The sequence below is a fragment of the Pseudophryne corroboree genome, chromosome 2, assembly GCF_028390025.1.
Source record: "Pseudophryne corroboree isolate aPseCor3 chromosome 2, aPseCor3.hap2, whole genome shotgun sequence".
NCBI lineage: Eukaryota > Metazoa > Chordata > Amphibia > Anura > Myobatrachidae > Pseudophryne > Pseudophryne corroboree.
In genome coordinates this window covers 51423327-51680637 of record NC_086445.1, presented here as the reverse complement: position 1 = coordinate 51680637, position 257311 = coordinate 51423327, and the positions used below count along the sequence as shown (strand labels likewise).

At 48.1% G+C, this 257311-nt stretch overlaps 3 protein-coding genes across 8 annotated transcripts; 2 read left to right on the top strand and 1 right to left on the bottom strand.

The window, feature by feature from the left end:
* The first annotated feature begins 31385 nt into the window (after positions 1-31385).
* On the top strand, positions 31386-114500 carry INTS4 (integrator complex subunit 4). Of its 2 annotated transcripts, XM_063951295.1 has the most exons (23): positions 31387-31697; positions 33736-33930; positions 34532-34649; positions 35135-35241; positions 47410-47595; positions 47961-48011; positions 49592-49680; positions 61779-61899; positions 73837-73908; positions 80574-80748; positions 92352-92557; positions 93059-93201; positions 99750-99865; positions 100063-100196; positions 100728-100885; positions 106881-106974; positions 107744-107824; positions 107949-108079; positions 108456-108515; positions 109307-109466; positions 110543-110686; positions 111595-111715; positions 113281-114500. In XM_063951295.1, exons 1-23 carry the CDS (start codon positions 31398-31400, stop codon positions 113472-113474), a joined length of 3156 nt encoding a protein of 1051 aa, XP_063807365.1. In that variant the 5' UTR covers positions 31387-31397; the 3' UTR covers positions 113475-114500. The 2 variants fall into 2 exon arrangements, with proteins under 2 accessions (XP_063807366.1, XP_063807365.1); XM_063951296.1 differs by lacking the exons at positions 99750-99865; positions 100063-100196; positions 100728-100885 and having other exon boundaries at positions 31386-31697.
* Positions 114501-118951: 4451 nt separating this feature from the next.
* AAMDC (adipogenesis associated Mth938 domain containing) lies at positions 118952-163650 on the bottom strand. Of its 3 annotated transcripts, none has more exons than XM_063951298.1 (4): positions 163561-163650; positions 149697-149834; positions 121536-121631; positions 118952-121008 (listed from the first exon to the last, which is right to left on the bottom strand). In XM_063951298.1, the coding sequence occupies exons 2-4, from the start codon at positions 149820-149822 to the stop codon at positions 120868-120870; spliced, it is 363 nt and encodes a 120-aa protein (XP_063807368.1). In that variant the 5' UTR covers positions 149823-149834; positions 163561-163650; the 3' UTR covers positions 118952-120867. The 3 variants fall into 3 exon arrangements, with proteins under 3 accessions (XP_063807368.1, XP_063807367.1, XP_063807369.1); XM_063951297.1 differs by lacking the exon at positions 163561-163650 and adding an exon at positions 163026-163113; XM_063951299.1 differs by lacking the exons at positions 149697-149834; positions 163561-163650 and adding an exon at positions 163026-163125.
* Positions 163651-163717: 67 nt separating this feature from the next.
* On the top strand, positions 163718-255443 carry RSF1 (remodeling and spacing factor 1). 3 transcript variants are annotated; one of them, XM_063951293.1, is made up of 16 exons: positions 163718-163916; positions 195575-195666; positions 197247-197339; positions 198642-198847; positions 224311-224456; positions 225387-227266; positions 227618-227821; positions 228350-228454; positions 235473-235552; positions 236045-236099; positions 236182-236288; positions 240265-240335; positions 241515-241719; positions 241839-242047; positions 243812-244006; positions 250586-255443. In XM_063951293.1, exons 1-16 carry the CDS (start codon positions 163730-163732, stop codon positions 251125-251127), a joined length of 4377 nt encoding a protein of 1458 aa, XP_063807363.1. In that variant the 5' UTR covers positions 163718-163729; the 3' UTR covers positions 251128-255443. The 3 variants fall into 3 exon arrangements, with proteins under 3 accessions (XP_063807363.1, XP_063807360.1, XP_063807364.1); XM_063951290.1 differs by having other exon boundaries at positions 240265-240341; XM_063951294.1 differs by lacking the exon at positions 243812-244006 and having other exon boundaries at positions 240265-240341.
* Positions 255444-257311: the final 1868 nt, after the last annotated feature.

Genomic DNA, 257311 nt, shown 5'->3' with positions numbered 1-257311 from the left:
TTAGCTGTTGGGGGACAGCTCGGGAATGCTTCACAATCCAGAGCTCGGTAAATCTGACAGCATCGCATCCCCCATAGAAACCTATAATGGCTCCTGCTGCTGTCGGAAATGGAGGGATCGCAGCAGATATCTGAGATTGCTGCTGCGGTCCCTCTGTGATACATGGGGGTGATACTAAATACCTCCCAAAAACTGTTGTTTTCGGGAAAATACCACAAATACCTAATGACAATGGGCCCCTGAGGCACGAGCCATGGTGTACCTCCTGCCTCCCTGATGTCACTAGTTCGGATAGGCTGTATTCTCATAACAGCTGGTTCACCTCTGAAATTGTCGCCTTCCCTGTGTGCAAGTGGCCTGCATATTTTACACTTACTAAAGTACTGGTTTACTTGTAGGCAGGAACCTATTTGTGTCATCATGTCACGCTGAGGGGGCGGGGCTGCCGGAACCAAGAAGAAGAGCAGCAGATGGAGTGTTCTAAGGACACTCCTGGTGGCTCTTCTGGCTGCAAGGTCCATTCCAGGCTTGCTGCAAGCCACATGCAGCGATGGTGCCACTCCATAAGCCCCAGCTACCTGCCAGCTCCTGTTTGGCTGCCGGTCTGCAAGCTCCGATTGGCTCACATCAGGCTTTGAATTCAATATTCCGCTGCGGCGCTGCAGGGTCTGTCCCTCCATCTGCTGGTGGTCCTGATAAATTAACAGTCCTGTCACTTGGGCCCCTCAAGGTCCGGGTCTAGGACTAATGTACCGGCTGTTCCCCCCTGGTGGCAGCCCTGGTGGCATCTAACATGTAAAATGTGCTGTTGGTCAATATATAAAAGTAGGGACAGTTCCAAGGACAAACACTTGGTGCTGTTCCTGGATATTAGGGAAAGGTGACAGCTGTATATACACACACATACTGCATATATTTATTAGTGATGAGCGGGTTCGGTTTCCGAGAAACCGAACCCCCCCGAACTTCACCCTTTTTAGACGGGTCCGAGCCATACTCGGATTCTCCCGTATGGCTCGGTTAACCCGAGCGCGCCCGAACGTCATCATCCCGCTGTCGGATTCTCGCGAGATTCTGATTCTATATAAGCAGCCGCGCGTCGCCGTCATTTTCACACGTGCATTGAGATTGATAGGGAGAGGACGTGGCTGGCGTCCTCTCCGTTTATATAGTTATATACTACACAGTTGATCTGATTGCTTAGCTTATTGTGGGGAGGATTGGGGAGCAGCTGTTAGGAGGAGTACAGTGCAGAGTTTTGCTAATAGTGACCACCAGTTTTTTATCCGTTCTCTGCCTGAAAAAAACGCTCCATACCATATCTGTGCTCAGTGTGCTGCATGATATATCTGTGCTGAGTGCTCACACTGCTTAATTGTGGGGACTGGGGAGCAGCTATAGCAGGAGTACAGTGCACAGTTTTGCTGACAGTGACCACCAGTATACGTTTGTCTGCCTGAAAAACACTCCTGTGGTGTCTTTTTTTTTTATACTATAAACGCAGTCTGCTGACAGTGTCCACCAGGTCCATTATACTGTATATAGCAGTACGGTAGGCCACTGCTGTACCTACCTCTGTGTCGTCACTCGTCGTCCATAAGTATACTATCCATCCATCTACATTGTATACCTGTGGTGTCTTTTTTTCTTTATACTATAAACGCAGTCTGCTGACAGTGTCCACCAGGTCCATTATACTGTATATAGCAGTACGGTAGGCCACTGCTGTACCTACCTCTGTGTCGTCACTCGTCGTCCATAAGTATACTATCCATCCATCTACATTGTATACCTGTGGTGTCTTTTTTTCTTTATACTATAAATGCAGTCTGCTGACAGTGTCCACCAGGTCCATTATACTGTATATAGCAGTACGGTAGGCCACTGCTGTACCTACCTCTGTGTCGTCACTCGTCGTCCATAAGTATACTAAGTATCCATCCATCTACATTGTATACCTGTGGTGTCTTTTTTTTTAATACTATAAACGCAGTCTGCTGACAGTGTCCACCAGGTCCATTATACTGTATATAGCAGTACGGTAGGCCACTGCTGTGCCTACCTCTGTGTCGTCACTCGTCGTCCATAAATATACTATCCATCCATCTACATTGTATACCTGTGGTGTCTTTTTTTCTTTATACTATAAACGCAGTCTGCTGACAGTGTCCACCAGGTCCATTATACTGTATATAGCAGTACGGTAGGCCACTGCTGTACCTACCTCTGTGTCGTCACTCGTCGTCCATAAGTATACTATCCATCCATCTACATTGTATACCTGTGGTGTCTTTTTTTCTTTATACTATAAACGCAGTCTGCTGACAGTGTCCACCTGTCACGATCCGGGTATCTGGACGCCATTTCTTACCTATCAGATGCCTCCTAAGGCTGGCTCAGCGCTCCAGGACCGGATCCCATCTGTTATCCTGATGTGCACATTCCCGCATCCTCTCCTGTCTCTCTGGACGCAGTCACAGTAACGCCTTATACATCTGGCATGGCGTCTCCCGCGGCCTCCGCCGCCGTCCCTGAGCTTCTGCATTCAGAGTGGCGATTACGTCAGCCGCGGCCTCCGCTGTGTCCGCGTGGTCAGATGTGCATCTGTCAGCCTGGCGTCTCCTGTCTCCGGTGGCCGGCGCCGCCATTACTGTTTTCCAGACCACATGGATTACAATCCAAACTTCCCTCCAAGTGTCTGCATGGGCGCAGCCATCTTGGATTCTGTCAGCTGATCTTTCCTACCAATCCGTTGTCAGTATTATTAATTTGCATAATTGCCTAGCCAATGCCTTCCTTGCTGCAGGTATAAATAGGTTGTGCCTGAGCAAGGAAGGCGTCAGTGCTTTGGTTGTCAAACCTAGTTCCAGTTTGTCTCTCTCCTGTGATTGTCTTCCAGGTTCCAGCTCCTGTCTCCAGACTTCTGCTATAGAGACCCGCACCAGCATTCCATCTGCGGTGTAGCCTGACTCTCTGATCCATTCTGGACTCACCTGTTTCCAGCTACAACATCACCTGCTTCCAGCTCAGCTTCCAGCAGTGTACAGCTTCTCTTAAAGGGCCGGTGTCCTTTCTGCAGTTTACCACTCTCCACCGGTATTATTATTTCTCCGCTCTCAAATTCTACATTTCATCTATATTGCATCGCTCTCAAGCTTTATTTATTATTTAACTGGTTCCAGCCAGTATCCACTCCGTGCCAAAACCTGTCTGGTTCTAACCAGTACCCACAGCAGCATTTTATCTACAGCAGTCCAGCTTTCCCTGGAACACCAGCTGGTACGACCCTGGGCTTTCCTCATTGCTACAGTTGAGCCTGGTAAGGACTTTCCAACTTGCAGATAATAAGAACTGTCTCATACCACCAGAGCTCTGTGGCCCCTGCCACCCTGTAGTACCCAGGAACTGTATTATTATTTCTCTGCTGATTTTTATGTTTCTTTTTACTGCTACTGTGATGCATGGAGTTTGTCATAAATAAATATCATTGACTTTTACTCAAGTTGTCGTGGTCACGCCTTCGGGCGGTTTCTCTTCATGTTACTTACATGTCCAGGGGTCTGATACAACCTCCCAGGTTCCGGTACATCTCAGCCCCTACAACTGAGGCTGCCTTCCGTCAGCTCAGGCCCTCAGTTGTGACAGTAAGCACTGACCAAATGAATCCAGCCGGAGACCAGGATCAAGCGGCCAGGCCGATGCAAGAACTGGCAGCCCGACTTGAACATCAGGAGGCTGCACAGGGCCACATCATCCGCTGTCTCCAGGATCTCTCTACTCGGCTGAATGGGATTCAGACAACTCTCCGTGGATCAGGCGCATCTGGGGCGTCAACCACAGTGACTCCAACTATAACCCCACCCACCTTACCCGTTTCTGCTCCACGTCTTCATCTTCCAACGCCAGCAAAATTTGACGGATCTCCAAGATTCTGCAGGGGATTTCTCAACCAGTGTGAGATTCAGTTTGAGCTACAACCTGGCAATTTTCCCAGTGACCGTACAAAAATTGCCTACATCATCTCTCTTCTCAGTGGCTCAGCCCTCGACTGGGCATCACCGTTATGGGAGAGGTCCGACACCCTGCTATCTTCTTACACTGCATTCGTGTCAACATTCAGGCGCATCTTCGACGAGCCAGGCCGGGTAACTTCAGCTTCGTCTGAGATTCTCCGTTTACGCCAGGGATCACGTACTGTAGGACAATATCTTATACAGTTCCAGATTCTGGCATCTGAACTGGCATGGAACGACGAGGCCCTGTATGCTGCATTCTGGCATGGTTTATCCGAGCGTATTAAAGATGAGTTAGCTACCAGAGACTTACCCTCCAAGTTAGATGAGCTAATCTCACTTTGTACGAAAGTTGACTTACGTTTCAGAGAGAGAGCAACTGAGCGTGGAAGATCATCTGCTCCAAAATCTTCTGCTCCTCCTCCTCGCCAACTGTCACCAACTAAAGATGAACCCATGCAAATTGGCCGTTCCCGTGTAACTCCTGCTGAGCGCCGAAGACGTCTCTCTGAGTCTCTCTGTCTGTATTGTGCAGCTCCGTCTCACACTATTAATGCCTGTCCCAAACGTCCGGGAAACTCCAAATCCTAGCTCGCCAAGGAGAGGGCCGGCTAGGAGTAATGATCTCCTCTCCATCTCCTCAAGATTGTAATCTCCCAGTCTCGCTTCAAGTTGCTCAACGATTTCAGAACGTCATTGCCCTCCTGGATTCCGGAGCAGCTGGGAACTTTATTACCGAAGCCTATGTTAAACGGTGGTCCCTACCCACCGAGAGACTTCCTTCCTCCTTTTCCTTAACTGCCGTGGATGGCAGTAAAATTTTTGATACAGTTATTGCTCTAAGGACTCTACCAGTTCGTCTGAGAGTGGGAGTTCTTCATTCCGAACTTATTTCACTTTTAGTGATTCCAAGAGCCACACATCCTGTGGTCCTGGGCCTTCCATGGCTCCGTCTTCACAATCCTACAATTGATTGGACGACTACGCAAATTCTGGCATGGGGTCCCTCCTGTGCTGAGACATGTTTGTTTAAAGTGTTGCCTGTCTGTTCTTCCTCCCCCAGGTCGTCTGATGTTCCACCTCCTCCATATCAAGATTTCACGGATGTGTTCAGTAAAGCTTCTGCTGATATCCTTCCTCCTCATAGAGAATGGGACTGCCCGATTGATCTCGTTCCAGGGAAGGTTCCACCTCGAGGCCGAATTTATCCGTTGTCTCTGCCTGAGACGCATTCTATGGAGGAATACATTAAAGAGAACCTAGCAAAGGGGTTCATTCGACCTTCTTCTTCTCCAGCCGGCGCAGGCTTCTTTTTTGTAAAAAAGAAAGATGGTGGTCTGCGGCCGTGCATCGACTACAGAGGTTTGAACGACATTACCATCAAGAACCGCTATCCTTTACCCCTGATTACTGAGCTCTTTGACAGAGTTAGCGGAGCTACCATCTTTACAAAGCTGGACTTGAGAGGTGCATACAATCTCATCCGGATCCGTGAGGGTGACGAGTGGAAGACCGCATTTAACACCCGTGACGGACATTATGAGTACCTCGTCATGCCCTTCGGATTGAGCAATGCTCCAGCTGTCTTCCAGCATTTCGTCAATGAGATTTTCAGAGACATTCTATACCGTCATGTCGTGGTCTATCTAGATGATATCCTCATTTTTGCCAACAATTTAGAGGAACATCGTTTTTGGGTAAAGGAGGTTCTGTCCCGTCTCCGTGTCAATCATCTCTATTGCAAATTAGAGAAATGCGTCTTTGAAGTCAAGTCCATTCCGTTTCTAGGGTACATTGTGTCCGGTTCCGGACTAGAGATGGATCCTGAGAAACTACAAGCAATCCAGAATTGGCCGGTACCCTTAACCCTCAAAGGGGTCCAGAGGTTCTTAGGGTTCGCCAATTATTACCGAAAGTTTATACGAGACTTTTCCACCATTGTGGCGCCTATTACTGCTTTCACCAAGAAGGGTGCTAACCCGTCCAAGTGGTCTGAAGAAGCCATGCAAGCTTTTCATCTTTTAAAACAGAGGTTCATCTCTGCGCCTGTCCTGAAACAGCCTGACATCGACTCTCCTTTCATCTTAGAGGTGGATGCCTCCTCCGTTGGAGTAGGAGCGGTGTTATCTCAGAGGGCTAAAGATGGCCATTTACATCCTTGCAGTTTCTTCTCACGGAAGTTCTCCCCAGCGGAGCGCAACTATGCCATTGGCGACCAGGAGTTGCTAGCCATCAAGCTCGCTCTAGAGGAGTGGAGATATCTGTTGGAGGGAGCTTCTCATTCAATCACCATCCTTACAGACCACAAGAACCTTCTATATCTGAAAGGCGCACAATGTCTCAACCCTCGTCAGGCCAGATGGGCACTTTTCTTTTCCAGGTTCGACTTTAAACTCCAGTTCTGTCCGGGCTCTCAGAATCGCAAGGCCGATGCCCTTTCCCGCTCATGGGAGCAAGAAAATGAGTCAGAGTCTTCAGACAAGCATCCTATTATAAATCCGTTGGCATTCTCCACGGTAGGGATGGACTCTACGCCCCCATCAGGGAAAAGTTTTGTGAAGCCGACACTAAGGAAGAAGCTCATGCATTGGGCCCATGCTTCCCGCTTTGCCGGACATACAGGTATCCAAAAAACCCTGGAGTTTATCTCTAGGTCCTATTGGTGGCCAACTCTGAAAAAGGACGTTTTGGAGTTTATTGCATCTTGCCCAAAGTGTGCTCAACATAAAGTATCCCGCCAGTCGCCTGCGGGGCAACTGGTTCCACTATCTGTTCCCCGTCGACCATGGACCCATTTGTCGATGGATTTTATTACAGATTTGCCCATGTGCAACAAGTTTAATACCATCTGGGTGGTAGTTGACCGGTTCACCAAGATGGCACACTTCATTCCTCTTACCGGTCTTCCGTCAGCTTCCAAGTTGGCTCAAGTATTCATACAAGAGATCTTTCGACTCCACGGTCTTCCAGAAGAAATTATCTCAGATCGAGGAGTTCAATTCACAGCCAAATTCTGGCGAAGTTTATGTCAAGTCCTCCAAGTCAAGCTAAAGTTTTCCATGGCTTACCATCCTCAGACCAATGGTCAAACTGAGAGGGTGAATCAGGACTTGGAGTCCTTCCTCCGCATCTATGTGTCCTCCTCTCAAGATGACTGGGTTCAATTACTTCCCTGGGCCGAGTTCTGTCATAACAACCAGTATCATTCTTCATCTTCTTCAACACCATTCTTCACCAACTTTGGATTCCACCCTAAAGTCCCTGAGTTCCAACCGCTTCCAGCAACTTCTGTTCCCGCAGTGGATATCACCTTGCATCAGTTTGCCAATATCTGGAAGAGCGTGCGATCAGCTCTGCTCAAGGCATCGTTCAGGTACAAGAAGTTTGCGGATAAGAAGCGTCGAGCAGTTCCTGCTCTCAAGGTGGGTGATCGGGTATGGTTATCCACGAAGAATTTGAGGTTAAGAGTTCCCAGTATGAAGTTTGCACCTCGCTACATCGGTCCTTTTAAAATTGATCAAGTCATCAATCCTGTTGCTTACAGACTCCAGTTGCCTCCCTTCTTAAAAATACCCAGGACATTCCATGTTTCCCTGTTGAAACCGCTAATCTTGAATCGGTTTCATTCCTCACTTCCTCCAACTCCGAAAGTCCAAACTCAACGAGGCGTTGAGTATGAAGTAGCCAAGATCCTGGACTCACGTCACCGTTACGGTCAACTTCAGTATCTTATTGACTGGAAGGGTTATGGCCCTGAGGAACGTTCATGGACCAATGCTTCTGATGTCCATGCTCCTGCCTTGGTCCGGAGATTCCATCTGCGGTGTAGCCTGACTCTCTGATCCATTCTGGACTCACCTTTTTCCAGCTACAACATCACCTGCTTCCAGCTCAGCTTCCAGCAGTGTACAGCTTCTCTTAAAGGGCCGGTGTCCTTTCTGCAGTTTACCACTCTCCACCGGTATTATTATTTCTCCGCTCTCAAATTCTACATTTCATCTATATTGCATCGCTCTCAAGCTTTATTTATTATTTAACTGGTTCCAGCCAGTATCCACTCCGTGCCAACACCTGTCTGGTTCTAACCAGTACCCACAGCAGCATTTTATCTACAGCAGTCCAGCTTTCCCTGGAACACCAGCTGGTACGACCCTGGGCTTTCCTCATTGCTACAGTTGAGCCTGGTAAGGACTTTCCAACTTGCAGATAATAAGAACTGTCTCATACCACCAGAGCTCTGTGGCCCCTGCCACCCTGTAGTACCCAGGAACTGTATTATTATTTCTCTGCTGATTTTTATGTTTCTTTTTACTGCTACTGTGATGCATGGAGTTTGTCATAAATAAATATCATTGACTTTTACTCAAGTTGTCGTGGTCACGCCTTCGGGCGGTTTCTCTTCATGTTACTTACATGTCCAGGGGTCTGATACAACCTCCCAGGTTCCGGTACATCTCAGCCCCTACAACTGAGGCTGCCTTCCGTCAGCTCAGGCCCTCAGTTGTGACACCACCAGGTCTATTATACTGTATATAGCAGTACGGTAGGCCACTGCTGTACCTACCTCTGTGTCGTCACTCGTCGTCCATAAGTATACTAAGTGTCACGATCCGGGTATCTGGACGCCATTACTTACCCTTCAGATGCCTCCTAAGGCTGGCTCAGCGTTCCAGGACCGGATCCCGCTGTTCCTGAGTTTCCACATGCAGAATGTCAGAGTGGTGATTTCATCAGCCGCGGCCTCCGCTGTGCCCGCGTGGTTAAATGTGCGCTTGTCAGTCTGGCGTCTCCTGTCTCCTGTGGCCGGCGTCGCCATTACTGTTTCAATTCTCACATGGATTACAAACCAAACTTCCCTCCAAGTGTCTGCATGGGCGCAGCCATCTTGGATTTTGTCATCTGAGCATTTCCACCAATCTGCTGTCTGTATTGTTGATTTGCATAATTGCCTAGCCAACCCCTTCCTTGCTGCAGGTATAAGTAAGCTGTGCCTGAGCAAGGAAGGCGTCAGTGCTTTGGTTGTCTAACCTAGTTCCAGTTTGTCTCTCTCCTGTGGTTGTCTTCCAGGTTCCAGCTCCTGTCTCCAGACTTCTGCTATAGAGACCCGCACCAGCATTCCATCTGCGGTGTAGCCTGACTCTCCAATCCATTCTGGACTCACCTGTTTCCAGTTACAACAATCACATGCTTCCAGCCCAGCTTCCAGCAGTGTACAGCTTCTCTTAAAGGGCCGGTGTCCTTTCTGCAGTTTACCACTCTCCACCGGTATTATTATTTCACCGCTCTCAAACTCCAAACTTCATCAATCACCTGCTTCCAGCCCAGCTTCCAGCAGTGTACAGCTTCTCTTAAAGGGCCGGTGTCCTTTCTGCAGTTTACCACTCTCCACCGGTATTATTATTTCACCGCTCTCAAACTCCAAACTTCATTATTATTTCATCGCTCTCAAGTTCGTTTATTATTTAACTGGTTCCAGCCAGTATCCACTCCGTACCAACAACAGTCTGGTTCCAGCCAGTATCCACAGCAGCCGTTTTATCTTCAGCAACCCAGCCTTTCCTGGAACACCAGCTGGTACGATCCTGGGTTCTCTCCATTGCTACAGTCAGGTCTGGTAAGGACTTTCCAACTAGAAGATTATAAGAACTGTCTCACTCTACCAGTGCCTGTGGCCCTTGCCACCCTGTAGTACCCAGGAATTGTATTTATCCTCTGTTGACTTTTATGTTTCCTTTACTGCTGCTGTGTTACGGAGTTTGTCATAATAAACATCATTGACTTTTATCCTGGTTGTCGTGGTCACGCCTTCGGGCAGTTATTCTACATGTTACTTACATGTCTAGGGGTCTGATACAACCTCCCAGGTTCCGTTACATCTCAGCCCCTACAACTGAGGCTGCCTCCCGTCAGCTCAGGCCCTCAGTTGTGACAGTAAGCACTGACCTAATGAATCCAGCCGGAGACCAGGATCAAGCGGCCAGGCCAATGCAAGAACTGGCAGCCCGACTTGAACATCAGGAGGCTGCACAGGGCCACATCATCCGCTGTCTCCAGGATCTCTCTACACGGCTGGATGGGATTCAAACGACCCTCCGTGGACCTGGCACGTCCGGTGCGTCCACTACAGTGACACCAGCTGTAACCCCACCCACCTTACCCATTTCCAGTCCACATCTTCATCTTCCAACGCCAGCAAAATTTGATGGATCTCCAAGGTTCTGCAGGGGATTTCTCAATCAATGTGAAATCCACTTTGAGCTTCTACCTGGCAATTTCTTCAGTGACCGTACCAAAATTGCCTATATCATCTCCCTTCTCAGTGGCTCAGCCCTTGACTGGGCATCACCTTTATGGGAGAAGTCTGATCCCCTGCTATCCTCCTATACTGACTTTGTAGCTACATTCAGGCGCATCTTCGATGAGCCAGGCCGGATAACATCTGCTTCATCTGAGATTCTCCGTTTACGCCAGGGAACACGTACTGTGGGACAGTATCTTATACAGTTTAAAATCCTGGCATCCGAACTGGCATGGAACGACGAGGCCCTGTATGCTGCATTCTGGCATGGCTTATCAGAACGCATCAAGGATGAGTTAGCTACCAGAGACTTGCCCTCTAAGTTGGATGAGCTAATTTCTCTTTGCACGAAGGTTGATCTACGTTTCAGAGAGAGAGCAACTGAGCGAGGAAGATCATCTACTCCTAAATCTTCTGCTCCTCCTCCTCGTCAACCATCTCCATCCAAGGATGAGCCTATGCAAATTAGTCGTTCTCGTCTATCTCCCGCTGAGCGCCGAAGACGTCTCTCTGAGTCTCTCTGTCTCTACTGTGCAGCTCCGTCGCACACTATCAATGCCTGTTCCAAACGTCCGGGAAACTCCAGATCCTAGCTCGCCAAGGAGAGGGCCGGCTAGGAGTAATGATCTCCTCTCCATCTCCTCATGACTGTAACCTCCCAGTGTCGCTCCAAATTGCTCAACGTTACAGGAACGTCATTGCCCTCCTTGATTCCGGAGCAGCTGGGAATTTCATAACCGAAGCTTATGTTAAACGGTGGTCCCTACCCACCGAGAGACTGTCCTCGTCCATCTCTTTGACTGCCGTGGATGGCAGCAAGATTTTTGACGCAGTCATTTCCTTAAGGACTCTTCCAGTTCGTCTGAGAGTGGGAGTTCTTCATTCTGAGTATATTTCTTTTTTAGTGATTCCAAGAGCCACACATCCAGTGGTTTTAGGCCTTCCATGGCTCCGTCTCCACAACCCATCAATTGACTGGACGACTACGCAAATACTGGCATGGGGTCCCTCCTGTGCTGAGACTTGTTTAGCCAAAGTTCTTCCTGTTTGTTCTTCCTTCCCCAGGTCATCTGATGTTCCGCCGCCTCCATATCAAGACTTCACGGACGTGTTCAGTAAAGCCTCTGCTGATATCCTTCCTCCTCATAGAGAATGGGACTGCCCAATCGACCTCATTCCAGGGAAGGTTCCACCGCGAGGCCGAACTTATCCGTTGTCTCTGCCTGAGACACACTCCATGGAAGAGTACATCAAAGAGAACCTGGCGAAGGGTTTCATCCGACCATCTTCTTCTCCAGCCGGCGCAGGCTTCTTCTTCGTTAAGAAGAAAGACGGTGGTCTGCGTCCGTGCATCGACTACAGAGGTCTGAACGACATTACCGTCAAGAACCGATACCCTTTACCCCTGATTACCGAGCTCTTTGATAGAGTTAGTGGTGCAACTATTTTCACAAAGCTGGACTTGAGGGGTGCCTACAATCTCATCCGAATCCGTGAGGGTGACGAGTGGAAGACCGCCTTTAACACCCGTGACGGACATTATGAGTACCTCGTCATGCCCTTCGGATTGAGCAATGCTCCAGCAGTCTTCCAGCACTTCGTGAATGAGATTTTCAGGGACATCTTGTACCGCCATGTCGTGGTTTATCTAGACGACATCCTCATCTTTGCTAATAATCTCGAAGATCATCGTTTCTGGGTAAAAGAGGTTCTTTCCCGTCTCCGTGTCAATCACCTCTATTGTAAATTGGAGAAGTGTGTATTTGAAGTTAAAACCATTCCGTTTCTAGGTTACATTGTGTCCGGTTCCGGACTAGAGATGGATCCTGAGAAACTCCAAGCAATCCAGAATTGGCCTATACCCTTAAGCCTCAAAGGGGTCCAGAGGTTCTTAGGGTTCGCCAATTATTATAGAAAATTTATACGAGACTTTTCCACCATTGTGGCGCCTATCACTGCATTAACCAAGAAAGGTGCTAATCCGTCCAAGTGGTCCGAGGAAGCTACACAGGCCTTTCACCTTCTGAAGCAACGGTTCATCTCTGCACCAGTTCTGAAACAGCCCGACACCGACTCTCCTTTTATCTTAGAGGTAGATGCCTCCTCCGTTGGAGTAGGAGCAGTGTTATCCCAGAGGGCCAAAGATGGACATCTACATCCTTGCAGTTTCTTCTCCCGGAAGTTCTCCCCAGCTGAGCGCAACTATGCCATTGGCGATCAGGAGTTGCTAGCCATCAAGCTCGCTCTGGAGGAGTGGAGATACCTGTTGGAGGGAGCTTCCCACTCAATCACCATTCTTACCGACCACAAAAATCTTTTATATCTCAAAGGCGCACAATGTCTGAATCCTCGTCAGGCCAGATGGGCACTTTTCTTCTCTAGGTTTGACTTTAAACTCCAGTTCTGTCCGGGTTCTCAGAATCGTAAGGCCGATGCCCTTTCACGCTCATGGGAGCAAGAAAATGAGTCCGAGTCTGCAGACAAGCATCCTATTATTAATCCGTTGGCATTCTCCACGGTAGGGATGGACTCTACGCCTCCACCAGGGAAAAGTTTTGTTAAGCCAGTTCTGAGGAAGAAGCTCATGCATTGGGCCCATGCTTCCCGTTTTGCTGGACATACAGGCATTCAGAAAACCCTTGAATTTATTTCTAGGTCCTACTGGTGGCCAACTCTGAAGAAGGACGTTATGGAATTTATTGCCTCCTGCCCAAAGTGTGCCCAACACAAAGTCTCCCGCAAGTCGCCTGCGGGGCAACTGGTTCCATTATCTGTTCCCCGTCGACCTTGGACCCATTTGTCGATGGACTTTGTTTCCGATCTACCTATCTGCAACAAGTTTAATACCATCTGGGTGGTAGTTGACCGGTTCACCAAGATGGCACATTTCATCCCTCTCACCGGTCTTCCGTCAGCTTCCAAGTTGGCTCAAGTGTTTATACAAGAGATCTTCCGACTTCACGGTCTTCCTGAAGAGATCATCTCGGATCGTGGAGTACAATTTGTAGCCAAATTTTGGCGAAGTTTGTGTCAAGCCCTCCAAGTCAAGTTAAAGTTTTCCACGGCTTACCATCCTCAGACCAATGGTCAAACCGAGAGGGTGAATCAGGACTTGGAGGCCTTCCTCCGTATATATGTGTCTTCCTCTCAAGATGACTGGGTTCAACTCCTTCCTTGGGCCGAGTTTAGCCACAACAATCAATACCATTCCTCATCTTCTTCTACACCATTCTTCATTAATTATGGATTCCACCCTAAAGTCCCAGAATTCCAACCGCTTCCCGCAACTTCTGTTCCAGCAGTGGATGTCACCTTGCGTCAGTTTTCAAATAACTGGAGGAACGTCCGCGCAGCCCTGCTTAAAGCCTCATTCAGGTATAAGAAGTTTGCCGATAGGAAGCGTAGAGCGGTTCCTGCTCTCAAGGTGGGTGATCGTGTGTGGCTGTCCACGAAGAATTTGAGGTTGAGAGTTCCCAGCATGAAATTTGCACCTCGCTACATCGGACCCTTCAAGATTGAACAAGTCATCAATCCTGTTGCCTACAGGTTACAGTTACCATCCTTCTTGAAAATACCTAGGACATTTCATGTTTCTTTGTTGAAACCGCTGATCCTGAATCGGTTTCATTCCGCACTTCCTCCAGCTCCCAAAGTTCAGACTCAACGGGGAGTCGAGTACGAGGTGGCCAAGATTTTGGACTCACGTTTCCGTTACGGTCAGTTACAATACCTCATTGACTGGAAGGGCTATGGTCCTGAAGAACGCTCTTGGACCAATGCCTCAGACGTCCATGCTCCTGCCTTGGTCCGAAATTTCCACGAAAAGTTTCCTTTAAAGCCTAAGAAGTGTCCTGGGGCCACTCCTAAAGGGGGGGGTGCTGTCACGATCCGGGTATCTGGACGCCATTACTTACCCTTCAGATGCCTCCTAAGGCTGGCTCAGCGTTCCAGGACCGGATCCCGCTGTTCCTGAGTTTCCACATGCAGAATGTCAGAGTGGTGATTTCATCAGCCGCGGCCTCCGCTGTGCCCGCGTGGTTAAATGTGCGCTTGTCAGTCTGGCGTCTCCTGTCTCCTGTGGCCGGCGTCGCCATTACTGTTTCAATTCTCACATGGATTACAAACCAAACTTCCCTCCAAGTGTCTGCATGGGCGCAGCCATCTTGGATTTTGTCATCTGAGCATTTCCACCAATCTGCTGTCTGTATTGTTGATTTGCATAATTGCCTAGCCAACCCCTTCCTTGCTGCAGGTATAAGTAAGCTGTGCCTGAGCAAGGAAGGCGTCAGTGCTTTGGTTGTCTAACCTAGTTCCAGTTTGTCTCTCTCCTGTGGTTGTCTTCCAGGTTCCAGCTCCTGTCTCCAGACTTCTGCTATAGAGACCCGCACCAGCATTCCATCTGCGGTGTAGCCTGACTCTCCAATCCATTCTGGACTCACCTGTTTCCAGTTACAACAATCACATGCTTCCAGCCCAGCTTCCAGCAGTGTACAGCTTCTCTTAAAGGGCCGGTGTCCTTTCTGCAGTTTACCACTCTCCACCGGTATTATTATTTCACCGCTCTCAAACTCCAAACTTCATCAATCACCTGCTTCCAGCCCAGCTTCCAGCAGTGTACAGCTTCTCTTAAAGGGCCGGTGTCCTTTCTGCAGTTTACCACTCTCCACCGGTATTATTATTTCACCGCTCTCAAACTCCAAACTTCATTATTATTTCATCGCTCTCAAGTTCGTTTATTATTTAACTGGTTCCAGCCAGTATCCACTCCGTACCAACAACAGTCTGGTTCCAGCCAGTATCCACAGCAGCCGTTTTATCTTCAGCAACCCAGCCTTTCCTGGAACACCAGCTGGTACGATCCTGGGTTCTCTCCATTGCTACAGTCAGGTCTGGTAAGGACTTTCCAACTAGAAGATTATAAGAACTGTCTCACTCTACCAGTGCCTGTGGCCCTTGCCACCCTGTAGTACCCAGGAATTGTATTTATCCTCTGTTGACTTTTATGTTTCCTTTACTGCTGCTGTGTTACGGAGTTTGTCATAATAAACATCATTGACTTTTATCCTGGTTGTCGTGGTCACGCCTTCGGGCAGTTATTCTACATGTTACTTACATGTCTAGGGGTCTGATACAACCTCCCAGGTTCCGTTACATCTCAGCCCCTACAACTGAGGCTGCCTCCCGTCAGCTCAGGCCCTCAGTTGTGACACTAAGTATCCATCCATCTACATTGTATACCTGTGGTGTCTTTTTTTCTTTATACTAGAAACGCAGTCTGCTGACAGTGTCCACCAGGTCCATTATACTGTATATAGCAGTACGGTAGGCCACTGCTGTACCTACCTCTGTGTCATCACTCGTCGTCCATAAGTATACTAAGTATCCATCCATCTACATTGTATACCTGTGGTGTCTTTTTTCTTTATACTATAAACGCAGTCTGCTGACAGTGTCCACCAGGTCCATTATACTGTATATAGCAGTACGGTAGGCCACTGCTGTACCTACCTCTGTGTCGTCACTCGTCGTCCATAAGTATACTATCCATCCATCTACATTGTATACCTGTGGTGTCTTTTTTTCTTTATACTATAAATGCAGTCTGCTGACAGTGTCCACCAGGTCCATTATACTGTATATAGCAGTACCGTAGGCCACTGCTGTACCTACCTCTGTGTCGTCACTCGTCGTCCATAAGTATACTATCCATCCATCTACATTGTATACCTGTGGTGTCTTTTTTTCTTTATACTATAAACGCAGTCTGCTGACAGTGTCCACCAGGTCCATTATACTGTATATAGCAGTACGGTAGGCCACTGCTGTACCTACCTCTGTGTCGTCACTCGTCGTCCATAAGTATACTAAGTATCCATCCATCTACATTGTATACCTGTGGTGTCTTTTTTTTAATACTATAAACGCAGTCTGCTGACAGTGTCCACCAGGTCCATTATACTGTATATAGCAGTACGGTAGGCCACTGCTGTACCTACCTCTGTGTCGTCACTCGTCGTCCATAAGTATACTAAGTATCCATCCATCTACATTGTATACCTGTGGTGTCTTTTTTTCTTTATACTATAAACGCAGTCTGCTGACAGTGTCCACCAGGTCCATTATACTGTATATAGCAGTACGGTAGGCCACTGCTGTACCTACCTCTGTGTCGTCACTCGTCATCCATAAGTATACTAAGTATCCATCCATCTACATTGTATACCTGTGGTGTCTTTTTTTCTTTATACTATAAACGCAGTCTGCTGACAGTGTCCACCAGGTCCATTATACTGTATATAGCAGTACGGTAGGCCACTGCTGTACCTACCTCTGTGTCATCACTCGTCGTCCATAAGTATACTAAGTATCCATCCATCTACATTGTATACCTGTGGTGTCTTTTTTTCTTTATACTATAAACGCAGTCTGCTGACAGTGTCCACCAGGTCCATTATACTGTATATAGCAGTACGGTAGGCCACTGCTGTACCTACCTCTGTGTCGTCACTAGTCGTCCATAAGTATACTAAGTATCCATCCATCTACATTGTATACCTGTGGTGTCTTTTTTTTTTTATACTATAAACGCAGTCTGCTGACAGTGTCCTCCAGGTCCATTATACTGTATATAGCAGTACGGTAGGCCACTGCTGTACCTACCTCTGTGTCGTCACTCGTCGTCCATAAGTATACTAAGTATCCATCCATCCACATTGTATACCTGTGGTGTCTTTTTTTTTATACTATAAACACAGTCTGCTGACAGTGTCCACCAGGTCCATTATACTGTATATAGCAGTACGGTAGGCCACTGCTGTACCTACCTCTGTGTCGTCACTCGTCGTCCATAAGTATACTAAGTATCCATCCATCTACATTGTATACCTGTGGTGTCTTTTTTTTTTATACTATAAACGCAGTCTGCTGACAGTGTCCTCCTGGTCCATTATACTGTATATAGCAGTACGGTAGGCCACTGCTGTACCTACCTCTGTGTCGTCACTCGTCGTCCATAAGTATACTAAGTATCCATCCATCTACATTGTATACCTGTGGTGTCTTTTTTTCTTTATACTATAAACGCAGTCTGCTGACAGTGTCCACCAGGTCCATTATACTGTATATAGCAGTACGGTAGGCCACTGCTGTACCTACCTCTGTGTCGTCACTCGTCGTCCATAAGTATACTAAGTATCCATCCATCCACATTGTATACCTGTGGTGTCTTTTTTTTTTATACTATAAACGCAGTCTGCTGACAGTGTCCACCAGGTCCATTATACTGTATATAGCAGTACGGTAGGCCACTGCTGTACCTACCTCTGTGTCGTCACTCGTCGTCCATAAGTATACTGTCCATCCATCCACATTGTATACCTGTGGTGTCTTTTTTTCTTTATACTATAAATGCAGTCTGCTGACAGTGTCCACCAGGTCCATTATACTGTATATAGCAGTACGGTAGGCCACTGCTGTACCTACCTCTGTGTCGTCACTCGTCGTCCATAAGTATACTAAGTATCCATCCATCTACATTGTATACCTGTGGTGTCTTTTTTTTTATACTATAAACGCAGTCTGCTGACAGTGTCCACCAGGTCCATTATACTGTATATAGCAGTACGGTAGGCCACTGCTGTACCTACCTCTGTGTCGTCACTCGTCGTCCATAAGTATACTAAGTATCCATCCATCTACATTGTATACCTGTGGTGTCTTTTTTTCTTTATACTATAAACGCAGTCTGCTGACAGTGTCCACCAGGTCCATTATACTGTATATAGCAGTACGGTAGGCCACTTCTGTACCTACCTCTGTGTCGTCACTCGTCGTCCATAAATATACTATCCATCCATCTACATTGTATACCTGTGGTGCCTTTTAGTTGTGCGCATTAAAATATGGAGAACAAAAATGTGGAGGTTAAAAAAATAGGGAAAGATCAAGATCCACTTCCACCTCGTGCTGAAGCTGCTGCCACTAGTCATGGCCGAGACGATGAAATGCCATCAACGTCGTCTGCCAAGGCCGATGCCCAATGTCATAGTACAGAGCATGTAAAATCCAAAACACAAAAGATCAGTAAAATTACCCAAAAATCAAAATTAAAAGCGTCTGAGGAGAAGCGTAAACTTGCCAACATGCCATTTACGACACAGAGTGGCAAGGAACGGCTGAGGCCCTGGCCTATTTTCATGGCTAGTGGTTCAGCTTCACATGAGGATGGAAGCACTCATCCTCTCGCTAGAAAAAAAGAAAAGACTTAAGCTGGCAAAAGCACAGCAAAGAACTGTGCGTTCTTCGAAATCACAAATCCCCAAGGAGAGTCCAATTGTGTCGGTTGCGATGCCTGACCTTCCCAACACTGGACGGGAAGAGCTTGCGCCTTCCACCATTTGCACGCCCCCTGCAAGTGCTGGAAGGAGCACCCGCAGTCCAGTTCCTGATAGTCAAATTGAAGATGTCAGTGTTGAAGTACACCAGGATGAGGATATGGGTGTTGCTGGCGCTGGGGAGGAAATTGACAAGGAGGATTCTGATGGTGAGGTGGTTTGTTTAAGTCAGGCACCCGGGGAGACGCCTGTTGTCCGTGGGAGGAATATGGCCATTGACATGCCTGGTCAAAATACAAAAAAAATCATCTCTTCGGTGTGGAATTATTTCAACACAAATGCGGACAACAGGTGTCAAGCCGTGTGTTGCCTTTGTCAAGCTGTAATAAGTAGGGGTAAGGACTTAACCACCTCGGAACATCCTCCCTTATACGTCACCTGCAGCGCATTCATCATAAGTCAGTGACAAGTTCAAAAACTTTGGGCGAAAGCGGAAGCAGTCCACTGACCAGTAAATCCCTTCCTCTTGTAACCAAGCTCCTGCAAACCACACCACCAACTCCCTCAGTGTCAATTTCCTCCTTACCCAGGAAAGCCAATAGTCCTGCAGGCCATGTCACTGGCAAGTCTGACGAGTCCTCTCCTGCCTGGGATTCCTCCGATGCATCCTTGAGTGTAACGCCTACTGCTGCTGGCGCTGCTGTTGTTGCTGCTGGGAGTCGATCGTCATCCCAGAGGGGAAGTCGGAAGACCACTTGTACTACTTCCAGTAAGCAATTGACTGTACAACAGTCCTTTGCGAGGAAGATGAAATATCACAGCAGTCATCCTGCTGCAAAGCGGATAACTGAGGCCTTGGTAGCCTGGGCGGTGAGAAACGTGGTTCCGGTATCCATCGTTAATTCAGAGCCAACTATAGACTTGATTGAGGTACTGTGTCCCCGGTACCAAATACCATCTAGGTTCCATTTCTCTAGGCAGGCGATACCGAAAATGTACACAGACCTCAGAAAAAGACTCACCAGTGTCCTAAAAAATGCAGTTGTACCCAATGTCCACTTAACCACGGATATGTGGACAAGTGGAGCAGGGCAGACTCAGGACTATATGACTGTGACAGCCCATTGGGTAGATGTATTGCCTCCCGCTGCAAGAACAGCAGCGGCGGCACCAGTAGCAGCATCTCGCAAACGCCAACTCGTTCCTCGGCAGGCTACGCTTTGTATCACCGCTTTCCAGAATACGCACACAGCTGAAAACCTCTTACGGCAACTGAGGAAGATCATCGCAGAATGGCTTACCCCAATTGGACTCTCCTGGGGATTTGTGACATCGGACAACGCCAGCAATATTGTGCGTGCATTACATCTGGGCAAATACCAACACGTCCCATGTTTTGCACATACCTTGAATTTGGTTGTGCAGAATTATTTAAAAAATGACAGGGGCGTGCAAGAGATGCTGTCGGTGGCCCGAAGAATTGCGGGCCACTTTCGGCGTTCAGGCACCGCGTACAGAAGACTGGAGCACCACCAAAAATACCTGAACCTGCCCTGCCATCATCTGAAGCAAGAGGTGGTAACGAGGTGGAATTCAACCCTCTATATGCTTCAGAGGATGGAGGAGCAGCAAAAGGCCATTCAAGCCTATACATCTGGCCACGATATAGGCAAAGGAGGTGGAATGCACCTGTCTCAAGCGCAGTGGAGAATGATTTCAACGTTGTGCAAGGTTCTGCAACCCTTTGAACTTGCCACACGTGAAGTCAGTTCAGACACTGCCAGCCTGAGTCAGGTCATTCCCCTCATCAGGCTTTTGCAGAAGAAGCTGGAGACATTGAAGGAGGAGCTAAAACAGAGCGATTCCGCTAGGCATGTGGGACTTGTGGATGGAGCCCTTCATTCGCTTAACCAGGATTCACGGGTGGTCAATCTGTTGAAATCAGAGCACTACATTTTGGCCACCGTGCTCGATCCTAGATTTAAAACCTACATTGTATCTCTCTTTCCGGCAGACACAAGTCTGCAGGGGTTCAAAGACCTGCTGGTGAGAAAATTGTCAAGTCAAGCGGAACGTGACCCGTCAACAGCTCCTCCTTCACATTCTCCTGCAACTGGGGGTGCGAGGAAAAGGCTAAGAATTCCGAGCCCACCTGCTGGCGGTGATGCAGGGCAGTCTGGAGCGAGTGCTGACATCTGGTCCGGACTGAAGGACCTGCCAACGATTACTGACATGTCGTCTACTGTCACTGCATATGATTCTCTCACCATTGAAAGAATGGTGGAGGATTATATGAGTGACCGCATCCAAGTAGGCACGTCAGACAGTCCGTACGTATACTGGCAGGAAAAAGAGGCAATTTGGAGGCCCTTGCAGAAACTGGCTTTATTCTACCTAAGTTGCCCTCCCTCCAGTGTGTACTCCGAAAGAGTGTTTAGTGCAGCCGCTCACCTTGTCAGCAATCGGCGTACGAGGTTACTTCCAGAAAATGTGGAGAAGATGATGTTCATTAAAATGAATTATAATCAATTCCTCCGTGGAGACATTCACCAGCAGCAATTGCCTCCAGAAAGTACACGGGGACCTGAGATGGTGGATTCCAGTGGGGACGAGTTAATAATCTGTGAGGAGGGGGATGTACACAGTGAAAGGGGTGATGAATCGGACGATAAGGAGGAGGTGGACATCTTGCCTCTGTAGAGCCAGTTTGTGCAAGGAGAGATTGATTGCTTCTTTTTTTGGTGGGGGCCCAAACCAACCAGTCATTTCAGTGACAGTCGTGTGGCAGACCCTGTCACTGAAATGATGGGTTCGTTAAAGTGTGCATGTCCTGTGTATACAACATAAGGGTGGGTGGGAGGGCCCAAGGACAATTTCATCTTGCACCTCTTTTTTCTTTCATTTTTCTTTGCATTATGTGCTGTTTGGGGAGTATTTTTTTGAAGGGCCATCCTGCGTGACACTGCAGTGCCACTCCTAGATGGGCCAGGTGTTTGTGTCGGCCACTTGTGTCGCTTAGCTTAGTCACACAGCGACCTTGGTGCGCCTCTTTTTTTCTTTGCATCATGTGCTGTTTGGGGAGTATTTTTTTGAAGGGCCATCCTGCGTGACACTGCAGTGCCACTCCTAGATGGGCCAGGTGTTTGTGTCGGCCACTAGGGTCGCTTAGCTTAGTCACACAGCTACCTCATTGCGCCTCTTTTTTTCTTTGCGTCATGTGCTGTTTGGGGAGTATTTTTTTGAAGGGCCATCCTGCGTGACACTGCAGTGCCACTCCTAGATGGGCCAGATGTTTGTGTCGGCCACTTGGGTCGCTTATCTTAGTCACACAGCTACCTCATTGCGCCTCTTTTTTTCTTTGCATCATGTGCTGTTTGGGGAGTATTTTTTTGAAGGGCCATCCTGCGTGACACTGCAGTGCCACTCCTAGATGGGCCAGGTGTTTGTGTCGGCCACTTGGGTCGCTTAGCTTAGCCATCCAGCGACCTCGGTGCAAATTTTAGGACTAAAAATAATATTGTGAGATGTGAGGTGTTCAGAATAGACTGAAAATGAGTGGAAATTATGGTTATTGAGGTTAATAATACTATGGGATCAAAATGACCCCCAAATTCTATGATTTAAGCTGTTTTTTAGGGTTTTTTGAAAAAAACACCCGAATCCAAAACACACCCGAATCCGACAAAAAATTTCGGTGAGGTTTTGCCAAAACGCGTCCGAACCCAAAACACGGCCGCGGAACCGAACACAAAACCAAAACACAAAACCCGAAAAATTTCCGGTGCACATCACTAATTATTTATACATACTGGTGTATCTGGGTGCAGGCTGTGCTGAGTGACACAGGCATGAAGGTGGAATACTGATGACTTTCTCTCTCCGAGATCCAGGAATCCGGAAATATCATCACAGAGTTTTACTGGCCCTATGTGCGCTGTTAGGCAGTAACAGATGTATGTGGGTGTGTTGTGCCGCACTGTGCCTCCTAATCTTCCTCATATATTACCGTGTAATACTCGAGTTATAATGGGGTGCTAGTCCACGGGCTCCAGTATACTAAATGCATGTACAATATATATATTTACAGGGATCTGTGTACATAGATACATACATATATATGTACACAGAGGCGTAACTGTTGGAGGCAACGGAGTCGCCTACCGCCGGGCTCCTGCTCTTTAGGGGGGCACCTCTCCTCCCGTTCCGTGTTCAGCGACACCATTCAGTTAAGAGGTCTGCCTTCCATGTAACAGGTCATGGGTTCTAAACACACACACACACACACACACACACACACACACACACACACACACACACACACACACACACACACACACACACACACACAATATTTATCTTTCCTCCAGGCAACTGAGATGAACTTACGCCACTGTATATACAGTATATAGTATGTATATATTTGTGTGCAGATTTCTAATATATGTTTACTTTTATTGGACCAATTAAGACCACATGTCCCAAATGATAATATATCCACTGATATCTCAACACCCAGTAGATATGACATCTAGGGGCAGATGTATGAATGTGTGCTGTGGTTTCTGCTGACCACAGCACACGTAAACCATGCATTTAACACAACCCCCTAATGTATTAACTGTGTCTTAACGTGGCGGCGGCAGCGGGCGTATCACCACGATAATGTGGTGATACGCCCCTGGACACGTAATGTCCGTTAGGACGTTTTTAATACATCTGCCCCCTAGTGTTTTCTTGCATTATGTATATTTCTATATATTTATGTCTGCTTTGCTAAGGTTGACCACATACAGTACATGCCACGTGACAGGATCACTGTACAACTTGCCACACACAAATAGGTGGCAAAGTGAATGAGATACGACCATTTGGGGATGGAGACAAGTTGTTGGATCATTTCTGGATTCTTTGGTGTCCAAAGATATGACTACCGGAGCCAGGGCAGTCATCATGAGGAACTGCGAGGACTGGAGTCCCGGGCCCTTACAAAAAGGGGGGCCCTCCCCTGACTCCTACTGCCGCTAGCTGGAGAGCTGCACCAGGCTGCAAAACAACAGCGCTGATGCACAGGGAGGACTTCTTAAAAGAAGCCTTCCCTGTGCATCAGCTCTCTGTGTACCGCAAAGCTCCACCTATATGTGACGTCACAATGTATGACATCACATAGAGGTGGAGCAGTGCGGGAGAATCTTTCTTTTTTTTTAGGGGAAGCCCTGTCTATTTTGTCAGTCCCGGGCCCCACAATTTCTGATGGCAGCCCTAACCGTAGCAGCATCAGGTGCAGCTGTCACAGGGGCCACAACTGGGAGGGCCAATCTACCATTTTACCTCGGTGTAAAAATTTTTTATTTTTTATTTTACCCACGTAGGGGCCACGAATGTCTTGTCCTTGCCACGACAGCCTGTTAATATCAGGGGATAACCGCACACACAGGCCGAGCGCATTTGCCAACATGCTCAATATTAATCTAACTACATGTATTGGATTCAGTATGATTTACCGATGGGCGGGATGCCGTCTGTCCATATCCCGACAGCGGCATCCTGCCCGCCAGAATGCCGGCAGCGGCGCAAGCGCAAAGAGTCCACTTGCGGGCTCGGTGGTTGGCTGCGCTCGCTACAGATTATATTCCCACTCTGTGAGTGTCGTGGACACCCACGAGTGGGAATAGCCCTGTTTTGCCGGGATTCTGGCTGGCGGCATTGTTGGCTGGCGGGATTCCGGCGTCGGCATCCTGACCACCGGGATCCCGACAGCCGGCAAATTGAACGCATCCCCATGTATCATGTGTATTTCAATTGGGTCTGACTTGGCGTATGGCGGCAATTCCCACAGAACAATTTGTCTATGGACAGCCCTGGTATCTGATATTATATTACATAATCCACAGAGACTGAAGCTAGTTTTCATTTTCAGAGACCTGAGTTGTCAACTCCCCAGTGTGTACAGGACCAGCCTGGAGACTCCAGGTAAATAGGTTTCCGTGTGTCAATACAACATGTTACTCCACCCTGTGGTTTGCAGACCGGTTCATGTTACACCCACTGGAAAAAGAAATACTAAAAGGAGTTACACACTCTCCCGTGCAGCTTTCTATGACCGCACAAGACAAAAATATACCCTGGAATGCAGGGCGTGTTCTTTGGTGAAAGTTTGATCTGTGTCCCTATCAGGAGATGTTAAAGTGATTTAATGCAAAATTCCTGGGTGTGTACTGTGTAGCTGAGGTAGTGATTTCATGGCATACAAGGTCAGGACCTAAGGCCTAAATGACCCAAGTGAATTACCTAGATTTATGGTCAAAAAATAATATGGCAGGAAATCCCCCCAAAACGTGCATACCCATTATTGCATCATTAATGGGTGCTGGGTGTGTGGTACACATGGGCCCCTGGTTCCAGGGGGCCCACACCACATACCATACACCCATAGTTAGACTTTCCTCTCTGGAGTACTGTGCTGGCTGGCAAATTACTGGGAAAATGGCGTGGCAGCCATTTTCCTGGGGGTTTACACATGTGCAATAGAGAAGTCACTGGGAATGTGGAACAGGCGCCATGTTCCCGGAGACCTGTAGACTCTGACATAAAGCCAGGGACTACTGCGCTCCCCAGTTACTGTCAAATGAACTGAATTGATTTAAAAGACCTTGGGTGCAATTTTAGAAAATAGCACGAAAGCTTCTATTTTCCGTCGCTGCTCATCACACTGTGAGTTACAGCAAAACCGGCCATTCAGTGCTGGGTGAGGCGGCATCGCCAGGTCTCCGGTTTTTGTCAGGCCAAGCCGGTTACAATATAACATGGAATCTACCAGTGGCGGATTTTCCCTTGGAAAATCTGCCACCGCAGGGACTGCCTAGCAGTGGCGGTGGCTTCCCATTTGAAGCACTCCTGCTAATGACATGATGAACAAGTAGCACCGGGTGAAGGTGTTTTCTCCCTCTGGAACTGCCAGTCCAGACTGCGATAGCAGTGGCAGTAGCTTCAGTAGCGGATCTTGCCACGGGCAAGCAGGACTTTTGCCCGGGGCGCCGCCTTCTGGAGGGCGCCGCACCATGGCAAGATCCGCTGCTGCTGTGCCCCCCGCTGCCCGCTCTGTCCCGCTGCCGCTTCCCCCCGCTGTGAAGGGAACTAGACGCATAGCGTCTAGTTTCCCTTCGCGGAGAAGACCTTTACTGTGCGGTGCGCGATGACGTCATTTCAGCGGCGCTACTACTGTACAGGGGGCATAACTGACCACGCCCCCTGTATGAAGCCACGCCCCTATTGGGCGCCCGGGGCGCTAGAAGCTCAAGAACCGGCCCTGAGTAGCTTCTCATGGGAAGACACTTCCCAAGCATTACGGCAGCCCTACTTGGCTTCTAAGGGCTGCAGCTGATGCAGTCCCTAGAAGCCGTCCAGCTTGATAATTAGTGCGCATTTGTGGAATCGCGACCTTGCACATATCAGAATCAGGCCCATAGTGAGATCCAGTGCTAGAAGCTTTTGTAAAGTCTAGGGCAAGCATTCCCAACCTTAGTGCTCAAGGCACACTAACACTCCAGGTTTTAGTGATATCCATGCTTGGTATCCATACTTGAGCACAGGTGGCTTATTTAGTACCTCAGTTATTTTGATTTATCTATCTGAGCCAAAGACTGGATATCTCCAAACCCTGCACTGTTAGTGTGCCATGAGGACCGAAAAGGTTGGAAATGCCTGGTCTAGGGACTAGATTTATATAGTGGCGACCTTTGCACGCTGCAGCTTCTCGGCGGCCTTGACCTGGAAATTTAAAACAGATGTACTGTATCCACAGCACTTCTATTATCGCCTATATAGTATATAATAGCCCAGATCTGTCACTCTGTGACTGTGAATAACGCTGTGCGTGGCTAGGAGCTCTTGTTGGTTTAGCAGCAGGTCTATCACACCCAGTCCACAGCTGATTGGGCGAGAAACGCCCTCCCACACATGTTACATCCAATGTGAGGCTCTGCCCTTTGGCTGCTGAGTGTTCCCAGAGCAGGATTAACAATGGGGCCCACACCCCAAAATAGGCCCACTGCATCTGCAGCAACATACCCTCCAACAATTTACACATAAAAACCGGTACAAATTCAAAAAGGGGGCGTGGCCACGGGTAAAGGGACGTGCCCACGCCCCTTTTCCTATACTTTCAATGGAAGTTTGGAGAGACAAAAATCGGTACAGACCATAAAAAAGGTACTGTACCTGCCAAAAAGGTACAGCTGGAGGGTATGAAGCAAGTCTCTGTGCTGTAGATAGGGGGGGAAAAAATCCTTTTACTGCAGCGTCCTAGTCCTGTTACCAGTCCACCTGCCCCCTCCGGCATCAACAATCCCTACTCCCTTGCCGCAGAGCAGATGTGTATGAAAGCGGCGCAGCGGAAGGCTTTCATAGCCCTCCCTGCGCTGCATAAACTCTGAGCCCCGGAGCCTCCTCTGCGAGTGATGTCACAGAAGTGTCTCCCCGCCACAGCCGCGCCCAGATCCTCAGAGGCCCTGACTCCGCAACACAGCACCTGGACTGCCGGCCTGGAAGCCCCTAGATGGCTAATGTAACGGATAGAGTGGGAGATATCGCGGAGGGTAATGTCTGGACGCTGAATCAATGTAAAAGGTGACAGCTCTGTGCAGTGCAGTGGGTGTGCAGGGTCACTGACACTGCACAGCACTGTCACCTTTTACATTGATTCAGCGAGTCAGTCAGTTCTGCCAGCCAGTCACTATTGTTAGCGCTGGTGTCCCAACGCGCCGCATTACAGGGAAGTAGACGCACTAAATAAACTACAGCTCCCAGCAGCCCTTAGCGCAGGAACATTCCGGCGCTAAGGGCTGCTGGGAGCTGTAGTTTATTGAGTGCATCTTCTTCCCTGTACTGCGGCACGCTGGGACACCGGCGCTAACAATAGTGACTGGCTGCTTGGCTGTTGTGCGAGTCTCCGGGAGAGCCACTGCCAAAGGGAGGACAGCAGCTTAGCTGCTTCCAGGAGGAGAAGCAGGAGAAGCATCACCGCCCCTCCCCCACTCACAGTACCTCCGGGCCCCATCCACGGCACCCCCACACCCCCCCTCCACCACCCGCGGTGGCTCTGGACCCCCTCCCCCACCACCCTCGTACCTGCCCCACCTGCGGTACCCCCGAAACCGCTCCTCCCCCACCTGCATTGGCTCCGGACCCCCTCCCCCACCCGCGGCACCACCACACCAGCCCCTCCCCACCCGCGGCACCCCCGCAACTGCCCCTCCCCCACCCGCGGGACACCCTCCCCTCCACGTCTCCCCCGCACCCGCCACTCCCCCAACCACAGCACCTATTAGGTGATTCATCAGGCCCTGCGTGCGCTGTTCACACCGTTGCAAGGGGCTACAACCCCTTAACCATTGCATGCCCTTTGTCGTGCAATATTTAACCACTCACACAATTATGATTGGAGGTAATACTCCATATAATACAAATATTGCACGCCACAAGGGTGTGCAAGGGTTAAGGGGGCGTAGCCCCTTACGACGGTGTGAAGAGTGCCCGCAGGGCGCGATGAATCACCTAGTTATATCATATTGTCTTGTCAGTGATCTTATGTGACACGTAATGTTCTGCACTCTGCTGGTTACTCTGTTCTGTGCAGATATGCATTTGTTTGCCTTTACTTTACCCGCATCCCCCCCTTTTTTCCCATTTTATTTTACTTTATTATTTATTATTTATTTATTTTTTATCAATTTTTTCTTTATTATTTTATTTTTATTTATATATATATTTTTTTCTTTCATATCTTTATTTTCACTAAGTATTTTTACAGAACACTATACATTAGCACACACAAGCGCTCGGTTCAACAAAAATTCTGCCTTTACTTAGCTGCCTTTTGCCATGTGACAGGTCAAAGGGTGATATCCTCCATTTTATTTACTGTTTCAGTTAATCTGTGTGCTAGATGCTGACAGGCTGTAAGTCCGCTGACGTCACCTGCACTGTTAAAACCTTATGAAAATGTTGCAGCAGCCGGTTTCATGGAGTTCTGCGCATGCGCAGTAGAGATATCACTGGGAAAATGGCCACCGCGCCATTTTCCCGGAGATCTGCACATGCGCAGTAGAGTCTGAGCCCTCTAGTGCTCAAACTCTACAGTGCTTCTGGCAGAGAGGAAGGGGACCTGAACAGAGGAGGCTGGACACGGGCCTCCTCCTCTCTTAAAGCGTCCCTGGCGGGATCTTAGCGCCCAGGATTGCATTGCAATATGCAATCCTATCGTCTGGATGTATTACCCAGCACATGCAGGTACAGGGGCTCCGAAAGGAGCCTGTCTCGGCGATGTGCTGTGATGGCTGCCAGGGCGTCTGCACATGCTCTGTCAGCTAAGACCGCACATGCACAGACGCCACTTCCAGGGAGAGTTCTGGGGGAACCCTTTTCTGGCTACATTTACGATGTGTAGTCCATAAGCTACAATGGGCTTCAGCCATTTTCAAATGGCGGTAGCTGTGGGGACCAATATCCGAAATGCATCGCATTCCTGGATATTGGTAAATGTTGCAGCATCGTATCCCCCATAGAAACCTATGGGGGATGCAGCTGCTGGCCGCAATGGAGGGATCGCAGCGGGTATTGGAGATAACTGCTGCGGTCTCTCCGTCTAACATTCAGGTGTTACTTAATATTTGCGGCTAACCCCCCAAAATGGGTGTTTTTGGGGATGTAGCTGCAAATATACTATGATAAATAGGCCCCTATATCTGGTTACCACACATGCTCTATCTCTTATCATAATGAATTTTGTTATCACACGTACAATGATCTACCCCGGAGAATTATATTAAATGGACAATCATTCCAGTCTGTAGTTATAAAAGGTGGAAGATCCAGAAGTTTCATTGTCTGTGCATTAAGACAGGACTGTCCAACCTATGGCTCTCCAGCTATTGTGAAACTACAAGTCCCACCATGCCCTGCCACAGTTTTGCTATCAGGAAATATTAAACTGTTCCATGCTTTGCACTTAATATTATTGGCGCTATAAATTTGCAGGTCAGGCCCTCAGGCCCGCCAAGAAACCAGGGAGTGCAAAAGCCGCAACTTGGTAAACTAAGGTATATTGCACCAAACAAAAGTCCATGTTGCATTTCACACAGGGGTTGTGAGCGGATCAGAACAGGGAGCACAGTCACTGCAGACCTCCCCAGCTGTGCAGCGATCAGGATAATGCATGACTATAGAACAGGAGCGGCAATGGCGACATGCAGAATACACGCAGATATATTTTTGGGGACATAGCCGCAAATGTCCCCTAGGCATACTTACCAACAATCTGGCTGCCCCCTCCGGGAAGGGGGCAGCCAGATCGCAGCATCGGGGGCGTGGTGAGGATGGCGTTAAGGGGACTGGATTAGGGGCGTGGCCGCATGATCGGAGCCTCCTGCCCATTCCGGGAGAGTAGGAAAGTATGCGGACTAGGTGAGGTTGTACTGTGTAGGGGTTCATGCACAATGTACAACATACCTCCCAATTGTCCCAATTTCAGCGGACGGCATCTATTCAATGATGGGAGGGGAGCAGGGGGCTGCCCAGCTGCTCGGGGAGCCACTGGCGTATAAAAAATGGGTGCACCCATTTCTTCTATACTTACCTTTCCGGCGTCCATCGGTGATTGTGTGTAGGCCCCCTCCTCTCCTGTAGCCGTCGCCGCCGCTGCTAGCGCACTGAGCACTAGAGACTCTGGCACAGTGTCAGAGTCTACAGCGCATGCGCAGGACTCCGAAAAAATGGTGCGGCGAGTCTCAGCGCTGAGAGCGCGAACAGCGGCGGTGACGGCTACAGGAGAGGACCCACACACCGAGTCTGTACACGGGTCCCCTCCACTCTGGAAACGCCGCCACCGGGAGCGCTGGGCACGTCCCCAAAATGAAAAAAAAAAAGGGTCTGTGATGCTCTGCCACGCCCCTCTCACGCTAAGAAACGCCCCCTTTTCAGGTCGCGTGCAAATGTCCCTACTGAGGATCTTGGAAAGTTGGGAGGTATGGTACAAGTATAAAACAGTATGAAGACCCACTCAGACTTGAGGCTATATCACTGTCATGCTTATGTGTTGGCCAGTAGCGGATCTTGCCACGGGCAAGCAGGACTTTTGCCCGGGGCGCCGCCTTCCGGAGGGCGCCGCACCAGGGCAAGATCCGCTGCTGCTGTGCCCCCCGCTGCCGCTGTGAAGGGAAAGTAGAAGCGTACGCGTCTAGTTTCCCTTCGTGGAGAGGTCCTTTACTGTGCGGTGCGCAATGACGTCATCGCGCACCGCACAGCAAAGGTCCTCTCCACGAAGGGAACTAGACGCTACGCGTCTAGTTTCTCTTTGTGGAGAGGACCTTTGCTGTGCGGTGCGCGATGACGTCATTGCGCACTGCACATCATTTCAGTCTGTACAGGGGCGTAAATGACCACGCCCCCTGTACGAAGCCACGCCCTCTATTGCCGCCCGGGAAGCACAGAGCGCCAGAACCGGCCCTGGTGTTGGCATAATGAGCCTAGTCACTACCAATACATTATAACTCCATACCTCCCAACATAACCCTCTCCAGGAGGGACAGAATGCTCTGCTCCTGGACTTTTCTCTTAATTTATGATTGCCATCACCTGTGCTGAAACACCTTTCTTATCCATCAACCTGTTCAACACAGGTGCCGGCAATCATACATTAAGAGGAAAGTTCAGGAGCAGAGCATTGTGTCCCTCCTGGAGAGGGTCATGTTGGGCTGTATGTTAAACATCATTTCTATGAGGTTTATGGTCGCCATGGTAACAAGGCGGACCGCGGCTAGAGCGGGCAGGGCCGCTCCTTACGACTTTCAATTCTCTATGGTCACTCTAAAGTCGCGTTTCAAATTTTTTTTTACGCAGTTTTTTTTTGTCCCCATCCAACTTTATTGGTTCGTTCATTTGTTTCGCTCGTGTGTGTCGGGATACTGTGGTGTGGTGGCCGCAGAGGGCCAAACCTCGCACACCATGGCTGCCCACCTGAAGAAACGCGTTTATGAGGAGTTCACCAAAGTGGTTCAGGTGAGAGAATCCCGGGTGACTGTGAGCAGCAATGGGCCGTAGTTTGTGTTTCAGCTTTTCGTTTGGCTACTTCCGCGCAGGCCGACTTCCACCATGTCCGGGTGCGGTTTTAGGAAAGTCCGGGGATTGTGATGAGGCCTATACCTTACTCTGCATGTACAAGAGGTCACACAAACGTGAATGGCATTCTCCATCTCCCAGCCCTCACTGGCCAGCTTAGTGTGGGTACATTTATTAGTGACACCTGGTACTCCAGAGGTTGTGGAACTACAGGTCCCAGCATGCCTGTGACAGAGTCTGGGGTGGAATGCTTTGGACCTGAGGTACCACAGACTCTGGAGGAGAGCCACCGTCTCATGCATCAGACATTACACCGCTCTGAAACACTGTTCCTAGTAGATTCTGTGCTGGCTAAGGCAGAGGGTATGGAACTACAGGTCCCAGCATGACAGTCCAGTCTCCGGCAGAGCAAGCTGGGACCTGGACAGAACGGCGGCATAGTGGTCAGCTTTACTGCCTCGGAATTGGACGCAGGAGTTCAATTCCTGATCATGGCCCATATGTGTGGAGTTTGTATGTTCTCCATGTGTTTGCGGTTTCCTCCGGCTGCTACGTTTGGATATAAAAAAAAGAAGAAGAAATAATAATTAATGAACCATAGTGTGTATGTGTAGGGCAGTGACTGATGTGAGTTACTGATATACTCTGTGTACAGCGCTGCGGTTTATGTGTGTGCTGTATAAATGACCGTTACTACACCTGTAACTCTACAACCTCTGGAGAGCCTGGGGTCGCCTACACTGCATGCCGGTGTGTTTGGGACAGGGACGTAAACAAGAAGGTTAAATAATTTATATTTATTTGCAGCAGTGATCCCCGTCCTTTCTCCCGCACTTACACACCTACAATATGTAATAATAAAACAAAATGCCTTTCACACTTACTTACATAAACGCGCATCAACCTGGGATTTTGGTAAGTGTGAAAGGAATAATAGCTGCAATTTCCTGGGTCGTGTATCTGAAATGCGTATAAGTAGGGTCACCAGATCAGCTGTGTTAAAACTGTGGTCACATGAAATACACAAGCAGTGGGTTGGGGCTGAAATTGACGGTCACTGCATCCCGCTGTATAGAATCCTGACAGGAGTTGGGAAAGTTTGTTACCCCTCACCCCTTAACTCTAACCTTCCTCTACTGCTGCCTAAACCTAACACCTCCCCGCCCCGCAACTTAACCCTAACCGGTGGTGCCTAACCCTAATTGACCTACTGTCTTAGCCTCTACCACCTCTTTTGGGATGCTATTCCACCTATCCACTACCTACTTAACTAGTTATTATCATAGCAGGAAAGACCTTGCTTATTTATTCATTGCTATTAGATGTGGGACATTAAGGGGGACATTTACTAAGGAGTGATAAGAGCGGAGAAGTGAGCCAATGGAGAAGTTGCCCCATCAACCAATCAGCAGCTCTGTATAATGTTATAGTATGCATATTATAGATGTTACTTCAGTGCTGATTGGTTGCCATGGGAAACTTCTCCACTGGCTCACTTCTCCGCTCTTATCACTGCTTAGTAAATGTCCCCCCTAAGTTTCAGAATAAGGGTTTTCGATTTTGGATTAAATTCCAATTGTAGATTTTTCAGTTTTAGGGGGAGATGTACTATGTTTTGAAAAGTGATACATGTCACTATGATAACGTACCAGCCAATCAGCTCGCAGCTGGCATGTTACAGGCTGGGTTTGAAAAATGATAGAAGCTGTTTGTTTGGTACTTTATCACCGTGAAATGTATAACTTTTCAAGGCTTAGTACTGGCCCTCCGAGTGAATTAGTTGGGTGACACTTTCCATCCAGTGACCGGAGTTGTGGCTGGAGTGCAGTGACCCAGCGATTGCTATTGAAATGCTAGTTCTGCAATAGGAAATATTAGAAAGTGGTTTAAAAAGCAAAATGTTATTGTCCTAACTCTCCGTATCCCAACGTGATTTCACTGATAATACATTCTATGTGTTTGGCTTTCTGCACTGCAGCAGCCATTCGAAGAACTCTCGGCGAAGAAGCTGCGGCTGACGAAACCGAGCAAGTCTGCAACACTTCACCTCGACCTGTGCAAGGCCACATCCCCTGCCGATGCCCTGCAGTACCTCCTGCAGTTCGCACGCAAGCCTGTGGAGGCAGAGAGCGTGGAAGGTGTCGTCAGGATCCTGCTAGAACATTACTACAAGGTAGCGGAAAATACATTAATGCAATTCTCCCAGCTCTATGATGTGTGTGTCTGGGGTGTCGAGTTTCAATGCACGTGCAATGCAATTTGCATTGAGTTTGTATGTACTCTCCTCGTTGGCAGAAATGTCATCCTGGAGTCCCAAGTTGTACTGGCAGAGAATTAGCGCCTGTCTTTGCCCTAGTTTGTGTGTCTGTAGAAGGGAAGTTGGTGTGTAACCTCCATTAGGTCAGTGTGTTGTGGCTGATTGCACGGGACCGAGGAATATGTTGTGTATAAAGCCATAATAGGGACAGAAGTAGTAAGCCGTAGAGAGAGAGAGAGAGTACCAACCAATCCGATCCTAACGGTCATTTCTTACTCTGGTTCCATAGGGCTCCACAGGGAAACAATGGGGTGTAGGTGTAACATGGCAGTTAGCAGCTGATTGGCTAGTACTTTATCAGTCTTCATGGTTTAGTACATATTCCTTTATATAACCATTTGCTTTCCTTGCATGGAGTAGTGTCTACAGGGGCCACACTAAAGCATTGGAGGCCACCAGTGATAAGAAGCTATATAATCCTATTATCCTGATCTAAATACGGGTTTTCCTTTTTTAGGAGAATGAATCATCCGTGAGGCTGAAAATTGCGTCGTTGCTGGGCCTGTTAACCAAGACGTCCGGATTCTGCCCAGACTCCATAGCGGACGATGTGATCAATACTCTTCAGAATGAAAGCAAGTATCTCCTCTCAGTAACACTGTTGTGTGGGTGGGACGGTAGAGTCACTGTTCTGGCTTGTGGTTACGCAGTGCGTAATTCACCCAGTGTGGGTCTAGGGGCGACGCTCAGTGCCAGCTGAACATGTCCATCACGTTCGCTTTATTCCCAATACTGTGCCATCAGGGCGGAAGGATTAGCTAACACCACCTAATATTTAATAACAGGGCTTCAGTAACCTATATACAGTAAGTGCGTTACAATAATTGCTCCTTACATTCGTATGATGTCACACGGGACTGCTAGTCTAATATTTATAGTTTATTTCAATTCTGTCTGTCTGGTTTAAAGGGCCAGACATGTTATATCTAAGGGCTGTGGAACGAGTGCAGCGTGGCCACTTATTTCCTATCAGTTGTCTGGCTTACTTGTACTGACCGCTGGGGGTGTACGTGGGGATATTCCGGTTTTCAGGGGATTGATTTTGCTGTTCTCTCTTCAGAGTCCCATCAGGTACTTGCTCAGCTGCTGGACACTTTGTTAGAGATCGGGACTAAGCTGCTGGACGATGCGCCGATCCGAATGAAACTGGTGGATGTGGCATACAAGGTAGCGTGAGCTGAAATTACGCATATGTTTAATGGCCGATGTATTTATTATGCTGTGACTACAGGAATGGCACTGTGACATCTTAAAAAAACAACAAAAACAAAATCTCATTACATAGGATCCACCTGCCATTAGTCCACATTCTTGTTGCTTGTGGTCTTCATTTGAGTGCGCTGAACCAATGCAGTAAATTCAAACACACAACAAACAAAAGGAAGGTGAACCAGATCAGAGAGGTACTAAATCTGCCTAGCATCAGCTAGGACTTCACAAACTCCTCCCCTAACACTCCTATAGGACAGGCTTTCCCAAACACGGTCCTCAAGGCACACCAAGGGCTGTAACACACACTCCGGTTTTTCCCGGATGGCAAAAAGCCGGACAAACTTTGTCCGGCTTTTTGCCATCCGGGAGAAACCGTCAGAGTCTGTCACACAGGACTGCTTTGAGCCGTGTGTGATGCTGTGCGCATGCGCAGCATCAGACATGGCTTGAGAAGAAACCGTTGTGTGTGAAAGCTCCCCTTCACACACACACGGTTCACTGGCTGCAAAGACGGCCCGGCAGCCGGACCTTCCAGTGGATAGTTCCGGCAGCCGGGCCGGGACCGTGCTGTTTGTAAGGACACATTGCGCTGCATGTGTGTTTACATCACGGCAGCAGTTTAAAGCGCGGCCGGGCGGCGCCAGCCGCCTCGTGTGTTTCGGCCCCAACAGTGCAGGTTTTAGTCAGGGCCGGTGCAAGGTTTCTCGGCACCCTAGGCAAAAAATCTGCACACTCTCCCCCCCACTCCTCCCTCTCAGGTGAAAGAAAAACGCTCAGCACGACTTTTGCGGGGACCACATGTAGGCTGTATTGTAGGAAAGGGGGACAAAATAGGCAGGAGATATACACGGATATACAGCATATGGAGTGTACTATAGTTGTGGGGGTGGGAGGGTTCTTTGCTCGGAATGCGGTTAACATCCCGACTGTTGGGATCCCATGGTCAGGATACTGATATCGGAATCCTAACACTCGGCGGAATACTGACACAAGCCCGGAATTCACCCTTGGGTGGTGGTCCACGTCACTACCCAAGGGGGAATATAATAGTGTGGCCAAAGGTTGCCACCGGAGCCGACGAGTGGCAAGCGCAGTGAGCACGAGGGAATTCGCTGTGCTCGCTGCTGGGATTCCAACTGTCTCCTGACCGCCGGGATCCCATACCGATCCTCTTTGCTCATTATGATGAGCAGATCAGATTATGCCACATTACAGTACCCTCAGTTCATATTATGTCACATTACAGTGCCCCCTCTACCATTATAACATCCATTACACACTGCTCTCACTGGCAATGTACTGTCATACAGCTCAGGCTGGGAATGGATCAGACCCTATTACTTAGCAGCCAAAACTAAGGAAATTGCTATGCAACTTTATAACTTGGGTCCAGGCCCCCTTAAGCCTCTGGGCCCCATAACAATGGCACCCCCTGCAGCCACAATAGTTACACCCATGATTATAGGCATCAATGCAGTGACAGACCATACAATACTGACATCACTGCAGTGACCGCAATGCTGCACATTCACTGTCTCAACGACTACCATACCACATAGACAGCATGCCAGTAATTGCCGTACCGCACAGAGGGGGTAATTCAGACCTGATTGTCGGGCAGTGATTTTTGCTGTCCTGCGATCAGATAGTCGCCTACAGGGGGAGTGTATTTTCGCTGTACAAGTGTACAATCGTATGTGTTGAAGAGATGCTAAAAATCAGCTTGTGCGGTGTCTGCGCAGTCCAGGACTTACGCTTCCAGTGCGATTGAATCCTGCTGATCGGAGCCGTAGCTGATGTCAGACACCCTCCCTCAAAACACTTGGACACGCCTGCGTTTTTCCGGACACTCCCTGTATACGGTCCGTTGCCACCCACAAACGGCCTCTTCCTGTCAATCAACTTGCGTATGCCTGTGCGAATGGATCCTTCACACCATCCCATCGCTGACCAGCGATGCCCGTTGTAGCTGTCCGATGCGCCTGCATATTGCGGTGCATACGCATGTGCAGTTTGGACCTGATCGCCCGCTGTGCGAAAACGCACAGCAGCGATCAGTTCAGAATTACCCCCAGAGAACATTCTATCATCTGCCATATTGCACAGACTGCACACGGTATTAGTGACCACCATACCATACAGACGACACCTTTGGGATTGCAATACTGCAATACAGTACACTGAGTACAATGTGTGCTGGGACTTGTAGTACCTCTACTGGATATATGTGGTCCCTCTGCTAGCTGGGCATAGGAATTTCAGTCAGTTACGTGTATTAATACAGGATTCACAAAACTCCCATTATCTGTAGCTGCAGTTGCCAAATGTTGTGACATGCACCAGAAACAAAAGGGGTGGGATAATTCATTGCTGACCAGGAGGAAATGGAGAGACTACAGCCAGGGAGGAGCCACCCGAGAACAGGTGCTGTACGGGCAGGTGACATCACAGCACACGACAGTCATGTGACTGTCAGTGCCGATGCTGTATCCACGCTGAGACCAGCACCTAGAGCCAGGCTGGCAGTTTAGTCATATATGCAGGCAGTGCTGTAACTAGACATTTTAGTGCTGTGTGCAAAAAACAGCATTGGCGCGCCCCTTACGTAATATAAGGGCAGTGCGTGCCGCAGGCATGCAAAAAAATATATATAGGGGCGTGGCTTCATGGAGAAGGGGTGTGGCCACAAAATAATACCAATTCATATTACGGTGCACAGTAGTCTCCATTATTCAAATTACGCCACACAGTAGCGCCACTACACCAGGTAGAGTCCCTTTTACACATTACGGCGGACAGATTCCCCTTTTTACACATTACGGCAGACAGAGTCCCGTTTTTACACATTACGGCAGACAGTGTCCCCTTATTATACATTATAGCAGACAGCGTCCCCTTATTACACATTACGGCAGACAGCGTCCCCTTTTTACACGTTACGGCAGACAGCGTCCCCCTTATTACACATTAGTCCCCCTTATTACACAGTCCCCCTTATTACACATTATGGCAGACAGCGTCCCCTTATTACACATTATGGCAGACAGCGTCCCCTTATTACATATTACGGCAGACAGCGTCGCCCTTTTTACACATTACGGCAGACAGCGTCCCCCTTTTAACACAATACGGCAGACAGCGTCCCCCTTTTTACACAATACGGCAGATAGCATCCCCCTTTTTACTCATTACGGCAGACAGCGTCCCCCTTTTTACACGTTAACTTACGACAGCCAGTCCCCCTTTTACACGATAGATAGATACTTACCATCTCTCCGCTGGCTCAGGCAGTCAGGCTCCTCGGTGCTGGCAGCTTCGGAGGCAGGGGAGGAGGGAGGGAGACTCCGGAGCCGCAGCAGCGCTATGTAATTGGTGGCAGCGCCGCATGCAGCTGTCCCTCTCCTTCCGCATTGGCTGGCCGCCACTGCTGTGAATGCTGGGATAAGGGAAGTACATCCCAGCATTCACTGCGGTGGCGGCCAGCCTATGCGGAAGGAGAGGGACAGCTGCAGCGGCGCTGCCACCAATTACATAGCGCTGCTGCGGCTCCCTCCTCCTCCTTCTCCCCTGCCTCCGAAGCTGCCAGCACCGAGGAGCCTGACTGCCTGAGCCAGCGGAGAGATGGGTTGGAGATCTGCAGAGACTGAGGTGACCCTCTATATATACGGGGTTTGTTAGTGATTGTGTGTATATATATATATATATATATATATATATATATATATATATATATATATATATATATATATAATATTTCTCTGACGTCCTAGTGGATGCTGGGAACTCCGTAAGGACCATGGGGAATAGCGGGCTCCGAAGGAGGCTGGGCACTCTAGAAAGATTTCAGACTACCTGGTGTGCACTGGCTCCTCCCACTATGACCCTCCTCCAAGCCTCTGTTAGAATTCGTGCCCGGCCGAGGTTGGATGCACACTAGGGGCTCTCCTGAGCTCTTAGAAAGAATAGACTTAGGTTTTTTATTTTCAGTGAGACCTGCTGGCAACAGGCTCACTGCAGCGAGGGACTAAGGGGAGAAGAAGCGAACTCGCCTGCTTGCAGCCGGATTGGGCTTCTTAGGCTACTGGACACCATTAGCTCCAGAGGGATCGACCGCAGGCCCAGTCCTTGGTGTTCGGTCCCGGAGCCGCGCCGCCGTCCCCCTTACAGAGCCAGAAGCATGAAGATGGTCCGGAAAATCGGCGGCATGAAGACTCTGTCTTCACCAAGGTAGCGCACAGCACTGCAGCTGTGCGCCATTGCTCCTCTCACACTTCACACTCCGGTCACTGAGGGTGCAGGGCGCTGGGGGGGGGGCGCCCTGAGGCAGCAATAATAACACCTTGGCTGGCTAAAATACCTCAATATATAACCCCAGAGGCTATATATGAGGTAAATACCCCTGCCAGAATTCCATAAAAAGCGGGAGAATAGGCCGCGAAAAAGGGGCGGAGCCTATCTTCTCAGCACACTGGCGCCATTTTTCCCTCACAGCTCGGCTGGAAGGAAGCTCCCTGGCTCTTCCCTGCAATATACAGTAACAGTAAGAGGGAAAAGAGAGGGGGGGCATTAAATTTGGCAGTGTATATATACATATATTATATGAAAAGCAGCTATTAGGGACATAACTCAGTTAGTCCCTGTATATATATAGCGCTCTGGTGTGTGCTGGCATACTCTCACTCTGCCCCCCAAAGGGCTTTTTGTGGGTCCTGTCCTCTGTTGAGCATTCCCTGTGTGTGTGGGGTGTGTCGGTACGGCTGTGTCGACATGTTTGATGAGGATAATGAGGTGGAGGCGGAGCAGATGCATTTTGAAGGGACGTCACCCCCTGCGGGGCAGACACCCGAGTGGATGAACTTATGGAAAGAAATGAGTGCACGTATAAATTCTTTACATAAGAAATTTGACGACATGCCAAATGTGGGACAGCCGGGATCTCAGCTCGTGCCTGTCCAGGTGCCTCAGGGGTCGTCAGGGGCTCTAAAACGCCCGCTACCTCAGTTTGCAGACCCGGATGTCGACACGGATACTGATAACAGTGTCGACGACGATGAGTCAAACCTAATGCCTGTCAGGGCCATTCACTGCATGATTGAGGCAATGAAAGAGGTGTTAAACATTTCTGATTTACATCCAGGTACCACAAAAAAGGGTATTATGTTTGGGGAGAAAAAACTACCCGTAGTTTTTCCCCCATCAGATGAACTAAATGAAGTGTGTGAAGAAGCGTGGCTTTTCCCTGATAAAAAAATTGTAATTCCTAAGAAGGTACTAATGGCGTTCCCTTTCCCGCCAGAGGATAGGTCACGTTGGGAAACACCACCTAGGGTGGATAAAGCGCTCACACGTTCGTCAAAAAAGGTGGCACTACCCTCTCAGGATACGGCCGCCCTTAAGGAGCCTGCTGATAGAAAGCAGGAGGCAATCCTGAAGTCTGTATACACACACTCAGGCATTATACTTAGACCAGCTATTGTGTCAGCTTGGATGTGCAGTGCTGCCGCTGCATGGTCAGAAAAACTGTCAGAAAATATTGACACACTAGACAGAGACACTATTCTGCTAACGATTGACCATATAAAAGATTCAGTCTTATATATGAGAGATGCACAGAGGGAAATTTGCCGGCTGGCATCTAAAGTAAGTGCATTGTCTATCTCTGCTAGGAGATGCTTATGGACTCGTCAGTGGACGGGAGATGCAGATTCCAAGAGGCACATGGAAGTTTTGCCTTATAAAGGGGAGGAATTATTTGGGGATGGTCTCTCCGACCTAGTTTCCACAGCAACGTCTGGGAAGTCAGCATTTTTACCCCATGTTCCCTCACAGCCTAAGAAGGCGCCATTTTATCAGGTTCAGTCCTTTCGGACCCAGAAAAGCAAGCGTGGAAAAGGAGGGTCTTTTCTGTCTAGAGGCAGAGGTAGGGGAAAAAGGCTGCAACAGACAGCAGGTTCCCAGGAACAAAAGTCCTCCCCCGCTTCCTCTTCCAAGTCCGCCGCATGACGGTGGGGCTCCACAGGTGGAGCCAGGTACGGTGGGGGCCCGCCTCAGAAATTTCAGCGATCAGTGGGCTCGCTCACAGGTGGATCCCTGGATCCTTCAAGTAGTATCTCAGGGATACATGCTGGAATTCGAGGCGGCTCCACCCCACCGGTTCCTAAAATCTGCCTTGCCGATTGCTCCCTCAGACAGGGAGGCGGTGCTAGCGGCAATTCACAAGCTGTATTCCCAGCAGGTGATAATCAAGGTACCCCTACTTCAACAAGGCCGGGGTTACTATTCCACACTATTTGTGGTACCGAAGCCGGACGGTTCGGTGAGACCCATTTTAAATTTGAAATCCTTGAACATGTACATAAAAAAATTCAAGTTCAAGATTGAATCGCTCAGGGCGGTTATTGCAAGCCTGGACGAGGGGGATTACATGGTTTCCCTGGACATCAAGGATGCTTACCTGCATGTCCCCATTACCATCCTCACCAGGAGTACCTCAGATTTGTGGTACAGGATTGCCATTACCAATTCCAGACGCTGCCGTTTGGACTCTCCACGGCACCAAGGGTATTTACTAAGGTTATGGCGGAAATGATGATACTCCTTCGAAGAAAGGGAGTTTTAATTATCCCGTACTTGGACGATCTCCTAATAAAGGCACGGTCCAAAGAACAGTTGTTGGTGGGAGTAGCACTCTCTCAGGAAGTGCTGAACCAGCACGGCTGGATTCTGAATATCCCAAAGTCACAGCTGGTCCCGACGACACGTCTACTGTTCCTGGGGATGATTCTGGACACAGTCCAGAAAAAAGTGTTTCTCCCGGAGGAGAAAGCCAGGGAGTTGTCTTCTCTAGTCAGAGACCTCCTGAAACCAAAACAGGTCTCGGTGCATCACTGCACGCGGGTCTTGGGAAAGATGGTAGCTTCTTACGAAGCAATTCCATTCGGCAGGTTCCATGCCAGAATCTTTCAGTGGGACCTGTTGGACAAGTGGTCCGGATCGCATCTTCAGATGCATCGCTTGATAACCCTGTCTGCAAGAACCAGGGTGTCTCTTCTGTGGTGGCTGCAGAGTGCTCATCTTCTGGAGGGTCGCAGATTCGGCATTCAGGACTGGGTCCTGGTGACCACGGATGCCAGCCTGCGAGGCTGGGGGGCAGTCACAAAGGGAAGAAACTTCCAAGGACTATGGACAAGTCAGGAGACTTCCCTTCACATAAATATTCTGGAACTAAGGGCCATCTACAATGCCCTAAGTCAAGCAAAATCCCTGCTCCTACACCAGCCGGTGCTGATCCAGTCAGACAACATCACGGCAGTCGCCCATGTGAATCTACAGGGCGGCACAAGAAGCAGGATGGCAATGACAGAAGCCACAAGAATTCTCCGATGGGCGGAAAATCATGTACTAGCACTGTCAGCAGTGTTCATTCCGGGAGTGGACAACTGGGAAGCAGACTTCCTCAGCAGACACGACCTCCACCCGGGAGAGTGGGGACTTCATCCAGAAGTCTTCCAAATGATTGTACATCAGTGGGGTCGTCCACAGGTGGACATGATGGCGTCCCGCCTAAACAAAAAACTAGAGAGGTATTGCGCCAGGTCAAGAGACCCTCAAGCGATAGCTGTGGACGCTCTGGTGACACCGTGGGTGTACCAGTCAGTTTATGTGTTCCCTCCACTGCCTCTCATACCAAAGGTATTGAGAATAATAAGAAAGCGAGGAGTAAACACAATTCTCGTGGTTCCGGATTGGCCAAGAAGAACATGGTACCCGGAACTTCAAGAGATGATCTCAGAGGACCCGTGGCCTCTGCCGCTAAGACAAGACCTGCTACAGCAGGGGCCCTGTCTGTTCCAAGACTTACCGCAGCTGCGTTTGACGGCATGGCGGTTGAACGCCGGATCCTGAAAGAAAAGGGCATTCCGGAGGAAGTCATTCCTACGCTTATTAAAGCCAGGAAAGAGGTTACAGCAAATCATTATCACCGCATATGGCGGAAATATGTTGCATGGTGTGAGGCCGAAAAGGCCCCAACTGAGGAATTTCAACTAGGTCGATTTCTGCATTTCCTGCAAGCAGGAGTGAATATGGGCCTAAAACTGGGTTCCATTAAGGTACAGATCTCGGCTCTATCGATTTTCTTTCAGAAAGAACTAGCTTCAGTACCTGAAGTTCAGACATTTTGTAAAGGGAGTGCTGCATATTCAGCCCCCATATGTGCCTCCTGTGGCACCTTGGGATCTCAACGTGGTGTTGAGTTTCTTAAAATCACATTGGTTTGAACCACTAAAAACCGTGGATCTGAAATATCTCACGTGGAAGGTGGTCATGTTATTGGCCTTGGCTTCTGCCAGGCGAGTATCAGAATTGGCGGCTTTGTCTTATAAAAGCCCTTATCTGATTTTCCATATGGATAGGGCAGAATTGAGGACTCGTCCCCAGTTTCTCCCTAAGGTGGTGTCAGCGTTTCATTTGAACCAGCCTATTGTGGTGCCTGCGGCCACTAGGGACTTGGAGGACTCCAAGTTGTTAGACGTGGTCAGGGCCCTGAAAATATATGTTTCCAGGACGGCTGGAGTCAGAAAATCTGACTCGCTGTTTATCCTATATGCACCCAACAAGCTGGGTGCTCCTGCTTCTAAGCAGACTATTGCTCGTTGGATTTGTAGTACAATTCAACTTGCACATTCTGTGGCAGGCCTGCCACAGCCAAAATCTGTCAATGCCCATTCCACAAGGAAGGTGGGCTCATCTTGGGCGGCTGCCCGAGGGGTCTCGGCTTTACAACTTTGCCGAGCTGCTACTTGGTCAGGGGCAAACACGTTTGCAAAATTCTATAAATTTGATACCCTGGCTGAGGAGGACCTGGAGTTCTCTCATTCGGTGTTGCAGAGTCATCCGCACTCTCCCGCCCGTTTGGGAGCTTTGGTATAATCCCCATGGTCCTTACGGAGTTCCCAGCATCCACTAGGACGTCAGAGAAAATAAGAATTTACTCACCGGTAATTCTATTTCTCGTAGTCCGTAGTGGATGCTGGGCGCCCATCCCAAGTGCGGTTTATCTGCAATACTTGTACATAGTTATTGTTAACTAAATCGGGTTATTGTTGAGCCATCTGTTGAGAGGCTCAGTTGTTTCATACTGTTAACTGGGTTTCATATCACGAGTTGTACGGTGTGGCTGGTATGAGTCTTACCCGGGATTCAAAATCCTTCCTTATTGTGTACGCTCGTCCGGGCACAGTATCCTAACTGAGGCTTGGAGGAGGGTCATAGTGGGAGGAGCCAGTGCACACCAGGTAGTCTGAAATCTTTCTAGAGTGCCCAGCCTCCTTCGGAGCCCGCTATTCCCCATGGTCCTTACGGAGTTCCCAGCATCCACTACGGACTACGAGAAATAGAATTACCAGTGAGTAAATTCTTATTATATATATATATATATATATATATATATATATATATATATATATATATATATATATATATATATATATATATATATGCTCCAAGGTCCGGCACTCCGATGATCCGTGGATAAACTTCAGCATTCAGCCTGTGCATGCATGTGTGTGTGTGTGTGTGTGTGTGTGTATATATATATATATATATATATATATATATATATATATATATATATATATACCATAAGTACACTGGCAGCAATAATTACAAGTCAGACACACAGTATATATCTCAACTGTACACGCACACCCCTTCCTTCATGCTTCACTTACCACTGAGGTCAGCAGCAGGAGCAGCACAGCGGAAAGCTTAGCACAGTAGTTCACTTCACTGACGGGAGAACAGGAGCCGGCTGGGTGCCTAACTCAATGAAGCCCTGCCCCCTTGCAGTGTGTCCTGGTCTGTAAAAAGGGGGCGGAGCCAAATGCAGGGAGGGGAGGGGCTTAAATAGCGGGGCTGAGCTGGCGGCTTCATGAAAAACAAAGAAGCCTGTGGTGAAGGGGATGGGCGGGGTGTGAGGGAGGGTTGAGAAGTCCAGCGTCCTGCGGCTGCTGCCTGCATTATCTAAATGGAAGGATGTCTTGATGTTTCCCCGACAAGAGACATCCTTCTGTGTTTTTGTTAAGTGGATCAGTGCCGCCCTCCAGTGGCTGCCGCTCTAGGCAGCTGCCTAAAGCTGCCTAGTGGTAGCGCCGGCCCTGGTTTTAGTGATATCCAGGCTACAGCACAGGTGACGTAATTAGTACCTCAGTTATTTTGATTTAACCATCTGTGCTGCAGCCTGGATATCACTAAAACCTGCACTGTTGGTGTGCCTTGAGGACTGTGGTTGGGAATGCCTGACATAGGGGTATATTCAATAAGTGTCGGGTCCTTTCCGACAATGACCTATTCAATATGCTCCCAAATCCAACTGTCGGATTTGGCCACTGCTGCTGCTCTCCTCCCCGCTGGTCGGGCGTCCACATCGGTGCCGTGCACCGGCGTCCGGTGCAGCAGCACGGCTCTTCCTCACCGGGCCCGAAGCAGTTACCCTTCATCAGGTAGCGGGGGGACCCCCCCAGATGACGCCTATCCCCCCGTACGCTGACAGCGGGGGAGAAAGACCTGACGGCGGCGGGTGGGGAACTGACTGCGGAGGCGAGGGGACGCCCTGCTCAATCCGACTTTTTTTTAAAGTCGGATTAAGATTGTCGGAAAGGGGGCCAAAGCCTGTCGGGTTTGGCCGCGTTTCCGACAAAAGCACGCGGATCGGCGCCTGTTCCGCCAATCCACGTGTTTTCCGACAAGTCTGGAATTCTCGACTTGTCGGGAAAAAAAAGTACCCTCTTTGAATAGGTCGGAACCCCTTCCGACAGAAATCTGTCGGAAGCTGCCGTCTTTCCGACAGCTATTGAATACGGCCCATAGACCTGTTTCACAGTATTAATATAATAAGCAGGATTCTTTAAAAAAAAAAAAAATTAAAACAGTGATGCAGATCCTCTCCAAAAAAACTGGTTTAAACCCCCAAAAATGGTTTGCACTTTAAAAAAGTTTTTTTTTTTGTGTGTTTTTTATTTTAATTTTAATAAAACAGTCCCCCCCCCCCCCCCCCATACTGCGGATAAGTGATGTTGGTGCTGGGAGTAATCTCCATGGATATTCTGTGCTCTTCTAAATAATAACCTTTTGTACAGGGGTTTTCCACTTCAATCCATGGTAACCAAGCTGTCCTGTTAGTTGGGGAGGAAAGGTGTTGGCTATTGTAAATATCCGTTAAGCCAGATTCCCATGTTCTTATTCAAGGCAGCAATGATTCTTCATCAGACTATCAGTAGGTGTCTGCAACATGATGCCCATAATATGCTGCATAGTGTGATACGCTTTTGGATGGTATACTTCATACAATTTCCCTTCCCGGGCAGCACAGGTGAGGCCTGGATAACTCCATTATATTAGCAGTTGGTTTTTGTTTGTTTGTAGTTTATGCCATACATAGTGCATGAAGAACTATATAAATATGCACCCCCCCCCCTGATTTGTGGCCCACACCCTGGGGATAGGGTCTCTTATTCATGTGTCATACAGCAATCCGTCCAGAAGACTTAAAAAATTAACAGCTCGGTGTTCCAGACTGAAGAGAGCAGAGTGCGATTGTATGTCAGCCAATCATGTGACGCAGTGTGTAGCTCACGTCCAATCGCATACCATCCTTTCCAGCCCAAAATATCCGTATGTTTCAGTTTTGTAAAACATTTTCCTAATAGCTGTAATATGCGAGATATAATTACGCAGGGTTGTCTGAACACTTTAATGGAGAACGTCATTGTGTAATCTAACCTTCCTATGGACTCGGTCAAACTGAAAATACTTCCCCTCTTACCCTTTACTTAGACCCCTTCTCCAGCTATGCTTTGTCAAGGATGTTATGTGCACATGTCTTCATCTATCTGTCAGGAGCATTATTCCGTACAGGTGCATTAATAATTATGCACCTATCATCCTAATGTAATCTCTGATCTATTAATGTCTGATAAGGCCCTTAAACTGTGAAACATTTGTGAGAGATATTGATGAACAGGTTTATATACAACGGCTGGTGTTTGGGCCTTTTTACATAAATATAAGATTTTCTTGGATTCTCAAGTGATCAATTTGCCTCTCGCCCTTTTCTGTACACAGCACCTGTCAGACACCGGTCACGGAGTCAGGAATAAGTGCTTGCAGCTTCTCGGCTGCCTTGGGGCCATAGACAAAAGCGCCGCAAGCGAGACAGAAAGTCCAGTGACCAAGGACGTGCAGAAGATTATTGGTGACTATTTCAATGATCAGGATCCGCGAGTCCGGACGGCTGCTATAAAAGCCATGGTAGGTGCTTTTCACATGTTGTACGTATTCACCCCTCATCTGCATTACAAAGTCAAAACGTGTATTTACTAAAGATCAGTATTTAAAAGCCACGATTATCATTTAGATTGAATACGGCAATTGCTATTCATGCAAATTCAGACTTCTTTTATGTGTATTATTATTGCCCTTTTAATTCCAGGCGACGTGAGTCGGCGGCTTTGAAAAAATGATCTTTAGTACGTGAACCCTAATGTGTTTTTCAAACTGTTTTGGTTGTGTAGCTGTTGATGAACTTACCGCTTGTCTCTCAGTACCTTTCCCTACATCTCACTCCTACCCCACTTATAGATATGTGTAATGTTACAGTGATGCTGTCTGTTCAGTTACAGCTCCACGAGAGAGGCCTGAAGTTACAGCAAGCAATGTACAGCCAGGTATTGTCACCAGCCATATGTGTGTTGTGTCCCAGTGTGAGATGTATCATTGCTGTATCAGATCTAATGATGAGCTCAGGAAGGGATGCGTGCAGTATAGAAAGTGACGCGGTGTCGCGTTCTGATATAAATACTTCCTGTATGTATGTCTGTGTTCCTATGGCTGCACACAATGGGGGTCATTCCGAGTTGTTAGCTCGCTAGCAGTTTTTAGCAGCCATGCAAACGCTATGCCGCCTCCCACTGGGAGTGTATTTTAGCTTAGCAGAAGTGCGAACGAAAGGATCGCAGAGCGGCGGCATAATTATTTTGTGCAGTTTCAGAGTAGCTCCAGACCTACTCAGCGCTTACGATGACTTCAGACTGTTCAGTTCCTGTTTTGACGTAACAAACACGCCCTGCGTTCGCCCAGCCACGCCTGCTTTTTCCTGGCACGCCTGCGTTTTTTCGAACACTCCCTGAAAACGATCAGTTGACACCCTGAAACGCCCACTTCATGTCAATCACTCTGCGGCCAGCAGTGCGACTGAAAAGCTTCGCTAGACCTTGTGTGAAACTACATCGTTCGTTGTAATATTACTTCGCGCGTGCGCATTGCGCCGCATATGCACGCGCAGAAGTGACGTTTTTTTTGCCTCATCGCTGCACAGCGAACGAAAGCAGCTAGTGATCAACTCGGAATGACCACCAATGTACATAGAGACTTACAACATGGAGAATGTAAAAGTACTTGGAAATAAATTTGCTCAGCGACGCTTTTCAAAGCTGCCGTGTCTTTGGCGGTTCTGCCCTCTGTATTTAAAGCAGTAATACCTGTAATAGTAAGTACAAAACCTGGCATGTTCTGCATTTTTAATAATATTGCCACTTTAGATCCAGCGGCTGAAACAGTATAAGACACACATTAGCTTTGAGAAGCGTTGCTTAGTAAACTTACTCCTTGGTATCCACATTTGCATTAAAATGAAAAGTGGTAGGATTGAGTTCTAGTTTGTATCCCCTTCATCCACTGGGGAACACGAGCATTACGCCTGGGTATAGGAAGGGGAATATGGAATGTAGAAGAGGTTTGTATCCCCTTCATCCACTGGGGAACACTGGAGCATTACGCTGGGGTATAGGAAGGGGAATATGGAATGTAGCAGAAGTTTATGATTACTGAAAAGAAAATAAGATGACAAACAATTGTTTGTGGTCACACAATAACAGCAGCTGGTATTGAGTAATCACTTTAAAATGCCCTCTGTAAGTGCCAGAATGTGACTATTTAACCCATAATTTGGGGTGACAAGTGCACAGTATCATGTTAATGAGATGATTTGGAGATAGTTGTTCACGGTTCATCCTCGTCCACTGACAAGTGTGGTCAGCGGATGATTTTGATCAGTAACTTATGATTGTTGCAGATCAAAATAGAAGGATATAAGCTTAAAAAACAGATAATAGTGCAGCGCTGTTTAGGATACCAGTCACTCTGCTGAAATCCAAAGTACTGTAGCACGTCTTAGCCGTGAGTGTGTTGTCGCACTGTCCTGTCTCCTTATTGATGAGAATACTATGTTGTGACTTCCCATGTGCAGGCCTGTAAGCTTCTGTCCGATGATTATGAACAAGTACGCAGCGTCGCTGTGGAGCTGATCTGGGTTTTAAGTCAACTGTACAGGGAAAGGTAATTTGTATTCAGAGAAATGTATGTTGATTATTGGAAGTGTGAGCCTGCTGAGTAAACTCTAGTACCCAAGCATTTTGCTTTATAATGACGCTATGTTTTCTCTAGCTAGGGATATTGGGGGAAACTAGTACGATGGGGTATAGACGGGGTCCAAAGGAGCCAGTGCACTTTAAATTTCTTCAATTGGGTGTGCTGGCTCCTCCCCTCTATGCCCCCCCAGTTTAGAAAAAGGGGGGGGGGGGGGGTGCAGTCACCGGTCTCTTGAGGTGCAGAGCCGCTTCCCCGCTGCAGGACCACCATCCTGAGGGGCTGTTGTTCACCGGGGCACTGCGCCTTGGCTGTCACAGCCCCAGCATGCCGCACACCCCTAACGCTGCCTGAAGGTGACATCTGTGGTGAGCACAACCCAGCTAGGGGGTGTCCCCTGGTCCAAAGTGCGGCTGACCACGGGCATGGCGTACGGAACCCTCCCGAGGGGGGGTTCCCCTAAGATCCCCCTGAGATCCCCCGTGTAGACTGTCACAAAAGGGCTTGACTAGCACCTGTGATGTTTTAAGCTTAAAAGGAGACTTTTGCCAGTATACTCCACAGTATATATGTTAAGGGCACTACACACTATGAGATCCACCGCCAAGCTGCCCGACGGCGGATACGGCCGACAGACGACCCGGCAGCAGGGGGCAGTGACTGGGGAAGTGAAGTTTCTTACCTGGCTCCATAGCAGTGCAGGCAAATATGGACAAGATCGTCCATATTGGCCTGCATGCACAAGCAGCGGGGCACCAATGATAAACGAGCGCGGGGCCGCGCATCGTTCATCGCTGGTGCCTCCACACTGAAAGATATGAACGGTATCCCGTTCATTAATGAACGAGATTGTTCATATCTTTCAGTATTATCGCCCAGTGTGTAGGGCCTATAACTCCGGCGCCACAGGAGAGGGCAGAGCTACCTCAGAGCGGGACCTGAGGCGTTTTGGCGCCTTCCTCTGCTTACTGCAGCACAGACAGCACACACAGCGCTTCCTGATCCTTAGACTTGCTGAAAATGTGGCATGAGGGTGTAGCAAAGGGATACAGCCGTTTGTGTACGCTATCCTGATCCTATCTAGGACAATAATTGTTAGTGTTTATTGTGTAATAGGTAGCTGACAGTCTCACTGGGGCTGTGCAGCCCAGGGTGTGTTGGTGTTCTCTCTACCTCTGTGTCTCCTCTCACGTACAGTAGGGCAGGCTTGCATTATAACTGTCTGTGTGTATGTTATTGTACAAACAGCCGGATATTAGCATACATGAGGAAGAAAAACTATTGCAGCAAATCAAAAAGGCTGCGGGATTGTGGGACATCCTTGTGATTGGGGATTTGAATTACCCAGATATAAACTGGAGTAACGATTCATGTGCTAAAGCGAGGGGCAGCAGGTTCTTAAATATGTTTAGGGATCACTACTTGTCTCAATTAGTCGAGGACCCAACTAGGGGTAAAACGACTCTGGATCTAGTAATTACTAATAATGTGGACATTATATCAAACACTAAAGTTAGAGACTTTGGGCAACAGTGATCACTATATGATCACATTCGACATCCGTTTCAGGAAACATAGCTACAGGGGTTCCACCAAAACTTTGAACTTTAGGAAGGCTAATTTCAGTATGCTTAGATGTGCACTTAACGACATAGAGTGGGAGGTTCTGTTTAATAACAAGAACACTTCGGAAATGTGGGATGTTTTAAAAGGGTTGCTGGATAGCAATATTCATAACTTTATTCCCATGGGCAGTAAACGCAGGCGTATTAAACTCAAACCGATGTGGCTTAACAAAAAGGTTAAGGCAGAAATGGATAAATAAAAAACCGGGCTTTCAAAGCATTTAAATCTAATGGAAAGGAGGATTCTTTCAAGTATTACAAGGAGTGTAATAAGAAATGCAAAAAAGCAATAAGAGCAGCTAAAATGGGAAATTAAAAGCAAATCGCTATAGAGAGTAAAACCAATCCTAAAAAGTTTTTTAAATACATAAACGGTAAAAGGTTAAAAAAGGAGAATATAGGTCCATTAAAAGATGAATTAGGAGAATTGATAAATTATGCCGAAATAAAAGCAGAAATACTGAACAAATTCTTTTCATCAGTATTCACCAGTGAAGAACTGATGGTGGGAGTAGAGCATAACAATTGTGACAGTAATGATTCATGGTTAGATACTTGTTTAAGCGAAGTAGTCCGGAAGAGACTAAGCAAAATTAAGATTAATAAATCACCTGGTCCTGATGGATTTCACCCGAGGGTTCTTATGGAGCTTAGTTCACAACTAGCACGCCCCCTATACTTTATTTTCAATAGTTCAATTAGATCAGGCATGGTACCGAAGGATTGGCGTATAGCTGAGGTAGTGCCATTATTTAAAAAGGGATCCAAAAATCTTCCGGGAAACTACAGACCAGTTAGTTTAACATCTATAGTGGGGAAAATATTGGAAGGAATTCTAAGGGACGGCATACATAAGTATCTACAGTCCGCTAGGATTATTAGCAAGAACCAGCATGGATTTGTGAGGGACAGGTCATGTCAGACTGACTTAATTAGCTTCTACGAGGAAGTGAGCAATAATCTTCATCAAGGAAAAGCAGTGGATGTGGTCTTCCTAGATTTTGCAAAAGCCTTCGATACAGTTCCTCACAGGAGACTGATGATCAAATTAAAGGAGCTTGGCCTAGGAAAAACTGTTTACACATGGATAAGCAGCAGGTTGGATAGCAGGGTACAGCGAGTAGTGGTCAACGGGAAGTCCTCAACCTGGTCCCCAGTAGTCAGCGGAATACCACAAGGGTCCATACTCGGACCACTACTGTTCAACATATTTATCAATGACCTAGAAATAGGTCTGGAAAGCACAGTGTCAATCTTTGCAGATGATACTAAACTGTTTAAGGTAATTAAATTCAGAATTGGACGTGGAGTCCTTGCAGAATGATCTATCTAAACTTGAACTCTGGGCGTCTAAATGGAAAATGAGGTTCAATACAGACAAATGCAAGGTTATGCATTTTGGGACTAAAAACAAACTTGCATCCTACATATTAAATGGGGAACGCCTGGGGGAAACAGAGTTGGAAAAAGATTTGGGGGTATTCATTGATAATAGGCTTAATAACCGTACACAATGTCAAAATGCAGTAAAGAAGGCAAGTAAGGTGCTAGCGTGCATAAAAAGGGGAATTGAGACAAGGGACTCGGATGTAATCATGCCGCTGTATAAGGCATCAGTACGTCCGCACCTGGAATATTGTGTTCAGTTTTGGGCACCATTGTATAAAAAAGACATCAGTGAACTCGAAAGTGTTCAAAGGCGAGCTACTAAATTGATTAAAGGCCTAGAAGGACTGGACTATAAAGAAAGACTTATTAGACTGAATATACATACACTAGAAAAGAGGCGCCTAAGAGAAGATATTACTGATATCTTCAAATATGTAAAGTGACATCACAAAGAGTTATCAGAGGAATTATTTATTAAAAGAACACAGTTTAGGACACGTGGGCACTCGCTGCGACTGGAGGAGAGAAAGTTCCGAACGCAACGGAGGAAAGGGTTCTTCACTGTTAGGGCAATCCGGATGTTGAATTTCCTGCCAGGGAAGGTGGTAATGGCGGACTCTGTAATTGGATTTAAAAAAGGAATGGATAAATTTCTGAATGAAAAAGCTATCCAAGGTTATAATACTTTAAAATATCAACGTGGTTAATCTGGTGGTAACGAGTTATAGTAGCTAACTAGTCATAAAACATTATTCAGCAAGTATGTAGAATCAGCACAACTTAAAACAGGTTGAACACGATGGGCAATTTGCCTCTATTCAACCTCAAATACCTGTACTATGTTACTATGTATGTTACTGTGATATGGGTAAACACAAGCTGTGCAATGTACGTCACATTAGATTCTCTCCATTATCTAATGATTCTGTTTCCTGTGAACAATGCAGTCAATCTTCACAAATCAGTGAAGGGGGGGCTGGGGGAGGGGGGTCCAGAGCCCCACTGGTTAGAGTCTCTTAAGACTATGATGTCAGCTGTGTCATCCCAGCTTAATGCTAATGTGCAGAAGACTCCGCTACTGCAACAAGCTGTTGCAGATTTAGCTGCTAGGGCAGATGCACAGCCCCCCCTCTCTCATGCAGGTCCTCAGAAGCTTGGTTTACCTGCTATTCTATCTGATACAGATGATGATGGGGATGACCCGAACCCTGTTAGTGGGGATCCTGATGCTGCTCAGGGTATTGAACCCCTCATTTTGGCTATAAGGGATGTTACAGCTCCCTCTAGAGGACGCTGCGTCACAGCAGTCGTTTTTCTTTGTACAAAACAAACCCAATGTCACTTTCCCTGACTCTACAGAGTTAGATGACTTATTCAAACAGGCCTGGAAAAATCCAGACAAAAAATTCTAAGTGTCCATAAAGTTTTTGCGCACTTTCCCATTTGCTCCTGAAGGTAGAAAATTTTGGGAGGAACCCCCTGGGGTGGATGTATCGGCATCTCGCCGGTCTGAAAAAGCAGTGCTACCCGCCCCGGGCTCCTTTACCATGAAGGATCCAGGGGATAGGAAGATTGAAACTACCCTAAAATCTATATACACAGCAGCCGGTATATCAGAAAGACCAGTCATTTCGGGTTGCTGGATGACCAATGCTATTTGGGGGATATGCCCTTAGTTACTATGGTAACCCACCTGAAGCACATTCAAGACACTACCCGTGTCCTCTGTGATTCGCTCAAGGAGATGGGGAACAGTAATGCTTGGACTTCTGCCATGGCAGTGTCGGCGCGCAGGGATTTGCGGTTTAGTCAGTGGATTGCGGGCGCAGAATCCAAACGTAGTGTGGAATCCCTCCCCTTTTCGGCGGAATGGCTTTTTGGGGTCGAATTGGATACCTGGATTTCCAAAGATATGGCTGGGAAATCCACGTTTCTCCCCTTTGGGGCCCCGCCGGTGAGACGCTCCTATCTGGGGCCATCTGTCCAGTCCTTTCGGTCATACAGATTTCGATCTAAGGCCAGAGGTGCCTCCAATGCAGCCAGAGGCACCAGAGGTAAGTCCAGAAAACCCGCAAGCACCAGTTCTCAGGAACAGTCCACCGGTTCTGCTTCTACTAAGGCCTCAGCATGACTGTGCCCCCCCCCCCCCCCCCAACCTCAAGGGGATCTCGAGGTTGTAGCTTGACTGCGCCACTTTAGCCGCATCTGGGAGACCTCCTGCCAGGATGCCTGTGTCAGAGATCTGGTCTCTCAGGGCTACAGGCTGGAGTTCAACAGTATTCCCCCCTCAACGATTTCTCAAATCAAGCTTACCAGCTTTGGAGGATATGCAAGTTACGTTACAACAGGCAATCCGAAAGTTGGTTCAGTCCCGCGTCATTGTTCCAGTACCACTACTGCAATGCGGCACAGGGTTTTACTAAAACCTGTTTGTGGTGCCGAAACCGGACGGTTCGGTCAGACCCATTTTGAATATCGAATCCTTGAATCCTTACTTGAAGGTGTTCAAGTTCAAGATGGGAGTCCCTACAAGCAGTGATTGCGGGCCTGGAAGAACAGGAATTTATGGTCTCCTTGGATATCAAGGATGCCTATCTCCATATTGCAATTTGGCCGCCTCATCAGGCGTACCTGCGGTTTGCCCACCTGTACAATCACTTCCAATTCCAGGCACTACCCTACGGCCTGTTCACAGCCCCGAGGGTATTCACAAAGGTGATGGCGGAGATGAAGTTCCAACTTCGGGTCCAGGGGGTCAATGTGGTCCCTTATCTGGACGATCTTCTGATAAAAGCACGATCCAGGGAACTTTTGTTCCTCCATATCGACTGTACCATCCTTCTTCTTTCGGACCATGGGTGGATCCTCAACTTGCAGAAGTCCCACCTGGAGCCAACTCCGGCTCCTGTTCTTGGGGATGTTGCCTGGATACTGTGGCCCAGAAAGTGTTTCTACCAGAGGACAAGGCGAAAACACTTCAGGAGATGGTCTGCATGGTGCTCCGGCCTACTCGAGTGTCCATCTATCTTTGCATAAGATTGCTGGGAAAAATGGTTGCCTCATACGATGCGATCCAGTACGGGAGGTTCCATGCCAGACAATTTCAGTTGGATCTCCTGAGCAAGTGGTCCAGTTCGCATCTCCAGATGCACCAGATGATTCAGTTGTCACCTCAGGCCAGGATTTCCCTCCTGTGGTGGCTACAGTCCTCCAATCTGCTGGAGGGCCGGAGTTTCGGGATTCAGGATTGGACCCTCCTCACGACAGATGCAAGTCGATGGGGAGCTGTCACCCAAGGGGCGCAGTTCCAGGGCAGGTGGTCAGCCCACGAGGCCCTCCTTCCGATCAACATTCTGGAACTTCAGGCAATCTACAATGCTCTGCTTCAGGCCTCTCCTCTGCTCATGGATCACGCGATCCAGGTACAGTTGGACAATGCCACGGCAGTGGCGTATATCAATTGTCAAGGAGGAACAAAAAGCAGAGCCTGCATGCGAGAGGTGTCAAAGATACTCCTCTGGGCAGAAAGAAATGCAAGAGCAATGTCGGCAATCTTCATTCCGGGTGTGGACAACTGGGAGGCGGACTTCCTGAGTCGTCACGATCTCCATCCGGGGGAGTGGGGGCTCCACCATTTGGTGTTCCAGCAGATCATCGACCGGTGGGGTTGCCCACAAATAGACATGATGGCTTCTCGTCTCAACAAGAAACTTCCCTGGTATTGCTCACGGACCTGGGACCCTCAGGCGAGGGCAGTGGACGCACTGGCGTCTCCTAGGCCGTCCCGGCTGGTCTACCTGTTTCCTCCGATTCCATTGCTCCCAAGGGTGCTAAAGCGAATCAGGAATCAATGTGTCCAGAAAATTCTGATTGCCCCGGATTGGCCTCGGTACGTGGATTTCTTTTTCATCCACTAGGGGTCACTGGAGTACTCTTGGGATATGGACGGCTTCCGTAGGAAACAGGGCACTGAATATTTAAATTTAGAACACTCCACCCCTCCATATCCCAGAGTACCTCAGTGTTTTTTCTGTGCTCGACGTAGCAACAGGTTCTGTGGCTTGGTCCACAATTCTTTTGAAGATTCAAGATGGAATCTCTGCGCTCAGTGATTGAGGGTTTAGAGCCAAAGGAATTCATGATTGCGCTAGATCTTAAGGATGCGTACTTACACATTCCGATTTGGCAGCCTCATCAGAGATTCTTGCGGTTTGCAATACGCCAGAACCATTACCAGTTTCAGGCTCTACCGTTTGGCCTTTCGTCAGCGCCTCGGGTATTCACCAAAGTGATGTCTGTGATGATAGCTCATCTCAGATCCCTGGGAGTGACAATAGTTCCGTATTTAGACGATCTGCTCATCAAAGCCCCGTCTCAACAGATGCTTCTCCAACATGCGCTGCTAACGTACAATGTACTGGTTCACCACGGTTGGATTGTCAACTTCAAGAAATCGCATCTCATTCCGTCTCAACGCCTTCAATTCCTAGGTATGATTCTCGATACGGTAAATCAAAGAATTTACCTACCACAACAGAAAGTACATATTATTCGCCATCTGGTACAATTAGTGCTCAAGCCACGTACAGTCTCGGTACATTTGTGCATTCGCCTCTTAGGCACAATGGTGGCGGCTTTCGAAGCGCTTCAGTTCGGAAGATTTCACTCACGTCTATTTCAACTGGATGTGCTCGCATCTGCAGACTCACCACAGGGTGAGGTTGTCGCCACGGGCAAGGGTATCTCTACTCTGGTGGCTCAAAGTACACAATCTAACCGTAGGGAAACGGTTGGGCGCCTGGAATTGGATAATTCTAACGACTGACGCAAGTCTCAGAGGTTGGGGAGCTGTAGTTCAAAATTGTCAGCTCCAGGGTCTCTGGGCGGATCACGAAAGATTGCTGTCTATAAATGTCCTGGAACTCCGGGCAATTTACAATGCGCTACAGTTCGGAAGATTCCACTCACGTCCATTTCAACTGGATGTGCTCGCACAGTGGTCGGGCTCGCATCTGCAGATTCACCACAGGGTGAGGTTGTCGGCAAGGGTGTCTCTACTCTGGTGGCTCAAGGTACACAATTTAACCGCAGCGAAACTGTTCGGCGGCTGGAATTGGATAATTCTAACGACGGACGCGAGTCTCAGAGGTTGGGGAGCTGTAGTTCAAAATTGTCAGCTCCAAGGTCTCTGGGCGGATCACGAAAGATTGCTGTTTATAAATGTCCTGGAACTCCGCGCAATTTACAATGCACTACGACAAGCAGTACACATGCTTCGCTCTCAGACTGTCCAAGTGCAGTCAGACAACGCAACGGCAGTCGCATACATCAACAAACAAGGAGGAACGAGAAGCCGCATGGCAATGCGGGAAGTAGCTCGAATCCTCAATTCGGCAGAATACCACCAGGTGATATTGTCGGCAGTGTTCATTCCTGGAGTGGACAACTGGGAGGCAGATTATCTCAGCCGTCGGGATTTTCATCCAGGAGAATGGGCATTAAATACAGAAGTGTTTTACATGTTGGTTCAGCGGTGGGGTTACCCTCAGGTGGACCTAATTGCGTCTCGCCACAATCGCCAAACGCTTCAGTATGTGTCCAGAACGAGAGATCCAAAGGCAGTGGCGGTGGACGCTCTCACAATCGCTTGGCCGTACAGCCTAGTGTATCTGTTTCCACCGTTTCCGCTGCTCCCTCTGGTGCTAAAACGGATCAAAAGAGAGTCTGTCACAGTCATACTAGTGGCGCCTCATTGGCCTCTGAGAGCTTGGTTCTCAGATCTCCACGGTCTACTCGAGACGATCCTTGGCCGCTTCCACTACGTCCGGACTTGTTACAACAGGGTCCGTTCCTTTACCCCGATTTAGCGCGGCTGCGTTTGACGGGGTGGCTGTTGAGACCGCCCTCTTAAGAAGAGAGGGCATTCCAGAATCGGTTATACCAACCATGTTACGAGCTAGGAAGCCAGTTACGGCAGCTCATTATTACAGAATTTGGTGTGCCTATATAGGTTGGTGTGAAACTCGGAAGTTTCCGACATCATCTTTCAAGTTATCCCGTCTTTTGTTATTTCTACAAACGGGGTTAGATGGAGGACTGCGTTTATCTACACTAAAGGTGCAGGTATCTGCGTTGTCAATTTACTTTCAAAGAAGATTGGCTCTATTGCCGTCTATACACACCTTTCTGCAAGGTGTCCTCAGAGTACAGCCTCCATTCATTCCACCTACAGCGCCATGGGACTTGAATCTGGTTTTAGATTTCTTACAGTCTTCATATTTTGAACCCTTACAGCAAGTGGATATAAAGTTTCTCACTTGGAAAACCATTTTTCTTCAAGCCTTAGCTTCGGCAAGGCATGTTTCAGATTTGGGTGCCTTGTCATGCAAGCCACCGTATTTGGTGTTTCATGATGACACAGCAGAACTTCGGACGAATCCCGCTTTCTTACCAAAGGTAGTGTCATCTTTTCACATCAATCAACCAATAGTAGTTCCTGTGTTAACAGCACATTCTGGAACTCTGGATGTGGTACGCGCTTTACGCGTTTATGTATCCCGAACGTCTACAGTTCGTAAGATGGATACGTTGTTTGTTCTCTATAATGCTGCCAAGATCGGTTGGCCAGCGTCTAAGCAGACCTTATCAAGATGGATAAAACTGACCATACGTCAGGCTTACCTTCATGCTAGGTTACAGCCGCCTACATCAGTAACAGCTCATTCCATACGTTCTGTGGGAACTTCATGGGCAGCTGGTCGTGGAGCTTCCACGATGCAGCTTTGCCGTGCAGCTACATGGTCTTCCGTGCACACGTTTGTGCGCTCTTATAAGTTTGATACGTTTGCGGCATCAGCATCTAGCTTTGGCCGCCTAGTGTTACAGGTGCCAAACAGCGCTCCCGCCCACAGGGGAAGCTTTGGTACGTCCCAAGAGTACTCCAGTGACCCCTAGTGGATGAAAAAGAAAATAGGATTTTGGTACTTACCAGGTAAATCCTTTTCTTTGAATCCATAGGGGGCACTGGACGCCCACCCAGAGCAGTTTTACTTGGTTTGTGGTAAGTTCAGGGGATCTTATGGTAACACACTCTCTCACCGACTGGTTCAAATTATCAAGTGGTGGATATGGTGTCAACTGTTTAGTTGTCAGTAACGTTATGTGTCAACTTCATTGTTGTCCGTTATGTTATATTTAATACTCCATCGTCAACCTCTCTATAGCTCCTGTTCGGCTCAGTAAAAAACACTGAGGTAATCTGGGATATGGAGGGGTGGAGTGTTCTAAATTTAAATATTCAGTGCCCTGTTTCCTACGGAAGCCGTCCATATCCCAAGAGTACTCTATGGATTCAAAGAAAAGGATTTACCTGGTAAGTACCAAAATCCTATTTTTCTGGACATGTCTGTCGAAGACCCTTGGTCTCTACCACTAAAAAGCGATCTTCAACAAGGACCATTCCCGTTCGTGTACCTGGACTTATGGGGACTTCGTTTGACAGCATGTAGGTTGAGCAGAACATCCTAGCTCACAAGAGCCTTTCCAAGAGGGTTATTGCTACCATGGTTCAGACCAGGAAACCTGTGACATCAAAACACTATCATCCTATCTGGAGGAGATAGGTCTCTTGGTGCGAGGAACGCATGTATCCACCTGCTGAGTTTCACTTGGGACGTTTCCTGCAGGCTGGTGTGGATGAGGGTTTATATCTGGGTTCCATTTAAGGTCCAGATTTCAGCGCTCTCAATTTTCTTTTAGAAGAAATTGGCAGTGTTGCCTGAAGTTCAGAGCTTCTTGCAAGGGGTACTCCACATACACCCACCTTTTGTGCCGCCTACAGCACCCTGGGATTTGGATGTAATGTTGGATTTTCTACAGTCCTCCTGGTTTGAACCTCTGATGACGGTAGAAGACAAGTACCTCACGTGGAAGACAGTGATGTTACTGGCCCTGGCTTCTGCTCGACGTGTTTCAGAATTGGGGGCCTTATCGTGTAAAAGTCCCTACTTGGTCTTTTACTAGGAGTGAGCGGAGCTCCGGACTAGACAGCAGTTACTGTCGAAGGTGGTCTCCGTGTTTCATCTGAATCAACCTATTGTGGTTCCGTCCAGTTTTGACGCTTCTGCTCCTCTGGAGGCATTGGATGCTGTGCGTGCCTTGAAGATCTAGGTCAAGCGTACAGCTCGGGTCAGAAAGACGGATTCCTTGTTTGTGCTCTATGATGCGCAGAAAAAGGGTTGCGCTGCTTCAAAGCAGTCCATTGCTCGTTGGATTTGGCTTACTATCCAACAGGCCTATGTGTCGGCAGCCTTACCTGTTCTTAAGTCTCTAAAGGCCCACTCTACAAGATCAGTGGGCTCTTCCTGGGCAGCTGCCCGTTGAGTCTCGGCCTTGCAACTATGCCAGGCTGCTACCTGGTCGGGAAAGTACACTTTTGTGAAGTTCTACAAATTTGATACCCTGGCCAAAGAGGATACCCAGTCTGGGCAGGCGGTGCTGCAGCAGTCTCCACACGTTCCCACCCATTCTGGAAGCTTTGGGACGTCCCCATCGTACTAGTTTTCCCCAATATCCCTTTTGGATGCTAGAGAAAATAGGATTTTAATACCTACCGGTAAATCCTTTTCTCGTAGTCCATAAGGGATATTGGGCGCCCGCCTCTGTGCGGTGACTTTTCTGCAGGTTCTTGTTGTATAGTTACCGGTTCAGCTGTTGCTGTTGTTGTATGTTAGTGGTGTGCTGGTGTGTAAATCTCACCACCTTTTCTGTTATCATGTTCCTTCTCTCATATATGTCCTTTCTCCTTCTGGCACGTTTTTACCTATAACTGCCTGTGGGAGGGGGCATAGAGGGGAGGAGCCAGCACACCCAGTTGACGAAATTTAAAGTGCACTGGCTCCTTTTGGACCCCATCTATATCCCATCGTACCAAGTCTCCCCAATATCCCTTATACAATGTTTCTTCAGTAGGGGAGCATTGCTCATACTGCTAGTTGTTTTGTCTTTGTTAGATGCTTTTCCTAGTTGCTCATTTTTTTCTGTATCTCTTTCCAGTATTGTTCCTATTCCATCCTCCAATGAGGAAATCCGCCTGGTGGATGATGCTTTCGGGAAAGTCTGCCACATGGTCAGCGATGGATCATGGGTGGTCAGGGTTCAGGCCTGCAAACTTTTGGTGAGCTGTCAGCTAATGATGTTTCAGACTAAATGCTTCTTTGAACATTCATGTCAATTCTCTTAACCATCAACAAGATATAGTTTTAACATCTCCGACTCCTCAAATTCACTGTAATCACTGTCTAGCCAAACTAACACTGTCTTGGCTTTCCTAGACCATAGTAAGTAAGTAATTGACAGGTTGACAGTGTTCATTGCGCTGCCTGTCCCTGTCTCACCCCCTCCTATACTGTGTGAAGTGCACTGCATGGTCCCTGTTCTCCTATACGCTGCTATACTGTGCGAAATGCGCTGCATGGTCCCTGTTCTCATATACGCTGCTATACTGTGCGAAATGCGCTGCATGGTCCCTGTTCTCCTATACGCTGCTATACTGTGCGAAATGCGCTGCATGGTCCCTGTTCTCCTATACGCTGCTATACTGTGCGAAATGCACTGCATGGTCCATGTTCTCCTATACACTACTATACTGTGCGAAATGCGCTGCATGGTCCCTGGTCTCCTATACACTGTTATACTGTGCGAAATGCTCTGCGTGGTCCATGTTCTCCTATACACTACTAAGGGTGTTACTCAGCCCCCACTTTCCTCTTATACTGAGCTAAGCCCACTGTACCCCTTCCTATACTGTGCTGTGCTCTCTGTCCGGCCAGTGCTCTTCTACACTAAGCGATGCGTGTTGCCCAGCCATTGTACTATATGGATCTAAACAAGCTCCCCTGCCCTCTATCTACTCCTATATTGAAGGTAGTGTGCTCTCTTGCCATTGCTCTCTCCCTATACTGAGCTAAGCCTGCTGCCCGGCCATTGCTCTTCTCCCTGTACTGAGCTAAGCCTGCTGCCCGGCCATTGCTCTTCTCCCTGTACTGAGCAAAGTGTGCTTCCCTGACCATTTCTCTCCTCCCACACTGAGCTAAGCGTGCTGCCCTGGCCATTGCTCTTCTCCCACACTGAGCTAAGCCTGCTGCCCGGCCATTGCTCTTCTCCCTGTACTGAGCAAAGTGTGCTTCCCCGACCATTTCTCTCCTCCCACACTGAGCTAAGCGTGCTGCCCTGGCCATTTGCTCTTCTCCCACACTGAGCTAAGCGTGCTGCCCTGGCCATTGCTCTTCTCCCACACTGAGCTAAGCGTGCTGCCCTGGCCATTGCTCTTCTCCCACACTGAGCTAAGCGTGCTGCCCTGGCCATTGCTCTTCTCCCACACTGAGCTAAGCATGCTGCCCTGGCCATTGCTCTTCTCCCACACTGAGCTAAGCCTGCTGCCTGGCCATTGCTCTCCTCCCACACTGAGCTAAGCATGCTGCCCTGGCCATTGCTCTTCTCCCTGTACTGAGCCAAGTGTGCTTCCCTGGCCATTGCTCTCCTCCCACACTGAGCTAAGCGTGCTGCCCAGGCCATTGCTCTCCTCCCACACTGACTTAAGCGTGCTGCCCTGGCCATTGCTCTCCTCCCACACTGAGCTAAGCCTGCTGCCTGGCCATTGCTCTTCTCCCTGTACTGAGCCAAGTGTGCTTCCCTGGCCATTGCTCTCCTCCCACACTGAGCTAAGCGTGCTGCCCGGCCATTGCTCTTCTCCCACACTGAGCTAAGCATGCTGCCCGGCCATTGCTCTTCTCCCTGTACTGAGCCAAGTGTGCTTCCCCGGCCATTGGTGTCCTCCCACACTGAGCTAAGCGTGCTGCCCTGGCCATTGCTCCCTACACACTGAGCTAAGCGTGCTGCCCCGGCCATTGCTCTTCTCCCACACTGACCTAAGCATGCTGCCCAGCCATTGCTTTTCTCATATGTCCTAGAGGATGCTGGGGATACCATAAGAACCATGGGGTATAGACAGGATCCGCAGGAGACATGGGCACTTTAAGACTTTAAAAGGGTGTGAACTGGCTCCTCCCTCTATGCCCCTCCTCCAGACTCCAGTTTTAGACTTGTGCCCAGGCAGACTGGATGCACTCTGAGGAGCTCTACTGAGTTTCTCTGAAAAGACTTTATGTTAGGTTTTTTATTTTCAGGGAGATCTGCTGGCAACAGTCTCCCTGCTTCGTGGGACTTAGGGGAGAGAAGTTAGACCTACTTCCAGTGAGTTAAAGGCTCTGCTTCTTGGCTACAGGACATCATTAGCTCCTGAGGGTTTGATCACTAGGGACGCCTAGGGGCTCATTCCCAGAACTGGCCGTCACCCCCCTTGCAGAGCCAGAAGTCAGAAGACTTCAGTGACGGCTCTAGAGGTACCGCACAGCGTCCGCACTGCGCGCCATGCTCCCACACTCAGCGGCACTACAGGGTGCAGAAGAGTGCAGGACGGGGGGGGTGCGCCCTGGGCAGCATATACACCTCTAAAAAAAGTGACTGGCAAGAGGGGACAAGGTGCCAAGCCACTGTCCTAACCCCCGCCAGTATAAAGATTTTGAAAAATAGCGGGGTTGAAGCGCGCCATTATGGGGGCAGGGCTTAGTCCTCACAGCTCACATCAGCGCCATTTTCTCTTCACAGAAGCTGCAGAGACGCTGGTCCTTCCTCACACTGCTGTACAAAGTAACAGGGTGCAAAACGGGCGGGAGGGGGGGGGCACAGTGATTTTTGGTGCAATATAAGTTATTATAAAAGCGCTGCAGGTCTGGGACATTCTGTAACTGGTTCAGAACCGGGTTTAAGCGCTGGGTTGTGAGCTGGCAAACTTCCTCTGTGTCTCTCTGACAGGCTTTACTGTGGGTCTGTCCCCTATATGCCCAGTGTGTTTGTTGGTGTTTTGTGCACGTGTGTCGGCATGTCTGAGGCTGAGTGCTCTTCCCAGGAGGAGACTGTATTAGGCACACAAACGGCTGTGGGGGTGACCCTGTCGGCACCACCGACTCCTGATTGGGTAAATGTGTTGAATGCTTTAAATGCTAATGTGGCTCTAATTACCAAGAGATTAGATAAATCTGAATCTCAGAACCAGGCATGGAGGAAATCTGTGGAGGATGTGTTATTACAAGTTCAGACTCCCTCGGGGTCACAAAAACGTTCGTTTGCCCAGATTATAGTGATGTCAGATTAGATCCAAAATTGGCAAAGAGCATTCAGTACATGATTGTGGCGATAAAAGACATATTGCATATCTCTGAAGACCCTGCTGTCCCAGATAAAAGGATCTGTATGTACAAGGAAAAGAAACCTGAGGTAACGTTTCCTCCCTCTCATGGACTGAACACTCTTTTTGAAAAGCTTTGGGAAAATCCTGACAAAAAGTTTCAAATTCCCAAAAGGATTCTGGCGGCATATCCGTTTCCCTCTGGGGATAGAGAAAAGTGGGAGTCACCACCCATGGTGGACAAGGCTCTATCCCGGTTGTCCAAAAAGGTGGCTCTCCCGTCTCCTGACACGGCAGCCCTTAAGGATCCTGCGGATCGTAGACAGGAAACTACGTTAAAATCCATTTATGTCACCACAGGTACACTGCTCAGACCAACAATTGCATCTGCGTGGGTGAGTAGTGCTATCGAGAAGTGGGCAGATAACTTGTCATCTGATATAGATACCCTAGATAGGGATAGCATCCTCTTAACGCTGGGTTATATCAGGGATGCTGCTGCCTACCTAAAGGAAGCGGCAAGAGATATAGGCCTTTTGGGATCAAAGGCCAATGCCATGGCAGTCTCGGCAAGGTGAGCTTTGTGGATTCATCCATGGAATGCTGATGCTGACTCCAAGGAAAATATGGAATCTCTACCATATAAAGATGGTGTCTTGTTTGGTGACGGTCTCGCTGATTTGGTATCTACGGCTACCGCGGGTAAGTCATAATTTTTACCTTATGTTCCTCCACAACAAAAGAAAACACACCACTATCAGATGCAGTCCTTTCGGCCCAATAAATACAGAAAGGGCCGAGGTTCTTCCTTCCTTGCTACTAGAGGAAGCGGAAGAGGTAAGAAATCACCTGCAGTGGCAGGTTCCCAGGAGCAGAAATCCTCCCCGGTTTCTAACAAATCCAGCGCATGACGCTGGGGCTCCTTTGCGGGAGTCCGCACCGGTGGGGGCACGTCTCAAACTCTTCAGTCAGTTCTGGGTTCGCTTGGACCTGGACCCATGGGTATTAGAAATATTGTCCCAGGGGTACAAATTGGAGTTTCAAGACGTTCCCCCTCGACGATTTTTCAAATCGGCCGTACCAGTTTCTCTGCCGGACAGGGAGGTAGTATGCGACACAATACAAAAGTTGTGTCAAAATCAGGTAATTATCGAGGTTTCCCCGTCACAACAGGGAGAAGGCTTTTATTCGAGCCTGTTCGTGGTCCCGAAGCCGGACGATTCGGTCAGACCAATTCTGAACCTAAAATCCCTCAATTTCTACCTAAGAAGATTCAAATTCAAGATGGAGTCTCTCCGAGCAGTAATCTCCAGTCTGGAGGAAGGGGATTTTATGGTGTCGGTGGACATAAAGGACGCCTACTTACATGTCCCCATATATCCTCCGCATCAAGCTTACCTGAGGTTTGCAATTCAGGATTCTCATTACCAATTTCAGACGTTGCCGTTTGATCTGTCCACGGCTCCGAGAGTTTTCACCAAGGTAATGGCGGAAATTATGGTTCTCCTGCGCAAGCAGGGAGTCACAATTATCCCGTACTTGGACGATCTCCTGATAAAGGCGAGATCCAGGGACCAACTGGTCCAGAACATTTCACTCTCCCTGACAGTTCTGCAACATCATGGTTGGCTCCTAAACTTGCCAAAATCGCAGTTGACTCCGACGAAGCGGCTGTCGTTTTTGGGAATGGTTCCGGACACAGAATTACAGAGAGTTTTTCTTCCAGTGGAAAAGGCTCTGGAAATTCAGAATCTGGTCAAACAAATTCTGAAACCAGCAAAAGTGTCAATCCATCAATGCACTCGATTACTGGGGAAGATGGTAGCGGCCTACAAGGCCATTCAGTTTGGCAGATTCCATGCCAGAATTTTTTCAGTGGGACCTGTTGGACAAGTGGTCCGGATCCCACCTGCACATGCACCGAAAGATAGTCCTGTCTTCAAACACCAGAATCTCACTCCTGTGGTGGCTGCACAGCTCTCACCTCCTAGAGGGGTGCAGGTTTGGGATCCAGGACTGGATCCTAGTAACCACAGATGGGAGTCTCCGAGGCTGGGGGGCAGTCACGCAGGGGGACAACTTCCAGGGAAGATGGTCAAGCCAGGAAACTTGTCTACACATAAACGTTCTGGAGTTAAGGGCCATTTACAACGGCCTTCTTCAAGCGGAACATCTTCTTCGAAATCTGCCCGTACTGATCCAGTCGGACAATATAACTGCAGTAGCGTACATAAACCGCCAGGGCGGAACAAAAAGCAGAGCGGCGATGGCAGAGGCCACAAAGATTCTCCGCTGGGCGGAAAGGCATATAAGCGCGTTGTCAGCGACCTTCATTCCAGGAGTTGACAACTGGGAAGCAGACTTCCTCAGCAGACATGATCTCCATCCAGGAGAGTGGGGTCTTCATCAAGAGGTCTTCACAGAAGTGACGAGTCTATGGGCAACTCCTCAAATAGACATGATGGCGTCACGGCTCAACAAGAAGCTTCAGAGATATTGTTCCAGGTCAAGGGACCCTCAAGCAATAGCAGTGGACGCCCTAGTGACACTGTGGGTTTTTCAGTCGGTGTATGTATTCCCTCCACTTCCTCTCATTCCAAAAGTTCTAAAGATCATAAGAAGAACAAAGGTTCAGGCGATCCTCATTGTTCTAGACTGGCCAAGGAGGGCTTGGTATCCAGATCTTCAGGAATTACTCATCGGAGATCCCTGGCCTCTTCCTCTACGCGAGGACCTGTTACAACAGGGGCCGTGCGTATACCAAGACTTACCGCGGCTACGTTTGACGGCATGGCGGTTGAACTCCAAATCCTAGCCCGAAAGGGTATTCCCAGTGAGGTCATTCCCACACTTCTTCAGGCTAGAAAAGGAGTAACGTCTAAACATGACCACCGTATTTGGAGAAAATGTGTCTTGGTGTGAATCTAAGAAGGCTCCTACGGAAGAATTTCAGTTAGGACGTTTTCTCCATTTTCTGCAAGCAGGTGTGGATGCAGTCCTAAAGTTGGGCTCAATTAAGGTACAGATTTCAGCCTTATCGGTTTTCTTTCAGAAACCCTTGGCCTCCCTTCCAGAAATTCAGACTTTCATGAAAGGTGTGTTGCACATCCAACCTCCCTTTTTGCCCCCAGTGGCACCATGGGATCTTAACGTGGTGTTGCAGTTCCTTCAATCACCTTGGTTTGAGCCTTTACAGAAGGTGGAGTTGAAATTTGTCACTTGGAAAGTGGTCATGCTGTTGGCCTTGGCATCCGCGAGGCGGGTGTCTGAGTTAGCGGCTTTGTCTCACAAGAGCCCTTATTTGATATTTCATGTAGATAGAGCAGAGTTGAGGACTCGTCGGCAATTTCTGCCGAAGGTGGTTTTATCTTTCCACATGAACCAACCTATTGTGGTGCCAGTGGCTACTGATACCTTGATTGAGTCGAAATCTCTGGAAGTGGCCAGAGCTTTGAAAATGCATGTCGCCAGAACGGCTCAAATTAGGAAAACAGAGGCTCTGTTTGTCCTGTATGCTCCCAACAAAATTGGGGCTCCTGCTACCAAGTAGACTATTGCACGCTGGATTTGTAATACAATCCAGCATGCTCATTCTACGGCTGGATTGCCTTTGCCAAAATCGGTAAAAGCCCATTCTACCAGAAAGGTGGGCTCGTCCTGGGCGGCTGACCGGGGGGCCTCGACATTACAACTCTGCCGAGCAGCTACTTGATCGGGTCCAAACACTTTTGTAAAATTTTACAGGTTTGATACCCTGGCCGACGAAGACCTCACGTTTGGTCAATCGGTGCTGCAGAGTCATCCGCACTCTCCCGCCCGTTCTAGAGCTTTGCTATAAACCACATGGTTCTTATGGTATCCCCAGCATCCTCTAGGACGTATGAGAAAATAGGATTTTGATACTTACCGGTAAATCATTTTCTCTTAGTCCGTAGAGGATGCTGGGCGCCCGTCCCTGTGCGGTCTGTGTCTGCAGTTATTAGTTATGGTTACACACAGATTGGATTACGTTATAGTCAGCCTGTTGCTGACATTGTTCAGGCCGTTGCCTTGAGTTATGTTGAATGCGAAGTTGTATGGCATGCTTGAGGTGTGAGCTGGTATGAATCTCACCTTAGTTTAACAATAAAATCCTTTCCTCGAAATGTCCGTCTCCCTGGGCACAGTTCTTATAACTGGAGTCTGGAGAAGGGGCATAGAGGGAGGAGCCAGTTCACACCCTTTTAAAGGCTTAAAGTGCCCATGTCTCCTGCGGATCCCGTCTATACCCAGCATCCTCTACGGACTAAGAGAAAAGGATTTACCGGTAGGTATCAAAATCCTATTTTCTTTGACACTGAACCAAGCATGCTGCCCGGCCATTACTCTCCCCCTATACTGAGCTAAGCATGCTGCCCGGCCATTACTCTCCCCCTATACTGAGCTAAGGATGCTATGCAGCCCGGCCATTACTCTCCCCCTATACTGAGCTAAGGATGCTATGCAGCCATTACTCTCCCCCTATACTGAGCTAATCGTGCTGCCCGGCCATTGCTCTTCTCCCGCACTGCGCTATGCGTGCTGCCCTGGCCATTGCTTTTCTCTTATGCTAGAGGAGGAAGTGATTTTTAGTTGGCATTGGTGGTGCTTGTTCCTACTAACTGGAAAAAGGAGGAGCCATCAGTGCTGCATGATCCATACATTAGGATTGTACCGTATATGCTATAATTATGGTAATTTAGGTATTATAAGTGAAGACTGTGAATAACATGGTAAATATTTGGTGGCTGGCAAAGTCCTGTTCTGCATATATCTTGTGTGATAGCTCCTACCTTCTGGTAGGTGGTAAATTATTCTTACTTCAGCATTGATGGTAACGTCTTCACAGTGGCCCTTATTTCTGCTTTAGTGACCCTGCCTGTAGTCCACTGCTAAAAATAGGATCTTAATACCTACCGGTAAATCCTTTTCTCGTAGTCCATAAGGGATATTGGGCGCCCGCCTCAGGGGGTAATTCCAAGTTGATCGCAGCAGGAAATTTTTTAGCAGTTGGGCAAAACCATGTGCACTGCAGGGGGGTAGATATAACATGTGCAGAGAGAGTTAGATTTGGGTGGGGTGTGTTCAATCTGCAATCTAAATTGCAGTGTAAAAATAAAGTAGCCAGTATTTATCCTGCACAGAAACAAAATAACCCACCCAAATCTAACTCTCTCTGCAAATGTTATATCTGCCCCCCTGCAGTGCACATGGTTTTGCCCAATTGCTAAAACATTTCCTGCTGCGATCAACTTGGAATTACCCCCTCAGTGCGTGGACTTTTCTGCAGGTTCTTGTTGTATAGTTACCTGTTCAGCTGTTGCTGTTGTTGTATGTTAGTGGTGTGCTGGTGTGTAAATCTCACCACCTTTTGTGTTTATCATGTTCCTTCTCTCATATATATGTCCTTTCTCCTTCGGGCACGTTTTTTTTTTTTTAACCTATAACTGCCTGTGGGAGGGGGCATAGAGGGGAGGAGCCAGCACACCCAGTTGAAGAAATTTAAAGTGCACTGGCTCCTTTGGACCCCATCTATACCCCATCGTACTAGTTTCCCCCAATATCCCTTATGGACTACGGGAAAAGGATTTACCGGTAGGTATTAAAATCCTATTTCTCTAGCATCCATAAGGGATATTGGGGGAAACTAGTACGATGGGGACGTCCCAAAGCTTTCAGAATGGGTGGGAACGTGCGGAGACTGCTGTAGCACCACCTGCCCAAACTAGTTATCCTCTTTGGCCAGGGTATCAAATTTGTAGAACTTCACAAAAGTGTTCTTCCCCGACCAGGTAGCAGCTCGGCATAGTTGCAAGGCCGAGACTCCACGGGCAGCTGCCTAGGAAGAGCCCACTGATCTAGTAGAGTGGGCCTTTAGAGACTTAGGAACAGGTAAGGCTGCCAACACATAGGCCTGTTGGATAGTAAGCCTAATCCAATGAGCAGTGGACTGCTTTGAAGTAGGGCAACCCTTTTTCTGCGCATCATAGAGCACGAACAAGGAATCCGTCTTTCTGACCTGAGCTGTACGCTTGATATATATCTTCAAGGCCCGCACAGCATCCAATGCCTCCAGAGGAGCAGAGGCGTCAGAACTGGACGGAATCACAGTAGGTTGATTCAGAGAAACGCGGAGAGAACCTTCGTCAGGAACAACTGTCTAGTCCGGAGCTCCGCTCTGTCCTCGTAAAAGACCAAGGCCCTCATTCCGAGTTGTTCGCTCGCAAGCGGATTTTAGCAGATTTGCTCATGCTAAGCCGCCGCCTACTGGGAGTGAATCTTAGCATCTTAAAAATGCGAACGATGTATTCGCAATATTGCGATTACACACCTCGTAGCAGTTTCTGAGTAGCTCCAGACTTACTCGGCATCTGCGATCAGTTCAGTGCTTGTCGTCCCTGGTTTGACGTCACAAACACACCCAGCGTTCGCCCAGACACTCCTCCGTTTCTCCGGCCACTCCTGCGTTTTTTCCGGAAACGGTAGCGTTTTTTCCCACACGCCCATAAAACGGCCTGTTTCCGCCCAGTAACACCCATTTCCTGTCAATCACATTACGATCGCCAGAACGATGAAAATGCCGTGAGTAAAATTCCTAACTGCATAGCAAATTTACTTGTCGCAGTGCGGACATTGCGCATGCGCATTAAGCGGAAAATCGCTGCGATGCGAAGATTTTTACCGAGCGAACAACTCGGAATGAGGGCCCAAGTACGGACTTTTACACGATAAGGCCCCCAATTCTGAAACACGTCGAGCAGAATCCAGGGCCAGTAACAATACTGTCTTCCACATAAGGTACTTGTCTTCTACCGTCATCAGGTTCAAACCAGGAGGACTGTAGAAATTTCAACACTACATCCAAATCCAGGGGTGCTGTAGGCAGCACAAAGGGAGGTTGTATGTGGAGCATCCCTTGTAAGAAGGTCTGAACTTCAGGCAACACAGCCAATTTCTTCTAAAAGAAAATTGAGAGAGCTGAAATCTGGACCTAAGTGGAACCTAGACGTAAGCCCTTATCCACACCAGTCTGCAGGAAATGTCCCAAGTGAAACTCTGCAGGCGGAAACGTGCGTTCCTCGCAATAAGAGATATATCTCCTCCAGATATGATGATGGGGTTTTGACGTCACAGGTTTCCTGGCCTGGACCATGGTAGCAATAACCTTTTTGGAAAGGCCCTTGTGAGCTAGGATGTTCCACTCAACCTCCATGCCATCAACCAAAGTCGCCGTAAGTCCGGGTAGACGAGCAGACCTTGTTGAAGAAGATTACTTCATAGTGGTAAAGGCCAAGGGTCTTTGACGGACGTGTCCAGAAGATCCGCGTACCACGCCCTTCGAGGCCAGTCCGGGGCAATCAGAATTGCCTGGGCACCTTGATTCCTGATTCGCTTTAGTACTTTTCGGAGCAATGGGATCTGAGTAAACAGGTAGACCAGCCGGTACGGCCAAGGTGACGCCAGTGCATCCACCGCCCTCGCCTGAGGGTCCCTGGTCCTCGAGCAATACCAGGGAAGTTTCTTGTTGAGACGAGAAGCGATCATGTCTATTTGTGGGCAACCCCACCGGTCGATGATCTGCTAGAACACCAGATGGTGGAGACCCCACTCCCCCTGGTGGAGATCGTGACGACTCAGGCAGTCCACCTCCCAGTTATCCACACCCGGAATGAAGATTGCTAACATGGCTCTTGCGTTTCTTTCCACACAGAGGAGTATCTTTGACACCTCTCACATGTAGGCTCTGCTTTTTGTCCCTCCTTGTCGATTGATATACGCCACTGCCGATGTCACCTTCAGGCAGCGTTAGGCATGTGCTGCGACAGCCAAGGCGCAGTGCCCCGCTGAACAAACAGCTCCTCAAGACGGTTGTCCTGCAGTGGGGAAGCGGCTCTGCACCTCGTGAGGCCGGTGACCGTTCATCCCCCCCCCTAACTCCCTCGGCGCAGTATGCTGTTGCCTAGACAGCATATCGAAAAAAAAAAAAAAAAGATTGAAATGAAATTGAAGAAAACTCTGGAGCTTGCAGAATGTGCATCCTCTCCTGAGGGCACTTTTTTCTAAACTGAGCTGTAGGAGGAGGAGCCAGCACACCCAGTGAATAAAAATTTAAAGTGCACTGGCTCCTTTGGACCCGTCTATACCCCATCGTACTAGTTTCCCCCAATATCCCTTGTGGATGGTGAGAAATTCTATATACCGATGTGTTCTCCTATACTGTCGCATCAGCCAGATCCTCTCAGCGTGACAGGTTCCGGGCAACTCAAAATATGTATCTTATCCGCATAAATAAAACAACTGGAAGCAACAAAACTCCTTTGCTGACTTCCGATGATCCATTTGTTATGTGACACTTGTACATCTGTGCATGAATGAGTGTGAATCTGTATATGAAGTGCTACAGTACAGCAGCCGCAGCTTTTTCTCACTACAAGTGCTGGTGTGCTTCATCTTTGTATGTAAAAAGCTGCTTCCCAGCATCTTGAGTGCCCTGGGAGTGGTGTTTCGCTGTGCCTGCGATGTGACCAAAATGTGAAGAACAAGCTACTCCACTACAGCTCCTGTAGCAGCTTAGTCGCACTGGGGCGGCTAGCGCCGTATGGCATAACTGAGGGTAAATGTATGAGGACACATCTGTAAGACCTTACTCTCTGCAATAATCTGTATATGGAATCTTCTATATAGAGCATTATAGCTGATTGGTCTTTTAAAGGAAAGTTGACTAACAATGTGGCTTGTGGTCTTTTGCTGGAGAGGTTGGTTCTGCTAATTGTGACATTTTTTTTGGAACAACCCCGGTATACCTCCTGAAACGGTACTTACCTCTTATGCTGTCTTGTGTTTTAGGGGTCTATGCAGCAAGTTAGCCCCCACTTCTTGGAGCAGACGCTTGACAAGAAACTCATGTCCGACCTGCGGGTAAGTGAATCTTTGTTATACTCACACTTTTCTTTCTTTTGAACCTGCCTGGAAGTCTGTACCACGTCATTGTTAGTAATTAATGCTGTGGTTCCCAAATTTTTCATGACTCACTGTGCCCTAGATCATTGGTTCTCAACCTCTGTCCTCAACTACCCCCAACAGTTCATGTTTTCCAGGTCTCCTCACCGGATTGCAAGTGAAATAATTTGCTCCACCTGTGGGTCTTTTAAAATGTGTCCGTGAGTAATGAATACACCTGTTCAACTGCTAGGTGACCTGGAAAACATGAACTGTTGGGGGGTACCTGAGGACCGAGGTTGAGAAACACTGCCCTAGAGTACCAGCAATTTCTCTTTCATCCACTAGGGGACACTGGAACTCTTCAGACAGCTAGGGTGTGAAGTATGCAGACCGGAGGTAGCACAATCTAAATAACAAATGTATGCACAGCTGGCTCCTCCGCCCTTCATGCCCCATAATCCCTCAGTTTTGAAAAATTGTGCTGGAGGTGCAGCACAGGACAGGAGCTCCTGCTCCACTAAAGGTTTAATTTTTAAAATAATGATCTGTCTGGAGCCAAGCCAACCTACCTGAAAGGAGGGGCAAAGGTTCCAAGTTCCTGTTTGAAGGGGTCGGCATCTCTGTCAGGAGATTGTTAATCAGCAGCAGAATGAGTAATCACTGAGGTAAAGATTAGGCGCTGGGCAGCAAAGTGACCGTCTCCCCCTGCAGTGAGTTATTCCCCGTAACAGCTGCTCATAGATCAGCCGCGTTAGTGACAGACACGCTGCTGGGGCTGTAGGAGGTCCGGCCGCGGTGGGACCCGAGGCTCCGGAGCGGGCACATGGGAGCCACTGCAGTCGCTGCTGGGACAGCGGAGACTTGGCAGCGCACACAAGTAGAAAATAATCCAGGTAGATGGGGAGGGAAGCTGCTGATCAGGTTCCCGGGTGCGGGAGGAGGTTAGCGGAGCTGGAAGAGGCTCTGTGTAGACTGATGGCGGCTGGAGTGACTATGATGTGACCAGGAAATTTTAGTTGCGCCCATCTTGTTTTTAGTGTAGGCGCGCAGCTTGAGCGGGCTTTCCTCTCTGAGGGGAGGATATAGAGAGAGGCCAGTCACAGAAGGGCATGTAGTAATAGAAGTATATGTTTCCTGGCAGTAGAAGAGGCTGAGGCTGTTTACTGGTATGCTGGCGCTGTTAGAGTAGGAGGCTCTGCTGCTGTGATCTCTCTGAATACAAGTTACATAAAACTATATGTTTTTATCTTCCAAGGGACACTGCTGACAGGTCCTGCAGAGGAGGAGTAACAGAATTAACAACCCACTCAAGGTGTGAGGGTTGCAATGTCAGGCTGGTTACATTTTTTTTTATTTTTTTGCAAATATAGTTCCAGCTGCGTGACTCATTCTTTTTGCTCCCTATATCCCTACGGCCTTTCTCTTCCTATTCTAATAGGGTGAAAGCACTGCTGAGTGGTGTGTGTATTTTAACATCTCAAAAGCACCAACCAAGACCACAAAGACTTGCTATGTATGCTCAAAATGTTGTAAAAAGAGCACTAATGTTGGCAGCTCCGGCATGTGCGACACATGTTTAGGAATGGACGCACAACCTAGGAGCAGTGGTCTGTCTGCGTCATGGGAGAGGGCTCTAGCAGATCTTTCTAAAGAAATGGCGGAATCCCGCAAGCAACATTTAGAAATGGGCAGCAGGGTTTTCCAAAACTATGGAGGAATTTCTAATTAGAATTACTCCGCCCGCAAAAGTAGAAAAGTATGTTCTTAAAGCGGTAAAGAGACCACTCCCTCTCCTGCGGGAAGAGTCTGAGGAGGAGGGTCCTCCTAGAGGATGAGGGAGAGTCAGTAGAGCAAATTATGGATGTCAGTCCTCAGGAGGAGGATGCTGTTGTCAAGGGATTAGCTTCCCTTATTGAGGAGGTAAAACAGGTCCTTAACTTCAAGGAAGAAGTAGTTAAGGAACCTGAGGTCTTTGATTTATTTGCGTCTCGGAAACCGCAAACAGCGTTTTTTCCAATTCCTCAGACTCTCCAGGATCAAATGGGAGATGCATGGAAGCAGCCTGATAAACGCTTCCAGATTCCAAAAAAAGTTTACAGCTAATTACCCACTACCCAAGGGTGTCATGTCTTCAGCGGGAGGTCCTGCCGATTGTGGACGCCTCACTGGCAAGACTGTCAAAAAATACCAAACGTGACTACGCTAAAGGATGTGTCAGATCGTAAGTTGGATACGGCATTAAAATCTATCTTTGTGGCTGCTGGAGCATCACACAGACCCACAATTATTAGTGCTTGGGTGTCCAAGGCTATTGTAGCATGGGCTGGTCATATTGTTCAGGCTGTAGAGGAAGATAACAGCCAAGAGGAAATAGTTACACTAGCAGAGCATATACATGAGTCAGCTACATACGTTTGCTAAGCTACAAAAGATGCTAGCAGAATAGCATCACACATCTCGGCTTCGGCCATATCTGCCAGAAGGATTCTGTGGCTCAGAGGATGGCAAGTGGATTCTGATTCCAAGAAGGCAGTGGAGGCGATCCCCTTTGTAGGGGAGACTTTATTCGGTCTGGAATTAATTAAACAAGTGGATTTCACAGGCAACAGCAGGGAAATCCACTTTTCTGCCTACCACGTATCCTAGAACCACGCCACCGATCAAAAGAAATGATTCTGGTCCGGTGTTCAATTAATTTAGGTCTCAATGCTTTTGAGCTAGAGGAAGAGTTTTTGGCAGTCAAGCTCATGGAAACAGAGGTAGAGGCCAAACCAAAACCTGCAGACAAGACCGTGGCATGACTGTCTCCCAGCTCATCTTGAGTCTCCTATGGTGGGCGCATGGTTGGAAAGGTTTTGGGACACCTGGGCCAAAACCTCACCAGAGGTCTGGGTCAACAATGTTATTTCCCAGGGATACCAAATAGAATTTCCACAACGCCCTCACAGTCAATTCTTTACAACAGACCTTCCCCGGTGTCCTCAAAAAGCGAGGGCATTAGATACGGCGATTCAAATGTTATTTCAAACGGAAGTAATTATGCCTGTCCCGACTTCTCAGAGGAATGGGATTTTATTCAGATCTTTTTGTAGTGCCAAAACCGGATGGGTCTGTCAGGCCAATCCTCAATTTAAAAGTTCTGAATCGGTTCCTGAAAGTTTACAGGTTCAAGATGGAGTCGGTACAGTGGTTATTGCAGGTTTGGAACATGAAGAGTTCATGTTGTCCATGAACATAAAGGATGTGTACCTTCATATCCCAATTTGGACCCCACACCAAGTCTATTTACGTTTTGCAGTGGGCAACAATCAATACCAGTTCAGAGCCCTACCATTCGGCCTATAATCAGCTCTGAGAATCTTCATGAAGATCATGGCAGTCATAGTCGCGAAGTTGAGATCGTTAGGGGTAACGATAATCCCATATCTGGACGACCTCCTGATCAAGGCTCACTCTCAGGACCAGTTGATCCAGGATGCTCTAACCACCCATCAGTTTCTGATTCGACACGGATGGATCATAAATTTAAAAAAATCCAACCTACAACCAACGCAGATGATTCAATTCCTAGGTCTCATTTTAGATACGATACATCTGAAAGTGTTTCTCCCAGGAGACAAGATTCTAGACATCAAGGAAATGGTACGTCAGGTTCTGCAGAAACAGATGGTCTCTCTGCATCTTTGTGTAAAGCTTTTTGGAAAGATGGTAGTATCCTTCGAAGCAATCCAATATGGCAGGCTTCATTCCAGACCTTTTCAGCTGAATCTGATTGCTCAGGGGGCAGGCAAGCATTGGCTTCTCCACCAAAAGATTCACTTGTCGCCCGTGGCCAGAACCTCGTTGATTTGGTGTTTGGTCCACAAGAATCTAGCAGCGGGAAAGAGGTTTGGGATTGGAAGATTCTGACAACTCAGAGGATGGGGAGCTGTACTGGAAGACCATCAGTTTCAGGGAAGATGGTCACTGCATTAGAGTAGACTTCCAATAAATGTTTAGGAACTAAGCCGTTTACAATGCATTTCTTCTGGCAGAGGACCTTGTGAGGGCTCAACACGTGAGAGTACAGTCGGACAGTGCGACGGCAATGGCATACATAAACCGTCGGGGTGGAACAAAGCTGCATGGCATTAAGGGAGGCCACAAGAATCCTGTCTTAGACAGAAAAGCGCAACATAATCCTGTCAGCAGTCTTCATTCCAGGAGTGGAAAATTGGGAAGCAGACTATCTCAGTCGCCAAGTTATGCATCCAGGGGAGTGGTGTCTGCATCCACAGGTTTTCGAAACAGTAGTATGACGGTGGGGACTACCACAAATAGACCTAATGGCCTCTCGAAACAACCATCAGTTACCGAGGTATGTGGCCAGGATGCGGGATCCAGCAGCAGAAGCAGTGGACGCGCTGGCGATTCCCTGGTCATACGACCTAGTGTACATCTTTCCGCCGTTACCCCTTTTGCCGAGAGTGTTCAAGAAGGTGAAAAAGGAAAGAGCATGGGTGATTTTAATAGCACCAGATTGGCCTTGCAGAAGTTGATACTCAGACCTGAGGGGACTCCTGGCGGAAGATTCTTGGAGGCTGCCTCAGAGAGAAGACCTCTTCTCACAAGGCCCATTCCTTCACCCAGACTTGAACCGTCTACGTTTGATGGCTTGATTCTTGAGACCAGGATTCTAAGAGACCAGGGGTCTTCTGAAATCGGCTATCCCCACCATGTTAGCGGTAAGGAAGCCAGTCACTGCGGCACATTACTCTAGAATATGGAAGAAGTACATAGACTGGTGTCAGTCTAAGGGGTGGCATTCCAGAGAGTTCCGCTTTAATAGACTCTTTCAGTTTCTCCAAAATGGTTTAGATGGAGGTTTGAGGTTGGGAGACTTGAAGGTACAAGTCTCGGCGCACTCTATTCTGTTTCAACAATGTCTGGCGTCCTTACAGGAGGTTCAGACATTTTTACAAGGTGTGCTGAGGATACAACCACCTTTTCTACCTCCCACTGCTCTGTGGGATCTAAATTTAGTGCTTACATTTTTTAAATTGGCAGTTTTCGAGCCTTTGGAGAAGGAAGTTCTTTAATAGATATCCTGGAAAGTTACCCTACTCCTAGCTTTGGCATCAGCAAGAAGGGTCTCAGAGTTGGGAGCTCTATCTTGTAAAAGTCCCTTTCTCGTTTTTCATGAGGACAGAGCGGAGCTCCATACAAAAGCGGAGTTTCTCCCTAAGGTTGTTTCAGGTTTCCACATTAACCAGCCTATTGTGGTCCCCTCCTTCCAGGGATTTGCGGAAGAGGCCTTGTCTTTGGATGTGGTCAGAGCCTTAAGAATTTACGTACAGGCTACAACCTCTATTAGAAAGCCTGACTCTTTGTATGTTCTGTATGATGGGCCCAAGAAGGGTTGGGCGGCATCTAAACAGACTCTAGCCAGATGGATACGATTTACCATCAGGCTTATATCTCTAGTGGTAAGAGGGTCCCATTTCGGGTAGGTGCCCATACCACCAGATCAGTGGGTGCTTCGTGGGCATCGGCTAGTGGAGCCTCCACTACCCAACTTTGTAGAGATGCAACGTGGTCATCAGCACACACGTTCACTCGATTTTACAAGTTTGATACGTTTGCGTCTAGGGATACCAGGTTTGGACGTTTGGTTCTGCAGGCTTCGGACAGCACTCCCGCCCATGGGAGTATCTTTGGGACGTCCCCAGCTGTCTGAAGAGTTCCAGTGTCCCCTAGTGTATGAAAGAGAAAAGAGGATTTTGGTACTTACCGATAAATCCATTTCTCTGAATCCACTCGGGGACACTGGACGCCTGCCTCGGTGCTGTCAGCCTGTGTGTTCTTGTTAAATTTAATTCATACAGTTTTCATTATTATGTTAATGGTTCTTGGTTGCTGTTTGACTGGTTGGTTCCTCTCCATAGGGCCTTAGTTTTCATGTTCCCTCTTCTCTCTGTAAAAGTTTTCAAACTGAGGGATTATGGGGCGTGAAGTGGGAGGAGCCAGCTGTGCATAAATTTGTTATTTAGATTGTGCTACCTCCGGTCTGCATCCATCACACCCTAGCTGTCTGAAGAGTTCCAGTGTCCCCGAGTGGATTCAGAGAAATGGATTTATCGGTAAGTACCAAAATCCTCTTCTTTTTTTTTTCCACTTCACCCCAAGGCCAAAAGTTTGTCATTGATAAATTCAGGAACAAATATTAAGTAAATTGTGCTTACTTGTCATCCTTTGGACCAGTTATCTGGTAGTGGACAGGGTCGTGTTTCTGATTGCCCGCATGTTTTATGATTGGCTCTGGTTTTACTTATCACATTGACCATAAGTAATTTGATATGGTCCTGGACCATCAACCCGAGGCACCCCCGCAAGTGCCTCGAGGCACCCAGTTTGGGTACCACTGAATTAATGCAATTCTTTTCATCAGTTGCGGTCTCTATGCTCACTTGCACATTACAGCCGACATCGAAATCTTTTATGCTGTTTTCATTTTTTTTGTTTCCTTTTCGTCTGTTAACATTTTAGAACATAATGCATAATGGACACAAGCTTGGTTACAGTAGCAGTAATAATATAGTCTGTGTATCAGTAAGGTAAGGACATCGGAGATTTTATTTCTCCTGCTGTTTCCGTTCACTTAGAGGAAACGAACGGCGCACGAGCGAGCTAAAGAGCTGTACAGCTCCGGAGAGTTTTCCAGCGGCAGGAAGTGGGGCGATGACGCCCCGCGGGAAGAACTGGACACTGAAGCTGTGAACTTGATAGAGTCGGGGGCTTGCGGAGCTTTCGTTCACGGCCTGGAGGACGAGATGTACGGTATGGTGACCATTTTTCTATGTATACACAATCCCATCTTCACACGGGGTGATTTACACCCTCTCCTCTGTGGTTATAATCCATGGTGACAAATATGCCCTAGGAATAATTAGACACATCGGGGCTGGTACAGAGTGCAGTGTAAGGGAGCACAGAGGCCTGTAGGTTCTGATTACAGGTACACTTGAGACTGGAGAGCTGTAGCTAGGCTGTAATGTTCATCTCTCTAGCACATAGCATGGTGCAGGTGCGCACAGATGATAATGAATCAAGTGTAGACATAGGGTTGGGCACACTGCAGGATGCATACAGGTCAGTATACACACACTGTCCGTTTATGCAGTTCAGAAGAGACGTGTTCTCGATTTCTTCCCAGCTCTGCCTCAGTCCCATTGCGCGCAAGTCTTATTTGGTTTAAAACAATGCATGGATGTAGAGTTCTCAGTCAAACTACAACCGGCAGGTTCTAATGAAGTACGAGATAGACGGAGGTGTGGCATGCCGGCCGAACTTGGACGTTTTTTTTTAAAGGGGCAGTCATTTACAAGGCAAAACCATGCCTTGTAAATGATTGCCCCTTTAAAAAAATAAAAATCAGAGCTCGGCACGTACGGCGAAATCAGATGGCATTACATCCGGCCCTTAATGTCTGCAAGAGCCTGTGTTCAAAACATGCTGCTTTATAATGATGATAATCTGCCCTCTAAGGGCAGTATATCTTATATTTTAAAAGGAAGTTGTGTTTTAACATGTGACATCCAACAGAACTGTTCAATATATTGCAAAGTAAATTTTTAATATCCATTTTTATTTATATGTGTGTGTGTATGTGTGATTATATATATATATATATATATATATATATATATATATATATATAGGCAAACAAACGATGCGGCACTCACGAACACTTGATAAGAATCACAGACACCGGCAAAGGTAACTTCAACGTTTCAATCCTTTAAGGATTTTCGTCAGGAGCAAATACAATACAATTGCTCCTGACGAAAATCCTTAAAGGATTGAAACGTTGAAGTTACCTTTGCCAGTGTCTGTGATTCTTATCAAGTGTTCGTGAGTGCCGCATCGTTTGTTTGCCTATATCCCCTTTATGAGGGCACCAGAACCAGATTGTTTCAAGGTGGAGTGCCGGGTACATTGCTCAGTGTATATATATATATATATATATATATATAGTTAAACTCTTTGATTAGCATTACTGTATATATGGCTGGGGCATAGAACACCTTTTGTGGTACATGGTTAGTCATGCCGTCAGTAATAGAACACGTTTTCTAGATCATAATGATATCATTGATCAGAGTGTACATCTTCCTGCTTGGCTGTACCTTCAAAAAGAACAGTCAAGACGGGGACAGGACAGCCAGTACTTCACCAGCCCCTTGTCTTGTTGCTGATGGATTGCCCATGGTGGGCGGCTCCTACGTTCTCTGGCTGCAGGAAACCGCCCAAGCTTTACTCCCTTAATATTAGTGATGAGCGGGTTTGGTTCCTCGGGATCCGAACCCCCCCGAACTTCACCCATTTTACACGGTTCTGAGGCAGATTCGAATCTTCCCGCCTTGCTCGGTTAACCCGAGCGCGCCCGAATGTCATCATCCCACTGTCGTATTCTCGCGAGATTCGTATTCTATATAAGGAGCCGCGCGTCGCCACCATTTTCACTCGTGCATTGGAGATGATAGCGAGAGGACGTGGCTGCGTTCTCTCAGTTTCTGTGTTCAGTGTGCTGCAAATATCTGTGCTCAGTGTGCTGCAAATATCTGTGCTCAGTGTGCTGCAAATATCTACGTTCTCTGCCTGAAAAACGCTCCATATCTGTGCTGCATTGTAGTATATAGTAGGAGGACAGTGCAGAATTTTGCTGACCACCAGTCAGAGCCGGATTAAGGGGGGAGCCCGGGGACACTTTACCCTGGGACCCCCAAATCTAAGGGCCCCCCGTGCCTGCGTCAAGCACTGGCAGTTTTGCATGTTTTTTTTTTAATGAAGTTCAGCAAACTTCCCCTTCCCCCGCAGACTAATTGTGTTTCAGAGACTGAGACAGCCTGGTCTCCGTCTCTGCACCCAGCGGGGCCACCCACAGGCACTAATGAGCAGCTGTGAATGCTCCTCACACAGAGCTCTGATCAGCAGAGCTCTCTGTACTGGAGACATAACTCACCGTGGAAGGAGCTGCTGAGCATGTGCAGCGGCAGTAGCTCCTGTGCTCAACTCACATGGACTCCGGCAGAATCTCCTCCTCTTCTCTTAAATTGGTTAGTGGTGTGTGTGTGTGTGTGTGTGTGTGTGTGTGTGTGTGTGTGTGTGTTTGTAGGTATGCTGTTTGTTTGTAGGTGTGTAGTGTGATGTATGCATGCTATTTGTGTGTGTGTGTGTGTGTGTGTGTGTGTGTGTGTGTGTGTGTGTGTATGCTAGCTATCATACCTTCCAACTGTACCTGCCAAAAAGGCTTTGTACCAGTTTTTGACTCTACTTTACAATGAAAGTATTGGAAACTGGGCGTGACCACGCCCCTTTACTCGTGACCACGCCCCCTTTACTAATTTGTACCGGGTTTTGTGTGTAAAATGTTGGAGGGTATATGTATGTGTGTGTGTATGTATGTATGTATGTATATGTGTGTGTGTGTGTGTGTGTGTGTATGTATGCTGTGTGGATGTAGGTATGCTGTACAGGGGCAAACGCATGTTTTGTAAAGGGGGGGGGGGGTTCCAAAGAGGCAAGCATAAGGGAGCAGATATATATATATATAGATATAGATATGTATGTGTGTATATATATATATATATATATATATATATATATATATATATATATAGTGGCGAATAAGGGTGGCACTCAAGCAGACTGTTGCAAGTGTAGATGATCAGTTTTTATTGAACCGACATGTTTCGGGGACTAGCCCCGTCCTCAGGGCCTTAACAACCCAAACTGAGCAGAAACCAAACATTTAAACCCAACCCCAGACATACATCTAGATTCATGCTGTAATAGGGCTCGATCCCTATCACCCCCTCTAAGTGTCTTGGGAACATGGTCTATTAAAATAGCCCTAATGCTAGCCACTCCATGTTTAAATTCTAAGCAGTGTCGAGCGAAGGGTTGATCACTCTGACCCTTCTCTAGTGCTTTTTTATGGAGACGCGGCGCCGCTGGATGTCGTCAGGGTTGAGCGACGTGAATGAGCTGTTCGGCGTCTGGAAGTCCGCACGGCTGCGTGGAGCAGGTGAGTGACATTTTCACATGATTGTATGTCTGGGGTTGGGTTTAAATGTTTGGTTTCTGCTCAGTTTGGGTTGTTAAGGCCCTGAGGACGGGGCTAGTCCCCGAAACATGTCGGTTCAATAAAAACTGATCATCTACACTTGCAACAGTCTGCTTGAGTGCCACCCTTATTCGCCACTATATCTATTGAGGACTTTGCCTCTGGGAGGGCACCGCAGCATTATTAACAGAATATAAGAGGAGTGCCGGGATTTTCTGTATTTCTATTTATATATATATATATATATATATATATATATATATATATCTCTCTCTCAACAACCAAAATCAGAGGCGGCACTTGGAGTCTTAGAAAGCAGTGAAAAAACTGTATTAGTGCTTTCTAAGACTCCGAGTGCCGCCTCTGATTTTGGTTGTTGGTACATGTCAGGGAGAGGATCCCTGGGGAGGGCATCGGAGCGAGGTACACCCTGAGGGGGAGGACTGGAGTGCCGGAGTTTATTTGCTATATATATATATATATATATATATATATATATATATATATATATATAGTAAAAGTCTGGGGAGTCGATAGATAGATAGCCAGCAGCAGTATGCGGTGGTAAGAGGGGGACGTTTGGGACTCGGGAGGAAGACGGTGTGTCACCCAGCCAGCCCCATAGAAACTACATTACCTGGCGGATAATCTGTGCACTACCGCTGCAGCTACCCCCCTAGCCCCAGCCAGCTCTCCTCGTCGGAAGGGGGGCGATCGCATTGGATCCTAGCATATAATAAATGCCTACACTCTGATTCACCTGAATACCTAACCCATGGCTGGAGACAGTTACCTGATTGTATTTATTCTTTATTGTACAACTTTGAAGAAGCTGTTAATAATAATAATAATAATAATAAAAAATTATTATTATTATTATTATTATTATTATAAAGGGGCAAACGTAATTAAATACAAGAGCTCCTGTTATTATAATCCTGCCAACACAGTGCAGTAGGGATGTGTGTAATTTTTGCATCTATAGATAACCAGACACATCCAATATATGTAGAGCCTACACATCTGCTGACTGCTGTAGGCAACGGGCTGCTGCTGACTGAAACTACAAGTGTCAGAATGCTGAGACTTGCAGTTCCACTCCGTTTGCCAGGTACCGGCACCAAGGGGTGAGACTCACCGATGTGGTGCCCTCCTCCCGGGCCATATGCATATTCTACATCGTCCCGATCAGCAGCTCCTGCTCCCTCCCTCCCACCCTCTGCCGCAAAGCTCTCAAGCAGCTCAAGAACCCGCGCCTACTTGTGGGACCACCCTGGACACCGACTTCGGGCCGCACTGCTTGGTCAGGTCCTGTAGCTCGGAGCCTGGGCTCTTTGTTATGCTGAACACATCGTCCAGGGACAGGAAGGCCGGGATCAGCAGCCACACCATCTCCTGCTGCTCCTCCATCACCGAGACAGTGTGTCTCATCACACTGAAAAGCAGCAGTGTGCTAGGGTAGGCGAGCGCCCCGATCGTTCCTCTCTTAAATCTGTGCCTGTCACCTACGGTGATGTATCGGCAGCAGGGGGGGTTTCTACAGTGTGATATTGTTTTTCTACAGTGTATACATATGCTAATTTTCTATTCAATAATATGTGCTATATTTTGTTACTGCCTCCAACAGCTTTCTGCTTATACTTTTATCTATCTTAGATAGATAGACACATGTAAGGAACCTCCCCTTCCTATATACACTATATTTAGTCCTCCGGGGCCCCCCTTGTCTAAAGTACCCCGGGCCCCCTGGAGCCTTAATCCGGCCCTGCCACCAGTATGTATATAGCAGTACGGTACAGTAGTCCACTGCTCTACCTCTGTGTCGTCAAGTATACTATGCATCCATACCTGTGCTGCATTTTAGTTGTGCGCAGTATATAGTAGGAGGACAGTGCATAATTTTGCTGACCACCAGTATATATATAGCAGTACGGTACAGTAGTCCACTGCTCTACCTCTGTGTCGTCAAGTATACTACAAAAGTTCAGTAAAATGACCCAAAAATCAAAATTAAAAGCGTCTGATGAGAAGCGTAAACTTGCCAATATGCCATTTACGACACGGAGTGGCAAGGAACGGCTGAGGCCCTGGCCCGATGTTCATGGCTAGTGGTTCAGATTCACATGAGGATGGAAGCACTCATCCTCTCGCTAGAAAACTGCAGTGCCACTCCTAGATGGGCCAGGTGTTTGTGTCGGCCACTTGGGTCGCTTAGCTTAGCCATCCAGCGACCTTGGTGCACCTCTTTTTTTCTTTGCATCATGTGCTGTTTGGGGACTATTTTTTAAATCTGCCACCCTGTCCGACACTGCAGTGCCACTCCTAGATGGGCCAGGTGTTTGTGTCGGCCACTTGGGTCGCTTAGCTTAGCCATCCAGCGACCTCTGTGCAAATTTTAGGACTAAAAATAATTTCTCTAACGTCCTAGTGGATGCTGGGGACTCCGTAAGGACCATGGGGAATAGACGGGCTCCGCAGGAGACTGGGCACTCTAAGAAAGAATTAGTACTACTGGTGTGCACTGGCTCCTCCCTCTATGCCCTTCCTCCAGACCCCAGTTAGAATCTGTGCCCGGAAGGAGCTGGGTGCATTTTAGTGAGCTCTCCTGAGCTTGCTATTAAGAAAGTATTTTAGTTAGGTTTTTTTATTTTCAGAGAGCTTCTGCTGGCAACAGACTCTCTGCTACGTGGGACTGAGGGGAGAGAAGCAAACCTACTAACTGCGGCTAGGTTGCGCTTCTTAGGCTACTGGACACCATTAGCTCCAGAGGGTTCGAACACAAGAACTTAACCTTGGTCGTCCGTTCCCGCAGCCGCGCCGCCGTCCCCCTCGCAGAGCCAGAAGACAGAAGCCGGCGGATGAAGCAAGAAGACAGAAGCCGGCGGATGAAGCAAGAAGACATCAAAATCGGCTGCAGAAGACTCCTGTCTTCACATGAGGTAGCGCACAGCACTGCAGCTGTGCGCCATTGCACCCACACTAACCCACACACTCCGGTCACTGTAGGGTGCAGGGCGCAGGGTGGGGCGCCCTGGGCAGCATTGAGTACCTCCTGGCAAAAGCAGCATATATACAGCTGGGCACTGTATATATGCATGAGCCCCCGCCATTTTTTACACCAAATCGCGGGACAGAAGCCCGCCGCTGAGGGGGCGGGGCTTCTTCCTCAGCACTCACCAGCGCCATTTTCTCTCCACAGCTCCGCTGAGAGGAAGCTCCCCAGGCTCTCCCCTGCAGACTCACGGTAGAAAGAGGGTAAAAAGAGAGGGGGGGGCACATAAATTTAGCGCAATAATCATATATACAGCAGCTACTGGGTAAACACTAAGTTACTGTGTAATTCCTGGGTCATATATCGCTGGGGTGTGTGCTGGCATACTCTCTCTCTGTCTCTCCAAAAGGCCTTGTGGGGGTCCTGTCCTCATATAGAGCATTCCCTGTGTGTCTGGTGTGTCGGTACGCTTGTGTCGACATGTTTGACGAGGAGGGCTATGTGGAGGCAGAGCAGGTGCAGATGAATGAGGTGTCCCCGCCGACGGCGCCGACACCTGATTGGATGGATATGTGGAAGGTGTTAAATGATAATGTAAACTCCTTGCATAAAAGGTTGGATAAAGCTGAGGCCTTGGGACAGTCAGGGTCTCAGCCCATGCCTGATCCTACAGCGCAGAGGCCGTCAGGGTCTCAGAAGCGCCCACTATCCCATATTGTTGACACGGATTCTGACTCCAGTGTCGATGGCGATTATGCAAAATTGCAGCTTAAAATGGCTAAAGCCATCTGCTACATGATTGTAGCTATGAAGGATGTATTGCACATATCAGAGGTAAACCCTGTCCCTGACAAGAGGGTTTATATGTTTGAGGAGAAAAAGCAAGAGGTGACTTTTCCCCCTTCACATGAATTAAATGAGTTATGTGAAAAAGCTTGGGATTCTCCTGATAGGAAAGTGCTGATTTCCAAAAGGTTACTTATGGCATACCCCTTCCCGCCAACGGACAGGATGCGCTGGGAATCCTCCCCTAGGGTAGACAAAGCTCTGACACGCTTATCTAAGAAGGTGGCCCTGCCGTCACAGGATACGGCCTCCCTAAAGGATCCTGCGGATAGGAAGCAGGAAGGTATCCTGAAGTCTGTTTATACACATTCAGGTACCATACTGCGGCCGGCAATTGCGTCGGCCTGGATGTGTAGTGCTGTAGCAGCATGGACAGATACACTGTCTGAGGAACTGGATACCTTGGACAAGGATACTATTTTACTGACCCTGGGGCATATAAAAGACGCTGTCCTATATATGAGGGATGCCCAGAGGGACATTTGCCTGCTGGGCTCTAGAATAAATACAATGTCGATTTCTGCCAGAAGGGTCCTGTGGACTCTGCAATGGACAGGCGATGCCGACTCTAAAAAGCACAGCCTAAGAAAGCACCGTATTACCAAATGCAGTCCTTTCGATCACAAAAAGGCAAGAAAGTCAGAGGTGCGTCCTTTCTTGCCAGGGGCAGGGGTAGAGGAAAGAAGCTGCACCATACAGCTAGTTCCCAGGAACAGAAGTCCTCCCCTGCTTCAACTAAATCCACCGCATGACGCTAGGGCTCCACAGGTGGAGCCTGGAGCGGTGGGGGCGCGTCTCCGAAAATTCAACCACCAGTGGGTTCGCTCACGGGTGGATCCCTGGGCTATACAGATTGTGTCTCAGGGATACAAGCTGGAATTCGAAGTGATGCCCCCTCACCGTTACCTAAAATCAGCCCTGCCTGCTTCCCCCATAGAAAGGGAAGTAGTGTTAGCGGCAATTCACAAATTATATCTCCAGCAGGTGGTGGTACAGGTTCCCCTCCCTCAACAGGGAAGGGGTTACTATTCCACAATGTTTGTGGTTCCGAAACCGGACGGTTCGGTCAGACCCATATTGAATTTAAAATCCCTAAACATTTACCTGAAAAGGTTCAAGTTCAAGATGGAATCGCTCAGAGCGGTCATTGCAAGCCTGGAAGAGGGGGATTTTATGGTGTCTCTGGACATAAAGGATGCTTACCTGCATGTCCCCATTTATCCACCTCATCAGGAGTACCTCCGATTTGTGGTACAGGACTGTCATTACCAATTCCAGACGTTGCCGTTTGATCTCTCCACGGCACTGAGAATATTTACCAAGGTAATGGCGGAAATGATGGTGCTCCTTCGAAAGCAGGGTGTCACAGTTATCCCATACTTGGACGATCTCCTCATAAAGGCGAGGTCCAGAGAGCAGTTGCTGATCAGCGTAGCACACTCTCAGGAAGTGTTGCAACAGCACGGCTGGATTTTGAATATTCCAAAGTCGCAGCTGATCCCTACGACTCGTCTGCCCTTCCTGGGCATGATTCTGGACACGGACCAGAAAAAGGTGTTTCTCCCGGCGGAGAAGGCTCAGGAGCTCGTGACTCTGGTCAGAGAACTCTTAAAACCAAAACAGGTGTCGGTGCATCACTGCACGCGAGTCCTGGGAAAGATGGTGGCGTCATTCAAAGCCATTCCCTTTGGCAAGTTCCATGCGAGGACCTTTCAGTGGGATCTTTTGGACAAGTGGTCCGGATCGCATCTTCAGATGCATCGGCTGATCACCCTATCCCCCAGGGCCAGGGTGTCTCTGCTGTGGTGGCTGCAGAGTGCTCACCTTCTCGAGGGCCGCAGGTTCGTCATACAGGACTGGGTCCTGGTGACCACGGATGCAATCCGGAGGATGGGGAGCAGTCACTCAGGGAAGAAACTTCCAAGGGCTGTGGTCAAGTCAGGAGGCTTGTCTGCACATCAATATCCTGGAACTAAGGGCCATATACAACGCCCTGAGTCAAGCGGAGCCTCTGCTTCGCAACCAACCGGTGCTGATTCAGTCAGACAACATCACCGCAGTGGCTCATGTAAACCGCCAGGGCGGCACAAGAAGCAGGGTAGCGATGGCGGAAGCCACCAGGATTCTTCGTTGGGCGGAGAATCGCGTGCAAGCACTGTCAGCAGTGTTCATTCCGGGAGTGGACAACTGGGAAGCAGACTTCCTCAGCAGGCACGACCTCCACCCGGGAGAGTGGGGACTTCATCAAGAAGTCTTCACACAGATTACAAATCGATGGGAACTGCCACAGGTGGACATGATGGCATCCCGCCTCAACAAAAAGCTACAAAGGTATTGCGCCAGGTCAAGAGACCCACAGGCGATAGCTGTGGACGCACTAGTAACACCGTGGGTGTTAGTCGGTCTATGTGTTTCCTCCTCTTCCTCTCATACCCAAGGTGCTGAGAATCGTAAGGAAAAGAGGAGTGAGAACAATACTCATTGTTCCGGATTGGCCAAGAAGGACTTGGTACCCGGAACTGCAAGAAATGCTCACAGAGGACCCATGGCCTCTGCCTCCCAGACAGGACCTGTTGCAACAGGGGCCCTGTCTGTTCCAAGACTTACAGCGGCTGCGTTTGACGGCATGGCGGTTGAACGCCGGATCCTAGCGGAAAAAGGCATTCCGGATGAAGTTATTCCTACGCTAATAAAGGCTAGGAAGGACGTGACAGCAAAATACTATCACCGTATATGGCGAAAATATGTTGCCTGGTGTGAGGCCAGGAAGGCCCCTACAGAGGAATTCCAGCTGGGCCGGTTCCTGCACTTCCTACAGTCTGGAGTGACTATGGGCTTGAAGTTGGGGTCCATAAAGGTCCAGATTTCGGCCCTATCCATTTTCTTTCAAAAAGAACTGGCTTCTCTTCCTGAGGTTCAGACGTTTGTTAAGGGAGTGCTGCATATTCAGCCCCCTTTTGTGCCACCAGTGGCACCTTGGGATCTCAACGTGGTGTTGGGTTTCCTGAAATCCCACTGGTTTGAGCCACTTAAGACCGTGGAGCTAAAGTATCTCACGTGGAAAGTGGTCATGCTATTGGCCTTAGCTTCGGCTAGGCGTGTGTCAGAATTAGCGGCTTTGTCATGTAAAAGCCCCTATCTGGTTTTCCATATGGACAGGGCAGAATTACGGACTCGTCCGCAATTTCTGCCGAAGGTGGTGTCATCTTTTCATTTGAACCAACCTATTGTGGTGCCTGCGGCTACTCGTGACTTGGAGGACTACAAGTTGCTTGATGTAGTCAGGGCTTTGAAGATTTATGTAGCCAGGACGGCTGGAGTCAGGAAAACTGACTCGCTGTTTATCCTGTATGCATCCAACAAGCTGGGTGCTCCTGCTTCAAAGCAGACTATTGCTCGCTGGATCTGTAACACGATTCAGCAGGCTCATTCCGTGGCTGGTTTGCCGCATCCAAAATCAGTGAAAGCCCATTCCACAAGGAAAGTGGGCTCTTCTTGGGCGGCTGCCCGAGGGGTCTCGGCATTACAACTTTGCCGAGCAGCTACTTGGTCGGGTTCAAACACCTTTGCAAAGTTCTATAAGTTTGATACCCTGGCTGAGGAGGACCTTGTGTTTGCCCATTCGGTGCTGCAGAGTCATCCGCACTCTCCCGCCCATTTGGGAGCTTTGGTATAATCCCCATGGTCCTTACGGAGTCCCCAGCATCCACTAGGACGTTAGAGAAAATAAGATTTTACTCACCGGTAAATCTATTTCTCGTAGTCCATAGTGGATGCTGGGCGCCCGTCCCAAGTGCGGACTTTCTGCAATACGTGTATATAGTTATTGCTTTATAAAAGGGTTATGTTATGTTGGCATCTGTTGTTTGATGCTCTGTTGTTGTTCATACTGTTAACTGGGTAAGTTTATCACAAGTTATACGGTGTGATTGGTGTGGCTGGTATGAGTCTTACCCTGGATTCCAAAATCCTTTCCTTGTAATGTCAGCTCTTCCGGGCACAGTTTCCTTAACTGAGGTCTGGAGGAGGGGCATAGAGGGAGGAGCCAGTGCACACCAGTAGTACTAATTCTTTCTTAGAGTGCCCAGTCTCCTGCGGAGCCCGTCTATTCCCCATGGTCCTTACGGAGTCCCCAGCATCCACTATGGACTACGAGAAATAGATTTACCGGTGAGTAAGATCTTATTATTGTGAGATGTGAGGTGTTCAGAATAGACTGGAAATGAGTGGAAATTATGGTTATTGAGGTTAATAATACTATGGGATCAAAATGACCCCCAAATTCTATGATTTAAGCTGTTTTTGAGGGGTTTTTGTAAAAAAATACCCGACTCCGACAAAAAATTTTCAGGGAGGTTTTGCCAAAACGCGTCCGAATCCAAAACACGGCCGCGGAACCGAATCCAAAACCAAAACACAAAACCCGAAAAATTTCCGGTGCACATCACTACTTAATATCTACTTTACTCCCTCCAGAGGTGAGGATTGCAGCGGTGGAATCTCTGTGCCTGCTGGCTCGCTCCTCCCGACCCTTTGCTGAGAAATGTCTGGACTTCCTGGTGGACATGTTCAATGACGAGATAGAAGAGGTGCGGCTGCAGTCCATCCACACCATGCGCAAGATCTCTGACAATATAACCCTGCGGGAGGATCAGCTAGACACCATCCTGGCTGTGCTGGAGGTGAGGAAAGTCACCAGGATTTCTTGTGGCTTCTGATCTTTCTGTTTAGAATTGATCAGTTGGTATATTGACGTGCTTTAGTGGCCACAGGTTTTAAGGATATCAATTCTTGCGCACAGGTGGATTAATTAGTATCTTAGTCAATTTGATTTAACGATCTGTGCTCAAGCATGGATATCATTAAAACTTGGACTGTAAGGGTGCCTTGAGGTCCGAGTTTGGGAAGCACTGCTGTTGCAGAAACTCTTGGATCTATCATGGGGCGACAAGGGCTTTCCCTCTGGGGCATAAGAAGGAGGACCGTGCAATATATAGTTTCAGCATTTCTCCACTACTGAGGAACTGCGTTGCCGCCCTATGTGCACAGTGCAGAGAGTTGTATATGTTTAGACTTTACACCCCCATTGAGTTTCATTCCCTCCTATCTCGGCGCTCAGCAGGCAGGGGTTATAGAACACAGGCTACCGGGATCTGACGAATGCTCTGTCTCACCTTTTGTAGGACTCTTCCCGGGACATTCGGGAGGCCTTACACGAACTGCTCTGCTGCACAAACGTCTCCACTAAAGAGTGTATCCACCTCGCCCTGGTGGAACTTCTCAAGAACCTCTCCAAGTATCCCACGGACCGGGAGTCCATCTGGAAGTAACTATCACACATCACACCGATAAGATTCACATTTACCCAACACAAGAAACTGTCTAACTCGCTGGAGATTAGCCAATGTGTTCTAAGGCCACTTATTCCGGCCACAACATAGATTGCCCCCCAAAAAAAGGATATCTATTAAATCATCCATATAAGCAAATGGGAAACATAAGTACATAGCTATAGAGAATTGGTAATTAGGAAAAGTAGAAAAATAATAACTATTATAATTGAGTACATCATTTTGTAATTGTTACTTTTTAATATACTGTAAATTAAATTGAAATATAAATGCTAAAATAAAATAAGAATTTACTTACCGATAATTCTATTTCTCGTAGTCCGTAGTGGATGCTGGGGACTCCGTAAGGACCATGGGGAATAGCGGCTCCGCAGGAGACAGGGCACAAAAGTAAAAGCTTTAGGATCAGGTGGTGTGCACTGGCTCCTCCCCCTATGACCCTCCTCCAAGCCTCAGTTAGGATACTGTGCCCGGACGAGCGTACACAATAAGGAAGGATTTTGAATCCCGGGTAAGACTCATACCAGCCACACCAATCACACTGTACAACCTGTGATCTGAACCCAGTTAACAGCATGATAACAGCGGAGCCTCTGAAAAGATGGCTCACAACAATAATAACCCGATTTTTGTAACAATAACTATGTACGAGTATTGCAGACAATCCGCACTTGGGATGGGCGCCCAGCATCCACTACGGACTACGAGAAATAGAATTATCGGTAAGTAAATTCTTATTTTCTCTGACGTCCTAAGTGGATGCTGGGGACTCCGTAAGGACCATGGGGATTATACCAAAGCTCCCAAACGGGCGGGAGAGTGCGGATGACTCTGCAGCACCGAATGAGAGAACTCCAGGTCCTCCTCAGCCAGGGTATCAGATTTGTAGAATTTTGCAAACGTGTTTGCCCCTGACCAAGTAGCAGCTCGGCAAAGTTGTAAAGCCGAGACCCCTCGGGCAGCCGCCCAAGATGAGCCCACCTTCCTTGTGGAATGGGCATTTACATATTTTGGCTGTGGCAGGCCTGCCACAGAATGTGCAAGCTGAATTGTACTACACATCCAACTAGCAATCGTCTGCTTAGAAGCAAGAGCACCCCGTTTGTTGGGTGCATACAGGATAACAGCAAGTCAGTTTTCCTGACTCCAGCCGTCCTGGAAACATATATTTTCAGGGCCCTGACAACATCTAGCAACTTGGAGTCCTCCAAGTCCCTAGTATCCGCAGGTACCACAATAAGCTGGTTCAGGTGAAACGCTGACACCACCTTATGGAGAAACTGGGGACGAGTCCGCAGCTCTGCCCTGTCCGAATGGACAATCAGATATGGGCTTTTGTTAGACAAAGCCGCCAATTCTGACACTCGCCTGGCCGAGGCCAGGGCCAACAGCATGGTCACTTTCCATGTGAGATATTTCAAATCCACAGATTTGAGCGGTTTAAACCAATGTGATTTGAGGAATCCCAGAACTACGTTGAGATCCCACAGTGCCACTGGAGGCACAAAAGGGGGTTGTATATGCAGTACTCCCTTGACAAACTTCTGGACTTCAGGAACTGAAGCCAATTCTTTCTGGAAGAAAATCGACAGGGCCGAAATTTGAACCTTAATGGACCCCAATTTGAGGCACATAGACACTCCTGTTTGCAGGAAATGTAGGAATCGACCGAGTTGAAATTCCTCCATGGGGGCCTTCCTGGCCTCACACCATGCAACATATTTTCGCCAAATGCGGTGATAATGTTGTGCGGTCACCTCCTTCCTGGCTCTGACCAGGGTAGGGATGACCTCTTCCGGAATGCCTTTTTCCCTTAGGATCCGGCGTTCAACCGCCATGCCGTCAAACGCAGCCGCGGTAAGTCTTGGAACAGACATGATCCTTGCTGAAGCAAGTCCCTTCTTAGTATCTCTTGAAGTTCCGGGTACCAAGTCCTTCTTGGCCAATCCGGAGCCACGAGTATAGTTCTTACTCCTCTCCTTCTTATAATTCTCAGTACCTTGGGTATGAGAGGCAGAGGAGGGAACACATACACCGACTGGTACACCCACGGTGTTACCAGAGCGTCCCAGCTATTGCCTGAGGGTCTCTTGACCTGGCGCAATACCTGTCCAGTTTTTTGTTCAGACGGGACGCCATCATGTCCACCTTTGGTCTTTCCCAACGGTTCACAATCATGTGGAAGACTTCCAGATGAAGTCCCCACTCTCCCGGGTGGAGGTCGTGCCTGCTGAGGAAGTCTGCTTCCCAGTTGTCCACTCCCGGAATGAACATCGCTAACAGTGTTATCACATGATTTTTCGCCCAGCGAAGAATCCTTGCTGCCATTGCCCTCCTGCTTCTTGTGCCACCCTGTCTGTTTACGTGGGCGACTGCCGTGATGTTGTCCGACTGGATCAGCACCGGTTGACTTTGAAGCAGAGGTCTTCCTAGGCTCAGAGCATTGTAAATTGCCCTTAGCTCCAGTATATTTATGTGGAGAGAAGTCTCCAGACTTGACCACACTCCTTGGAAATTTCTTCCCTGTGTGACTGCTCCCCAGCCTCTCAGGCTGGCATCCGTGGTCACCAGGACCCAGTCCTGAATGCCGAATCTGCTGCCCTCTAGTAGATGAGCACTCTGCAGCCACCACAGAAGAGACACCCTTGTCCTTGGAGACAGGATTATCCGCTGATGCATCTGAAGATGCAATCCGGACCATTCGTCCAGCAGATCCCACTGAAAAATTCTTTCATGAAATCTGCCGAATGGAATCGCTTCGTAAGAAGCCACCATTTTTCCCAGGACTCTTGTGCATTGATGCACTGACACTTGGCCTGGTTCTAGGAGGTTCCTAACTAGCTCGGATAACTCCCAGGCTTTCTCCTCCGGGAGAAACACCTTTTTCTGGACTGTGTCCAGAATCATCCCTAGTAACAGCAGACGTGTCGTCGGAATCAGCTGCGATTTTGGAATATTTAGAATCCACCCGTGCTGTCGTAGAACTACTTGAGATAGTGCTACTCCGACCTCCAACTGTTCTCTGGACCTTGCCCTTATCAGGAGATCGTCCAAGTAAGGGATAATTAAGACGCCTTTTCTTTGAAGAAGAATCATCATTTCGGCCATTACCTTGGTAAAGACCCGGGGTGCCGTGGACAATCCAAACGGCAGCGTCTGAAACTGATAGTGACAGTTCTGTACCACGAACCTGAGGTACCCTTGGTGAGAAGGGCAATTTGGGACATGGAGGTAAGCATCCTTGATGTCCAGGGACACCATATAGTCCCCTTCTTCCTGGTTCGCTATCACTGCTCTGAGTGACTCCATCTTGATTTGAACCTTTGTATGTAAGTGTTCAAAGATTTCAGATTTAGAATAAATCTCACCGAGCCGTCTGGCTTCAGTACCACAAATAGTGTGGAATAATACCCCTTTCCTTGTTGTAGGAGGGGTACTTTGATTATCACCTGCTGGGAATACAGCTTGTGAATTGTTTCCAATACTGCCTCCCTGTCGGAGGGAGACGTTGGTAAAGCAGATTTCAGGAACCTGCGAGGGGGAGACGTCTCGAATTTCCAATCTGTACCCCTGGGATACTACTTGTAGGATCCAGGGGTCCACTTGCGAGTGAGCCCACTGTGCGCTGAAACTCTTGAGACGACCCCCCCCACCGCACCTGAGTCCGCTTGTACGGCCCCAGCGACATGCTGAGGACTTGGCAGAAGCGGTGGAGGGCTTCTGTTCCTGGGAAGGGGCTGCCTGCTGCAGTCTTCTTCCGTTCCTCTACCCCTGGGCAGATATGACTGGCCTTTTGCCCGCTTGCCCTTATGGGGACGAAAGGACTGAGGCTGAAAAGACTGTGTCTTTTTCTGCTGAGATGTGACTTGGGGTAAAAAGGTGGATTTTCCAGCTGTTGCCGTGGCCACCAGGTCCGATGGACCGACCCCAAATAACTCCTCCCCCTTATACGGCAATAGTGCCGTTTGGAATCTGCATCACCTGACCACTGTCGTGTCCATAAACATCTTCTGGCAGACATGGACATCGCACTTACTCTTGATGCCAGAGTGCAAATATCCCTCTGTGCATCTCGCATATATAGAAATGCATCCTTTAAATGCTCTATAGTCAATAAAATACTGTCCCTGTCAAGGGTATCAATATTTTCAGTCAGGGAATCCGACCAAGCCACCCCAACGCTGCACATCCAGGCTGAGGCGATCGCTGGTCGCAGTATAACACCAGTATGTGTGTATATACTTTTTAGGATATTTTCCAGCCTCCTATTAGCTGGCTCCTTGAGGGCGGCCGTATCTGGAGACGGTAACGCCACTTGTTTTGATAAGCGTGTGAGCGCCTTTAATTTTCTATCAGGGGAGACCCACGCATCATCACACACTTCATTTAATTTATCTGATTCAGGAAAAACTACAGGTAGTTTTTTCACACCCCACATAATACCCTTTTTTGTGGTACTTGTAGTATCAGAAATATGTAACACCTCCTTCATTGCCCTTAACATGTAACGTGTGGCCCTAATGGAAAATACGTTTGTTTCTTCACCGTCGACACTGGAGTCAGTGTCCGTGTCTGTGTCGACCGACTGAGGTAATGGGCGTTTTAAAGCCCCTGACGGTGTTTGAGACGCCTGGACAGGTACTAATTGGTTTGCCGGCCGTCTCATGTCGTCAACCGACCTTGCAGCTTGTTGACATTATCACGTAATTCCCTAAATAAGCCATCCATTCCGGTGTCGACTCCGTAGAGAGTGACATCACCATTACAGGCAATTGCTCCGCCTCCTCACCAACATCGTCCTCATACATGTCGACACACACGTACCGACACACAGCACACACACAGGGAATGCTCTGATAGAGGACAGGACCCCACTAGCCCTTTGGGGAGACAGAGGGAGAGTTTGCCAGCACACACCAAAACGCTATAATTTTACAGGGACAACCTTATATAAGTGTTTTCCCTTATAGCATCTTAATATGTAATAATATCGCCACAAAAATGCCCCCCCTCTCTGTTTTAACCCTGTTTCTGTAGTGCAGTGCAGGGGAGAGCCTGGGAGCCTTCCCACCAGCAGTTCTGTGAGGGAAAATGGCGCTGTGTGCTGAGGAGAATAGGCCCCGCCCCCTTTTCGGCGGGCTTCTTCTCCTGTTTTTCTGACAACCTGGCAGGGGTTAAATACATCCATATAGCCCCAGGGGCTATATGTGATGTATTTTTAGCCAGCATAGGTACTTTCATTGCTGCCCAGGGCGCCCCCCCCAGCGCCCTGCACCCTCAGTGACCGTTGGTGTGAAGTGTGCTGAGAGCAATGGCGCACAGCTGCAGTGCTGTGCGCTACCTTAAGAAGACTGGGAAGTCTTCAGCCGCCGATTTCTGGACCTCTTCTCTCTTCAGCATCTGCAAGGGGGTCGGCGGCGCGGCTCCGGTGACCATCCAGGCTGTACCTGTGATCGTCCCTCTGGAGCTAGTGTCCAGTAGCCTAAGAAGCCAATCCATCCTGCACGCAGGTGAGTTCACTTCTTCTCCCCTAAGTCCCTCGATGCAGTGAGCCTGTTGCCAGCAGGACTCACTGAAAATAAAAAACCTAACAAAACTTTTACTCTAAGCAGCTCTTTAGGAGAGCCACCTAGATTGCACCCTTCTCGGCCGGGCACAAAGATCTAACTGAGGCTTGGAGGAGGGTCATAGGGGGAGGAGCCAGTGCACACCACCTGATCCTAAAGCTTTTACTTTTGTGCCCTGTCTCCTGCGGAGCCGCTATTCCCCATGGTCCTTACGGAGTCCCCAGCATCCACTTAGGACGTCAGAGAAATAAGGTTTCACTTTTTAAGTTAATTTTTAACATGATTACTTTTATGCACCATTGTATGATGTGTAATTAGATTCTACAGTGCTTCATAAACGTCCGCTTCCAATAACCATTCATTTGACATGTGCACGGTGCTGTGCATTTTCATATGGTAGCCCCTAAACTGTGCGTTATATTATACGCCCATATAGGACTGCAAAATAAAATGCTCAATTTAAGGGGCAAAATCGTGGCGATGAAAAGGTGCAGTTCCAGCATTGTGTTCATCGCCCAAACACTGCCCTTAATTCAGTGGTTCCCAAACCGTTTAATTGTACAATAAGTGTAAACATATATATAACGAGCCTTTTCATGCTCCTGTTGCCTGTTGTAGCCCTATATTACGCACGCTCTGTCGCAGATATCTCCTACAAATGAGGTTAGATGTCCGCTCTCAGCCTTTCTGCTTCATTTCATGATTAGTGTTCATTCTAGCACCCTGCACCTTTCAAATCTTGTGCAGTTCCTCTTTCCTGCCTGGGGTGTCACTCTCTGCTGTGATGCTTCTCAGCACACACAGGTTTGTATCACAGCACTGAGTAACAGATCAGAGTGTGCTGAGAAGCACCACAGCAGAGAGTGACACCCCAGGCAGGATAGAGGAACTGCATGGATTTTGAAAGGTGCAGGGTGCTAGAATGAACACTAATGATAATACGTCTCATCCGGCAGATGTCTGAAGTTCCTGGGTTGCAGACACCCCACCTTGGTGCTTTCCCTGGTTCCTGAGCTTCTGAGTACCCACCCGTTCTTCGATACCCCAGAACCAAACATGGATGATCCAGCGTGTATCCTTTGTTCTCAGTATAAGCAGTCAGCCGCTCTCTCTGTGTTCTGTACAGATGTCTTGGCAAGTGCCAGGTTTCCAGCCGATCCCTGAAGATGGTGTTGTAGTTCAGCGATGTCACAAGTTGCATTACCCAGCGCCGGCTGTGTGTTTCTCCTCCTGTTTCTGTGAAGACTTGACCTTCACTCTGGTTTCCAGATATAGCAGTTTTGGTTCTGATTTTCAATGCAGCAAAGACCTGCCCAACCATGCCAGCCCTGTTCTCTGACCACACGTTCCACCACTATGCCTACCTGCGGGACAGCCTCTCGCACCTGGTTCCAGCTCTGAGTGTAAGTCTGGAGAGGAGGTCTCCTCTCACCTGCTAGTTATAGCGCTAATAATATTACAATTATTCAAGTTAAAAACCTAATTCTGTGATGTATTTAAAGCTTAAATAAACCAAGAATAAACCTCCAAGAAATGAAACCTGTAAGGATTATATTTCAGGAGAGCACATTTTTTAAGTGGCCTATTGGGGCTTGTAGTTCCACAGCAGCTGCAGACCCAAAGTCAGCCTACCACTGGTCACAGGGCTGCCCAAGCCAGATGTTGACTCTGCTCATCCTAAACCTAAACCATGGGTTCTCAACTCAGTCCCCAAGTACCACCAACAGGTCAAGTTTTGTGGATGTCTCTAATCATGCACAGGAGAGTTAGTCTCTGTTGCTGGGTCAGTAATTATCTTACCGGCTTCCACAGACAGAAATCCCGAGAACATGACCTGTTGGGAAAACGTGAGGGTTGAGTTCCCCTGGTGTAAACCTCTCCTGAGGGTCTGATTGATGTTTCAGTGTCCCTGACCTGCCCTCTTTCCCCCGTAGCTGCCGGGTGTGAAGTGGTCGTGGATTCCGGATCTGGAGCGCGAGTCCACTCATGAGGATCCATCCCAGCAGTTTCTACAGAACAGCTTGGAGAGGATCCATAACCTGCAGAACCTGGGGACGCAGGGGACACAGGAACTGCTGGAGTTCACCATCCGGTAACTGGAGCTTCTGCCTCACTAGGGTGTGGGGGGCTGAGGGCAGATAACGGTCTCGTGCTGCAGTTACCATGTAGATATATATAGATTTATTTATTTTTTATCCAAGGTCATGTACTAATATAGTCAAATATTTAGTACTTAAAATAAAAAGTATCAGAATTTCTCTATCGTCCTAGTGGATGCTGGGGTTCCTGAAAGGACCATGGGGAATAGCGGCTCCGCAGGAGACAGGGCACAAAAAGTAAAGCTTTAGGATCAGGTGGTGTGCACTGGCTCCTCCCCCTATGACCCTCCTCCAAGCCTCAGTTAGATTTTTGTGCCCGGCCGAGAAGGGTGCAATCTAGGTGGCTCTCCTAAAGAGCTGCTTAGAGAAGTTTAGCTTTAGGTTTTTTATTTTACAGTGAGTCCTGCTGGCAACAGGATCACTGCAACGAGGGACTTAGGGGAGAAGAAGTGAACTCACCTGCGTGCAGGATGGATTGGCTTCTTGGCTACTGGACATTAGCTCCAGAGGGACGATCACAGGTACAGCCTGGATGGTCACCGGAGCCTCGCCGCCGGCCCCCTTGCAGATGCTGAAACGAGAAGAGGTCCAGAATCGGCGGCAGAAGACTCCTCGGTCTTCTTAAGGTAGCGCACAGCACTGCAGCTGTGCGCCATTTTCCTCTCAGCACACTTCACACGGCAGTCACTGAGGGTGCAGGGCGCTGGGAGGGGGGCGCCCTGGGAGGCAAATGAAAACCTTTTTTGGCTAAAAATACCTCACATATAGCCTCCGGGGGCTATATGGAGATATTTAACCCCTGCCAGAATCCGTTAAGAGCGGGAGACGAGGCCGCCGAAAAAGGGGTGGGGCCTATCTCAGCACACAGCGCCATTTTCCCTCACAGAAAGGCTGGAGGGAAGGCTCCCAGGCTCTCCCCTGCACTGCACTACAGAAACAGGGTTAAAACAGAGAGGGGGGGCACTAATTTGGCGTTAGAAATATATAAAAAAGATGCTATAAGGGAAAACACTTATATAAGGTTGTCCCTATATAATTATAGCGTTTTTGGTGTGTGCTGGCAAACTCTCCCTCTGTCTCTCCAAAGGGCTAGTGGGTCCTGTCCTCTATCAGAGCATTCCCTGTGTGTGTGCTGTGTGTCGGTACGTGTGTGTCGACATGTATGAGGACGATGTTGGTGAGGAGGCGGAGCAATTGCCTGTAATGGTGATGTCACTCTCTAGGGAGTCGACACCGGAATGGATGGCTTATTTAGGGAATTACGTGATAATGTCAACACGCGCCAAGGTCGGTTGACGACATGAGACGGCCGACAAACAATTAGTACCGGTCCAGACGTCTCAAAAACACCGTCAGGGGTTTTAAAACGCCCGTTTACTTTAGTCGGTCGACACAGACACAGACAGGGACACTGAATCCAGTGTCGACGGTGAATAAACAAACGTATTCCTTATTAGGGCCACACGTTAAGGGCAATGAAGGAGGTGTTACATATTTCTGATACTACAAGTACCACAAAAGAGGGTATTATGTGGGATGTGAAAAAACTACCATAGTTTTTCCTGAATCAGATAAATTAAATGAAGTGTGTGATGATGCGTGGGTTCCCCCCGATAGAAAATATGGGCGGTATACCCTTTCCCGCCAGAAGTTAGGGCGCGTTGGGAAACACCCCTTAGGGTGGATAAGGCGCTCACACGCTTTTCAGAACAAGTGGCGGTACCGTCTATAGATAGGGCCGTCCTCAAGGAGCCAGCTGACAGGAGGCTGGAAAAATATCATAAAAAGTATATACACACATACTGGTGTTATACTGCGACCAGCGATCGCCTCAGCCTGGATGTGCAGAGCTGGGGTGGCTTGGTCGGATTCCCTGACTAAAAATATTGATACCCTTGACAGGGACAGTATTTTATTGACTATAGAGCATTTAAAGGATGTATTTCTATATATGCGAGATGCACAGAGGGATATTTGCACTCTGGCATCAAGAGTAAGTGCGATGTCCATATCTGCCAGAAGATGTTTATGGACACGACAGTGGTCAGGTGATGCAGATTCCAAACGGCACAAAGGTGTATTGCCGTATAAAGGAAGAGGAGTTATTTGGGGTCGGTCCATCGGACCTGGTGGCCACGGCAACTGCTGGAAAATCCACCGTTTTTACCCTAAGTCACATCTCTGCAGAAAAAGACACCGTCTTTTCAGCTTCAGTCCTTTCGTCCCTATAAGAGTCATATCTGCCCAGGGATAGAGGAAAGGGAAGAAGACTGCAGCAGGCAGCCCATTCCCAGGAACAGAAGCGTTCCACCGCTTCTGACAAGCTCTCAGCATGACGCTGAGACCGTACAGGACCCCTGGATCCTACAAGTAGAATCCCAGGGGTACAGTTTGGAATGTCGAGACGTTTCCCCTGCGCAGGCTCCTGAAGGCTGCTTTACCAAGGTCTCCCTCCGACAAGGAGGCAGTATGGGAAAAAATTCACGAGCTGTATTCCCAGCAGGTGATAATTAAATTACCCCTCCTACAACAAGAAAAGGGGTATTATTCCACACTATATTGTGGTACTGAAGCCAGAAGGCTAGGTGAGACCTATTCTAAATCTAAAAAAATTTGAACACTTACAAAGGTTCAAATCAAGATGGAGTCACTCAGAGCAGTGATAACGAACCGGGAAGAAGGGGACTATCTGGTGTCCCGAGACATCAGGGATGCTTACCTCCATGTCCCAAATTTGCCCTTATCACTAAGGGTACCTCAGGTTCGTGGTACAGAACTGTCACTATCAGTTTCAGACGCTGCCGTTTGGATTGTCTACGGCACCCCGGGTCTTTACCAAGGTAATGGCCGAAATGATGGTTCTTCTTCGAAGAAAAGGCGTCTTAATTATCCCTTACTTGGACGATCTCCTGATAAGGGCAAAGTCCAGGGAACAGTTGGAGGTCGGAGTAGCACTATCTCGGATACTGTTACAACAGCAGGGGTGGATTCTAAAGATTCCAAAATCGCAGCTGATCCCGACAACAAGTCTCCTGTGCTTAGGGATGATTCTGGACACAGTCCAGAAAAAGGTGTTTCTCCCGGAAGAGAAAGCCAGGGAGTTATCCGGGCTAGTCAGGAACCTCCTAAAATCAGTGCATCATTGCACAAGGGCCATGGTAAAAAAATGGTGACTTCCTTCGAAGCAATTCCAGTCGGCAGATTTCATGCAAGAACTTTTCAGTGGGATCTGCTGGACAAATGGTCCGGATCGCATCTTCAGATGCATCAGCGGATAACCCTATATCCAAGGACAAGGGTGTCTCTCCTGTGGTGGTTACAGAGTGCTCATCTTCTAGAGGGCCGCAGATTCGGCATTCAGTTTTGGATGTTGGTGACCACGGAGGCCAGCCCGAGAGGCTGGGGAGCAGTCACACAAGGAAAAAATTTCCAGGGAGTGTGATCAAGTCTGGAGATTTTTCTCCACATAAATATAGCTAAGGGTAAATTTATAATGCTCTAAGCTTAGCAAGACCTCTGCTTCAAGGTCAGCCGGTATTGATCCAGTGGGATAAAACATCACGGCAGTCGCCCACGTAAATAGACAGGGCGGCACAAGAAGCAGGAGGGCAGTGGCAAAAACTGCAAGGACTTTTCGCTGGGCGGAAAATCATGTGATAGCACTGTCAGCAGTGTTTCATTCCGGGAATGGAAACTGGGAAGCAGACTTCCTCAGTAGGCACGACCTCCACCCGGCAGAGTGGGAACTTCATGGGGAAGTTTTCCACATAATTGTAAACCGTTGGGAATTACCAAAGGTGGACATGATGGCGTCCCGTCTGAACAAAAAACGGGACAGGTATTGCGCCAGGTTAAGAGACCCTCAGGCAATAGCTGTGGACATTCTGGTAACACCGTGGGTGTACCAGTCGGTGTATGTGTTCCATCCTCTGCTTTTCATACCTAAGGTACTGAGAATTATAAGACGTAGAGGAGTAAGAACTATACTCATGGCTCCGGATTGGCCAAGAAGGACTTGGTACCCGGAACTTCAAGAGATGCTCACAGAGGACTTATGGCCTCTGCCGCTAAGAAGGGACTTGTTTCAGCAAGTACCATGTCTGTTCCAAGACTTACCGCAGCTGCGTTTGACGGCATGGCGGTGGAACGCCGGATCCTAAGGGAAAAGGCATTCAGGAAGAGGTCATTCCTACCCTGGTCAAAGCCAGAAAGGAGGTGACCGCACAACATTATCACCACATGTGGCGAAAATATGTTGCGTGGTGTGAGGCCAGGAAGGCCCCACGAAGAAATTTCAACTCGGTCGATTCCTGCATTTCTTGCAAACAGGAGTGTCTATGGGCCTCAAATTGGGGTCCATTAAGGTTCAAATTTCGGCCCTGTCGATTTTTCTTCCAGAAAGAATTGGCTTCAGTTCCTGAAGTCCAGAAGTTTGTCAAGGGAGTATTGCATATACAACCCCCTTTTGTGCCTCCAGTGGCACTGTGGGATCTCAACGTAGTTCTGGGATTCCTCAAAACACATTGGTTTAAAACCAGTCAAATCTGTGGATTTGAAGCATCTCACATGAAAAGTGAACATGCTCTTGGACCTGGCCTGGACCAGGCGAGTGTCAAATTGGTGGTTTTTTTCTCAAAAAAGCCCATATCTGTTTGTCCATTCGGACAGGGCAGAGCTGCGGACTCGTCCCCAGTTCTCTCCCTAAGGTGGTGTCAGTGTTTCACCTGAACCAGCTTATTGTGGTGTCTTGCGCCTACTAGGGACTTGGAGGACTCCAAGTTGCTAGATGTGGTCAGGGCCCTGAAAATATAGGTTCCAGGACGGCTGGAGTCAGGAAAACTGACTTGCTGTTATCCTGTATGCACCCAACAAACTGGGTGCTCTTGCTTTTAAGCAGACTTTTGCTAGTTGGATGTGTAATACAATTCAGCTTGCACATTCTGTGGCAGGCCTGCCACAGCCAAAATATGTAAATGCCTATTCCACAAGGAAGGTGGGCTCATCTTGGGCGGCTGCCCGAGGGGTCTCGGCTTTACAACTTTGCCGAGCGGCTATTTAGTCAGGGGCAAACACGTTTGTAAAATCCTACAAATTTGATACCCTGGCTAAGGAGGACCTGGAGTTCTCTCATTCGGTGCTGCAGAGTCATCCGCACTCTCCCGCCCGTTTGGGAGCTTTGGTATAATCCCCATGGTCCTTTCAGGAACCCCAGCATCCACTAGGACGATAGAGAAAATAAGAATTTACTTACCGATAATTCTATTTCTCGGAGTCCGTAGTGGATGCTGGGCGCCCATCCCAAGTGCGGATTATCTGCATTACTTGTACATAGTTACAAAAATCGGGTTATTATTGTTGTGAGCCATCTTTTCAGAGGCTCCGCTGTTATCATACTGTTAACTGGGTTCAGATCACAGGTTGTACAGTGTGATTGGTGTGGCTGGTATGAGTCTTACCCGGGATTCATAAATCCTTCCTTATTGTGTACGCTCGTCCGGGCACAGTACCTAACTGAGGCTTGGAGGAGGGTCATAGGGGGAGGAGCCAGTGCACACCACCTGATCCTAAAGCTTTACTTTTTGTGCCCTGTCTCCTGCGGAGCCGCTATTCCCCATGGTCCTTTCAGGAACCCCAGCATCCACTACGGACTCCGAGAAATAGAATTATCGGTAAGTAAATTCTTATTTTAGTTAATATCACAAATGGGAAAGATCTAAATAAAACTAAAATATCTATTGTGACTAGGCGGGGCTGGTGCAACATTTTATAAGTGGCTCTGCCGCCCATTGGACGCCAACACCTGAATTATTACCACTTTCCTTTTGCGATAGTGAAACGGCGGGATAATTCAGATTTGTCACTCTATTTGTAGAAATCACAATGTGCCAAGTCAAATCATTCTAAAATAATTCATGCAATTGCTCCTCTAATGAGAGACTTTGGTAATGATGCTGAATGTGCTAATTTCTTGTATATGTTCCCCTCCAGGGACCTGCAGAGAATTGGGGAGCTCCAGTCTGAGCTGTCTGGCATGGCGGATTTCTCCGCCACCTACCTGCGTTGTCACTTGCTGCTCATCAAGGTTTGTCTCTCTCCACATGTGCTTGTGTATAATGACAAGGTGTTCCATCGTCTCCGTACACGGAGAGGCGCCTGTTTTATCACACTCTTATTTTCTTTTATTCCTTCTAATTTTCTAACACCCGTTGTAAAGAGGGTGGGTGAGGGGCAGTATTCCGCTATTAAGACTACAGTGGGAAGCAAGTGACTTTTCTACTTTAACGAAGGTATACCACAGGGCCATCTAGCTGGGCGCACCACTGTTGCTGGGTTTAAGGTGTGTGCTAAATAGTCACAGTTTCATAGTACCAGAATTGGGGGGGGTAGATGCACACCGTAATAGTTATATCCATGATTCTGCAGTGTAATATGCCCTGCAGAGTATGCTTTGTATTTAAAGTACAGTAACAACCAAAAACCACACCTCCTATTGTGCATAGCCACGCCCCCTCCAATCCTTCCGTCCTTCAGACATTTTTTTTTTTTTACAGACGCCTTGTCTTTCACAAGTATGTTCCTGGTTTATTCGTAATCTATCAACTATTCTTGGCTATACATGATAATAGATAGGCCCATGTAGGAGGGGATATCCATGTTTCCCTGCCACTATTGAGCAAGCTTTTGGTAAATCGAGGGGACTTGCTTACTTCCTGCAAGCCATGTTCTCTAGCCTGCTGGAAACGCGTTTCGCCATCCTCCCATACTGTACAGTAGAACTCTCACACATGACTCTCCCTAATCCTGTGGTGGGGATCCCATCACTCCGTTTCTGATGTCTGTGTGGATTTCAGGCACTGAATGAGAAGTTATGGAGCCTGGCTGCCCCCCTGTATGTGAAGCAGAATTCTCTGACTGCTGCGGCTGTGAAACAGGTGCGTAGTATGTGCCCTGTTACTCAGATGACCTGTGTGATGGGATACATGGGAAATGCTCCTCTGGAGTGTTATGTTTACCAGCTCTCTAGTATCCTGTCTGGTCTCTCTGCTTTTACTCCAGATCCTGGAAGACACGTACAAGATGGAGTTTATGTACAGCGGGCTGGAGAACAGACAAGTGGCCATTATACATCACATGAGGTTACAGGCAAATGCTCTCCAGCTCCTTGTGACCGCTCGGACCACTAAAGGGTGAGAGCTCATCGAGAGGGGGTCCCGGAGGTTGGGGGTGACTACTATTTTATAGGTGTGGCATGCTCTCACCATTATAATCGGAGCTGGTAATTGTCCTAGTATTCGATTGTGATGTTGCAGTAATGAGGTAACGGTTAAATGAAACCAGATCAGTCACCTACACACTGAAGAGGTGGCCAAGAAAATGGGCCAATGGCCAGATGATTGGTTTTGAGTTCCTAGTGGACTGCTTGGCACCTTTCTCATGAATCTTGTCTGTAGGTGGCCGACCTGATTAAGGAAGTAAAAGAAAATTGTATTGAAAATCGTTAAAGTTCTTGTTGTATTTTCCTGTGCCTTTACTTATTCCATTCGGTGCCTCTGATTTATACAGCATGGAGCCGCTATTCAGCCTGTGTGAGCAGTTCCTGCAGGAGGTGGATTCCTTCCAGAGGTAAGTGCCCTCCTATATGGCTTCTAAACTCTGCCTATTTTCTCCTTCATCCACTAGGGGACACTGGAGCATGTAGACCGTGGGGTATAGACGAGTGGATAATTGGAGCCTGGGACTTACATTTTTTTCAGCAAGTGTAGCTGGCTTTTCCCCCCCTGTTCTACACTCAGCCATCAGAGGGAACCTGCCTTTTAGCTGTTATCAGATGGCACCGACTCATTCTTTCATTACATGCACATATGCAGCTCTTACTGCTGAGCGTTGAGGTTTTCCACAATCTCAGGGTTAAAAATACAAACATGCTGCTGCTTTGAGACAAATCATTTGCAGGTGGAAGTTGCGACCTGATGATGTACTGGCGGATGCAACTGATTGGCTGACTGCAGCTAAATCCCTCCCGGTTATGCTAATATTCTCATAATGACGCTGTTGCAATCTGTTTTCATGAGTGCAAGAAGTGATTGGGTCACAGTAATAAAACATTGTCTATGGATCACGCTGTCCGACATGTACTGTAGTGCGTAAATCCACTTTGCATTTACCCTTTATGTGAGCAGTCATGAGCATGCATGCAATATCAGTCGTACGTATAAGTAAGCATCGGTATGCGATTACATAGCAGCATATACAGCAGTGAACGGGCAGTAACGAAGCCCAACATTTCAGACATGACCCCAGTACCACCATTGTATATGCTGCCGGTATGACGTACTGTGTCACTGTACTATAAGTCAGTCAGCGCAGTTATATGATCACGGTTCCGTCTTGTGTCACCCCCCTCCCCCATCCAGGTGTTTCATCTCTGAGCTCCCACATATGCAGGACAGCTTTGTGGACAAGCTGCTGGATCTAATGCCCCGGCTTGTTAACTCCAAACCCTTAGAAATGGTGAAAATCCTGCAGACCACCCTGCGGCAGAGCAGCTTCCTCCGTCTCACCCTTCCAGAGCAGGTAACCCCCTAATAATTATGTCTGAGCGTTTGTACAGGACAAGCGCCATCCATTACTTATAATCCTGAATATTTCCATCAATAATTGATAGGAGTATGGTTTACATGGAAATGGGGTATCATAAGAAGACAGCATGATTAATATACGTATATGTGAACTGCAAATGATCTCCTATATGGGACCAGCCTCTGTCCTCGTCCTTTTGTTGAAATCTCCGACATAACAGCACACTGAATTGAATAGCTCCGGGACTTTCTTCCTGACACTATTCAACTCGCGCTGAATTGAATCGAGCCCATTATGGCCCTCATTCAGAGTTGTTCTCTCGCTAGCTGCTTTTAGCAGCATTGCACACGCTAAGCCGCCGCCTACTGGGAGTGAATCTTAGCTTATCAAAATTGCGAACGAACGATTAGCAAAATTGCGAATAGACACTTAGCAGTTTCTGAGTAGCTCCACACTTACTCGGCATCTGCGATCAGTTCAGTGCTTGTCGTTCCTGGTTTGACGTCACAAACACACCCAGCGTTCGCCCAGACACTCCTTTGTTTCTCCAGCCACTCCTGCGTTTTTCCCAGAAACTGTAGCGTTTTTTTCACACACACCCATAAAACGTCCAGTTTCCGCCCAGAAACACCCACTTCCTGTCAATCACATTACGATCACCAGAACGAAGAAAAACCTTGTAATGCCGTGAGTAAAATACCTAACTGCATAGCAAATTTACTTGGCGCAGTCGCACTGCGGACATTGCGCATGCGCATTAGCGACTAATCGCTCCGTTGCGAAAAATAACGAGCGAACAACTCGGAATGACCCCCTATGTTCCTGAGTTTTCAACAGGCGATTTCAGGCAGAAGTCCTATTTAAAGAAAGTTATTCCTGTAAGCGATAATATGCTGTATAATGGTTTTATTTATGCAAAAACGTCTGTTGAGTGGACTTGCCATGAAAATGTGGCTTTTGTTTCAAAGTTCTGTGGATACATATACCATGGACATCTCTATAATGCCGGTTTCCTGGGGGTATATATGTATATGTGTGTTAGATGTGACATTTCAGCTCTTACTCTCCAGATCCACAGAGCTTCTGCTCACATTATTGAGCCAGCTGAAGAGTCCGATAACCCCATCCGATTCACCTCGGGTTTGATTGTAGCTCTGGATGTTGACGCCACATTGGAGAGTGTTCAGGATCCACAGAACACTGTCAAGGTTCAGGTATGGCCAAATACATTGTGATTGTACCGTCAGATGGTCTGCTTCAAGGGACCTAGATTGTCTGTGTTGAGAACAATAAAGTTTTGTTTATGTAGCTGACGTACCTCTGTTGTCACTAATTCCTAATGAAGTGATAGACTGCACTGGTATGAATTACAGGGTCAGCCCAATAAATGGCTGCCAGTACTATAAAGTGATGGGTACACTGTGCAGTGTATAATGGATTCCAATACTTTCCTATCCCTGGTGATGCAGTATATTGCTGGGTGCTGCCCTCATCACATGATGACTGCAGATTAAAGCGATGCACATCTGGGGATCAATAAGGGGGGGCAGTGTCACCATGAAAGGATCACACGGTACATCTGGGCATCAAAAAGCCAAAACAATATCCTCCCGACTAAGTTGCCCTGACAGAGACGGTGACCAGTAGGAGACCACTTCCCTCAGCAAAAATTCCTCCAGTACCGGGAACACCGGTCATAGCTGGGATGCGGAGTTCTAGTTGTGCGGTGAGGGAGAACAGCGAGATGATTTCCCACCATTAACACTACTTGGTGCCTCACTATCTCAGACCTCCCTTTGTGGACGGTGCATAGTGACAGGATTGCAATTTATTTAAAGTCAAACTATTATCAAATTATGGGGTCATTCAATCCTGTGCGACATAGATCCTAAATATGCCGTTATTTCTCTAAGTGGATGACTGCACAGTAATAGGGCAAGTGATGTTCAACATTCATGATGGGATAAAAACAAATGACTGCGTCTTCTAGTAATTTCCCATAGCAATCCGTTTACCATGAGTTCAGTGACTGGCACAAGGACGTGTGTGCGTATGACGAGGCCTGTGTATGGGGCGTCAGTCTGTTATTTACAGAGCTTGTGGTTTCTCTCTGTTTATCCAGGTTGTGTATCCCGATGGGCAGATCCAGATTATCCACCCTAAGCCAGCAGACTTCCGCAATCCTGGCCCCGGGAGACACCGGCTGATCACACAGGTTTACATATCGCATACGGCGTGGACAGGTAATCAGTGGAAGGGTTGGAACTGTACAGAACTGTGATTTGTTATTACAGAGCAAGGGAATGACGTTTGTAGGCTAGAGCCTATACAAGCTCATTATTACATAGATGGAGGGGAGTAATGGCACAGAAGTGCATGACCGATAAATCGGCATTTCTCCCGCAGGACCCCACATTGCAGCTTTTTACGGACCCTTTATAGTACACAGTGCAGGTATAACAAATTATAGTAGGTATGGTGCAGGTATAATGACTGGAGAGGAGGGGACACAGTGCTGGTATACTCACTAGAGGGAGGCACTGTGCAGGTATAGTGACTGGAGAGGAGGGGACACAGTGCTGGTATACTCACTAGAGAGGGAGGCACTGTGCAGGTATAGTGACTGGAGAGGAGGGGACACAGTGCTGGTGTACTCACTAGAGGGAGGCACTGTGCAGGTATAGTGACTGGAGAGGAGGGGACACAGTGCTGGTGTACTCACTAGAGGGAGGCACTGTGCAGGTATAGTGACTGGAGAGGAGGGGACAGTGCTGGTATACTCACTAGAGGGAGGCACTGTGCAGGTATAGTGACTGGAGAGGAGGGGACACAGTGCTGATATACTCACTAGAGGGAGGCGCTGTGCAGGTATAGTGACTGGGGGGGAGGGGACACAGTGCTGGTATACTCACTAGAGGGAGGCACTGTGCAGGTATAGTGACTGGAGAGGAGGGGACACAGTGCTGGTGTACTCACTAGAGGGAGGCGCTGTGCAGGTATAGTGACTGGAGAGGAGGGGACACAGTGCTGGTGTACTCACTAGAGGGAGGCACTGTGCAGGTATAATGACTGGAGAGGAGGGGACACAGTGCTGGTGTACTCACTAGAGGGAGGCGCTGTGCAGGTATAGTGACTGGAGAGGAGGGGACACAGTGCTGGTATACTCACTAGAGCAGGGGTTCTCAAACTCGGTCCTCAGGACCCCACACAGTGCATGTTTTGCAGGTAACCCAGCAGGTGCACAGGTGTACTCATTACTCACTGACACATTTTAAAAGGACCACAGGTGGAGCTAAGTATTTCACTTGTGATTCTGTGAGGAGACCTGCAAAACATGCACCGTGTGGGGTCCTGAGGACCGAGTTTGAGAACCTGTGCACTAGAGGGAGGCGCTGTGCAGGTATAGTGACTGGAGAGGAGGGGACACAGTGCTGGTATACTCACTAGAGGGAAGCGCTGTGCAGGTATAGTGACTGGAGAGGACACAGTGCTGGTATACTCACTAGAGGGAGGCACGGTGCATATATGATCTCTGAGACTGTGCCAGTATCCTGTGTATATATAATACAGTATGGTATAATACAGTGGGGTATCTGCACGGTTTGCATCATGTTAGGCAGTTTGCCATCCGTACCTTGTCTCACCCCCGCATTAAGAAGGGGTAAGTAGCTAATGAGCTTTGTGTGGCCGGTCAATATGAATAGATCTGTGTGATCTCCATGTGTTACGTATGTTCCTCACTATCATATATCATTAGTGAGGTGTACTTTCTGGATACTGTACCTGTAACACGTGCCCCCTCTTACAGAACCCTGCCAGATTGAAGTCAGCCTCCTCCTCGCCTACAGTTCCAGCAGAAGCAAAATATTAAACCCATCATCCAAACCCGCCTGGGGAGATAGCACGGAGGCCTTGCCCGTCACAGAGAGCAGCATAGAGGGCACTATACCCTTCAGCAAACCTGTTAAAGTCTTCCTGATGCCTAAACCCGCCAGGCGGTGACTTATAGAACATGGGTCACGAGGTGCGGGGTAACCTGGGAAGGGACAGATGCCAGGAGTACAGCTGGAGAACATTACGCGCTTCACCTACACCCTGGGATTGCTCAGTTACAGAACACTGGACGCAGGACAGCTGGGTAGACGTCTGCCCGGGGCACATCTAAGGACCAGTCTGTGAGACGCTTCAGGAAACTAGACATGCACCTGGGCCTGTGGGCATTCAGAATATTCCAAAGGGGAGCCGAGCCAACGCGCTTCACCCAGTCAGTCTTCATAACAATGTAGAACCACTGCTGTAGTTACAGAAACTTTTCAGTTATGCGACTAAAAATACTTTGTTTTGCTTCATTTAGCATTTGGGTTAAAGTGAGATGTTTTTGAAGACCTTTTTGTTCTCTGTATAGTGGAAAATGTGCTCCTTCATCAAGATGTGTGAAATGCGCCTGGTTATTAGAAATACCATGGGACAGACACCTATCCCCCCCCCCCCCCCCCCCCAAACTCTGCCAGCTCTGAGCTGGCACAGGCAGTCTTTTTGCGGAATGGGAATGACTGAGTTATCCCCCATGCAGGAAGGCGCTCTCCTAAGGAATGGTTCTTCTCTGTCTGAAAGAATGAAAACCCATGTCACCGCAAATATCCAATATTCCCGTCACAAGTAGGCCCTGTGTTTTGGGGGCGCACTGCATCACCCACGTGAATACTTCACCTTTTTTTTAGGGCGCTTGATAAATGAACCGCATTAGCTTCAGCCATTTTGTGAGCTAAGCCATTATCCGTATGCCATAAGTGAGTCAATAGTGATTTAATAAGCTTTGTGGCCTGCTCACAAAATGGCTACCTCCAGTGTGTGTGTGTGGGGAACACAGAGACTTTAAGGTATTTTCAGTTTAAGTGTAAATACAGCAATTACTATCATGCTCTTATATCTGTACAATAACATAAGAATATTCAGCGCTGATAATTTATTTGAATTTCTAAGGTAAAATGTGTTTGTTTGTTTTTTAAATCATTTTACTGCAACAAACTTGTCTTTATATCGTGTCTGTCCTTAGTTTCTGTCTTGTTGAATATGTTTACTGCTACCTATTGGATTTGTGTGTATATATAGATAAACAGGTCTCATCTTTGCCTGCCCAGCTGTGGCCTCTAGAGCCTTAATGCAGTGTAATTGGGTAAAGGAACCGCAGATCGTTATACGTTGTAGTAGCTGCAATAGAGCTGGGGCACAGCGTGGCGTACCCTTTATTTCAGTGTTTCATAAAGTGTTTTTTTTTTTTTTTTTTGAAGTACTTGTTACCAGCCCGTCAAAATAACGAAACAACATAACAGTAATGTCAGCGCCGTTGGCTGTACACAGCTGAACTGAGTAACACTTTAATTGTTACATCAGGTGCCACCTAGTGGCTGCCGGCGCAATAAACAATTTTAAACTCCCCCATAGAGGTGAGTAGCAGTGTTAGCCTTTCATTATATAGGATTTGCTTAACATAAGTAAATGGAACAATGGTGCATAATATATTTATTTTCTTCTTCGGGTTCCATAGAGCTCCACAGGGCAGGCAATGGGGTGTAGCTTTTAGGTATCCCCAGATGCTCCAGTCCTTTCCTCCCATACCCTGCCTCCTGAGTTTCGTTATGGTGCCGGCAGGAGCTGGTTCGCCTTTTAAAAAGTGGGTCTGCTTCTACCCCTGCCAAAGCTTTTATTTAATTTCTACTTTTAGAACAGCTGGGCAGCGGTGCATGGCTGTCCTGTGAATGCCAGCACCCAGACTCTGGCTGCAGGCCAGGTACTTCCTGTACCGGGGGGCAGGTAAGTTGGCTTCCCACTCGTCAGCCATCTTCAATGCAGTTACAGGTCTCTGGGAACGCTGGGTCCAGTCTCCCTGTATACTTCTCCAAGGAGCCGGGTTCTACAGTGCTAATAACCTACCGGCCACTGTAGCTGTGTAGTTGATTTAGTTCCCATTGCAGGATATTTAAATTGCATTCTGCATTGTCTGTGACTTGCGTTAGCTTTGCTGTCTGTTCTTTCTATTCCTGTCCGCATATAACTGTCCCTTGTTTCCTACTCCTAATTCTAAAACAGAATGTTGGGAGTTCTAGCATTCCAAAATAGAATGTTGGGAGTTCTAGCATTCCAAAATAGAACGTTGGGAGTTCTAGCATTCCAAAATAGAACGTTGGGAGTTCTAGCATTCCAAAATAGAACGTTGGGAGTTCTAGCATTCCAAAATAGAACGTTGGGAGTTCTAGCATTCCAAAATAGAACGTTGGGAGTTCTAGCATTCCAAAATAGAACGTTGGGAGTTCCAGCATTCCAAAATAGAACGTTGGGAGTTCCAGCATTCCAAAATAGAACGTTGGGAGTTCCAGCATTCCAAAATAGAACGTTGGGAGTTCCAGCATTCCAAAATAGAACGTTGGGAGTTCCAGCATTCCAAAATAGAACGTTGGGAGTTCCAGCATTCCAAAATAGAACGTTGGGAGTTCTAGCATTCCAAAATAGAACGTTGGGAGTTCTAGCATTCCAAAATAGAACGTTGGGAGTTCTAGCATTCCAAAATAGAATGTTGGGAGTTATACAATTCCATAATAGGGTTTGCACAGAGTATAACTAACATTCTTGTCGCACGCCCGAACGCAGGAAGATTGACATGAAGTGGGTATTTCTGGGTGTCAACTGACCGTTTTTAGAGAGTACTTAGAAAAACACAGGCGTGGCAGAAAAAAAACAGGCGTGGCTGGGCGGGTGTGTGACGTCAAAAGCCGTCCCTCCGTCGTTAGAATCAACGCACACGAAGAGTAATTACAGGGCTGGTCTTGTTTTGCACAAAAAGCTTTTGCAGGTGCTCACACTTCTGCAAAGTGAAAATACACTCCCCGGTGGGCGGCGACAATGCGTTTGCACGGCTGCTAAAAACTGCTAGCGAGCGATCAACTCGTAATGACCACCATTGTGAGTGATAATTCCCTTACAGCTATGTGTGGCAAAGGCAAGGGTTGTAAAGAGGTTGGGGCACCTCTGTTAGTTTCCTGTTGCATAGGTTTAGCCCCTCAGGACATGGTTCAGGATGATTTATGTGCAGCTTGTTATACATCTCTTCATTCAGCACTCCCAGCCCCTGGGCAGGAACACCCCGGGGTTCCTTTTCAGTTACTAGGTTAGATAGTGATAACATCCCCTATGGGTTTTCTTCATCGGATGCATCCTTCCATACCAGTCCCAGCCATGTCTACCTCTTGGGTGGATGTGCTCTCTAGCCTCCGTGCAATGCCTTGCACAAACCTCCACAGCTTTGCAACAGATGTTACTGGCCACTGGGCGGACTGTCCCCTCATCTCAATCTACACCTACTGCCTCGGAGGCATCATCTCGTGAGGCAGCTGATCTCTCTCTGGGTTCCCCACAGGAGGGTAGGAGCGTCAGTCTCCCGTGTATCTGCCCTTGTAAGAGCTGTCTAATATATCCTTCAAATAGAGCACAGGTTCTCAAACTCTGTCCTCAGGACCCCACACATGGCATGTTTTGCAGGTCTCCTCACAGAATTGCAAGTGAAATAATTAGCTCCACCTGTGGACGTTTTAAAATGTGTCAGTGAGTAATTAATACACCTGTGCACCTGCTAGGTGACCTGCAAAACATGCACTGTGTGGGGTCCTGAGGACCGAGTTTGAGAACCACTGAAATAGAGGAAGAGGAGCCTGCCCCTGAATCTAAAAAGTATCAGCTATTTAAGCGCCAAAAGTTAGTCACGGATGAATTTCCTCAGTCTGAGCATCTTCACTTCTTTCTACCAAGTTCCAGCTGCTGATTGTGCCAAGTGGGAGACGTGTCCACTGGTGGATTCATACGTAACCCGTTTAGTTAAATCCTCTGCCCTCCCTGTCCCTTCAGCTTCTTCCCGAAAGGAGACTACGGCTAGGAGGATTGAAGCTTGTCTCAAGTACAGGTTGAGTATCCCTTATCCAAAATGCTTGGGACCAGAGCTATTTTGGAATAATTAGATACCATAATGAGATATCATGGTGATGGGACCTAAGTCTAAGCACAGAATGCATTTATGTCACATATACACCTTATACACACAGCCTGAAGATCATTTTAGCCAATATTTTTTATAACTTTGTGCATTAAACAAAGTGTGTCTACATTCACACAATGCATTTATGTTCCATATACACACAGCCTGAAGATCATTTAATACGATATTATTAATACCTTTGTGTACATTGAGCCGTCAGAAAACAAAGGTTTCACTATCTCACTCTCATTCAAAAAAGTCCGTATTTCGGAATATTTGGATATGGGATACTCAACCTGTATGTACTACGGCTAGGAGGATTGAAGCTTGTCTCAAGTATGTATGTTCCCTTACAGGTGCTATTGCTAGGCCTGACTTGGCTGCTGCCTGTGTGGCTAAGGTAACTGAACAGTCGGCTGATGCTTTGGAGGTACGACTTCCCTCAGATGTCTCACGTCAGGAAGGCTGCCTCTTACCTAGTGGAAGTAACAGGCTTTTGACCTTGGCAAGTGCATAGACACTTCACGATGTTGGCCAGGCGTGCAGGTCCGACGTACGATGTTGCTGAAGAAGCACATCGCCAGCGACATAGTGCATACACACTAAAACGATGTGGCGAACACTGTGTTGGAATTAGGCACATCATCTGCAATAGATTAGATTATCTGTCCAATTATTCTGGTTGGAACAAAAAATCTGGTATTGGGTGGGAGCAAATGACAATTGACCAATTGCTCCCAAACACTGAAAAAACAGACAAAAATGGTCATTCAGACAAATTGGTTAAATCAGTTTGAGTTAAACCAATTTATTCAAACAACCGGTTTTGTTCATTTTCCAGATATTGGGAGCAAATGGTTGATTGTCAATTGCTTCCAGACATTACCAGATTTTCTTTCCAAACAGAGAGAATCTTGTAGTGTGTATCCAGCTTTAGGCTATAGGAGGGGAGCATTAGGATTATACACCACCTGATTCGCTGCTGGTCCTCAGCCAGAGCCAGGAGATATTGCCAGACCTGTCGGACCAAGTGACTGCAAGGCCACCAGGGACACTTTGTTGACATTCTACTCATGTCAACATTTCATTAATGTCAACATTGCAAGCATATTGATTAATGAATGGTAGCAACATATACCAACACACCTGTGAAATGAATATGAGGCAGGTGCTTCTGTAATGGGTGTCTAATCTCTGAACTAAGGGCTTTCCCAACCCGAAAGTAGCAGCATAGTAACCTGGAGAGTGTCTCCTGCGCTGAGAAGGGACGCATAGATATAAACCTTGTCGTGACACATCTGCTATGTAACACTAGTCCCTTACTCTCCATAAATGGGAACCAAGCAATATAGGACTGGTTCAGGTAGTACTAGATCTAAATGGTCAAATCCCCAATTACCCAAACATGAAATCTGGGCTGGCATTAGCAAATAATGGATGACCCAGCAAATACTGACAGTGATTAAATGATTTTATTAAATATTTGAATGGCTTAATTGATGCGTAAGTGTCATAGACCAGGCATTCCTAACCACAATGCACACTAACCGTGCAGGTTTCAGTGATATCCAGGCTTCAGCACCGATGGGTAAATCAAAATAACTGAGGTATTAAGGCACCTGTGCTCAAGCATGGTTATCACTAAAACTTAGGACTGTTAGTGAACCTTGAGGACCGAGGTTAGGAATGCCTGCCTTATGTAGCACATATATTCGTGAGATATCAGGTACAATCCTTCGATTTCAACCACATCTGTGAGAGAAATAGAAGGATTGTATGCACATTTTTAGGGACGATGCGGGGACACGCCGCTCAAATATCGTGTCGCATGATAGTATGTGCTGCAGTTAATATTTATCGTATCGCAGTGCGATAGCATGCGTTTGTAAAAACACATGTGATATATCGCACTGCGATGTGCGATAGGCACCCGCTGGCCACTCCCACTCGGCAGTGGCGTGCCCAACACGTCATTACCATGCGTTCTATCACATGGTAATCACTTTGGCAGTTCAGGCGCAATTTCATCGTACCTGAACTGCCAATGCAATACTTCGCACAAGTGTATGGGCACTGTTAGATTGATAACTATCTGGTGGTAAACTCATTGGTAATCTGGATGTTACACGTTCAATGCCATGTCCCTACCGCTGTACTGAGTTATAGGAATTAGGCTGAAAAATAAGATGTGTGCGTTCCCTCAGTAACCAGGTTTTCTCTGAGTGTGGGTCTGGTCTGTAGGAATTAACACACACTTGTAGGGAAGCAAGTAACAGGACAGCCGTGTCAGACACACTATTTCAGCTCCACAACCAATACCACCACTGTAAAGAAAACGTATTGCAGAGTTACGTTTAGCTATGCCCATACAAGCAGAGGTGGCCATGTTGTGTGCCTAAATAACATTCAATGCTAATGCAGCCTATCATTTCACTAGGAATCGGTGACTAAATGAACTGGTCCCAGGATCTGAGTATTATCACCCCACGTCAGGGCTGCCTTCTACGCCTAGATATAGGCCGTAGCACACAACAGTGTTCCATTGCTGTAAGAAACAGGGCTTGGCCCTCACTGTTCAAATCATTTGTCAATACGTCTATTTCACTACATCCAACTCTACACACAATTATTTTTGAAATAAAAGCTGTTGCATTGCACCTACTTTATATTATTCAGGTCATATTTTCCTTGTCATTTAGTGTGTCTTCCCTCAGTTTTTTGTTGTTGTTGTTATTATTATTATAAGGTGCTGCTCCATACAAGGAAGACATACAAACATCTCACAGTGCCACTTTCATGGCATCACCAATTTTTTAAGTATAGTTACCGTCCATGGGGGGCAATTTACTGGGCCACCAGGTTCTGTGCATAAAACAGCTGTTTGTGGCTTTACAGCTGAGCAATATATGTGCAAAGATCATTAGCCATACCCTCACACAGGAACAGAACCGTCTGTGCATATCCCAGCAGATAGATTAATCTGTATGGAAAGCTGATCGCCCCATTCACTAGAATGAATTTGGAAAAATGTGGAGACCAATTTTCCATCGCTAAGGCCACATTACTGGTCTCTGCGAACCAATAAATATCATTAGGTTCCGCAACAAGGAGGATTAATATCACCTCTTAGTTACTGTCAGGTAGAACATTGCTTACAGGTTTGATTATTAATAATCAGCATCAGATTAGTCCCAAATAGGAATAATCAAAGCACAACACAAATCCGGCCAAGCTTTCCGTTTCTTCATGTACATGAAAACGCATCATATACCGTCTGTTAGGACAAGAGAAGACGACCATTCCTGTTCCCACGTCTCACGGTTGACAGGCTCTGGTCGCGGTCTCATTACTGTTTACTGCTGATTGCACTTAGCAGGTGGAATGGAAAACTCCACCGACTCGGACTCCTTGTGAGGCCAGACTGTTGTACTCCGCCACTGCTTTCTCCGTCCGGAGGACCCGTACATCAATGGCGTGGGACGTGACGTACTCCAACGTGGAAGCTGGGACCTAGATGTGGGGATTGCTCAACTTTAAACCCGTGAAATAAAACGTACAGATACAATGAAGACAGATTAAAACTATGACCCCCCCCCCCCCCCCCCCCCCCTATTATCTAGCATTGTTCAGGTGGTCAGGCCGGTCGTTTAACACTTGTGGCTACAGGAGAGAGTACAATACCCATTTAGTGTAGAGGTTTGCTAAAATATGATATATATATATATATATTTTTTTTTTTTTATTATTTTTTTTTTAGAATGAAGGAGTGGAGGTTTCTAGACATCTGGGCTATTAACAGTGATAGAGGACACAAAGCAAATAGAACTTTGTGGTTGATGATATAAAGAGAGGGATGAAAAGCACAGAATTAAGCCAGGGAGTTTACTTTGTACATGCCTTCTTGCAACATTTACTAACAAGTAAAAGCCAGTATAGAGAACTTGCTGTAGTTGTGTTTGATTACATGATTTACACTGCCCCCTAGAGTTCATGCAAACCTGTCAGCTTCTAGGCAGAGACCACAGAACAAGTCTTACCTGTAGTGCCTCGGACATGCCACAGCCGATCACAAGAGTCTTCACATCCTTCTTCACAATCTCCTCGAGGTCAGCTGGCTGGACACCAGGGTGGTGCTGGTGAATAAGAGACAAGGTTGATGGAAGATCTTGGTTTGCTTTAGGAGAGCTGCACATGTCAAAATTCCTTTCCCCAGCACAGTGCTCTTTCCTGTGTGTGATGAGTACGGTTTATAGGTGTATTGTACTAATTTCTATATGCCGTCTCTGCATTAGCTCTCATAGGCCCAGATAGTTGCCATTTTGTGTTGTGTGAAAAGCCATGTAACATTGTGGTCGCCGTCCCTTTAATGCCGACAGCAATTCCAACATTGGGGGTAATTCCAAGTTGATCGCAGCAGGAATTTAGTTAGCAATTGGGCAAAACCATGTGCACTGCAGGGGAGGCAGATTTAACATGTGCAGAGAGCGTTAGATTTGGGTGGGGTGTGTTCAATCTGCAATCTAATTTGCAGTGTAAAAAATAAGATTTTAAACCTACCGGTAAATCTATTTCTCCTAGTCCGTAGAGGATGCTGGGGACTCCGTAAGGACCATGGGGTATAGACGGGCTCCGCAGGAGATAGGGCACCTAAAAAGAACTTTGACTATGGGTGTGCACTGGCTCCTCCCTCTATGCCCCTCCTCCAGACCTCAGTTAGAGAACTGTGCCCTGTCAAAGTCGAAAAATATAGCGACCTATGATGCCTTGTACTAACCCCATGCGCTTGCTTGCTGCACATTCTCTCCCGTGCGCATATTCGCAGTTGCGTGACGGCGCCTCCACGGTCGTGCGCTCAGGCGCGTGGTATGCGCATTTACGGTAGAGTTTGTGTGCGTCTGGCGGGCGACTCGATCGTTACATAGTTAATCTAAATAGTGTATTTTATAGGTTATGGTCCCCTTAATAATATCAGTAAGTTTGTTTAGTGTAACTGGTTCATAGACAGAGAGATCCCTCTTTACATGATACGAAGGGTCAGACAGGTTTTGAGCAGTGGTGTTTAGTATGCAACGGAAGAGTATATTATTAGTAACATTCCGGTGTTGGTTTGAAAGAGATTAATCGCTCCTGCGTATAGTTATGTTTATAAGAAGTTTATGGACATTTACTGTATTTGCAGTTCATTATCCATGCGGCGGGAAACCCGAGATTCCCTCCCACCTGAGCAGTTTGAAATAGTCACAGCCCACCTGTTCGAATCAACCTATGACCTTTCGTTATAATGTGAAGACAGATTCCTGTGTCCAATGAACAATGAGATTGTAGGGCCCTTTGTAGTGTACTGTATGTTGTGTATATAAGAACAGCCAGCCTGGGCCAGCTCAGTCTTCTCTCCACAAAGGTTTTCATCATTGACTAACTAGAGAGCTGGTTCCAGGACTGCGCTAGCGATCATTCCCCCCCGTGTGTAAGTTCTCTGTGACCAACTTATTCTCTGTCTGTATTTGCCATATTCTCTCTCTCACTGTTATTGTTTAGGATTAAGACGCTATTGTATATTTATGTCCAGCTATTCTGTTTAGGCGTTTTATGTTAGTGCTGTAGTGTATAAGCTGTTAACTGTTTTCCCCTTTTTACATAGCTAAACCTCGTTAGTAAAGGTGTTGGAACCTCAGCAAGGTGTCTGTGTTTCTCTAGCTAGTATAGAGGGTTTCTGAGCGTCTCAATCGCTCAATCAGCTTTTATATAATAGGAGGTTAATCAGCGTTACATTGTGTTAACATTACTAGACCAAGGTTTACAGTATAGGCTTAGCCTTTCAGTGTGTTGCATACAAGGTTTACTTAGTGTCATCCTGTGAGCGTCTGCGCCGCTCGTGTTCCTCTCGTGGACACAGCGTCCGCTACGCTAGTAGCGTAGCATTACGGTGCTCGGGCCGCCTATAGCGTGCTCGATACCCAGCGTAAGCCGTGAGCGAAGGTGCCGCTCGTGCGTCTCGACCACGGCCTAGCGTCTGCTACGCTAAGTGCGTACCATTACGGTACCCCGTACGCCCATTGCGTACTAAGTCTCTTACCAATATATAGTGAATGTTATAAGATAAATAATTAGCTTTATCAGCCCAGAGGAGATGGACAATACAAGGCAGGATTTAGCAATCCAAGGGCAAGATTCATACCAGCCCACACCAATCATACCATGTAACCTGGAACATACATAACCAGTTAACAGTATGAACAAACAACAGTAACTGCCCAAGACCGATGTCAACTGTAACATAACCCTTATGTAAGCAACAACTATATACAAGTCTTGCAAAGTTTCCGCACTGGGACGGGCGCCCAGCATCCTCTACGGACTAAGAGAAATAGATTTACCGGTAGGTTTAAAATCTTATTTTCTCTTACGTCCTAGAGGATACTGGGGACTCCATAAGGACCATGGGGTTTATACCAAAGCGCCAAACCAGGCGGGAGAGTGCGGATGACTCTGCAGCACCGACTGAGCAAACGCAAGGTCCTCCTCAGCCAGGGTATCAAACTTGTAGAATTTAGCAAAAGTGTTTGACCCCCGACCAAGTCGCCGCTCAGCAAAGTTGTAATGCCGAGACGCCTCGGGCAGCCGCCCAAGAAGAGCCCACCTTCCTAGTGGAATGGGCCTTAACCGAATTTGGTACCGGCAATCCAGCCGTAGAGTGAGCCTGCTGAATCGTATTACAGATCCAGCGAGCAATAGTCTGCTTCGAAGCAGGAGCGCCAATCTTATTGGCCGCAATAAGGACAAACAGAGCCTCTGTTTTCCTAATTCTAGCCGTCCTGGTTACATAAATTTTTAAGGCCCTGACTACGTCCAGGGATCTGGAATCCTTCAGGTCACTTATAGCCACAGGCACCACAATAGGTTGATTCATATGGAACGAAGAAACCACTTTATGCAAAAATTGCAGACGTGTCCTCAATTCAGCTCGATCCACATGAAAAATCAAGTAGGGGCTCTTGTGTGACAAAGCCGCCAATTCTGACACTCGCCTTGCCGATGCTAAGGCCAACAACATGACCACCTTCCAGGTAAGAAATTTCAACTCAACCTTGTTAAGTGGTTCAAACCAGTGTGATTTTAGGAACTGCAACACCACGTTCAGGTCCCATGGTGCCACTGGAGGCACAAAAGGTGGCTGGATGTGCAGCACTCCTTTTACAAACGTCTGGACTTCTGGAAGAGAAGCCAATTCCTTTTGAAAGAAAATCGAGAGGGCCGAAATCTGTACCTTAACAGAGCCTAATTTCAGGCCCATATCCACTCCTGTCTGTAGGAAGTGGAGAAGACGACCCATATGAAAATCTTCCGTAGGTGCATTCTTGGTCTCACACCAAGACACATACTTTTGCCAGATACGGTGATAATGTTTTATCGTCACCTCCTTCCTAGCCTTTATTAAAGTAGGGATGACCTCTTCCGGATTCCCCTTTTTCTCTAGGATTCGGCGTTCAACCGCCATGCCGTCAAACGTAACCGCGGTAAGTCTTGAAATACACAGGGCCCCTGTTGCAACAGGTCTTCCCTCAGAGGAAGAGGCCAGGGATCTCCTGTAAGCATCTCTTGTAGATCCGAGTACCAGGCCCTTCGAGGCCAGTCTGGGACAACGAGTATCGTTCGTGCTCTTCTTCGTCTCATGATCCTCAACACCTTTGTGATGAGAGGAAGAGGAGGAAAACACGTAGACCGATTTGAACACCCACGGTGTTACCAGAGCATCTACTGCTACGGCCTGAGGGTCCCGAGACCTGGTGCAATACCTCCGAAGTTTTTTGTTGAGGCGGACGCCATCATGTCTATTTAAGGAGTTCCCCAAAGACGTGTTACGTCTGCAAAGACTTCTTGATGAAGTCCCCACTCTCCTGGATGGAGATCGTGTCTGCTGAGGAAGTCTGCTTCCCAGTTGTCCACTCCCGGAATGAAGACAGCTGACAGAGCGCTTACATGATTTTCCGCCCAGCGAAGGATCCTTGTGGCTTCCGCCATTGCGACTCTGCTTCTTGTCCCACCTTGGCGGTTCACATGAGCCACTGCTGTGACATTGTCTGATTGAATCAGAACCGGTAGGTTCGAAGAAAACTCTCCGCTTGTCGAAGGCCGTTGTAAATGGCCCTGAGTTATAACACATTGATGTGTAGACAGGACTCCTGGTCTGACCAAAGACCCTGAAATTTTTTCCCCCTGTGTGACCGCTCCCCATCCTCGGAGGCTCGCGTCAGTGGTAACCAGGATCCAATCCTGAATTCGGAACCTGCGACCCGCTAGGAGGTGAGCACTTTGCAACCATTACAGGAGGGACACTCTGGTCCCTGGGGACAGAGTTATTTTCCGATGTAAGTGCAGATGGGACCTGGACCACTTGTCCAGAAGGTCCCATTGAAAAGTCCTTGCATGGAACCTTCCGAAGGGAATGGCCTCGTAGGCCGCCACCATTTTCCCCAGAACTCGAGTGCATTGGTGAACCGACATCCTCTTCGGTTTTATCAGGTCTCTGACCATGTTCTGTATGTCTTGGGCTTTCTCTATTGGGAGGAAGACCTTTTTTTGTTCCGTATCCAGTATCATACCTAGGAACGGTAGTCGAGTTGTCGGAATTAACTGTGACTTCGGTAGATTTAAAATCCAACCGTGTTGCCGGAGCACTCTCAGAGAGAGCGCCACACTGCTCAGCAATTTCTCCCTTGATCTCGCTTTTATCAGGAGATCGTCCAAGTATGGGATAATTTTGACTCCATGCTTGCGCAGGACCACCATAATTTCCGCCATTATCTTGGTGAAAATCCTCAGGGCCGCGGAGAGTCCAAACGGCAACGTCTGAAATTGGTAATGACAATCCTGTACAGCGAATCTCAGGTATTCCTGATGGGGGCATATATGGGGACATGAAGGTACGCATCCTTTATGTCCAGAGACACCATAAACTCCCCCTCCTCCATGTTGGCTATTATCGCACTGAGAGATTCCATTTTAAATTTGAATCTTTTTATGTACAGGTTTAGGGATTTCAGATTCAAAATAGGTCTGACCGATCCGTCCGGTTTCGGGACCACAAATAGGGTTGAGTAGTAACCTCTTCCCTGCTGGTGCAGGGGAACCTTGATTATCACTTGCTGTATACACAGCGTTTGAATTGCAGCTAACACTATATCCCTTTCCGATGTGGAAGCTGGTAGGGCAGATTTGAAAAATCGGCGCGGGGGCACTTCCTCGAATTCCAATTTGTAACCCTGGGAAACTATTTCCAACACCCAGGGATTCAGGTCCGAACTGACCCAGGCCTGACTGAAAAGTCGAAGACGTGCCCCCACCGGTGCGGACTCCCTCAGGGGAGCCCCAGCGTCATGCTGTGGGTTTTGGAGTAGCCGGGGAGGACTTTTGTTCCTGGGCACTTGCCGAAGCAGGTGCTCTCTTGCCTCTGCCCTTACCTCTGGCGAGGAAAGAGGATCCCCGACCTCTTTTGGACTTGTGCGACCGAAAGGACTGCATCTGATAGGGTGTTACTTTCTTTTGCTGTTGGGGAATATATGGTAAAAAATTAGATTTACCTGCTGTAGCTGTGGAAACCAGGTCCGTCAGCCCATCCCCAAACAATACATCACCCTTATAGGGTAGTACTTCCATATGTTTTTTGGAATCCGCATCACCCGTCCATTGGCGAGTCCATAAGGATCTTCTCGCTGAGACAGACATGGCATTGGCCCTAGAAGCTAGCAATCCAATGTCCCTTTGAGCATCCCTCATAAATAAGACTGCGTCTTTAATATGGGCTAGAGTTAAGAATATAGTATCCTTATCCATATTATCAAATTGATCTGTCAGCTCATCTGTCCAAGCTGCAATTGCGCTACACACCCATGCCGACGCAATTGTCGGTCGTAGCACAGCCCCCGTATGAGAATAAATACACTTTAAGGTAGTTTCTTGCCTGCGATCTGCAGGGTCCTTAAGGGCTGCCGTGTCAGGAGACGGTAGCGCCACTTTCTTGGACAAGCGCGTTAGGGCCTTGTCCACAGTGGGGGGTGATTCCCAAATCTCCCTGTCCTGCTTAGGGAAGGGGTATGCCATATAAATTCTTTTGGGGATCTGCGGTCTCTTATACGGAGTCTCCCAAGCTTTTCCAAAGAATTCATTTAATTCATGAGATGCGGGAAAATTAATAATCTGTTTCTTTTCCTTAAACATGTGCACCCTTGTGTCGGGGACCGAGGGTTCATCCACAATATGCAACACATCCCTTATTGCCACAATCATACACTGAATGGTTTTAGTCACCCTAGGGTGCAATTTTACTTCGTCATAGTCGACACTGGAATCAGAATCCGTGTCGGTAGTAGTGTCTTGTGTTAAGGGACGCTTTTGAGACCCCGACGGGCCCTGTGAGTCGGTCCAATCCGAGGATTGACCCCCTGATGTTCCCCCTAAATCAACCTTATCAAGCCTTTTATGTAAAGATGCCACACTTGCATTCAACATATGCCACCTGTCCATCCAATCTGGAGTCGGCACAACCGACAGGGACACACCACTCATTTGCTCCACCTCCTCCTTGGAGAAGCCTTCCGCCTCAGACATGTCGACACACACAGGGATTAACCTATAAGGGGACAAAACCCCAACCAGGTCCGAGAGAGAGAGACACACACTGGAAAAAATATGTCCAGATAGCGCTTTTTTATATGTAATATGCCAATTCCCACTCACTGCGTCGCTAATGTGCCCCCCTCCTCTTTTTCAAGCCTGTGAAGTTCAGCAGGAGAGAGACCAGGGAGCCAGCGTTTTCCTCATGCAGCTTCTGTGGAGAAAATGGCGCTGGTTAGTGCTGAGGATCAAGCCCCGCCCACCCGACGGCGGGCTTCGGTCCCAGTGATTTTTCAATAAAATGGCGGGGGATCATAGAGTTACTGCCTCCGCAGCCTAATCAAACTGTATTTGGCCAAAATGTGAGGTTTATTGCTGCCCAGGGCGCCCCCCCCTGCGTCCTGCACCCTTCAGTGCTGCTCTGTGTGTGTGTGTGAATAGGAGCAATGGCGCGCAGCTTACCGCTGCACGCCTTACCTCATGAAGATCTGATGTCTTCTGCCGCCTAAGATGTCTTCTGCCTTCTCTATCCGGCTTCTATCTTCGGCATCTGTGAGGAGGACGGCGGCGCGGCTCCGGGACGAACCCCAGGTGAGACCTGTGTTAAGACTCCCTCTGGAGCTAATGGTGTCCAGTAGCCTAGAAGCAGTGCCCAACTTGACAAGCCAGCCCTGCTTCTCTCCCCTCAGTCCCACGATGCAGGGAGCCTGTTGCCAACAGGATTCCCTGAAAATAAAAAACCTAACAAAATTCTTCTTCAACAGAAAACTCTGGAGAGCTGTCTGCAGTGCACCCATTCTCCTCTGGGCACAAGATCTAACTGAGGTCTGGAGGAGGGGCATAGAGGAGCCAGTGCACACCAATAGTCAAAGTTCTTTTTAGGTGCCCCATCTCCTGCGGAGCCAGTCTATACCCCATGGTCCTTACGGAGTCCCCAGCATCCTCTAGGACGTAAAAGAAATAAAGCAGCCAGTATGTACCCTGCACAGAAATAAAAATAACCCATCCAAATCTAACTCTCTGCACATGTTAAATCTGCCTCCCCTGCAGTGCACATGGTTTTGCCCAATTACTAACAAAATTCCTGCTGCGATCAACTTGGAATTACTCCCCATTGTCTGTCGCGACTGCACTCACATCCAAGGCTGACTAGCTGGAGACAGATTCTTACTGAAGTAGTATAGGCAGGGACAGAAAATTATTAACAGTGTTGAACCCTAGCAGCCATTATGGCGAGAAGCGCTGAGCAGTTCCTGACCACTGGGACGTTGGGTGGAAATTGTGACATCTCTATGGGTTTCTGTGTGGTTGGGGGGGTCATTAACAAACCCCTGCCCATTATAACACGTTGCAAAAGGGGCAGATCTCACGGTAAGCAGACAAGGCAGGGGACCTACATGCTAACAGACTGCCATAGTGATGTAACTGGGTGATGGACTGCTCAAAGTAAAGAGAAAAGCGTTTTCGCCAAGCGGTACACAACTGTGAAGCCAGCATTAAAATGGTGACCAGGGTAACGGACTGTTGACCCGAAAAGGTGGAAAGCCTTGTCTTGTGTAAAGAGTATGGGATCCATAAGACAACTGATATAATGAAGCAAAATCAAGGACAGGCTGCCCAGTGACACAGGAGCGCAGGGACTCCCGAGAGAGGCTGCCCAGTGACCCAGGAGCGCAGGGACTCCCGAGAGAGGCTGCCCAGTGACACAGGAGCGCAGGGACTCCCGAGAGAGGCTGCCCAGTGACCCAGGAGCGCAGGGACTCCCGAGAGAGGCTGCCCAGTGACACAGGAGCGCAGGGACTCCCGAGAGAGGCTGCCCAGTGACACAGGAGCGCAGGGACTCCCGAGAGAGGCTGCCCAGTGACCCAGGAGCGCAGGGACTCCCGAGAGAGGCTGCCCAGTGACCCAGGAGCGGAGCGCAGGAACTCCCGAGAGAGGCTGCCCAGTGACCCAGGAGCGCAGGGACTCCCGAGAGAGGCTGCCCAGTGACCCAGGAGCGCAGGGACTCCCGAGAGAGGCTGCCCAGTGACCCAGGAGCGCAGGGACTCCCGAGAGAGGCTGCCCAGTGACCCAGGAGCGCAGGGACTCCCTAAAGAGGCTGCCCAGTGACCCAGGAGCGCAGGGACTCCCGAGAGAGGCTGCCCAGTGACCCAGGAGCGCAGGGACTCCTGAGAGAGGCTGCCCAGTGACACAGGAGCGCAGTGACCCCCGAGAGAGGCTGCCCAGTGACACAGGAGCACAGTGACCCCGGGTACATCAGGGGCAGGCTGCCCAGTGACCCTGGGTAGGATAGGGGCAGGCTGCCCAGTGACATAATATGAGGTAGAGTGGCCATATGAACTAGACTACACCCAGTAATTGTGCCAGACAACATAAAATAAGATTTTACTCACCGATAAATCTATTTCTCGTAGTCCGTAGTGGATGCTGGGGACTCCGTCAGGACCATGGGGAATAGCGGCTCCGCAGGAGACAGGGCACAAAAAGTAAAAGCTTTTGGACCTAGGTGGTGTGCACTGGCTCCTCCCCCTATGACCCTCCTCCAAGCCTCAGTTAGGATACTGTGCCCGGACGAGCGTACACAATAAGGAAGGATTTTGAATCCCGGGTAAGACTCATACCAGCCACACCGTACAACTTGTGATCTGAACCCAGTTAACAGTATGATAACAGAGGAGCCTCTGAAAAGATGGCTCATTACAACAAAAACCCGATTTTGTTAACAATAACTATGTACAAGTATTGCAGACAATCCGCACTTGGGATGGGCGCCCAGCATCCACTACGGACTACGAGAAATAGATTTATCGGTGAGTAAAATCTTATTTTCTCTAACGTCCTAAGTGGATGCTGGGGACTCCGTCAGGACCATGGGGATTATACCAAAGCTCCCAAACGGGCGGGAGAGTGCGGATGACTCTGCAGCACCGAATGAGAGAACTCCAGGTCCTCCTCAGCCAGGGTATCAAATTTGTAGAATTTAGCAAACGTGTTTGCCCCTGACCAAGTAGCTGCTCGGCAAAGTTGTAAAGCCGAGACCCCTCGGGCAGCCGCCCAAGATGAGCCCACTTTCCTTGTGGAATGGGCTTTTACAGATTTTGGCTGTGGCAGGCCTGCCACAGAATGTGCAAGCTGAATTGTACTACAAATCCAACGCGCAATAGTCTGCTTAGAAGCAGGAGCACCCAGCTTGTTGGGTGCATACAGGATAAACAGCGAGTCAGATTTCCTGACTCCAGCCGTCCTGGAAACATATATTTTCAGGGCCCTGACTACGTCCAGCAACTTGGAGTCCTCCAAGTCCCTAGTAGCCGCAGGCACCACAATAGGTTGGTTTAGGTGAAACGCTGAAACCACCTTAGGAAGAAATTGAGGACGAGTCCTCAATTCCGCCCTATCCGAATGAAATATCAGGTAAGGGCTTTTATAGGATAAAGCCGCCAATTCAGATACTCGCCTGGCAGAAGCCAGGGCCAACAACATTACCACTTTCCATGTGAGATATTTTAATTCCACCGTGGCAAGTGGCTCAAACCAATGTGATTTTAGGAATCCCAAAACTACATTGAGATCCCAAGGTGCCACTGGGGGCACAAAGGGAGGCTGTATATGCAGTACCCCTTTTACAAAAGTCTGAACTTCAGGAAATGAAGCCAATTCTCTCTGAAAGAAAATCGACAAGGCCGAAATTTGAACCTTAATGGACCCTAACTTTAGGCTCATGGACAGTCCTGTTTGCAGGAAATGTAGGAAACGACCTAGATGAAATTCCTCTGTCGGGGCCTTCTTGGTCTCGCACCACGCAACATATTTTCGCCAAATACGGTGATAATGCTGTGCGGTTACATCCTTCCTAGCTTTAATCAGGGTAGGAATAACTTCATCTGGAATGCCTTTTTCCTTCAGAATCCGGCGTTCAACCGCCATGCCGTCAAACGCAGCCGCGGTAAGTCTTGGAACAGACAGGGTCCCTGCTGAAGCAGGTCCCTTCTTAGCGGCAGAGGCCACGGGTCCTCTGTGAGCATCTCTTGAAGTTCCGGGTACCAAGTCCTTCTTGGCCAATCCGGAGCCACTAGTATAGTTCTTACTCCTCTCCGTCTTATAATTCTCAGTACCTTGGGTAAGAGAGGCAGAGGAGGGAACACATACACCGACTGGAACACCCAAGGTGTTACCAGAGCGTCCACAGCTATTGCCTGCGGGTCTCTTGACCTGGCGCAATACCTGTCTAGTTTTTTGTTGAGGCGTGACGCCATCATGTCCACCTTTGGTTTTTCCCAACGGTTCACAATCATGAGGAAGACTTCCGGATGAAGTCCCCACTCTCCCGGGTGTAGGTCGTGTCTGCTGAGGAAGTCTGCTTCCCAGTTGTCCACTCCCGGAATGAACACTGCTGACAGTGCTATCACATGATTTTCCGCCCATTGCAGAATCCTTGCAGCTTCTGTCATTGCCCTCCTGCTTCTTGTGCCGCCCTGCCTGTTTATGTGGGCGACTGCTGTGATGTTGTCCGACTGGATCAACACCGGCTGACCCTGAAGCAGAGGCTTTGCTAGGCTTAGAGCATTGTAAATTGCCCTTAGTTCCAGTATATTTATGTGAAGTGAAGTCTCCAGGCTTGACCACACTCCCTGGAAGTTTCTTCCTTGTGTGACTGCTCCCCAGCCTCTCAGGCTGGCATCCGTGGTCACCAGGATCCAGTCCTGAATGCCGAATCTGCGGCCCTCTAGGAGATGAGCACTTTGCAGCCACCACAGAAGAGATACCCTTGTCCTTGGAGACAGGGTTATTTTCTGATGCATCTGAAGATGCGATCCGGACCATTTGTCCAGCAGATCCCACTGAAAAATTCTTGCGTGGAATCTGCCGAATGGAATCGCTTCGTAAGAAGCCACCATTTTTCCCAGGACCCTTGTGCATTGATGCACTGACACCTTTCCTGGTTTTAGGAGGTTCCTGACTAGCTCGGCTAACTCCCTGGCTTTCTCCTCCGGGAGAAACACCTTTTTCTGGACTGTGTCCAGAATCATCCCTAGGAACAGCAGACGTGTCGTCGGAATCAGCTGCGATTTTGGAATATTTAAAATCCACCCGTGCTGTTGTAGTACTTCTTGAGATAGTGCTACTCCGACTTCTAACTGTTCTCTGGACCTTGCCCTTATTAGGAGATCGTCCAAGTAAGGGATAATTAATACGCCTTTTCTTCGAAGAAGAATCATCATTTCGGCCATTACCTTGGTAAAGACCCGGGGTGCCGTGGACAATCCAAACGGCAGCGTCTGAAACTGATAATGACAGTTCTGTATTACGAACCTGAGATACCCTTGGTGAGAAGGGCAAATCGGGACATGGAGATAGGCATCCTTGATGTCCAGAGACACCATATAGTCCCCTTCTTCCAGGTTCGCTATCACTGCTCTGAGTGATTCCATCTTGAATTTGAACCTTTTGATATGTGTTCAAAGATTTTAGATTTAAAATCGGTCTCACCGAACCGTCTGGTTTCGGTACCACAAACAGTGTGGAGTAATATCCCTTCCCTTGTTGTAGGAGGGGTACTTTTATTATCACCTGTTGGGAGTACAGCTTGTGAATGGCTCCCAATACCGCCTCCCTGTCGGAGGGAGCTATTGGTAAAGCAGACTTCAGGAACCGGCGAGGGGGAAACGTCTCGAATTCCAATTTGTACCCCTGAGATACTACTTGCAGGATCCAGGGGTTCACTTGCGAGTGAGCCCACTGCGCGCTGAAATTTCTGAGACGACCTCCCACCGTACCTGAGTCTGCTTGTAAGGACCCAGCGTCATGCTGAGGACTTGGCAGAAGCGGAAGAGGGCTTCTGTTCTTGGGAAGAAGCTGTCTGCTGCAGTCTTTTTCCCCTTCCTCTACCCCGGGGCAGATATGACTGTCCTTTTGTCCGCTTGCCTTTATGGGAACGAAAGGACTGATGCTGAAAAGACGGTGTCTTTTTCTGTTGAGAGGTGACTTGAGGTAAAAATAGGATTTTGGTACTTACCAGGTAAATCCTTTTCTTTGAATCCATAGGGGGCACTGGAGTACTCTTGGGATATGGACAGCGTAGCAGAAACAAAGGCACTGAATATTTAAATTTAGAACTCTCCACCCCTCCATATCCCAGAGTACCTCAGTGTACGACCTCAGTGTTTTTTACTGAGCGAACAGGAACTATAGAGAGGTTGACAATGGAGAATTCCTATAACATAACGGACAACAACAAAGTTGACACATAACGTTATTGTCAACTTAACAGTTGACACCATAACCGATAGACCTTTATAATTTGAACCAATCGGTTAAAATGTGTTACCATAAGCTCCTCTGAGCTTAATACAACCTAGGTAAAATGTGTTACCATAAGCTCCTCTGAGCTTAATACAACCTAGGTAAAACTGCTCTGGGTGGGCGTCCAGTGCCCCCTATGGATTCAAAGAAAAGGATTTACCTGGTAAGTACCAAAATCCTATTTTCTTTTTCATCCACTAGGGGTCACTGGAGTACTCTTGGGATGTACCAAAGCTTCCCTCGTGGGCTGGAGAGCTGTTTGACACCTGTAACAGTAGGCGACCAAAGCTAGATGCTGATGCCGCAACCGTTTCATAACGTGTAAACGCGCACCAACGTGTGCACTGAAGACTATGTAGCCGCGTCGTAGACGCTCCACGACCCGCTGGTCATGACATTCCCACAGAACCTGTGGGATGAGCTATTACTGACGTAGGCGACTGGAACTTAGCCTTAAAGTAAGCCTGACTTGTAGTCATTTTTATCCAACTGGATAATGTCTGCTGAGAAACTGGCTAACCCCAGTTGGCAGCATCATAGAGAACAAACAACGTATCCGTATGACGTACTGTAGACGTTCGGGACATATAGACGCGTAATGCGTGTACCACATTCAGAATTCTAGAATGTGCTGTCAACACAGGAACCACTATTGGTTTATTGATGTGAAGAATAAGAAATCGGAATTCGTCCGAAGTTCTGTTTTGTCATGAGAAAACTCAAATACGGTGGCTTGGAATACCAGGCACCCAAATGTGAAAACAAAACCCTTGCCGAAGCTAAGGCTAGAAGAAAAACGTTTTCCAAGTGAGAAACTTAATCCCCATTTATTGTAAAGGTTCAAAATATGAAAACTGTAAGAAATCTGAACCCAGTTTCAAGTCGCATGACGCTGTAGGTGGGATAAATGGAGGCTGCACTTTGATTCCACCTTGTAGAAAAGTGTGTACCGACGTAATAGAGTCAAACGTCTTGCACCCTCAGTGCAGATAAACGCAGTTCTCCATCCCACCCCGTCTGTAAAATAACAGAATACGGGTAACATTGAAAGATGATGTCGGAAACTTCCGAGTTTCACACCCACCTATATAGGCACACCAAATTTTGTAATAATGAGCTGCCGTAAGCGGCTTCCTAGCTCGTAACATGGTTGGTATAACCGATACTGTAATGCCCTATATCTTTTCTTAAGAGGGCGGTCTGAACCACCACCCCGTAAACTGCAGCCGCGGTACATAGGTAAATAGGAGTAAAAGAACGGTCCCTGTTGTAACAGGTTGGACGTATTATGAGCGGGCAAAGATCGTGTGCAATTATTCCTTGGAGATTCGAGAAGCAAGCTCTCCGAAACCCATGAGATATCACTAGTATGACTGTGACGAACTGTCTTATGATCCGTTTTAGCAACGGAGAGAGCAGCGGAAAACGGTGGAGCCAGACACACGAGGCTGTATGACCACACGAATGTGAGAACCTCCACCGCCACTGCCCTTGTGATCTGTCGTTCTGTACACATACTGAGCGTTTGTAATTGTGGCGAGATGCCATCATGTATACCTGAGGGTAACCCCACCTGTGGATTCACATATGAAACACCTCTGGATTTAATGCCCAGTTTTCTGGATAAAAATCCCGACGGTTGAGATCATCTGTCTAACAGATGTCCACTCCCGGAATGAATCCCGTCGACAACATCACCTAATGGTGTTCTGGGCAATTGAGGATTCGAGCTACCTCCCGCATTGCCATGCGGCTTCTCGGTCCTTCCTGGTTGTTGTGTATGCAACTCCCGTTGCGTTGTCTGACTGCACTTGGACAGACTGAAAGCGAAGCATGTAGTGCATTGTAAATTGCACGGAGTTCCAGGACATTTATAGACAGCAATCTGTCGTGATCCGTTTTAGAACCCCTGTCGCTGATCTTTTTAACTACAACTCCTCAACCTCTGAGACTCTCGTCCAGAGTATATACACCCACGCCCCCCTGTGGGAAACGCGAGTGAAACTCGGCGAACTAAAGCGCTTTGAAAACACATCATTGTTCCTAATAGGCGAATACACCAATGTACCGCTAGTGTGCGTGGCTTTTGCACTAATTGTACTAGATGGTATATTTCTTCTAGGAATTGAAGTCGTTCAGACGGAATTAGATGCGATTGTTTTTGAACTTGACCTGCCACCGTGTACGTTAGTAGCGCAAGTAAGAGGAACTTCTGTTGAGACAGAGTTCTTATGAGCAGATCGTCTAAGTATGGAACGATTGTCACCGCCAGGGCTCTGAAATGAGCTATTGTCACCAACATCACTTTGGTGAATACCCGAGGCGTTGACCAGAGGCCAAACGGTAGAACCTGAAATGGTTAATGGTTGTGGCGTATTGCAAAACGCAAGACCTGTGATGCGGTGACCAAACCGGAATGGGTAAACACGCATTGTGAAGATCAAGCGCAATCATGCAATCTTCTGGCTCCAAATATGCAAGTACTAACTGCAGTAAATCCATTTCCAACTGTAGTAAGTGACTTGCTGATTGAGACTGCGACGGAGCCCTCCGGCTTCGTTACCCCAAACAGAGGGGAATAAGTAACCCTGACTCTGTTGGTGTACCAGGTGTGGAAATAAAACAGCTGAACCCAGCAGAGACTGAATGGCCACCTGCCAAAACGCCTAATTTCGTCCGACAAAGGCAGTCTTTTAAACTGTAAATAGCGGATACATCCATGAGTGGATGTTTGGAAACCCGGCAAATGTCACGTGTAAAGGCGCGCTTCCACAATTGGAAATTCTAGATGGCCTGAGAGGCCGTTAAGCCACTGGCTTGTTGACTTTAGCACCCTGGCGTTACAAGTCGTGACTGCTTTTGTACCACAGCCTTGAAAAGACTGAAGTCTAAAGGGATTAAACGTTGGGCCAAAGTATTTTCGTCTGAATATCAAATTTAGGACCAAACAACTTCTGGCCTTGTTTTGGTGAAACTAGCGACGATGAAAAGCGAGAATCGTGTCAGCAGAAGCTTTACAGAGATACTCTGCAGCTTTTTTATTAACAGTGATCGTCATTGTTTCCATACATAGAGCGTCTAGTGACCCCAATGTATCCTGGGTGTTTATAATGTTTGTCACAGACGAATTCACCAATGACGGATTGTCCTATTTAGATGTGGAAACGGGTAAATAGATTTAAATGTTAGTCAGATATTCTAAATAATAACTCATTGAAGATCTGTTGTTTATGAAAATCGACAGATTACATGTTAGAGTCTACCTAGTCTCTGTAAAAATTGAGACACTGACTCACTGGTTATTAGCAATGTATGGTTGTCAAAACCCCGCACTATCTGACTGCTGGTCTAATGTACCCTTCTCACTTGTAGGTATCGCTGTGAGGTCTGACATATAATTGTCAGATTAAATTATAAGACCAGTTAAATTAACACCCTGGTACCCAATGGGAAATTGGACCTTTGGAAATACTGAGACTCCTTTGTTAGAGCTGGCGGAGTAACTTCCGAGACTCCGATCTTACCGCTCCTGTCGAGCTGAGTTATGCTTAACATAGGATCTGGGACTGACCCGGCTTCCGGAGTGGAAACGTACAAACCAACAGAATTTGTGGTAGATTTATGTACAGCCATTGTAGTAAACCTTATATTTAGTCTGTGTTGGAGGCTTACCCCTTATACAGACAGACACCACAATAGCCAAATGACAGACACTTGCACTAATTAGTAAAATGTTTACTTAAAGTGTGATATATATATATATATATATATATATATATATATATATATATATATATATATATATATATATATATTTTTTTTTTTATTGATAAATACAGTTTACATGGGCCTATGTGAAACCTGACCCAAATTTCCCACTAACACCCCTGCGCCTCCGGTGGCGTAGAGATGTAGTGTAGGAATGTTCTGGAATTACCGCTGGAAGACACAGGAAACATGATTAAAAATGGCCCCCATGCCATGCTTACATTGAAACTCATAGGAGAAGTTACAATACCTGCTGCCACTGAGACTCACAGTCTAGTATACACTGATAATCCCATGCAGGTTACAATACAATCACAGGCAGGTCACATGTAATATAAGCTCTGCCTGCAGTTATTATGTATTAATATCTTCTATAGCTATTCTGTTAATATTAATAACTTCTATAGATAAAATATATATAGGCTCAACAGCCTATTACACTTATAGCATCTGGCAGCTGCAGCCACGCAGTAATCTGCCAGGTCCCCCACTCCCTCCCCCTTCCCTGTACTCCCTGTAGCGCTGTGTCTCAGCGGGGAGCTGGGAAGCTTTTTGCAGGGAGGCGAAGGACCATAGCCCAGAGCAGCAGAGATCGGCTGGCCAGAGCGCGGCGTTGCTAAGCAAGCTGGCCGGGTCTGTTCTTGAGAGCACCGCTGTGAGAAGCTCTGTGCGGCGGGTCTCCGTCCCCCCCTCTGTGAGAGCACCGCTGTTCGAAGCTCTGTGCGGCGGGTCTCCGTCCCCCCCCCTCTCTGTACTCCCTGTAGCGCTGTGTTAGCGGTGAGCCGGGATGCTCACTGCAGGGAGACGAGAGACAAAGTAGCGGAGGACGGATTGCCGGGCCGCGTAGCTGTGGCTAGTCAAGCTGCGGCGGGTCTCCCCCTCTGTGCGCTGCACTTTTCATACAGCGCTGACGGCGCGCCTGGTCGGAAGACGGAGCGCCTGGGTCGGGAGAACGGAGCGGCAGACGGCTTTGGACGGAGCGGCTGGGCTAAGCTGCAGTGCGGTAGTGAGCGGCGCACCCAACGGACCCCACACAGCGGGGCGGCCGCCTGCGCTGACCGCCCAGTTTCCCCAGCATACCTTTTGTAGGAGGTCTGCGACGGGCTTCTAAGCTCAGAGCTCTCCGGTCATAGCTGCGACGGGGCTTCTATCTGTAAGCTCTGTCCAGCTGTTGATCACTTTTTCATGGCTGTAACGGGGCTTCTTTCTGTAAGCTCCGTTCAGCTGTTGCAGACAGTGGGCTGCCTGTGGCTGTGAGGGTGCTCTTTGTGAGGACCGACACGCCATGCGCTGCCCATGCAGCGGCACTATCCCGGACCCATGTTTTTCAAGAAACTGGGAAGGGATGTAGTAAAAAGTAAAAAGTAAAAATGAAAAATTAATAAAAATCTTCCACCAAGTGTGGGAAGTCCCCACAAGCCTTGTTCTTGCTGTGAGCACGGAAAAAACACTGAGGTCGTACACTGAGGTACTCTGGGATATGGAGGGGTGGAGAGTTTTAAATTTAAATATTCAGTGCCTTTGTTTCTGCTACGCCGTCCATATCCCAAGAGTACTCCAGTGACCCCTAGTGGATGAAAAAGAAAAATGTGGATTTCCCAGCCGTTGCCGTGGTTACCAGGTCTGATAGACCGACCCCAAATAACTCCTCCCCTTTATACGGCAATACCTCCATGTGCCGTTTTGAATCCGCATCACCTGACCACTGTCGCGTCCATAACCCTCTTCTGGCAGAAATGGACAGCGCACTTACTCTTGATGCCAGAGTGCAAATATCTCTCTGTACATCTCGCATATATAAAAATGCATCTTTTAATTGCTCAATAGTCAATAAAATACTGTCCCTATCCAGGGTATCAATATTCTCAGTCAGGGAATCCGACCAAGCCACCCCAGCACTACACATCCAGGCTGAGGCGATTGCTGGTCGCAGTATAACACCAGTATGTGTGTATATACTTTTAAGGATATTTTCCAGCCTCCTATCTGCTGGCTCCTTAAGGGCGGCCGTTTCTGGAGACGGTAACGCCACTTGTTTTGATAAGCGTGTGAGCGCCTTATCTACCCTAGGGGGTGTTTCCCAACGAGCCCTAACCTCTGGTGGGAAGGGATATAGTGCCAATAATTTTTTAGAAATTAGCAGTTTTTTGTCGGGGGTAACCCACGCTTCATCACACACTTCATTCAATTCATCTGATTCAGGAAAAAATAAGATTTTACTTACCGATAAATCTATTTCTCATAGTCCGTAGTGGATGCTGGGGACTCCGTCAGGACCATGGGGAATAGCGGCTCCGCAGGAGACAGGGCACAAAAGCAAGCTTTTAGGATCACATGGTGTGTACTGGCTCCTCCCCCTATGACCCTCCTCCAAGCCTCAGTTAGGTACTGTGCCCGGACGAGCGTACACAATAAGGAAGGATCTTGAATCCCGGGTAAGACTCATACCAGCCACACCAATCACACCGTACAACTTGTGATCTGAACCCAGTTAACAGTATGATAACAAAGAAGTAGCCTCTAAAAAAAGATGGCTCACAACAATAATAACCCGATTTTTGTAACAATAACTATGTACAAGTAATGCAGACAATCCGCACTTGGGATGGGCGCCCAGCATCCACTACGGACTATGAGAAATAGATTTATCGGTAAGTAAAATCTTATTTTCTCTAACGTCCTAGTGGATGCTGGGGACTCCGTCAGGACCATGGGGATTATACCAAAGCTCCCAAACGGGCGGGAGAGTGCGGATGACTCTGCAGCACCGAATTTGAGAACTCCAGGTCCTCCTCAGCCAGGGTATCAAATTTGTAGAATTTTACAAACGTGTTCCCCCCTGACCACGTAGCTGCTCGGCAAAGTTGTAAAGCCGAGACCCCTCGGGCAGCCGCCCAAGATGAGCCCACCTTCCTTGTGGAATGGGCATTTACAGATTTTGGCTGTGGCAGGCCTGCCACAGAATGTGCAAGCTGAATTGTACTACAAATCCAACGAGCAATAGTCTGCTTAGAAGCAGGAGCACCCAGCTTTTTGGGTGCATACAATATAAACAGCAAGTCAGACTTTCTGACTCCAGCCGTCCTGGAATTATATATATATATATATATATATATATATATATATATATATATATATATATATATATATATATATATATATATATATTTTCAGGGCCCTGACAACGTCTAGCAACCTGGAGTCCTCCAAGTCCCTAGTAGCCGCAGGCACCACAATAGGTTGTTTCAGGTGAAACGCTGGCACCACCTTAGGAAGAAACTGGGGACGAGTCCGCAGTTCTGCCCTGTCCGAATGGAAAATCAAATATGGGCTTTTGTAAGACAAAGCCGCCAATTCTAACACTCGCCTGGCCGAGGCCAGGGCCAACAGCATGGTCACTTTCCATGTGAGATATTTCAAATCCACAGATTTGAGCGGTTCAAACCAATATGATTTGAGGAATCCCAACACTACGTTGAGATCCCACGGTGTCACTGGAGGCACAAAAGGGGCTGTATATGCAATACTCCCTTGACAAATGTCTGGACTTCAGGAACTGAAGCCAATTCTTTTTGGAAGAAAATCTACAGGGCCGAAACTTGAACCTTAATGGACCCCAATTTGAGGCTCATAGACACTCCTGTTTGCAGGAAGTGCAGAAATCGACCTAGTTGAAATTTCTTCGTGGGGCCTTCCTGGCCTCACCCACGCAACATATTTTCACCACATGATGGTGATAACGTTGTGCGGTCACCTCCTTCCTGGCTTTGACCAGGGTAGGTATGACCTCTTCCGGAATGCCTTTTCCCTTAGGATCCGGCGTTCAACCGCCATGCCGTCAAACGCAGCCGCGGTAAGTCTTGGAACAGACATGGTACTTGCTGAAGCAAGTCCCTTCTTAGCTCCCGAGGCCATTAGTCCTCTGTGAGCATCTCTTGAAATTCCGGGTACCAAGTCCCTCTTGGCCAATCCGGAGCCACGAGTATAGTTCTTACTCCTCTACGTCTTATAATTCTCAATACCTTGGTTATGAGAAGCAGAGGAGGGAACACATACACCGACTGTTACACCCGCGGTGTTACCAGGACATCCACAGCTATCGCCTGAAGGTCTCGTGACCTGGCGCAATACCTGTCCCGTTTTTTGTTCGGGCGGGATGCCATCATGTCCACCTTTGGTCTTTCCCAACGGTTCACAATCATGCGGAAAACTTCCCGATGAAGTTCCCACTCTCCCGGGTGGAGGTCGTGCCTGCTGAGGAAGTCTGCTTCCCAGTCGTCCACTCCCGGAATGAACACTGCTGACAGTGCTATCACATGATTTTCCGCCTAGCGAAAAATCCTTGCAGTTTTGCCACTGCCCTCCTGCTTCTTGTGCCGCCCTTTCTGTTTACGTGGGCGACTGCCGTGATGTTATCCCACTGGATCAATACCGGCTGACCTTGAAGCAGAGGTCTTGCTAAGTTTAGAGCATTATAAATTTTCTCTTAGCTCCAGTATATTTATGTGGAGAGAATTCTCCAGACTTGATCACACTCCCTGGAAATTTTTTCCCTGTGTGACTGCTCTCCAGCCTCTCAGGCTGGCCTCCGTGGTCACCAGCACCCAATCCTGAATGCCGAATCTGCGGCCCTCTAGAAGATGAGCACTCTGTAATCACCACAGGAGAGACACCCTTGTCCTTGGATATAGGGTTATCCGCTGATGCATCTGAAGATGCGATCCGGACCATTTGTCCAGCAGATCCCACTGAAGAGTTCTTGCGTGAAATCTGCCGAATGGAATCGCTTCGTAATAAGCCACCATTTTTACCAGGACTCTTGTGCAATGATGCACTGACACTTTTCCTGGTTTTAGGAGGATCCCGATTAGCTCGGATAACTCCCTGGCTTTCTCCTCTGGGAGAAACACCTTTTTCTGGACTGTGTCCAGAATCATCCCTAGGACCAGCAGACGTGTCGTCGGAACAACTGCGGTTTTGGAATATTTAGAATCCACCCGTGTTGTCGTAGAACTACTTGAGATAGTGCTACTCCGACCTCCAACTGTTCTCTGGACCTTGTTCTTATCAGGAAGTCGTCCATTTTCTTTGAAGACGAATCCTCATTTCGGTCATTACCTTGGTAAGGACCCGGGGTGCCTTGGACAATCCAACGGCATCGTCTGAAACTGATAGTGACAGTTCTGTACCACGAACCTGAGGTACCCTCGGTGAGAAAGACAAATTTTTGGGACATGGAGGTAAGCATCCCTGATGTCCCGGGACACCATATAGTCCCCTTCTTCCCGGTTCGCTATCACTGCTCTGAGTGACTCCATCTGGATTTGAACTTTTGTAAGTGTTCAAATATTTCAGATTTAGAATAGGTCTCACCTAGCCTTCTGGCTTCAGTACCACCATATAGTGTGGAATAATACCCCTTTCCTTGTTGTAGGAGGGGTACTTTTATTATCACCTGCTGGGAATACAGCTTGTGAATTGTTTTCAATACTGCCTCCCTGTCGGAGGGAGACATTGGTACAGCAGACTACAGGAACCTGCGAGGGGGAAACGTCTCGACATTCCAATCTGTACCCCTTGGATACTACTTGTAGGATCCAGGGGTCCTGTACGGTCCCAGCGTCATGCTGAGAACTTGGTAGAAGCGTTGGAGGGCTTCTGTTCCTGGGAATGGGCTGCCTGCTGCAGTCTTCTTCCCTTTCCTCTATCCCTGGGCAGATATGACTCTTATAGGGACGAAAGGACTGAGGCTGAAAAGACGGTGTCTTTTTCTGCAGAGATGTGACTTAGGGTAAAAAACGGTGGATTTTCCAGCAGTTGCCGTGACCACCAGGTCCCATGGACCGACCCCAAATAACTCCTCCCCTTTATACGGCAATACATCTTTGTGCCGTTTGGAATCTGCATCACCTGACCACTGTCGTGTCCATAAACATCTTCTTGCAGATATGGACATCGCATTTACTCTTGATGCCAGAGTGCAAATATCCCTCTGCGCATCTCGCATATATAGAAATGCATCCTTTAAATGCTCTATAGTCAATAAAATACTGTCCCTGTCAAGGGTATCAATATTTTCAGTCAGGGAATCCGACCAAGCCACCTCAGCTCTGCACATCCAGGCTGAGGCGATCGCTGGTCGCAGTATAACACCAGCATGTGTGTGTATACTTTTTAGGATATTTTCCAGCCTCCTATCAGCTGGCTCCTTAAGTACGGCCCTATCTGTAGATGGTACCGCCACTTGTTCTGATAAGCATGTGAGCGCCTTATCCACCCTAAGGGGTGTTTCCCAACGCGCCCTAACTTCTGGCGGGAAAGGGTATACCGCCAATAATTTTTTATCGGGGGAAACCCACGCATCATCACACACTTCATTTAATTTATCTGATTCAGGAAAAACTACAGGTAGTTTTTTCGCATCCCACATAATACCCTTTTTTGTGGTACTTGTAGTATCAGAAATATGTAACACCTCCTTCATTGCCCTTAACGTGTGGCCCTAAAGGAAAATACGTTTGTTTCTTCACCGTCGACACTGAAATCAGTGTCCGTGTCTGGGTCTGTGTCGACCGACTGAGGTAAATGGGCGTTTTACAGCCCCTGACAGTGTTTGAGACGCCTGGGCAAGTACTAATTTGTTCGCCGGACGTCTCATGTCGTCAACCGGCTTGCAGCGTGTTGACATTATCACGTAATTCCATAAATAAGCCATCCAATCCGGTGTCGACTCCCTAGAGAGTGACATCACCATTACAGGCAATTTGCTCCGCCTCCTCACCAACATTTTCCTCATACATGTCGACACACACGTACCGACATACAGCACACACATAGGGAATGCTCTGATAGAGGACAGGACCCACTAGCCCTTTGGGGAGACAGAGGGAGAGTTTGCCAGCACACACCAAAACGCTATAATTATATAGGGACAACCTTTATATAAGTGTTCCTCCCTTATAGCATTTAATATATATTCATATCGCCAAATCAGTGCCCCCTCTCTGTTTTAACCCTGTTTCTGTAGTGCAGTGCAGGGGAGAGCATGGGAGCCTTCCCACCAGCATTTCTGTGAGGGAAAATGGCGCTGTGTGCTGAGGAGAATAGGCCCCGCCCCCTTTTCGGCGGGCTTCTTCTCCGGAGTTTGTGATATCTGGCAGGGGTTAAATACATCCATATAGCCTCAAGGGCTATATGTGATGTATTTTTCGCCATACAGGTATTATACATTGCTGCCCAGGGCGCCCCCCCCCCCGCGCCCTGCACCCTCCGTGACCGCTGTGTGAAGTGTGCTGACAACAATGGCGCACAGCTGCAGTGCTGTGCGCTACCTGATGAAGACTGAAAGTCTTCTGCCGCCTGGTTCCGGACCTCTTCAATCTTCAGCATCTGCAAGGGGGGTCGGCGGCGCGGCTCCGGGACGAACCCCAGGGCGAGACCTGTGTTCCGACTCCCTCTGGAGCTAATGGTGTCCAGTAGCCTAAGAAGCCAATCCATCCTGCACGCAGGTGAGTTCACTTCTCTCCCCTAAGTCCCTCGATGCAGTGAGCCTGTTGCCAGCAGGACTCACTGAAAATAAAGAACCTAAAAACTTTTTCTAAGCAACTCTTTAAGAGAGCCACCTAGATTGCACCCTGCTCGGACGGGCACAAAAACCTAACTGAGGCTTGGAGGAGGGTCATAGGGGGAGGAGCCAGTACACACCATGTGATCCTAAAAGCTTGCTTTTGTGCCCTGTCTCCTGCGGAGCCGCTATTCCCCATGGTCCTGACGGAGTCCCCAGCATCCACTAGGACGTTAGAGAAACTACGGGTAGTTTTTTCACACCCCACATAATACCCCTTTTCGTGGTACTTGCAGTATCAGAGATGTGCAAAACCTCCTTCATTGCCGTGATCATGTAACGTGTGGCCCTACTGGAAAATACGTTTGTTTCTTCACCGTCGACACTGGAGTCAGTGTCTGTGTCCGTGTCGACCCACTGAGGTAACGGGCGTTTTATAGCCCCTGACGGTGTTTGAGACGCCTGGACAGGCACTAACTGAGCTGCCGGCTGTCTCATGTCGTCAAGTTTTCTGTAACGTGCCGACACTGTCACGTAATTCCTTAATTACGGCCATCCATTCAGGTGTCGACTCCCTAGGGGGTGACATCACCATTATAGGCAATTGCTCCGCCTCCACATCATTTTCCTCCTCATACATGTCGACACACACGTACCGACACCCAGCACACACACAGGGAATGCTCTGATAGAGGACAGGACCCCACTTAGCCCCTTGGGGAGACAGAGGGAGAGTTTGCCAGCACACACCAGAGCGCTATATATGTATAGGGACAACCTTACAATAAGTGTCTATCCCTTCTAGCTGCTTATATCTGTTATTTTGCCAAATAAGTGCCCCCCTCTCTTTTTTACCCTGTTTCTGTAGTGCAGGATGCAGGGGAGATTCTGGGAGCCTTCCTACCAGCGGAGCTGTGTGGGAAAAATGGCGCTGTGTGCTGAGGAGATAGGCCCCGCCCCCTTCACGGCGGGCTCTTCTCCCGCTTTTTTCTGGAAAACTGGCAGGGGTTAAATACATCCATATAGCCCAGGAGCTATATGTGATGTATTTTTTGCCAAATAAGGTAAATTCATTGCTTCCCAGGGCGCCCCCCCCCAGCGCCCTGCACCCTCAGTGACCGAAGTGTGCTGAGAGCAATGGTGCACAGCTGCAGTGCTGTGCGCTACCTTATGAAGACAGGAAAGTCTTCTGCCGCCGATTTATGGACCTCTTCTTGCTTCAGCATCTGTAAGGGGGCCGGCGGCGCGGCTCCGGGACCCATCCATGGCTGGGCCTGTTATCGTCCCTCTGGAGCTAATGTCCAGTAGCCAAGAAGCCCAATCCACTCTGCACGCAGGTGAGTTTGCTTCTTCTCCCCTTAGTCCCACGCTGCAGTGAGCCTGTTGCCAGCAGGACTCACTGAAAATAAAAAAACCTAAGTATACTTTTACTTCTAAGCAGCTCAGGAGAGCCACCTAGATTGCACCCTTCTCGGCCGGGCACAAAGATCTAACTGAGGCTTGGAGGAGGGTCATAGGGGGAGGAGCCAGTGCACACCTAGGTCCAAAAGCTTTTACTTTTTGTGCCCTGTCTCCTGCGGAGCCGCTATTCCCCATGGTCCTGACGGAGTCCCCAGCATCCACTTAGGACGTTAGAGAAAAAGGGATATTCAGGGGGTGGGCTATTTTGTGCAGCAGAACCCTGCTCTAGGCCTGTAAATTGGTTCAGCATTGTGTTACAGCCAGCGTTAGATTTATTTAGGGGCTGCTGACGGTATTGCACCAGTGTGACATTGGGAGATAGGGCAAGAGTCTTTACAGCATGGAAGCAGAAAACTAATGACCACAATACAGCAGGGCGGATGTGATAAATAGGCCACTGGTCCGGCTCTGTAGAAAGCACACAGCTTGTTAGAGAACCCCTTGGGGCTTAGCCGCTCCCTTCCTTCATCCCTGGCAGAGAAACAGGCCTGCAGGCCGGAACAGCAGCAATAACACTCCTGACCCCACACACCCACACAATACAGGCAGCCAGCAAACCTGGCTGGGTACAGAATGGCATCAGACTGCAGCACCCTGTCAGACAAGGATCTGGGACTAGGTCTCATGGCAGGGTGGCAGCTGGAGCACAGGTTTCTGCCATGGTGCCAGCCTAGATTGGAGAAAAACCTTTTCCAAGCGAGGAAAAAGTAAAACTGTAAAAATGCAGCATCCTCCCCTGTAATCTGCCAGTCCTGAATGATGCAATAGTCTCCCACAGCTAGATGGCAAATGCACCTTCCCAATCAGGGCTGACAAAACACAGATTCATGTAGAGACCCTGCCGGTCACATTTGCTGGAGCAGCCCACTCGGAGAATATCAGGACATACATGGAAGACTCCAGGACAGCAGTACAGGTCACACAGGAGGAGTAGAGAGCGTTTACTTGTAACACAGGCCATTTTATTCACTGGTCTGGAAGGCTGGGCGCAGAACAGATCATTTCAGGATTGTCTATCTAGTGGTGCCTCATACACAGGGAAGGCGAGGGGTGGGGGTAATGAGTTACAATCTAATTCAGTGACCGATGGACCAGGTAAGACTGCAATAACATTTAGTAATGGTAAAATGGGTACAACTGTATAACAGCGCACTGTGAATGCAGACAGGCATACGGTGTGAGCGGTGTGCATTTCAGGCCTCCTAGGATTGCCAAGCCATTCTCCTCTATGGTTTTCCAATGCTCTGCAGTCAGTGATCTGAGGAGTGCAGACCCAAGTGCATGCTGGGAAAGTTTTCTACTAAGTAGATATCGCAGGCGCTGCTGTAGTTTGCTTCTCAGTAAAGCTGCTGCTGTACGGAGAAAGTCACTCTCCAGATTATACCAATACAGCTCGAGTATCCCTTATCCAAAATGCTTGGGACCAGAGGTATTTTGGATATCGGATTTTTCCCTATTTTGGAATAATTGCATACCATGAGATATCATGGTGATGGGGCCCAAGGCTAAGGTCATAATGCATTTATGGTTCATATACACCTTATACACAAAGCCTGAAGGTCATGTAATACAATATTATTAATAACTTTGTGTATTAAACAAAGTTTGTGTACATTAAGCCATCAGAAAACAAAGGTTTCACTATCTCACTCAAAAAAATTCTGCATTTTGGAATATTTGGATATGGGATACTCAACCTGTAAATTGAAAAAAACTAAAGCAGTGCTTGTATGTGTGTTTTATTATCTCAGTAATAATAGATATGATATACACTGCAAATGACATAGCACTTAATGCATAAAAACAACAGTAATAGCACATATTCCCATTAGAGCAATTTCTCACCCACTAATAGCTGATTCCATCCTTCCTTATATGCCTGTTTATTATCACTCCAAATTCCAAAAGGTATAGTATTATGGATGTTTGTATTTCAACATGAACAAATTTGCCTTTTTAATGGTACAGTATGTCCCTTTATAAATACCGCCAGAAGAACGCTCTCCTGGGCCAAGTGCAGATATAGGCTGGAGTCCTCAGATCTGTCGCGGTTTTGGCTCTCTCTGTCCTGTAGGTAGGACACCTATTCATTCCTTCTGCCTGAACCAGCTCCATATTGGTCCAAAGGGAGTGCACTCCAAGTGAACAGAAACCTGCCTGCTATACAGCAAACCGAGAAGAGACTGATCTGAGGACTCCATAATACTAATACCTTTTGGAATTTGGAGCGATAATAAACAGGCATATAAGGAAAGACGGAATCAGCTATTAGTGGGTGAGAAATTGCTCTAATGGAACGGTTATGTGCTATTACTGTTGTTTTTATGCATTAAGTGCTATATGTAATTTTTACAGCATATATCATATCTATTATTAAGATAATAAAACACACATACAAGCGCTGCTTTAGTTCTTTTCCAATTTCTTGGCATGCTGGGAAAGGCAGGCACTTCCTGTGAGAGCAGGCGGTGATACAGGAATATCTTACATTGGTTCCAGTTTCTCTCCAGTCCCAGGTGCGGCTTCCTCCGGGCCAGACCTTGCAGTCTTTATAAAGCCGTCCTCCGACGCTCATACTCCCCCAGCTGACGCTGGTGATCTCAGGAGAGGACATCCTGTGCACTTACTGTATTAGCAAACACAGGTGGTATACAACATTAGAACCCAAGTGACAGGCTGTGTGATCACACAAACGCCACACACATGACCCAGTACTGAGAGGCAACAATGCCAACCACTGTGCAACCCTCAGCGATATTGCTATGGAACAATTGTGCATATTCAGAGGTCTATCATTCTTTATTTTCTAGTATTGGCAGATAAAAATATGACTTTTCTTATAATCAGTAAGTTTACAGACAGTGCTCCCTGGTGTGTACAGACCAGTCTTGCACACGAGAAAGTCACAGTATAACACAAAGACCTTGCGCCCCAGTTAGTCAATGATCAGTCCCATAGATGACCCACTTCCGTACTGACCCGCTATGTGCAATCACTGTACGTCACTGGGCAGATGTAGCTGCGGGAGGATAACAGTGTACAGTCTCAGCTCTGCGCAGCCTTTGTCATTCCTATACCCTGCTGGACAGTGCCCTGTTTCCCACCAGTGTCCTGCTCCTATATATCCCCCCGCACAGGGCCCTGCATTGCTCCTACATGCCCTTACACAGTGCCCTGCATTGCTCCTACATGCCCTTACACAGTGCCCTGCATTGCTCCTACACGCCCTTACACAGTGCCCTGCATTGCTCCTACATGCCCTTACACAGTGCCCTGCATTGCTCCTACACCCCCCTGCACAGTGCCCTGCATTGCTCCTACCTCCCCCCGCACAGGGCCCTGCATTGCTCCTACATCCCCCCGCACAGGGCCCTGCATTGTTCTTACATCCACCTGCACTGCTCTTACATCCCCCTCCGCACAGTGCCCTGCATTGCTCCTACATCCCCCCCCGCAGTGCCCTGCATTGCTCCTACATCCCCCCCGCAGTGCCCTGCATTGCTCCTACATCCCCCCCGCAGTGCCCTGCATTGCTCCTACATCCCCCCGCACAGGGCCCTGCATTGCTCCTACATCCCCCCGCACAGTGCCCTGCATTGCTCCTACATCCCCCCGCACAGTGCCCTGCATTGCTCCTACATCCCCTTACACAGGGCCCTGCATTGCTCCTACATCCCCCCGCAGTGCCCTGCATTGCACCTACATCCCCCGCACAGGGCCCTGCATTGCTCTTACATCCCCCCGCACAGCGCCCTGCATTGCTCCTACGTCCTCGCGCACAGTGCCCTGCATTGCTCCGACATGCCCTTATAGTGTCCTGCATTGCTCCTATATCCCACCGCACAGTGCCCTGCATTTCTCCTACATGCCCTTACACAGGGCCCTGCATTGCTCCTACATGCCCTTACACCAGGCATTCCCAACCACGGTCCTCATGGCACACTAACAGTGCAGGTTTTAGTGATATCCAGGCTTCATCACAGGTCACTTAATTAGTATCTCAGTTATTTTGATTTAACCATCTGTGCTGCAGCCTGGAAATCAGTAAAACCTGCACTGTTAGTGTGCCTTGAGGACCGTTGCTGGGAATGCCTGCCTTACACAGTGCCCTGCATTGCTCCTACATCCCCCCGCACAGTGCCCTGCATTGCTCCTACATGCCCTTACACAGGGCCCTGCATTGCTCCTACATGCCCTTACACCAGGCATTCCCAACCACGGTCCTCATGGCACACTAACAGTGCAGGTTTTAGTGATATCCAGGCTTCATCACAGGTCACTTAATTAGTATCTCAGTTATTTTGATTTAACCATCTGTGCTGCAGCCTGGAAATCAGTAAAACCTGCACTGTTAGTGTGCCTTGAGGACCGTTGCTGGGAATGCCTGCCTTACACAGTGCCCTGCATTGCTCCTACATGCCCTCCTGCACAGGGTCCTGCATTGCTCCTACATGCCCTCCTGCATTGCTCCTACATCCCCCCGCACAGGGCCATGCATTGCTTCTACATCCCCCCCCCCCCGCACAGGGCCCTGCATTGCTCCTACATGCCCCCGCACAGGGCCCTGCGTTGCTCCTACATCCCCCCCGCACAGGGCCCTGCATTGCTGCTACATGCCCTTACACAGGGCCCTGCATTGCTCCTACATGCCCTTACACAGGGCCCTGCATTGCTCCTACATGCCCTTACACAGGGCCCTGCATTGCTCCTACATCCCCTTACACAGGGCCCTGCATTGCTCCTACATCCTTACACAGGGCCCTGCATTGCTCCTACATCCCCTTACACAGGGCCCTGCATTGCTCCTACATCCCCTTACACAGGGCCCTGCATTGCTCCTACATCCCCCCGCACAAGGCCCTGCATTGCTCTTACATCCCCCCGCACAGGGTCCAGCAGTGCTCCTACATCCCCCCGCACAGGGTCCAGCATTTCTCCTACATCCCCCCGCACAGGGTCCAGCATTGCTCCTACATCCTCTTGCACAGTGCCCTGCATTGCTCCTACATCCCCCCGCAGTGTCCTGCATTGCTCCTACATCCCCCCGCACAGGGCCCTGCATTGCTCTTACATCCCCCCGCACAGTGCCCTGCATTGCTCCTACATCCCCCCGCACAGTGCCCTGCATTGCTCCTACATCCCCCCGCACAGTGCCCTGCATTGCTCCGACATGCCCTTACACAGGGCCCTGCATTGTTCCTACATCCCCTTACACAGGGCCCTGCATTGCTCCTACATCCCCCCGCACAGGGCCCTGCATTGCTCCTACATCCCCCCGCACAAGGCCCTGCATTGCTCCTACATCCCCCCGCACAGGGTCCAGCATTGCTCCTACATCCTCTTGCACAGTGCCCTGCATTGCTCCTACATCCCCCCGCACAGGGCCCTGCATTGCTCCTACATCCCCCCGCACAGTGCCCTGCATTGTTCCTACATCCCCCCGCACAGTGCCCTGCATTGCTCCGACATGCCCTTACAGTGTCCTGCATTGCTCCTACATGGCCTTACACAGGGCCCTGCATTGCTCCTACATGGCCTTACACAGGGCCCTGCATTGCTCTTACATCCCCCCGCACAGTGCCCTGCATTGCTCCTACATCCCCCCCGCACAGTGTCCTGCATTGCTCCTACATGCCCTTACACAGGGCCCTGCATTGCTCCTACATGCCCTTACACAGGGCCCTGCATTGCTCCGACATCCCCCCGCAGTGCCCTGCATTGCTCCTACATCCCCTTACACAGCGCCCTGCATTGCTCCTACGTCCCCGCGCACAGTGCCCCGCATTGCTCCGACATGCCCTTACAGTGTCCTGCATTGCTCCTATATCCCACCGCACAGGGCCCTGCATTGCTCCTATATCCCCCCGCACAGTGCCCTGCATTGCTCCTACATGCCCTTACACAGGGCCCTGCATTGCTCCTACATGCCCTTACACAGGGCCCTGCATTGCTCCTACATGCCCTTACACAGGGCCCTGCATTGCTCCTACATGCCCTTACACCAGGCATTCCCAACCACGGTCCTCAAGGCACACTAACAGTGCAGGTTTTAGTGATATCCAGGCTTCATCACAGGTCACTTAATTAGTATCTCAGTTATTTTGATTTAACCATCTGTGCTGCAGCCTGGATATCAGTAAAACTTGCACTGTTGGTGTGCCTTGAGGACCGTTGCTGGGAATGCCTGCCTTACACAGTGCCCTGCATTGCTCCTACATGCCCTCCTGCACAGGGTCCTGCATTGCTCCTACATGCCCTCCTGCATTGCTCCTACATCCCCCTGCACAGGGCCATGCATTGCTTCTACATCCCCCCCCCCCCCCCCGCACAGGGCCCTGCATTGCTCCTACATCCCCTTACACAGGGCCCTGCATTGCTCCTACATCCCCTTACACAGGGCCCTGCATTGCTCCTACATCCCCCCGCACAGGGCCCTGCATTGCTCCTACATCCCCCCGCACAGGGCCCTGCATTGCTCCTACATCCCCCCGCACAAGGCCCTGCATTGCTCTTACATCCCCCCGCACAGGGTCCAGCATTGCTCCTACATCCCCCCGCACAGGGTCCAGCATTGCTCCTACATCCTCTTGCACAGGGCCCTGCATTGCTCCTACATCCCCCCGCACAGGGCCCTGCATTGCTCCTAAACCCCCCCGCACAGGGCCCTGCATTGCTCCTACACCCCCCCGCACAGGGCCCTGCATTGCTCCTACATCCCCCCGCACAGGGCCCTGCATTGCTCCTACATCCCCCCGCACAGGGCCCTGCATTGCTCCTAAACCCCCCCGCACAGGGCCCTGCATTGCTCCTACATCCCCCCGCACAGAACCCTGCATTGCTCCTACATCCCCCCGCACAGGGCCCTGCATTGCTCCTAAATCCCCCCGCACAGGGCCCTGCATTGCTCCTACGTCCCCCTGTATTGCTACTTCCAAAGTATAATCAGGCAACTGCAATTTGTGATAATTGGGCTAAAACACGACACCTTTTATTTTATAAGTCAACAATCTAGCAGTTTGTCTCCATTCACAAACAATGTATGTGAGCACAAGAACCCGCACACTGTAACCTTTTCAGTACCAGGGGTTGGAGCTCACAAGATGATGTCACCATTTAATGTTGTCATCATAACTAACTACTCCTGACAAAGAAATCATAGTGAAGCAAGTATTTATTTTAATTACTTTATCAGCTTTAACGGAACAACCCCATAACATACCCTGTTTTATTTTACAACTTGCACATATTTGATGTCCCTGTACTTGTTACCCTTAGAAGGGCAGAATGGACGTTGCAGAGGGCTGTAAGCATGGGACCACAGGAATGTCATGAGCTGGATCACCAACGTGTGCTGGAATGCTGGTGCACAATATGATAGAGTACAACTTGCAGTTGCTTGTGATCAGCGCGGTGAGTGTGGCAGCTTCAGTCTATCTGCATCATTACACTGATACGTGTAGTCAGTTTGCAGCAGGATAGCAGATTCCTATTTATATTTTAAAGCAAAATACAACTGATGTGTATATGTTTTTTTACTTAATTGGTATGTTTATTTTGTGTTTGCACCTGGCTTTAATTGCAACTTTACCTTGTCCAAATAGTCTATTTCTCTATCGTCCTAAGTGGATGCTGGGGTTCCTGAAAGGACCATGGGGAATAGCGGCTCCGCAGGAGACAGGGCACAAAAGTAAAGCTTTTACAGGTCAGGTGGTGTGTACTGGCTCCTCCCCCTATGACCCTCCTCCAGACTCCAGTTAGATTTTTGTGCCCGGCCGAGAAGGGTGCAATTCTAGGTGGCTCTCATAAAGAGCTGCTTAGAGAGTTTAGCTTAGGTTTTTTATTTTACAGTGATTCCTGCTGGCAACAGGATCACTGCAACGAGGGACAGAGGGGAGAAGAAGTGAACTCACCTGCGTGCAGGATGGATTGGCTTCTTGGCTACTGGACATGAAGCTCCAGAGGGACGATCACAGGTACAGCCTGGATGGTCACCGGAGCCACGCCGCCGGCCCCCTCACAGATGCTGAAGCAAGAGGTCCAGAATCGGCGGCTGAAGACTCCTGCAGTCTTCTTAAGGTAGCGCACAGCACTGCAGCTGTGCGCCATTTTCCTCTCAGCACACTTCACACGGCAGTCACTGAGGGTGCAGGGCGCTGGGGGGGGGGCGCCCTGGGAGGCAAATGAAAACCTTTAAAAAGGCTAAAAATACCTCACATATAGCCCCAGAGGCTATATGGAGATATTTACCCCTGCCTAAATGTACTAAATAGCGGGAGACGAGCCCGCCGAAAAAGGGGCGGGGCCTATCTCCTCAGCACACGGCGCCATTTTCTGTCACAGCTCCGCTGGTCAGGAAGGCTCCCAGGTCTCTCCCCTGCACTGCACTACAGAAACAGGGTATAACAGAGAGGGGGGGCAAAATAAATGGCAATATATTAATATAAAAGCAGCTATAAGGGAGCACTTAATCATAAGGCTATCCCTGTCATATATAGCGCTTTTTGGTGTGTGCTGGCAGACTCTCCCTCTGTCTCCCCAAAGGGCTAGTGGGTCCTGTCTTCGTATAGAGCATTCCCTGTGTGTCTGCTGTGTGTCGGTACGTATGTGTCGACATGTATGAGGACGTTATTGGTGTGGAGGCGGAGCAATTGCCAAATATGAGGATGTCACCTCCTAGGGGGTCGACACCAGAATGGATGCCTTTATTTGTGGAATTACGGGATAGCGTCAACTCGCTTAAGCAGTCGTTTGCCGACATGAGGCGGCCGGACACTCAATTAGTGCCTGTCCAGGCGCCTCAAACACCGTCAGGGGCTGTAAAACGCCCCTTGCCTCAGTCGGTCGACACAGACCCAGACACAGGCACTGATTCCGGTGGTGAAGGTGACGAATCAACCGTATTTTCCAGTAGGGCCACACGTTATATGATTTTGGCAATAAAGGAGATGTTACATTTAGCTGATACTACAGGTACCACTAAACAGGGTATTATGTGGGGTGGGAAAAAACTACCAGTAGTTTTTACCGAATCAGAAGAATTAAATGACGTGTGTGATGAAGCGTGGGGTGCCCCGATAAAAAAACTGCTAATTTCAAAGAAGTTATTGGCTTTATACCCTTTCCCGCCAGAGGTTAGGGAGCGCTGGGAAACACCTCCTAGGGTGGACAAAGCGCTAACACGCTTATCAAAACAAGTGGCGTTACCCTCTCCTGAGACGGCCGCACTTAAAGATCCATCAGATAGGAGGATGGAAAATATCCAAAAAGGTATATACACACATGCAGGTGTTATACTACGACCAGCTATTGCGACTGCCTGGATGTGCAGTGCTGGGGTAGTTTGGTCAGAGTCCCTGATCGAAAATATTGATACCCTGGACAGGGACAATATTTTACTGTCGTTAGAACAAATAAAGGATGCATTTCTTTATATGCGTGATGCACAGAGAGATATCTGCACACTGGCATCACGGGTGAGTGCTATGTCCATTTCGGCCAGAAGAGCTTTATGGACACGACAGTGGACAGGCGATGCGTAGAGGAGTTATTTGGGGTCGGTCTATCGGATTTGGTGGCCACGGCTACGGCCGGGAAATCCACCTTTCTACCTCAAGTCACTCCCCAACAGAAAAAGGCACCGACCTTTCAACCGCAGCCCTTTCGTTCCTTTAAAAATAAGAGAGCAAAGGGCTATTCATATCTGCCACGAGGCAGAGGACGAGGGAAGAGACAGCAACAGGCAGCTCCTTCCCAGGAACAGAAGCCCTCCCCGGCTTCTACAAAAGCCTCAGCATGACGCTGGGGCTTCGCAAGCGGACTCGGGGGCGGTAGGCGGTCGTCTCAAGAATTACAGCGCGCAGTGGGCTCACTCGCAGGTAAATCCCTGGATCCTGCAGATAATATCTCAGGGGTACAGGTTGAAATTAGAGACAGAGCCACCTCGCCGTTTCCTGAAGTCTGCTTTACCAACGTCCCCCTCAGAAAGGGAGACGGTTTTGGAAGCCATTCACAAGCTGTATTCTCAGCAGGTGATAGTCAAGGTACCTCTTCTACAACAAGGGAAGGGGTATTATTCCACTCTTTGTGGTACCGAAGCCGGATGGCTCGGTAAGGCCTATTCTAAATCTGAAGTCCTTGAACCTGTACATAAAGAAGTTCAAGTTCAAGATGGAGTCACTCAGAGCAGTGATAGCGAACCTGGAAGAAGGGGACTTTATGGTATCCTTGGACATCAAGGATGCGTATCTCCACGTTCCAATTACCCCTCACACCAGGGGTACCTCAGGTTCGTTGTACAAAACTGTCACTATCAGTTTCAGACGCTGCCGTTTGGTTTGTCCACGGCACCTCGGGTCTTTACAAAGGTAATGGCCGAGATAATATTTCTTCTTCGAAGAAAAGGCGTATTAATTATCCCATACTTGGACGATCTCCTAATAAGGGCAAGGTCCAGAGAACAGCTAGAGATGGGTTTAGCACTATCTCAAGAGGTGCTAAAGCAGCACGGATGGATTCTGAATATTCCAAAATCCCAATTAATGCCGACAACTCGTCTGCTGTTCCTGGGGATGATTCTGGACACAGTTCAGAAAAAGGTTTTTCTTCCCGAAGAAAAAGCCAAGGAGTTATCTGACCTGGTCAGGAACCTCCTAAAACCAGGAAAGGTGTCTGTACATCAATGCACAAGAGTCCTGGGAAAAAATGGTAGCTTCTTACGAAGCAATCCCTTTCGGCAGATTCCATGCAAAGGGATCTGTTGGACAAATGGTCAGGGTCGCATCTTCAGATGCACCTGCGGATAACCCTGTCGCTGAGGACAAGGGTATCCCTTCTGTGGTGGTTGCAGGAGGCTCATCTATTGGAGGGCCGCAGATTCGGCATGCAGGATTGGATCCTGGTGACCACGGATGCCAGCCTGAGAGGCTGGGGAGCAGTCACACAGGGAAGAAATTTCCAGGGAGTGTGGTCGAGCCTGAAAAAGTCTCTTCACATAAGCATTCTGGAACTAAGAGCAATCTACAATGCTCTAAGCCAGGCGGAACCTCTGCTTCAATTAAGACCGGTGTTGATCCAGTCGGACAACATCACGGCAGTCGCCCATGTAAACAGACAGGGCGGCACAAGAAGCAGGAGGGCAATGGCAGAAGCTGCCAGGATCCTTCGCTGGGCGGAGAATCACGTGATAGCACTGTCAGCAGTATTCATCCCGGGCGTGGACAACTGGGAAGCAGACTTCCTCAGCGGACACGACCTTCACCCGGGAGAGTGGGGACTTCATCCAGAAGTTTTCCACATGCTATTAAACCGTTGGGTAAAACCAATGGTGGACATGATGGCGTCTCGCCTCAACAAAACACTGGACAGGTATTGCGCCAGGTCAAGAGATCCGCAGGCAATAGCTGTGGACGCGCTGGTAACACCTTGGGTGTACCAGTCGGTATATGTGTTTCCTCCTCTGCCTCTCATACCAAAGGTATTGAGGATTATACGGCAAAGAGGAGTAAGACTAGTGGCTCCGGATTGGCCAAGAAGGACTTGGTACCCGGAACTTCAAGAGATGGTCACGGACGATCCGTGGCCTCTACTTCTGAGAAGGGACCTGCTTCAGCAGGGTCCTTGTCTTTTTCAAGACTTACCGCGGCTGCGTTTGACGGCATGGCGTTTGAATGCCAGATCCTAAAAGGAAAAGGCATTCCAGAAGAAGTCATTCCTACCTTGATAAAGGCAAGGAAGGAAGTCACCGCGAAGCATTATCGCCGTATTTGGCGAAAATATGTTGCGTGGTGCGAGCAGCGGAGTGCTCCGATGGAGGAATTTCAACTGGGTCGTTTTCCTACATTTCCTGCAATCAGGATTGTCTATGGGTCTCAAATTGGGATCTATTAAGGTTCAAATTTCGGCCCTATCAATATTCTTCCAAAAAGAATTGGCCTCAGTCCCTGAGGTCCAGATTTTTATCAAAGGAGTACTGCATATACAGCCTCCTGTGGTGCCTAAGGTGGCACCGTGGGATCTAAATGTAGTTTTAGATTTCCTCAAATCCAATTGGTTTGAACCACTAAAGAATGTGGATTTGAAATATCTCACATGGAAAGTGACTATGTTACTGGCCCTGGCTTCGGCCGGGAGAGTATCTGAACTGGCGGCTTTGTTTTATAAAAGCCCTTATTTAATTTTCCATTCGACATAGGGCAGAGCTGCGGACGCGTCCGCATTTTCTCCCTAAGGTGGTATCAGCGTTTCACCTGAACCAGCCTATTGTAGTGCCTGCGGCTACAGACGACTTGAAGGACTCCAAGTTGTTGGACGTTGTCAGAGCCTTAAAAATATACATTTAAAGGACGGCTGGAGTCAGAAAATCTGACTCGCTGTTTATACTGTATGCACCCAACAAGTTGGGTGCACCTGCTTCTAAGCAGTCGATTGCTCGTTGGATTGTAACAAAATTCAACTTGTACATTCTGTGGCAGGCCTGCCACAGCCTAAATCTGTTAAGGCCCATTCCGCAAGGAAGGTGGGCTCATCTTGGGCGGCTGCCCGAGGGGTCTCGGCATTACAACTCTGCCGAGCAGCTACGTGGTCAGGGGAGAACACGTTTGTAAATTTTTACAAATTTGATACCCTGGCAAAGGAGGACCTGGAGTTCTCTCATTCGGTGCTGCAGAGTCATCCGCACTCTCCCGCCCGTTTGGGAGCTTTGGTATAATCCCCATGGTCCTTTCAGGAACCCCAGCATCCACTTAGGACGATAGAGAAAATAAGAATTTACTTACCGATAATTCTATTTCTCGGAGTCCGTAGTGGATGCTGGGCGCCCATCCCAAGTGCGGATTATCTGCAATACTTGTACATAGTTATTGTTAACTAATTCGGGTTATTGTTTAGGAAGCCATCTTTCAGAGGCTCCTCTGTTATCATACTGTTAACTGGGTTTAGATCACAAGTTGTACGGTGTGATTGGTGTGGCTGGTATGAGTCTTACCCGGGATTCAAAATCCTCCCTTATTGTGTACGCTCGTCCGGGCACAGTACCTAACTGGAGTCTGGAGGAGGGTCATAGGGGGAGGAGCCAGTACACACCACCTGACCTGTAAAAGCTTTACTTTTGTGCCCTGTCTCCTGCGGAGCCGCTATTCCCCATGGTCCTTTCAGGAACCCCAGCATCCACTACGGACTCCGAGAAATAGAATTATCGGTAAGTAAATTCTTATTTTTGTGCAATTACCGCCGTGCACTCCAGCAGTAAGCCTGGCACACGCGCTACCCTAGCAATGCGGACGGCTCTGCAACACAAGGCACCAATTTCCCAGTCTGTCCTACTCTACATGACCCCTTGTCTTTCTAATGGTCTGCCTGTTACTCTCCATTGTGGTTTGTACTGGAGGCCATCGCTCCATAACATTGATTTGGTGGGGCATGGGACTCAGGGCTGACAATGTCTAGAAATAGGTCGACATTACTTTTTCATGGGTTCTTTTTGTGTCGTTTGCTTAGTAAAATGACCGGAAACCCCAATTAGTGCACCACGTCCCCTCGCTTCGCTCGCCATGCTTCGGCACAGATTAATATTCCCAAATCGTAGTCCACGTGGATCGTAAAGTATGAAAAAGTAAAAAAAAAAAATTGAGACAAACTCATGTCAACCTTTTTGCATGTCGACCTAATGGTTGTGTCGACCTATTTACTGTCGACCAATGGGTGTCGATGCAGAGTCCGGATATCATTTTGGTGCTGGTAGAAGTCTACATGTTATTTAATGCTGGCGTGAGCGACAGGCCAATAGTTCACCCAGCGCTACAGCTGTCAGTGGCAATTACACATTGAAATGTGTTTTTCTAGAACAGCATCTGTGACCCTCTGCTACAGTGGTCAGTACCGATTGGGAAACACACCAGAGGCTTTACATGGTAGATCAACACTGGTACTTCATCTGTGTGAACGGGGCCATCCTGGGTTGAAACTGCCGGGTCTCCAAACCTGGTAAATTCCAGGGTCAAAGTCCCGGGAATCTCAACAGGGGTTGACCCTGTCACACAGAAAGAGGACCAGTGTTTTTCATGAAATTACCGGGTAGAGCTGCTTCACCCGGAAACTTCAGTTTCTGTGGGAAAGGGGTATAATACTGCTTTTACACCAAAATCCCGAGTCTGAACCAGGATTTGGAACACTTACAAGACGGGTAAGACCAGAGACTCCCCATTTTATACTGCACGAGGGTGCAGTATCTTTGGGGCCAGCGCTTAGAGATGACGTCATCTCCCAGCGCCAGGAAACCTGGCAGATTGGGACTCCCTTGTGTCACACTGGGGGAAGCCCCCAGCCTCCAGCGCTGCCGGGCACCCGATACAGCGATGCGGTGTGCATAGACAGCATGCACCGTGTCACCCGCCTCCTGACCAACCCCCGGACACTGCGGTTCGATGGGTCTGCCACGCTGTAAATGGGCACCAGGTCGGATGACCCAGCTTACCCATTTCCACCGCCTCCTACCCCAGGTGTTACCAGTGTCTAACCCTGCGCACAAGCCGGGTTGGATAGACTCAGGGTTTAGAGGACCCTTTTACACCGCCTGCAATCCCAGGATTTTGCGCGCTCCCGTGCAAAATCCCAGGATATAGCAGGTGCTGTAAGAGGCTGCATCTCCGTCAGTATTCACATTGCTTCAGACTGAGCGGGGAGGCCAGGGTCTGCGTCTTTGGACAAATTGCCCGGCCATCCTGCCATGGGCAGCTTCTCCACTGGCTCACTGCTCGCGTCACATTAACTTGGAGGTTTTACTTCTTGTCAATACCTTTATAAAATGTTATTACAAGAAGATAAAACAAGAAGCATCTAGCCCAGTATCCTATGCCTGTGGCTGCTTCAGGCACAGACATCACCCGAGGCTTGGCCTGCATCACTTGCCAGTGCTATAGAAAGCTTAGGAGGTTGTGGAGAGGCATTTGTAGCCTATAGACATACACAAGCCATATGCGTCTCCCACAAACAGAACCCTGCATAATACATCACCACTACTTGTCGCTGCGCAGCGTAACCTTTGTACAATGTTTATGTGACCAGGGAGAGGCATTTGTAGCAGAGGAATGACATTTATTCACAGCAGCGATGGGCAACAGGCAGCCCCCCCCTTCTGAGGCCTCACTTGCATTCCAGTGTCTCACCATACCTGAGCTATAGCTTGTAATGGTTACTTAAATAAAACACCTGCTGATATCTCCTTATAGATAGTCACCCCTATAATGCAGTTTTCCAAACTCCACCATTACAGTCCAGGTTTTAAGGATATCCAGGCTTGAGGCCAAATGGTTAAGTCAAGTTGACTGAGATACTAACTTTATGACCTCAGCACAAGCATGGATATCCTTAAAACCTGAACTGTAATGTTGGAGTTTGCAAAAAACTCCTCTATAATGGATTAATTTAAACTACTATGGAGTTCCAATGTTTGGCCCATCTAAAGGTTATAGGGTCATCTGATACACCCCCCTAAGTGTATCAGGCTGTCACTGGGTGCCAGTATATTACATTACACAGGGTATATAAATAGGTGACAGATGGAAGCTGCCTTATATGAAGGAGAAATTAATGAAGGCACTCTATCCACTGTCGAACTACAAGTCTCAGCACACAGGACAGCAGCTGGAGGAGCCACAAGTGGACTAATGACTCCACACTCACAAGGCATAAGGGCTGCTGATGCTTTGGGGTACCCATGCCAGGTGACTGGGGTATGTACCAGCTCTGGGTCTATGGGATAACACCGGTCAGTCACCCTCCCCACTGATAAACACCCGCCCCGCTCCCCCAGCACTCTCACCTTAGCCTCCACCACCCACAGCTCATCTACGTCATGGGTGCCCCGACACTGGTATTTATACCCCATCCCCTGCTCTTCCTATTGGCTAGCAGGATCCTGGTCCCGCCCCCAGAGACAGCGGATGGGAGGCGGGAGTGGAGCGCGCTTCAAATTTATCACTGACACTGGCTGGCTGACTGGACGCGCGATTCGCAGCAGCAGCATACTCGCGGAATGTCGCCGTGACTGGCTCCCACGGAGACAGGCAGACACGGGGTCGGCCGTTAGCCGACGGCTACGCATCACCCGAAAGCAGATAAATAATACATGTTATTTGTCAGGCAGGGGAACCAATAAAGTTCATTGAGAAGAAAAAAAAAATAAAGTAACGCGAGTCTCTTTGTTGTGCTCGGCGCTCAGACTCCGCCTCCTGCGTGCGGTGATGCTAGGGGGCGTGGCCAGGGAGAGGAAGGGGAGGTGACTAGAGCGGTCCCTCTCCGGGTGCATTGTGGGATATGGGCTCTGCTCAGGAGGCGGAGGAGGAGGTGTAACTCACCTGGTGGGGGCCGCATCACGCTCTCTCTGCCCCCGGGACCAGTCGCGACACCCCCCTGTGCGCGTAGCCGCCTGACTGACCGCGAGCTCGCGCCGGAGGCCCGGGGGGTGCGCGCATCCCCCATCCCTCCCCCTACCACACGCAGCTCCCGCCCTCCTCGAGCTCCAAGATGGCGGAGGATGGTGCGGAGGCTCCGGCGCCCTCGGTGGTCGCCCCGGCGGTGGTCCCCAGCCCGGCTGGAGCGTGGCCGGACTTCGCCGTGGTGTGCTCCTTCCTGGAGCGGTACGGCGCTGCGCTGGACCTGCCCGAGCTGACGTTCCCGGAGCTGGAAGAGGCGCTGGAGGAGAGCGGAGCAGGTGAGGGGGAGGATGGAGGGGGAGGAGCAGCGGGGCCGGGGCGGCTTGTTATGGGGAAGAGGGGAGGGAGACACGCTGAGCGGGGGGTACGGGGAGCCGGCCGTCTCGTAGGGGGATGTACTCACTGACACAGGAGGGGATCTGGCCGCCATAGTGACCCCCTCCCCATCCTCCTATCCCTGCATCCCACTGACCTCTTCCCTATACACCCCCATCCCTGACCGTGACTCCCTCTGACAACTTCATCTTCCCTATACCTCCCCATCCCCTTATCCCTCTATTCCTGCATCCCACTCACAACTTCCTCTTCCCTATCCCCCTATACATCCCCCATCCCTCTATCCCTGACCGTGACTCCATCTGACAACTTCATCTTCCCTATACCTCCCCATCCCCTTATCCCTCTATTCCTGCATCCCACTGACAACTTCCTCTTCCCTATCCCCCTATACATCCCCCATCCCTCGATCCCTGACCGTGACTCCATCTGACAACTTCATCTTCCCTATCCCTCTATACGTCCCCCATCCCTCTATCCCTGACCGTGACTCCCTCTGACAACTTCATCTTCCCTATACCTCCCCATCCCCTTATCCCTCTATTCCTGCATCCCACTGACCACTTCCTCTTCCCTATCCCCCTATACATCCCCCATCCCTCGATCCCTGACCGTGACTCCATCTGACAACTTCATCTTCCCTATACCTCCCCATTGCCTTATCACTCTATCCCTGCATCCCACTGAAAACTTCCTCTTCCCTATCCCTCTATACACCCTTTATCCCTGACCATGACTCCCTCTGACAACTTCATCTTCCCTATACCCCCCCATCCCTATATCACTGACCGTGACTTCCTCAGACAACTTCCTCTTCCCTATACCCCCCCATCCCTGTATCCGTGACTTCCTCTGACAACTTCATATTCCCTATACTTCCCATCTTTCTATCCCTTTATCCATGATTCCATCTGACATCTTCCTCTTCCCTATACCCCCATCTCTTTATCACTACCCCTGACTCCCTCTGACAACTTCATCTGCCCTATATTCAATTAATCCTTGATCCCTGATTATGACTCCCTCTGACAACTTTATCTTCCATATTCACCTCCTCTCTGACAACCTTATCTTCCCTATACCCCCATCCCCGATCGTGACTCCCTCTGACAACTTCATCTTCCTTGTAACCCTTATCCCTCTATCCCTGATTGTGACTCCCTATCACAACTTTATCTTCCCTATTCACCTCATCTCTGACTCACTCTGACAACGTCGTCTTCCCTATACCCCCCCATCCCTGATCATGACTCCCTTTGACAACCTTATCTTTCCTATACACCCACCTTCTATTCCTGACTGTCACTGCCTCAAACAAACTTGTCTTCCCTATACCCCCTACCCTTGACCCCCTCCGACTACCTTCCCTTTCCTGTATCCCCCCTCATCGCTGACCATACCTCCATCTGACCAACTTCTTCTGATTTCATCTGCTCATTGATTACGGATCTTCTCTTCCTGGTGACTCGAAACACCTCCATCCATGACCATTCATTAATCAGTCGCCCTTCTCTTCTGAATGGCCCTCAAATCTCTGGCCGTGCATCCCTCTGACAACCTTGTCTTCCTGATGCCCCCTCATCACTAACAACTATCTTTTCCTGACTACCCCTCCCCGAATCCCTGAATGTGCTTCCCTGCAACAATTTTATATTAATACCCTTAGCACTCCATCAATGATATCCTCCAGCAACCGTCTCATCCTGATGGGCACACCATCCCTGATAGATGGCTTCCTCCTTCCGATAAGTGATGTCCCTAGCTCTCCATCCTAGACCATGCCTCTTATAAGCTTCCTGATACCTCATCCCTCCCTATCACAGCTGATGTTCCTTCCATGACCATCCTTCCTCCAACAATCTTCTATTCCTGACTGTGCCACCCCCACCAACATCTTATCAAGCTCTGAACGTCCCCTCTGCCATGACTCGTGTCTTCCATCCTTTGATCATGTGCCCCCCAACCAACCATGCCATCTGATTGATTCATCTGCCATATATAACATCTGTAGCTGATCCACTTCATATCATTCCATACTGTCTCTGATTGATCCTGTTCCACCAAGCGCCATACTCCAGCAATGTAGTGGACCCTTCACCTCTTTGCTCCCACCACTGAGAGTAGAAGACCGGCCCACTCTAGCTCCCAGTCTGAGGCCTCCATTGGTAATGGTGATAGGGAATATGTAGAGGTTGATCCCTAGATAAGTAAGCACTGAGGTGACTATGTCTGGACTTGTAACCTCTGGCTGAGTTATGGCCACCCAGCCTGTGAGTGAGGGTCTCCTCGGTGGCCTTGCTGAGTGAGGGTCTCCTCGGTGGCCTTGCTGAGTGAGGGTCTCCTCGGTGGCCTTGCTGAGTGAGGGTCTCCTCGGTGGCCTTGCTGAGTGAGGGTCTCCTCGGTGGCCTTGCTGAGTGATTGTCTCCTCGGTGGCCTTGCTGAGTGATTGTCTCCTCGGTGGCCTTGCTGAGTGAGGGTCTCCTCGGTGGCCTTGCTGAGTTAGGGGTCTCCTCGGTGGCCTTGCTGAGTGAGGGGTCTCCTCGGTGGCCTTGCTGAGTGAGGGGTCTCCTCGGTGGCCTTGCTGAGTGAGGGGTCTCCTCGGTGGCCTTGCTGAGTGAGGGGTCTCCTCGGTGGCCTTGCTGAGTGAGGGGTCTCCTCGGTGGCCTTGTTTGCTGGTTTTTCACTTTTTATTGTGTACAAATAACAGGAAGTGAAACAATTTTCCTAATTTTTCAATATTGCTACAGTTTTGTTTTTTTACCAGTAACTATTACAGCACATTGTCCAGTCAGCGTGGTGGGCCTCCAATGTCTTCCGGTTTCTGCCACGCTTAAGCTGAACATCAATATGTCTATTGCTGTGTACCAATATATTATATTTCCGTTATGTTTTCGTTTATAAAAGCTATAGTCAAACTTCTATTGCTGTGTAATGAAGTTGCTCCTAATGTTAGTCACACGCTGACACCCAAATGGCGGATGTTGAGTTTAGTTTGTCATACTTAGAAAATGCATATTCAAAGTTCATATAATTCGATGCCCATATGTGGGCAACTTATTTGCTAATGTTTAAAGGCTGACCTCGGGGAAATAAGTATCCAGCAACTATGTATTCCTTTCTTGTAGCAACGCTTTGTGTCCCAGAAGTAGAATACACTTTTCACTTCCCAATCTTAATACGTTTTGATTCACAGTTTTAAATATTGGAAGTCTATGGGGCATATGCAATTGCGGGTGATGTCCCCCCCAGTGTATGAGTGCTACAGTGCAGTGGCTGCTGCTTCTTTTCCACGCCAATTTCTATTGTGCTTCATATACAGACTCAAACACAGATATACAAGTGTCACATAGATTACTTAGTGCAGTCTCCTGGTGCGTCTTGGACACATTTTCTGGATAAACACCCCCTCTTCCCCCCCCCCAAGACTATATCAGGGTTGCGTGGAACTCACTCACTTCAGGTATATCATGCTGCATGGCGTATTGAGGCTAGATGTATGAGGTCTGTAGTTACTGCTGTCATTTCTAACTACTATCTCTGTACCACGCTCTGTATCACTATGGGCGGTATTCAATTAGATGCGGTAATTTACTGCAGCTAAAGGATTCGGTCGGGGCTATCCAATTAGCCCTGGTACATGGCACTTACCGGGGATTATGCTTTGGGTCCCTCAGGCACCTGAAGCATAATATGCGATAAGCAGCCGTCTGAGCTGTGATAACACGTGGGATCAGGAAATTATATCGGATCCCATGTGTTATCGCATGATCGCAGTTCCTATTTTGGTCGACAAAAGCGGCGTATAATTGGATAGCACGATAATGACCATCGGCCAAAAATCCCACTATCAGGCTGTTGACTTCGGCAAGAAAAGGATTGCACCTAATTGGATGCCCCCCTATCTCGATCCTGCCTGGCCTACTGTCCCCCACCAATGCGCAGTGACAAGCGGCTGACTGACTGAGCCACTTGTCATTGCGCTACAGCAGCTCCAAGACACGGCGCAGCTGAGGAAAGACCGGTTACGTCACTGGGGCTGCTGACCGGGATTTCCTTTCCGACGTCAGGCGCTGGGTGGTGCGGAGGGCAGAGGCAAAGTGTGGATCTGGCCAGCATAACATCTGATCAGCTGGACGCCGGCTGTCTCCTGCTCCCTGCCTAACAACCTCGGCGCCTCCTGCAGATTCTAGCAGTATCACAAACAGAGAAGCAATCGGGAAGTCAGAGAGCCATCAGTTAAACATAGGATTTACCCTTATTTCATAGTCGTATTTGGTAAGATAATGTTTCCATTTTTCACTAAAAAGCTTAGCCTTGTCTTGCCTGGGTTTGTTTGTATAGTTCTCTCAGCAGGTTGATAAGGTCCTCAATGGAATGACCAATGCCCTCTCAAGTGGCTCACTGCTGCAAAGCAATGTAATGGTGTGTATTCAACTAGTGTCGGAAGCTGCCGTCTTGTCGGAAAGACGGCAGTTTCAGACAGGTTTAGGTCAGAAGGGGTTCCGACCTATTCAATAGGGGCTGTTTTTTTCCGACAAGTCGGGAATTCCCGACATGTCAGAAAACGCATGGATTGTCGGATTAGTCGCGGGTCCACGTGTTCCGCGGTCCAAATCCGGTTTTGGCCCTGGTTCAGACAGTGTCAATCCAACTTTTTTTTTTAAAGTCGGATTGACGTTGTCGGAACCGGAGAGATGAAACGGGGACAGGTAGGAGGGACTGTGTGAGCCGAGCAGCATGGATGCCGGTGAGGAGACGGAGCACCTGTCGGGACAGAGCGTGGACGGTTAGTTTGCTGGTCTCCAAGTGTAGTGTGGTGCACTGTATAAATAAATATTAGTAATAATGCACTGTAGGCACGTGCCTATGGCGGCACTTGTTTGGGGATTTCACTTGGATCCCTGTGTTGGTACTGTCAGCCTAAAAAGCACCAGTAACTGCTACATATTTTCACTGTACTGTGACATATGCCATCTTGAGTGGAGTGTAAACCCGGTAGCGCTGATCATTTGTTTTTGCGTTTTTTTTTTCCTGTGAAAATGCATCTTAGATGCATAGTAAGGGAATAGGACGCCCAGGGAGGGAGGGGATATTTTGTGTGCGGCCTTCGAATATTCGTTGGAATGTGTTATGTGGCCCCCCAGCTGAAATAATTGCCCACCCCTGCTCTAACTGCTGAGAAGCCACAACTACTGCACAAGGCAACACTAAGCCATATATTCCTGTTGCTCCTTTAATTTTTGATGTCTTCCTCATCCTATCATTTATTTGTAATTCTTAGGATTCATAGCAGTGAGCCTTAGGTTATTGCAATGATGAGTTCTGCATTATTTTAGTGTCATTTTGTTGTGACTGAAACCTATGACGTGTAGAGGATCTTTCTATTCTAGTCCAAGCAGAGGTTTTCCCTTTCCAGATAGGAGAGGGACGTCTGTAGTTAGGTGGTTATAAATGAGACTTGATGAGATTTGTACAGGGAAAAGTCGCTATTTGCAGAATCCTCCTATGGTTTACAGGTTATTAGCAATTTACCGTCTGATGTCCCTTTATTGTAATTTCTCTTACGTCCTAGAGGATGCTAGGGACTCCGTAAGGACCATGGGGTATAGACAGGCTCCGCAGGAGACATGGACACTCTAAAGACTTTAGATGGGTGTGCACTGGCCCCTCCCTCTATGCCCCTCCTCCAGACCTCAGTTAGATCCTGTGCCCAGAGGAGACTTGATGCGCTGCAAGGGAGCTCTACTGCGTGTCTCTGAAAAAGACTTTTGTTAGGTTTTTTATTTTCAGGGAGCACTGCTGGCAACAGGCTCCCTGCATCGTGGGACTGATGGGAGAGAAGCAGACCTACTTAAATGATAGGCTCTGCTTCTTAGGCTACTGGACACCATTAGCTCCAGAGGGTCGGAACGCAGGTCTCGCCGCTCGTCCCGGAGCCGCGCCGCCGTCCTCCTCACAGAGCCGGAAGATAGAAGCCGGGTGTGTATGAGAAGAAAGAAGACTTCAAAGGCGGTAGAAGACTTCAGATCTTTAATGAGGTACCGCGCAACGATAACGCTGCGCGCCATTGCTCCCACATTCACTCACACACTGGCGGCACTGTATGGGTGCAGGGTGCAGGGGGGGGGGGGGGGGGGGCGTGCCCTGGGCAGCAATTATAAACCTCTAGGGACACTGGCATAGATATATATATACTGCGGACGCAGTATATTACAGAAACCCCCGCCAGTATAAAGATTAGAGCGGGACCGAAGCCTGCCGTTGAGGGGGCGGAGCTTGATGCCACAGCACTAACCAGTGCCATTTTCTCCACAGCACGCTGCAGAGAAGCTGGCTCACCGGACTCTCCCCTGCTGAACATAAGTACAGAGGGCAAAAAAAGAGGGGGGGGGCACATTTATTTGGCGCAGTGAGTATATGTGTATGTATGTGTGTATGTATGTATGTGTGTATGTGTGTGTGTATGTATATATATATATATATATATATATATATATATGTGTGTATGTGTATATGTATATATATATATATATATATATATATATATATATATATATATATATATATATATATATATATATATATATATATAATGTGTACATACATACGTACAGCCAGCCAGCGATTTTATTCCGGTGGCGCTGGGTGTGTGCTGGCATACTCTCTCTCTCTGTCTCTCCAAAGGGCCTTATTGGGGGACTGTCTCCATATAGATATATATCCCTGAGTGTGTGGGGGCGTTGGTACGTGTGTGTCGGCATGTCTGAAGTGGAAGGCTCATCTAAGGAGGAGGTAGAGCAGATGATTGTGGTGTCTCCGTCTGCGACGCCGACACCTGATTGGTTGGATATGTGGAATGTTTTAAATGCAAATGTGTCTTTATTACATAAGAGAATGGACAAAGCAGAGTCCAGGGAAAAAACAGGGAGTCAATCCATGGCTTTGGCTGTATCACAGGGCCCTTCAGCGTCTCAGAAACGTCCCCTGTCCCAAGTAGCAGACACTGATACCGACACGGATTCTGACTCCAGTGTCGACTACGATGATGCGAGGTTACACCCAAGGGTGGCCAAAAGTATTCATTATATGATTATTGCAATAAAAGATGTTTTACATATCACAGAGGACCCCTCTGTCCCTGACACGAGGGTATGCATGTTTAAGGAAAAGAAACCTGAGGTAACCTTTCCCCCATCTCATGAGCTGAACGCTTTATTTGAAAAGGCTTGGGAAACTCCAGACAAGAAACAGCAGATTTCCAAGAGAATTCTTACGGCGTATCCTTTCCCCGCACAGGACAGGTTACGGTGGGAATCCTCGCCCAGGGTGGACAAGGCTTTGACACGCTTGTCCAAAAAGGTGGCGCTACCGTCTCCAGACACGGCAGCCCCCTAGGATCCTGCTGATCGCAAACAGGAAACTACCTTAAAATCAATTTATGCACATACGGGTGCTTTGCTCAGACTGGCAGTAGCGTCGGCTTGGGTATGTAGCGCAGTAGCAGCATGGGCAGATAACTTGTCATCTGACATTGATACCCTAGATAGGAATAACATTTCTCTGACGTCCTAGTGGATGCTGGGAACTCCGTAAGGACCATGGGGAATAGCGGGCTCCGAAGGAGGCTGGGCACTCTAGAAAGATTTATGACTACCTGGTGTGCACTGGCTCCTCCCACTATGACCCTCCTCCAAGCCTCAGTTAGATTTTGTGCCCGGCCGAGGTTGGATGCACACTAGGGGCTCTCCTGAGCCTTTAGAAAGAAAGATAGAAATTAGGTTTTTTATTTTCAGTGAGACCTGCTGGCAACAGGCTCACTGCAGCGAGGGACTAAGGGGGGAGAAGAAGCGAACCTGCCTGCTTGCAGCCAGCTTGGGCTTCTTAGGCTACTGGACACCATTAGCTCCAGAGGGATCGACCGCAGGCCCAGTCCTTGGTGTTCGGTCCCGGAGCCGCGCCGCCGTCCCCCTTACAGAGCCAGAAGCAAGAAGAGGTCCGGAAAATCGGCGGCAGAAGACATCAGTCTTCACCAAGGTAGCGCACAGCACTGCAGCTGTGCGCCATTGCTCCTCACACACACTTCACACTCCGGTCACTGAGGGTGCAGGGCGCTGGGGGGGGGGCGCCCTGAGAAGCAATACTAACACCTTGGCTGGCAAAAATACCACAATATATAGCCCCAGAGGCTATATATGTGGAATATACCCCTGCCAGAATATAGGAAAAAGCGGGAGAATAGTCAGCAGAAAAGGGGCGGAGCTATCTCCCTCAGCACACTGGCGCCATTTCTCCTTCACAGATCCGCTGGAAGGAAGCTCCCTGGCTCTCCCCTGCAGTCTACACTACAGAAAAGGGTAAAAAAAGAGAGGGGGGGCACTAAATTTAGGCGCAGTATACAATTATATTGAAAAAGCAGCTATAGGGGACATAACTCAGTCCCTGCATTATATAGCGCTCTGGTGTGTGCTGGCATACTCTCACTCTGTCCCCCCAAAGGGCTTTTGTGGGTCCTGTCCTCTGTTGGAGCATTCCCTGTGTGTGTGCGGTGTGTCGGTACGGCTGTGTCGACATGTTTGATGAGGATAATGATGTGGAGACGGAGCAGATGCCTTTAGAAGGGATGTCACCCCCTGCGGGGCAGACACCTGAGTGGTTGAGCTTATGGAAGGAAATGAGTGCACGTATAGACTCCTTACATAAGAAATTTGACGACATGCCAAATGTGGGACAGCCGACTTCTCAGCTCGTGCCTGTCCAGGCGGACCACAGGTCATCAGGGGCTCTAAAACGCCCGCTACCTCAGACCGCAGACCCAGATGTCGACACGGATACTGACACCAGTGTCGACGACGATGAGTCTAACCTGATGCCCACTAAGGCCATTCACTGCATGATTGAGGCAATGAAAGAGGTGTTACACATTTCTGATATAAATACAGGTACCACTAAAAAGGGTATTATGTTTGGGGAGAAAAAACTACCTGTAGTTTTTCCCCCATCAGATGAATTAAATGAAGTGTGTGAAGAAGCGTGGGCTTTCCCTGATAAAAAATTGTTGATTCCTAAGAAGGTACTAATGGCGTTCCCTTTCCCGCCAGAGGATAGGTCACGTTGGGAAACACCTCCTAGGGTGGATAAAGCGCTCACACGTTTGTCTAAAAAGGTGGCACTACCATCTCCGGATACGGCCGCCCTCAAGGAACCTGCTGATAGAAAGCAGGAGGCGATCCTGAAGTCTGTATATACACACTCAGGCATTATACTTAGGCCAGCTATTGCGTCAGCTTGGATGTGCAGTGCTGCCGCTGCGTGGTCAGATAAACTGTCAGAAAATATTGACACATTAGACAGAGACACGATCCTGCTAACCATAGACCATATCAAAGACTCAGTCTTATATATGAGAGATGCACAGAGGGAAATCTGCCGACTGGCATCTAAAGTAAGTGCATTGTCCATTTCTGCTAGGAGAGGCTTATGGACTCGCCAGTGGACAGGAGATGCAGATTCTAAAAGGCACATGGAAGTTTTGCCATATAAGGGTGAGGAATTATTTGGGGATGGTCTCTCGGACCTAGTTTCCACAGCAACGTCTGGGAAGTCAGCATTTTTACCCCATGTCCCCTCACAGCCTAAGAAGGCGCCGTTTTATCAGGTTCAGTCCTTTCGGACCCAGAAAAACAGGCGTGGAAAAGGCGGGTCCTTTCTGTCCAGAGGCAGAGGTAGGGGAAAAAGGCTGCAACAAACAGCAGGTTCCCAGGAGCAAAAGTCCTCCGCCGCTTCTTCTTCCAAGTCCGCCGCATGACGGTGGGGCTCCACAGGCGGAGCCAGGTACGGTGGGGGGCCGCCTCAAGAATTTCAGCGATCAGTGGGCTCGCTCACAGGTGGATCCCTGGATCCTTCAAATAGTATCTCAGGGGTACAAACTGGAATTCGAGGCGTCTCCACCCCACCGGTTCCTAAAATCTGCCTTGCCGACTGCTCCCTCAGACAGGGAGGCGGTGATAGCGGCAATTCACAAGCTGTATTCCCAGCAGGTGATAATCAAGGTACCCCTACTTCAACAAGGCCGGGGTTACTATTCCACACTATTTGTGGTACCGAAACCGGACGGTTCGGTGAGACCCATTTTAAATTTGAAATCCTTGAACACATACATAAAAAAATTTAAGTTCAAGATGGAATCGCTCAGGGCGGTTATTGCAAGCCTGGACGAGGGGGATTACATGGTATCCCTGGACATCAAGGATGCTTACTTGCATGTCCCCATTTACCATCCTCACCAGGAGTACCTCAGATTTGTGGTACAGGATTGCCATTACCAATTCCAGACGCTGCCGTTTGGACTGTCCACGGCACCGAGGGTATTTACCAAGGTTATGGCGGAAATTATGATACTCCTTCGAAAAAAGGGAGTTTTAATTATCCCATACTTGGACGATCTCCTAATAAAAGCGAGGTCCAAGGAACAGTTGTTGGTGGGAGTAGCACTATCTCAGGAGGTGCTGCACCAGCACGGCTGGATTCTGAATATCCCAAAGTCACAGCTGGTTCCGACGACACGGCTACTGTTCCTGGGTATGATTCTGGATACAGTCCAGAAAAAAGTGTTTCTCCCGGAGGAGAAAGCCAGGGAGTTGTCATCTCTAGTCAGAGACCTCCTGAAACCAAAACAGGTATCAGTGCATCGCTGCACGCGGGTCCTGGGAAAGATGGTGGCTTCTTACGAAGCAATTCCCTTCGGCAGGTTCCATGCCAGAATCTTTCAGTGGGACCTGTTGGACCAGTGGTCCGGATCGCATCTTCAGATGCATCGCTTAATAACCCTGTCTCCAAGAACCAGGGTGTCTCTACTGTGGTTATACACAAAAAATAGAGTAGTGTGTATATGTATGGTTATCAAGGAGTGGTGCTCTTGTGAGTTTGGTCCAGGGCTGCAACTAAGGCGCAAGTTACTCTTCTCTCCCTTGTTTACAATATATTCTCTACTGTGGTGGCTGCAGAGTGCCCATCTTCTAGAGGGCCGCAGGTTCGGCATACAGGACTGGGTCCTGGTGACCACGGATGCCAGCCTTCGAGGCTGGGGGGCAGTCACACAGGGAAGAAACTTCCAAGGACTATGGTCGAGTCAGGAGACTTCCCTTCACATAAATATTCTGGAACTAAGGGCCATCTACAATGCCCTAAGTCAAGCAAAATCCCTGCTCCTACACCAGCCGGTGCTGATCCAGTCAGACAACATCACGGCAGTCGCCCATGTAAATCGACAGGGCGGCACAAGAAGCAGGATGGCGATGGCAGAAGCCACAAGGATTCTCAGATGGGCGGAGAATCATGTACTAGCACTGTCAGCAGTGTTCATTCCGGGAGTGGACAACTGGGAAGCAGACTTCCTCAGCAGACACGACCTCCACCCCGGAGAGTGGGGACTTCATCCAGAAGTTTTCCAGATGTTGGTAAACCGTTGGGAAAAACCACAGGTGGACATGATGGCGTCCCGCCTCAACAAAAAGTTAAAAAGTTATTGCGCCAGGTCAAGGGACCCTCAGGCGATAGCTGTGGACGCTCTAGTGACACCGTGGGTGTACCAGTCGGTTTATGTGTTCCCTCCTACCCTGGCTGAAGAGGACCTAGAGTTCTCTCATTCGGTGCTGCAGAGTCATCCGCACTCTCCCGCCCGTTTGGGAGCTTTGGTATAATCCCCATGGTCCTTACGGAGTTCCCAGCATCCACTAGGACGTCAGAGAAAATAAGAATTTACTCACCGGTAATTCTATTTCTCGTAGTCCGTAGTGGATGCTGGGCGCCCATCCCAAGTGCGGATTGTCTGCAATACTTGTAAATAGTTATTGTTAACTAAAGGGTTATTGTTGAGCCATCTATTGAGAGGCTCAGTTGTTTTTCATACTGTCAAACTGGATATAGTATCACGAGTTGTACAGTGTGATTGGTGTGGCTGGTATGAGTCTTACCCGGGATTCAAAATCCTTCCTTATTATGTCAGCTCGTCCGGGCACAGTGTCCTAACTGAGGCTTGGAGGAGGGTCATAGTGGGAGGAGCCAGTGCACACCAGGTAGTCATAAATCTTTCTAGAGTGCCCAGCCTCCTTCGGAGCCCGCTATTCCCCATGGTCCTTACGGAGTTCCCAGCATCCACTACGGACTACGAGAAATAGAATTACCGGTGAGTAAATTCTTATTTTTATTGACCTTGGGTCACATTAAAGACGCAACCTTATATATGAGAGATGTTGGGCTGTTAGGTTCAAGAGCCAATGCCATGACAATTTCTGCTAGGCGAGCCCTGTGGACCCGCCAATGGACGGGTGATGCCGACTCAAAGAGACATATGGATATTTTGCCTTACAAGGGTGAGGTTTTATTTGGGGAGGGTCTCGCGGACCTGGTTTCCACAGCTACCGCGGGCAAAAATCTTCTTTTCTCTGACGTCCTAAGTGGATGCTGGGGACTCCGTCAGGACCATGGGGATTAGCGGCTCCGCAGGAGACAGGGCACAAAAGTAAAAGCTTTAGGATCAGGTGGTGTGCACTGGCTCCTCCCCCTATGACCCTCCTCCAAGCCTCAGTTAGATTTTTGTGCCCGGCCGAGAAGGGTGCAATCTAGGTGGCTCTCCTAAAGAGCTGCTTAGAGTAAAAGTTTGTTAGGTTTTTTATTTTCAGTGAGTCCTGCTGGCAACAGGATCACTGCTACGAGGGACTTAGGGGAGAGAAGTGAACTCACCTGCGTGCAGGATGGATTGGCTTCTTAGGCTACTGGACACCATTAGCTCCAGAGGGAGTCGGAACACAGGTCTCACCCTGGGGTTCGTCCTGGAGCCGCGCCGCCGACCCCCCTTGCATATGCCGAAAAGTGAAGGTCCAGAAACGGCGGCAGAAGACTCTTCAGTCTTCATAAGGTAGCGCACAGCACTGCAGCTGTGCGCCATTGTTGTCAGCACACTTCATAGCAGCGGTCACTGAGGGTGCAGGGCGCTGGGGGGGGGCGCCCTGGGCAGCAATGATAGTACCTTATTCTGGCTAAAAATACATCACATATAGCCCCTGGGGGCTATATGGATGTATTTAACCCCTGCCAGGTCTCAGAAAAACGGGAGAAGAAGCCCGCCGAAAAGGGGGCGGGGCCTATTCTCCTCAGCACACTTCATAGCAGCGGTCACTGAGGGTGCAGGGCGCTGGGGGCGGGGCGCCCTGGGCAGCAATGATAGTACCTTATTCTGGCTAAAAATACATCACATATAGCCCCTGGGGGCTATATGGATGTATTTAACCCCTGCCAGGTCTCAGAAAAACGGGAGAAGAAGCCCGCCGAAAAGGGGGCGGGGCCTATTCTCCTCAGCACACAGCGCCATTTTCCCTCACAGAAATGCTGGTGGGAAGGCTCCCAGGCTCTCCCCTGCACTGCACTACAGAAACAGGGTTAAAACAGAGAGGGGGGGCACTTATTTGGCGATATGTATATATATATATATTAAAATGCTATAAGGGAAAAACACTTATATAAAGGTTGTCCCTGTATAATTATAGCGTTTTTGGTGTGTGCTGGCAAACTCTCCCTCTGTCTCCCCAAAGGGCTAGTGGGGTCCTGTCCTCTATCAGAGCATTCCCTGGGTGTGTGCTGTGTGTCGGTACGTGTGTGTCGACATGTATGAGGACGATGTTGGTGAGGAGGCGGAGCAATTGCCTGAAATGGTGATGTCACTCTCTAGGGAGTCGACACCGGAATGGATGGCTTATTTAAGGAATTACGTGATAATGTCAACACGCTGCAAGGTCGGTTGACGACATGAGACGGCCGGCAAACAAATTAGTACCTGTCCAGGCGTCTCAAACACCGTCAGGGGCTGTAAAACGCTCATTTACCTCAGTCGGTCGACACAGACACTGACTCCAGTGTCGACGGTGAAGAAACAAACGTATTTTCCTTTAGGGCCACACGTTACATGTTAAGGGCAATGAAGGAGGTGTTACATATTTCTGATACTACAAGTACCACAAGAAGGGTATTATGTGGGGTGTGAAAAAACTACATGTAGTTTTTCCTGAATCAGATAAATTAAATGAAGTGTGTGATGATGCGTGGGTTTCCCCCGATAGAAAATTATTGGCGGTATACCCTTTCCCGCCAGAAGTTAGGGCGCGTTGGGAAACACCCTTTAGGGTGGATAAGGCGCTCACACGCTTATCAAAACAAGTGGCGGTACCGTCTCCAGATAGGGCCGCCCTCAAGGAGCCAGCTGAGAGGCTGGAAAATATCCTAAAAAGGTATATACACACATACTGGTGTTATACTGCGACCAGCGATCGCCTCAGCCTGGATGTGCAGCGCTGGGGTGGCTTGGTCGGATTCCCTGACTGAAAATATTGATACCCTTGACAGGGACAGTATTTTATTGACTATAGAGCATTTAAAGGATGCATTTCTATATATGCGAGATGCACAGAGGGATATTTGCACTCTGGCATCAAGAGTAAGTGCGATGTCCATATCTGCCAGAAGATGTTTATGGACACGACAGTGGTCAGGTGATGCAGATTCCAAACGGCACATGGAAGTATTGCCGTATAAAGGGGAGGAGTTATTTGGGGTCGGTCCATCGGACCTGGTGGCCTCGGCAACAGCTGGAAAATCCACCTTTTTTACCCCAAATCACATCTCAGCAGAAAAAGACACCGTCTTTTCAGCCTCAGTCCTTTCATCCCCATAAGGGCAAGCGGGCAAAAGGCTAGTCATATCTGCCCAGGGATAGAGGAAAGGGAAGAAGACTGCAGCAGGCAGCCCATTCCCAGGAACAGAAGCCCTCCACAGCTTCTGCCAAGTCCTCAGCATGACGCTGGGGCCGTACAAGCGGACTCAAGTGCGGTGGGGGGTCGTCTCAAGAGTTCAGCGCGTAGTGGGCTCACTCGCAAGTGGACCCCTGGATCCTACAAGTAGTATCCCAGGGGTACAGACTGGAGATTCGAGACGTCTCCCCCTCGCAGGCTCCTGATGTCTGCTTTACCAACGTCTTCCTCCGACAGGGAGGCAGTATTGGAAACAATTCACAAGCTGTATTCCCAGCAGGTGATAATCAAAGTACCCCTCCTACAACAAGGAAAGGGGTATTATTCCACACTATATTGTGGTACTGAAGCCAGACGGCTCGGTGAGACCTATTCTAAATGGGAAATCTTTGAACACTTACATACAAAGGTTCAAATCAAGATGGAGTCACTCAGAGCAGTGATAGCGAACCAGGAAGAAGGGGACTATATGGTGTCCCTGGACATCAAGGATGCTTACCTCCATGTCCCAAATTGCCCTTCTCACCAAGGGTACCTCAGGTTCGTGGTACGGAACTGTCACTATCAGTTTCAGACGCTGCCGTTTGGATTGTCCACAGCACCCCGGGTCTTTACCAAAGTAATGGCCGAAATGATGATTCTTCTTCAAAGAAAAGGCGTCTTAATTATCCCTTACTTGGACGATCTCCTGATAAGGACAAGGTCCAGAGAACAGTTGAAAGTCGGAGTAGCACTATCTCAAGTAGTTCTACGACCGCACGGGTGGATTCTAAATATCCAAAATCGCAGCCGTTTCCGACGACACGTCTGCTGTTCCTAGGGATGGTTCTGGACACAGTCCAGAAAAAGGTGTTTCTCCCGGAGGAGAAAGCCAGGGAGTTATCCGAGCTAGTCAGGAACCTCCTAAAACCAGGAAAGGTGTCAGTGCATCATTGCACAAGAGTCCTGGGAAAAATGGTGGCTTATTACGAAGCGATTCCATTCGGCAGATTCCACGCAAGAACTTTTCAGTGGGATCTGCTGGACAAATGGTCCGGATCGCATTTTCAGATGCATCAGCGGATAACCCTATCTCCAAGGACAAGGGTGTCTCTCCTGTGGTGGTTACAGAGTGCTCATCTTCTAGAGGGCCGCAGATTCGGCATTCAGGATTGAATGCTGGTGACCACGAAGGCCAGCCTGAGAGGCTGGGGAGCAGTCACACAGGGAAAAAATTTCCAGGGAGTGTGATCAAGTCTTGAGATTTTTCTCCACATAAATATACTGGAGCTAAGGGCAATTTACAATGCTCTAAGCTTAGCAAGACCTCTGCTTCAAGGTCAGCCGGTATTGATCCAGTGGGACAACATCACGGCAGTCGCCCACGTAAACAGACAGGGCGGCACAAGAAGCAGGAGGGCAATGGCAGAAACTGCAAGGATTTTTCGCTGGGCGGAAAATCATGTGATAGCACTGTCAGCAGTGTTCATTCCGGGAGTGGACAACTGGGAAGCAGACTTCCTCAGCAGGCACAACCTCCACCCGGGAGAGTGGGGACTTCATCGGGAAGTTTTCCACATGATTGTGAACCGTTGGAAACCAAAGGTGGACATGATGGCGTCCCGCCTGAACAAAAAACTGGACAAGTATTGCGCCAGGTCAAAAGACCCTCAGGCAATAGCTGTGGACGTTCTGGTAACACCGTGGGTGTACCAGTCGGTGTATGTCTTCCCTCCTCTGCTTCTCATACCCAAGGTATTGAGAATTATAAGACGTAGAGGAGTAAGAACTATACTCGTGGCTCCGGATTGGCCAAGGAGGACTTGGTACCCGGAACTTCAAGAGATGCTCACAGAGGACTCATGGCCTCTGCCGCTAAGAAGGGACTTGCTTCAGCAAGTACCATGTCTGTTCCAAGACTTACCGCGGCTGCGTTTGACGGCATGGCGGTTTGAACGCCGGATCCTAAAGGAAAAAGGCATTCAGGAAGAGGTCATTCCTACCCTGGTCAAAGCCAGGAAGGAGGTGACCGCACAACATTATCACCACAGGTGGCAAAAATATGTTGCGTGGTGTGAGGCCAGGAAGGCCCCATGAAGAAATTTCAACTCTGTCGTTTCCTGCATTTCCTGCAAACAGGAGTGTCTATGGGCCTCAAATTGGGGTCCATTAAGGTTCAAATTTCGGCCCTGTCGATTTTCTTCCAGAAAGAATTGGCTTCAGTTCCTGAAGTCCAGAAGTTTGTCAAGGGAGTACTGCATATACAACCCCCTTTTGTGCCTCCAGTGGCACTGTGGGATCTCAACGTAGTTCTGGGATTCCTAAAATCACATTGGTTTAAACCGCTCAAATCTGTGGATTTGAAATATCTCACAGGGAAAGTGACCATGCTGTTGGCCCTGGCCTCGGCCAGGCGAGTGTCAGAATTGGCGGCGTTTGTCTCAAAAAAGCCCATATCTGATTGTCCATTCGGACAGGGCAGAGCTGCGGATTCGTCCCCAGTTTCTCCCTAAGGTGGTGTCAGTGTTTCACCCGAACCAGCTTATTGTGGTACCTGCGGCTACTAGGGACTTGGAGGACTCCAAGTTGCTAGATGTTGTCAGGGCCCTGAAAATATAGTTTCCAGGACGGCTGGAGTCAGGAAAACTGACTTGCTGTTATCCTGTATGCACCCAAAAAACTGGGTGCTCTTGCTTCTAAGCAGACGATTGCTAGTTGGATGTGTAGTACAATTCAGCTTGCACATTCTGTGGCAGGCCTGCCACAGCCAAAATATGTAAATGCCCATTCCACAAGGAAGGTGGGCTCATCTTAGGCGGCTGCCCGAGGGGTCTCGGCTTTACAACTTTGCCGAGCTGATACTTGGTCAGGGGCACACCCTGACTGAGGAGGACCTGGAGTTCTCTCATTCGGTGCTGCAGAGTCATCCGCACTCTCCCGCCCGTTTGGGAGCTTTGGTATAATCCCCATGGTCCTGACGGAGTCCCCAGCATCCACTTAGGACGTCAGAGAAAATAAGAATTTACTTACCGATAATTCTATTTCTCGTAGTCCGTAGTGGATGCTGGGCGCCCATCCCAAGTGCGGATTGTCTGCAATACTTGTACATAGTTATTGTTACAAAAATCGGGTTATTATTGTTGTGAGCCATCTTTTCAGATGCTCCGCTGTTATCATGCTGTTAACTGGGTTCAGATCACAGGTTGTACAGTGTGATTGGTGTGGCTGGTATGAGTCTTACCCGGGATTCAAAATCCTTCCTTATTGTGTACGCTCGTCCGGGCACAGTATCCTAACTGAGGCTTGGAGGAGGGTCATAGGGGGAGGAGTCAGTGCACACCACCTGATCCTAAAGCTTTTACTTTTGTGCCCTGTCTCCTGCGGAGCCGCTAATCCCCATGGTCCTGACGGAGTCCCCAGCATCCACTACGGACTACGAGAAATAGAATTATCGGTAAGTAAATTTTTATTTTTCACCTTATGTTCCCCCACAGCAAAAGAAAACACCACAATATCAGATGCAGTCCTTTCGGTCGCATAAGTCCAGAAGAGGTCGGGGCTCTTCCTTCCTCGCCAGAGGTAAGGGTAGAGTGAAAAGAATGGCTGCTACGGCTAGTTCCCAGGAGCAGAAGTCCTCCCCGGCTTCTACTAAATCTACCGCATGACGCTGGGGCTCCACTGAGGGAGTCTGCGCCGGTGGGGGCACGTCTTCGACTCTTCAGCCAGGTCTGGGGTCTGTCAGACGTGGATCCTTGGGCGATGTAAATTGTATCCCAAGGCAACAAACTGGAATTCGAAGAGGTGCCTCCTCGCCGATTTTTCAAGTCGGCTTTACCAGCTTCTCCCCCAGAGAGGGAAATAGTTTTAGCTGCAATTCAAAAACTGTGTCAACAGCAAGTGATTATCAAGGTTCCCCTAGTCCAACAGGGGAAGGGGTACTATTCAACCCTGTTTGAGGTCCCGAAACCGGATGGCTCGGTCAGACCCATTCTGAATATAAAATCCCTAAACCTGTGTTTGAAAAAGTTCAAATTCAAGATGGAATCGCTCCGGGCAGTTATCTCCAGCCTGGAAGGGGGGGGGGGGGGTTTATGGTGTCACTAGACAATAAAGGATGCATACCTTCATGTCCCCATATATCCCCCTCGTCAGGCGTACCCGAGATTCGCTGTACAGGACTGTCATTACCAGTTTCAGACGTTGCCGTTTGGGCTTTCCACGGCCCCAAGGATTTTCACCAAGGTAATGGCGGAAATGATGGTGCTCCTGCGCAGGCAAGGAGTCACAATTATCCCGTACTTGGACGATCTCCTGATAAAAGCGAGATCGAGAGATCAATTGCTGAAAAGCGTGTCGCTCTCCCTGAGAGTGCTGCAGCAGCATGGCTGGATTCTAAATCTACCAAAGTCATAGTTGATTCCAACGACTCGGCTATCTTTCTTAGGCATGATTCTGGACACGGAACAGAAGAGGGTTTTTCTCCCAATGGACAAAGCCCAGGAACTCCAGAACATGGTCAGAGACCTGCTAAAACCAAAAAGAGTGTCAGTCCATCAATGCACTCGAGTACTGGGAAAAAATGGTGGCGACCTACGAGGCCATCCCCTTCGGCAGGTTCCATGCGAGGACATTTCAGTGGGACCTTCTGGACAAGTGGTCGGGGTCCCATCTACAAATACATCAGAAAATAAGCCTGTCCCCCAGGGCCAGGGTGTCTCTCCTGTGGTGGCTGCAGAGTGCTCACCTTCTCGAGGGTCGCAGGTTCGGCATTCAAGACTGGGTTCTGGTGACCACGGACGCGAGCCTCCGAGGATGGGGAGCAGTCGCACAAGGAAGAAATTTTCAGGGACTATGGTCAAGCCAGGAGGCTTGTCTACACATCAACGTACTGGAATTGAGGGCCATATACAACGGCCTACGACAAGCGGAGAATCTTCTTCGCGACCTACCGGTTCTGATTCAATCAGACAACGTCACAGCCGTGGCTCATGTAAACCGCCAAGGCGGGACAAGGAGCAGAGTGGCAATGGCGGAAGCCACCAGGATTCTACGCTGGGCGGAAAATCACATAAGCGCTCTGTCAGCAGTCTTCATTCCGGGAGTGGACAACTGGGAAGCAGACTTCCTCAGCAGACACGATCTCCATCCAGGAGAGTGGGGACTTAATCAGGAAGTTTTTGCAGAGATAACAAGTCATTGGGGACTTCCGCAAATAGACATGATGGTGTCACGCCTCAACAAGAAGCTTCGGAGGTATTGTGCCAGGTCAAGGGACCCTCAGGCAGTAGCGGTGGACGCCCTGGTGACACCATGGGTGTTTGTCGGTCTATGTGTTTCCTCCTCTTCCGCTCATCTCAAAAATATTGAGAATCATAAAACGAAAGAGTGCAGACAATACTCATTGTTCCAGATTGGCCTCGAAGGGTCTGATATTCAGATCTTCAGGAAATGCTCACAGAAGATCTGTGGCCTCTTCCTCTCAGGGGAGACCTGTTGCAGCAGGGGCCCTGCGTGTTCAAAGACTTACTGCGGTTACGTTTGATGGTATGGCGGTTGAACACAAAATCCTAGCGCGGAAAGGTATTCCGGAGGAAGTCATCCCTACTCTGATAAAGGCTAGGAAGGAGGTGACGGCGAAACATTATCACCGTATCTGGAGGAAGTATGTATCTTGGTGTGAAGCCAAGAATGCTCCTACGGAAGATTTCCATCTGGGCCGTTTTCTCCACTTTCTACAGACAGGAGTGGATATGGGCCTAAAGTTAGGTTCCATTAAGGTACAGATTTCGGCCCTATCAATTTTCTTTCAGAAGGAATTGGCTTCTCTCCCAGAAGTCCAGACTTTTGTAAAGGGAGTGCTGCATATCCAGCCTCCTTTTGTGGCGCCATGGGACCTTAACGTGGTGTTACAGTTCCTAAAATCTCACTGGTTTGAGCCTCTTCAAACAGTTGAATTAAAATTTCTCACTTGGAAGGTGGTCATGTTGTTGGCCATGGCATCTGCAAGGCGGGTGTCCGAATTAGCGGCTGTCTCACAAGAGCCCCTATCTGATTTTCCATGTGGATAGAGCAGAATTGAGGACTCGCCCTCAATTTTTGCCTAAGGTGGTTTCATCTTTTCATATGAACCAACCTATTGTGGTGCCTGTGGCTACGGGTGACTTGGAGGATTCCAAGTCCCTTGATGTAGTCAGAGCCTTAAAAATTTATGTAGCCAGGACGGCTCGGGTTAGGAAAACAGAGGCACTGTTTGTCCTGTATGCAGCCAACAAGGTTGGCGCCCCTGCTTCTAAACAGACTATTGCTCGCTGTATCTGTAACACGATTCAGCAGGCTCATTCTACGGCTGGATTGCCGTTACCAAATTCGATAAAGGCCCATTCCACTAGGAAGGTGGGCTCTTCTTGGGCGGCTGCCCGAGGCGTCTCGGCATTACAGCTTTGCCGAGCGGCGACTTGGTCGGGTTCAAACACCTTTGCCAAGTTCTATAAGTTTGATACCCTGGCTGAGGAGGACCTCCTGTTTGCTCAGTCGGTGCTGCAGAGTCATCCGCACTCTCCCGCCCGTTTGGGAGCTTTGGTATAATCCCCATGGTCCTTACGGAGTCCCCAGCATCCTCTAGGACGTAAGAGAAAATAAGATTTTAAACCTACCGGTAAATCTTTTTCTCCTAGTCCGTAGAGGATGCTGGGCGCCCGTCCCAGTGCGGACTAATTTCTGCAAGACTTGTATATAGTTTTTGCTTACATAAGGGTTATGTTACAGTTTTGATCAGTCTCTGGCTGATGCTGTTTTGTTTCATACTGTTAACTGGTTCGTATGTTCCAAGTTGTACGGTGTGGATGGTGTGGGCTGGTATGTATGTTGCCCTTAGATGAACAAAAGTCCTTTCCTCGTACTGTCCGTCTCCTCAGGGCACAGTTCTCTAACTGAGGTCTGGAGGAGGGGCATAGAGGGAGGGGCCAGTGCACACCCATCTAAAGTCTTTAGAGTGCCCATGTCTCCTGCGGAGCCCGTCTATACCCCATGGTCCTTACGGAGTCCCCAGCATCCTCTACGGACTACGAGAAAAAGATTTACCGGTAGGTTTAAAATCTTATTTTTTACTTTGTTTTGATTTTTTCACACCCCCCCTTTTTTTTTACGACATATGGGAAAATGATGGCAAGATAAAGTAAATTCAGATTCCCAGAAAAGTGTGGGGACGGGGACGTACTCCTTATTTTGATCAAGTCTGATGTGAGCGTTCTTTGGATCCCATAGCTAGAAATGTATATACTGTGCAATTTACTTTGGTACAGTAATATCAGGTAGACAGAGTAAGTGATCTTCTTTTGTAAGGATTGACAGACTTTTACATGCAAAACAAAGTGTGCTGGTAAAGGTCCATATGGTTTTTTTTTTCTCCTTCATCCACTAGGGGCCACTGGAGTGCAGATACAATGGGGATATAGTAGGCAGTAACTGGGAGCTGGCACTTTAAATTTATAACCATGTGACTAGCTCCTCCCCTACTATGTCCCCCCTCCAAGCCAGTCTTAGTTTAGTGCCCAAGGGAGCTGGTTCACTCTTGGGACTTCTGAATATTTTTTATTTTTTTAAATTATTTTTATTATTATTCTTGCACTCACAGACTGGCTACTCTGCCACTGCCAGTCTGCACAGTGGGAGCTGCCGGCGGTGTCCCATCGCAGCTGCGTGCGGCTCGGGATGGTCCCCGGCTGAAGGAGACACTGAGCTGGCCGGACACTGCTGCATGCGGCGCGTGTCGGGGCCGCTCCGTCGGCAGAAGATTCCGGCAGCACGGCAGTGGTGAGTATAAGTGGCCGGACACCGCTGCGTGTGGCGCGTGTCGGGGCCACTCCATCAGGACAGCGGTGAGTACAAACTCCCCCCCTCCACATTGCTAAGCCATGTTTTTCAGTGTGCCCACTGTATGATTACTGATGTCGTTTGGTAGACAATTTACTTGTGCAATATGCTCTAAGTAATGGCAGGGCATTTATTCCCAGCCAGTCTGGAGTGAATCATGGTTAGGTTAAAACCAGCGCCTTTGCTGGTTTAAAGTCTGCGCCATTGAGGGGGGGGGGCGGAGCTAACTCCCGCTCTGTTAGCGACAAACTCCCGCTCTGTTAGCAGGCTTAGCGCTCCCCGGCCGCTGCACACATTGCCGGCGGGGGAAACGGGGGGGGGGGGAGCTAACTCCCGCTTTGTACAGCGGGCTCAGCGCTTCCTGCTCCCCGACCGCTGCAAGCTCCTTCCTCCCTGCTCTGTGATGCCCCGACCGAGCATCTAGCTGAGATCACAACCTTTTACGCTACATTTAAAGTTTGAATTCGAGGGAGGGGGAAGAGCTTAATCCCGCTTTGCTCAGCGGGCTCCCCGGCCGCGGCTCGCATTGCAATGCAGGGCACTCTCACAGTATAGCCCAGAGGAATTTCACTCTGGCGGCCATTTCCTCCCTGCAGGGGAGACTTCTGCCCGGCATTTCATAGTGGCTATAGATCAGGGAGCCTGCTCTATAATAGGAGCTGTGCCAGTTTGCATAGACAGGGCTAATAGCAGAGCATATTAAGCAGGGGAACCCAGGTTCACAATTAGGTTCACTATATCTATCTAACTATATATATATATATCTATATATATATCTATATATATATATATATATATATCTATATATCTATCTATATATCTATCTATATATATATATATATTTATATATACTGTTACAATACCATATATAGTGGATAGAGCAAAACACTTCCGCAATGTTTTAGAATACCAACATCCAGTTACAGACCTGTGTTCACATTTCCACATAGCTCCACCTTGCCACATAACATTTTCCCCCAGCTTTTCTCGCAGGCTGCCCGCCATTTTGGGAAACCAGCGGAGCTTCCGAGAACTTCCTGCATGATTTCTCGGACCATTGGGGGTAAGTCCACTTTTCTTTCCCCTACTGCTACTCCAGCTCCAAGACGGACCTTTACCGGTCTTTCCTTTAGATCTTGCCGTGACCTTTCCAGGTTTCGAGTCCATGACAGGGGAGGTATCTCCGTCACCAAGGGATCTCCAGGTAAACGGCTGAAGCAGAGGTTCAGCATCCTCGGACCAGTCTGATTGTAGGTCCTCCAACAAACCCACCGCAGGTCGGACCTTCCTACCACCTGGGAGGTCCCAGGGTGGGCGCAGGTCTGTGATCTTTCTGGGAGACCTGGGTATGCTTGGCCGGTTACAGACTCGATTTTGGAGTCCAACCGCCTCAGGGGTCTCTCACCACGGGTCTGCCGGTTTACGACGACAAGAGAGTCGTACTGCAGGCGGCGTTCCAGATGCTTCTAACAGCAAAGGTGCTGATCCCTGTTTCCGCACATCATTGGAATCGGGGCATTTTCTCAGGCCTTTGTTTTCTTTTCCCGTGCCGAAGCCAGATGGCTCGGCCAGGCCTATTCTGACCTTAGAATCCTTTCAGTCTGTGATTGCTAGTTTGAAGAAAAAAGGGGGTTTTACGCGTTCTTTGTCTTCAGGGGATGCCTGTTTACTGGTTTCCATTGGGCTTCCTCATCGGGTTTTTCTCAGATACGTAGTACAGGATACTCATTTCCACTGTCAGACCTTTCCATTCGGTCTCTCTTCCGCTCCCACCGTGTTCAGGAAGATCACAGGATGGCCCTATTTCAAAGGCAGGGAGTGACGTTTATTCCCTAACTGGACAATCTACTGCTGGAAACCCACTCTGCAGATTAGGTTACTTCTGAATATCCAGAGGATCCAGGATCTTCTGATTCGAGAAGGGTCCCATTTATGCTCCTTGTAGACTGTTCTCAACTCGGTCCGTCAGAGGATTTTTCCTTCCTCGGGACTAGTTCCTCTCTCTCTCTTCAGTCAAGTTGCTGCGCTGAGAGAGGTCGCCTACATTCTCCTCTGAGAGGACGACAATCTTCATTCCAGATCAAGCCGCCAGGTCAGGCACCTGTTTGAGTGGACATTCCCCGGAGTTTTGTCAGCTGGTCCGCTGTTTGCGGAGAATTCGGATCGACCTCATGGCGTTCCGACTGACTCTTCAACCCTTTACTACTCTCGGACGTGAGCTCTGGCGGCAGTAGCCGAGAATGCCCTCACGGCTCTTTGGAGTTTCTGGTTAGTCTATATTTCCTCCTTTTCTATTTCTACCTCACTTTCTGCAACACATGAAAGGAGAATGCGCGCTAGTCCTCCCGGTGACTCCAGTTTGGCCGCGCATGACTTAAAAATCCACCCTGCACCTGTTGTCAGAAGAGGAGTCTTGGCTCCTACCTCTGCGAGACTGTCTACTTCAACAGGGTCCTTTTCTTTGTTCAGTCTTACACAGGTTTCGTTTAACGGCGTGGCTGTTCACGAGACCTCAGGAGTAAGGAGTTCCCTAGTTCGGTTATACCTACTGGGCCCCGATTTCGGAAGTCTGTTACCTCTTCTCGCTTTTGCCACTTTTGGAAACTATGTGGCATAGTGTGGATGACGAGGGTTTTTTCCTTTTGGTTTTTCATTTAGCTGCCTTCTTTGGTTTCTCCGGGTTGTTTGCTGGGCTGCGCTTCGACTAGGTTGACCTGAATTTCAGGTCTCTGCTCTTTCGGTTTTCCTCCAAGGGAAATTAGTCCGGCGGCCGTAAGTTCGGGCTCTTTCAGGGAGTACTCTACTGGCAACCCGCCTTGGGAATAAGGTTACGGCTGAGTTTCATGCTCAGCTGTCGTTTCTTCCAGGGGTTATGTCCGCTTTTCATATAAATCTGATACTTGTGTTTTCGGCCCTCTTTGAATGCTGTCAGGGCTCGCCGACTCTCTACAGAGGTCTTCAGCTATTCGACAAATTGATTTCTTCTTTATTCTGTACGATGCTCCCGTCCTAAATGGCCGGAGTCCCAGCATAAGTTGGGCCGTTGGATACATCTGACCATCAGACAGTCTTATTTGGCGGTTGCTCGAGGGCCTCCATTTTCCATTTCGAAGCACTCCACGCTCTCTAGGGACCTTCGGAGGCGGCCGCCCACGGGGTTTCCATAAATGCTTTATGTTGCGATTCCGCTTAGTCGGGACATCATACGTTTATCATGTTTTACGGATTTGACATTTTTGCGGCCTCTGTGTCACAGGTTGGCGAGCAGTTTTGCAGGACTCTCAGCGCTCTCCCTCCCGTCTTGGGAGCTCTGGGACGTCCCCATTGTATCTGCACTCCAGTGGATGAAGGAGAAATCAGGATTTTGGTACTTACCGATAAATCCCTTTCTCCGATTCCACAGGGGCCACTGGACGCCCACCCAGCGCTGTTTCCTCCTTCTATACTTATCGGTTTGCATGTCACTGTGTGACTGCGCGTTTTGTTCCTATTACCCTCTCACTATGCTTCCAGGTTTCCTTGGTGTTATCCTGTTTTAGTTGACTTATCGAACCTCCTCTACTTTGACGTTGTTCTTTTCCAGCTCTCCTTGGGCACAGTTTTAACTAGACTGGCTTGGAGGGGGGACATAGTAGGGGAGGAGCTAGTCACATGGTTATAAATTTAAAGTGCCAGCTCCCAGTTACTGCCTACTATATCCCCATTGTATCTGCAATCCAGTGGCCCCTGTGGAATCGGAGAAAGGGATTTATCGGTAAGTACCAAAATCCTGATTTTTGTTAATATAACCACAGTGATAAGTCCACGTTTAAATAAGTTAATATACTGAATTTATGTCGTCAGCAATGGCTACCGTAATTCAGCACAAAAATTGTATACAGTGCATCCGGAAAGTATTCACAGCGCTTCACTTTTTCCACATTTTGTTTTGTTACAGCCTTATTCCGGAATGGAATAAATTATTTTTTCCCCTCCAAATTCTACACACAATACCCCATAATGACAACGTGAAAAAAAGTTTTTTTGAGATTTTTGCTAATTTATTAAAAATAAAAAACACAAAATGGAAAGCTGCTCAATCAGATTGTAATGTCACTCAGGTGCTAAAAGGGAGGGTTAATTCTGTGTAGGAAAAAACTGTTCCCTAATGCACACCGAGTGAAAATAGTCAGATAATACGGAGATCTTAGTTGCGTATATCTGCAGATATAGGGTTAAGCCCCCAGGCCGTTCGACAAGGCTTCTCCGTCACTGGGGGTCCCTAATACTAGGTATGGGTCCGGGGTGCAGGACCCCATGACGTCGGCACAGGTCGGCCACCCCAGGTCAGCACACAGGGGAGAATTAATAGGGGTTAATAAGAAGCACAGAAGTGCTATGTAAGTGGTGTGATTAAAATAATATATACAAAGTGATAGGGAAAATCATAAGTGTTAATAAAGTGTTAGGGTGTGCCGACCTGAAGCAGCCCAGTCATACCGACACAGGGGCCACCGCACCCCACACTCACCCCATAAATAATTACAAATATGTCTGGGTTAAGTTCCCAGTGTAAGGCCACATGGTAATGGCTCCTACAGCATCTGAGAGCCAGCTTACCTGGGGATACCCCTGGCTTCCCCTATGGCACTATGGCAATTTTTTATGGGGTGGGTGTGGGGTGCGGTGGCCCCTGTGTCGGTATGGCTGGGCTGCTTCAGGTCGGCACACCCTAACACTTTATTAACACATATTATTTTTCCTATCACCCTGTATATATTATTTTAATCACACCACTTACATAGCACTTCTTTGCTTCTTATTAACCACTATTAATTCTCACTATCTGACTATTTTCACTCGGTGTGCATTAGGGAACACAGTATTAAAAATAAAAACTAAGATCACATGTACATAAGTATTCACAGCCTTTGCCATGAAGCTCAAAATTGAGCTCAGGTGCATCCTGCTTCTACTGATCATCATTGAGATGTTCCTACAGCTTAGTTGGGAGTCCACCTGTGGTAAATTTAGTTGATTGGACAAGATTTGGAAAGGCACACACCTCTCTATATAACAGGGCTGGCCAAACCGGTCCTCAAGATCTACCAACAGTTCCCTTTTTCCAGGCCACCTAGCTTAAGGGGGGTACACACTGAGAGATCCGTGCTTAAAATCTAAGCAATCTTGCTAGATTGCTTAGATTTTAAGCACGGATCTGCCGTGTGTATGCCCTCCAGCGATAGCGATGCGCGGCCACGCGCATCGCTATCGCCGATGCTAGATTGAGCTGCATGCAGGCTCAATCTAGCGGGTCGCTCACTTCACCGTTGTGTGAAGTGAGCGGCCCCCCGTCGGCATTCCCCCTCGCTCAGCACATCGCGCTGTGCTGAGCGGGGTGAGGGATGTGTGCTGAGCGGTCTGTGTTAAGATCGCTCAGCACACATCTCTCCCGTGAGTACCCCCCTTTAGTGTACAGGTGTAGTCATTACTAATTAAGATGTGCTGCATTCATTCCTAACTGACAATTCTACAGATCTCCAGGAGGCCTGGAAAACATGAACTGTTGGTAGATCTCGAGGACCGGTTTGGCCAGCCCTGCTATATAAGGTCCCACACTTGACAGTGCATGTCTGAGCACAAACCAAGCATGAAGTCAAAGGAATTGTCTATAGACCTTCGAGACAGGATTGTTTCGAGGCACAAATATGGGGAAGGGTACAGAAAAATATCTGCTGCTTTGAAGGTTCCAGTGAGCACAGTGGTCTTCATCATCCGTAAATGGAAGAAGTTCAGAACCACCAGGACTCTTCCTAGAGCTGGCCGTCCGTCCAAACTGAGGGTGTGTACACACGGTGAGATATTTTCTTTCGGTTTTGACTATATAGTCAAAATCGCAAGAAAAGTTAGTGCAGATCGCGGTCCCGCCAGGTCGGCATCGCAAGAAAAGATAGACTGTGCAGGCAAGTCAATCCTTGCTAGATCGGTGTACTATCTAGTTCATCTCACATGTCAATGACATCTCACATAAGCCAAAATCTCACATAAGCCAAAATCATAAGCACACATAGTCCATATCTCAAGAAAAGTTAGTCAAAATCTGTCCTATCTGGGCTCCGGGGAGTTCAAGGGAAATCGCAAGTGAAAATCGGGCATAGCAAGGATCTCACCGTGTGTACACACCCTGAGCCATCGGGGGAGAAGAGACCTAGTCAGGGAGGTGACCAAGAACCCGATGGTCACTCTGAGAGCTACAACATTCCACTGTGGAGAGAGGAGAAAACCTTCTAGAAGTACAACCATCTCTGCAGCAATCCATCAATCAGGCCTGTACGGTAGAGTGGCCAGACAGAAGCCACTCCTTAGTAAAAAAGCACATGGCAGCCCGTCTGGAGTTTGCCAAAATGCACATGAAGGACTCTCAAACCATGAGAAACAAAATTCTGTGGTCTGATGAGACAAGAATTGAACTCTTTGGCGTGAATGTCAGGCGTCATTTTTGGAGGAAAACAGGCACCACTCATCACCAGGCCAATACCATCCCTACAGTGAAGCTTGGTGGTGGCAGCATCATGCTGTGGGGATGTTTTTCAGCTGTAGGAACTGGGAGACTAGTCAGGATAGAGGTACAGAGGAATGCAGCAATGTACAGAGACATCCTGGATGAAAACCTGCTCCAGAGCGCTCTTAACCTTAGACTTGGGCGACAGTTCATCTTTCAGCAGGACAATGACCTTAAGCATACGGTCAAGAAAGATATCAAAAGAGTAGCTTCAGCGCAACTCTGTGCATGTCCTTGAGTGGCCCAGCCAGAGCACAGGCTTTAATCTGATTGAACATCTCTGGAGAGATCTGAAAATGGCTATGCACCGACTCTTCCCATCCAACCTGATGGAGCTTGAGAGGTGGTGCAAAGAGGAATGGGCGAAACTGCCAAAGATAGGTGTTGGGCTATTCAATGCATTCTCAATTCGACTTTAAAAAAAGTCAAATTGAGATGCGGGAGCTTAGACGGGGGAGAGCAGCGCTACAGCAGCAGCTATAATAGCTGCTGCTGTAGCGCTGCTCTCCCCCGTCTCTCTGCCTCTCCCTGTCCCTCCTCTCCCCGTCCCCGCATCACAGCCGCTGCTCACGCAGTGTCCACCCGGTCTCGCTTGCTGGAGCCTGGTGGACGCTGCTGTGAGCGGCAGCTGTGACATCCTCCGGCGCTGTTCTCCCCGCCTCTGCTCCCGCATTTCACTTCGACTTTTTTTAAAAAGTTGTTTTCGACACAAGCACGCGGATCGGCAGCTATTCCGTAGATCCACGTGCTTTTCGGCAAGTCGAATTCCTCGACTTGTGGAATAAATTGGGGTTAGATTGAATAGGTCGGAACCCCGTCCGACCTAAAAAAGTCGGAAACTGCCGTCTTTTCGACAGACGGCAGCTTTCGACTTAAATTTAATATACCCCCAAAGGTGTATCAACAAAGTATTGAGCAAAGGCTGTGAATACTTATGTACGTGTGATTTCTTAGTTTTTTATTTTTAATACATTTTTCAAAATTCACAAGAGCACTTTTTTCGCGTTGTCATTATGGGGTGTTGTGTGTAGAATTTTGAGGGGAAAAATGAGTTTATTCCAGTTTGGAATAAGGCTGTAACATAACAAAATGTGGAAAAAGTGAAGCGCTGTGAATACTTTCCGGATGCACTGTATATTCCATTCGTTTCCATTAAAAATATTGATTTGATTGGTAAATGTCCCTCTTTACACTGTGTAGAAAACTGTAGCTAAGGGGTAAGCAATGTGCGTCACTCCAGCTGCCGCAGAACTATACATCCCAGCATGCCTTGCTAGTTTTGCTGGTAGGGCATGCTCAAACTGTGCCTACCCTTACTGCTGCTGTAGAAAATGTGATTGTACAAAGTTACTCTTATCAATGATCCTATTGAGTCATGATGATGAGCCAAGTGAGTTCTGTGGTGGCTCTCCTGTCCCATAACCTGACCCTATGCATTCACTATTCTTGAATTACCAATTAACAAAGCCTGGTTGAGCCTGCCTTCATTAAGAGAAGTGCAGGGAGTGGATCGCAGCGGAGAAATTGAGCCGGTAGCTGTGTAATGTACTCGCAGTCCGCTGAGTCTAACTAGTGATCAGTGCCCGGGTAATTTGCACCTACATCATAGAAGCAGGACTGAAGCTTGCTTTGGGGGCATCTTCTAGATGGCAACCCCTGCTGGCTTCTCTGCCAAACAGGTGGGCAGTTATATAAGAGTATGTAAATGATGTGATCAGACGTAGGCCACTGGTTTCAGGTTAGGCCAGTCTGTGACTGCTAGAGTACGGGAGAAGTGTTTTAAAGTACTGTTATCAGGCCTGGCCAACCGGTGGCTCTCCAGCTGTTGTGGAACTACACGTCCCAGCATGCCCTACCACAGTTTTAGCCTTCCCTAATAACAAAACAGTGTCAGGGCATGCTGGGATTTGTAGTTTGACAGCAGCTGGAGAGCCACAGGTTGGCCAGGCCTGGTTTAGATTATATAAATCTGTGACGAGTCAAAGTATTTCCCTTCAGTAAGCAAGCAATATAAATAAAAAGCTATACAAATATTTATTTCTTCCTGTAAACATCCACTCCTAATTGTGGTAAAGGATTTTACACTCTGCGTAGTTTAGTACATAGACTTCTGGAAACAGAATAAATGTGTTCTTGACGTGTGATCCCAGTACATGGTTCTCCCTGCCTGTGTGTTACACAGCATGTCCCCAGTCTTGTGTATCTTTGCGTTATATATCTTGCAAACACTTAACAGAATGGTTCCAGTTTCATGAAGTGTCAGGGGCCAGTCTATCAGTGATGGGATATAAGGAGCCAGCCTTAATATTTTCTGCATGTTAGCGGCTTGGCTCTTGGTGTGTCTGTATGCGTAAGATGCTTCTGTATGGAGGAAATCGTGTTTCTCATCCTGTTCTCCTCCTTGCAGTATCCAAGGCACTGGTTGAGCTCCACCTGAAGCTGATGAGGAAAATCGGAAAGTCCGTTACACTTGACAGATGGGAAAAATACTTAATCAAGGTACGATGTACACATCCACAAGGTGTCTTTCTGTGAGCAATAATGACGGAAACTACATATTTTGTAATAATGATACTGTAGTCTGATCTAAAGAGCTCCCGAGGTCAAGGGGGTCAGTTCAATTCAACACGGATTGAATAGCGCCGGGAGGGAGCTCCCGAAGCTATTCAATTCAGCGAGATGTTGTCCCTGACTAGAGGATTTCTTCTCGCACCCATTTGGATGTGCAAGCAGAAATCTGACAAAATTAGGTCCGTGATGCTGTTTTGTAACCTAGCACAATGCAAACAGCGGCGAGACAGTTTAGTCAGAGAATGCCTGTTCTCGTGACTAAACACCCTGTTTAGACCGGGCATGCGGGCATTCTCCGATTTAGCATCGCGCGGAATTGAATAGCTACGGGAGTCCATAGGGGCCACAGGGATGACACCCGGTGGGCCGATGTGCACCCGGGGCCTTTTTTGTGTATTGGCATGTGAGGAATGGTGCTGCTGCCATGGTTACACGGTAAACCTCTGGTGCTGCCCATGTGAGACCACTTGTTAAAAATTTTCCAGGGCCCTTTCAGTTTTCAGTCTACCCCTGCCCAACTTTGAAAGAAAGTGCAATGGAAAATGCTAGCGCTACATAAATTTTAATGAATATATAGATGAATCCGCCAAGAATTATAAAACCTCTTGGGGTGTCTGGGCCTTTCAAACAGCAGTGGAAATTTGAAACAAATTGTAATACCAAAAGCTATATTATACATTTTATATTTTTTCCCTGTGGGGGCCAATTTGTGTTATTGTTTTCTATGGTGGCCAATGTGTGTGTTTTCCTGTGGTGGCCAATGTGTATTATTTTTTTTCTTATGCAATGTTCTTCATCTGCGCTTGCATCTGAGTTGACCGTGCCAAAACGATGGTGTTCGTACACAAATCCCAATAAGTGTGTTAGAAATGTGTTGGGCTTTCCTGTGTGGTTACAGGGAGATGCAGATGTTATTTAGTATGGGCTTGTTGCTGCAAGTGGTTTCATATAGAGACGTTCAGTTGATCACATTGGAGGCCATACTCAGACGGAAGATCTGCACCTGGCATAGGGCTGGTGCCAGTTCCACTGGCGTGACCAATGGTGGCGCCTAAAGACCAACAAAGCATGATTGCCGCATCTGTAAACACTGAAAATGGGCGTCTCAGTCCTGCATATTTGGATGTACACTAGGGAACTGCACTGTATCGTCATTAGCATAAAGTCACAGACACAACTGCAACAAAAGATGCAAGGAAGGTCGCAACTGCGCCCCAACTCACAATCCGACCCTACGAGGAGGGATCCCACCCCCTCAACAGACTCCACCCCAACAATAGACCCCGCCCCCATTAGGGCTGCTTCCATAAATTTCCCAGGCTGGTTTTCCCATCCCAATCCGCCCCTGGTGGGGGTTTATCTACCAAGTACTGTATCTTATGACACAATAGAAAGCTTACCATATCCAGTAGTTCTGCATGACTAAGGCTGTATATGAAGATGTAAATGTTTTTGTGCATTCAGAAACGCCCTCAGGGCTGGGACTAACCAATGGTTTCTGTGTATAGATCTGTCAGGACTACAACAGCACGTGGGCCTGGGAGATGGAGAAGAAGGGCTACCAGGAGATGAGCGTGGAGTGTAAAGTGGGATTGCTGAAGGTAATGTATGCGCTATACACGGGACATGGCGTCAGCGTTGTGGCTGTAACATTACTGGAACGTCTCTAGGCTTGTGGTGGGATGTTATTACCACTGGTTTTGTCTAGTCGAAGCCTACAGTGAACTATGAGGAAGATAGTACATCCTGTAGACCCAGACTCATCACAGTTTATCCCCTACATCAATATAGGTGTATTTTGTGCTCGACCTTTAATAAGCTTTGGGATTGTTTTATATTTATATGATCATTATTATCTGTAGTATTGCTCTTGTTACAGTTTGAACCCTAAGTATCATTCGTTTGGCTGATGATGACCGTGACACAATAACTAGACCTAGAAATGCTTTGTAGCAGATATGTATAATCTGTAGATGTAACTTTAGCAGCTGTTCATGAGCGGGACTTGTGGCCTAATAGCCAGTATATGCTCACACGAATAGATTTCCTGCCTATTCATAGGGGCAATGAGATGGCATCTCCCACGCCCTGCCTGGCACTTACTGGTTTTCAGCATATTATAGCTGTTTGTATTCTGGTTAGCGGCATTAGTTACTTTTGTTGTTTTTGCGTATGTAATTCACATTGAGGTAGTTATAGCTCATTATCCATTACTATGCTCTTATTAGGATGCTTTCTGCATACAAAGATAATGTAGAACGGAGAATACATTGAATGTGTGGTCTGTATTTCATATAGAGATACGAGTGACCTCATGAATAGGGGCAAATGTACTAAGCCTTGGCCATCGATAAAGTGGAGAGAGAGAAAATACCAACCAATCAGCTCCTAACTGCTATTTTGCAAACACAGCCTGTAGCATGGCAGTTAGGAGCTGATTGGCTGTTTCTTTATCTCTGTTCATTTTCTCTCTCTAAGGCTTTAGTCCATCTGCCCCCTAGTGATTAGCCCACAAATGGTCTGACTGCTGTGAGTGTGTGACTTGCATACTGTCGTGCACAGAGACGCGTAGTCTATTGTGGGAAAGATATTTATATTGAGAAGTGTCCACCTGTCCACCTCATTTGCCTTGTAACAACATTGCCCTCTGTTACATGCAGCAGTGGTTTGTTTGGTGGACATGGCGGCAGACTGTAGAAAATGGATAAACTGCAGCCTATGGTGGCGGAGAGATTTGTGCGGTGTGAAACTAGTTGCTGACCACATCCCGTTAATGCTAGTGTCGGCTTTTGATCTTGTCTGATTCTTGTATGCATGCGTTTGGGGTTCAGCCTGGAATGCTTGCTTGCTGTGCCTCCTTGGGAAGGCTGGAGGCGCCATACTCATATCTCCTCTTCTTGCAGCACTTGTGCGAGTGTCAGTTTGATGACAATCTGAAGTTTAAAAACGCCATCAATGAAGAGGATGCCGACGCCATGCGCCTACAGCCACTGGGGCGGGATAAGGACGGCCTAATGTACTGGTATCAACTGGATCAGGAGCACAATATCCGCATGTACATTGAGGAGCAGGATGACCAAGACGGGTCTACGTGGAAATGCATAGTCAGGTCAGTGTGTCAAGGAAGATACTGGAGACAGATGGCGGTTATCAGAGATGAGGTGCAGGCCAGGCTCTAGAGCAGGCATTCCCAAGCGCGGTCCTCAAGGCAACACCAACAGTGCAGGTTTTAGTGATATCCAGACTTCAGCAAAGATGGTTAAATCAAAATAACTGAGCTACTAATTAAGTCACCTGTGTTCAAGCCTGGATATCACTAAAACCAGGACTGTTGTACCCCTTTCACATCGCACAAATAACCCGGTATCGACATGGCATATTGCCGTGTCGAAACGGGTCAGTGTGCGATGTGAAAGCACCTTTGCCGAATTAGCGGGTCGCCTGACCCGGTAATTCAACCCGGTTAAAAAGAAGGGTTATTACCGGGTTGAATACCGGGTCAGGTGCAGTGTGAATGGGAGCCGTTTCGATGCGACACGGCTCCCATTCACAGCATAGGGAGAGGCGGCACAGGAGATGAGCTCATCTCCCAGCGCCGCCTCCACCCCCCGCCCCTGCTGCTGCTGCGCCCCCTGCTGTTATGGCAACCGACCCAGTATATTGCCGGGTCGGAAAGCCAGCAGAGAAGAGCAAATGCCGGATCCCACCCGGTAAGGACACGTTTCTCTTACCGGGTGGGATCCGGCATTTGCGATCTGAAAGCGGCATTAGTGTGCCTTGAGGACTGCGGTTGGGGAAACACTGCTCTAGAGGGTGTGAGGAGTATTGTGGGATATATGCAAGGACAGTGTTCCTGGGGGCTTTGTAGTCATTGTGATGGGATTCTGGAGCATATGGGGTGCTAGTCTACATATTTCCAGTGTTGGAGCAGCAAGAGAGATGGGAATGGAGAAGACTTTTGGTTGCATCCTATGTAACAATAGGGCCTGTTGTGCCAATATGTAAAGGTGCTGGGAGAGAGACTGGATATGACACTAAGGCCAGCAGGTTTGGGCGACTGAGGACATTGTGGTGCTATTAAGGGTGAGGCAGATTTTAGGGTATGTGGTGTTTCGTAGTGGATGAAAGAGAAAAGGTAATTTTTGGACACATTGAGTTATAGGTGGATAAACCTTTTTAAAATCATTAAATATAATTAGTCCGGGGTGGTGTAAGTCTACATTTCCCTGCCCCTTAAACTGGAAGAAATCGCTTCTGTTGAATGGGGAACATATATTATTTCTTACCACTTTCCCACTATGGGCCATATGCAATTGCAGTCGAATTGCAGCAAATGTCTAAAAACGGGGCATTTTCTACACAAAAAAATGATTCTACAATGCAATACAGTACTTTTCGACAAAAAAAACGTCCGTTTCAGATTCGACTTTTTGCAATTCGACAGTTGTCAAATTCGACATGTCTGCAATGGTAAAAATGCAGCTTTTCGACAAAAGTATATTCAATTGAAGAATGTCGATTCGACAACAGTGCTTTTAGACAGTCATTTCGTCAATTTCAGTCCGCCTCATTTTACTGGCGGGCTCTAATAAAAAATTTTTAAAAACACGTTTTTTTGTGTGTTTTTTTGTTGTTGTTGCTAATAGCATATCTATTTATATTAGAAGGGATTATCTACTTGGTTTGTCTATTTAGGAGCCACAAGTATTATTTAATAGATTTTTTTAAAAGAAATTTTTTTTTTTTTTTTAACTGACTAAAATAATATGGAGAGATCAGAGCATGTTTTTCAGTGGGAATGGGTTAAAAATCCTGAAAAAAATGTGTGGGGTCCCCACTCCTAAGCATAACCAGCCTCGGGCTCTTTGAGCCGGTCCTGGTTGTAAAAATACGGGGGAAAAATTGACAGGGGATCCCCTGTATTTTAACAACCAGCACCGGGCTCTGCGTCCGGTCCTGGTGCAAAAAATACGGGGGACAAAAGACGCAGGGGTCCCCCGTACTTTTCACACCAGCACCGTGCTCCACTAGCTGGAGAGATAATGCCACAGCCGGGGGACACTTTTATACCGGCCCTTGTAGCCGTGGCTTTAAATCCCCAACTAGTCACCCCGGGGTACCCTGGAGAAGTGGGGACCCCTTAAATCAAGTGGTTCTCTCCCCCCCCCCCCCCCCCTCCAGCCACCCAAGGGCCAGGGGTGAAGCCCGAGGCTGTGTCCCCCCACCCAAGGGCGGCGGATGGGAGGCTGATAGCCAAGTGTCAAAATAAAGAATATTGTTTTCTCTGACGTCCTAGTGGATGCTGGGAACTCCGTAAGGACCATGGGAAATAGCGGTTCCGCAGGAGACTGGGCACAAAATAAAAGCTTTAGGACTACCTGGTGTGCACTGGCTCCTCCCCCTATGACCCTCCTCCAAGCCTCAGTTAGATTTTTGTGCCCGACCGAGCTGGGTGCAATCTAGGGGGCTCTCCTGAGCTTCTTAGGAAAAGTTAGTTTTAGGTTTTTTATTTTCAGTGAGACTTGCTGGCAACAGGCTCACTGCATCGAGGGACTAAGGGGAGAAGAAGCGAACCTGCCTGCCAGCAATATGAACACCTTGGCTGGCTAAAATACATCACATATAACCTCCAGGGCTATATGGATGTATATTAACCCCTGCCAGATTCCTGAAAAAAGCGGGAGAAAAGTCAGCCGAGAAGGGGGCGGAGCCTATCTCCTCAGCACACTGGCGCCATTTTCCCTCACAGCTCCGCTGGAAGGACGTCTCCCTGACTCTCCCCTGCAGTCCTGCACTACAGAAAAGGGTAAAACAAGAGGGGGGGGCACTAATTAGGCGCAGTATAATATAAACAGCAGCTATAAGGGGGAAAAACACTCTGTATAGTGTTATCCCAACATATATATAGCGCTCTGGTGTGTGCTGGCATACTCTCCCTCTGTCTCCCCAAAGGGCTAGTGGGGTCCTGTCCTCTATCAGAGCATTCCCTGTCTGTGTGCTGTGTGTCGGTACGACTGTGTCGACATGTTTGAGGAGGAAAATGATGTGGAGGCGGAACAATTGCCTATAATGGAGATGTCACCCCCTAGGGAGTCGACACCTGAGTGGATGGGCTTATGGAAGGATTTACGTGAAAGTGTCGGATCTTTACAAAAGACGGTTGATGACATGAGACAGCCGGCTACTCAGCTTGTGCCTGTCCAGGCGTCTCAAAGACCATCAGGGGCTCTAAAACGCCCGCTACCTCAGATGGCAGATACAGACGCCGACACGGATACTGACTCCAGTGTCGACGATGAAGAGACGAATGTGACTTCCAGTAGGGCCACACGTTACATGATTGAGGCAATGAAAAATGTTTTACACATTTCTGATAGTACAAGTACCACTAAAAAGGGTATTATGTTTGGTGAGAAAACTACCTGTAGTTTCTCTGACGTCCTAGTGGATGCTGGGACTCCGTCAGGACCATGGGGATTAGCGGCTCCGCAGGAGACAGGGCACAAAAATAAAAGCTTTAGGACTAGGTGGTGTGCACTGGCTCCTCCCCCTATGACCCTCCTCCAAGCCTCAGTTAGGTTTTTGTGCCCGTCCGAGCAGGGTGCAATCTAGGTGGCTCTCCTAAAGAGCTGCTTAGAAAAAGTTATTAGGTTTTTTATTTTCAGTGAGTCCTGCTGGCAACAGGCTCACTGCAACGAGGGACTTAGGGGAGAAGAAGTGAACTCACCTGCGTGCAGGATGGATTGGCTTCTTAGGCTACTGGACACCATTAGCTCCAGAGGGATCGAACACAGGCCCAGCCATGGAGTCCGGTCCCGGAGCCGCGCCGCCGACCCCCTTGCAGATGCCGAAAAAAGAAGAGGTCCAGAAACCGGCGGCAGAAGACTTTTCAGTCTTCATGAGGTAGCGCACAGCACTGCAGCTGTGCGCCATTGTTGTCAGCACACTTCACACCAGCGGTCACTGAGGGTGCAGGGCGCTGGGGGGGGCGCCCTGGGCAGCAATGATAATACCTTGTTCTGGCTAAAAATACATCACATATAGCCCCTGGGGCTATATGGATGTATTTAACCCCTGCCAGGTCTCACAAACACCGGGAGAAGAGCCCGCCGAAATAGGGGGCGGGGCCTATCTCCTCAGCACACAGCGCCATTTTCCTGCACAGCTCCGCTGCGAGGAAGGCTCCCAGGACTCTCCCCTGCACTGCACTACAGAAACAGGGTAAAAAAAACAGAGGGGGGGCACTTTTTTGGCGATATTGATATATTAATCTGCTATAAAGGAAACAACACTTCTGTAGGGTTGTTCCTATATATTTATAGCGCTTGGGTGTGTGCTGGCAAACTCTCCCTCTGTCTCCCCAAAGGGCTAGTGGGGTCCTGTCTTCGATAAGAGCATTCCCTGTGTGTCTGCTGTGTGTCGGTACGTGTGTGTCGACATGTATGAGGACGATGTTGGTGTGGAGGCGGAGCAATTGCCGGTAATGGTGATGTCACCCCCTAGGGAGTCGACACCGGAATGGATGGCTTTGTTTATGGAATTACGTGATAATGTCAGCACGTTACAAAAATCAGTTGACGACATGAGACGGCCGGCAAACCAGTTAGTACCTGTCCAGGCGTCTCAGACACCGTCAGGGGCTGTAAAACGCCCTTTACCTCAGTCGGTCGACACAGACCCAGACACGGACACCGAATCTAGTGTCGACGGTGAAGAAACAAACGTATTTTCCAGTAGGTCCACACGTTATATGATCACGGCAATGAAGGAGGCTTTGCATATCTCTGATACTGCAAGTACCACAAAAAGGGGTATTATGTGGGGTCTGAAAAAACTACCTGTAGTTTTTCCTGAATCAGAGGAATTGAATGAAGTGTGTGATGAAGCGTGGGTTAACCCCGATAGAAAACTGCTAATTTCAAAGAAGTTATTGGCATTATATCCTTTCCCGCCAGAGGTTAGGGCGCGCTGGGAAACACCCCCTAGGGTGGATAAGGCACTCACACGCTTATCAAAACAAGTGGCGTTACCGTCTCCTGAAACGGCCGCCCTCAAGGATCCAGCTGATAGGAGGCTGGAAACTACCCTGAAAAGTATATACACTCATACTGGTGTTATACTGCGACCAGCCATCGCCTCTGCATGGATGTGCAGTGCTGGGGTGGTTTGGTCGGATTCCCTGACTGAAAATATTGATACCCTGGATAGGGACAGTATTTTATTGACTATAGAGCAATTAAAGGATGCTTTTCTTTATATGCGAGATGCTCAGAGGGATATTTGCACTCTGGCATCGAGAGTAAGTGCGATGTCCATATCTGCCAGAAGAAGTTTATGGACGCGACAGTGGTCAGGTGATGCGGATTCCAAACGGCATATGGAAGTATTGCCGTATAAAGGGGAGGAATTATTTGGGGTCGGTCTATCGGATATGGTGGCCACGGCAACAGCCGGGAAATCCACCTTTTTACCTCAGGTCCCCTCCCAACAGAAAAAGACACCGTCTTTTCAGCCGCAGTCCTTTCGTTCCTATAAGAACAAGCGGGCAAAAGGACAGTCATATCTGCCCCGAGGCAAAGGAAAGGGTAAGAGAATGCACCAAGCAGCTCCCTCCCAGGAGCAGAAGCCCTCCCCGGCTTCTGCAAAGCCCTCAGCATGACGTTGGGGCTTTACAAGCGGACTCAGGGGCGGTGGGGGGTCGACTCAAGAATTTCAGCGCACAGTGGGCTCACTCACAGGTGGACCCCTGGATCCTGCAGGTAGTATCTCAGGGTTACAGGTTGGAATTCGAGAAGTCTCCCCCTCGCCGGTTCCTAAAGTCTGCTCTGCCAACGTCTCCCTCAGACAGGGCGACGGTATTGGAAGCCATTCACAAGCTGTATTCTCAGCAGGTGATAGTCAAGGTACCCCTCCTACAACAGGGAAAGGGGTATTATTCCACACTATTTGTGGTACCGAAGCCGGACGGCTCGGTAAGACCTATTCTAAATCTGAAATCTTTGAACCTGTACATACAAAAATTCAAGTTCAAGATGGAGTCACTCAGAGCAGTGATAGCGAATCTGGAAGAAGGGGACTTTATGGTGTCCCTGGACATCAAGGATGCTTACCTGCATGTCCCAATTTGCCTTTCACATCAAGGGTACCTCAGGTTCGTGGTGCAAAACTGTCATTATCAGTTTCAGACGCTGCCGTTTGGATTGTCCACGGCACCTCGGGTCTTTACCAAGGTAATGGCCGAAATGATGTTTCTTCTGCGAAGAAAAGGCGTATTAATTATCCCTTACTTGGACGATCTCCTGATAAGGGCAAGGTCCAGAGAACAGCTGGGGGACGTAGTAGCACTAACCCAAGTAATGCTGCAACAGCACGGGTGGATTCTGAATTTTCCAAAATCTCAATTGACCCCGACGACACGTCTGCTGTTCCTGGGAATGATTCTGGACACGGTTCAGAAAAAGGTGTTTCTTCCGGAGGAGAAAGCCAGGGAGTTATCCGAACTTGTCAGGAACCTCCTAAAACCAGGAAAAGTGTCTGTGCATCAATGCACAAGAGTCCTGGGAAAAATGGTGGCTTCTTACGAAGCGATTCCATTTGGCAGATTCCACGCACAAACTTTTCAGTGGGATCTGCTGGACAAATGGTCCGGATCGCATCTGCAGATGCATCAGCGGATAACTTTGTCTCCACGGACAAGGGTGTCTCTTCTGTGGTGGTTGCAGAGTGCTCATCTGTTAGAGGGCCGCAGATTCGGCATACAGGACTGGGTCCTGGTGACCACGGATGCCAGTCTGAGAGGCTGGGGAGCGGTCACACAGGGAAGAAACTTCCAGGGAGTGTGGTCAAGCCTGGAGATGTCTCTTCACATAAATATACTAGAGCTAAGAGCGATTTACAATGCTCTAAGCCTGGCAAAACCCCTGCTTCAGGGTCAGCCGGTGTTGATCCAGTCGGACAACATCACGGCAGTCGCCCACGTAAACAGACAGGGCGGCACAAGAAGCAGGAGGGCAATGGCAGAAGCTGCAAGGATTCTTCGCTGGGCGGAAGATCATGTGATAGCACTGTCAGCAGTGTTCATTCCGGGAGTGGACAACTGGGAAGCGGACTTCCTCAGCAGACACGATCTACACCCGGGAGAGTGGGGACTTCATCCAGAAGTCTTCCACATGATTGTGAACCGTTGGGAAAAACCAAAGGTGGATATGATGGCGTCCCGCCTCAACAAAAAACTGGACAGGTATTGCGCCAGGTCAAGAGACCCTCAGGCAATAGCTGTGGACGCTCTGGTAACACCGTGGGTGTTCCAGTCAGTGTATGTGTTTCCTCCTCTGCCTCTCATACCAAAAGTACTGAGAATTATACGGCAAAGGGGAGTAAGAACGATACTCGTGGCTCCGGATTGGCCAAGAAGAACTTGGTACCCGGAACTTCAGGAGATGCTCACGGAAGATCCGTGGCCTCTACCTCTAAGACGGGACCTGCTTCAGCAGGGACCGTGTCTATTCCAAGACTTACCGCGGCTGCGTTTGACGGCGTGGCGGTTGAACGCCGAATTCTAAGGGAAAAAGGCATTCCGGAAGAGGTCATCCATACCCTGGTAAAAGCCAGGAAGGAGGTGACTGCACAACATTATCACCGCATTTGGAGAAAATATGTTGCGTGGTGTGAGGCCAGGAAGGCCCCGACGGAGGAATTTCAACTGGGTCGATTCCTACATTTCCTGCAAACAGGATTGTCTATGGGCCTCAAATTAGGGTCCATTAAGGTTCAAATTTCGGCCCTGTCGATTTTCTTCCAGAAAGAATTGGCTTCAGTTCCTGAAGTCCAGACTTTTGTAAAAGGAGTACTACATATACAGCCCCCGGTTGTGCCCCCAGTGGCTCCGTGGGATCTTAATGTAGTTTTGGATTTTCTCAAATCCCATTGGTTTGAGCCACTCAAATCGGTGGATTTGAAATATCTTACATGGAAAGTAACCATGCTACTGGCCCTGGCTTCAGCCAGGAGAGTGTCAGAATTGGCGGCTTTATCGTATAAAAGCCCATATCTGATTTTCCATTCGGACAGGGCAGAACTGCGGACGCGTCCTCAGTTTCTTCCTAAGGTGGTTTCAGCGTTTCACCTGAACCAGCCTATTGTGGTGCCTGCGGCTACTAGCGATTTGGAGGATTCCAAGTTGCTGGACGTTGTCAGGGCATTGAAAATATATATATTTCAAGGACGGCTGGAGTCAGAAAATCTGACTCGCTGTTTATACTGTATGCACCCAACAAACTGGGTGCTCCTGCTTCTAAGCAGACGATTGCTCGTTGGATTTGTAGCACAATTCAACTTGCACATTCTGTGGCAGGCCTGCCACAGCCTAAATCTATCAAGGCCCATTCCACAAGGAAGGTGGGCTCATCTTGGGCGGCTGCCCGAGGGGTCTCGGCATTACAACTCTGCCGAGCAGCTACGTGGTCGGGGGAGAACACGTTTGTAAAATTCTACAAATTTGATACCCTGGCTAAAGAGGACCTGGAGTTCTCTCATTCGGTGCTGCAGAGTCATCCGCACTCTCCCGCCCGTTTGGGAGCTTTGGTATAATCCCCATGGTCCTGACGGAGTCCCAGCATCCACTAGGACGTCAGAGAAAATAAGATTTTACTTACCGATAAATCTGTTTCTCGTAGTCCGTAGTGGATGCTGGGCGCCCATCCCAAGTGCGGATTGTCTGCAATACTTGTACATAGTTATTGTTACAAAAAAATCGGGTTGTTATTGTTGTGAGCCGTCTGTTCAGAGGCTCCTACGTTTGTCATACTGTTAACTGGGTTCAGATCACAAGTTGTACGGTGTGATTGGTGTGGCTGGTATGAGTCTTACCCGGGATTCAAAATCCTTCCTTATTGTGTACGCTCGTCCGGGCACAGTATCCTAACTGAGGCTTGGAGGAGGGTCATAGGGGGAGGAGCCAGTGCACACCACCTAGTCCTAAAGCTTTTATTTTTGTGCCCTGTCTCCTGCGGAGCCGCTAATCCCCATGGTCCTGACGGAGTCCCAGCATCCACTACGGACTACGAGAAATAGATTTATCGGTAAGTAAAATCTTATTTTCTCTAACGTCCTAAGTGGATGCTGGGGACTCCGTAAGGACCATGGGGAATAGCGGCTCCGCAGGAGACTGGGCACATCTAAAGAAAGCTTTAGGACTATCTGGTGTGCACTGGCTCCTCCCCCTATGACCCTCCTCCAAGCCTCAGTTAGATCTCTGTGCCCGAACGAGAAGGGTGCACACTAGGGGCTCTCCTGAGCTTCTTAGTGAAAGTTTTAGTTTAGGTTTTTTATTTTCAGTGAGACCTGCTGGCAACAGGCTCACTGCATCGAGGGACTAAGGGGAGAAGAAGTGAACTCACCTGCGTGCAGAGTGGATTGGGCTTCTTAGGCTACTGGACATTAGCTCCAGAGGGACGATCACAGGCCCAGCTTGGATGGGTCCCAGAGCCGCGCCGCCGGCCCCCTTACAGAGCCAGAAGGCAGAAGAGGTCCGGAAAATCGGCGGCAGAAGACGTCCTGTCTTCAACAAGGTAGCGCACAGCACTGCAGCTGTGCGCCATTGCTCTCAGCACACTTCACACTTCGGTCACTGAGGGTGCAGGGCGTTGGGGGGGGGGGGCGCCCTGAGACGCAATAAAAACACCTTGGATGGCAAAAAATGCATCACATATAGCTCCTGGGCTATATGGATGCATTTAACCCCTGCCAGAATACATAGAAAAACGGGAGATAGGCTCCGCCCCCTTATCGGCGGCCTTATCTCCTCAGCACACTGGCGCCATTTTCCCTCACAGCTCCGTTGGAGGGAAGCTCCCTGGCTCTCCCCTGCAGTCACTACACTACAGAAAGGGTTAAAAAAGAGAGGGGGGCACTAATTAGGCGCAGTATTAACTATACAGCAGCTATAAGGGGAAAAACACTTATATAAGGTTATCCCTGTATATATATATAGCGCTCTGGTGTGTGCTGGCAAACTCTCCCTCTGTCTCCCCAAAGGGCTAGTGGGGTCCTGTCCTCTATCGGAGCATTCCCTGTGTGTGTGCTGTATGTCGGTACTTTTGTGTCGACATGTATGAGGAGAAAAATGATGTGGAGACGGAGCAGATTGCCTGTAATAGTGATGTCACCCCCTAGGGGGTCGACACCTGAGTGGATGAACTGTTGGAAATTACGTGTCAGTGTCAGCTCTGTATAAAAGACAGTGGTTGACATGAGACAGCCGGCTACTCAGCTTGTGCCTGTCCAGACGTCTCATAGGCCGTCAGGGGCTCTAAAGCGCCCGTTACCTCAGATGGCAGATATAGACGCCGACACGGATACTGACTCCAGTGTCGACGGTGAAGAGACGAATGTGACTTCCAGTAGGGCCACACGTTACATGATTGAGGCAATGAAAAATGTTTTACACATTTCTGATAATACGAGTACCACCAAAAAAAGGGGTATTATGTTCGGTGAGGAAAAACTACCTGTAGTTTTCCTGAATCTGAGAAATTAAATGAGGTGTGTGATGATGCGTGGGTTTCCCCCGATAACAACTGATAATTTCTAAATGTTATTGGCATTATATCCTTTCCCGCCAGAGGTTAGGGTGCGTTGGGAAACACCCCCTAGGGTGGATAAAGCGCTCACACGCTTGTAAGGGCTCTACCTTCGCCTGAGATGGCCGCCCTTAAGGATCCTGCTGATAGAAAGCAGGAGGGTATCCTAAAATGTATTTACACACATACTGGTGTTATACTGCGACCAGCAATCGCCTCAGCCTGGATGTGCAGTGCTGGGTTGGCGTGGTCGGATTCCCTGACTGAAAATATTGATACCCTAGATAGGGACAGTATATTTTTGCCTATAGAGCATTTAAAAGATGCATTTCTATATATGCGTGATGCACAGCGGAATAATTGCCGACTGGCTTCAAGTCTAAACGCGTTGTCCATTTCTACCAGTAGAGGGTTATGGACACGTCAGTGGTCAGGTGATGCGTATTCCAAACGGCATTTGGAAGTATTGCTTTATTAAGGGGAGGAGTTATTTGGGGTCGGTCTTTCAGACCTGGTGGCCACGGCAACAGCTGGGAATTCCACGTTTGTACCCCAGGTCGCCTCTCAACATGAGAAGACGCCGTATTATCAGGCGCAGTCTTTTCGTGGACAAGCGGGCAAAAGGTTCCTCATTTCTGCCCCGTGACAGAGGGAGAGGAAAAAGGCTGCAGAAATCAGCCAGTTCCCAGGAACAGAAACCCTCTCCCGCCTCTGCCAAGCCCTCAGTATACGCTGGGGCTTTACAAGCAGAATCAGGCACGGTGGGGGGCCCGTCTCAATGAATTTCAGCGCGCAGTGGGCTCACTCGCAAGTAGACCCCTGGATCCTTCAGGTGATATCTCAGGGGTACAAATTAGAATTCGAGACGTCTCCCCCTCGCCGTTTCCTAAAGTCGGCTTTACCGATGTCTCCTTCTGACAGGGAGACAGTTTTGGAAGCCATTCACAAGCTGTATTCCCAGCAGGTGATAATCAAGATACCCCTCCTGCAACAGGGAACGGGGTATTATTCCACACTGTTGTGGTACCGAAGCCGGACGGCTCGGTGAGACCGATTCTAAATCTAAAATCTTTGAACACTTACATACAGAGGTTCAAATTCAAGATTGAGTCACTCAGAGCAGTGATTGCGAACCTGGAAGAAGGGGACTACATGATGTCTCGGGACATCAAGGATGCTTACCTTCATGTCAAAATTTACCCTTCTCACCAAGGGTACCTCAGGTTTATGGTACAGAACTGTCACTATCAGTTCAGACGCTGCCGTATGGATGGTCCACGGCACCCCGGGTCTTTACCAAGGTAATGGCCGAAATGATGATATTCCTTCGGAGGAAGTGAATTTTAGTTATCCCTTACTTGGACAATTCCCTGATAAGGGTAAGATCCAGGGAACAGTTGGAGGTCGGTGTAGCACTATCTCAGGTAGTGTTGCGGCAGCACGATTGGATTCCAAAATCGCACCTGGTTCCGACGACGTGTCTTCTGTTCCTAGGGATGATCCTGGACACAGTCCAGAAAAAGGTGTTTCTCCCGGAGGAGAAAGCCAGGGAGTTATCCGAGCTAGTCAGGAACCTCCTAAAACCGAGCCAAGTTTCAGTGCATCAATGCACAAGGGTTCTGGGTAAAATGGTGGCTTCCTACGAAGCAATCCCATTCGGCAGATTCCACGCAAGAACTTTCCAGTGGGACCTGCTGGACAAATGGTCCGGGTCGCATCTTCAGATGCATCAGCGGATAACCCTGTCACCAAGGACAAGGGTGTCCCTCCTGTGGTGGTTGCAGAGTGCTCATCTTCTAGAGGGCCGCAGATTCGGCATTCAGGACTGGGTCCTGGTGACCACGGATGCCAGCCTGCGAGGCTGGGGAGCAGTCACACAGGGAAGGAATATCCAGGGCTTATGGTCAAGCCTGGAGACATCACTTCACATAAATATCCTGAAGCTAAGGGACATTTACAATGCTCTAAGCTTAGCAAGACCTCTGCTTCAAGGTCAGCCGGTGTTGATCCAGTCGGACAACATCACGGCAGTCACCCACGTAAACAGACAGGGTGGCACAAGAAGCAGGAGGGCAATGGCAGAAGCTGCAAGGATTCTTCGCTGGGCGGAAAATCATGTGATAGCACTGTTAGCAGTATTCATTCCGGGAGTGGACAACTGGGAAGCAGACTTCCTCAGCACGACCTCCACCCGGGAGAGTGGGGACTTCACCCAGAAGTCTTCCACATGATTAAAAACTCGACAGGTATTGCACCAGGTCCAGGGACCCTCAGGCAATAAGCTGTAGACGCTCTGGTAACACCGTGGGTGTACCAGTCAGGGTATGTGTTCCCTCCTCTGCCTCTCATACCCAAGGTACTGAGATTGATAAGATGGAGAGGAGTAAGCACTATATTCGTGGTTCCGGATTGGCCAAGAAGGACTTGGTAACCGGAACTTCAAGAGATGCTCACGGAGGATCCGTGGCCTCTACCTCTAAGAAGGGACCTGCTCCAGCAAGGACCCTGTCTGTTCCAAGACTTACCGCGGCTGCGTTTGACGGCATGGCGGTTGAACGCCGGATCCTGAAGGAAAAAAGGCATTCCGGATGAAGTCATCCCTATCCTGATCAAAGCCAGGAAGGATGTAACCGCAAAAACATTATCACCGCAATTGGCGAAAATATGTTGCGTGGTGCGAGGCCAGTAAGGCCCGACGGAGGAAATTCAACTGGGTCGATTCCTACATTTCCTGCAAACAGGAGTGTCTATGGGCCTGAAATTGGGGTCCATTAAAGTTCAAATTTCGGCCCTGTCAATTTTCTTCCAAAAAGAACTAGCTTCAGTCCCTGAAGTTCAGACGTTTGTAAAAGGGGTACTGCATATACAGCCTCCTTTTGTGCCTCCAGTGGCACTTTGGGATCTCAATGTAGTTTTGGGTTCCAAAAGTCACATTGGTTTGAACCACTTAAATCTGTGGAGTTAAAATATCTTACATGAAAAGTGGTCATGCTGTTGGCCCTGGCCTGGGCCAGGCGCGTGTCAGAATTGGCGACTTTATCCTGAAAAAGCCCTTATCTGATTTTCCATTCGGACAGGGCGGAATTGAGGACTCGTCCTCAGTTTCTCCCCAAGGTGGTTTCAGCGTTTCACCTGAACCAACCTATTTTTGGTGCCTGCGGCTACTAGGGACTTGGAGGCCTCCAAGTTGCTAGACGTTGTCAGTGCCCTGAAAATATGTTTCCAGGACGGCTGGAGTCAGGAAATCTGACTCGCTGTTTATCCTGTATGCACCCAACAAGCTGGGTGCTCCTGCTTCTAAGCAGACTATTGCTCGTTGGATTTGTAGTACAATTCAGCTTGCACATTCTGTGGCAGGCCTGCCACAGCCAAAAATCTGTAAATGCCCACTCCACAAGGAAGGTGGGCTCATCTTGGGCGGCTGCCCGAGGGGTCTCGGCTTTACAACTTCGCCGAGCAGCTACTTGGTCAGGAGCAAATACGTTTGTAAAATTCTACAAAATTGATATCCTGGCTGAGGAGGACCTGGAGTTCTCTCATTTGGTGCTGCAGAGTCATCCGCACTCTCCCGCCCGTTTGGGAGCTTTGGTATAATCCCCATGGTCCTTGCGGAGTCCCCAGCATCCACTTAGGACGTTAGAGAAAATAAGAATTTACTTACCGATAATTCTAGTTCTCATAGTCCGTAGTGGATGCTGGGCGCCCATCCCAAGTGCGGATTGTCTGCAATACTTGTACATAGTTATTGTTACAAAAATCGGGTTATTATTGTTGTGAGCCATCTTTCAGAGGCTCCTCTGTTATCATGCTGTTAACTGGGTTCAGATCACAGGTTATACGGTGTGATTGGTGTGGCTGGTATGAGTCTTACCCGGGATTCAAAATCCTTCCTTATTGTGTACGCTCGTCCGGGCACAGTATCCTAACTGAGGCTTGGAGGAGGGTCATAGGGGGAGGAGCCAGTGCACACCAGATAGTCCTAAAGCTTTCTTTAGATGTGCCCAGTCTCCTGCGGAGCCGCTATTCCCCATGGTCCTTACGGAGTCCCCAGCATCCACTACGGACTATGAGAAATAGAATTATCGGTAAGTAAATTCTTATTTTTTCCTGCATCTGAGGAATTAAATGAAGTGTGTGATGAAGCGTGTGTTTCTCCCGATAAAAAACTGATAATTCCTAAAAGGTTATTGGCATCATACCCCTTCCCGCCAGAGGATAGGGCACGTTGGGAAACACCCCCTAGGGTGGATAAAGCACTCACACGCTTGTCTAAACAGGTGGCACTACCGTCTCCTGATACGGCCGCCCTTAAGGAACCTGCTGACAGAAAGCAGGAGAATATCCTAAAATGTATATACACTCACACGGGTGTTATACTGCGACCAACAATCGCCTCAGCCTGGATGTGCAGTGCTGGGGTGGCTTGGTCGGATTCCCTGACTGAAAATATTGATACCCTGGATAGGGACAGTATATTACGGACTATAGAGCATTTAAAAGATGCATTTTTATATATGCGTGATGCACAGAGGGATATTTGCCGACTGGCATCAAGAGTAAGTGCGCTGTCCATATCTGCCAGAAGAGGGTTATGGACGCGGCAGTGGTCAGGTGATGCTGATTCCAAAAGGCATATGGAAGTATTGCCTTATAAAGGGGAGGAGTTATTTGGGGTAGGTCTATCGGACCTGGTGTCCACGGCAACTGCTGGGAAATCCACATTTTTACCCCAGGTAGCCTCTCAACATAAGAAGACGCCGTATTATCAGGCGCAGTCCTTTCGGCCCCATAAGGGCAAGCGGGCAAAAGGCTCCTCATTTCTGCCCCGTGGCAGAGGGAGAGAAAAAAGGCTGCAGCAAACAGCCAGTTCCCAGGAACAGAAGCCCTCTCCCGCTTCTGCCAAGTCCTCAGCATGACGCTGGGGCTCTACAAGCGGACTCAGGCACGGTGGGGGCCCGTCTCAAGAATTTCAGCGCGCAGTGGGCTCACTCACAAGGGACCCCTGGATCCTTCAGGTGGTATCTCAGGGGTACAAATTGGAATTCGAGACGTCTCCCCCCCCCCCCCCCCGCCGTTTCCTAAAGTCTGCCTTACCGACGTCTCCCTCCGACAGGGAGGCGGTATTGGAAGCCATTCACAAGCTGTATTCTCAGCAGGTGATAATCAAGGTACCCCTCCTGCAACAGGGAAAGGGGTATTATTCCACGCTGTTTGTGGTACCGAAGCCGGATGGCTCGGTGAGACCTATTTTAAATCTAAAATCTTTGAACACTTACATACAGAGGTTCAAATTCAAGATGAAGTCACTCAGAGCGGTGATCGCGAACCTGGAAGAAGGGGATTATATGGTGTCTCTGGACATCAAGGATGCTTACCTCCATGTCCCAATTTACCCTTCTCACCAAGGGTACCTCAGGTTTGTGGTACAGAACTGCCACTATCAGTTTCAGACGCTGCCGTTTGGATTGTCCACGGCGCCCCGGGTCTTTACCAAAGTAATGGCCGAAATGATGATACTCCTTCGAAGGAAAGGAGTTTTAATTATCCCTTACTTGGACGATCTCCTGATAAGGGCAAGATCCAAGGAACAGTTGGTAGTCGGAGTAGCACTATCTCAAGTAGTGCTGCGGCAGCACGGTTGGATTCTCAATATCCCAAAATCGCAGCTGATCCCGACGACACGTCTTCTATTCCTAGTGATGATCCTGGACACCAGTCCAGAAAAAGGTGTTTCTCCCGGAAGAGAAAGCCAGAGAGTTATCCGAGCTAGTCAGAAACCTCCTAAAACCAGGCCAAGTATCAGTGCATCAATGCACAAGGGTCCTGGGAAAAATGGTGGCTTCCTACGAAGCAATCCCATTCGGCAGATTCCACGCAAGAACATTCCAGTGGGACCTGCTGGACAAATGGTCCGGATCGCATCTTCAGATGCATCGGCGGATAACCCTGTCCCCAAGGACAAGGGTGTCTCTCCTGTGGTGGTTGCAGAGTGCTCATCTTCTAGAGGGCCGCAGATTCGGCATTCAGGACTGGGTCCTGGTGACCACAGATGCCAGCCTGCGAGGCTGGGGAGCAGTCACACAGGGAAGAAACTTCCAGGGCTTGTGGTCAAGCCTGGAGACATCACTTCACATAAATATCCTGGAGTTAAGAGCCATTTACAATGCTCTAAGCCAAGCAAGACCTCTGCTTCAAGGTCAGCCGGTGCTGATCCAGTCGGACAACATCACGGCAGTCGCCCACGTAAACAGACAGGGCGGCACAAGAAGCAGGAGGGCAATGGCAGAAGCTGCAAGGATTCTTCGCTGGGCGGAAAATCATGTGATAGCACTGTCAGCAGTGTTCATTCCGGGAGTGGACAACTGGGAAGCAGACTTCCTCAGCAGGCACGACCTCCACCCGGGAGAGTGGGGACTTCACCCAGAAGTCTTCCACATGATTGTAAACAGTTGGGAAAAACCAAAGGTGGACATGATGGCGTCCCGCCTCAACAAAAAACTGGACAGGTATTGCGCCAGGTCAAGGGACCCTCAAGCAATAGCTGTGGACGCTCTGGTAACCGTGGGTGTACCAGTCAGTGTATGTGTTCCCTCCTCTGCCTCTCATACCCAAGGTGCTGAGGATTATACGGCGGGGAGGAGTAAGAACTATTCTCGTGGCTCCAGATTGGCCAAGAAGGACTTGGTACCCTGAACTTCAAGAAATGCTCACAGAGGACCCGTGGCCTCTACCTCTGAGAAGGGACCTGCTCCAGCAGGGACCCTGTCTGTTCCAAGACTTACCGCGGCTGCGTTTGACGGCATGGCGGTTGAACGCCGGATCCTAAAGGAAAAAGGCATTCCAGACGAAGTCATCCCTACTTTGATAAAAGCCAGAAAGGATGTAACCGCAAAGCATTATCACCGCATCTGGCGGAAATATGTTGCGTGGTGCGAGGCCAAAAAGGCCCCGACGGAGGAATTTCAACTGGGTCGATTCCTGCATTTCCTGCAAGCAGGAGTGTCTATGGGCCTAAAATTAGGATCCATTAAGGTCCAGATTTCGGCCCTGTCGATTTTCTTTCAGAGAGAACTGGCTTCAGTGCCTGAAGTCCAGACGTTTGTTAAGGGAGTGCTACATATACAGCCTCCTTTTGTGCCTCCAGTGGCACCCTGGGATCTGAATGTTGTTTTGGGTTTCCTAAAATCACATTGGTTTGAACCACTCAACACTGTGGACTTAAAATATCTCACATGGAAAGTGGTCATGCTGTTGGCCCTGGCTTCAGCCAGGCGTGTGTCAGAATTGGCGGCTTTATCCTGTAAAAGCCCTTACCTGATTTTTCATACGGACAGGGCAGAATTGAGGACTCGTCCTCAATTTCTCCCAAAGGTGGTTTCAGCGTTTCATCTGAACCAGCCTATTGTGGTACCTGCGGCTACTAAAGACTTGGAGGACTCCAAGTTGCTGGACGTTGTCAGGGCCCTGAAAAATAAGATTTTACTTACCGATAAATCTATTTCTCGTAGTCCGTAGTGGATGCTGGGGACTCCGTCAGGACCATGGGGATTAGCGGCTCCGCAGGAGACAGGGCACAAAAATAAAGCTTTAGGATCAGGTGGTGTGCACTGGCTCCTCCCCCTATGACCCTCCTCCAAGCCTCAGTTAGGATACTGTGCCCGGACGAGCGTACACAATAAGGAAGGATCTTGAATCCCGGGTAAGACTCATACCAGCCACACCAATCACACCGTACAACTTGTGATCTGAACCCAGTTAACAGTATGACCACGTAGGAGCCTCTGAACAGACGGCTCACAACAAGAACAACCCGATTTTTTTGTAACAATAACTATGTACAAGTATTGCAGACAATCCGCACTTGGGATGGGCGCCCAGCATCCACTACGGACTACGAGAAATAGATTTATCGGTAAGTAAAATCTTATTTTCTCTAACGTCCTAGTGGATGCTGGGGACTCCGTCAGGACCATGGGGATTATACCAAAGCTCCCAAACGGGCGGGAGAGTGCGGATGACTCTGCAGCACCGAATGAGAGAACTCCAGGTCCTCTTTAGCCAGGGTATCAAATTTGTAGAATTTTACAAACGTGTTCTCCCCCGACCACGTAGCTGCTCGGCAGAGTTGTAATGCCGAGACCCCTCGGGCAGCCGCCCAGGATGAGCCCACCTTCCTTGTGGAATGGGCCTTGACAGATTTAGGCTGTGGCAGGCCTGCCACAGAATGTGCAAGTTGAATTGTGCTACAAATCCAACGAGCAATCGTCTGCTTAGAAGCAGGAGCACCCAGCTTGTTGGGTGCATACAGTATAAACAGCGAGTCAGATTTTCTGACTCCAGCCGTCCTTGAAATATATATTTTCAATGCCCTGACAACGTCCAGCAACTTGGAATCCTCCAAATCGCTAGTAGCCGCAGGCACCACAATAGGCTGGTTCAGGTGAAACGCTGACACCACCTTAGGCAGAAAATGAGGACGCGTCCGCAGTTCTGCCCTGTCCGAATGGAAAATCAGATATGGGCTTTTATACGATAAAGCCGCCAATTCTGACACTCTCCTGGCTGAAGCCAGGGCCAGTAGCATGGTTACTTTCCATGTAAGATATTTCAAATCCGCCGATTTGAGTGGCTCAAACCAATGGGATTTGAGAAAATCCAAAACTACATTAAGGTCCCACGGAGCCACTGGGGGCACAACCGGGGCTGTATATGTAGTACTCCTTTTACAAAAGTCTGGACTTCAGGAACTGAAGCCAATTCTCTCTGGAAGAAAATCGACAGGGCCGAAATTTGAACCTTAATGGACCCCAACTTGAGGCCCATAGACAATCCTGTTTGCAGGAAATGTAGGAATCGACCCAATTGAAATTCCTCCGTGGGGGCCTTCCTGGCCTCGCACCACGCAACATATTTTCTCCAAATGCGGTGATAATGTTGTGCAGTCACCTCCTTCCTGGCTTTAACCAGTGTAGGAATGACCTCTTCCGGAATGCCTTTTTCCCTTAGAATTCGGCGTTCAACCGCCACGCCGTCAAACGCAGCCGCGGTAAGTCTTGGAATAGACACGGTCCCTGCTGAATCAGGTCCCGTCTTAGAGGTAGAGGCCACGGATTTTCCGTGAGCATCTCCTGAAGTTCCGGGTACCAAGTTCTTCTTGGCCAATCCGGAGCCACAAGTATCGTTCTTACTCCCCTTTGCCGTATAATTCTCAGTACTTTTGGTATGAGAGGCAGAGGAGGAAACACATACACTGACTGGAACACCCACGGTGTTACCAGAGCGTCCACAGCTATTGCCTGAGGGTCTCTTGACCTGGCGCAATACCTGTCCAGTTTTTTGTTGAGGCGAGACGCCATCATATCCACCTTTTGGTTTTTCCCAACGGTTCGCAATCATGTGGAAGACTTCTGGATGAAGTCCCCACTCTCCCGGGTGTAGATCGTGTCTGCTGAGGAAGTCTGCTTCCCAGTTGTCCACTCCCGGAATAAACACTGCTGACAGTGCTATCACATGATCTTCCGCCCAGCGAAGAATCCTTGCAGCTTCTGCCATTGCTCTCCTGCTTCTTGTGCCGCCCTGTCTGTTTACGTGGGCGACTGCCGTGATGTTGTCCGACTGGATCAACACCGGCTGACCCTGAAGCAGGGGTTTTGCCAGGCTTAGAGCATTGTAAATCGCTCTTAGCTCCAGTATATTTATGTGAAGAGACATCTCCAGGCTTGACCATACTCCCTGGAAGTTTCTTCCCTGTGTGACCGCTACCCAGCCTCTCAGACTGGCATCCGTGGTCACCAGGACCCAGTCCTGTATGCCGAATCTGCGGCCTTCTAACAGATGAGCCCTCTGCAACCACCACAGAAGAGACACCCTTGTCCGTGGCGATAAGGTTATCCGCTGATGCATCTGCAGATGCGATCCGGACCATTTGTCCAGCAGATCCCACTGAAAAGTTCGTGCGTGGAATCTGCCGAATGGGATTGCTTCGTAAGAAGCCACCATCTTTCCCAGGACTCTTGTGCATTGATGCACAGACACTTTTCCTGGTTTTAGGAGGTTCCTGACAAGTTCGGATAACTCCTTGGCTTTCTCCTCCGGAAGAAACACCTTTTTCTGAACCGTGTCCAGAATCATTCCCAGGAACAGCAGACGTGTTGTCGGGGTCAACTGAGATTTTGGGAAATTCAGAATCCACCCGTGTTGTTGCAGCACTACTTGGGTTAGTGCTACTCCGTCCTCCAGCTGTTCTCTGGACCTTGCCCTTATCAGGAGATCGTCCAAGTAAGGGATAATTAATACGCCTCTTCTTCGCAGAAGAATCATCATTTCGGCCATTACCTTGGTAAAGACCCGAGGTGCCGTGGACAATCCAAACGGCAGCGTCTGAAACTGATAATGACAGTTTTGCACCACGAACCTGAGGTACCCTTGATGTGAAGGGCAAATTGGGACATGCAGGTAAGCATCTTTTATGTCCAGGGACACCATAAAGTCCCCTTCTTCCAGATTCGCTATCACTGCTCTGAGTGATTCCATCTTGAACTTGAATTTTTGTATGTACAGGTTCAAAGATTTCAGATTTAGAATAGGTCTTACCGAGCCGTCCGGCTTCGGTACCACAAATAGCGTGGAGTAATACCCCTTTCCCTGTTGTAGGAGGGGTACCTTGACTATCACCTGCTGAGAAAACAGCTTGTGAATGGCTTCCAATACCGTCGCCCTGTCTGAGGGAGACGTTGGCAAAGCAGACTTTAGGAACCGGCGAGGGGGAGATTTCTCGAATTCCAACCTGTAGCCCTGAGATACTACCTGCAGGATCCAGGGGTCCACCTGTGAGCAAGCCCACTGCGCGCTGAAATTCTTGAGTCGACCCCCCACCGCTCCTGAGTCCGCTTGTAAAGCCCCAGCGTCATGCTGAGGGCTTTGCAGAACCCGCGGAGGGCTTCTGTTCCTGGGAAGGAGCTGCTTGCTGCCCTCTCTTACCCTTTCCTCTGCCTCGGGGCAGATATGACTGTCCTTTTGCCCGCTTGTTCTTATAGGACCGAAAGGACTGCGGTTGAAAAGACGGTGTCTTTTTCTGTTGGGAGGGGGTCTGAGGTAAAAAGGTGGATTTCCCGGCAGTTGCCGTGGCCACCAAATCCGATAGACCGACGCCAAATAATTCCTCCCCTTTATACGGCAATACTTCCATATGCCGTTTGGAATCCGCATCACCTGACCACTGTCGTGTCCATAAACTTCTTCTGGCAGATATGGACATCGCACTTACTCTCGATGCCAGAGTGCAAATATCCCTCTGAGCATCTCGCATATAAAGAAAAGCATCCTTTAATTGCTCTAAAGTCTGTAAAATACTGTCCCTATCCAGGGTATCAATATTTTCAGTCAGGGAATCCGACCAGACCACTCCAGCACTGCACATCCAGGCTGAGGCGATGGCTGGTCGCAGTATAACACCAGTATGTGTGTATATACTTTTTAGAGTAGTTTCCAGCCTCCTATCAGCTGGATCCTTGAGGGCGGCCGTATCAGGAGACGGTAACGCCACTTGTTTTGATAAGCGTGTGAGCGCCTTATCCACCTTAGGGGGTGTTTCCCAGCGCGCCCTAACCTCTGGCGGGAAAGGGTATAATGCCAATAACTTTTTAGAAAATAGCCCTTTTCTATCTGGGTTAACCCACGCTTCATCACATACATCATTCAATTCCTCTGATTCAGGAAAAACTACAGGTAGTTTTTTCACCCCCCACATAATACCCCTTTTTGTGGTACTTGTAGTATCAGAGATATGCAAAGTCTCCTTCATTGCCGTGATCATATAACGTGTGGCCCTACTGGAAAATACGTTTGTTTCTTCACCGTCTACACTAGATTCAGTGTCTGGGTCTGTATCGACCGACTGAGGTAAAGGGCGTTTTACAGCCCCTGACGGTGTCTGAGACGCCTGGGCAGGTACCAACTGGTTTGACGGCCGTCTCATGTCGTCAACTGATTTTTGTAATGTGCTGACATTATCACGTAATTCCATAAACAAAGCCATCCATTCCGGTGTCGACTCCCTAGGGGGTGACATCACCATTACCGGCAATTGCTCTGCCTCCACACCAACATCGTCCTCATACATGTCGACACACACGTACCGACACCCAGCAGACACACAGGGAATGCTCTATTGAAGACAGGACCCCACTAGCCCTTTGGGGAGACAGAGGGAGAGTTTGCCAGCACACACCCAAGCGCTATAATATATATGGGAACAACCCTATATAAGTGTTGTATCCTTATAGCAGCTTAAATATAGTAATATCGCCAAAAAAAGTGCCCCCCCTCTCTGTTTTACCCTGTTTCTGTAGTGCAGTGCAGGGGAGAGTCCTGGGAGCCTTCCTCACAGCGGAGCTGAGCAGGAAAATGGCGCTGTGTGCTGAGGAGAATAAGCCCCGCCCCCTTTTTCGGCGGGCTCTTCTCCGGAGTCTGTGAGATCTGGCAGGGGTTAAATACATCCATATAGCCTCAAGGGCTATATGTGATGTATTTTTAGCCATAAAAAGGTATTATACATTGCTGCCCAGGGCGCCCCCCCAACGCCCTGCACCCTCCGTGACCGCTGTGTGAAGTGTGCTGACAACAATGGCGCACAGCTGCAGTGCTGTGCGCTACCTCAGGAAGACTGAAAAGTCTTCTGCCGCCTGCTTCTGGACCTCTTCCATCTTCGGCATCTGCAAGGGGGGTCGGCGGCGCGGCTCCGAACGAACCCCAGGGCGAGACCTGTGTTCCGACTCCCTCGTGAGCTAATGGTGTCCAGTAGCCTAAGAAGCCAATCCATCCTGCACGCAGGTGAGTTCACTTCTCTCCCCTAAGTCCCTCGATGCAGTGAGCCTGTTGCCAGCAGGACTCACTGAAAATAAGAAACCTAAAAAACTTTTTCTAAGCAGCTCTTTAGGAGAGCCACCTAGATTGCACCCTGCTCGGACGGGCACAAAAACCTAACTGAGGCTTGGAGGAGGGTCATAGGGGGAGGAGCCAGTGCACACCACCTGATCCTAAAGCTTTATTTTTGTGCCCTGTCTCCTGCGGAGCCGCTAATCCCCATGGTCCTGACGGAGTCCCCAGCATCCACTAGGACGTTAGAGAAATATATGTTTCCAGGACGGCTGAAGTCAGAAAATCTGACTCGCTATTTATCCTGTACGCACCCAACAAGCTGGGTGCTCCTGCTTCTAAGCAGACTATTGCTCGCTGGATTTGTAGTACAATTCAGCTTGCGCATTCTGTGGCAGGCCTGCCACAGCCAAAATCTGTAAAAGCCCACTCCACAAGGAAGGTGGGCTCATCTTGGGCGGCTGCCCGAGGGGTCTCGGCTTTACAACTTTGCCGAGCTGCTACTTGGTCAGGGTCAAATACTTTTGTGAAATTTTACAAATTTGACACTCTGGCTGAGGAGGACCTGGAGTTTTCTCACTCGGTGCTGCAGAGTCATCCGCACTCTCCCGCCCGTTTGGGAGCTTTGGTATAATCCCCATGGTCCTTACGGAGTTCCCAGCATCCACTAGGACGTCAGAGAAAATAAGAATTTACTTACCGATAATTCTATTTCTCGTAGTCCGTAGTGGATGCTGGGCGCCCATCCCAAGTGCGGATTATCTGCAATACTTGTACATAGTTATTGTTAACAAATCGGGTTATTGTTGTTGTGAGCCATCTATCCAGAGGCTCCTCTGTTATCATGCTGTTAACTGGGTTCAGATCACAAGTTGTACGGTGTGATTGGTGTGGCTGGTATGAGTCTTACCCGGGATTCAAAATCCTTCCTTATTGTGTACGCTCGTCCGGGCACAGTATCCTAACTGAGGCTTGGAGGAGGGTCATAGGGGGAGGAGCCAGTGCACACCAGGTAGTCCTAAAGCTTTTCTTTTGTGCCCAGTCTCCTGCGGAGCCGCTATTCCCCATGGTCCTTACGGAGTTCCCAGCATCCACTACGGACTACGAGAAATAGAATTATCGGTAAGTAAATTCTTATTTTTTTGTAGCAGAACTACAAGTCCCAGTAAGCCTCCCCCGCGAGCTGGTACTTAGAGAACCACAAGTACCAGCATGCAGGGGAAAAACGGGCCCGCTGATACCTGTAGTTCTACTGCAAAAAAAATACCCAAATAAAAACAGTACACACACACACACCGTGATAGTAATACTTTATTACATACATGCACACCGACACACACATACTTGCCTATGTTGACACGAAGTGTCGGTCCTCTTCACCAGTACAACCAGGACCGGCTCAAAGAGCCCAAGGCTGGTTATGCTTAGGAGGGTGGACCCAACGCATTTTTTTTCAGGATTTTTTAAACACTTTTGTGCCGTCCATGAAGTCGAATCCAGGACGCACACTATCGTCAATTGGTCCGTTTTTCGACATCGGGACTGTCTAATCCGTTTTTTATTGAATGTCGAAATTCAGATACCTGCGGGAGGGTGTCTGACTGTCAAATTGTGTCGAATTTAAAAACGGTCGAATTCCAGACGGAACCCGACCGCAATTGCATATACCCCTATATATCCTGCAGGAGGGACACTGCTTATCCCTGGGCCTGCGGCTCAGCATTACAGCTATGTGCTACTGTCTATGTTCACATCTATTGGGATACACTGAGAACAGACAATAGAAAACTTGGTTATCAGTTAAAGAATAATGTGTTTATTAAAGTAATACAACGGTTGTGTTCTGTTTATTTAGTAGATGACAAATGTTCCAAATGGCCTGTCATAAACTGTAATAGTTACAGGAATGGGTTAATGAAGGTAGATCATTTCCAAGTCACCTCTGCCACTGACTGCTGCTGTATCTGCTTCTGTGTTACCTGCTCCTTCATTAATCTTTTGTCCTAGGTTTATTCACACACTGCATTGATGCTTTAATTGCATCTATAAATCTACTTATTGTCCTGTGATTTTCATTAGGTTTAATTACCCGTTCGCTTGGCTTTTCCCATTGTAGGACCAGGAACGAGCTGGCAGAAACCTTGGAACTGCTGAAAGCACAAATAGACCCGGCATTACTGAAGAAATCTGAGCCACCGGAAAGTTCATCTCGCGAAAGTCCCAATCCGGAGGACGAAAACATCAAAAAAGAAGAAAATGAAGGTAGGTTTCATCTGTCCCTTTGGTCTTTGTACCACTGACCCTAAATATAATTTCCTTTTTGATTGAAAGCCATATTAGCAATTCTATTTCTCCTAATTTCTGCCGTGGCGCACTGGAGTCTTCGGGTTTAGTTGGGGTGCAGACCATTTCAGTTTCTATATACCAGTCTCATTGGGATGAGAATTTCAGCATAACAGAGCCTGGGAAGCAGGAACAGAGACTTAGAGAACTCTCTGCCATTTTCATTTATACTTCTAGTCTTAGGAGCTCCAGGTTTTAATCCTTTCAGGCTGCTGAGAATTCAATGAGTCAAACTTCTAGAGGACAGACTTGTCCTTCCGAGTGGACCCCGGAAAGTAAAACCGGTTTGGGAAACAAAGCATTCAACTGCCAAGCCTTCAGAAAATCTAACCCACACAGGTTCTCCTTCTCTTCTGGGGCCGGTGTTTTGATTCCACCTTGGGATGGCTGAGTGAGAGGGTTCATGTATTATCTGTACATCTTGGTACTCCTTCTGATGAAAAAATTACAGCTTTCAGGGCTGGGATAGGTCATTTCTATTTGGTGCCATTTCCAAGGTCTTCGTTTCTAGACTCCTGATTGCTATTAATGTGTATATGTGTATATTCTCGCTATACGGGGATGGAGGTCTATTTTCCTCCGTTTGTGGCAGCGCCTTGTATTTGTTTTGTGTTTACATTTTATGCAATGCTGAATGCTAAAACAATACTGATTTATGCTTAATCATGAATTGGAAACCCTTTAAACTATAAATTAGTAGTAGTGAATTGATGATGATGATGATGATTATTTCAGTTTTGCTATGGCGCTCTAAGCATACCTTCCTTGCAGTCCGTAGTGGTCACCCTTACTGATCAGTGTATTATTATGATTTGAATTACTTTGACATTGTTTTCATTCTGTTTGTAGAGAAGCCTGCAGACGACTTAGACCAAGCTGGTATAAAAGAGAAGGCGAATGCGTTGGAAAAGCCTACAAGCCCTTGCCCAGCTGAAAATGGCGGCAGCTTTAAAACCGATGGCGAGAAACCTTTGAAAACATGCAGTGAAATAAAAACGGAACCTGCCTCAGATGTGAAGGAAGAGACGCAAACTGCCAAAGAAGAAAGTGACTGCTTCAAGGAGAACATAAAGCCAGTAATAGTGGAGAATAAAGATGAAAAAGCAGAGCCAAAAGACTTAAAGGAATCTACAGGGAACTCTGACAAGACTCTACCACCCCAGGAGCCTGAACGCTCCGAGATATCGGTCATTGTCAAACGCACTGAAGAACATGTTGAAAAATCCGTAGAGGACACGGGGAAGATGAAGAATGACCAGCAGGCTAAGATCCCGTTGAAAAAACGGGAGCTTAAGCTGACTGAGGATTTTGACAGCCAAGTTAAGACATCGCTGTGCAAGTCCAAGACTCCTACGAAAGAGCTGCTACAAAAAGAGGAAGGAAAACAAGATGATGGCACAAAGACTTCTGTGGGAACTTGTACTGCTGCTGAAGGGAAGCAGCTGGTAAATGGTGATTTGACATGCGACAAATCACACAAAGTACAGGATCATGCGGAGATTAGTTCCATTCCAACAAGGGAATCTGTGATTGGCTCAACGAAGAATGAAAGTCGTATAACAAATGAGAGAAATCCCAGCGTCATCAAAAGTTTACAAGAAGTTAAAGAGAACGGCAAAAAAAGTCTGATGGCATTAAGCAGTGACCCAATCACCCCGTTGCTGGAAGAGCCCCCTCAGAAAGCTTCCGTCAAGATAGTTCCATGCGAAGCTGGCTTGGAAAAAAGTAGTGCAGAAGCCAAAGTAGGAGAAGCGAAGAAGGAGAAATCCGTTTCAGACTGTGATAAAGAAAAGCAGATTCAGATCAAGGGAGACGCAAGTAGTTCAGATTCTGTGGACAAGCCCAAGGTTCTTGATAAACCTGTCAAGGTATCTCCCACAGTTGACAATGTGAAGGAAGGAACTGGAAAACCAGAGGAGCCCGTTTCGGAGACCCTCTGTAACGATGATGAACTAGGTACAGATAGGAGGAAAGAGGAGCCTGAATCAAAGAGAAAAGATAGGAAAGCTAAAAGAAATGCAACTACAAGAAGGAGATTTCCGATATCAAAAAGGACTTCCATGAAGAATTCAACACTGAAGCCTGAGAAATCCAGTGAAAATAAAGAAAAAGAAGGAAATGAAGTAAGAAAGGAACCCGAGGTGCCTAATGATAAAGTTGAGGAAAATGAAAAAAATGCAGAGGATACTGCAGTGTTAGTGAAGAAATCATTTACTCTGAGGAGCAAACGTAAGGAGAAGTCCTCTGTAAAGGAAGGTGACGCCGCAGAGCCATTAGACTCTAAAGGGGCGGAGAAGGACAAAGTGGATGGGACCGCATCAGCAGAACAGGAGAAGACCTCTGAAAAGCCATCTCTGGTTTCAAAAAATAAACACAAGTTAAAGCCTGTGCCAGAAGACGAGAACAGCGGACCTGAGAGCAAGGAGATGACTTCGGAGAGGCAGAAAGATGGCATCAAGCTGACCATCCGGATCTCCAGCAAGCGGAGGAGGCCAGAATTGCCTGTGGAGAACATCGCTGTGGAGGATGCGGATGATGCAGAGACTGAGGAAAACATCGGGAGGAGACTGAGGCGGTCTCCTCGGATCTCCCGACCTTCTGCAAAAGTAACGGAAGTCAAAGAGCAGAAGCCTGAAAAAAAGGAAAGCGATGAAGAGGAGTTGCCTGAGCCACCAAAAGTGGAAAAGGCGAGAAAAGCTGAAAGGGAGCCAAGCCAGAAAATAAAGAAGGTACATTATCCAGATATGTTTCCTAGGAGTGAAAATTAAGAAAAGTACGGTTTGTTTGTTTTTCTAGTCAGACTTTTTAGGTCAGGTGTTAGTTTTATCGAGCAGGTTTTGGACAGTGTCTGACTGCCTTGCCGTATAAAGTCGTTATCGGATTCCTGTTTCTTAGCAAAATAGACATTGGGAATGATGATATTGAGACTTATCTGAAAATCCTAGCCCTAGAAACATTGAATATAGATTTATTGGACCAGTGATTACTCAGCTACTAACATTGTGAGGCATGACGATATATATAAAGTATTTCTTATGACCCTGATTTTTTTTTTTTTTTTTTTTATAAAAAATTTGCAGAAACCCAGGCAGAGGAGAAGGGCACGCTGGACCAACTCCCGATCGCGCCGCAGGCGCAAATCCTCTAGTGAGGAGGAAACGGAGGAGTCTGATAGTGAAGATGATTCAGAGGAGGGTTCGGAAAATGAAGAAAAGGTGGATGGTGTACCAGGGGAAGATGATGAACCGTGCAAGAAGTGTGGTCTTCCCAACCACCCCGAGCTGGTCAGTTCTGTCACTCACCCATCACACCACTATGTCACAGGTGTCCTCATCTAATCTACAAACACTTGGTATTTACAAATGGGCAGCAAATAATGTTTACCATGCAGTATAGTTTATTTTGTAGGCTGGTGCTCTGAGAGTTATATAGTGAATCGAGTAGGGTCCCCAGCAGTACAGATGTGTTAGTGAGGACAGGGCTGCATTTAAAAAGGGCAAGTAACATGATGTGAGGAGGGGAATGGAAGTAACAGGAAGACATAGACTGAGATTTATATAGTGGAAGGAGCAAGGTCTTAAAGCAGCACAGAGTATATCAGGAGATGAGTGGTGTATTAGTGAGGACAGGGCTGCATGTGACGGACAGAAATGGGTTTCCATTTGTAACCTGTTTTACACTACAAAATATGTTTTGTTGTGGGATATAGTGTGGTGTGCGTTTTCCCTGTAAGCATTGTATGTATAAGCAATGTATCAAACCCCCTAAAATAGAATTTTGTTTTTTCTCCAATCCTACAATTCTAAATCCAGATTTTGCTGTGTGACTCGTGTGATAGCGGATATCATACAGCCTGTCTCCGACCGCCCCTGATGATCATTCCTGATGGAGAATGGTTTTGTCCTCCTTGCCAACATGTATGAATCAGGTTATATTTATTATTGCCTGTGCATTGTAACAGAACATTGCAGTTGTGGCTACAGGCCAGGGTTGGGGGGAAATGATTTTTTTTTTTTTAACCGTTTTTTGGGTTTAAACTAATTTTTTTGTGTTCACTAATGTTTTAATGTAAAAAAAAATTGTAATCGTGTATTAGAAACCTCGATCAACCATGTTTTATTGCGTTCTAAAGGGCCCTACACACTCGGCGATGCGCTGACGAGCAACCCGGCGGCGGGGGGGGGGGAGTGAAGTTTCTTCACTTCCCCCGTCACCCGGCTGCATTGAAGTGCAGGCAAATATGGACGAGATCGTCCATATTGGCCTGCATGCACAGCCGACGGGAGATCAGCGATGAACGAGCGCGGGGACGCGCATCGTTCATCGCTGGAGTCTCCACACTGAAAGATATGAACGAGTTCTCGTTCATTTATGAACGAGATCGTTCATATCTTTCAGAATATCGGCATGTGTGTAGGGCCTATAACATTAAAAATGTTATTGGGTTTTGATTTATTTTGCGTATTTCAATAAAACAAATTTCTCCTTCATCCACCAGGGGACACTGGAGCATATAGACCAGGGATGGTAAACCTTCGGCCCTCCAGCTGTTGTTGAACTACACGTCCCAGCATGCCCTGCAACAGTTTTAGCATGGCCAAATAGCAAAACTGTAGCAAGGCATGCTGGTATGTGTAGTTCAACAACAGCTGGCGTTCCAAAGTTTCCCCACCCCTGATACAGACAATGGGGTATAGATGAGGGTTTTTTTTACAGCTTATTACATCTGAATATATGTAGATAGACTAAACATATTAATACATACAAAGTACACTCGTAGATGAAATTGATAATAGAAACGATAAGTTAATGTTAAGCATTAGTCTTCTTATACTGTAATTAAATAAATCTGAATATGGAAAATGTAAAACACACAAAAAGGAGGAGAGAAGCGTAAGCACTGGGCATGTCATTGGCATTAAACATTCTGAATAAAAACACTATTTCTCTATCGTCCTTGTGGATGCTGGGGTTCCTGAAAGGACCATGGGGAATAGCGGCTCCGCAGGAGACAGGGCACAAAAAGTAAAGCTTTCCGATCAGGTGGTGTGCACTGGCTCCTCCCCCTATGACCCTCCTCCAGACTCCAGTTAGATTTTTGTGCCCGGCCGAGAAGGGTGCAATCTAGGTGGCTCTCCTAAAGAGCTGCTTAGGAAAGTTTAGCTTAGGTTTTTTATTTTACAGTGAGTCCTGCTGGCAACAGGATCACTGCAACGAGGGACTTAGGGGAGAAGGAGTGAACTCACCTGCGTGCAGGATGGATTGGCTTCTTGGCTACTGGACATCAGCTCCAGAGGGACGATCACAGGTACAGCCTGGATGGTCACCGGAGCCGCGCCGCCGGCCCCCTTGCAGATGCTGAAGTAAGAAGAGGTCCAGAATCGGCGGCTGAAGACTCCTGCAGTCTTCTAAAGGTAGCGCACAGCACTGCAGCTGTGCGCCATTTTCCTCTCAGCACACTTCACACGGCAGTCACTGAGGGTGCAGGGCGCTGGGAGGGGGGCGCCCTGGGAGGCAAATGAAAACCTTTTTTGGCGAAAAATACCTCACATATAGCCCCCAGAGGCTATATGGAGATATTTAACCCCTGCCAAGATTCACTAAATAGCGGGAGACGAGCCCGCCGTAAAAGGGGCGGGGCCTATCTCCTCAGCACACAGCGCCATTTTCTCTCACAGAAAGCCTGGAGAGAAGGCTCCCAGGCTCTCCCCTGCACTGCACTACAGAAACAGGGTTAAAACAGAGAGGGGGGGCACTGATTTTGGCGATATTGAGATATATATAAAGATGCTATAAGGGAAAACACTTATATAAGGTTGTCCCTATATAATTATAGCGTTTTGGTGTGTGCTGGCAAACTCTCCCTCTGTCTCCCCAAAGGGCTAGTGTGGGTCCTGTCCTCTGTCAGAGCATTCCCGGTGTGTGTGCTGTGTGTCGGTACGTGTGTGTCGACATGTATGAGGACGATGTTGGTGAGGAGGCGGAGAAATTGCCTGTAATGGTGATGTCACTCTCTAGGGAGTCGACACCGGAATGGATGGCTTATTTAGGGAATTACGTGAGAATGTCAACACGCTGCAAGGTCGGTTGACTACGTGAGACGGCCGACAAACTATTAGTACCGGTCCAGGCGTCTCAGAAACACCGTCAGGGGCGTTAAAAACGCACATTTACCTCAGTCGGTCGACACAGACACAGACACGGACACTGAATCCAGTGTCGACGGTGAATAAACAAACGTATTTCTCATTAGGGCCACACGTTAAGGGCAATGAAGGAGGTGTTGCATATTTCTGAAACTACAAGTACCACAAAAAAAAGGGTATTATGTGGGAGTGAAAAAACTACCTGTAGTTTTTCCTGAATCAGATAAAATAAAATGAAGTGTGTGATGATGCGTGGGGTTACCCCGATAGCAAATATTGGCGTTATACCCTTTCCCGCCAGAAATTAGGGCGCGTTGGGAAACACCCCTTAGGGTGATAAGGCGCTCACACGCTTATCAAGTGGCGTTACCGTCTCCAGATACGGCCGCCCTCAAGGAGCCAGCTGATAGGAAGCTGGAAAGATATCCTAAAAAGTATATACACACATACGGTGGTTATACTGCGACCAGCGATCGCCATCAGCCTGGAGATGCAGTGCTGGGTTGGCTTGGTCGGATTCCCTGACTGAAAATATTTTATTCATATAGAGCATTTAATAGGATGCATTCTATATATATGTACGTGAGATGCACAGAGGGATATTTGCTCTCTGGCATCAAGATAAGTACGTTGTCCATATCACCCAGAAGATGTCATGGACACGACAGTGGTCAGGTGATACAGATCCCATACGGCACATGGAAGTATTGCCGTATAAAGGGAAGGAGTTAGTTGGGGTCGGTCCATCGGACCTGGGGACCACGGCAACAGCTGGGAAATCCAACCTTTTTACCCCAAGTTACATCTCAGCTGAAAAAGACACCGTCTTTTCAGCCTCAATCCTTCCTTTCCCATGAGGGCATGCAGGCAAAAGGCCAGTCATATCTGCCCAGACATAGAGGTAAGGGAAGTAGACTGCAGCAGGCAGCCCCTTCCCAGGAAAAGAAGCCCTCCACCGCGTCTGCCAAGTCCTCAGCATGACGCTGGGGCCGTGCAAGCGGACTCAAGGTGGGGGGGTAGTCTCAAGAGTCTCAGCGCGCAGTGGGATCACTCGCAGGTTGACCCCTAGATAGTACAAGTATTATCCCAGGGGTACAGATTGGAGAGTCGAGACATCTTCTCCTCGCAGGTTTCTGAAGTCTGCTTTACCAACGGCTCCCTCCGACAGGGAGGCAGCATTGGAAACAATTCACAAGCTGTATATCCAGCAGGTGATAATCAAAGTACCCCTCCTACAACAAGGAAAAGGGTATTATTTTTCCACACTATATTGTGGTACTGAAGCCAGACGGCTTGGTGAGACATAGTCTAAACTGAAATCTTTGAACACTTACATAAAAGGTTCAAATCGAGATGGAGTCACTCAGAGCAGTGATAGCGAACCGGAAAAAAGGGGACTATATGGTGTCCCTGGACATCAAGGATTACCTCCATGTCCAAATTTGCCCTTCTCAACAAGGGTACCTCTGGTTCGTGGTACAGAACTGTCAATATCAGTTTCAGACGATGCCGTTTGAATTATCCACGGCACCCCGGGCCTTTTACCAAGGTAATGGCCGAAAAGATGTTTCTTCAAAGAAAAAAGGCATCTAAATTATCCCTTACTTGGACGATATCCTGAAAAGGGCAAGTTCCAGAGAACAGTTGGAGGTCGGAAGAGCACTATCTAAAGTAGTTCTACGACAGCACGACTGGATTCTAAATATTCCAAGAATCGCAGCTGTTTTCCGACGATACGTCTGCTGTTCCTAGGAATGATTCTGGGCATAGTCCAGAAAAAGGTGTTCCTCCGGGAGGAAAAAGCCAAGGAGTTATTCGACCTAGTCAGAAACCTCCTAAAACCAGGCCAAGTATCAGTGCATCAATGCACAGGAGTCCTGGGAAAAATGGTGGCTTCTTACGAAGCGATTCCATTCGGCAGATCTCAGGGGATTTGCTGGACGAATGGTCCGGATCGCATTTTCAGATGCATCAGCGGATAATCCTGTCTCCAAGGACAAGGGTGTCTCTTCTGTGGGGGCTGCAGAGTGCTCATCTTTTAGAGGGCAGCACACTCAGCATTCAGGACTGTGTTCTGGGGACCACGGATACCAGCCTGAGAGGCTGGGGAGTAGTCACACAGGGAAAAAATTTCCAAGGAAGTGTGGTCAAGTCTGGAGACTTCTCTCCACATGAATATACTGGAGCTAAGGGCAATTTACAATGCTCTGAGCCTAGGAAGACTCCTGCTTCAAAGTCAACCGGTGCTGATCCAGTAGGACATCATCATGGCGGTCGCCCACGTTATCAGACGGGGCGACACAAGAAGCAGGAGGGCAATGACAGCAAGGATTCTTCGCTGGGCGGAAAATCATGTGATAACACTGTCAGCAGTGTTCATTCCGGGAGTGGGCAACTGGGAAGATTTCCTCAGCATAAATGAATTCCACCCGGAAAAGTGGAAACTTAATCTGGAAGTTTCCACATGATTGTAAACCGTTGGGAAAGACCAAAGGTGGTTATGATGGCGTCCCACCTGAAGCGCCAGGTCAAGAGACACTCAGGCAATAGCTGGGACGCTCTGGTAACACCGTCGGTGTACCAGTCGGTGTATGTGTTCCATCCTCTGCTTTTCATACCCAATGTATTGAAAATGATAGGAAGGAGAGGAGTAAGAACTATACTCGTGGCTCCGGTTTGGCCAAGAAGGACTTGGTTCCCGGAACTTCAAGAGATACTAAGAAGGGTCTTGATTCGGCAAGAACCGTGTCTGTTCCGGGACTTACCGCAGCTGCGTTGACGCCAAGGCGGGTGAACGCCGGATCCTAAGGGAAAGAGGCATTCCGGAAGAGGTCATCCCTACCCTGGTCAGAGCCAGGAAGGAGGTGACCGCACAACATTATCACCACTTAGGTGAAAATATGTGCCAGGGTGTGAGTCCAGGAAGGCTCCACGGAAGAATTTCAACTAGGTTAATTTCTACATTTCCTGCAAACAGGAGTGTCTATGGGTCTCAAATTGGGTCCATTAAGGTTCAAATTTCGGCCTGTTGATTTTCTTCCAGAAAGAAATTGGCTTCAGTTCCTGAAGTCCAGAAGTTGTTAAGGGAGTACTGCATATACAGCCCCTTTGATGTCTCCAGTGGCACTGGGCGATCTCAACGTAGTTTTGGGATTCCTAAAAAATCACATTGGTTTAAACAACTCAAATCTGTGGATTTGATATATCTCACATGGAAAATGACCATGCTGTTGGTCCTGGCCTCGGCCAGGCGAGTGTCAGAATTGGCGGCTTTATCTCACAAAGCCATATCTGATTGTCCATTCGGACAGAGCAAAGCTGCGGACTCGTCCCCAGTTTCTCCTTAAGGTGGTGTCAGCGTTTCACCTGAACCAGCTTATTGTGGTACCTGCGGCTACTAGGGACTTGGAGGACTCCAAGTTGCTGGATGTTATCAGGGCCCTGAAAATATAGTTTCCAGGTTGGCTGGAGTCAGGAAATCTGACTTGCTGTTTATCCTGTATGCACCCAACAATGCTGGGTGCTTCTGCTTCTAAGCAGTCGATTGCTCGTGGGATTGGTAGCACAATTCAACTTGCACATTCTGTGGCAGGCCTGCCACAGTCTAAATCTGTTAAGGCCCATTCCACAAGGAAGGTGGGCTCATCTTGGGCGGCTGCCCGAGGGGTCTCGGCATTACAACTTTGCCGAGCAGCTACGTGGTCGGGGGAGAACACGTTTGTAAAATTCTACAAATTTGATACCCTGGCAAAGGAGGACCTGGAGTTCTCTCATTCGGTGCTGCAGTCATCCGCACTCTCCCGCCCGTTTGGGAGCTTTGGTATAATCCCCATGGTCCTTTCAGGAACCCCAGCATCCACAAGGACGATAGAGAAAATAAGAATTTACTTACCGATAATTCTATTTCTCGGAGTCCGTAGTGGATGCTGGGCGCCCATCCCAAGTGCGGATTATCTGCAATACTTGTACATAGTTATTGCTAACTAAATCGGGTTATTGTTGTTGTGAGCCATCTTTTCAGAGGCTCCGCTGTTATCATACTGTTAACTGGGTTCAGATCACAGGTTGTACAGTGTGATTGGTGTGGCTGGTATGAGTCTTACCCGGGATTCAAAATTCCTCCCTTATTGTGTACGCTCGTCCGGGCACAGTACCTAACTGGAGTCTGGAGGAGGGTCATAGGGGGAGGAGCCAGTGCACACCACCTGATCGGAAAGCTTTACTTTTTGTGCCCTGTCTCCTGCGGAGCCGCTATTCCCCATGGTCCTTTCAGGAACCCCAGCATCCACTACGGACTCCGAGAAATAGAATTATCGGTAAGTAAATTCTTATTTTTTTTAGTATAATAGGCTTTTATTTAATAAGTCACGGTGACGTGCCTGTACTAATAGCATAATAAAAAAGTGTTGTTTTTTTTTTTATTTAAAAAAAATAATAGTTTTGAACCAGCCTGCTACAAGGTTCCTGTTACATAGGTCTTTGTGTTCACAATATACCTGGGAGACTTAATGGCACTTTACTTCTACCAATTGCTTTTGGATAACACCCCGTAAAGTGGTGGTGTTTGAAGTGATCACCCAGAGAACAGATCTATCTGCGTCTAGTCAGTCTGTTGTTGTGTTATGATTTGAACGCTGGCCAAGTACAGTCACCAGTCTTACAGTGGCCACTCCTGATTGTGTCTGATGATTTATAAATTGGTGCAGAACGGCAGCACTGTGGGATCCTTCAACTATAAGTAACGTCCGTGAAATATTGCGCTAATCTCTTCCAATTTCTTTATTAACAGAAATTACTGTGTGAGAAGCTTGAGGAGCAGTTACAGAATCTAGATGTCGTCTTGAAGAAGAAAGAGCGGGCAGAGAGAAGGTAACCGACATCTCATCACTGTGGATTTTCACCTACTCTCTGTGGCCTATAGATTACTGACCATCCGTGTCAGTTTATTGTGTGATCAGTGGTTCAGTACTAGCCATTGTGGACTAAGTAAGGTTCTGAACTGTTGGATTCGTTACAATATTGCTAGGCAACAATTGTTGCAGAGAAGGGTCATTTGCTGACTTGTTTTAACTTCATGGTCAAACCAGCTTTGTTTTATAATCCAGAAATGAAGGTACCATATTGCTGGGAATGGTGAACCAGCATCAATAGACGCTGACTTGCTATTAAAGCATATTGTTATTTCTACTATACAGTTTGTGCATTATAGGGGGAATGGGCATCTATGAAATATCGTAAACAGACAGAACTCCAGTCTACCGCAGGCTTAGGTGCTCTTGTATCTTGTCCTAACCTGGAATTTGGGAAGTCCTGGAACTGTCCGCCAGTCAGATGGGCTAATTGTGTTTTCTCACTCCTTAGGAAAGAACGGTTGGTTTACGTTGGAATCAGTATTGAGAACATTATTCCTACTCAAGTACGTTTTTACCAATGCGGTTCTTAACCACAAGCCAATATTGTACGTTGGATTATTTGTAACAGACAATTTATTATTGCAGGAAACCGAGGAAGTGCCAGAAGTACAAGTAAAGGAGGAAAAGAAGAAGAAAAAGCCCAAGCCACTGGAAAGGCGGTCTACGAGAGCCCGAAAATTCATCAGTTACAGGTGAGATTTGTGTTGGGCACCGTCCTACAAGCAACAAGTAGCATTCACAGATACCAACACAGGAGCATTCAAGGATCTGAGAGATACTCATGTTATGTTCCATACACCGCTTTCTCAGGGTGCCTGTTCTGTGTTTCAGTGACTGGTAAGTACTTGCAGTCTCCTAGGTAATTAGGAACAAGGTAATAACATTATGATGGGAATTTAATTCTTTGAGTAGTCATTTGGGGGTCTGTTTTTCCCTATCTAATAGACAGGAAAAAAAGACACCCAACTGACTTCAAACAATTGAATACCCCCCTATGAATGCATTTTGCATTGGTTCAGATTTATTTCTCTGTCATCCTAATGGGATACACAAATAACTTGGGGCATTGGAGTGCAGTGTAGGACCTTGGGCACTCCCAACCACTTACGCTATACCAGTGGTGAGAGCACACCTGTGGGGAAGGGCCATACAGATCCAATTGGACAGGGCCATAGGGATGACCTTCCTAAAGCTTCACCAGGAGTGCCATCTTCATTTTAAACATTTCTCTTAGAGTATAAGTATCCTGATACATTTTCTTGAATAAAAACAATAAAGGTTACATTTAACATCCATACTCGCTGTACTGTGCAACATTAAAGGGTCTATGATAAGGAGCAGCTGATTGGTTGCCGTGGGCAACTTCTCCACTGGATCACTTCACTCTTTTCACTGTATCATGAATAGACCCCTAAGTCACTTTTGCCTTTTCCTGTTCATCTTACCTTATGCCAGCTGTAGCACCTCTCTGCATATATGTATGAACACATATCTTTGTAAGAGAGTCTCTGTATTGCACTGGTTCTGAGGCTCCCCATTTCTCTTACATAACTCGGGTAATTCACCAGGCTCACCCTGAGATGGGTAATCCTGTTCTCAAAACTGTCCCGTGCCTTCTGCTAGTTCAGTCCTAGCCTCCTGGTCGGTGCAGCATAAGGGCCTCGGTCAGACACCCTTTGGGCAGCCACCTGGCCGTCAGTACTTGCGTAGAACAATCATGGAACAAATGTAGTCTACAAAAGAAATGAGGAAATATGTAAGAAAAATTAACACTTAAACTTTATCAATGTCTAAAAAGATTTCCCCAACCCCCAAAAAATAAAAATACGAGAATCTGGAAAATGATTTTAAGCGGTGGAAATCACTCTGTTCAATATGTGTTTTAGTAATGGTCTTTATCAGTTCGTGTTGATTATATTAATGTATGACAGAGGTTCCTAAACACAGTCCATGTTTTAAGGATATCCATGCTTAATCACTGGTGACTTAATTAGTACCTCAGTCATTTAATTTAACAATCTGTGCTGAGCCGTGGATATACTTAAAGCCTGCGCTGTTAGGGTGGCTTTGGTGTATACATTTGCCTTCACAATTCCTTAAGCAGGGATCTCTGTATCTAATATCAGTATCGCCAAGTGGGGTGAGAAGTGGCTATTAATCGCTGACTGTGCGGGGAGGGTGAAAGCGATCGCCCGGGTCCCGGCCACCCTCTCTACGGCCCTGTGTAATATATCACATCAATGTTGTGGTTATTATATTCTAAACACTGCATGGGAAGTAGTCAGGATCCCGGCTGTCGGTATCCTGGCTGTCAGAATACAGAAGCCGGAATATCGACCCTATTCTGAATGCCGACACAGGCAAGCCCAGGGGGGGGGGGGGTTTATGCATACCCCTTGGAGGTTTAGGGTTAGGCTGCGGGGGGAGGGTTAGGTTTAGGCAGGGGGGGGGGGGGGGTTAGGTTTAGGCAGCGGGGGTGCAGCGTTAGGTTTAGGCACCTCCGGGGGGTGGTTAGGGTTGGGCTGCAGGCAGGGAGGGTTAGGGGAGAGGGGAGAACACCCCCTTACCCCTGTCGGCTTCTTCAGAATCGAGATCCTTGCGTCGGTATTTCGAGCGCCGGGATCTCATACTGATCCTACTTCATGTCTATATGATGGCATACAGATGTGCCACCGTGCAGTGTTGTCTTCAAATATAGAAACCGCAACATTGATCTGATATATTAGATACGGACAGACAGCCCCACTTATAGAATTGTGGGGGCAAATAGATAAATACTGATGTTTTAAAGTTCATCACAACATTACAAATGAGGGTTTGTGAACTATATAGGAACTTAAGGGACCTCTTTTTATAAAGGGTCAATCACTCAGCTAAAAGCTTGTTCACCTCTCGGCATGTCAGCAATAAGCAGGGGGGACCTCAGACCACAACTTCTCCTTCCAGCAGTTTGCAACATTGTATCAAGTTGAATTTATCTAACTGGATAGTGTAGCAGAATAAGAGGAGGTAAAATTTCATGAAGACTATTTATACTATACTATACACGGGTGTGGTTCGTTTTGTCGACAATGTTTAGGTCGACGGTAACTAGGTCGACATGGATGGAAGGTCGACAGGGTTTCTAGGTTGACATGTGCTAGGTCTAAAGGTCGACATGAGGATTTTTTTATTTTTTTTTGGTGTCGTTTTCTTCGTAAAGTGACCGGGATCCCAAATTAGTGCACCGCGTCCCCTCGCATGGTGCCTTTGCTTCGCTCGGCACACTTTACCGTTCCAATCGTAGTCCACGTGGATCGTTAAGTATGAAAAAATCCCCCCCCCCAAAAAAAAAAATGTGAAAAACTCATGTCGACCTTTAGACCTGTCGACCTAGAAACCCTGTCGACCTTCCATCCATGTCGACCTAGTGACTGTCGAGCTATAGTGGTCGACCTAAACATTGTCGACCTAGACACTGTCGATCTTCAGACCGGATCCCACTATACACACACGTTTAATGTATTAATGAAAAGAACAATTTAGTTTGTACATGCTTAATTAATGCCGACTGGGAACTACCTATGAGGATTTGACTATATTTAATCAATTGAAAGATACATTCCCACTATTGGATAATTACGAAAAACTAAAATACATGTATACACTGCAGCACAAAGTGATAGACATGTCCTAAACACACATTGCATGGAGTGATTTCCACTGCTTCATATAATTTGCCTCCTACCCTTTATATTTGACAGCCCCGTCACCTAGTTTACCACTTTCTTTTCTTTTCTTCATTTTGCTTTATTTTATTTCACACTTTTACAGATTCTTGTGTGTTTTATTTTTGTTGAATTATTTTCCCTTAATTTGATTAATAAAGGTTTTTGGTTTTTTTTTTTTTAATGTATTTATTTATTTTTTGACTGGTGCGCCCAATTACTGCCTCCTTTCCATGTTTGTTCTATGTATGTAATTAGGTAGTGGGTAGCGCCTCTATTATAATATATTAAACTATATAAAAATATGAAAAGAAGATATTGACAATAAAAAAAAAACCCAGTTCTGTAGTCATTCTATCAAATACATAGGTACTTACACAAAACTCTACCGATTCCATGTTCTTGCTGATGTACTGTGTACCTACTAACCAGTGGACGTAGTTTGAGTTTTTGGAGGGAGTAACAATTGACCAGGCTCCAACACCGCGTACTATGTCCCAGTTGTTCCAGTGTTCCCCAGTGGATTTGTAGAACGAATTTTAATGGATGTTAAAGTATCTAATTTTCTGGTTGCCCTTTAAAAATAAAATAAAAAGGGAATGGAGTTTGCTGACCCTCTTCAATGCCTGTCTTGACTACTAGAAACTTCTTCTGGCTAGTAGGGAGGACAAAATAATAGGAGTTAGGAGACAGCAGGATCTTATAAACGAGTGCCATTAATCAAAATAACTCCTGCCGATAGGTGCTGGAAGTCTGCGGATTTGGTGCACCGAGGGGATGTTGACGGAAACTCTTCATAGCTCTTTCCTGTTGAGGTGAAGAAGCTGCGGAGCGGATTACAGCCCAGGGAGGGGGGTCTTTTATTGTTTTATTTTAAATTCTGCAATATGGGATCAGCTTTTCATGTGGTGTGGCATAATCTTTCCCGGAAATAAGGACATTTTATCCACTGTTCTTGTAGGTTTGATGAATTTGATGAGGCGATTGATGAAGCAATAGAAGATGACATCCGAGATGCAGATGGCGGCGGTGGTGAGTGTGGGTTTTTTCATTTATTTATTTCTTTTTTAGTTCTGTTTAAACTTCTGATACGCCTCAGGTTGAAAGGATTTATTTCCAATTTAATCAGATACGCCATACAGATATATTGCCTGTTTACCCTGCAATTCACCTAATGGTTTTTTCCCGTTCCTGTGTGCCCGTGCTGGCTCGGTTTGTGTTTGCAAGACCTATTTATATGTTGGTCAATTGCAAGTCCGATTTATAGGCTTGTATAAAAATAATAGTTTTAGGCTTCACAATCAGTGTCATCGCCATGGGGTTTGGGATTTTGTTGAACAGTTACTGAATAAAGCATTGTCTTGTTCCCAGCATGAAATGAAAATGTTTTTGGAATTGCTGTGTTTTGAGTTGAAGGACAGAGAGGTTGACGAAGTGATAGTGTTAAGTAACTGTTTGCAGTATTAGGTAAAGTACCAGGATATTGAGGCAGTGGAAGAGAAGTGAGAAAACAAAATAAGAATAAAAAAAAACCCTTCAATTCCAACAATTAAGCTGAGAAATCTCAACACTAAAGGGGGTGGGGGGATGTAATAGGGTGCTCTCCCGTTGTTGTTGTTGTTGTTGTTGTTTTTGTTTTTTTAAAGTGCCAATCATTTTCATGGCAAAATCAACCAGGTCGCACCCGGCCGCTATAATACCTTTACCCCTGATACCCCTTTCAGACTGGCTTCTCGACCCGGCTTATTGCCAGGTTGGTGACGCCATCGGAGGCGGGTCCCGAGTGGCCACTTGGAGATGAGATCATCTCCAAGCGTCGACTGCTCCATTGCTGTGAATGGGTTTGACCTGGCTTACCCATTTGCACTGCACCGCCAGCCAGGTTGAGGAACCTGTGGGCAACCCTGCTTGCTACCCAGGTTAAAGTGCCGGGTCGCTTGACCCGGGTAATTTCCATAGGGTGCTTTTAAACTGCACAGTATCCAGGGTTGCAGTGCATTCACGTGCAATAAACCAGGATATTTATGGCAGTGTAAAAGGGGTATCTGTGTTTTAACAGATTTATTTCAGTGGAGAGCTTATGACATATTCAGCTATGAACTATTTGCTTTAAATGTCTGTTAAAGCGTACCTTTAAATTGTACATACTTTTTTTTTTTTTTTAATCAATGTCAGACATTTGCTTTAGAGCTTATTCTCCTCTGTTTGAAGGTGGTGGCCGGGGAAAGGATATGGCCAACATCACTGGTAACCGCGGCAAAGACATATCCACCATCTTGGAAGGAGAAAAACCAGAGGGAAAACGGCCTCAAAGGGCCGTTACACGGCGCAAAAAACGCCGGCGATTAAACGACCTGGACAGTGACAGCAATGTGGATGAAGAAGAGAGTGAAGATGAGTTCCAGATAAGTGAAGGGTCAGTGATTAATGCACGCCTGGTGGTCCTGATCTTTTGTACTCTATTCTTATTATTGTACATCATATGACTCCTTCGTTCCTAAACCCTCCGGTAACTTGTACACTTCACACACCCAGCTCTCAGGATGAATTTGTCGTGTCTGAAGAAAACCCAGATGAAAGTGATGACCAGCAGTCGAACGACAGTGACTTTGGCACTCGCCGGCCGCGACGACACTATAGGCGGCCTATGAGGCAGAGTAGGCGACTGAAGAGGCGGTCTGTGAGGAGAAGATACTCGGACGATGATGATGAAGATGAATCCGAAGAGGATGAACAAGCCACTGGTGAGATTTGTCAGCTTATCCAAACTAACTCTGTGTGTGGTTCTTTTCTGATGTCCCAACAGGTTGCTCAGGAGCAGAAAAACATTTTTATTTTTACTGTTTTCTTAAACTTGAGCCAGCCTTATGGGCACCCCTGTAATGCTATACCGTCACTGGTGAAAGAGAAGAGAGAAAGCAATTCAATAAAGAGGTTTTGAAAAGTATATAAATATATAAAGCAGTTAGCATACGTTTTCTGCCCATTATGCCTGTGGAATACATATACCATAAGGCAGAAATAGTCAATCCCAGATAGACATTGAACAGCAGCATAATTCTATATTGATGCATGTGCACCATCTTCAGCTCCTATCATCTAGTGGTTGATACCCCATAGTTCTTTTAGTGGCTGCACGAGAAAACATTTTACATTTGACCACACAGTGACTTGTATTAAGGCGGTAAAAGGGGTTCCTACCACATTCACTAGAATTACCTATTATTACGGCTGTTTCCCTTACAAGTCCTCAAACATTTTTTTTTTTTTTTGCAGTGGTGCCAAACAGCCCCCCTTTTGGCAAGCCAGGTCCCGCGAGACTCTACTAGCGTCTTTTTTTTTTTTTTCCCCGCCGATAATACATCTTAGACGCAATCCGATCTGACTAGGAGAGACTGCTGATTAATTGTGACACTTGTGTATCTGTGTGCGACTGAGTCTCTGAATCTGTATACGAAGTGCTACAATGCAGCGGAGGCGCCTATTTTACGTGCAGAGTTCCAGTCGTACGCAGATGTACAAGTGTTGCATATAAAATAACTCTGCACAGTCTCCTGTGCGGATCACGTTGCATTGAAGATGCATTTTTAACACACAAAAAAAAGCCCAGCGCTAGCGGAGTTGCATCGGGCCTGTCCGATCGCTCCAGGCATTGCCTGCTGCTTGGCGTATTGAGGCTAGATGTATGAGGAAATACCAGCTGGTCATATGTTAAGGATTTTTGTCCATGGAAACAGGAGCAGTCAGTACTGACCCTCTTGTGCATGTTTAAAGAAATCCTGAAAACATGATCCGCTGGTGGTACTAGAAGCTTGGAGCTGAGAACCCCGTTTAGTAAAGCCACACAGTATGCTGCAATACCATAAAGTGTAAAGATCACTCGCTTTACCCCTGTAGACCACACTTTCCCCCCCCCCTTGTTTTCCTGTCTCCAGTCTTCTATTAATGGTTGACAGTTTGCGTAGCACAGAGGTTCCCGATCGCCATCCTCAAGGCACCCCAACAGTCCAGGTTTTAGGTATATCCATTGCTCAGCACAGATGGTTAAATCAAATTGACTAAGGTGCTAATTAAATCACCTGTGGTCAAGCATGGATACATTTAAAACCATGACCGTTGGAGTACATTGAGGAACCCATTTGGGAACCTCTGGCGTAGCATCATGCAATTACCAAGGCAACCAGTCACATGACATACTACAATGTAGTGAGCGGAGAGGCTTTGGAAGGCCTCTATTCCAATCATGCTCAATCAGAACACCCCCACCTTCCTTCTCCCTCATGTACATGGAGGTGAGGTATCTGACTCGTATCGGGTGACCCTAAAGAACGAGCTTGAGTGCTGAAATGCACATGTATGACAGCCAGAGACCCTGCAGCCACTCAAGATTTTAAAGTAGGCAACTTCTAAAAGAGGACAGGCTGAAAAAGAGGCACAAAACCTGTAGTGAAAAAAAAGAAAAAGTCTGTGTGATTGCAGCTGTAACAACTGGCATTATGTCACTGCAGAGACTGAAGCGAGTAGTGATTACAGCGATGACTACCTGGACACCAGGAGGAGGAGGTCACGGAGAAATCAGAAACGGCAGGTCAATTACAAGGAGGATTCAGAGAGCGATGGCTCGCAGAAAGGAGCTCGCCGCGGACGTGGGAAAGAAATGAGACGAGTACTTAAACGTAGATTCTCCAGCTCTGAAAGCAATGGTGTGTTCCAGTCTTAGTTATTACAAGCCATGCACATTATCATCCTCATCTACTAGTGCCATTAAACGCGCATTTTGTATCCGTTTTACATCACCTGTAGCGCTACATCCTAAAGCAAGGTCTCTCAAAGAACCTTGGACAGTCGCTTCCACCACTTACACCCCATCACATGCAAGTTGGAGCAAAATTCTGTTAATGTATGGAAGCACATGACAATCATCCGTTTGCTCCCAAAAGCCGGAAAATGGCCAAAAAATGGTCGTTCAGATAAATTGTTAAATCAAATGGATTTAGGCAATTTTTTGTTCGGACGTCCATTTTTGTCTGATTTCCAGTGTTTGGGAGCAAATGGTCAGTTTTCATTTGCTCCCATACATTACCAGATTTTCGCTAGAATCCTAAAACTTTTTCCAAGCATGAGGAGTCCTCGGCCACTACACCTTCCTCCTGAGAGATCTATTGTGCCACCTATAGTTAACTAGGTGATTTAACAATGGCAGGGCCATGCTGCATTCGGCAGCCCCAGATCTCACATGTACTAAAGATCTGAGGCTGTCACTAGCGACCCGTGGGTGCGCTCATTGGCATCGATTTGTCGTTCCGAAAACTGCAAAATTGTTTAAATCTAGTCCCGTGTGTACGTACCTTTTAAAATAAGAATTTACTCACCGGTAATTCTATTTCTCGTAGTCCGTAGTGGATGCTGGGAACTCCGTAAGGACCATGGGGAATAGCGGGCTCCGAAGGAGGCTGGGCACTCTAGAAAGATCTTAGACTACCTGGTGTGCACTGGCTCCTCCCACTATGACCCTCCTCCAAGCCTCAGTTAGGATACTGTGCCCGGACGAGCGTACACAATAAGGAAGGATTTTGAATCCCGGGTAAGACTCATACCAGCCACACCAATCACACCGTACAACTCGTGATATGAAACACAGTTAACAGTATGAAACAATAGAGCCTCTCAACAGATGGCTCAACAATAACCCGATTTAGTTAACAATAACTATGTACAAGTATTGCAGATAAACCGCACTTGGGATGGGCGCCCAGCATCCACTACGGACTACGAGAAATAGAATTACCGGTGAGTAAATTCTTATTTTCTCTGACGTCCTAGTGGATGCTGGGAACTCCGTAAGGACCATGGGGATTATACCAAAGCTCCCAAACGGGCGGGAGAGTGCGGATGACTCTGCATCACCGAATGAGAGAACTCCAGGTCCTCCTCAGCCAGGGTATCAAATTTATAGAATTTTGCAAACGTGTTTGCCCCTGACCAAGTAGCAGCTCGGCAAAGTTGTAAAGCCGAGACCCCTCGGGCAGCCGCCCAAGATGAGCCCACCTTCCTTGTGGAATGGGCATTGACAGATTTTTGCTGTGGCAGGCCTGCCACAGTATGTGCAAGCTGAATTGTACCACAAATCCAACGAGCAATAGTCTGCTTAGAAGCAGGAGCACCCAGCTTGTTGGGTGCATACAGGATAAACAGCGAGTCAGATTTTCTGACTCCAGCCGTCCTGGAAACATATATTTTCAGGGCCCTGACAACGTCTAGCAACTTGGAGTCCTCCAAATCCTTAGTAGCCGCAGGCACCACAATAGGCTGGTTCAGGTGAAACGCTGACACCACCTTAGGGAGAAACTGGGGACGAGTCCTCAATTCTGCCCTATCCATATGGAAAATCAGATAAGGGCTTTTACATGATAAAGCCGCCAACTCTGACACTCGCCTGGCTGAAGCCAAGGCCAATAACATGACCACTTTCCACGTGAGATTTCAGATCCACGGTTTTTAGTGGCTCAAACCAATGTGATTTTAAGAAACTCAACATCACGTTGAGATCCCAAGGTGCCACAGGAGGCACAAATGGGGGCTGAATATGCAGCACTCCTTTCACAAATGTCTGAACTTCAGGTACTGAAGCTAGTTCTTTTTGAAAGAAAATTGACAGAGCTGAGATCTGTACCTTAATGGAGCCCAGTTTTAGGCCCATATTCACTCCTGCTTGCAGGAAATGCAGAAATCGACCTAGTTGAAATTCCTCCGTTGGGGCCTTTTCGGCCTCAGACCATGCAACATACCTCCGCCATATGCGGTGATAATGAGTTGCTGTGACCTCTTTCCTGGCTTTAATAAGCGTAGGAATGACTTCCTCCGGAATGCCCTTTTCCTTCAGGATCCGGTGTTCAACCGCCATGCCGTCAAACGCAGCCGCGGTAAGTCTTGGAACAGACAGGGGCCCTGCTGCAGCAGGTCCTGTCTGAGCGGCAGAGACCACGGGTCCTCTGAGATCATTTCTTGAAGTTCCGGGTACCACGCTCTTCTCGGCCAATCCGGAACCACGAGAATTGTGTTTACTCCTCGCTTTCTTATTATTCTCAATACCTTTGGTATGAGAGGTAGAGGAGGGAACACATAAACTGACCGGTACACCCACGGTGTCACTAGAGCGTCCACAGCTATCGCCTGAGGGTCTCTTGACCTGGCGCAATACTTCTCTAGTTTTTTGTTTAGGCGGGACGCCATCATGTCCACCTGTGGACGACCCCATTGATTTACAATCATTTGGAAGACTTCTGGATGAAGTCCCCACTCTCCCGGGTGGAGGTCGTGCCTGCTGAGAGAGTCTGCTTCCCAGTTGTCCACTCCCGGGATGAACACTGCTGACAGTGCTAGTACATGATTCTCCGCCTATCGGAGAATTTTTGTGGCTTCTGCCATCGCCGTCCTGCTTCTTGTGCCGCCTTGTCGATTCACATGGGCGACTGCCGTGATGTTGTCTGACTGGATCAGCACCGGCTGGTGTAGGAGCAGGGATTTTGCTTGACTTAGGGCATTGTAAATGGCCCTTAGTTCCAGAATATTTATGTGAAAGGCAGTCTCCTGACTTGACCATAGTCCTTGGAAGTTTCTTCCCTTTGTGACTGCCCCCCAGCCTCGTAGGCTGGCATCCGTGGTCACCAGGACCCAGTCCTGTATGCCGAATCTGCGGCCCTCCAGAAGATGAGCACTGTGCAGCCACCACAGAAGAGACACCCTGGTTCGTGGAGACAGGGTTATTAAACGATGCATCTGAAGATGCGATCCGGACCACTTGTCCAACAGGTCCCACTGAAAAATTCTGGCATGGAACCTGCCGAATGGAAATGCTTCGTAAGAAGCTACCATCTTTCCCAGGACCCGCGTGCAGTGATGCACCGATACCTGTTTTGGTTTTAGGAGGTCTCTGACTAGAGAAGACAACTCCCTGGCTTTCTCCTCCGGGAGAAACACTTTTTTCTGGGCCGTGTCCAGAATCATTCCCAGGAAATTAGACGTGTCGTGGGGACCAGCTGTGACTTTGGGATATTCAGAATCCAACCGTGCTGGCTCAGCACTTCCTGAGATAGTGCTACTCCCACTAACAACTGTTCCTTGGTTCGTGCCTTTATTAGGAGATCGTCCAAGTATGGGATAATTAAAACTCCCTTTTTTCGAAGGAGTATCATCATTTCCGCCATAACCTTGGTAAATACCCTCGGTGCCGTGGAGAGTCAAAACGGCAGCGTCTGGAATTGGTAATGGCAATCCTGTACCACAAATCTGAGGTACTCCTGGTGAGAATTGTAAATGGGGACATGCAGGTAAGCATCCTTGATGTCCAGGGATACCATGTAATCCCCCTCGTCCAGGCTTGCAATAACCGCCCTGAGCGATTCCATCTTGAACTTGAATTTTTTTATGTATGTGTTCAAGGATTTCAAATTTAAAATGGGTCTCACCGAACCGTCCGGTTTCGGCACCACAAATAGTGTGGAATAGTAACCCCGGCCTTGTTGAAGTAGGGGTACCTTGATTATCACCTGCTGGGAATACAGCTTGTGAATCGCTGCTAGCACCGCCTCCCTGTCTGAGGGAGCAATCGGCAAGGCGGATTTTAGGAAACGGCGGGGTGGAGTCGCCTCGAATTCCAGCATATATCCCTGAGATACTATTTGAAGGATCCAGGGGTCCACCTGTGAGCGAGCCCACTGATCGCTGAAATTCCTGAGGCGGGCCCCCACCGTACCTGGCTCCGCCTGTGAAGCCCCACCGTCATGCGGCGGACTTGGAAGAGGAAGCGGGGGAGGACTTTTGTTCCTGGGAACCTGCTGTTTGCTGCAGCCTTTTTCCCCTGCCTCTGCCTCTTGACAGAAAAGACCCTCCTTTTCCCTGCTTGTTTTTCTGGGACCGAAAGGACTGAACCTGATAAAATGGCGCCTTCTTAGGCTGTGAGGGGACGTGGGGTAAAAATGCTGACTTCCCAGACGTTGCTGTGGAAACTAGGTCGGAGAGACCATCCCCAAATAATTCCTCCCCCTTATAAGGCAAAACTTCCATGTGCCTTTTGGAATCTGCATCTCCAGTCCACTGGCGAGTCCATAAGCATCTCCTAGCAGAGATGGATAATGCACTTACATTAGATGCCAGCCGGCAGATTTCCCTCTGTGCATCTCTCATGTATAAGACTGAGTCTTTGATATGGTCAATTGTTAGCAGGATCGTGTCTCTGTCTAACGTGTCAATATCTTCTGACAGTTTATCTGACCACGCAGCGGCAGCACTGCACATCCATGCTGACGCAATAGCTGGTCTGAGTATAATGCCTGTGTGTGTGTATATACAGACTTCAGGATCGCCTCCTGCTTTCTATCAACAGGTTCCTTAAGGGCGGCCGTATCCTGGGACGGTAGTGCCACCTTTTTAGACAAACGTGTGAGCGCTTTATCCACCTTCGGGGGTGTTTCCCAACGTAACCTATCCTCTGGCGGGAAAGGGAACGCCATTAGTAGCTTCTTAGGAATTACCAATTTCTTATCAGGGGAAGCCCACGCTTCTTCACACACTTCATTTAATTCATCTGACGGGGGAAAAACTACAGGTAGTTTTTTCTCCCCAAACATAATACCCTTTTTTGTGGTACCTGGATGTAAATCAGAAATATTTAACACCTCTTTCATTGCCTCAATCATGCAGTGAATGGCCTTAACGGGCATTAAATTTGACTCATCGTCGTCGACACTGGTGTCAGTATCCGTGTCGACATCTACTTGTGCCACCTGAGAGAGCGGGCGTTTCAGAGCCCCTGATGACTTTTGAGACACCTGGACAGGCACGAGCTGAAGACTCGGCTGTCCCACAGTCGGCATGTCGGCAAATTTTTTATGTAAGGAGTCTATACGTGCACTCATTTCCTGCCATAATACCATCCACTCAGGTGTCTGACCCCCAGGGGGTGACATCCCTGCTAAAGGCATCTGCTCCCCCTCCACATCATTATCCTCCTCAAACATGTCGACACAGCCGTACCGACACACTCCACACACACAGGGAATGCTCCAACAGAGGACAGGACCCACAAAAGCCCTTTGGGGGGACAGAGTAAGAGTATGCCAGCACACACCAGAGCGCTATATATATACAGGGACTAACTGAGTTATGTCCCTAATAGCCGCTTTTCAATATAATATACTGTATACAGTGCCAATTTTAATGCCCCCCCTCTCTTTTCCCTCTTACTGTACTGTAGAATTGCAGGGAAGAGCCAGGGAGCTTCCTTCCAGCCGAGCTGTGAGGGAAAAATGGCGCCAGTGTGCTGAGGAGATAGGCTCCGCCCCTTTTTCGCGGCGTATTCTCCCGCTTTTTATGGGATTCTGGCAGGGGTATTTACCTCATATATAGCCCCAGGGGCTATATATTGAGGTATTTTAGCCAGCCAAGGTGTTTTCATTGCTGCCTCAGGGCGCCCCCCCCCCCAGCGCCCTGCACCCTCGGTGACCGGAGTGTGAAGTGTGCATGAGGAGCAATGGCGCACAGCTGCAGTGCGGTGCGCTACCTTGGTGAGGACAGGATGTCTTCATGCCGCCGATTTTCCGGACCATCTTCTGGCTCTGTAAGGGGGACGGCGGCGCGGCTCCGGGACCGAACATCAAGGCTGGGCCTGCGGTCGATCCCTCTGGAGCTAATGGTGTCCAGTAGCCTAAGAAGCCCAATCCGGCTGCAAGCAGGCGAGTTCGCTTCTTCTCCCCTTAGTCCCTCGCTGCAGTGAGCCTGTTGCCAGCAGGTCTCACTGAAAATAAAAAATTCTAAGACTATAACTTTCTAAGAGCTCAGGAGAGCCCCTAGTGTGCATCCAACCTCGGCCGGGCACGAAATCTAACTGAGGCTTGGAGGAGGGTCATAGTGGGAGGAGCCAGTGCACACCAGGTAGTCTAAGATCTTTCTAGAGTGCCCAGCCTCCTTCGGAGCCCGCTATTCCCCATGGTCCTTACGGAGTTCCCAGCATCCACTAGGACGTCAGAGAAAGTCTATTTAGAGGTCTTCCATATATAGAGAGAGCAAGGCAGCTATTCTATTTTCCACCGTCTGTTGTCTGCTCTGGAAAGCATACCGCGTGCAATATACCCATGTCTTCCATAGAGATTACTGAGTTTCCATCTCACCCCTCCTCACTTGTCCAGAACTGAAATACTTAATAAGCACATCCACAGTTGTGATTGTACTATGGTTTTTATTGCCAGTGTGACCTAAATTTACTTACGATTTTAACTTTTCAGAGAGCGACTCCAATGTCGAAAAGCCTCTCAACGCAAGGAAGTCCTTGCTGAGGAAACGCATCAGAAGTTCAGACGACGACCTTTCTGAAGAGGAGGAGAAGCCCGTCCGGAAGCGACTGAATCGCATCGAGACGGATGACGAGGAGGAAGGAGACTCCAAGGTTAGCAGCAGCAAAAAGACTCCCACAGAGGATAAGCCCCCTGCATCCACCACTATCCCGGAGGGCACTAAAAAGCCTTGTTATCGGATAGAGAGTGACGACGATGACTTTGAAACTGTTACAAAAGATGGCAGCCCTTTGGACTACAGCTTGGTGGATTTGCCTTCCACGAATGGGCAAAGCCCAGAAAAAACTATTGAAACTTTAATTGGGAAACCAAGCGAAAAGAGTCAGACTTCTAAGGACGCTTCAGCCGCAGTCAGCCAGGCTTCCAATGGGACGGGTAGCAGCCAGGAAGCGGTGGTACCAGAGGAAGACGAGGATGAGCTACTGCGAGTAACTGACCTTGTGGATTATGTCTGTAACAGTGAACAGTTATAAGACCTCACCTCTTCCATTTTTGTGCTTATTTATTCCACAGTAGCTCATACCAGCGGGCCAGTTATAAAGAGCGGTTTTATTCCTCCTAGAAAGTCCTCGTCACTACAGATTTTACCTTTTTTATAGAAGCGGATGTTTGACCAGTCATGCAGTCTTTCTGTGAAGTGACCAGTTTTTGAACTCTGAAATGATCATTTCTGTACATTTTCTTCGTCTTCTTTTTTTTTTTTTTTAAATAATTTTCTCTCATTGCATTTGTGGTCATGCGTAATTTCACTGACTGAAACCACCTTAGAATGAAAGAAGCTTGTGGTTCCTTGGGAAATTTGTGAAGAGGGTTGGGAAGAGCATCATGCATTCCAGATGTCCCAATAAATACACAATTATTTTTCTTTAGGGAGCAAAATCCAAACGGGGGGGTAAATAAAAAGGGCGGGAGGGAGAGTAAAACGGGGGAGTAAGCACTTGATGCTTTTAGCTTTTTTTTCATATGAGATATATATTCTATTTAAATACTCAGTACTTAGGTGACGATAAACAGTCAGTTCTAAATAAAAATTACCAACTACTTTACTGTTGCTTTGTGAGTCTTAGATATACGGTTGGTCGCCCCATTGGTTTTTTTTTTTGTATACCTGGGGGTAAATTTACTAAAGTGGGAGATTTTTAGAACTGGTGATGTTGCCCATAGCAACCAATCAGATTATATCTATTATCTGATAGAAGCAGCTAGATAAATGGTAAGTAGAATCTGATTGGTTGCCATGGGCAACAACACCAGTTCTAAAAATCTCCCGCCTTAGTAAATTTACCCCATAGTCTAGATTTCACAGTGACCACAAGATGTATATTTAACCACTTCTGTGTCAGAAGGCCCCTATAACACATTCTGTTGCAACTTACTGCTGTCAATTCTAAACTTGATCCAGAAAAAAAAAATGCCTTTTTGTTTTTCTTTTGTTTTACTCTTGGTTTTCCTTGCGTGTGTAAAGAATGGGAAGACGAGTGCGTTATGATACGTGGAGTCTCCTTTTTTTTCTATTGGTGTGCCACATGTGGTATGATGGTTTAACCTGCCTTCTGTTGTGATACTTGTGAGGCTTCTACTGGTGCCTAACTGTGTTCTGGAGGCTGACCTCGCTAACTACTCACTGTTGGTTAGCGCTGGCAATTAGCGAGTGTCGTCATTTAATTTATAGTAACGGGAAAGGGAATCTTTATTAGCTCCTCGCATGGGCGGAGATTTATCAAAGTTTGAGGAGATGAAGGGGTCTATTCATGAAGCAGTGAAAAGTGTGGAGAAGTTGCCTGTGGCAACCAATCAGCATTGAAGTAACATTTATAATTTGCATACTATACAATTGTATGGAGCAGTTGATTGGTTGCCATGGGCAACTTCTCCACTGGATCACTTCTCCAATCTTTCCACTGCTTCATGATTAGACCCTAAAGTGGATAGAGCTGAAGTACCCACCAATCCACTCCCAACTGTCACTTTTTAAACGCAGCCTGTAAAATAAGTTAGAACCTGATTGGTTGGTAGTTTATCTCTCTCAACGGTTTGATAAATCTCCCACATGGTGATAAAATTTGGTATAATTGGTTGTAGTGGTGACACCCTGGATTCTTATGCACATTTGTAAGAAAATCCTTAAAAACTTAAGCACCTGTGCCTCAGACTACATTGTTTTCAGTGATGAAGAAAGCTTGCAATGAAGATCAATGGCCCAAGTGTATTAATCCTTAAAAAGAGTGATAAAGTACCAACCAATCCGCTTCCTAGCTGCCACGTTACAGGATGTTTGAAAAAGGACAGGAGCTGATTGGCTGGTACTTTATCAATCTCCACTTTATCACTTTTTAAAGATTAATACATTTGGGCCAATGATGACTGTTCTATGGGCAGTTTAGAAAGTGCATGGGGTTCAAGCACCATCCTCCACTTTCTATATAGCCTGTATGCAGCTTGTTCAGCTTCGTGTGATAAATGATCCCTCTTACACCCCTTCCGTTTGTAGCTGTATAAATCAAGTATCCAGGCAGTAATAGGGCAGAAATGAAAAATGCTTCAAATTGAAGTTCGTAGAATCATGACTTAATATCTATTTGTTTGGTAATAGACGTAGATTTTTAGGAATAGTTAGCGGCTGATAAATCCTTCAATTGTCCGCTTTTTAGTTATAACGTGTGTCTCAGATTCGCTTTTGCTTCCAGTATTTAGAAAAGGAGCATGCGGGAAGAAGTGTGGCTTCCCGGGAACGGTTTTCTTATTCCTCTAACCATGGACAGCTGATTTGTTTTATCCCACTCTCCGCTTCTGCAGACGTCATGTGATTGGTGTTTCTTATCCTCAATCAGAAGCTTTTATTTGTTGCAGCCGGCTTGACCGTCAATGTGAGGGCTTGTTTAGGCCAAGTAGATGGGGTAGGAAAATCAGAAACTTGGGTGCGGATTTCCCCTACAAAGGCTTCGGGCTGCTACTGTATCATCTGTGTCCTTCGTTAGGTAATGTACTGTAGTGTCACTCTCTACCCGAGGCAGGCTAACTGGCAGCTATGGCACTCCCATAGATATTGGCAGCATTTTGGTTTCATGACCCTGTAAGGGAAAGAATCCTATTTCCATTTTGACTCCTCTGTGTAGAAGGTACGAATTAAGGAAGCACAATGGTGTTTACACTGGCCTACCCAGAATCCCTTGTGTGTGTGTCTCCTTGTACAAGATAACTGCAGTAATCTAAACATGAAGTGGTTTTTGTATGATCCTAGTTCCTGTGAACACCCAAGTATCCCAATACAATCTGCAATGCAAACAGGCTGTGTGAGAAACATGCTTCATTGTATATGGACAATGTAGGACTGTTACTTACATTCCCATCAACCAAAACCAATGCACATAGATAATATTCCCAGGTCAGGCCATGTTCTGTTATATGGAGGCAGATCTAAAATGTAGATTCCTTTTACATCCTATCTGGGGGACACTGCTAAGACTGTGGGGTTTAGAGAGTCGTCTGTGCCCATCAAAGACCCCGCTTAACGGGGTGCAATGGGAAAATGTTATATAGTCTAAAAACTGACACCAGCGTCTGCCTTGTCTAAAGATGGGTATGCCGTATAGAACTGCAATCGTTATTTTTTTCCATTTGTGATATTAAATCAAATGTAAATGATTTTACTGCTGCCTATTAGTTATTCCTCAGTCCTGTCATGGTTCCCCCGTACTGATTCATAGGGTGGTATGTAATCGTTGGGAAAAAACAGACACCCAACCGACTTTTCAAACAATTGAATATCCCCCCATAGTTCAAGTAACTGAAAGGTCAAGCAAATAGTTTGGGTTTTCCGTAATGTTCTGCTGCAGCATTGGTAAATAATGCATTGACTCCTTGCTGATCCATTTGGTTGAGTAACTCCCGTCTTCCGGCGCTCTGCTCGGCTGGCGTGCTGAGGCGCGGTTCGTTCCCCCTTGACTCGCGGCATGCACTGTGATGAGCGGCCGTACACCTTTCAGGGTTAAGTCTTGGGCCCCGGTTTGTCCCTGACGCACTCATAGCATTGCCTTTTGTATTTATGTAGCCTATGTACCACTTATAGCAATCTCACTACATGTATTACGTCAGCAAGGGTACAAGGTAATAACTCTGGGTCCCCTCATCTAATCATACTGGAAGACTTAGTTCAGGATAAACACGTCACTGTTCTTACTCCATAATGTGATCCTTTAACAGTATTTATATGAACTATTCAACATGAATTCATTGTATTTCCTGCAAGTGCCACAAGACTTGGGTGATTGAGTACTCGTGTTCTGTGAAATCGTTTCTTCATCTTGTGTATAATTTCGGTGTATATTGTATCATGACCTTTTTGTACATTCTGCCTAAAACCTTTTCTATGTCCATTTACTCTGCAATTTCCCTTCTAATTCTCATCATGGTTTCTATGCATTGCAGCAATCCAAAGCACCCCTTCTACAAATAAAGTGGAAAGAATGACCAGAATAGATGCTATAAAAATCAACGGAGTACAATTTCTTGTCATAGATGTTCTTAATTTTTTTTTTTTTTTTTACAGAATATTTTATTGCGATGGTTGATGTTAGGGGGAGGATAATTAATATGTGGGGCTTATTCATCTGCTAAAAAAAGGTGATATTTTCAATAGTATTTTGTCCCACTTTAAAAGGAATATGAAATCCCCAGTTTGTATACAACTTCTATATTCTTCCTTATGTCTGGCATTACATGGTATATATTGGAACGATGGCCAGACAGCAGTTGGCACCTGCATGCTAATAAAATTTGCTATATTAAACATGTTGAAATGGGAGTTTATCATGCCAACACGTAATCTAGAATGTATAATACGTCTGTCACCGACTGCATAGATTAAACAATACCGGACTATGAGACGCTAATTCTGTGAGACAGTTCTATGGTATCTGCACCCAGATGTTGCGCCAATTTTTGCCCTGACCATTGCCCGTTCCTGCATGCCATTTGCAGATGGGGTGGACCAATCATTACGTACCAGTTTTCATGGCAATGTGGCAGTGGACTATATATACCTTAGTGTGCTCCTCGCCATAATGCCACCTGCACCCTATAACCCCTTATCCATCTGAAACTCAAACTTCATGGCTCCAGGCTTTACTTAATGGCCTTCACTCTAGTGCTGCCGGTACGGTATTCCCTCTGTGCAGCCGGCACAACTTCACTAATAGCCAGTTAAAATAAACAAAAACACATTTGTAACTACACTGGAGATATTACCTAGCTAGTACGTCATAATAGCTATCTGAAAGGTCATTCGGGGAATTGAAAACTATGCGATGTGCCATTCTGGCATCGCAAGTCTTTACCTGGCACCACACAGAAGTGGGAGGGAAAACTTCTGATGTTGGTCCTACTGTATAGGGTAGATATGTGCGCTGGCTGGCACCACTTCACATTTGTGTGGTTTGTTAAAACAAAAAAAATGTAGTTGGCATTTACTGAGCTTATATGTGATTAGTTTGGGGGGGGGGGGGGGGGGGGTTTAATTTCGTCTGGATGTTTCACATCAAGCATTTTTTTAAAAAACAAAAAAACATATATTTTTTTGTTATCCACATATGTCCATATAACCGGCATCTCAGCTGCTTGAAAACCACCACACAATAACGTCCGTATGATTAATGATCCTTTACTAATGTACAGTTTAGCGCAATTCATGGAGGCGTGGGACACGCTGTGGTGTAACACTTGCTAAGCTATAGTTAGCTAAATGGACTGCTGTAGGACTTAGTGACCCCTTATAAAGCGGCTTTTTTATGAGCACCATTCGCCCACCTTCCAGAAGACCCCACTCGTCACAAAAAGTAAGATAGCAAAACTAAACCTGGACGTTGTGCGTCACAGCCCCTCATAAGCCGCTTCCAATACCGCAATCACTAAAACGGGTGATAACAAAGCATAATGCAATTATACTATTAGTATTGCAGGAACAGTCAGGGAAAGTTCACTGATTATCCCTTTATCAAAGGCACAGGGAAAAGTCACCACCCTTTGCTAAATGGGGGGAGTGTAGAAACAAAGTATATAGAGAACACAACTTTCCCTTTTTTAATGGGTTTTTCTCCTTCATCCACTAGGGGCCACTGGAGTGCAGATACAATGGGGATATAGTAGGCAGTAACTGGGAGCTGGCACTTTACATTTATAACCATGTGACTAGCTCCTCCCCTACTATGTCCCCCCTCCAAGCCAGTCTTAGTTTAGTGCCCAAGGGAGCTGGTCACTTTTTATTTAATTTTTTTTAATTTATTTATTTATTATTCTTTCTTACACTCACAGACTGGCAGCTCTGCCACTGCCAGTCTGCACCGCGGGAGCTGCCAGCGGGGTCCCATCGTAGCTGCGTGCGGCTTTGGATGGGCCCCGGCTGAGGGAGACACTAGCTCTCCGGAGACTGGCCGGACACCGCTGCGTGCGGCGCGTGTCGGGGCCGATCCGTCGGCAGAAGATCCTGGCAGCGGTGAGTATAAGTGGCCGGACACCGCTGCGTGCGGCGCGTGTCGGGGCCACTCCATCATCCTGCAGAGTCATGGACTTCCAGAGGCAGCACAATCGCATTTATGCAGCAACAACGGTGAGTACAATTGCTCCCCCCACTCCCAGCTCTGAACTCCGTCCCCCGACCAC

Bases quoted from the DNA above. Each gene is read 5' to 3' on its own strand.
- AAMDC (XM_063951298.1), bottom strand. From the start codon at position 149,822: ATGTCCTCTCCTGAGATCACCAGCGTCAGCTGGGGGAGTATGAGCGTC. The intron at 121,632-149,696 runs GTAAGATATTCC...CTTATTCACCAG, and splicing joins GGAGAGAAACTGGAACCAAT to CACCACCCTGGTGTCCAGCC. The intron at 121,009-121,535 runs GTAAGACTTGTT...CCCCACATCTAG, and splicing joins GCATGTCCGAGGCACTACAG to GTCCCAGCTTCCACGTTGGA.
- RSF1 (XM_063951290.1), top strand. From the start codon at position 163,730: ATGGCGGAGGATGGTGCGGAGGCTCCGGCGCCCTCGGTGGTCGCCCCG. The intron at 197,340-198,641 runs GTAATGTATGCG...CTCTTCTTGCAG, and splicing joins GTAAAGTGGGATTGCTGAAG to CACTTGTGCGAGTGTCAGTT. The intron at 236,289-240,264 runs GTGAGATTTGTG...CTGTTCTTGTAG, and splicing joins CGAAAATTCATCAGTTACAG to GTTTGATGAATTTGATGAGG.
- INTS4 (XM_063951295.1), top strand. From the start codon at position 31,398: ATGTTAAACATCATTTCTATGAGGTTTATGGTCGCCATGGTAACAAGG. The intron at 31,698-33,735 runs GTGAGAGAATCC...TCTGCACTGCAG, and splicing joins AGTTCACCAAAGTGGTTCAG to CAGCCATTCGAAGAACTCTC. The intron at 106,975-107,743 runs GTTTGTCTCTCT...TGTGGATTTCAG, and splicing joins GTCACTTGCTGCTCATCAAG to GCACTGAATGAGAAGTTATG.